Below are 288,358 nucleotides of genomic sequence, written 5' to 3'. Positions count from 1 at the left end.
ATTCAGGGTGGTTAGCGGTGAAGGCTAGATCCAGTTAAGGTCTATCTGATTACAGAGCCCAAGCTCTGATGACTGCCCTGTCCTACGGCATCATGCCAGGGACTGAGGCCTCAGGGCTCCCAAGGGAATCCCAAAGGGCAGACTGGCCACGAGTCCACAGGGATGGACTGGCATTCCTCCCCGGCCACACGACTCCCTTGTGTCACCACCACATCTCTTCTCCAATGCCCAGCGAAGGGGGGGCTAGTGACCCCCAAAGTTGCCCTTCAACTTGCTATATAATTCTCTCTTCATTCAGTTCTCTTCTCTTTCCTACCAGAAGCCTCCCTGAGCCTTCTTTCGTTTAACTATAGCTTTCTTGTGCCTATCTGTTTACATTTGTGTCTTGACCTGTTTTTATTTCTATTTCCTTTACAAAGGAGATACATCATTCTTCTTTACAAAATTTGGGAGACCAAGAAGCTGTATAACTAAATGGAATGCATAGAGAGAGAGGCAGGTGGAAAGCCCAGAGGGCCCAGATTATGATGTGTCAGCAGGGCAAGGTTGCCATTCAGATGGTGTTCACAAGTGTATAGATGGGAATTTTGCAATGATTCACCCATTCCTTAGCCCTGAGGATCTGAATCGACTTCCATAACAGAAGGACTGGAGAAAATTGGACAGAATTCAGCAGAACACCACAAAGATGACTAAAGAATTACAAAATGAGATCAACGATGGCAGGTTAACGCACACCAGGCATCTTCCTCCTGATGTAGGAGGCTGAAGGGAGAACAAGAAATCATTTTCCACTGAAGAAAGGAGTGAGGAATTTCTTGAGTGAATTTCATGTGCTGGGCACCATGTTTAGCGTTTTCTATACATTGTCTCACATAACTTACAGTAACCCTTCAAAGCAGGCTGTAGTCATCTCCATACTTTCTTATGGGTAACACAGCAGATATCTGGGGGGGTGTGGGGGAGGGGTTTGGGAACTTGTTCCAGGAGCACAGTGGACACATGAAGGGTCAGAAGGCCAACCCCAGCCTCGCGGGCTCTAAAGCCCATACCTTTTCCACTTTAAAGACGGCCTCCTGTTGAGGCGGCATGATTTCTCAACAGCACTATTGTTATTTGGGACCAGATAATTCTTTATTGGGAGGGCTGTCCTGTGAACTGTAAGATGTTTAGCAGCATCCCTGGCCTCAACCCACTAGAAGCCAGTAGTATCTCCAACCCCTGCAAGCTGTGACAACCAAAACTGTCTCTAGACCCAGCCAAATGTCTGCAGGGGACAAAATCAACTATGGTTAAGAACCACTGAGGCACAGGGAGCTCATACCTGTTCTCCATTTCCCCTAAGGATGTGTTTTTTTTTTTAATTTTTTTTTCTTAATGTTTTTATTTATTTTTGAGACAGAGAGAGACAGAGCATGGGCAGGGAAGGGGCAGAGAGAGAGGGAGACACAGATCGGAAGCAGGCTCCAGGCTCTGAGCCATCAGCCCAGAGCCCGACGCGGGGCTCGAACTCACGGACCGTGAGATCGTGACCTGGGCTGAAGTCGGACGCTTAACCGACTGAGCCACTCAGGCGCCCCAGGATGTGTTTTTTAAGCAGTATTTTGGCCAAAAATAGGTAAGAACGTACTGGCCATGTAAGCTATTAACTTTGGTACGTCTCACTTTACGTGGTGGGTTTCCTGGAAGCTACAGAAGGGACAAGACAACTGGGAAGTTCCTTCCTTCTCAAAGATAATTTAAGAAAAATTTTTTTAATGTTTTATTTATTTTTGAGAGAGAGAGAGCATGTGTGTGAGCAGGGGAGAGGCAGAGAGACAGGGGGACAGAGGATCCAAAGCAGGCTGGGCGCTGACAGCAGTGACCCCAACATGGGCCTCCAACTTACAACTGTGAGATCATGATCTGAGCTAAAGTCGGACGCTCAACCTACTGAGCCACCCAGGCGCCCCTCAAAGATACTTTAAAAAGAGCAAACACTTACCGGGGGAGGCTCCCTACTATTATTCCAAGTGCTTCACATGTTTGGACCCGTCTGATCCCCCGCACCACCTGTGGTGAGTACCGCGAGCATTCTCATTTTACAGATGGGGACACTGAGGCGAAAAGACTAAGGGTCTCACCACTAGTGAGTGGCATGGTTGAAATTTGAACCTGGACAGAAGGCAGCCAGAACCTGTGCTCTTAACTCTTACCTGATCTTGCCCCTTCCACCCATAAAGAGCCAACGATTTATAAGAGCAGCATGAATGAGACCTTGTACCTGAAAACAATCGTCACCAGAACTAACCCTGCACAGCGAGCCTCAAGACTTCCGCACAGCTCCCGGTACACACCTCCTCCAGCGCGCAGCCAAAAAGAAAGCACCTAGTTAGTATGACTCCTGGTCCCTAGGGTGGTGGTTAGCGATATCTGTAGAAGAGTCCCCTACCTGAGCAGCTTCTGTGAAATAAAAATTCTGAGGTCCCCACTCCAAAGATTCTGATTCCATAGCTCTGGGGTCGATCCCAGGAATCTGCATTTTAACAAGTTCCCAGGACCCTAATGGTTCTGATGGACTTGTTGAGAAATGAGGTCCCCCAGGACCTTGGGGTTAGGTCAGCATAAAATCCCTGCTATGACCTGAATGTTTGTGTGCCCCAAAATTCCTACTTTGAAATCCCAACCCCCAATGCAGTTGTGTTAGGAGATGAGGCCTTTGGGAGGTGCTTAGGTCATGAAGGTGGAGACCCCACGAAAGGGATTAGTGTTGTTATAAAAGAGACCCCACAGAGCCCCCCCCCACCCAGCTCCTTCCGCCATGTGAGGACTCGGTGAGAAGACACCAGCTATGAACCAGGAAGAGCGCTCTCAGCGGAATACAACCATGCCAGCACTTTGATCTTGGACTTCCCAGCTTCCCTAACTGTGGGAAATAAATTTCCGCTGTTTGTAAGCTATCCAGTCTGTGGTATAAACTAAGACAAGCCCCTAGCTCCCAGGGGAGACAATCCATCAGCTTGATCCCTGTGCTAATTTCAGCAGGTGGTGGCTTTTCTGAGAGAGATCATGAGATCAGCAGGTTGATTAGTGCTGCCTGCCACGGGTGCAGGAATGGGAGTAATAACGATACGTTTAACATGTATTTGCTGACCCTGATCAAGGGCCAAGGTGAGCTTCATAGCCGTTCCAGACTACAGGATATTAGTCTGCAGCTTCTGGCAAGAGGTCTTACCATAATAAACTATACTCTTTCCTTCCATTAGACACTATTATTAGCTTCCATCATACAACTGTTGTCACAGCAGTCATTAAGATTAAAGCAGGATTAAAAGCCAGAGTGTTATTGATGGCAACCATCCCAGACCTGCCTTTACATTCTTCATGCCTTCTTCTTACAGTTCCTCCCCGAGTGCCCACAGAGGACCTCACTCTCTTACTGAGCGCACGTTCAGAAACTCAGCACCGGGGCCTGGGTCGCACGGGCAGTGGAAGAGATTTCCTGTTCCCCTTGCCCCTTTACAGGAACCCCTCCAGCCAGGGGACCTAGACAGGAGGCAGACAGTCCTCCACAGACTGAAGTCAGATAAACACCACATGAAACAAGGAGCTGTGTATGGTCCATGCACCTGTCTGCCCGATGTCCAGCATACAGCTGAAGGGCCCAGCGCATAAAAGGACTAACAAATGTCTGCGACGTGAATGAATGAACGAATCGATATTGGGCCAATCTGGTGATGAGTGGGTTGCGAAAAGCCTGGCTCCCAGATCCTCATATAAAATGGCTGATGAATCCCAAATGAGGATTTTCACCTGTAACACAGGATCCATGGAGATGTTGAGGGTCTGCCCATATACAACCGTGGTTTCCTCTTTCACTGTTTTTTGAGATCTTACCGTTTTTATGGGTGACTATGGCACTGGGGAATTAGACCAGACAGGAACATTCAAAACTGATCTTGTGGGGCATCTGGGTGGCTAGGTCGGTTAAGTGTCTGACTTCCGCTGAGGTCACAATCTCGTGGTTCATGGGTTCGAGCCCCACATCGGGCTCTGTAGTGACAGCTTGGAGCCTGTTTCAGATTCTGTGTCTCCCTCTCTCTCTGCCCCTCCCCTGCTTGCACTCTGTCCCTCTCCCTCAAAAATAAATAAAAACATTAAAAAAAAAAAACGGTCTCGGGAGAAGTTCCGTTCACGTGATTACGTTCATAATCACCACCCTCCTGATGTCTGTAACGATCCCTTCCAGTTCCTCCACTCACCATATGAGTCTGCCCTTCCTAGGCCAGCAGGGTTTCTCTCTGTCCCCTCTTCGATGTTCCGTCTTTCCCCATACTTCTCCATTCTCTACCCCCAGCTCGCGGCACACTTCAATAACAGTAAGAGCCAACATTATAGTGAAATTTGCCACATGTACCCTCTAGGCCCATTTTCCATGGATTCCCTCATTGTGTCTTCCCAACTGCGCTGAGAAAGGAACTATCATCATCCCCATTTTATAGTCTAGAAAACCACAGTTAAGTTGGCCTCCTCCAGGAAGCCTTCCCTGACTGCCCTTGGATGACGGTTTTGTGCCTTCCTGTCACTTCCCACCCTTCTCTGGCGCCTGTCATAGCCACCCAGGCGCTGGCTGTCCCCCTTCACCTGTGTCTGGGTATGTCTGGAGTCCTGATGTGTTGTCTCAGCGACCCCGGGGCTGTCACAAAATTACCACAGCCTGGGGTGGGGGGCGGGGGTGGTGGTTAAACAACAGGAAGGTACTTCCTCACAGTTCTGGGGGCTGGAAGTCTGAGGTCAAGGGGTCGGCATGAGTGGTGTCCCCTGAGGTCTTTCTCCTCTGTTTGCAGATGGCCGTCTCCTCCCTGTGTCTTCACATGGTCTTCCCTCTGTGTGTGTCTGTCCTAATCTCCCCTTTTTACCAGGACTCCAGTCGCATTGGATTCGAACCTCATTTTACTTGAATTTCCTCAAGGAAAATTTTTTTTTTTTTAATTTTTTTTTTTAAGTTTATTTTTGAGACAGAGAGACAGAGCATGAACGGGGGAGGGGCAGAGAGAGAGGGAGACACAGCATCGGAAGCAGGCACCAGGCTCCCAGCCGTCAGCCCAGAGCCCGACGCGGGGCTCGAACTCCTGGACCGCGAGATCGTGACCTGAGCCGAAGTCGGACGCTCAACCGACGGAGCCACCCGGGCGCCCCCCTCAAGGAAAATTTTAAAGACCTCACCTCCAAATACAGTCACATTCTGAGGCGGCACGAATTAGGAGTTCAACACGTGAATTTGAGGGGGCATGGTTCAGCCCGTGACACAAGTGAATCATGGTTGACGGCCCACAGGGAAGAATCACGTTTGTTACCTCATCGGGCTGTAGGGTCAGCCAGGGCCGTGAGGAGAGCAGGTACCATGATTATGACGATGGCAATTACTATTGCTATCACCTTCCCCACCTCAACCCCCACTTCCTGATGTGAGGGCTGCAGCTTTACCCTGAGAGCAATCAGGAGCGTGAGGGCTACGGCCCAGGCCTCCCGACTCCACGTCCTCCGCTCTTGGCGCGGAAAGGCGAGAGAACATGCTGTGGCTGCCTCCGTTTAATCTACAAGTGGGTAACAGCAGGCCCCCTGAGTGTTTCCTCTGGGGAGGCTCTCTCCTGGCACCCCCCACAGTCCCAGTGTTGTTCTGGGACCCGATACAGGCCGTGTGGCCATTCCCAGCCACATCAGGAAACATCTCTCCACAGTGTCTTCGTACCTGAGGAGAGGGTTACCAGGGGCCGAGTGAGCCGACCCCACAAAGTGCCCCCAGGAGGTACTCTTGTCTTCCCCCCACGGCACCCAACACTGCCCTTAAACTGAGCAGTCAGCCAGTCCCAGGACGAAGGAAGAAGCGATTGGAAGCCGTCTAGCTCCACACCCAGACAGCTCAGAGTATCAGCAAGTCAACAGCGTTGCTTTTGACTAGAAAAGGCAGAGAAGAAAGAGACGGTCTGAGGTACTCACTGCCCCGCAGTTGCCACGACCCCATGGATCTCTTCCTTGGGTCCCTCCTGGCCAGAATGTTCTTTCCTGACAGTGTTACAGGCAGGCCTCTGCTCCCCAAACACACTGAGGCCTGTGTTTGGCCCTGTGGGAGGCCGGAGCCAGAAGCACAGTGATGGGGAGACGCGGGGGGCCCAGCCCCTCCGAAAGGTTTGCTCCTCTTTGCTCTTGGCTCAGGAGCCCTGCTTCTCAGCAGCTGGGATCCCTCTGAAGCCTCTTTCGGCACACGTGGCAAACCTCTTCTCCCCAACCCAGCCCAGCGCGGTTTCTTCCAACAAATCAGGCCTTGGTGCCTCTGTGTTTACGCCCTGACCCGTGGTTGAGGCCCATTTTCTCTCCCCGGGCCGTGACCCTACCTCCCAGGACGCCTGCCATGTGTCTGTTGATTTTTCTCCTTCCTGTCTTCTCACATTTTCTCCGTCTTCCCCATCTGCAAATGGCATTTCTCGGGGTGTGAGAGAGGCCCCAGACCACAGGTATGTGTCCTGTCTCTGCAGGGCCGCGGCCCCGTCCCGATCAAAGGCAGATGCCTGGGGTGCCCTGTCCCCGCGGGAAGGGAGGAACGCATCCCAGGAGTGAGGTCAAAGGAAAACTGTGCTCCTTCATGGCTGCGAGCTACGGCTGGTGGCTCTCTCCTCGCCTTGGACTATTTTTACTTTGGAAGGACTACTTCTCCTGTCTGGGCCTAGGGAAACAAGGTAGTATAGAACCACCGAGCGATTTTGAACCCAGAGAGCCATGGCTCCAAATCCTACACATTCTCTCTTTTCTTTTCTTTTCTTTTTTTTTTTAACTTTTTAAAGTTTGGTTATTTAATGATTTTGAGAGAGAGAGAGAGAGAGAGCCCAAGTAGGGCAGAGGGAGAGAGAGAAGGAGAATCTCAAACAGGATTTGCACTGTCAGCACAGAGCCCGACGCGGGGCTCAAGCTCATGGACCATGATCATGACCTGGGCCGAAGTGGCAAATCAATGGGGCTGGTGGCAATCAATCAGCTCCTCTCTGGGCCGATGACAAGATTAAACGAGATGCTGCTCCGGGGATGCCGGTGCAGGGCAGGAGCTCAGCAGGGAGCCTGGCTGGGGAAGGGAAGGGTGCCTGGAAAGGAGGCAGGTGGGCAGCAGGAGACTGGGAAATTAGCTACAGACATAAATTTGATGTTCCATTAAACCTCCGAACTTTAAAGGTAATTAATGCCTTCCGGGAATGTTAGGTGGCCATTAAGGAAAATCTAGAAAGGACCAAGTAAAACAAATTTTTTAAAGCTCATGATCGGCCCCACCCTGAGAGCAGCCCCTGGGGTTGAATTCTTTCTTCCCTCTTCCAAATGTGACTTTCATTCACTAGTTGATGACAGCCTGTCATACCCCTGCTTTGCATCCCGGCTTTGGAGCCTGACATCATAGGGTCATCAGCACAGAAAATGATAGTACTATTTCTCAATTTTATTGATGAAGGTATCTAGGCTCTAGATACCTTGGCCAAAGTCATAGAGGTCAAGGTCATACAGAGGAGTCACTTGCATTATTTCTACCAACTGCTGATGGTTCCTCCCGCCCCCAAACAGCCACAAATAAAAACAACACAGGTATTACCCCTGGACTTTTGAACAGGGCTTTCAGGTGCTTTGTGAAGCACCTCCAGACTTATTTCTTCCTGTCCTTCAAACTGTCCTGTGAGATAAGCAGAAAGGCTTCCGTTGTGCCCATTTTTACAAATGAGGCTCCAATAGAGTCTCGTAGAGGGAGGCGGGGTGAAGGTCGACTCAGGCTTTCCACTCTAGACTCCACCTACTACCTTCTCTGACCGCCCTGGGCCACCCCGAAGAGCTCAGGCCGGAGGAGAAATAAAGAAAGTGAAACGGATGGAACAGGTGACAGAGAAGCCCGGAGGGAAAATCCAGAGTGAGGACAGAAGAAAAACGCATCTCTGCCCACAATTCCTTCTCCGGCGAGGTTATCCACAGCGAGGGCTCCACGCCAACAATCACGACAGGTTCTGAGCCACAGGCTTCCAGAAAAATAAGCCAGCCGGGCCCCCCCCCCCCCAGGATCAAATAGGCAGCCGCACAGCCCTCCCCCAGGTGATTTATTATGGGTCCGAACCCTAACCAAGCTCCAGTTTCAACAGAACTGTGGGTGATTTCAGCACAGCGCTCCCAGCCGCCTTTGACACGCTGCAGGTAGTAACTTGAAATAACAGTTTCAGGGCGTGCCTCCCCCACCCCACTCCCGGGTGTCCCCCAAGTTCATGTTGTGCACCAGGCAACGCACTTCGTCCCCGTGTGGACGCTCCTGACTCTGACATCGCCAGGGACTCTGCCGAGGGACGTGTGTCCCGTTCACCCTGAGAGAAGGCCAGGCACGCAGAGGGGGGTCAGCAGGTGTCGGCACCAACGGGGGGGAGCAATGGCTTTGTTCCTGCCATCAGTAGTTACCCTTTGACCCCTCCTGGGTGCCAGACACTCAGCTAAGGGCTTTATGAAGTGTTCTTTCAGCAGCAACGAACAGAAACTACTGGGGATCGATTGGCTCAGGTGCTCAGGGGTGGAACTCACAGAACTAGACCCAAGAGCATTAACAGCGGATGTGCTCACTCTCTCTCTCTCTCTCTTTATCTCTTTCTCCATGTCTCTATCTCTGTGTCTCTGGATGTGCATCTCTGTCTCTCTCCCTGTGTGTGTCTTTCTCTCTTTCTCTCACTCTGCCTTTGTCTCTGTCCCTCTCAGTTGGTGTCTCTCTCTCTCTCTCTCTCTCTCTCTCTCTCTCTCATATTCTCAGAGGTATTTATGCTATGTGGGTGTTTCCACAGAGCGTGCACGATGGAGTTATCATCTGGGATCTCCATCAGACTCCATCTGCTTCCAGAACTGTGTGCAAACAGTAACATCCAAAGCTCGGAAAAAGAGGGGACATAAAACATTTTTATTTGTTCTGACCCGAAAAAAGCCATACGATCCAGAACGTGTGCGAGAGAGTCAGAAAAAGGAAGGAGAAACAGATTGTCAGGCCTGGTCACAGCCCACCAGGAGCCTCTCGGACCCAAATATTGCGGCTCAGTGGTACATAAGAGAAGCCCCTGGAAGGTGCCTCATGCCCAACAGTGCATCCTTCTGAGGCCCTGTGCCTTGCCCGTCAGAAGGACACGCAGGCCTGGGCCGAAATCCTAGCTCTACAGCTCTCTGCTGTGTGACCTTAAACGAATTACCTAACTTCTCTGAGCCTCAGTCCCCTCCACTGTAAAACAGGACTACGAATTCTCACGGTGGATGTCATGAGGCTCAAATCCACGGGAAGCCAGCAGCATGGTGTTGGGCATGTCACAAGGTCCCTAAAGGGTGGCACCTGTGTTTGACGAGCTGGTGGCGGTGGTGACAACAGTGACGGGTGCTGGTGGTGGTCGTAGCGGTAAGGACAGCAGAGTTGGATGTGGTGGGGACGCGGCTGCTGCGGGTGGAGGGAGAGGAAGTAAGAGGATGCTGGCGGAAGGAGCCTGGGAGCGGCCTGTTGGCTCCTCTGCTCTCTACATCCGCGCTTGAACATTAGAAAGTCCAGACGTGTGAGCCAGTGCCTCTGCCTTTCGCTTGCCCTTCTCCCGAAGAGAATTCCAGAATCGCCATTCAGGATTCCTGTCTCCCCAGCCTCAGTCCCTGAGTAACTACGGATGAGGCACCGCACCCTGGAAACACTGAGCCAGGCTCCCTAGGCCCAGGGAGGACCAGCCGAATAAAGACACTTGTGTTCTCTCCTTCTCCGCCGGCCTGGCTCTGTCCCTGGCCTGTCCGTGTCCTGCCTGCAAGCTCTGCGTGCCTTCCTTCCCGGCTGCCCTTGCGGTTCTCCCATCCCCCTTTCTGCTCAGAAGACCTGATTTCTTGGCTCCTGCTGGACTGGAGACCTGGCTCCAGGGAAACCAAGATGAGCAGCAAAATTACCAATCTTCTCAGTGCACACCAACAACTTCCTCCTGCCTGGCCCCAAAGTTACCCTGAGGCGATCCCTCAACATTCAGAGAACAAACTCGAAACACCAAGGCGAGCCTCCTAACTGCAAAGCCACGTCGCGTTTAGAACAGAAGCATCGAGAATTGAGTGCCAGACTTCGAAAGACGATATTGACCCAGAGTTCATTTCACCCTTAAGTAGCTGAAGGTTCTTTCAAGACAGAGAGACGCTGTCCCATCAAGTTTTACAGAAAACAAGGTGTCTCTGGAGATTTCAGTGAGTATGTATGCAAGGAGAAGATACAGCAGGTCCAGAACCAGTGGCCAAGGTTCGGGTCCTGGCTCCTTAATAGCAGACCATGACGTTCCCCCCCCCCCAAGCCCCAATTTCTACACCTGCATATTCGAGACAAATGTGAGCCTGGCCTCCAAGTGAGTGAAGGGCTCAGTTCGTAAACACTAAAGGGCTCTGCACAGATGAGACTTTTTTTTTTTTATTCTTCTGAAGCATTTGAGCATCTTTCTAGAACAGCCGAACTTTCATCCTTCAGGGCAGAGCCGTGGCTCCCAGCTGCCCTGGTGCAATGTCTGTGAACCTATCTCATTCTGTTTTCAAGCCCCTTCCTGAAAATTGAATTTGTAGTAAGTCGGTGACAAACTCCCTTGAAAGAGGGTCGGGGCAGGCCCGCACGCTGCCATAGATTCTGGTCTGTGACAGAGTGTTATTAACAAAAGGCTCTGGCACATTGAGATTAGTGGGCCGGCAGGCATTTGGGAGGGGGGCTCACATATACAGCAAAACCTTGGATCGCGAGTAACTTGTCCTGCGAGCGTCCCGCAAGACGAGCAAACATTTCTAATCAATTTTAACTTGATAAATGAGCGATGTCTTGCAATGCGAGTAGTCAGTGACACCGAATGTCACATGATCACGACTGAGCCAATGGTTCTTCTCTCTCTCTCTCTCTCTCTCTCTGCGGGAGTATTGGTGATCATTTCCCATGTTTGGATGCTCGGTCCCAGGCCATGGTGTTTGGCAGAAATCAGTGATTTTTCAGGACGTTGGAAGGTGCCCACAACTGGCTCTAGTGTATTTTTTGTCACTTCAAAGCACCTCGGGACAGTCCTTTGCTTCTCCATCCAAGAGTGAGCATAAGAATGATTCATTCTAAGTCAGGCTGCCTCCAAACATAGATCCTTTCCTCTGGTGCCTTATTGCCAGTTACATTAAATACAGTACATGGTAAGACTTTATTAATACTGTCCTGTAGTCAACATCCATTAGTGACAATGAAAGTCGTCCTACAAAACAACCCTCCACTCTCTTGTTGCCCTCACACCAGCCGTGAAGGTTTTCAAAGGCAAGTGCAGGTTCATTTGTTTCTTTTTCTTTATATTTTGTACTTTCTTTATTATTTTGTATTATCGTACAGTATTGTTATCATTTTTATATGAATATTTTTGGGTCATGGAACATATCAGCTGAGTTTCTATTTTTTCTTATGGGGAAATTCGCTTTGATACACAAGTGCTTTGGATTACAGGCATGTTTCCGGAACGAATTACGCTCACAAATCAAGGTTTTAACATAGATTGTCCTGGGCCTGGCAGTCTATTCCTGGGGAACGTTCCAGGAAAATAGGGAATGCAGAGTTTTTTTGGGTTTTTGTTTTTTGTTTTTTGTTTTTTTTTTTTTAGTCTACTATGCTCTTTTCTGACAAATTCCATTCCCACCAGCCAGGAAATTTGTACGGGGTAGGACGCAACAAGGAAGCTGAGTGACACCAAAAATTTCAACCGAGGCTCATTTAGAGAACATTGTCATAACACAGCACAGAGGGCAGTGCCTGGTGTCATAAAAATTTTAGAAATATTTCGGTTAGCTGATAGCTGAGTCAGTGAAAGCCTGGACCCACTCTCCTCTCTGCCCATCTTTCCACCTGTCCCCTGCCTTACCTGGGTTTTGGGCGGGGGGGTGTTCTGCTCTGTTTTTTTAACTCAATGCACATTTCCCTTTTCTGAATTGATGGGAGAGCTAACCCAAAACGAAAGTGGACGTTTTGTCTGGAAATTTTTTTAATTCAGTTCCAGACATCAGTGGTGACCGGGATAAGCGTCGCAAAAGGTCTTCTTCCCACGCACAGCCTTAAACACACCGAGCAGAAAAGGAAATGAATTGGGTCACCTAAGGATCGGAACATACACGAGAGATTCTCCTCTGCAGTGACTCTGGCCTCCCCAGTTCAGGGTGGTCTGGTTAGTACCGAGCCAGGCTGGCTCAGAGACACTTGGCTTCCTCCTTCAACTCCCAAACGATCGCTGACCCCGGAACGAGCCGCAGGATCCTCAACTATAAAATGGGGACGCTCACTTCTATTCCCCATGTACATCTCGCCACTTTTGAAACACACGGATTCGACTGTGTTTCTAATCAGAGGGAACGATCCTAAGCTTCTCACAGCCAGGTGGTGTTCCCCACATCTTCCCGGCCACCGGCCACCGGCCACCACTGCCCACCGCTGTCCCTGGGAGCCAAGAAATTCTCATGAATCCCAAACCAGAAGACTTTTTTGCACCGTATTTGCAATGTTCTTACTGCTCGGAGCTTGCCCCATGAGGCAAATGGAGCCTGTGCCTTCTTGCTAAGTAGCTGACGTCCATCCGCTGCCTGAAGGGGACAGCCTCTTTTTAACACACAGCGCAGATGAGCCTAACAGAGGAAAGTAACTCAGTTTGCCTTTAATCAGAGAATGTAGCTGGGTGGCTCCCCTGAAAAATATCTGGGCTAGATTTAATTCAGTTTTGCAAGTAACTTTTCGCCTACTTGTCCAGGGCATGATGAATAAAGAATTTAAAATTATCCCAGAGAAAAATAAACAAAGCACCTAAGGAAGCCAATTACGAAAGAAGAGGTGAGGGCACCCGGGTGGCTCAGTTGGTTGGTTAAGCATCCAGCTCTTGATTTATTTCGGCTCAGGTCCTGATCTCGCAGTTTGGTTCCTGAGTTTGAGCCCCTCATCCGGCTCTGCCCTGACCACATGGAGCCTGCTGGGAATTCTCCCTCTCTCTCTGCCGGCCACCCTCCCCCCCACCTCACCCGCTCTGTCTCTCTCAAAAATAAATAAATAAATAAACTTAAAAACAAAGGAAAACAAAACAAAGGAAGAGGTGAAATGGCTTTAAAACATATAAAATGATGTATTACTTCAGCAATAATTTCTAAAAAGGCAAATCAACATGACAATACGTAACCATTTTCTCACCAATCAAATCACGACTGATATGCTAGAATTAAACCAACAGTTGTGGAAAAGAGACATGTAAACAAATACCTTTATCCCCTGGAGGCAGGGAGGTGAAATGGCACCTTTCTGGCAGATTTCTTAGAAATACTGAATCAAACCCCTGTAAAATAAATGTACCGTCCTGTGACTCCGCAGCTCTGCTTCTAGGAAAATGTTCTAAGGAAATAATCAGTGCTTATCTTTGTGATATATGTACAAGCATCTGTCTGCCTGTGTTGTCGAAATAGGAAAAATCTAGAAACAATGCAGTTGAAAATTATGAGCACAAGAATGTTACGATATGTACAAATCTAGAATATTACGCTGCTCTGAGAAGCCATTCTATACAACAGCCTTCAGCAAACACTTCCTATCAAGTGTCAGAGTAAATATTTTAGGCTTCGTGGGTCAAGAGGCAAAATCATGCGGTACTTATGTAGTACTTCTGAAAACGAAAGAAAACAAACTCCCACAAACATTCATTGACAAATTCAACATGCAAGAATGACTGAGTATGATTATTTTCTGATATTGGCCTACTAGTGAGAAGAATCTAATTCTTTTTGCACTAATAACATGTTGCTTAATTGGGATTCGAAGTCAAGTTTTCTTATTGCCAAATCGATTTCAAATGTTCCTGTGTAAAAAGCATTCTTAGCTCACTGGCTAAGGGAAAAAAGATAGCAGGCCATTTTTGGCCTGTGTCTGGTGAACGTGGAAGAACCTTCCTGAACTACTGTCAAGCAGACTCTAAGGTAGCATGAGGAATATGTGGGGTGGTCACATGCTGTTCACCAAACATCTCCAGGCCCCTGCCTTTCCAGGCACCAGCTAGAATCGCTTCCTTGTGACCGCATCTGACCACATGACCACTCCTCGCCAACAGATCTCAAGTGGAAATAACATATGTCACTTCAAGACCAAACTGGGGGTCACAGTGGGGGAGGATGGTGGTGAATATTTGCAAATCCCATATCTGACTCCAATCCAGAATATATTTTTTAACACTCTCAATATTCAATAATAAGAAACAAACTACCCTATGTTTTTAATAAGTAAAAGTGTTAAAGACCCTTCACCAAAGAAGACATGTGAATTGCAAATAATTACATGAAGAGATACTCAACGTCATTAGTCATTACAGAATGGAAATTAAAACCACAGTTGGAGTGCCTGGGTGGCTCAGTCAGTTAGGCTTCTGACTCTTGATTTTGGCTCAGGTAATGATCTCACAATTCATGAGTTCGAGCCCCAAATGGGATTCTCTCTCTCCCTCTCTCTGCCCCTCCCCCTCTTGCTCTCTCTCTCTCTCATAAAATAAATAAATAAACCTTAAAAAAATAAAAAATAAAAACCACACAGGGGCGCATGGGTGTCTCGGTCGGTTAAGCATCCGACTTCGGTTCAGGTCATGATCTCACAGTTCGTGAATTTGAGCCCCATGTCGGGCTCTGTGCTGACAGCTCAGAGCCTGGAGCCTGCTTCAGATCCTGTGTCTCCCTCTCTCTGACCCTCCCCCGCTTGTATTCTGTCTCTCTCTCTCTCAAAAATAAATAAACATTTAAAAACTTAGAAAAAAACACAATAAGATACCATTCCATACCTGTCAGAATGGCTTAAATAATTTTTTTCAAGATTTTATTTTTAAGGAATCTCTACACCCAACGTGGGGCTTGAACTTACAACCCTGAGATCAAGAGTCACATGCTCTACCGACTGAGCCAGCCAGGTGCCCCTTGAATAATTTCTTTAGCTGACAATACCAAGTGCTGGGGAGGAAAAGGGGTAACCAGCATTCTCATACGTTGTTGGTGGGAGTGTGCAATGGTACAGCCACTTCGGAAAGGTTTGGCAGTTTCCATATAACCCAACAGTCCTGCTCATAGATATTTATGTATTAAAAATGTATGTCAGGGTGTCTGGGTGGCTCAGTCGGCTAAGTGTCCGACTCTTGATTTCATCTCAGGTCACGATCTCACGGTTCGTGGGTTCAAGCCTCACATCAGGCATAGACCCCAGCAGCACCAGGCAAATGTTGGCTTCTGACTTTTTGTCAGTGTGACTTTGGTTCAGAACCCCTTGATCCTAAGGTCTGCATCCTGGGGCGGGTTGAAGGTGGAAGATAAACAATAAATCCACGTTACATGACCACTTGTACAGCCAAACATCCAACCAGTCTGCAGAGTGCATCCAGTACTCCGCCCTGCCCCGCCCCTCACACACCTCAAAGAGGCCATGTGCTTCCACGAGCAAGCATGCAGTCAAAGCTCAATTCTGCACAGAGCTGGACCCTCAGCTCCCTGGGGAAGGGTGTGGGTCTCATTCACCAAGTTCCCAGTTGGCTCGGCAGCAATCAAAGGCTTGGGTCACATATGATGGTAGATGAATGAATGAATGAATGAATGAATCTTTCTGCATGCACAGTTATTTGTACATGGCAGACCAAATGATCAAAATCAGTACATAAAGCACAGAGCACAAAGTAGGTAAGTTGGTGATGAGTCCCTCCAGGGGCTGCCATGAGGATTAAAGGAGGGAATTCATGAAAATCACTTAGGACCATGCTAGGAACAAAGCAAGTATCAATGAATGGTAGCTGTCATTACCATCACATAATCATTATCACTAGTCAGCTCTATCAGAAGAAGGGAGTAGCCAAAGTCGAAGCAGTGGAACGTGGACTTTGCCTGCAGGCACGGACTCCCGACAGCCTTAACGAAAGGGGCTGAATTAGCAGATTGCCTGGTAATGTCTCTATCACTGTATTAACAGGAGAGTACAATGGATAGATATTTTTAAATTTTTTGACAGACAGGAGAGACTGAACGTGAGCAGGGGAGGGGCACAGAGAGAGAGGGAGACACAGAATCGGAAGCAGGCTCCAGGCTCCGAGGTGTCAGCACAGATCCCCACACGGGGCTTGATCTCACGAGCTGTGAGATCGTGACCTGAGCTGAAGTCGGACGCTCAACCGACTGAGCCACCCAGGCGCCCCTGAAATGGACAGATTTTTAATCTAGCTGTTTTTCTTCCTGAGCGTCCAGAAATGGAAGGCAATAGCCAAGCATCTCCCGATCGCCACGTCTTATATATCGCCCCTGGCACGCGCTGCATGTTGTTGCTATTTGTGCTGTTTGTGTATTTCTCCATGGCTCTCTCTGAGCAGATTTGATCTCATCGGCAGCTGGGAAACAACCGGCTATGATCTCAAGTCTTTGGAAGGTCAGCTAGAGAGGCTGCATCTTCCTAGCAACCGTTGTCAGGCAAGATTATGAGGACTCAAGTCCCAGTGGGGATGAAGATACAGAGGGCTGTATAATTGGTATTTGTTTGAATCGGGCAGGGGGGCAGGAGGGCAGGGGAGCAGGGGGGCAGGCGGGCTTACCCCCATGAAGGGCAGATACAACCTCTGGTTAGTGTGCTGTTCATCCCTTTTGTTATGGGTTCTGGCTGACCTTTTTGTTTTATTTGATGGTAACTCATTTTCCTAAAATATTAGGAAAGTTTCTAATTCTATTAGACCCAGCATCCTATTTGTATAGCCAATATTTTGCAATATCCCCCTTGCTATTTTTTTTTTAATTTTATTTTTTGAGAGAGAGAGTGTGTGTGAGCAGGGAAGGGGCAAAAGGAGAAAGAAAGAGAGAGAGAGAGAATCAAGCAGGCTCCACACTCAGCACAGAGTCCCATGCACAGGACTTGATCTCACGACCCTGAGATTATGACCTGAGCCGAAATCAAGAGTCAGATGCTCAACCGACTGAGCCACCCAGGGGCCCCGCCCTTGTTATTCTTAAGTGGAATTGTAGATGTACAACCTCCCTGTGCACATAATTTTAAACATCAAAATAATGGCCCATAATATAAATAATATAAGTGAGAAATAAAGTAATTTCTGATGAAATAAGATGAATTTCACTATGCCAATGCTTGTGAAAAAATGTAAGACACAATGAATAAATCAGATGCTTTTATCTAGTTTTGATGTATTATCCACATTTATTCTTTCTAGTTGACATTTTGAACTAAGAAGTAAACACGGGCATTAACAAGAGGTATAGAATCACCAACAATTCGGTGCCTACAGGTGCAGAGTTAAAGTACTATATTGGCCCCTTAAACACTGAGAATGGCATGGCCATCGGTGACTTGAGTTTTTCAACATGGTGAACAAGTCTTGGCAAAGCAACAAACAAGACAAAGTACATGCCTTCTCCATTTACATGTTACTTGCCTTTCCAGAACATTCAGTGTATATTAAAACCATGAAACAATGGTGTGAGTTTATATGCAAAACAGAGTTGCCTTGGAGACCCAGGTGATTCCATACAAGTTTTTTACCTCCTTGAGAAAAGGTGCTGGGATGTGGCTCAGGATGCCTTGTGCACTATAGGACTCCTTGGCCTCCACCCACTAAATGCCTACAGTAGAACCATTCCCATCGCTGTGACAACCAGAAATGTCCCCACAATTTCCAAAATGTTCCCTAGGAGCACCAGTGTGTAGCCCAACCCCCTTAATATAAAGGTATAAACAGAGGTTCAGAGATTAAAAAGTGGCTTGTTCGAGGAAAAGCCAAGATGAAATTCACACTCTTCTAATTCTCATGTTAGGGCTTAGAGAATTAGCTGAAATTTTGTGAATCCCCTTGGCTCTCTGGATGTTTAAACAGCAAGCTAGGAGATGAGTTGACACTATCCATGCTTCTATTTATCACCCCTTTGTCTATTTTCAAAAGTAACTTTGATTTCTGATTGCCTGAGATTTCTTGTCTGTGTCCTAAGTTGTGAATCCTTCGGAAGCTCCGCTTTTGGCAGAAAAGCATTGGTCTTTAAAGAAAAGAATCATTTCTCCACTTGCTTGTTTCACTTGGGATGGCTCAACAATAGACTCTATCAATGCTCAACCAGTGGAGGACAATAGAATAATACCCTCTAGGAGGTCACAGTGAAGAGTTTTTACATCATTGACATGCAAAAAAAAAGTGTGATATTCTGATATATTAAGAAATATATATTTTCCTTTCATCCCCAGTTCCTGGACAGAGCTCCTAAAACCCTTGGAATTTCTGAATGATAGGGTTAAGGAGAATGTCTTTTGTTATTCATAAGCCCCTTTCAACCATACCTGAATTTATGCTAATGAGTGACTTTTTTTTTCTTTTTTAATTTACATCCAAGTTAGCATATAGTGCAACAATGATTTCAGGAGTAGATTCCTTAATGTCCCTTACCCACTTAGCCCATCCCCCCTCCCACAACCCCTCTAGCAACCCTCTGTTTGTTCTCCACATTTAAGAGTCTCTTATGTTTTGTCCCCCTTCCTATCTTTATATTATTTTTTCTTCCCTTCCCTTATGTTCATCTGTTTTGTCTCTTAAAGTCCTCATATGAGTGAAGTCATATGATATTTGTCTTTCTCTGAGTGACTTAATACTTAATTATGCTTAGCATAATACCATCCAGTTCCATCCACATAGCTGCAAATGGCAAGATTTCATTCTTTTTGTTGCTGAGTAATACTCCATTGTATAGGTATACCACATCTTCTTTATCCATTCATCTGTCGATGACATTTGGGCTCTTTCCATACATTGGTTATTATTGATAGTGCTGCTATAAACATTGGGGTGCATGTGTCTCTTCAAAACAGCACACCTGTATCCCATGGATAGATACCTAGTAGTGCAATTGCTGGGTCATAGGGTAGTTCTATTTTTAATTTTTTGAGGAACCTCCATACTGTTTTCCATTTTGCATTCCCGCCAAGAGTGCAAAAGAGATCCTCTTTCCCTACATCCTCACCAACATCTGTTGTTGCCTGAGTTGTTAATGTGAGCCATTCTGACAGGTGTGAGGTGGTATCTCATTGTGGTTTTAATTTGTATTTCCCTGATGATGAGTGATGTGGAGCATTTTTTCATGTGTCGATTGGCCATCTGGATGTCTTCTTTGGAGAAGTGTCCATTCATGTCTTTTGCCCATTTCTTCACTGGATTATTTGTTTCTTGGGTGTTGAGTTTGAGAAGTTCTTTATAGATTTTGGGTACTAACCCTTTATCTGATATGTCTTTTGCAAATATCTTCTCCCATTCCGTTGGCTGCCTCTTAGTTTCACTAATTGTTTCCTTCGCTGTGCAGAAGCTTTTTATTTTGATGAGGTCCCAATAGTTCATTTTTGCTTTTGTTTCCCTTGCCTTCAGAGACATGTTGAGTAAGAAGTTGCTGCGGCCAAGATCAAAGAGGTTTTTGCCTGCTTTCTTCTCGAGGATTTTGATGGCTTCCTGTCTTACATTGAGGTCTTTCATCCATTTTGAGTTTATTTTTGTGTATGGTGTAAGAAAGTGGTCTAGGTTCATTCTTCTGCATGTCGCTGTCCAGTTTTCCCAGCACCACTTGCTGAAGAGACTGTCTTTATTCGATTGGATATTCTTTCCTGCTTTGTCAAAGATTAGTTGGCCATACGTTTGTGGGTCCATTTCTGGGTTCTCTATTCTGTTCCATTGATCTGAGTGTCTGTTCTTGTGCCAGTACCATACTGTCTTGATGAGTACGGCTTTGTAATGTATCTTGAAGTCAGAGACTGTGAAGCCTCCCGCTTTGGTTTTCTTTTTCAAGATTGCTTTGGCTATTTGGGGTCTTTTATGGTTCCATACAAATTTTAGGATTGTTCTAGCTCTGTGAAGAATGCTGGTGTTATTTTGATAGGGATTGTGCTAATGAGTGACTCTTAAAGGAAGGGGGCTGGCTGCCAGGGAAACCAACAATGTGATTAGAGAGTTAGAACTTCCAGCCTCACGCCCTGGCCTCCTAGGAGGAGGGACTGGAGGTTGAGTTAATCACTAATGAGCAATGACTTAATCAATCACGCTATGTGATGAAGCTTCCATTAAGAAAAATCCTAACTGAAAGGTTTAAAGAGCTTCCCAGTTGCCAAATGCTTAGGGCTACTGGGAGGGTGGTCCCCCCCCGACCGCCAGAGAGGGCATGGAAGCTCTACACCCCATCCCCCATACCTTGCCCTATGCATCTCTCCCATCTAGCTCTTCCTGAATGGTATACTTTTATAATAAACTAATAGTCTAGCAAGTCAACTGTTTTCCTGAGTTCCGTGAGCCATTCTAACAAATTACCAAACCCATGGAGGAGGTTATAGGGACCTCCAACTGGTAGCCAAGTTGGACAGAAGTCGTAAGTAACCCGGAGACCCACTACTTCGGATTGGCATCTGAATTGGGCAGCAGCAGGGGATGGGGGGGGGGGGAGTGTGTCTTGTGGGACTGAGCCCTTAACCTGCAGGGTCTGCACTAACCCCAGGTAGATAGTGTCAGAACAGAATTGAGAGTTGGTCAGTGTGGAAAACCCACCCATTTGGTGTCGGAAGTATTCAGTGAACAGAAGGAAACCGTTTTTCCTTCAGAAGGTATTGCTATGTTTTAAGAAAAAAGTTTTATCATCCAATTTACTTTTTAAAAAATATTAGATGTCAGGTATTATTATGATTATTATTAAGGGAAACATTAAGGGACTGATGGATTTTCCAAGGCAATGACCAGGTATTGAGGAAATAGAAACAAGACACCAAGGGAGGAGAGAAAACTGAGTTGGTGGTGTTGAAGACAGGGGGTGGGCTGGAAAGAGGAGTTCAGACTTGGAGGTGCCCATGGACGTCCATGTGGAAATGCCCAGCAGACCTTTGGCAAAGTGGTCTGAGCTTTGTGATGAAGGGGGTGGCCTGGAGGCCCAGACTTGGGGGTCATAATGAAGGATAAGAGATTTGATACAAGATTAAATTAAATCACCACCAAACTTATAAATGGGGAATGGAAGGGGGGATATAGATGAAGGATAAAAGAACCTTCAGAAAATTCCATGGCGGGGAGGGGGTGCAGAAAGAGTCAGAATGTCCAAAAAAGAACAATGAGAAGGAAGAAGCAGGAGAAAAAAATGGAGGATGTTGTCAAAAAGAAGGATGGCCACCAAGGACAAGGTCTCGTGAAGTTTTACGATGTACACCAGCTTGTCTAATCCTCACAACATTAACAGGAAGTAATATCATGGGCCCCAATTTATACCTGAGGAAACCACAGCAAAGAAAAGGCAAGTAACTTACCAAAGAAGGCACAGCTAGTAAGAGGTATAACTAGAATTTGAAACCAAGACTGCCCACCAGCTCAATTAAACTACAGACTAAGAACTGCGCCTTGGACCCAGCATTTAACACAAAAGGCTAAGTAAAACCCAAGGTTTCAGCCCACACAGGTGAGCTGAGGGCTGTGAAGCCTGTTCCAGGCAAGCCCTTCGGAGCCAAGGATGAGAGCACGCTGTGTCGTTCTCCATTCTCCGTTCAGAATTCTTACCCTCGTGCAGCCCCCAGCACAAGCATGAAGATGGAAAATTTGTCGCTGTGGATTATACTGTCTCCTCAACGAACCGAGAATTACTCCCCCAAATAGATCTTCCCAAATGAGGAAATGGATGAACAAAGAAAACATGAGTCCAATCTAATACAGAGAGCTAATGAATTTGCTACTAAAATGTGAAAAGCAAAATTGATTGCGTCACTGACACTGATGATTTCTTGTGCCTCTCCTTAGCAGTCTGGTTACCCACATGAAACAGCAATGCCTACACCCAGGACTGGCCATAAGAAAAGAACCCCAGTCACATTCCATAAAAGACAACCAAGTATGGACTAATTGGTTTAAGCCATCCCACAAGAATGGCGTCCTACCATATTGAATGAAACAAATTATCCTTACAGCAAGAAGGTGAAATCCATAGCTTGTCCTCAACTTTGAGGGACATTTGACTTTACCAGTCTCCTTCAGTAGAGGAGAAATCAGGGGATACTCAAAACCAAAATAACAGGGGTGCCTGGGGGGCTCAGTCAGTTAAGCGTCAGACTCTTGCCTTTGACTCAGGTCATGATCTCATGGTCTGGCCCCGGCAGAGAGCGGTCCCTATCCCACTCTCTCAGCCCACCTCCCCCAGGGGAGCAGGGAGGACACAACAGCAGCGTGTCAGGCGGTGTCTTACTGGCAGGAAATGGGGGCCACTTTCTGGCCCCTGTGCTGAGCCCAGCTGACTGGTAGCAGACCTGTGGGGGTTTCCCTTTCCGTTTGTACTTTAACGAAAATTTCACTGTCTTCGCTCATATGCCCACTGCCTTTCTTATCAAGAGCACTACTGATAACCAACCTTCGGAGCCACGGCTACTCAAAGTGGGATCCCGGCAGCAACAGCATTGCTGTCACCTGGGAACAAGCCAGAGATGCAGAACCTCGGGTGTCACCTGGGAACTAGCCAGAGATGCAGAACCTCCGATTTGCTGAATCAGAGCCTACATTTTAACAAGACACGTAGGTGGTTCACGGGCACTTTCAAGTCTGAAGGCATTCATTTGGAGAAGGCATCATATGCATTTATTCCTGATTCTTCAGGACATCCTATAAGTCAGGTGGATTATCCCCATTTACACTTGGGGAAGCAGGTTCAGAGAGCCTACGTGCCCAGTGCCACAGAGCAGAGGAGCCAGGATTTGAACCACTTCTCTTAATCCCTGCTGTACTTGCCTCACTCAGCTGTGAACCAAGGGAGCTGGCCGTATGCCTGTTCCCACCTGAGGGCTGGGCTCTGTGGGGAGGAGCCGGTCCGCGGGGCTCCCGCTCTAGTGAACACAGCCGCATCAACAGAGCTCTGCACTGATTTGAGGCCCGACGGCGCTTTACCAGCCATCTCTACAGGTATGTGCATCGGTGGGAGGAGGGCAGGACCCTGGAGGGGAGGGTCAAGAAAAGCGACAGAGGTGTGTGGCCCTGAGGTGAGCCTTGACAGACGCAAGTCCCCAAGCAGACCGAGAGGACGGAGGGCACTTCCAGGCAGAAGGAGGCTTGGAGCAAAGGCCTGAAGAATACAGTAAACATGGCGGATCTCTGGTCTTAGCACACAGCAAAGTCGCCTGGGAGCCTGATTACAAATTAAAGCCTGATTCTCGAGCCTGACAACAATGACAGAAGCTAGCTCTGTTGACCTGGGGAGGAACCTGGGAATATGCATTTTTAGCCATCATCCCAGATAATTTCTAGGCAGGTGGTCCCGGAAGGAGCCCTGAGAAACACCGCTTAGCTGGGTGTGCATGGCTGTCCTCCAGGACGTGAGGAAGAAGATGCAGGAAATGAGAGTAGAGAAGAAAACAGGGCCCTGTATTCCTGGAGGCTAAGAGACTGGGGAGAAAAATCCAAAGGGTCAGTGGTCAGATGGCCTCTTGGAGCATTTTGATCAACGGCTACCTCTCCTACTAAAATGGAAGCTCCCGGGTCTGTTTTCGCTGCTACTGTATTGCTTCCCAAGTGTTCATGCATAGGGGGTGCAAAGTATTTCCAGAAGGGAGGAAGCGATAGTGGCAGGGAACAGAGTGGTTTGGAAGGAGGTTAGGGGGCTGGAAGTCCCTTGCTGCGGTCTGAGCAGAGGATAGGGACCCGTCCGTGGCAGGGGAATGGGAGTGGAGAGGAGGCACAGAACTTGCCATCATTCTGGCATACTCGAGGCCCTAGAGGCCTTGCAGTGTTCTTTGGAGGCATTTCTATATTTCTGGCATCGTCGGGAACATCTATGAAACTCACAACTTTATAGGACATAATCAGGACTGAAGCGCATTGCCCAGCCTGTGCTCCACCCTACCCCAACCCGGGGAAGGATTATTCTTCAAGCACAGACAGCTGGGCACTGGGATGGGGCTTCTGCTGTATCTAAACCAGAGCATGCCCAGACCAGGCAGACGTGTTCGTGGCTACTCCAGCCAGAAATTTCATTCTGGGTTTGGCAGGCACTTTGGGGTTTCTGCATCCGAGAGACATTTCACTCTGTACTTAATTTAGGTTTAATAGGCAGCTATTATATTAAATAGAGACCAGCTGAACTGATTATTTAAGACCTCGTTATGGTGATTTAACAACTGTGGTTTGACTGCTACATCTCAATAAAGGTTTCCCAGTCCTCTGTTGTTAGTACAATTTTGTGCTTGGGCAACTGTCCTCACCTAGCCACTGCCCTCTCTTTAACCGTTGCCTGAGGGCCTAGAAGCTCCCTGCTCTGCTTCTTCCCCTGGTCCCCAAACTGCTGACCATCTGAGAACGAATGAGCAAACCCAGAGATCAGAAAAATGCAGAGACCATGCGTGTTTGCACAGGAGGACCGGACCCTGCAGACAAGGAACTGGCTCCCGGAGGCATGTCAGCTCAGTGTCTGCCCGGCTTGTCATTGGGGGTCAGGACTCACCTCTGGAAGGGGACTTTCTGTGGCTTTGCTGGGCAGTCGGGAGGCCACAGCTGAGCCCAGGAAGCGACTGACTAAGGCACTTGGGAATCTTCTAGGAGAAGAGAATCTGTATGTAAGTAAAAGAACCAGGATGAAAACCATAAGGATACGAATTCTCTAGGAGGCTCCAGTGCAGTGTTACTGGAAGTGTGATTCATGGATCAGTGCTGGCGGGAGACCTGTTCTCACTGGTCCATAAACCGAGAGTGAGCATTTAGGGACGTGGGTAGCCATGTGAAATTGCCACGGCGGCCAGCATGAGATCAACGGCCCCGGCCGGTCGAACAGGGTGCAAATCCATTTGGGCATCATTGAACTCAAGTGCAGGGGACGTGCACGTGGCCCCGGCTGCGACCAGTCACGTGTGCTAGGACCACATATCAGTCTCCCAACGTTTGGAAATGTGAACACTGGCCTCTGGGCTCAGTTTAAGAACCACTGCTTCATTAGTTTCCCTACCCTGCCTGCACACTTTGGGGCACACCACAGGGCTCTTACAATCTTCCCTATGTACCTTGAAAAATAGTTAAAATGGCATATCGTATATATTTTTTCCACAATAAAAAAAAAATCTTCCTTAACCTGAACAGTTCTGTTTCCAGAATCCAATGGAACCCATCTGTTCCTCTTTTAAAAAGTCAAGAACACTATGTATATACTAACCAGTCACCTAAGTATACACTTTTTAAAACGGAAAGTTTTATGGTAATTTCGTGTGACTTGTATCTCAATAAAGCTACTATTTTTTTTTAAATTTTTTTTAACGTTTATTTTTATTTTTGAGACAGAGAGAGACAGAGCATGAATGGGGGAGGGTCAGAGAGAGGGAGACACAGAATCCGAAACAGGCTCCAGGCTCTGAGCTGTCAGCACAGAGCCCGACGCGGGGCTCGAACTCACGGACCGAGAGATCATGACCTTGAGCCGAAGTCGGCCGCTTAACCGACTGAGCCACCCAGGTGCCCCAAAGCTACTATTTTTAAAAAAAGAGAGAGGATACATAGATATAGATGATGGATGGATGGATGGATATAGATATCAATACCTATACACATACATACATAGATGATGGCTGTATATAGATGATATATAAATAATGGATATACGGATGGATGGATGGACATAGATGACGGTAGACAGATAGATAATAGACCAATAATGTCTTTCTATGTCCAACCAAAATCACAAAGAAGAGTATGTACAGATGTGTTTTGCATAACCTATGCTGGTCAGTCTTCACCGCCCTTTCCAAATCCACTGCCCACCTGCCGTGCTGTGCCCAGGGGGCTGGTCTCTAGAGACTGCTTCACATCCTCTGAAGACTGGAGGGCAAAGAACGGAGAAGTCAGGGCATTTGCTGTCCAGCGCCCCGCAGTCCAGGCTGAGGTTGGGCAGTGGCCGTGTATTTCCTGAAGCTAGAACTGCAGTCCCAGGACCCGCGTCGGCCGGGTGCTAAGAGCTCCCTGCTGCTGCTGGCCCCAGAGTGCTTCACTGCTCCCAGTCGGCTCCCCTTAGCACCGCTCGTGTTTAAATTGTCCTTCCCCTAAAGCTTGCCAGCCACGCGTTTTGTATGTGTCACCTGTACCCTGCCAGGGCTCTGAGACACGATTCACACGGATCTCGTGAATCTTCTGCAAGCCACACGTACTTTGTCCTGTTCTATTGGAAACAAAACCTCAGATGCACCTGAGTGGCTCATCGGTTAAACATCTGACTCTTCATTTTAGCTCAGGTCGTGATCTCATGGTTTCGTGAGTTTGAGCCCCACGTCGGGCTCTGCACACTGACCACATGGAGCCTGCTTGGGATTCTCTCTCTCTCTCTCTCTCTCTCTCTCTCTCTCTCTCTCTCTGCCTCTCTCCTACTCACATGCCATCTCTCTCAAAATAAGTAAACTTAAAGAAAGAAACAGGGGCACCTGGGTGGCTCAGTCAGTTAAGCACCTGACTTTGGCTCAGGTCATGATCTCACAGTTTGTGAGTTCAAGCCCCACGTCGGGCTCTGTGCTGACAGCTCAGAGCCCGGAACCTGCTTCAGTTTCTGTGTCTCCTTCTCTCTCTGCCCCTCTCCTGCTTGCACTCTCTCTCTCTCTCTCTCAAAAATAAATAAACATGAAAAAATTAAAAACAAAGAAAGAAAGAAACAAACAAACCCTTACTCTCGGTGAGAGACAAAATACTAGTTCATAGACCTAAGGGCAGGTATGAGATAGATGAAAATGTTCGCTGTTGTAGAATTACTGGGTAGCTTTATCCTGGGTAAATAAATACGTAACTTCTAAAAGATGTTTTAAGTCTGCCGTCAAGCGACCTTACAAACAAAGAACGTACTTTTACCCAAGAGCCGTCAATACTCCAATCCAGAAATGCTGCCGGGGGATCTGAACAGGAAAAAAGAGTATCTCTTAAAAGGGAGCCCCCCAGGGACCCCCAAGTCTATCGCTGCCGTTCACTGCTGAGTTCACTACTCATAATTTCCAACTGCACACTGAACACTTTTGCCTCAGTGTCTCATAAATGCCTCCAGAACTCCACATACACAAAACTGGCCCAGAACCTGGACTCTTCCCAAAAGAAGACACTTTTATCAGATCCTCCTACACATCTTAAAAATCCATGAAATGCAAAGATCCATATTTCATGGGATTTGGGAACATTGTATATGCCTGGAAAGCAGGCCACCAATGGGAATATGGAATGCACAAGGAGGCTTAAATATCTGACAGATTTGCATCTTATCACCTGACTGCCAGAATTTTTTTTTTTAATTTCAAGTATATTTTTCATCATCTCCTTTTGAAACTGGACCTTGTATAAGAAACCATGGTAAATACCAGTCCTGTCATCGGCAACTGACTCAAGAGCCAGCACATTGACCCAACTCTGTCAGTCACGAAGACGTGAGAGGATGTGTTCTGGGGACTTTGGGGTGAAGTGGTCCCTCTTTCTCCTTCTGGATGTGCATTTGGTACCTGTTACTCCTGGCAGCTCTCTTTCAAACGCCTGAGGGTCAGCCTCAGAATGAAAACGGCTGTGTTCACTTCCTACTGCTGTGGAACAAATTCCACAAATTTAACCGCTTAACAGACAAGATGCATTGGGGCGCCTGGGTGGCTCAGTCGGTTAAGCGTCCGACTTGGGCTCAGGTCATGATCTCAAGGTTCATGGGTTTGAGCCCCACGTCGGGCTCTGTGCTGACAGTTCGGAGCCTGGAGCTGCTTCAGATTCTGTGTCTCCCTCTCTCTCTGCCCCTCCCCCACTCGTGCTGTGTGTGTGTGTGTGTCTCTCTCTCTAAAACAAATAAACATTTTTAAAAAATTAAAATTATCTGGGTAAATAGGCCCTATAGACTCTGAATTTCATTTCAGGAGAGTAGACAAGGCATGGCAACACAATTGCCGTGGAAATGGGAGGCAGGCCTGACAGGGTCACCTGTCACCTGCCTGGTTTACCGACCACCACTATCTCATATCCACCACTGCAGGGCACAAATGGCCAGTTTCCCTCTCTCCCTCTGCTTTACAGAAATATTATAAAAAGGAATTAGATACCCAACGAGTTCCTTAGGGGACTCACTGTACCAGGATTTGGTGAAACCACCTTATATTAGCTCCTTTTACGAATGAGGGAACAGAGGCTCTGAAAGGTCAAGATGAAGGGGCAGGTGTCACCCAATGCATACCTGGAAACCCCCATCTCTGTGCCCTTTGCCCCCTGCAGCCTGGCCCTGCCCCTGTCCCTGATGGCCTACTCAGAACCTCCCTGGTTTGGGATAAGTACGAAATGAAGTAAACAGCATAACAATGACCTTGGCCTCCAGGGCAGGGATGGATCATTCACTCTCCATTACAGCTCTCAGCACAACTAAGAGGATAGATAAATGGATATTTATTATAAGAATTGGCTCACGCCATTATGGGGGCTGAGAAGTTCCACGACCTACCATCTGCAGACTGGAGAACCAGGAAAGCCAGTGGTATAATTCAGTGGGAGTCCAAAGGCCCGAGAATCAGAAGAGCCATTGGTGTTAAGTTCAAGTTCAAAGGCCCAAGAATCAGAGGGGGAGGGGCACGATAGTCTAAGTCCCAGCCCGAGTCTAAAGTTTGGGGAACCCAAGGGCCGGAGAGCCTGGATGACCCAGCCCAAGTAGAGAGAGCACCTTTTTATTCAGTTCAGGTCCTCAGTGGATTGGATGATGCCCCACCTACGTTGGTGACCGTGATCTTCTTTACTCAGTCTGTTAACACTACTAATCATTTCTGGAAACGCCCTCACACACATACCCAGAAATGTTTTACCAGGTATCCGGGCAACTCTCAGCCCAGTCAGGTTGGCACATAAAATTAACCATCATACACTCACTTAGTCATTCAACAACCATCTATCGATGCCAACTATTCCTTACTCGCCAGCCCAGAGACAGAGGATTGGCCTAAAAGATACCCCCTGCCCTCTAGGGGCCGGTATCAGCCAGAAGAGGGAAAAGTATGTGCACAAATAGTTGTGACTCTCTGGGTTGAAAACTCACCCAGCTGTATGAACAAAGAGCACTGAAGCAGGAGTAATAAATGTTTGCCTTGTTCACATCAGGGACTCTGCACAATTGGAGACAAAAATTTACCACTTCTCTCCTTCCAGTAAACACAGATCCATTTTGACAGGGCTTTCTGGATACAATATTTTGACCTCCAGGCACTTTGCCTGGGTCCATGCATGAACTGAGGCCTCTCTGTAGTGCACGGGCTCCCCACCAAATGAGCCAACACACTACACCCCAATCTCCCAGACTGGAGGTCTGGGGCTCTGCTGACTTTGACTGTAACAAGCTTCCACATGCTAAAGCCTGAGACAAATCTGGGGGAGGAAGGCCTCCCTGTAGGCTCCTCACAGGCCAAGATACTGAACATCAGAAACACATTTTTCAATCTGAGACTCTATGGAATGGAAAAAAAAAAAAATACATCAGTATAAATCCCAGGAACAGATATTAAAAAAAAAAAAAAAATCCCAGAAGTCAGGATAACAATGCTACAATAGGATCTCTTCATTCATTGTCCAAACAAGAGTCAGGATCCAAACGGAACTGTCAGCTAAAACTGTGAATCACATAGTTGAAAGGAAGAACTTCACCAGCAACTTTCCAGATGAAGAAAGTCAGACTTTTGGGGACAAGTTCCCAAATGGTGTTTGTCTTGGGCCTTGACAATGAGCGGGTAGCTTTCCCAACACCTGGGAATGAATCGGCAGTCAAGTAGTCGAGTTGGAATGACAGGAGCCCTTCTCTGCAAGGACCACATTCTGAGGCCCCCAGAGCATGCCTGAAACCCTGGGTCGTACGAACCCTGTATGCACTATGTCTGTCCTCCACATACACACCTCTGATAAAGTTTGATTTATAAATTAGGCATGGTAAGAGATGGAACAACAATAACATAATAAAATAGAACATATAACAATATACTGTGATAACAGTTACGCGAGGGGCACCTGGGTGGTTCAGTTGGTTAAGCATCCGACTTTGGCTAAGGTCATGATCTCACGGTTTGTGAGTTCGAGCCCCACATCAGGCTCTGTGCTGACAGCTCAGAGCCCGGAGCCTGCTTCAGATTCTGTGTCTCCCTCTCTCTCTGCCCCTCCCTCCCTCTCTTTCTTTCTTTCTTTCTTTCTCCCCCTTCCTCCCTCCTTTCCTCCCCCTCTCTTGCTTGCTCTCTCTCTGTCTCTCTCTCAAAAATAAATAAACATTAAAAAAATGTTTTTTAGGGGCGCCTGGGTGGCGCAGTCGGTTAAGCGTCCGACTTCAGCCAGGTCACGGTCTCGCGGTCCGTGAGTTTGAGCCCCGCGTCGGGCTCTGGGCTGATGGCTCGGAGCCTGGAGCCTGTTTCCGATTCTGTGTCTCCCTCTCTCTCTGCCCCTCCCCCGTTCATGCTCTGTCTCTCTCTGTCCCAAAAATAAATAAACGTTGAAAAAAAAAAAATTTTTTAAAAAAAAAATGTTTTTTAAAGTTATGTGACTGTGGTCTTTCCCTCTCTTTTAAAATCTCTTATTGCCCTGTAATCCCCCTCCTTCTTCTTGGGCTGACGGGAGACGATAAAATGCCCCCGGGGGCAAGATGAAGGATGGTGGATGACGTAGGCACTGTGATGTAGTGTAACTGACCTTCGGACATCAGAAGGAGGGTCATCTGCCTCCAGACCATGCCTCCAGTGACTGAATGTGGAAAGCGATCGCGGGTCAGGGGAGACTACCGTATTTGCGCTAATCGAGGCGGGCCAAATGCGGATGATTTCAACCTGAATCCAGCCCAAAGCATCCATCAGTCTCCACCTCCACTAAAGCCCGCCTCCCCTCCAGCACACTTCTCACCAACCCATTTACACACCACAAAAGGAGCCAATTTCGGTTCCATCGTCTATCCAGAAAACCCTCTCTGCCCAAAACCCTTGTTTACATTGTCATCCCAAATAGCCCACTTTGTGTTTTAAAGACTAAAGTCGCTTTCGCCAAGGCAACTTGTAACTGAAACCACTATTTCTAACTTTTGCTAGAAAGTTATTGACTAATTTGGGAGTCAGAAAAGCTGGTTTCAGCCAGTTCCTGCTGACGCGGAATGTGCCTTCCCCACCTCCCTGCGTTATAGACACGGGACCATTGTCCATCACAGACCCCTGGCTCTCAAATCCAACTTTTCGCCGTAAATTCTGAGAGAGAAGCCTGGCCTGGGTGTCTACATCACCCCAGCCCGTGTTCCCAGACAACTCACAGGCATCTGGGTCTACGTATGTCTCCCCAGAGGCCCAGCGCTCCAGACCTGCCAACAGCTTAAAGTTATAAATAGAAAGGGGGGGGGGGGCGGTGGAGAAGCAAAATCTAATAAGTATTCAGATGCAATAAGCCAAGAAAGCTCTTTGGAGAGACAGAGAAGAGAGGGATCATGGGTGTGTTTCTAAAACCAAATGGAATGGTTCGTTCACACAAAACTCATGATTAAACCCGTTGGTCACACGGACCCGACTGTCAAGGAGAACCTGCGGAATTTCTCTAACCCAGTGACGTCACTCGGGGGATGTTACTTCCTTGGATAAAACCCTACACAGGCTGGTGTCTGGAGGGCACTGGTAGGGCCCCTCCAGAATGGGAGTCCCATGAGATACCTGAACCTTGGCACGATGGCACACGCCGGACACGAAGCACGGCCTCGTGGCCGGGCGTGCCTGTGCCAGGGGTATTTTCCATCTGCTGGGTGACCAACAACATCTCCCTCCCTGGGTCCTGAGCTCCATCTCTGTCCTACCTGCCACTCAATTCCCGGCACCTAGTACGGTGCCTGGAGCAGAGCAGGTGCTCAGGAGGTCACACGTTCACCGTCTGGCCTGGCCCACCACTGTCCTAAGCATGTGCTTGCCATGGCTGTACTGAGCTTCCGTTCTGCCTCCGTCCGCCTCCTCGCGGGCAGTTTGTAGGCCGGTCCTGGGCAGCCTCACGGCCCCAGCGCCTCACATGCTGCCTGGCCCACCAGCACTCTGGGACGATGAATTGCTCCCTAAGGAAGACATACCATTTAAAGAGCCCCTGCTCGTGATCCTTTCCTATCATATACAGTAACAATCTGGGACTTCTTGGCTTATCCGTGATGTCACATATCCCTTCCTTGGAAGTATCTTCGGCTTGGGAATTGTGAGTAAGCTGTTCCTTTATGAAGTAACTCAGAGGAGATGAGAAACCACAGAGAAGGAAGCAAACCTTTTCCTATCCTCCCCAAATTGCTTCCTTCGTGATGCTTCCTTTTCTGGCATATCAGGCTCTGCAAGTTTTGTGTGATTGCAAGCTTCTCCGCTCAGGGGCTGCTCACCAATTTCCTCTTGTGGGTCTTGGGATTTTAGGATCCACCCTGAACGCACAGGAAGCAGCTACTTCCTTTTGTGCCCCGACCACACTTCGGCTCCCTCCTAGAGCTTGGATGTGAGTGTTCACCGAGTTCCAGTTTGCCCACAGTCCGGTGAGTCTGCTCCTGTGTGTCGGGTGTTGCTCTGTGTGGCTGACCTCCTGTCCTTGGAGGAAGTTGAAATAAACAACAGCACCCTTGCCTCTCGCCCAAGGCCTGAAAGTCCTGGCGTGTGTGTCAGAGGAAAGGGGACAGATCTGAATGTGCCCACCCCAAAACAGAGGGCAGGAGAAGGTCATGATTGTCCCCCTGCACTTTCAAATTATATTTTACAGGAAGGAATTCATGTTTAATCACCATCCAGCATACACTCACACTTATTCTGATGGTCAGTTTTATGGGCCAATTTGTCCAGGTGACAGTCCCCAGTGATCGAAACACGAAGCTAAGGGTCGCCGTGAAGGTATTCTGGAGATGCGACTGAAGACGATAATATTTAAATAAAAACGATTATCCTCGATGATCTGCATGGGCCTGGTTTGATCAGGTGAAAGGCCCCACAAGCAGAGTTGAAGCTTTCCTGAAGTAGAAGAAATCCTGCCTATGGACAGAAGCTTCAGCCTGTGCCTGAGAGGTCTGGCCTGCTTTCGCTCCAGGCCTGTGCTATGGTTTTGCCCAGGCAGCCCCCACAATCACAGAAGTGAATTCCTCACAATAAATCAATCTTTCTCTCTCTCTCTCTCTCCTTCTCACATATACAGATCTGTATTAATATATGTATATATAGATGTATACAGATCGATGTATATATATATATATTTCATATGTATATTTCATATATATTCATATGTATACCTATATATCCATATATATATATATATATATATATATATATATTTCCTCCCTGTTCTGTTTCGCCGGTGGAACCCTGAAAGCTATACGTATGCACACACCTACAACTAAAACAAAAGATACTCAAGACAATACTCTTCCTATTTATAATGAACTCTATATTCAGTGTTGGTTCAATTCTCTAAATCTACTTTATATCCTCTTAAAGTGTCATAAAATGCAATGTGGAAACACTGAGACCGCCCTGAGAGGTCTCCGTGTTAGAAAAGACACCTTTCCAAAAGGAATTTTGAGGGAAAAGGCAACCAGACTCTACTTTTTCTTAAAGTGCATTTATTTATTTGTGAGAGGGGTGGCGAGAGGCAGAGAGAAGGACAGAGAATCCCAAGCAGGTCCTGTGCCATCAGCACGGAACCTGATGTGGGGCTTGAACTGAAGAACCATGAGATCATGACCTGACCCAAAATCAAGAGTCAGGCGCTTAACGGACTGAGCCACTCAGGCACCCTGCAACTAGACTTACTTACGGTCCTGCTCATATAGCATAGGCAAGTCTCATACTTAACGGTCCTGCTCATATAGCATAGGCAAGTCTCTGCAGGATAGCCTCTGGGGCAATGTGGATGCACGTGAACCCCCAGGGGAAGGGAAGAGAGCTACCAAAGTCAGTAACCCTGCGGTCACCTGAGAGACAAAGGTACACGCACTGATGGGCTCCCCTGGTGAGCACAGCATTAGAGGGACCAGGCTGTTCCTTCCCAGGAGCAGAGAGCAAGCCAAGAAAATCCCTGACAGAAACCCAGTTGGAGACAGCATCATGGAGGCATGGGACGAGGTTTGGGCGGGGGGGACAGTGTGGTTCTTGGTGGCAGGCTTCCCATGAAGACAGGGACTCGAAAGGACCTCACCTGCTGGTTGGCGGGCCCAGTGGAGGGGAGTTCAACAGGTCTCAACACTCCCTGAACAGAAGATGCCTATCCTCAGAGTATTCATGGGAAAAGAAACCCGAAGTCTTTAGCTCCTCATGGGCCCAATTTGAACCAACTGTGTTTAATCCATCATGATATATCCGCATCAAGTTGCAGAAAACATGAAGCATTCTACCTCGTCAACACGGAAAGGGAGTCAGGTCCTGACAAAACCGGTGGCGGGGCTGGAGGAGCAGGCCCAGAGCTGAGCTTCCAGAAACCACTCCAGACAAGCAGCCTCTGCCTCAGTCACGACTGAGAAGCCAGGTCATGAGGAGGGCCACCGTCTCGGCTGCTGGCACCGGGGCCACCTCATACTCTGCCCGGGCCCTCCACCTTTGCCGGACCCACAGGGAAATCTAGCGCCTCCAGAATCAGGAAGAAGCAGTGCAAGCATAGCCCCCCGCAACATGCTGTCACCCTCTCCTTCCATGTCTCGGGGGCGTGTCCGTGTAGGAGAAGCCCAAGCTGCAAGGAGTCCACATGGATGGGAAGCCTGTAACTCAGCAGCCTCCCAGGCGGGGTGCAGCAGTTCTGTCTGCAGGGTGGACCCCGCCCCCCGCCCCCACTTCCCACTTAGGTCTCTGGGAATACACAGAAAAGCAAGCAAGCAAAAACAAATCAAAACCAGAAACCAAAAACAAAGCAAAAAAACCAAAAAAACAATAAAACAAAAAAACAAAACACAAAGCAACAACAACAACAAAATCAAACAAACAAACAAACAAAAACCCCAGAAACTATAGCACCACTGAGAGTCTGAGACTCCTAGCAGACCTGCCTACCAAAATCTTGGAAGAAGTGAAATCAGGGCGTATCGGGGGGTGTGCTGGGGGCATAATTGGTGGCAGGCAGAGGGCTTTGTCGTGCACAAGAAGCAAGTCTGTGTGTTAAGAGAAAGTAAGGAGATCTTTCTTGGGGGATCAGAAAATAGCCTAACAATCTTGGACTCTGGGGTACTGTTTTTAAAGATAACCAAAAGACTATCTTTTTACCCCCAAAGCCTCCCTCCAGCCCACCTGCAAATCAGCAGCACAAAGTTTGATAGCACGGGCTCCAGAGGCAGACTGCCTGAGTTTAAATTCTGACCTTACCCCTTACAGCTGTGTGACCTTGGACAAATTATTAACCTTTCTGTGCTTGTTTCCTTAAGAAAGCAAGAAAGAGAGAGAAAGAGAGAGGGGGAGGAAAGGAGGGAGGGAGGGGGAGAGAGAAAGAAGAAAGAAAGAAAGAAAGAAAGAAAGAAAGAAAGAAAGAAAGAAAATGCATAGAAAAGACCATTGTACCCCTCCGCTTAAGTGAGTTAATACATATAAAGCTCTAAGAAGCAGAGAAAAGTCTTAGCTATTACTGTGAGAGATCATATACCGATTCGAGACAAACCCCCACAGCCACAGGACAGAGACCACAGCAGTATGGGTATGGGAGGGTGGCAGCCGCAACGTCAGAGTTATCACACAACACACACTAGCACCACGTGGTACAGATATCAAATAGGGTTCTTTGGGGGATATTTGGGAGCAGGGGACATGGGGAAGCAGCACAAGGGATCCCACAAACTAGGTCTCCCCAGCCTAGGTCAGGCAAGGGCGGACTGCATGCCCCAAGACCAAAGCTCCAGGAAGAGAAAAACCCCTCCCCATTATGGTCCACATATTTATAGGGCCATGGGCAGCTAGAGATAGGTACAGTAAAACCCTGGTTTGGGAGCGTAATTAGTTCTGGAAGCAGACTTGTAATCCAAAGCACTTGTACATCAACGCGAATTTCCCCATAAGAAATACTGGAAACCGGAGCGCCTGGGTGGCTCAAGGGGTTCAGCATCCAGTTTCGACTCAGGTCATGATCTCACAGTTCACGAGTTTGAGCCCCGTGTCAGGCTCTGTGCTGACAGCTCAGAGCCTGGAGCCTGCTTCAGATTCTCTCCCTCTCTCTGCCCCTCTCCTCTCTCTCTCTCTTTCTCTCTCTCAAAAATAAACATTAAAAAAAAAGAATAATGGAAACTCAGACGATTGGCTCCAAAACCCAAAAATATTCATATAAAAGTGGTTACAATACTGTAATGTAATACAAAATAATAAAGAAAATACAAAATATAAAGAAAAATAAATTGCCCTGCACTTACCTTTGAAAACCTTTGTGGCTGGTGTGAGGGACACAAGAGAGAGGAGGGTCGTTTCACTATCGCTAATGGAATCACTATCCATTGGCTCAACTGTATCTATCTATGGAATCTTTTTCTTTTCTTGTAACTTAAACAAGGCACCTACCCAATGACCTAGAATGTAGCAAACCGTTCCTAAGCTTACTCTCGAATGGAAATGCAAAGGAGTGTCCATGGGTGTTTTGAAGTGACAAAAAATACACTCCCGCCACCTTAATGTTCTGAAAAATCACTGATTTCTGCCAAACGCCTCATTCTGAGACTGAGCATGGGAGACGATCGCCCACCATCCCACAGAGAGTGAGAGAGAGAGAGAGAGCCCATTGGCTCAGTTGCGATCACGTGACATTCGGCATCCTGTAATACTTGTATTGCAAGCGATCACTCGTTTATCAAGTTAACATTGATGAGAAGTGTTTGCTCGTCTTGTGGAACACGTGCAGAAGTTCCTCGCAATCCAAGGTTTTTACTGTACTTTGGTAACTGTGTGGCAAGAGAAAGTTCCTGCTCAGAGAAAGCAGGCAGCGCCCGAAATTCCGAGGCTCGCTCCAACGATTCTGCCATTGACCTAGCTCAGGCCTGCTGCTAAGCCGGCTCGCCGAGATGCCGCCGAAAGAGAGGAGGAAGTGGGCCTCCTCAGTCCACTCCTGGGGCTCCCAGAGATTTATTCACTCCGTGTTCTTCCACAGGCTCTGGCTGACACCGGGATTAGTGGTTTCCTTAGCTTTGTCTGGGAGCAAGGCATCAAGAAGTTTCCTCTTCGTTATGTCAGATCGATGGCGGACACATCCCCCCTCAGGAGCAGATGGCATCGAGGCCCTGCCTAGGGCACGTATGGAAAGCCATTTCGGGCAGGGCATACCCAGGCCCGGAAGAATGATTATTCATATACCACCACCACCACCCCCCCCAGCACTGGCCCTTCACACACTCCCCCAGGACAGATATGCTCATCTTTCTAATCGAGGTCTCTCTCCCCGAGCTTGGGGGATGAGCCAGACAGTCTCTCCTTTCTCCCCAGTGAGAAAGTCTGTAAGGACCCAGGTGCTACCATTTGTCATCATCAGGGATCTTGGACACAGGGGAGGGGCCTGCAGAACCACCCAAGGCAAAGTCATTCCAAGTGCATGTCTATTCAGATGGCCTCAACCTGAGCAATGTGAACCCTCAGATGACATAACTCATAAATTACCATCGATCCGCTGAGGTCAAAGCAGATACAAAAAAAAAAAAAAAAAAAAAAAAAGAAGAAGAAGTATGAGGTTCCTCTTTAAACGCGTCCTGTGTGGAAGAAAGGAAAAGTATACAGTTGCCAGAGCCAGTCAGGACAGCGGCTCCGTGGAAGTTGTCACCGGAGATGCTGTCACGGTTGCCGTATAGCCACAGGCTTTCTCCTTCAGCATCCCTGTCCGGCATGAGGGCTCTGAGGGTCCGGCAGCGGATTCCAGCACGGATCCAGAGGGCTGGAGTAGAGGTGATAGTCTCCCGTGCTGACTGCTTGCTTTGTTCTGGGCACGTTGTGACATGCGTAACACGTATGACATGTACATGAGCAAGATAAGGATCGAACTGGTGATCAGGCCCTTGCATTTATTTCCATAGACAGCCACCTGGGCGGGCATGATCTTACTGGTCCAATTCTGGATGTCTGAGGGGCCGGCCGTACAGTTAGGTCATTAACCAAGTTCCACGCAAGCCAGATTTGGCCATCAATTGGAGGTGCCATTTCCATCTCACGGTGAAATGTTCTAGAATGCGTGCTACCTTCTGAGAATCTAGTTCCACCGAGCACAACTGCAGAGGCGAGGACAGCGAAAGCGTGCGCGTGCTCCTTGCAGGAGGGGCCAGCTGGAGAAGTAAAGGCAGCAGATGCAGCTCAAGTGTGCCCAAGGCCACCTACCAAGTGCAACAGTAGCCACCCCAAAGCACGCGGCATTAAAGTAAGGGGGATTCGTGAGGACGGGGCTGCTGGTAGTCTGGGAAGAGGGGGATGAGCTTTGCCGAGTCTGCTGAAGGTCTGCAAGACTGTGAGAGCTGGGGGCCAACAGAAAGGGACAAGGTTGTAGTCTGGGAATAAAGCCATATATTTCAATGTTCCCATTAATTAAAAATAATACAGAAACTCTTCAAATTGAGACTTTTTAAGCCCAAAGAGAATAGATGAGAGGGTATGATAAAGATAAAGCAGGAATCAAGGAGAAAGAAAGAAAGAAAGAAAGAAAGAAAGAAAGATGGGGGGAGGAGGGAGGGAGGAAGGAAGGAAGGAAGGAAATTAACAGCTAGTAAAAATGATCAAAAATTCCAAGACCAGCTTCTACAAACACGCATTTCAACAGAGAAACATCTGAAAAACCTAAGATTAAAAAAGAAAGAAAAGAGTGAAAGAGATCACACAAAAAAAGGAAATGGACAATGAGATGTAAGAACAGACAGGAAGAGATTTTTTTTTTGCTATAAGAAAATACAATGGTACAACTTCATACTAATATACTTGAAACTCTCAATGAAATGAATCATTTTCTGAGAAAACGCAAATTACTAACTTTGTCCCAAAAAGAGGTTTAAAAAATCTGCCCTGACCAACAAGCACAGAGGAAAGCAAACTAATTTCAAAGAACTGCCTCCCCCAGAAAGGCTTTGGGGTCAGACTATTGTCACAGTATGTTCTTTCAAATGTTCATGGAACAGATAATTATCGCATTATGTAAACTGTTCCAAAGTACAGAAAAAGATAGAAAATGATCTGATGTATTTTATAAACCTAGCACAGCATTAAGAACAAAACCTTAAAAAACAAAAAAAGGATATAGCAGAAAAGTGAATCAATTAATTCCAATAAGAAACAAAGATAAAGGGGCACCTGGCGCCTAGGTGGCCCAATTGAGCGTTTGACTCTTGGTTTCCACTCAGGTCATGATCTCACAGTTCTGGAGTTCAATCCCTGAATAGGGCTCTGTGCCACAGAGTGGAGCCTGCTTGGGATTCTCTCTCTCTCTCTCTCTCTCTCTCTCTCTCTCTCTCTCAAAATAAATAAATAAACTTTAAAATAAAAAGAAATAAAGATACAAAGACTGTAACTAAATCCTAATTCAATATTGGCACGATGAATTCAACAGCACCACAAAAGACCATGACAGCTTCTGGGGAGTCAGGAGGGAGTACACAGCCCTGCCATTTGCCACAGCAAGGATGCCTGCATGTGCTCTGGGCCACCTGGAGGGCTGGTGCCCCACCTGGAAGGCAGGGGCTCCCCGGTTTCCCCCAGATAACTCCTCTGTTTGCCCACAAGGTCACCAGGATTCTCATGCCTGCCAGAGAGGGAGCACCGATAGGTAGAAAAGGAGACACCAGGCACTGAGTGACAGAAGGAAGATGCCCCTGTCCCAAAGCATTGAGGGAGCTGCCTCAAAATGCAGTGGAACTATTAAACCGGCCCAAATATTGGAAACTCACGGCAACACAGGCCACTACAGGGCCAGACCATCCCAGAGCTTGGCGGAAAGAGGTGCCCAACAAACTGGGCATGTTTTTTTCTTTCTTTTTTTTAATTGTCTCTATTTTCCTAATTTTCTACAAGCAGCATGTATTACTTTTATAAACAGAAAATAAATCTTAATGGTTTTTTTAATGTTTATTTTTGAGAGAGAGAAAGAGAGACAGAGACAGAGAGCGAGTGGGGGAGGAACAGAGAGAGAGGGAGACACAGAATGCAAAGCAGGCTTCGGGCTCTAAGCTGTCCGCACAGAGCCCGACACGGGGCTTGAACTCATGAACCGCGAGATCATCACCTGAGCAAAAGTCGGACGCTTAACCAACTGAGCCACCCAGGTGCCCCTAGAAAATAAATTTTAACATTAAAATGGATACTGTGGTTTTGTACGGAAAGGAAAATTTGCCATTGAAGGAATGTGAGGAGGAGGCTGTGATATTTGGCCCAGGGGAAGACTTAGGAGGCACTTATCACATATTTAAAGAGCCCAAATGTCCATCAGTGGATGAATGGATAAAGAAGATGTGGTATATATATATATATATATATATATATATGTGTGTGTGTGTGTGTGTGTGTGTATATATGTGTGTGTGTGTGTGTATGTGTATATATGTATGTGTATATATATATATATATATATATACATATATACATGGAATACTACTTGCCATTTGCAACAGTGTGGATGGAACTAGAGTGTATTATGCTAAGCAAAATAAGTCGGTCAGAGAAAGACAAATATCATATGATTTCATTCATACGAGGAATTTAAGATACAAAACAGATGAACATAAGGGAAGGGAAGCAAAAAGAATATAAAAATGGGGAGGGGGACAAAACATAAGAGACTCTTAAAAATGGAGAACAGGGGCGCCTGGGTGGCGCAGTCGGTTAAGCATCTGACTTCAGCCAGGTCACGATCTCGCGGTCCGTGAGTTCGAGCCCCGCGTCGGGCTCTGGGCTGATGGCTCAGAGCCTGGAGCCTGTTTCCGATTCTGTGTCTCCCTCTCTCTCTCTGCCCCTCCCCCGTTCATACTCTGTCCCAAAAATAAATAAAACGTTGAAAAAAAAAATTAAAAAAAAAAAATGGAGAACAAACAGGGTTACTGGAGGGGGTGTTGGGTGGGGGGATGGGCTACATGGGTGATGGGCATTGAGGAGGACACTTGTTGGGATGAGCACTGGGTGTCATATGTAAGTGGTGAATCACTAAATTCTACTCCTGAGATCATTATTGGACTATATGTTAACTAACTCGGATGTACATTTTAATTAATTAATTAATTAACTACACGAACACATAAGAAAAAAAGAGGTATCCTTTGCAACCATCAACTCCATACAAAGGTAAGCTATAAATAATAGTAGTCGTAATTGAAGAAAGGAGGGGCTTCTTCTGGGATCTTGAAGATGCCAGAACGAGGGTCGGCTGATCTCCAGCCTCAGGGAGGTGGAGTTCAGTTCCACCTGAGGACGCTTTCTAACCGCATGGATCAGCTGTCGGTCCATGTTCTGCCCGAAGCCGTATTACCATCTTCTAAAGAGTAGCCTTGGTGGCCCGTCCAACGCCAGCACTCCAGGGTCCCTGCCTCCCGGGGGCTGCCCAGAACTGGCTGTTTAATGCTAGATCCAGCCGAGAAGGGCTAACTGGTACCATCCGTAAACAGTGTGGGCCAGAGATCAGCTCGAACTCACATACCTGAGGCCGTGTATTTAAATTTTTGTTTTTTACATTTATTTATTCATTTTCGAGAGACAGAGAGAGGCAGAGCACAAGTAGGGGGAGGGGCAGAGAGAGTAGGAGACACAGAATCCAAAGCAGGTTCCAGGCTCCGTGCTGTCAGCACAGAGCCCGACGCGGGGCTCAAACTCACAAACCACGAGATCATGACCCGAGCCGAAGTCAGACGCTCAACCGACTGAGCCACCCAGGTGCCCTACCTGAGGTCGTGTATTTAAAACAGCCACTGTGATATGCTTCTAGGATATGCTGTCCTAAACAGCTCACTTGGGGTGGTGGGGGTAGAGGGAGCATGGTCGGGGAGGGAGGAAGGTGGAAGAACCCAGGCTTTAGAAAAGTCTGGAAAGCAAACTTGCCCCTGTCCCCAGAGATGGGCAGCGTGGCCAGCCAGGGCATCCATGCCTGGAGATGAGCCCAAGCCCAGTGCTGCCGGGAACACTCCTCTCTGAAGTGAAACTAAGGTCATCACGCCCTGCTGAGTAGCCCCTTGGCCAGATGGGAAGCTTGGCCCGCAGAGGCCCAGGGACCCTTCCTTTCTCGGCACTGAGAAAACAAGAGCCCTAGGCGCTGCCTCAAAGCTCTCAGCCACACCCTGGCCACCTTCCAGCGCAAAGAGACACTGAACGCCTCCTCACCCCAAGCACACCAGGCTTCCCCAGGCAGGTCCTTCAGCCGAGGTCACGTTTGCCCAGAGGATGCTTGATCGCAAAGGACGAGAGGGAGAGCAACACAACTTTCCCTCCGTTCTTCACAATAGAACAGTGACATCATTCAGGAAGCCGAAGGAGCTGGGAGGAAGTTGGACTTCACGTGTGCTGTAAAAGCAGTGGCTTTGGGTAGCAGCCACAGAGCCTGACTCTGCCGGGACACTTGAGCGCACCGGCTGTCACTGAGGCTACGCGCTGTCAGCAACACAGACTTCCCTAAAGCAACGGAAGGGTCATGGCCAGGTTAGGAGGGATCAGGCCACCAGAGTCTCCATGACAACGGTGAGGGTGACGTGCAGGCTCTTTGACAGTCACGGACACCCTGCCCTAGCGCCTGGCTATCTGTCCAGTCTCAACAACCCCGGCCTCCCTTCGTCCAGCCCCCATGGTGCCAGGCTTCCAACATGTCTGTGCCTGGCCAGACACACCCCCACCTGCTCTCTGCAGCAACCCCCAGTCATCCCTCCAATTTTCCTGAACGGCTCCTTGCCCGGTCAAGACACATTTTGTTGTTCCCTGTCTTCTCCTAGTGACTTGGGCATGCCCCTCTCCCAGCCTTGATGACGCTTTGCTGTCACCCCCTGCCTGCCGCTGGGCTGTGGGTCCCTGAGGGTAGGACCTCTGTCTTCTCAAGTCTGCGTCCCTAGCACCAGGCCAGAGACAGGCGGGCAATCAGCAAGCCCGGCTGACCGGTGAGTAAAGCTTCCACACCACCCACCGTAGATGTGCCCTTTTCTGCAATCCATTCAGCGAGCAGTATTCTGGAGCCGAAGTGACTGCGTTTGGCAGTGCTTAAAATCCTGATCGCCCACCATCGCTTTCGTAACTCTCTAAAGCACACTCTATGTCCCATAAATCAATCTAGGGGGACACGATTATTGTGCACTTTGGTTAATTGCAAACCCAATCAGCTCCCATAAAAAAGCTGGCATTTTACATAGAGCTGAAAGGGGCCACTGGTTTTGAAAGTGCATGTGATGTGGTTTCCTGATGGGCAGAGGAACTTCAGGGAAATACTTAATTGTGTTCACGAATGACATTCGAGCTATTGTCCATGTTCCTTTTTATGGCATCGTAAAGATTACTTTTTACGGTCAGGCTGGCTGACACCTTCATCAAATGCCCTAATGTGTACATTTCACCAAAGGATCATTTGTGCCAATGAGTAACATTCAGCAACGTTCAACAAAGGTTCATTGAGTGCCTGCTATGAGCAGGGCCCTGAGGAATGGGATCTGTCTCCAAAGCTTTCAAATCCGCTAAAAATATTCTCAATTTCACAAGCAATCGGGACCAAAAAAAAAAAAAAAAAAAATCTGCTCTAGTCTCCCCCCTGGGGCCCACTGGGTGAAAATGCACCTAGAGTTGCCCTGGGAAATAAAACCTCCCTTCGTGGACCTTCCAGATCTCCTACAAGGTTTTGTCTCCAGCTGGCTCTGGACATTCCTCTCACAACTCTGTCTCTAAGCAGCTGATCAATGCCTCAGCCCCAGGAACTTGCTAGTCCGGTCCCAGAGACTCAGGCGAGGGGGGAGCACAGACACTGGCCAATCGTCTTCTCCCCCTCTTGCCAATGTTCAAAGGCACCTTCAAAGCAGAGGGAACCATGTGGTTAGTTAACCCTTAATCCCCAGCCTTACCTCTCAGGAAGGTTATGAAAAGTTGAAGATAATACACTTAACCCAGCTAGCATATGCGAGGCATCAAGCAGGTACCCCTCAAAAAGGTTCATCTCTTTGCACTGGTTTGGGCCATTCAATAGCTGGACTACATCCCCCCTCCCCGACCACCCACCCACCCCTCCCCCGACCACCCCCCCACCCCCCACCCCTCCCCCGACCACCCCCCCACCCCCCCACCCCCCCCCAGCTACAGTGCAGGACTGGCAGAAGGGATAGAGAAAAGGCGAATGGCCAGGGGAGCAGCATGTCAGAAGGAGACAGACCAGGCAGGGAAGGGGAGGGAAGGGGAAGGGTTGACGGCCATGCCAATGTTTCTAGCCCTGTGACCGCATGGATGGTGACACCGTGGACCCAGCCAGGACAAAGCCACCCTTGCTTTGACAGCTCTCGGCTCTGGCTTTTGCTGTAACTTCTGTGCCATGTAACCTGCCTTCTTTAATCGCCAAACTCGGCCCCCAACCCGTAGAGCCTCAGTGCTTCCTCCTCCAGGAAGCCTTCCTTCACATTAGAGAAGGAAGCAATCTGTCGCTCCTAAGGGAGGCGTTCCGTGACCAATGGCTCCCATCCCTCTGTGTTCACTGGGAGCGACGTGCCTGGGTGCCGAGGACACGCGGACAAGTGTTCCTGAAGAAAATCGTGAGCGAACGAACCGTACCATCAGTGCTCCAACAGAAAACAGAATCCGGCTCGGGAGATCAGATACAGAGACTCTACTGAGGGCGAGTTTCAGAGGTGCGGGCAGGGTCGAGAGAACAGACGTGCTGAGGTGCCCAGAGGCGAATACCGAATGCGGGGTTGTGGGGAGCGGTGACCACTCCCAGGGGAGGGGAGGGGAGGGATGTATAGGAAGGGCACAGGGGGCAGGAAGAGACGCTGCCATCGCCCATTGGAGGTGCAGGAGCAGGAGGGGTGGTGGGTGTGCCAGCCCCCCCTCCTCCCTCTGATCTCCAGCCCCTGCCAGGCTGAGCCGTGCTCGCCGACCCAAACCCATAAGTTGAGTCTTAACACCTCCCCCCAACCTCAGAATGTGACTGTATCTGGTGATGGGGCCAAAAGAGGGAATTACGGTAAATGTGGTCATTAGGGCCAACCTAGTACAACAGGACTGGAGTCCTTCTATGAAGAGATTTGGACACAGATCCCCAGGGCAGGGGCGGACGGGGCCATGGGAAGGCACAAAGAGAAGGAGACAGCAGCATCTGCAGGCCAAGGAGAGAGACCTGAGCAGACAGACGCCGACCTGCTGACACGTGGGTCTCGGATCCCCAGCCTCCAGGACCGCGAGAGAAAACAACTCCGGCCTCGGCCTCCCAGTCTGGGTTACCTGTTCACAGCCGCCCACGCGAGCGCACACGACTCCCCAGCTGGAATCCAGCAGACAAAACAACGAGGCCACACGGTACTTAGGGGTCAGCCTCCTGGATCCCAGAGCAGAGGAGGGCAGAGCACAAACGGGGGCTCGGGCGGGGGGGCGAAGGAAGAATAACTAATACACGGCAAATCATCGGTTCATCCTGGATACTGAGTGCGGAGCTCAGAGGACTCCGTGCTGCCCTCAGAACTCAGCATGGCTTTGGCGGTTGGAGCCGGGTCGCAGTGAAATGCTTCGGCCACGCAAGCCAGGTAGTAGTACCCTGGGAGAGTCCACGAGGGGCTGTGACAGAACGAAAGACTACCGTGGATCACAAGCACCGAGAAGCCACACGCAGACACGTTTGACCCCGCAAGCCCAGGGCGCACACGGCACCTGCCTGCGGGTCTCCTCCACGACCCGGTGAGCTGCTGTTTCCAGAAGCCAGCAAAAACGCACGCGCCTTAACCAGGATGGAGGTGCTCACGTCCTGTGGTGCCTTCCACGTGTCACACTGTGCCCTGCGTTTCATGGGCTCATTTCATAATCCCAAGATTTCCAAGCAAGAACTGAGTTCTAATTTGGAGGTAGAGATACTGAATGCAGCTCCAGAGAGAGCCTTGGATGTGCCAGGAGAGAGCCTTGACTTTGTTCTTAGCACTGGATCGATCCAAAATTAGCAGACCCGTGAATCACCTTAGGAATGCATTCGAAACGCAGATTCCCGGGCCCCTGCAGAGGAATTCCTTTTTTTTTTTAAGTTTATCTATTTATTTTGAGAGAGGAAGGGGGGATGGGCAGAGAGAGAGAGAGAGAGAGAGAGAGAGAATCTCAAGCAGGCTCCATGCTGTCAGCACAGAGCCCGACAAGGGGCTCGATCCCAACCGTGAAATCATGACCTGAGCTAAAATCAAGAGTCAGACGCTTAACTGACTGAGCCACCCAGGTGCCCCCACCCCGGCCACCGCAGCGGAGTAATTCTAACTCAGTGGGTGTGTAGTCATAATGGGCATTTTAAGGAAGAGCCTGGGGTGAGGCAGTCCCTTTGACTATATTCCCTTTCAAATACAGGTCGGGAAGAGGCACCGAAGGGCAAGAGCAAGGCCTGACCTGCCTGGCCTCGCGAGTGTATGCACGGCCCCAGACACCACGTGATGTCTTTGACGCACTGTAGGTGTGGGGTGGGCAACGCAAGGTGCTGTGGATACTGGAGGAGCAGAGAGATGCGAGGGGCCAACGGCAGGGGCCTGGCGGATGGCAGCGTTGATTCCTGAGCTAGGGAGCATGGACGGGGCGGTCAGCTCTGGGGTGAGTGCCGATGAGGGCCCGCGGTGACTCCACGTCTGGAGGCAGAGGCTGGGCAGAGGTCTGGCCTGGGTGCCGATCCAGAAGGCATCAGGGCAAGAGGGCAGGTGACTAGGAAACGGAGGGGACCATCCAGGGAAAGTATAAGCAGGAAGGAAATCAGCTGCCATAAGGTATTGAGCAGAACAGATGGACAGAGGAGCACAGAAATCCAAAGGAGGGAGGTAACCGCGTCCCACGCTCCCAAAAGGACAAGAGGCATGAGGACCGGAACAGAATGGACAGTCCACACAGCTCCCAGGAGACTGTGGGCCCCAGTAGGCTGATTGCAGTGAGTTAATGTGGGACTGGCCAGAGCAGTGGTGCTAGGAGAGAGGAAACTGGGAACCTAGGAGCACACTCACGAGGGATGTGTTCACAAATTACACCATGGGGGCGCCGGGGTGGCTCAGTCGGTGAAGCATCCGACTCCGGCTCAGGTCCTGATCTCATGGTTCGTGGGTTCGAGCCCCGCGTCAGGCTCTGTGCTGACGGCTCAGAGTCTGGAGCCTGCTTCAGATTCCGTGTCTCCCTCTCTCTGCCCCTCCCCTGCTCACTCTCTCTCTCTCTCTCAAAAATAAATAAATATTAAGAAAATATACTCTTAAACATCTCAAAGTCTGTAAAAAATCAATTACAATTTATTCTTTTACTATCAACAATTTAAAAACCAAATTGTAAGAGCTTGATGTTGTATCTCGTAGGTAAACAACTATTAATGTATATGTAACACACACACACTAGAGCTAGTAGGAGGACAAGTTAATGACAGTGGCTCCAAATTTGCTTCAATACCAACCCTTCTCCCCTGTCCGTGCTGGACTGCCTGCTTGTGGAGGGAAAAAGGGAAGCATGACTCTTCCCTTCTCTCCTCCTTGTCCAGAGTTTCTCTCCTTCTCCAAGTCGTACCTGGTTACTGACCCTGCTGGGCAAAGCCTGGTAGGGGAGAGGGGTCTAGACCTGTTTTCTGGGTGTTGTTGTCCAGCTGACATCACTCCTGCACCTCACGACTCCCGGGACAGGACTCAGACCTCAGTCCTTGGTGTCCCCAAATCCAGGTGGTGATGGACCCTCCAAAGGTCCCTGTAAGCCCTGCCCTTTCTAACAAGGCTTGAGACCGGGAGACCTCCATCCACCCACACCCCTTCTTGACGTGCCCCCCCACAGCCTTCTCTAAGGAGACCCCCCTCACAAACCCTCCCCTTAAGGACTCTGCACCTTTCTAGCTCCTCAGGGCAGTCACGGAGGGGCTCAGGAGTCTGAAACCATTCCCGAATGCCTACTTGGAAAGTCAGTGATACAACCGAGCACCTCCCTTTGCCTACAGAGCCTCCACGGTAGCTGAAGTCTCTGTAGAATCCACAATTGTAACACCCTGTTGATCACACGCCATCCAGGACACTTGGGTGACTTTACTAACAATGTGCCCTCCTTCTCAGCCGGGCACTCCTTCGGGAGCTACCCCAGGGCCTGAGCCTGTCATGGTGACAGCAATACGACACCCCCTCCGTGCGGTAGCAGGCACCTGAGATGCAGATTTCCCACCACCCTCGTCCAGTGGACTTTTTGAGACTTTCTGCACAATGAAATCCTTTCTTTCAATGGGAGCCTATTATGCAAAGTCACACAAGGTGTGACTTTGGTCGAAGCTCGATTGAGTTGCCAGATTTCCGCACCCCCCCCCCTCCCATATTCAGCAGCCACCCGAACCCTGAGACATCACCAGGCCACGCTGTGCCATCAAGTCTAAAATCTACTGCCATCGTCCTGGGTCTGGACTTGGGCCTTGACCTCCTTCCACCCACTGGGTATTCAGGCATCCTTCCAGCTAACCTACCCCAGACCCCTCTAAACCCAGTGTCCTGACTGAACCCCGGTAAAATTTAGCTGGGCCCCACCTGCCCCCAGCAGTCTCCCGTCTTCATTACACCAAGGCCCTATGGTGATGGAAAGGTGGCCCAGAATTACAATGTAACTCGAAACTTCTGCTGCCAAGCCCTTCCCATCTCATTGCAAGACTCCTCGTTTTGTTTTCCTGATGCGACTTGTTCCTCGGGGGAACCCCCCCCCCATTCCCTATGATTTGGGTGGGGCTGATTCCATCTCACCCCATCTCAACATGGAGACCTCCGACCCAAGCTGGATCAATCAGAGCATCCGCCCCTGTAACCACCAGCACAAATGAGACTCCGTTCTGGGACTTCAACCAGAACTTTCTTCCAACAGATACTGCTAAGGCCGCACGAAAGAAACCACAGCTGCTGGTGGCCTCTGCGTGAGAAGGGCATGTCCAGCAGTGAAGTCACACAAAAGAAAGAGGAAAGAGATGTAGAGAGAGGTATCTTGGTACCTCTGAGCATCTGTATCCCGTCATGCCTGATGCTGGCCTACCCCTGGGCTTCTCAGGAAGAGAAGCCAATAATATTACCTGCCTTTCCTGAAACCAGTTTGAGCTGGAAATGAATACAATCCTTCAAGCAGTTGAACTCTCCCTGACCTCGCTTAGAGGTCATATGCCCCTTAGAGCACAAGGGGGACGAGGGCCCATCCTCGCCCAGGCTGATGGAGTTCTGTGTCCCCAGCACCTTGCCTACCGGGCCACTGCCGATCGGGGACATCCTCTGCCTTTTCATCCTCCAGGGGCCGTTGCCCACAAGGTAGCTGAGGCCTTCCGGTCCTGTTCCGCTTACAATCAACAATGCCACCTCTCCAAGCGGTTAACTCAGTCTTTTTTGATTTTGAGGGCTGAAAGGAAAAAGAAACAATCACTCAAAAGCAAACAGCAACATTCTTTCAACATGTTTCTTTTCAGTGCCTGCGGCTCCGCTCTGTCCGGTGGGTGCACCTGTCATTCCCGGGTAGAAACACGTGAGGCAGAGCTGATGGGGGACACTTAACTGGCGAGGAAAACCATTGGTTGTTGTCATGCTGCTAGGTTCAGGAAACCAATAGCTCATCAGGGCCTCCTCCTGAGTGCTGAGCATTTTGCCCCCTGCCGTGTTGGGACAGAAGGAGGGCAGCCCCCACCCTGGGAAAGAAACAAGAACTGACTAAGTAAGTGAGACAGATTTTCTTTGTTTCAAATGATCTGCATCCCAAGGGCCCAAGATTTGGCCACCGCCCATCTCCCAGCTTAGGTATTCATTCACCCCACTAACAGCCACTCTGATACCGAATACACTGAATTCAGAGCCGCCTCCCTCTACCCAGAAACCGTGGCCCTGCTTACACAGGCGTCCTACCGCACTGGCAAGATTTCCATGCAGTTCGAGGGGCTGGCCCTTATCGTGAGGCAGTTTCTCTCCGAGGGACAAGGGATGCCTCTCTCAATGGGATCAGGGCAGAGGGTGTGAGAAATTTTAAATGCGAATACTGTTGACCAGTGAGGCTCGGTGTCCATTTATCTGTCACCTCCTTGCGCAATCCCATCCACCATGGAATCCATTCCTGCTCTGAAGCTCTGTGCCCAGGTCTGAGGTGACAATGTCTTTGAGCCCCAAACTGCAGCTGTCTACCTTCAGGACATTTTCAGATAACCTTCAGATGCCTCAAACTCAGTACGTCCAAAACGGAACTCAGTATCTTCCCCCAGAACCTAATGCGTGTCTCCTGTTTCAGTCATACTGAACCATGCAGGAGCTCAAGGCAGATTCATGAAAATCATTGTCAACTCTTCCACGACCAACTGTCAACGCCGAGCCTGTTAGTGCTAAATGCTCGTTATCTCTTTGCCACTCGCTTTTCTCCTCCCCGCAGCTAGAGCACAGCCTTCCAACTGATCCCCCGTTTCCTCTCCCCATCCACTTTTCACCCTATAGCCAGCATGATCTCCAAAATGCAAACCCACGGTGTAGAGGTTCCTCAAAAAATTAACAATAGAACTACCCTACAACCCAGCAACAGCACTACTAGGAATTTATGCGAAGGATATGGGAGTGCTGATGCATAGGGGCACTTGTACCCCAATGTGGATAGCAGCACTTTCAACAATAGCCAAATTACGGAAAGAGGCTAAGTGTCCATCAACTGATGAATGGATAAAGAAGATGTGGTTTGTTTATACAATGGAATACTACTTGGCAATGAGGAAGAATGAAATCCCGCCATTTGCAGCAACGTGGATGGAGCTGGAGGGTATTATGCCAAGTGAAGTCAGTCAGAGAAAGACAGATACCGTATGTTTTCACTCATATGTGGATCTTGAGAAACTTAACAGAAGACCATGGGGGAAGGGAAGGGGAAAAAACAGTTACAAACAGAGGGAGGCAAACCATAAGAGTCTCTTAAATACAGAGAACAAACTGAGTGTTGACGAGGGCATGAGGGAGAGGGGAAAATGGGTGATGGGCAGCGAGGAGGTCACTTGCTGGGATGAGCACTGGGTGTTGTATGGAAGCGATGAATCGGGGGAATCTACTCCCAAAGTCAAGAGCACACAGTACACACTGTATGTTAGCTAGCTTGACAATGAATTATCTTTTAAAAATTAAAAGTTAAAATTAAAAAGCTAAAAAAATTAAAGAGAAACCTCAACAAAAAATAAAAAGACAAGAAAAGAAAATGTAAACCCAACCCTGACCTGTCCAGTGCTGACCTTCTTTATGAACTCTGCTTCCAAACCCAGGGCTCCGGCCAGAGAGATCTGCCTACAGTTCCCCCAAGGTGTTTCAAGCCTGCAGACCCTCGTTCAGGCTGTATGCTCCTCCGGGAAGCCCTCCTCTGGGCCACCTTCCCTGGCACCTTTCCCCACCCTCAGTGTTGATCACTCCGTCTTCTGTGTCCCCCATAACTCAAACCTTCCTCTAGTATTACATTTGCCGGGTGCCCTGTGGTCCTTCATTGCTTGCTCATTAGGAACACGAGCTCCAGGTTTTACCCCTGGCCGGATCCCCAGCATCTAGGCAACATTCAAGAAATCCCACCCAACTGAGGATCAGAAGGAGAGTTTCTGCCTTATCAATAATGTGGCCCTTGGCCTTAAGATGGCCCCCCAACTGACCTCAGAATGCAGCCAGTCTTGGTGCACGGAGCCCTGTGGACAAGAATCCGTGGGGCAGCTCAGATTGCTGGACTAAAGGAAGGTGTTCCAAAAAGCTTACAGTAGGGGAGCCTGCCCTTTAGGGGAAAAGGATATGTGCAAGCCCCTTCCCTAGCCCTACCAAGCCCAGTATGCTCCCAGAAAACTCCTCTTGTCCCCATGCATTCTCTCTGGTTACCTAGGAGCACTGCTTGGTATTTATGAGCATAGGGAATGTTGCTTTCACGGGTCTTTTTCTTTCTATTCCATTAGCCAGAAACATTTCATGGTTTCTGCTTGCTATTCTCCTCAAATGCAGAAATGTGAGTGAGTCCTTACCCTGAAGACCTGTCTTCATTCCCAGAGGGTCACCTTCCATGAGCGTAATCTACAGGATGGACTGTTCCAGATCCCCAGCCTGACCTCTGGAAAAATCACCAGGATGTGGCCCCCAAATCCCAGAGACTCCAGCTCAGAAGACAACTTAGCTTCCAGATGAAAAAGAAGTAAGAGATGAGGGGAAAGAATCCACTCTACTCAACGAATTCCAAAACACCAAGTGATATCTTACCAGAGGCATCATGCAACACTTGGAAGTGATATTCTCAAATGAGTGATATTCTCACAAGTCACCACCCCATCCCACCATCAGCCTTTGCTCAAAGCTGGAACCCCCAAGCTCACAGCAAATTTGGAGTCAGGTGGTCAGACTGAGTAGCAGGGAGGCTGAGACAGGAGCAGAAACAGTGAATCAGTCGATCAACAGCTACTAAAGCTCCATTACATGCCAGGCCCTGCAGGCTGAGTGTGCACGGGACCGAAGAGTCCCTGCTCAAAGACGACTTACTCTACTGAGAGATGGCGGGCGTAGACAAGACTGGCAAGTGTCTTAAAGGGGAGAGGAGTCAAGGCGCCAGGGTGGCTCAGTTGGTCAAGCACCCCGACTCTTGCTTGCTGGCTCAGGTCATGATCTCACAGTTCACGAGTTCAAGCCCCGCATCAGGCTCTGCAATGTCAGGGACTCTCTCTCCCTCTCTCTCTCTGCCCCTCCCCATCTCTCACTCTCTCTCAAAATAAATAAATAAACTTTTTAAAATATGTTTGAAAAAAAATGGGGAGGTGGGGGAAAGGAGTCTGGATTTCATTCTAGGAACAGCAGCGGTCATCAGGGGCCCTCAAGCTAGAAAGTGACACTCTGGTACATGCTTTGAATGGGCCATCGGGCAGTTAGGGAAAGAATGGATTCTTGGAGGACAACAATAGAAGCAAGGAGATCAGTTAAAGTTATTGTAGATCCAGCAACTAAGGAAGTTGGTCTGGGGGTGGCTCTGGAGATGGGCAGCTCAGGAACGGATTTCAGACGTACCTTTGGGGAACACCAGTGAACGCAGCATGGGAGGGGAGAGAAGACAGAGCATCAGGAGCCATGTGAAGAATCGTCCAATCGCTCGGTTGTGCGCCTAAAACGAACGTTATATTGTATGTCCACTATACTTAAATAATAATTTTTTTAAGCAGCGTCAAGGATGCCTCCTCACTTGAGCAGCAAGGGGACGTGGTGCCATTTATAAGATGGACAGGATGAGTGCAGGGAGGAGTCATTTTGGGGGAGGGGACAATCGGCATCTTCTGTTGGACGTTTCATGTTTGAGACACCGGAGTAGCGAGGTCAAGGAAGCAGGTGGGACGCACACGTCTGCAGTTCGTGTGCTTCAAGCTGTGGTGCAGGCAAGGCCACCAGGAAGTCTACAAGGGGGAAGGGTTTAAGAAAATTACGTAGTAAGTCCTGATTCCTTAAGCTCAGAGCCTGACATAAGATCCAAACCGCTGGGTGATCACTCAGTGTAAGAGTCTGGTCCCCACTGTGGGGGACGGGGTCAGAAGAAGAGGAGATGATGTGGCTGTTGAAACTGATGATAAATAACCATTGATTATTTGAAAAATAAACTAAATATATGCACACACACGGTCTGGGGCTAAAATCCAACTTAGCAAGTGACAAGGCGACGATGACGAAGGAGCCGCAGGGTAAAACTGGCTGAGATTCAGCCATGAGAAGGAATAGTGCTGATGCCCGCTACCTCCTGAGTGAACAGAACAAGCCAGCTCTGGAAAACCAGACATCACATAAGCCCATTTACATGACATAAACAAAATGCCTCCGATGGATAAATCCATGGAGACAGAAGGCGGATTCAAAGACATGGGGGAGCGGGAGTGCAGGGGTAGAGAGGGGGGGCATGATGAAAGGGTCCAGGGTGTGTTCTGAAGGGGATGAAAAAATTCTAGATGATTAATTGGAGAATTAATGGTGCTGACGGTTGCACAACTTTGGGAGTATACTGAAACTCATTGAGGGGTGCCTGGGTAGCTCAGTCGGTTGAGCGTCCAACTTCGGCTCAGGTCATGATCTCATGGCTTGGGGATTTGAGCACCGCATCGGGCTCTGTGCTGATGGCTCAGAGCCTGGAGCCTGCTTCTGATTCTGTGTCTCTCTCTCTCTCTCTCTCTCTCTCTCTCTCTATCTCTCTCTGCCCCTCCCCAACTCGCACTGTCTCTCAAAAATAAATAAACATTTAAAAAATTTGTTGAATTCATTAAATTGAATACTTCAAGGGGGAAACAGTATGGTATGTGAATTACATCTCATTAAAGCAGTCCTGTATTTTTTTTTTTTTTAATTTTTTTTTTTTCAACGTTTATTTATTTTTGGGACAGAGAGAGACAGAGCATGAACGGGGGAGGGGCAGAGAGAGAGGGAGACACAGAATCGGAAACAGGCTCCAGGCTCTGAGCCATCAGCCCAGAGCCTGACGCGGGGCTCGAACTCACGGACCGCGAGATCGTGACCTGGCTGAAGTCGGACGCTTAACGGACTGCGCCACCCAGGCGCCCCAGTCCTGTATTTTTTAAGTACGTTGGTGCCCTTGTTCTTGTTGTGGGGGGGGGGGGGGGGAGTACAGATCGTGATTAATTCTAAGTGATGATAGATGAAACGCCAACAATTCACTCAATTACTGAGGTAAGAGCCACTCCTCTGTCACGGGAGAGCGGAGGCCAATCAAGAAACGTTGCTCTCAAAACCTACTTTCCGAACTCATGCCATTCCTAGACCCATCTGGGGGCCGGAAGGAATGTCATGGTTGGTTGGTTGGGAGATGGGATAAAATGAAATCCATGTTTTATAATAAGTGTCACTTCTGTCAGTTCTGGCAGTTGCAATATGTGCAAAGCCAGCACTCTCGCCGTGGGGTGTGAAAGGGACGGCCATGCTTGGCGGAGCTGTGGGGCAAAGCCAGAGGGAGGCAGGCTGCCCCAGTGGAGACGGTGCTGGAAGGCCATGCGGGGAGCGGGGCGTGGGGACCTGCTGGGGGTGGGAGGAGGAGACGGGCACCTTGCACCGAGAAAGCAGACTTGCAATTAAAGGGTGAATTCTACTCACGCTTTCTGTTGTCATCTTAACACTTGGTTTCCCCCTCATCCAGTGGTTCTCAAACGTGAGCGGGCATCAGAATTGTCTGGAGGGTTTGGGACAACCCAGCTTCTGGGGCCCCACCCGGGAAGTCTCTGCTTTAGTAGGTCTGAGGCCGGGCGGAGGATTGACATCTGGCCTAACGAGGGCCAGGTGATACTGATGCCAAAATGGAGTCAGCCAATCCGTGGACCACACCGAGCAGCCCAATGAAGGGAATCTGCCAAAGGCATCCCAGCGCTGGATGAGGAGACAGGCATTCGGTAAGACCACTCTCGAGATGTTCCAGGAGCAGAACGGGTTAAGAGAGAGGCGTCGTGTTCCTAGAAGACCCGCCGGGGCCCTCATCCAGTTTGGATTGGATTCTAGACTTCTGGCTTATTGATTGCCATCAGTCAAGGTACCCCTGTAACAAATTGCCTTCAATTATTGAAACAGTAATAGGCACAGCTGGGATAATAACACACAGGATGGTGCAAGTCTGTATTCATTACGAGGTTGCCCACACGGCATGGCTCCCACTGGGTCTGACTCAAACTGATTTGTTCCCACAAACCCGATAGTTCTCAGTGCTTTGCCCATCTGCGAACTTGCTGTTTGAGGACGCTGAAATCCCTCAGGGGATTTCTTACAGGTCTCTGAACACAGCCTTCAAGGTTTCGCTGCACATATCTGTCGAGTGGTCGCACAGACCCACATCCTAAGTGTTTTTAAGCTGCCTAACAGCATGTATGCTAAGGGTTGACCATCTCTCGATGATACTATAACTCGTGATTAGAAACAAGTTACTCTCCATTACAGGATGCGTTAGGGGCAAATCGGTGAATTTGAACTTAAGACGTCTTTGTTTCCAAAGTGCAAATTTTATTTTTTCCCAGCTTTATGGAGATGTAATTGACAAATACAATTATATAAAGTGTACAACGTGATGAGTTGACATATGTATGTATTGTGAAATGATTACCACAATAAAATCAATTAACACATCCATCACTTTGAATAGTTTCCATCGTGTGTATGTATGTGTGTTCAGAACATTTAAGATCCACTCTCTAAGCAAATTTCAAGTATACAATACAAAATTGTTAACTATAGTCATCATGCGATACACTGGGATTTCTGCCCCAGTGAAAGGAACATTAGGAAAATACAATGTTCTCTTAAGGAAATTTTCCCTGTAATGAGATATGGCAGAGACTAGTCTCAGTAGGGCTGATGAAGATTAAGATAGTCTCCTTAGAAGGCATCATGAGACACAACATGCAAATCGCCATGGAAACCAAGCCATGTTTTTATTGTATAATAGGTTTGCTAATTATCCTAAAAAGGTAAGAAAGCCCACTGCCTCAGGAGAGATCAGGGTGGGTATTAACGAGTAATATAGCAAGCCAAGGGAGGAATGGGGTGGCTAGGAGTGTCTATCTCTCCCTGACCTGCCACTCAGGGCTGATACGCAGGTCTGGAAGTACAGTGTCTCACTGACCCATTGGATTCAAGGGCATGAGGATCAGCCATGGACTAATGCCCAGCTTCTCCAGCCTCTGAATCTTGCCGCTGCCTCTCCAATGTCACCAGTACCCAGGGAGCCTTCCAGACTGTGGAGAAGAAGACCCGTGTGCAGCCCCAGAAGTCAGCCTGGCCCATACAGGGGAGGGGCCGCACCAGAACACAAAGATGGGGACGAAGGGGACAGACCCATCCTGGGCACCTGCCCCAGGAACTTTCACCCACACTAGCTCATTAAATGCTCTCTGAAAACCTGATCCAGTCAGGGGCACCTGGGTGACTCAGTCGGTTGAGCGTCCCACTTGGGCTCAGGTCATGATCTCACGGCTGGTGGGTTCGAGCCCCGCATCAGGCTCTGTGCTGACAGCTCCTAGCCTAGAGCCTCCTTCAGATTCTGTGTCTCCCTCTCTCTCTTTGTCCCTCCCCCTCTCTTTCTCTCTCTCTCTCAAAATAAATTTAAAAATAAAAAAAAAAAAAACAAAAAACCCTGGTCCAGCCAAAACTTAGCACTTGCTGAACACCACTGATGTGCCCAACCTTGACCCCTTTTCTTTCTAATTCTGAACATAAAGCGACATGAAGTCGGGGATATGACAATCCTCTCAGTAGACATAGGCTAGATTTAACATATATAGACTTACTGCATTCATTTCAGACCTTTTTATTTCTAACCACAACATCTCTGATATATTAAGTAACTTTGAAACACTCACCTATAGTTGGGTAAATCCTTCCAGGTCTCCATGCTTTTACTAATCCAAATATCCATCCATAAAAAAAACAAATAATATTGTGTTTTAAATTTTACACAATTGGTATCACATTTTATTTATATTCTGCCACTTAATGTTCTCATTCAACACTGAGTGTTCAAGAACTCTGGGTATTGACGGTGTAGAACAGTGAGTTCAGCAACATTGCTGAGTTTGTCCCATGAATATAAGGAATACAAGGTTGTTGCAAGGAATGGAGTCAGTACGATGTATATTTTTAAAAATTTTTTTAATGTTTATTTATTTTTGAGAGACAGAGAGACAGAGAGTGTGTGTGTGAGTGGGGGAGGGGCAGAGAGAGAGAGAGAGAGAGAGAGAGAGAGAGACACAGAATCCGAAGCAGGCTCCAGGCTCTGAGCTGTCAGCACGGAGCCCCATGTGGGGCTCAAACTCACAAACCGTGAGCTCATGACCTGAGCCAAAGACAGTTGCTCAACCGACTGAGCCACCCAGGCGCCCCCTGTGCATTAAAAAAAAAAATTGGGGGGCGCCTGGGTGGCGCAGTCGGTTAAGCGTCCGACTTCAGCCAGGTCACGATCTCGCGGTCCGGGAGTTCGAGCCCCGCGTCAGGCTCTGGGCTGATGGCTCAGAGCCTGGAGCCTGTTTCCGATTCTGTGTCTCCCTCTCTCTCTGCCCCTCCCCCGTTCATGCTGTGTCTCTCTCTGTCCCAAAAATAAATAAACATTGAAAAAAAATTTTTTTTTAAATAAAAAAAAAAAATTTAATGTTTATTTTTGAGAGAGAGAGACAGAGTGCAAGCCGGGGAGGGCAGAGAGAGAAGGAAACACAGAATCTGAAGTGGGCTCTGAGCTGACGTGGGGCTCGAACCCACGAACCGTGAGAGCATGACCTGAGCCTGAGTCAGGCACTTAACCGTCTGAGCCACCCAGGCGCCCAGTATGATGTATATTTCTGAGGCTTAAGACTTTGAGACCCAGGATGCGGTCGGCTCGTGGAAATGTTCCAGGTGGGTCTGAGAATATGCATTGTCTCTGTAGATGGAGTTCCGCCTTAGTCTATTAGATGGACATGTAAGTGGCATATGCTTAGGAACATGTGTCTATTTAATCTGGTTTCTAAAGAATTGTGTTTACAATGTGAGAATAAATTATATTTAAAAAATAAAGTCACTTTAAAAAAAATAAGTGAGAAAGAATTGTGTTTAATATTACAGTAATAGGGCTTCACCTGTATCAGTTATTTTGATTAGCACAACTCTGCCGACGTGTGTGACAGGAGTCTCACGTGTGAAGAAACGTAGAGCTCAATGCCGGGAAGCGACAGACTCACGGTTGGAAACTGTCAACTTCCTGAGGCAAACGTCCTTCCAGGAGTCATGTCTGCAAGTGAAGAAATGATCTGGCCACCTGGGCAAGGAGAGGCCGTTCGGCCTACATTGACAGGCAGGTGTGCGAGGCTCTGACCGGATAACTCTGGACCTCTAAACTGTTGTATGAAATCTAGCCAACACCAGTCTGGCCCCTCTGAATGACATTCTGATCCCCTGCCGTTGGCATCTGGTTGACATTTGTCAGTCAGCTGACATTGGACTGCTCCCCCTGGCTTTCCCCAGCGTGTACTATCTCCCGTGGACCTCCCTACAAACACCAGGGCCTCTGGGCCTCACCCCCCACCCTCCCCCACCTGTCAGGGATCCCCCAACTGCAGCAGGCCAGCAAGAGCAGGCCCATAAATTAACAACCAAAGCCCGATCCAAAATGTCTTCCTGTTGTGGCTGCCTTTTCTGTCTATTAGAACGGAAATTGAAAAGGCGGGTTCACCATGACATTAACATGGCTGGGGCGTCAAGGCCCCTCCCTGGCAAGGGCCCTTGTACTTAACTCTGCATCCATAATTTTCTTTTCTCAAAAAGGACTCCAAAAATTGTAAGAACTTCAGGCCACCCAAAACCTGGATCCACCCCTGGAGAAATAACTTCTCTTGGAGATCTCCTTGTGAAATAGCGAGGCATTCTTGGGGAGTTTATAGGTCATAATCTCAGGATTCCCGCTTAGATTGGGATTAAAGCCGAGGTCGCCCTGTGCCCGGCATCCTTCCACTTGTACGTCAGGCTAGGTGCCTTCCCCAAGCCCGTGGGACGCACTGGCCTCAGCCTTGTTCCACTGTGGCCGTCGAGCCAAGGGAAGGCCAGGGCTCCCAGCTCAACAATCCGCCTGGGCCCCGCCCTGCTCCAGCTGTGTCCGCTGGGCTCTTGGGGAAGGGCCAGCCCAAGCCAGATGATCTGACATGATGAAAAGGGAAATTCTCGGCATTCCTTCTGCAGAAGACATTTGCCAAATGCGATGCAGTGAGGAGAAGCAGGCTGGGGTTTTCTCGGGCAGCCAAATGCGTCTTCAACCCCAGCAGAGTTCGTTCTCTGTAGCAAAAACTGGGTCGCATCTATTTCAGTTGAGTTTCACAGGGAACTAGTGTCTTCTGTGGACAGAGCAGGGGGCCAGAGAAGAGGAGGCCAAGGGAGGATGCGGGACCAAGCATCGAGGTACTCTCTCAATGCACACAGACTTCAAGTTTTGGAAACATGTCTTCATGTTCCCAGAAATGACCCAATGGAACAATCAGATTATATTATTTTCTCCAGCCATCAATGCACAGTGATGGTTCCAGAAGGAAAGGGCCAAAATCCTGTTTTTAACTCTGTCTTGACTCTCACACTAACCAATTGCCTAAAATTTCTCACAAAGGTACTTTTTCCCAAACGCTAATATTCCTTTCTCACCAAGAACAAAGGAGATTTGGTGTGGAGAAGGTCAGTCTGTCAGTTTGAACCTCCCAAGCCAGCTTTAGAGGGTCAGCTTCCACCAGGACATCGGAGGGGTGTCCAGAAAGTTGACCAGAACCCTCTTTCCCCCACAGCTAGTGGGTAACCTGTGACGCTAGAATTACTTCCTAACTATCTACCCCTCTTAGAAGCCTGTGCACTGTAGTTATTAGAGGCATTAGATTATCTGGTCGTGTTGGCAAAGCCAAACATTCCTTCAAGTCTCAGCTGATCACCTCCTCCATGAAGCCCTATCTGACTGCCTCCCACCTTGAAGCTAAATCAAGCATCATCCCCCCCCCCCCCCCCCGCCACAACCATCTTTGTATAATAGCACTTATGATCTCATCCACCTATTTATATCAGTTGTCTCCCTCACCAGCCTGGAGGCATCACATTACTTAGGTTCTCGATTTCTCTCCCACCCTCTAGAGCTCACTGTCACTTCCTGCCCAGTTAGTCATTATGATTATGAGCCTGTGCTTCACAAATAAAGAAGCTGAGACTTGGGAAGATGGTGTCTGCCCAGAGTCTCAGTGCTGGTTAAGTGTCCACACCTACACGCACACCCAGATCTTTTGAGTCTGAGTCTGGTGTCCCTTTGACCTTTCAGTGGCCACAGGGAACAAGGCTTTAAGGAAATGAAGATATTGGGAGGGTGAAAGTCTAGAACATGGCTTCCTTGCCCTCAAACAGAAGATTAGATGAGAAATTGTGGGCAGAGGTGCCCAAAATATAATGCAGTCACAAGTTAAAAGGCCTACAGAGGCCAGGCGGGGCCCCGGGCATGGTTAAAGCAGGTCAGGCAGGGACTGTGAACCACCTGAGAAGGTGTGGTCACCTAAAGGGCCCCTCCTTTATTCAGAGCTGACAGATTGCTACTACATAGGAACACAGGCCCAGAATTACAAATTTTATTTTTATAGTTGGAAATCTCCACTTCAATAGAAAGTCTCCAATATTTTCAATGTTGGCAGCTAATAAACATTAAAACAACAACAACAACAACAGCTGAGGGCCAAATACATTTGCGAGCTGAACTTGGCCTACGGTTCACAGTGTGTAACCTCTGATGCACACCCACTCCAGGGACATCGGATCAACCAGGGCAAATTGATCTAACTCTGCTCCAGCGCCCCCTGCCAACTCACATGGCGTCATTTCGCCATGCGGAGAACGGGGTGAAACCTAAGGTTTCCTAGTGTTCCGCCTGCATTGCTTTGAGGGCTACCTCTCGGAGAACCAGAGTTTCTGAGGAGTCAAACACACAAACGGTGGCCTTCGGCAACCAGGCTTCCTACTTCAGCACGACTCCCTCCCCTTCCGTAATTCCCGTGTCCTCACAGCTCCCAGTAGAATAACCTCAGGATCTGGATCAACCCATGGGCCACACAGATCAGTCGGCCTCCCAGAAAGAGACTAGTTTTCAGTTTGTCTGATTTGGCATTTCTTTTTCTTCCGTCAGAATTTCTACTCCTTTCTTCGCGGATCCCTTTCTGCTTGTTCTTCAAGGGCCCCACGGGACCTCACGCGGCATTTGCACGTTAGTAAACGCTCCATACGTGTGAAACGGAAGGACGAAACGGCCTCCCCAACCTTCAACACACTCTTCCGTCCTTGCCTCTTTGCAGGCATCTCAGCCAGCCGCAAGGTCTGGTTTCCACAGAATGGAGAGATCTCTGCTAGCCCCACTGTCACCGAGTGCCCGCCACGCACCGGGTCCCCTCCTCATAGCATCTTCACAGCAACCTTCTAAGACAGGTCCCAACCTGTCCTATACTACCGATGAGAAGAACAAGGCCCCGAGAAGGGGAAAAACACTCAAATAGTCAACCTAGCAACTGAACCCAAGCTAAAGCAATTCCAGAGTCGACCCCCAATGATACCAGCTGTCCAACCTCCCTGAGTGCTACCAGGGTCCCCATGTCACAGATGGCAAAAGAGGTCAGACAGCTTACACAGCTTCCTGAGCATCACACCCAACCTGTAAAACAGCGGTGTTCACGATTACATCACAGACTCAGACCCAAGAAGCAGTTCTAGATCCATGTCTAGATTTGAACGCAGGCTTAGTTGAAATGAAAAAAAAAAAAAAAATTACTGTAATAAACAGAAGGAAACAAGTTTAAGGCTGGCTTTGTTCTAATCCCTACGAATCACGCCTTGAGTTAAAAAGCTACCAAAACGTTCGTGCACATGAGCTTAACACGTTGGATCTTTCCCTTTATTGGTGAGTCTGATTTCTTCTCTCTTTACAAGTATGATCTTGCCTCACGGCCTCTCGCTACTCAATGTGTGGTCCATGGACCAGCAGTAGATAGTAGGGTTTCCCAGGAATGTGGGGTCTCAGGCCCCACACGGACTCAATGCGTCAGAATCTGCCCATTAACAAAATTGTCAGGTGATTTGTGTGCACAGGCGATTTTGAGAGCTGGACCGCATGACCTCCAAGAGATCTCAAATATCAGCCACCGTGGGATCAATTTGCTTCGTTGTATCTGAAGACGATATTGACCAGTGAGCGCTGGTTTTTAAGTACAATATAATCAACCCAGAAACACAGCTCCCAAGCAAGAACGGCCCAGGGGACCACAATGAAATGTCTCAGAAACCTCAGTTTGCAGACGAGGGAGCCTACTTTTGGGGGCCCCCGAACACACCTGAGCCCTCAGTTCCCCTACACTCAGCCATTAGCGTCGTCTGCCACGGCGACCCTGCCTCTTCACCCAACACACCCACCGAACCTTCTGCAAGTGCTCTGGGTCTGTTTCTCACAGAGCTGTAGGGTATCGTGTCTTTCAAACTCCTTGCTGAACAACTGGAGGAAAACTGTCTTCAGCCACATGGAAAAACGCACCCAAAAATGAAGTAATAGGGGAATAGCCATGAAGCTTAGGGGCTGTCCATAAAGCAAGCCTAGAACGGGTTTGAGAATGTCCTTATAAAGCCATATGGTGATTCCTTGGTGGCCGAGCTGTGGGTGGTATGGGGCTGAGACCAGAACCATGGAATCCCGGGTTATAGGAAGGTCGGAACTACTCTGGCCACCAGCCAAATCTACAATTAGTCCTTGGGGGAGATGCGCAGGAAGGGACCCTGGGCTGGAAGAAGGACCCAAGCCCTGGAAAACCAGAAGCCTTCCCCAGAAGGCAGTGCTTGGCTTTTCCTAGGGCCTGCTGGAATTTCATTATCCCGTTCACACTGTACAGATGGGAATTTAATAATTAATTAGGGAATAGCTCACCCCAGAGCCTGGGCAGGGGATTATACAAATCAACTAAGATGTGGCAAGGAGCTGAATATTTCATAGTGTGGTTAATTTGCAAATACTGCCCACTGAGAAGGCTTAGGCAGGAAACCTATCAATATAATTATTATTATTCCTGCAAAACTGCTTGAGTTTCCATTAGACCCCCTTGCTTTCATTTGCTTTCACCAAACAATTCTTCCAAGAAATGTCATATTTACTTAAATGGGGGGAAGGGAGAGAAATAGCTGAAATGCAAAAGAATATTAGGAATGAAACGAAGCTGTTCAGATAAAATAAAAACTCACCTAGACCCTCCATTTGTTCAGCCCGCGGCTCTTTTTATCACTCAAACCAGCTCCGTCCTGATCATTTTCTCTCCTGTGCACTCTGAGAGCAAGGAAGCTGGACACCAAGAGAAACCAAGGCATTACTTCTCGTGCCCTCTACACACTTCATGAATTAAACCACCCACCGATTCTGAGTCCCCCCAATATCCTTCCTATAAATTCTCCTCCCCTCACATAAGCCCGAGTAGTTCTCTACTGTCTCTGCAACAAGAACCCTAACTGCTCTGTTGGAGTGTCTGGGTGGCTCAGTTGGTTGAACATCCGACTTCAGCTCAGGTGTGATTTCACTGTTCATGAGTTCAAGCCCCACATCGGGTTCTCTGCTGTCAATGCAGAGCCTGCTTCGGAAGCTCTGTTCCCCTTCCTCTCTGCCCTTCCCCCATTTTCGCTCTCTCTCTCTCTCTGCCTCTCAAAAGTAAATATTCAAAAAGAAAAGAACCCTAACTGCTCTGCCTTGTGTGGATGATAGGGGCTAGAGGATCACACACCCAAGGGCTTCTAGATAATTCCATCTGTTTCACTACTACCACCCCCACAGGTTGAAAACTCAATTGTCTAGAACAGGGTCAGCAAACTTTTTCTGTAAAAGGACAAATAATAAACATTTTAGGCAGGCCCCATGGTCTCTGTTGCAACTTCTCAAACCTGCTATCATAAGGGAAAGCAGCTAAAGACAATATGTAAACAAATGAGCATGGCTGTGTCTCAATAAAACTTTATTTACAAAAACAGGTGGTGGGCCAGATGTGGCTGCCATGCAAACTTTCTGATACTTGATGTTCCAGTATAGCATTTCTAAAGACTTCATGCAAGTCTATTCTTTCAAAAAAAAAAAGAAAACATGGGAATGCAAGCTGGTGCAGCCACTCTGGAAAACAGTATGGAAGTTCCTCAAAAAACTAAAAATAGAACCACCCGACAACCCACCAATTGCACTACTAGGCATTTATCCACAGGATACAGGTGTGCTGTTTCAAAGGGACATATGCACCCCCCTGTTTATAGCAGCACTATCAACAATAGCCAAAGTATGGAAAGAGCCCAGATGTCCATTGATGGATGAATGGATAAAGAAAATGTGGTATATATATACAAGGGAGTATTACTCGACAACCAAAAAGAATGAAATCTTGCCATTTGCGACTACATGGATGGAACTGGAGGGTATTTTGCTAAGTTAAATTAGTCAGGCAGAGAAAGACAAAAATCATATGACTTCACTCATATGAGGACTCTGAGAGACAAAACAGATGAACATAAGGGAAGGGAAAGAAAAATAATACAAAAACAGGGAGGAAAACAAAACATAAGAGACTCTTAAATATGGAGAACAAACAGAGGGTTGCTGGAGGGGTTGCGGGAGGGAGGATGGGCTACATGGGTCAGGGGCACTAAGGAATCTACTCCTGAAATCATTGTTGCACTCTATGCTAACTAATTTGGATGTAAACTTTAAAAAATAAAAAATTAAATTTAAAAAAAAAAGGAAACAAAGGTGGACTTTCTCTATGACTCTGAGTATGTGTATAAGTAGACCTAAATATATTAGATTAAACCAGTGGTTCTCACATTTGGCAGTGTCTGGAGACCAGGGTCAGCTTCACAGGTGTCTATTTTACGCAGTCAAATGACGCACCGTGATTAGAAGGGCCCCACCTCCGCGTTTGATTTAATGCTCTGCCTTCACTGTCTTGAAATGCTTAATAGCTTTTGTATAAGAGGCTCCACATTTTTATTTTGCACGGGGCCCCACAAATTATGTTGCCAGCCCTGCTGGAGACATAGAAACCATCAAAGATTATCACAGCTCGAGAGGTGCTGCTAACATCCTAGCGGGTAAAGGCCAGGGATGCTGCTAAACGTCCTATAACACAGAGGACGGCCCCCACGACACCATAAACAATCATCGGAATGTCCACGCCGCCAAGACTGAGGAACCCGGGCTTGAACCACGAGAAACTGCCAATATTCTACCATTTCTGACCTACAAGTCAAGTCGTCTGGTGTGGTGCAGCCTAATTTAGCTATGTTTTCCATCTTCCTAAGGCTTAGTTTGTAAAAATATTTGCAAGCCAGGAAAAAGCCCCCTCTCAATCTGTGCATTTCTGCCTTCTTTTCGTTCACCACAAACAAGCCTCTTTAAAGCTGCCCCCAGTTCTTCTACTCATGTCTTTATCTGTTTCCTGGTTTTTCTAGGAAAGTAACACACGCAAATGGCACAAATATTTAAGGTTCTGAAACATTCTAGGTAAAAGTGAATCTCCTGACCATCCGGGTCCCTGGCCCTGTTGCCCTTGTAAGAGCAATCTCGTCTACCACTTTCTCATTTGCCCCCTGTAGACATTTTGTAAATGGGGCATCCTGCACACATAGGTATGATCCTATTTTCTTTAGGATGTCCCTTACCTGCCCGCGTCAAATGTTCACCAGCGGTTCCCTGTGCCGGGTCCAATCCTGCTTTACTTCCCTCTTCTCTGGAGCCACCTGCTTCAGTAACAAGGACTCCAAATGTTCCAGAGTCTTCTCCCCCAGCAACTCTGCCTCCCAGTACCAACTTACTCCCCCTCTTTTGAAGTCCTCACTGAATAAAAAATAACGTTCCATTTTCCATTTCCTAACTTCTCTCCCTCGGTGCTCTTTGTCACAGAATGTATTATTGCTCTGTTTAAGGTCTGTGGGGACCCCGCGCCTGTCAACGCTGTTGAACGGAACAAAAGCTCTTGAACTTGATTCAGGCCAAACCTATACATAGACTTGACCCTCATTTCTGTTCCAAGAAGAGCAGGAAAGAGCCTGATGTTGGAAGCTCTCACTTCCCTCGTATTGATTTGGACATGCAGAGTAAGGGAGGGGCCTCCCCTCCCTCTGCATGTGAGCAGGAGTGTGTGTGACCACACATTTCCTCATAAACTATTAATGCCACCTTTGGATCAAAAAGGGAAAAAGACAAGCAAAATCAACCAGAAAAGCAGAAGCAGGCCGAGAACACCAGTTCAAGAGAACGGTTAATTATTTAGAGGTATGTAACCACTGTCTTGATTCAAGGGCAACATTTCCAGTTGGGGGAAGTGAGAGGCCTGCGGGAAAACGTGGCTCTGGCCTCAGCCAGCACCAGATGACTGCTGAGAGAGCTGCAGGTCCCTGGGAATCTGCCCTGTGTTTCCTTCTTGACCTTCCATCTCCCACAGCCGCCATATTTTGTCTCCCAGGAGGAAGGCTGCAGGCTCCAGTTTCCCCCAGCCCCTCAAGGAGGGGACAGTGAGGTGCCCCAGAAATGGTAGTCCCGACGGCTTAATGGCAGAGCTGGCAGCTCATTGACGGAGAGAAGGCTGGGCCCCATCCTTACGGATGGGGGAGTGTGGTCTCGGAAACACAAGGGGGTCTGGTGGTCACCTCCCCCAAGCAGTGTTGTCCTCCCTTCCAAGATGACGGGCAGAGAAGATGGGGAGGCAGGGGTGTTGTGGCTTGAAGGAAGGCGCTCCACCAGCTCTCCTCGCTGAACTTTTCTGCCTCCCAGTGCTGCTACCATTTTGTCCTCGGCACGCTGGGTTCGCCCTAATTGTGGCCACGTTCCTGTCTAAATGGATGCCTTGAGGGGTTCCTGGGTGGCTCAGTCAGTTAAGCGTCCAACTTCAGCTCATGTCACGATCTCCGGGTTTGTGGGTTCAAACCTGCATCGGGCTCTGTGCTGATGGCTCAGAGCCTGGAGCTTGCTTCAGATTCTTTGTCTCCCTTTCTTTCTGCCCCTCCCAGCTTTCACGCTCTCTCTCTCTCTCTCTCTCTCTCTCTCAAAAATAAATAAACATTGGGGCGCCTGGGTGGCTCAGTCGGTTGAGCATCTGACTTCAGCTCAGGTCACTATCTTGCGGTCCGTGAGTTCGAGCCCCATGTCAGGCTCTGGGCCGATGGCCCAGAGCCTGGAGCCTGCTTCCGATTCTGTGTCTCCCTGTCTCTCTGCCCCTCCCCCGTTCATGCTGTCTCTCTCTGTCTCAAAAATAAATAAATGTTAAAAAAAAATAAAAATAAATAAATAAATATTTAAAAATTTTTAATAAAAGAGAAATTTAAAAATGGCTGCCTTGAGAGGGTGGTGCTGGGGAGAAGGGTGCAGGGTAAGCTAGGGGGCAAAAGAAAAGAAAATAAGCTTTTGGGATAGTGAAGTAGTCTTAATTTTAAGTTCCCAGACTAGTCGTTGCATTGGAAAAGCCTATGAACTTTACTGGGGTGGGGGTGGTGGTGGGGGGGGAAGAAGAGAGTAATAAAATACATGTAACATAAAACTCACCACTTTTGGGGCGCCTGGGTGGCGCAGTCGGTTAAGCGTCCGACTTCAGCCAGGTCACGATCTCGCGGTCCGGGAGTTCGAGCCCCGCGTCAGGCTCTGGGCTGATGGCTCAGAGCCTGGAGCCTGCTTCCGATTCTGTGTCTCCCTCTCTCTCTGCCCCTCCCCCGTTCATGCTCTGTCTCTCTCTGTCCCAAAAATAAATAAACGTTGAAAAAAAAATTTTTTTTAAAAATAGATAAATAAACTTAAAAAAATAAAAATAAAAATAAAGTCAACTGACTGGGAATGTTAATCATATCTGAAAAAGAACTTCCCGACAATATCTAGGCTAGTGTTTGACCAAACTGGACAGCACAGCCTAGCCAAGGAGCCACAAAAAAGTAACTATCACAAACACACAAATCTAAACTTCCAAATCTTAAGAGATTTATAAAAAATGCAGTTTACTATAGATACCCCTCAAGGGGAGGAATATAAGGATGTTGAAGATTGACAACTGTTAATAATATTACTATGAACTTGTAATCACAGAGTCTGGAGTTGGAATGCTGTTTCTATTTACAGCCTGCTTGCTTACAGAACATATTTGAAGAATCAGAGTCAAGAGCAAAAATCCAGAAATTGTCAAGAGAACTAAAATTGAGCTTCACGGAATATTCACTCCAGCGAGTAATAAAATCACGTATTATTTTACGTCTACTAAGTCACAGGATTTTAGAACTAGGAAGATCTCAATTTGGAGACCACTGTTTCCTGTCAATGAAATCCAGGACTAGAGAGAGAAATTTCCTGAAGGTCAGACCCTATTAAGCCATGGACCTCGGCCGCTCTGCAACCAGACCACACGCTCAACTTAATCTAACCCTTATTAAGCACCTAGAATGCGCCAGGCTTTCTGCCAGACACCTTGGTAGGTACCAGGGATCACATGCCAGGGTTTTTAAAATCACTGTCTTCACAATGGTACTTTAAGATATGTAACTGTTATCCCTGGTTTCACAGAAGAAAACGTTGAGGCGTAGAGCAGAAGGGATTTGCCTGAGGTCACAAAGCTCCCAGGCCAGTTGGAATTCAAACCCAGGCTGCAGGGGCCTGAGTATGTGCTCTTGTCCATCAGATGATACTGTCTATAGTAAGGAAAATAAAAGCATATGCAAAGGCCTTTTGGGGTTTGTTTTTTAATGTATCCGGAGGGGCAATATGAGACAGGAGTCTTAGAACGTGCCTGACAGTTATGCAGCTAAGACAGGTGAGCGAAAAAGTGGGGCATGGGTAGATCCAGGTTTACAGGGCCTGAAGCTAATGTAACGTGGGGGTGTCCTTTAAAATACAAAACTATGGGGGCGCCTGGGTGGCGCAGTCTGTTGAGCGTCTGACTTCAGCCAGGTCACGATCTCGCGGTCCGTGAGTTCAAGCCCCGCGTCAGGCTCTGGGCTGACGGCTCGGAGCCTGGAGCCTGTTTCCGACTCTGTGTCTCCCTCTCTCTCTCTGCCCCTCCCCCGTTCATGCTCTGTCTCTCTCTGTCCCAAAAATAAATAAACGTTGGGAAAAAAAATTTTTTTAATAAAATACAAAATTATGAACACAAAATTAGGTGCCCAAATGAATATTTACTTTGAATAAGGAGTCATATTACTAGCACAAGAAAACACCACACCACAAATTTTTAAAAGTTGATCGATGACTGCAAACATTACACTATCTTAAAAGAGAGAGAGAGAGAAACACAATCTTTTTATTCAGGATCTGCCTAATCCACTTCTACACTACTTTTTGCCCCACCCACTCTTTGATTGCCTCCCCCTATGACAATGCAATAATTTTTACAGTGAACGTGGATAATGGAGTCCTTCCTCTGACATGGTCGGTAGAAATTTTATTTTTATTCTTAACAGTTTAGAACAAATTCTCTGCACCTCCCACTAATTTCTGGCTTGGTCATGTAAATCTCAGGATTGTTGTCAAAACTGAGAAAAAGCACCGAAGGTTTCTATATGAGCTGTGAGATTTCAGGGCGTTCCAAGTTTTCTTATGCAGTGACTCATCTTGTGGTCCTCAAATTTTATGAATTGGTGAAACTCATTAGCCAGCTTGTTGTGGATTCCCTCTTTACAGCAGGCATAAGTTCAAATTATGGGGTTGCCTGGGTGGCTCAGTAGGTTAAGCAACCGACTTTGGCTCAGGTCATGATCTCACGGATCATGAGTTCAAGCCCCACGTTGGGCTCTCTGTTGTCAAGGCAAAGCCCGCTTTGGATCTGTTCCCCTCTCTCTCTGCCCCTCCCTCACTCATGCTCTCTCTCTTTCAAAAATAAAGGAACATTTTTTAAAAATAAGTTTAATTGCTTTTCTAAAAATACGTTTAAATTGTGTTGTTGATGTATTTGGGGGCAAATCAGCAAGAAACTTAAATCTTGCCCAATGTATTCAAATGACTGACTCTTCTTAACTAGCTGGATTATCCCAAAAATCTGAGGGCTTAGTCATGACTTCCATTAGAAATAGAATGGTCTCCGGAGTAAGAACCTACCGGACCATGAGCCCCTACAAGAGGAAGAGGAGGAAATTCTAGACCCAATTCATCCCCCAACACACTGAGAACCTGCCGACCTCCATTTTCCATCCCAGACCCCCTGAAGAAGGGGAGGGACTTGGGAAGTCCTACCTTGTCATGTACCATCAATAAAGTATACTGTACCCAGTGAAAGAAAGAAAGAAAGAAAGAAAGAAAGAAAGAAGAAAGGAGAGGAGAGGAGAGGAGAGGAGAGGAGAGGAGAGGAGAGTAAAGGAAAGAAACAGAATCTCTCTTAATGTATTTCTGCCTTGACATATCTTTTAAAAAGCTTTACAATTTTTTATTTTATTTTTTTAATATTTATTTATTAGAGAGCCAATACACATGCACGAGCAGGGGAGGGGCAGAGAGAGAGGGAGAGAGAGAGAATCCCAAGCAGGCTTCGCACTGGCAGCGCAGAGCCCAACTCAGGGCTCCGTGTCACCGAACGGTGAGATCATGACCTGAGCCGAAATCAACAGGTGGAACTTTAACTGACGAGCCACCCACGCGCCCTAAGTTTTAAAATTTTTTACCGTCAGGATGATTTCTATTGCTTTCATTGTGGGTTGTTGTTTTTTTTTTTTTACCACATTTTATATATAATCCATTAAGTTTACCTGAATTTGCTCTCAGTCCTTTTTTTGTTTGGTTTTGCATTATTTTTCTTTGTTTATTTGAGCAGAGTTGACACACGACGTTAGGTTAGTTTTGGGCGCACAACATGGGGATCCCTTTTCTCTGGAAGTTATGCTGCTCTTGGTTCTTTAATAAATAAATTTAAAGATGACACAATAGGTTCACTTTCACCCAAACTAGGAAGTCTGTGATCTCTCACTTTTTACTGAAATGTTCCAAACCACCTTTCCAAATTCTAGGAAAAAAGCGTATTTAAAGTTTATCAACTTTTCGAGTAAGCTTTATGCCCCTCGTTTATGTTCAGTCTCCTCTTCCAAGTGTTCAAAAATATATTCTAGAGGCCTTAACACATTCCACACTGCAAGACTCGAACAGCTTCGCCTTGGACAGACATCCCCATCACACTCACACTCTCGAAAGAAAAATGCAAGCTCGGCCAACCTGAAAAGAAAACCTGTAACAGATACAACACCTTTAGGCAGGGGCAGCGGGTGACAAGGGAAGGAAATACCCGAGGTGACTCCTGATTGCAGCTATAATATTTGATTTTTGCAAATTTGCAAAAACGTATGGCCATGGGAACACATTTGTCCCCTCCCAGTCCTTGGAAGGACCCTGAAACAGAATCTGCAGGTTATCCCAACAAGGGGATAACATCGACAGAGGCCCCAGGGGCTTGAGAGGCCACGACAGGGTTCACAGGACCGCGGTAGATGGGCCCTGCCAGCTCAGGGACACTGACAGAGGGGGAGCTGTGGGTGATGCGATGCTCAGGAGGGCTCGGTGTTTTTTTCAAATGGATGGGGGAAGGGAGAAGGGGAGCTTAGTATTTAACGGGTACAGAGTGAGTTGGGGAAGATGCATAAGGTCTGGATGGACAGTGGGGACAGTGCACAACAACGTGAATGTACTTAACGCCCCAGAACTGTCCACTGAAAAACAGTTATAGTGGTAAATTTCACGGTATGTATATTTCGCCACGCCAAAATAAATTTTAAAACACGTACACGTTCAAACGTTATCAATTTTTTTCGAAAACGGAGTCTGAAGACAGCTGCAAAGGACCCGCCCATCCACACGCACACCAAACATTTTCCAAAGCACAGGACACACTCACACACCTACCTGTTATTTTGAAGTTATGCGTAGATGTGCTTATTATTTCCCAAACCCGTTTAAAGGTGTTGAGTTTCAGATTTTGCCATAATGACTACCTTTTAATCAGATAATAAAAGCAGCCAAACGCCTGTAAAAGCGTGCAGAATGGTTCACCATCTAGAAGTGGCCCTGACTTCTGGCTAGCTCGTCTTCCCAGGGACAAGGGTGTCTGTCGCGCTTAAGTGCCAGCTCTCGGGTCCCCCGGATATTCTTTCACTGAAGGCACTCTTCCACCTGCTGTCTTCCTGGGAGATTCCCTGCCTTCCGCCTGCCCCCGGGTCCCCCCACCCCCAACCAATTCCTCTGCAGGTAACAGGTGGCTGCAGTTCTTCCCGCTGAATTTGAGAATCTCCTTCCCACCAGCCCAAGGGCTGATCCCCTCTAACCCCCCCAAGCTGTGCCTGGACCCCCTCCACGGGGCATCCATCACCGGGCCCCGGCCCTCTGGGGCAGACAGCGCTGACCGTGCACCCCAGTGTGGTCAGCACTCCTATGAGATCTCCTTTGCTCCCTTTACGAAGATTACAAAATTACATTTTCTAAGCCCTTCTGCTCTCCACATGTACAACACCCGCACCCCAACCCTACCTCCATCCCCAGCTCTGGAATATGAAACCAAGCGAAGCCCCAAGATGGGCAGAAATGCAAACCACGGGGCCTCCCAAGGACGCCGTGCCGCTGGGAAGCACCCAGCTACGCCTTTCAACATCTAACACAGCACACGGTGGGGTATGAATGTGGATTCCAGCCTTGCCTCTGGTATCTTACAAGAGGGCTCCCTGAATATAATTCCAAGGAAATTGAGGTTATTCTTGGGAGGGAGGGAGGGAGGGAGGGAGGGAGGGAGGGAGGGAGGGAAGGAAGAGCAGGCTTGGTCTGTTCTATGACTGAATTGCAGTCACCGTTCCTTTGTGGCACAGAAACCGTAGGTCAAATCCAGGACCTTCCTGCAGACCAGGGGGAACTGTTCTCCCAGGAATATGAGCCTGGCCTCTTACCTCGTAATAATACCCCCCAAGTCTCCTGCACTGAGGATCAGCAAAGATGAGGACACAGGGACCCGGGCCCCCTGCCCGCCATCACTCTGCATCATTTCATTGACCGTGTATGTTTCCCAGCTCTGAGCTCCAAGGGCCCGATCGTGCTTTTTCCAAGCACAGGAAAAATCACGAAGCTTCGTCTTCCTTAGATTTATCCTTTTGCCTTATTTTTGGAGTTTTCTAAAATTAAAAAACCCAATGTCCAGACCCTGGCTATTTAAAAACAGGCAAGTTAACTTCCGCTGCAGAAAATGGCCCTTTAAATAATTTCCCTGGAGGCCCCGAGATTCCTAAAATGAAGCCATCTGAGGAAGCTGGGAGGTAGGAAAGGAAAGAGAGAGAAATGGTAATTGAGGAGATACTGCCCTCATTTTGCATCCTTGATTTTCCTTCCAGAATCTTCTCAGGCCTGTGATCAAAGGACCTCCCGTTGCCACCACCTCACCCTGTACCACCTCCCACAGCTGTGGGTCTAGGGAGGCCCACCTGAGTTTAGCAGCACTGCCCCCTCCTTGGGAGTGACGCCAGGGGAGCCCTACGCCCCACTGTGGGTAAGGAAGAGACCGTCCTAGCGTCTGACGTGAGTTGGTGTCATTATTTGGGGGCTCGCTGCAGAAAGGCCCCCCAGGCTTCCCATCAAAACAGAATGTCACAGCCACAATGACATGGAGATCCCATTACTGAAATCAGTAGATCCAATGATTTGGGGAGTTCACAGATTTTTTTTTTAAACATGAAGAAATATATACACATTTGCTAACTTCTGATTGTGCCAAGAAAGGATATTTTTAAAACAACCACTCTCTACTAGCACTTTTTCAGAAGGAATGCTTTACCAATTAGATCTTCAGATTTACTTGAATTTTGTCTTTTAACACTTTCCTGGCAATTAAAACTATCTGAGAGTATTTGCTTTTTTGTCTAGCATATCTCCTGGGGACCTTGTCTTATTTCCAGCTTGTGTTCTAGTGCCTGGAATCGTGTCTGCCATGTTAATGTGCACAATAAATGCTTGTTGAATAAACAAAAGAAGAAGAAGAAGAAGAAGAAGACGGCAGAGGAGGAGGGGGAGGAGGAGGAGGGGCGAGAGGAGGGGAGGAGGAGGAGGAGGAATGCTTTAACTCATGCACATACATGCATGCCCACACGTGCAGAAAGAGAAACTCTCAGAGTAAAGAAGAGCCTGTGAGTTAACAATGAACCGGGAGCTTTCTGAAAAAGCCAACCACTGTCGGAGAAGTCCTAATTTGGGGTACCAGCCCCCTCCCTTGGCAATGTGTGGGGACCTAGGCTACATCTCCGTCTAGCAAAGATGATGAGTGGGTTTGAGGGCCCGATGTTCTGCTGTGAACTTCTCCAGGAAATGTACATAAGAATGAATGAACTCCCCCGAAAGTCATCCCCTCCCTGGAGAAAGAGCAGAAACATGAAAGACTAGTGACCAAAACGTGATGCCCATTCCTTACCCACCGCTCACCGCCCACCAATGTGGGTTTCCAAGGTCGGCTTAAGTCTGAAGCTTCTGATTCCTGGAGATAGAGGCCTGTCCCGAGAGGGACGCCAGCACTGTGGTGTGATCTGCTCCGGCATCAGCATGGAAGGAAGTGCACCTGCTTTCCTCCTACCGTAAGGCCCAAGTCACTCCAAATGCCCCCCTCAAAAGACCCTGGAAGGCATCTCTAGACCCCAACCAGTCTGCAAAACTTTGGGGGCTCAGTGGAGAGCAACAGCAGACCTGCAGAATGGAGAAATGGACGCCTTCGTTCTGATAAAGACGCTGACGCCCCAGCTTTGTGCCAGGCGGGGAGCCCCATCGTCACTCCAAAGCAATTTGTAAGGGATTGGAGGCCCTTGGAAGGGGGACGCACCGGTGACCAGGGTTGTATAATCCTGGCCTCTTAGTCACAGCTGGCTTTTTTTCACAAATGCACCTTCCGAGCATAGGCACTGTCCAATTTATATTCTACCAGGAGGAAGGACAGGGCCCCTTGGGAGCTTGGTGTGAGCGGCAAGAATCAATTTCCCTTCTCCCTGCAAATATTCGCCCACCTGAATGTGTGCTTCTGAGGATGAAGGAGGAACCTGACGAACGAGAAATAATACATGAAGACAAAGCTCTTTTTAAAAGGGGAACAAGGAGATGAACAGGCCGTTAGAAAAAGACTAAAGACATAAATGCAAATGGCCAACAAACCGATCTAAAATATTTAGCACCACTGGTAACTTTTTTTTTTTTAGGGGGTTGGGTGGGGAGAGAAATCAAACAGGGGAGGGGCCGAGAAAGAGAGAGGGTCCCAAGCAGACTCTGAGCTGACAGCATGGAGCCAGACACGGGGCTCCAACTCATAACATGACCTGAGCCAAAATCAAGAGACGGTCACCCAACCAACGGAGCCACCCAGGGGCCCTACCAGTGGTAACTTTTTAAGAAATGTAAATCGATACAGTGAGTTACCATGTTTAGTACATCCTGCCTGCAAAATAATGTTACAATAGATCTTGTTTCCTGGGGTCTGAGGAAATCGACCCCACAGCAGGAATAGAAACAATTACAGTCTTTCTGGAAGTCAGTTTTTCTCTACAGAGCAAACCTCAGAAACATGCCTATGCTTTGACTCCATGGTTTCACGTGCACAAATGTATTCTAGGAAATAATAAAGAACACACAAGATGTCTTTATGTAAGGGCGTTCCCTAAATATCCAACAACAGGGAGTTGTTTAAATCAGCTATGGTATACCTAAGTAATGGAACAGGGGAAGCTTACATGATATGGTAGCTGTGTATTTGTTGAAATGGAAAACAGCTAAGTTGTTAAGTTGTAAAAGAGTTTCAAAAATAGTAAGCTTACATCTTTTTTTTTTTTTGGTTAACCCATTATTTCAATCAATAAATATTACTAAGCAAGAAGAATGCATCAAAGATCAAGATAGATAGTTCCTTGGTCTTCTAAAGATTGCGTTTACCAGGGCGAGGTGGGGGGGGGGGCTGTCTGTGGGTTGGATAACAAAAAATAACTAAGTCGGTGAGACAATTATAGTATGAGAACTGCTATACAGGAGATTAGAGTAGGTGACATAGGGGGCCTGGGTGGCTCAGTTGGTTTGAGCATCTGACTCTTGATTTCGGTTCAGGTCATGATCCCGTGGTTGTGACATTGAGCCCTGAGTCGGGCTCCTGGCTCACAGCTCAGAACCTGCTTAAGATTCTCTCTCTCTCTCTCTCTCTCTCTCTCTCCCTCTCTCCCTCTGCCCCTCTCCCTGCTCATGCACACTCTCTCCAAAATAAATAACAATAATAATAAAGTAGGTGACATAATAGAGATCTTTCTGAATTTTATACTGAGATCTGAATAACGAGAAGGAGGAAGCAATGAGCGTGTTCCAGACATAGAAAATAGCTCGTGCAAAGGTCTTAAGGCAAGATGGAGCTTTAGATGACATGTTTAGATATAGCCAGGACCTGTGGCTAAAGCAAAGTGAAAGAGAGGCAGAGTGGTAGGTGAGGCCAGAGAGGGGCTAGGGGCTGGATCATGTGGGGTTTGATAAACCAGGGTGAGGAGCTGGGATTTTATTCTATGTGCTATGGGAAGACAGTGTAGGGCTCAAGCGGGAGGTATGATCTCATTAATGTCACTAAACGTCACTCTGGCCACCGTGTGAGAGAATGGATTTAAGAGCACAAAGAATGGAGGCAGGGACACCAGTCACTGGAGCCGCTGCAACCATCCAAGCCAGGCTTAAGGCAGGAGGTGGATGTGGAGAGAAATGGACGCAGTCAGGATTTATTTTGGAGCGAGTACCAACTGTATTTGCCAGCGTATGGATGACTCCAAGGACTTCCCCCTCTTTCCTCCTGTTCCCCCTCGGATGCTCCCAGCTCTACGGCCAGTCCTGTCTTGCCAAGGATCATCGTTACCTCCTGCCTTTGGCTTCTGTGGGGTTCCTTGCCCCATAAACGAAATCTCCCTTTCCTCAACCTACCTCAGGCGGGTCTTCACTTCTCGAAACCCTGACTGAGGCCATCGAACACCTGCTGGGTTCCAATCCTCCCGACAACCCTTCAAGGACACTGCTTGTGTCCCCGGCCCTGGACACAAGCAAAGCTCAGAGAGGTGAGGCAGCCTGCCCCTCTGCCGGCAGGGATTCAAACCCAGGTCTTCAGGGTCCAGGGCCAGCACATCCTCCTCTGTGCCACACTGGATGACCAAGATGTACCCCGGTTGCTGGCTGACTACCAAATACCACTAGCTGTGCCCTGAAATCTCAGCTCCTCTGTTCCCCCAAAGGAGAACAATGGCTGCCGGCCGACATTAATTTCCCGGCCTCCCTTGCAGCTAGGTGTGGACGTGCTCCTTTCTCCAGTGAAATATTAGGAGAAATGACCATGCAAACAGAAACCTTGCTTCCTCCACCCGCTTTCCCCTCCCTGCAGGCAGCAAGCCAGGCTTGGCGGGAAGCCAGCTTCAATTATGCAGATCACAATAAGGCTTTGGGGGATTGTGGAACAATGACTTGGAAGGAAGCTGAAGCCCTTGAATGGCTACACTGAGCTGAGTCTGCCCCCAGCCTGCAAAGCCCACGTGGACCTTTCCGTGAGACAGAAAGCATATAAGCTTTAATCTTTAAGTGATCCTACTGTCAGGTCTCTTTGTACAGCAGTCCTGCCTTACCCTAACCGATGCATCACCTCAACGTGATCTACATATTTTAAATACCAGCGACCTCTCTTGTTAAACAGTCATTGAGCCCCTCAATCAATACTTCTAGAAAACGCACAGATCCTTGAGTTTCCCCATTTCTGTCCATGGCTGATTTTCTCCAGTCTGTGCACTCAAGTGAATGCCTCATGCTCTCCGAAGAGTAACTTTCAAACCCAGTTTGAGTTGGAAACCAAAATTAAAAAGACCTCCATCGCCATGCATGAGAAACAAATTTTTTACATATTATTTATAAACAAATATTTGAAGTATTGTATTCTTTCTTAATAAATGCTCAACAATAGAAAGCAAAATTTAAAAGTCTTGCATTCTAATATTAAATCTGCTAGAAAAAAGAGAGGTTTTTTTGTTTGTTTGTTTGTTTTGTTTTGTTTTAATTGGGCTCGTTTCAGAGAGTCCAGCTCTTGGGGGAACGTGGGATCTGGTCTTCACATGTTAATGAATCATTTTACTTTTCAAAATTGCGGTGGGTTAGTCAGCGCGCAAGACAAAAACCCTGGTTGATCACGATGAGAATTTATTTATGTCAGCCAGTGAGTTTCTTCCCAAAGGGTCCAAATGGGGAAAGGACAGTAAGAAAAAGGGGGGCCACACGCTTAATGGGAAATGTACCGGTTTGGGACTCGGATGGGTATGGATCCCAATCCTGACTCGACTCTGTGCTCATCAACTCATTTAACTTCTTTGAACCTCAGTTCCCTATAAAATATCAGTACTTATACCCACCTCATAGAGTGTCATGGGGACTAAGGAAGCATCCATAACACAGATAGAATGTTCTGGCAGGCTCGGCCCTCGGGAAATGACCACAAAGCAAAACCCAAGCTCATCCTGCCTCGAGATAAGGAACTCACCAAGCCTGGCCCCTTTGCCAAGTCGCCATGAAGGAACACGGCATGCCAGCTGGCCTCAAGGTCTCTAAATTGTCAAGGACGGGCTTCTGTGGGTGCTGTTGTGGGGCGGGCACATATGCTCACTGACCACATCCCAGCGTTGTCCTGCAGCTGTGGCTGCCCAAACCTTCCAAATATCCTCGTGGCTAAACCAGCGAGCAAAGCACAGTCAAGGCCTCATGGAAAAGTCTGCTTTCCAGTCACCTTATTCTGTTGTCCAAATTCATGAACAACAATGAGGGAAGGCCCTGTTTGCCTTCTACTCCTGAAGCTGATCATTCACTTTTTAACCAAAACAAGCAAAATCAAAACAAAACAAAAATCATGCATTTGCCTTCATTACGGTCCTCACCATTAGAAAACAAATGGCTGGTGTCTGGGAAAGAGGCTGAAGAGAGACAATGGATTAATTAGGTCTGTTTTGTAACGGGCACAGGTACTGGGTTTTTAGCTTAAACAGATGTACATAATATCAAATATGGAAAAGCAAGTAATTTCCTCCGTATAGTTTTGAGGCTCCCCTCCCCCCATGCTGAGACCATGATGGTTGGTCTGATGGCCATCACCCCCACTGCTTCCAAGCTTCTCCTCATGACTCCCCAGCCTCTGCACTGAGCACTCACCGTCTCCAGCACCTCGATACCCCTCCATCTCCCGATGAAGCCGCCAGGTGTTCAATCAGCCACTGCTTCCATATGTGTTCTTAGCCCCTTGACTCATGCTCTCGATAACGTCATGCCAAGATTATTAGGGTCTTCTAGCCGGTCTCCACCTCCTGTTTCTCCAAACCATCTTCCATGGGCCTACCGAAAGTGCAGCTTCATTTATGTCATTCCCCCCGCTCAATAACCTTCAACGGCTCCCTGTTGCTCATTCTGCAACCAAGATTTTCCACCATATGGCGCTAACCTGTCTTCTCAATCACATCTCTCCTCCAGCACCCACATTCCAACGAGACTTCATCACTCACTCCTTACTGAACTTGCCCACCTCTTGCCATCTCCATGCCTTTTTCGTGTGATTCCTCTGCCTGGAGTCCTCAGCCTCCTTGCCATTCATTCACACCCCGAACTCAGAGCTAACCATCAGAGACCATCTCAAAGGATACGTCTTCCATAAGGACCTTCTCCATCCTTCCAACCTAACTTCGAAATCTCATGACATTGTATTTGCACTTTTCTTCTGTCTCTTGTTCCCCTCTACCTTACAGTCAACCCCTAAACGCTTCTGAGCACCGTCTGGTTGGAAGGGAAGGCCGGGAGACTGGGCTTAAACCCCTACTTGAGAAAGCACTGGTTTTACTAGAATTACATGGGAAGGGAGAAGGTCAGACAGATCGGCTCAGGCACAAACAACCCTCCCCCGCCCCCTGCCATGCCACACAGCTACTGAAGCCTTCTTGGCCTTCTTTTCTTTCTCCCACTGGTCTGCAAGTGCCTTTTTTTTTTTTTAAGTTTATTTCTTTTGAGAGAGAGCGTGCATGCAAGCTGGGAAGGGGCAGAGAGAGAGGAAGAGAGAGAATCCCAAGGAGGCTCCGCGCTGTCAGTGTGGAGCCCGACGCAAGGCTCAAACTCATGAACCATGATATCATGACCTGAGCGGAAATCAAGAGTCCGCTGCTTAACCAACTGAGCCACCAGGCGCCCCTGGACTGCAAGCGGCTTACGGGTGGAGGCTGTGTTCCCTGAGGGGACACCTGCTGCAGGGTCGAGCACAAACACCAGCATCCTGACACCAAGCGGGTTGGGATCGTAAGAGCAGACACACCCCTGGGACGCGTCCAGCCTGTGCAGCTTCTTCGGTGCAAAACAAGCAGGTCCCCAGCACCCAGTCCCTCCTGGCGTCTCACCGAGCCCAAGCGGGGGACAGTCTTTCCCTTTTCCTCTAACAGGCTTCTGTGAAAACTTGTGTCCCGCTCCTCCTTGAAGCTGCCCTTTTCCTTTTGAACCTACCTTTACCCAGAAAAACATACCGGCGTGGCCCCCAATCCAAAGAGACAGCCCCCGATGCCAGCCCCGAGTGAAGGGTCCCGCTAATGCACTCCACGTTGTTTTGTCAGCTGGGAAGAAATCCTTCATCACTTTCCCCAGGAATCCACCTTCTGAGGGTGTGCTCTAGGCCAGCAGGCGCCACCCTGTATTTGAAACAGCCAGAGACAGCAGATCAGCCCACACCCTGGTAGCACCGGTGGGTGTGGTGCGTCGTTCCACCAGCTGGAGCCCCAAGGGCTGGACCGATCACTGTGCCCTTCTCGGCAGGCTAACGCTCTCCCCATGGAGTAAGGGCTTCCAGAAGCAGCCTGAAGATACATCCAGCCACTGCACATATCCCTAACCTAAAAAAAAAAAAAAAGAAAGAGAGACAGAGAGAGAGCGAGAGAGAGAGAGAGAGAGAGAGAGAGAGAGAGAGAGAGAGGCCAGGAAAGGGTAGAAGCCACAGCTCTCCCGTTTGCCTACAAAAATGTGAGGCCAGGGCTCATGAGTTCAAGCCCCGAGTCAGGATACCTGTGCGGACAGCTCAGAACCTGGAGCCTGCTTCGGATTCTGTAACTGTTTTTCTCTGCCTCTCCCCTGCTCTCTCTCTCTCTCAAAACATAAACATGAAAAAAATAACAAAAATAAATGTGAGGCCAGATTTTAACCTCTCCCTTGGCAACTCTGCATATGGGACAAGAGAGGAGCTGATACAGACATCACTCTTGTACTGCATTCCATACTCACTTCCCCCTACCCCTTGTTTCTTAATGGCCTTACTTTTTTTTTTTCTTTTTCTTTTTTTTTAACACTTGAGCCCAGGTTAGCCTGTTTCCTGTTCATATTTGTAAGGAATCCAGGCCCTCGGCAGTAAAGAAAGACAAGCATCCCCTGGAGCTTTATATTAGGAATGTTTCTAGAGTGTTGGTGGAAAGCATGTACATTTGTTAATTTGCACCCTAAACACACCCCATGGCCTCATTTAACTCTGAGTGCTCATGTGTGTCTTGTAACTACCTATGCATGGTTCCAACTTAATCAAGTACTTAATGAGCAGCATTAATATTCGTTGTCATCTCCATGGGAGCCTACGCTCATCAAGGTAAATATCTGTGGGCTGTATCCAGAGTCTGTGGTTGAACTAAGAATTGTCTGTCCTCATCCAGACAGGCAACTCTTTGTCCCCCAAGATGGGAAAGTCCTGCTGGGTACTTTCCGAAGGTTTCTTTGTAAAAACGAGATGCTTCCACTTACGGATCTTTTGCAGATGCCAAGCGATTTGGAAGAGCGGTAAGAAATCCACTATCTGGGTGGTAGTCATTCAGGGAATCTCGTGGCATGCCTCTTAAGTGCCGGACACTGGGGGTGCGATGATGACCTACCCTCATGGTGCCTACAGTATGGTGGGAGACACCTACATTTATGGAAAGGTCACCGTAAGGAATAGGTGAGATCAGCGTTTGGCAGGAAACGCCCGGGGTGCTGGGGGAGCCATTCCCTAAAGGAGAGATATTGGAGCTGAGCTGAAAGATGAACGTGGGGAGAAATTAGTTCTTCAACGGCTATTAGGGCCGGAGCACGCATTTGCACACAAGTGCGCACGCACACCCACATCGAGTACAACTCCTCTATTTATAGCGGGAGAAACGGGGCCCAGCCAGAGCTAATTATAGAAACCGGCGATCCCAATATCTAATCCCTTCCTGCTAAATCACATGGATTTTCTTTACATCCCAACCATAGATTATTTCAATACCTTTGGCCAATAAAACGCAGAATATTGAGTTAAAACCACATCCCTCAAGACCACAAGCATAAATAACGATCGTGTTTTAACGTGGATGGAACCTTTTCATTTTGCAAATCCAAGTTCTCATATCAAAATCCAAGGCAGTTTGTTTTCTGTACGAACGGGAAGGTCATAACCCTGTCTGAAACGCACTGGCAAAAATCTCTCTAACCGTGCAATGCTAATTTGGGCGTGAGCTGTGTGTTGAGGCTGACTTCATGGCCCAGCTGGGGTTTCAGATTCGCACATGGCGATAGGGTGGCTCTCTACCGTTGCACTGCAAGGGTCTCTCCCTGGACTCCGGAAGCCTCCGGAGATTTACCGCTGTTCTCGCCAGTGCGTGCCTGCGTTGCCGCAGGGTGAAACATCCTTTTGAAAAGCCCGTGAGAATCCACTTGCAGTCTGTGCGTTTGCCTGTAAGAGCGCAGGGCAGGGACTGGAAGGAAGCATAGAGGAGCCCACACTGACCCGAGGTTACCCCTGGGGAGCTGCTGCAGTGGGGAGGGGATATGACACGGCCTGCTTTTCATTCTAGATACGCCCGAGTGGTGTAAAACTGTACACAAGAACGTGTTTGTGTATTGCACACTGAATGCATACGTATGCATTTTTTAAACGAAAAAGCTTAGCCTAACATCTCAATAGAACAAAGGTGCGTCTCCGCAGAGAGAAGCGTTTCTTCTGGATGTGACAGTCTATTCCAGAAACCTCAGAGCAACTCCCCCGCTGACCGGCACAGAGCTGAGGGTGGAAAACGTGCATTCCGCAGCATCCCCGAGGGAAATTTGGAAAGTTGGAGGCGCCTCGAGGGTCGCCGCACTTGCCGCCCGCGCCCCCCTTACCGGTGCATTCCCGCAAGCCTTGACTTTACCGCGTGCGCACCCAGCGGGTGCGGGCGCGGGTGCCGGTGCCGGAGGGTGCGGCCGCTGCCGGGGCGGGGCCAGCCGAGCACGCGCCCCCACCTCCTCTCCCGCCCGCGCTCGCCCCCCGCCCGCGCCCGGGGCGCCCGGCCCGCCCCCTCCCCTAGCGCGCAAACGAACCTCTCGACGCCGCGCGCGGCGGCGGCGGGCGGGGGCCGGGCGAGGGAGGGGGCGGGCCCGAGCAGCCCCGACTCCGCAGTTGTCTCCCGAGCGCGGGCTGCGCCGCCCGAGCCGCTGGGCTGGGGAAGCGCGAGCGGTTGGCTCCCGGGCCGGCTCCTCCAGGCGCTCGCAGGCATGCAGCCCGGGAGCAGGCGGCGCGCCCCGGGCCGGTGCTGAGCCGGCCGGGGCGGCGGGGACCAGCGCCTGCCGAGCCCCTCCCACCTTGCCCCGGGGCCCGCGAGCTGCGCTCCCGAACCCCCTCTTCGCCCGCAGCCCCGCCAGCGCCACCCCCCCACCCCCCGCGGGCCGCAGGGGCTCATGCAGCCGCCAAGGTAAGCGCGGGCCGGGAGCGGGGCGGACCCGGCCCTGACATCCCCGAGGCGCCGCCGGCACTTGCGGGTCCTCTCCAGCCCCGCGTCTCTTCTTGCTCCAGTCTTGTCCACAGTTGGAGCTTTGCTGCGCCTCGATCGCTTTAGCTCTTGGCAGCAGTAAAGTTTTTGTGGTTTAGTATTTGCTCTTTTTTCCTAAAATGCTCTCCCCGGGCAGCCGGCAGCGCGCGTGCTTGGACAGACCCGGCGAGCGTCTCTTCCACCGTGCGCGGGCTGGGAGCTCCCTTTCTCCGGCGCGGTCACCGCCCGGCCCGCGCACCCTGGGATGTCCCGCCGTGAACCCCCATTGGCCCGACTCACCCGGGTCCCCCTCCTCCAGCTCCGCGCCTGGCTGCCTAGGCCAGCTGCAGAGCCGCGGGACAAGCGCCGGCCCCCGGGAGGGGGGGGGGGAGGGGGGGCGTCGGTGCTGCACCTTCTGGGCTCGGGTCCCAGCGGTCCTTTGAACTGGGAGCATCTGTATGCAGGAAGGTGCGGGACTTGGGTTCAGTGCTAAGGGATCGGACTCCCGAGTGGCCCCGGCGTTCCTAAGTGGAGGGGTGGGCCCGACGGGCGGGGCACAGAGACGATTCCGCGCCCGGCTCGAGCCGTGGCTCACGCCGGAGAACTCGCTGAAACAGGGGGACAGGTGTATTTAGGGGGAGGACCGACGTGTGTCGGAGCGGGGGGCGGGGAGGGGCGCTCAGTTGCAATTCTTGATTGCATCCTGTTAATGTAATTGCATTAGATTTGCTCCGGGGCAGAATCAATTCCCCCAAACTGAGATTTTTAATGGGAGCCTGCGAGTTGCTATTATGTATGTGGTTTCGGAAGGCGTTGGGTTGTATTTATTTTACAATTCGGGTGTCTCGAGGGCGGAGTAGGGGAAATCGCGCCATCTAGCGGAAATGGTAAGCCGCGCGTTCCTTTTCGCCGCGAAGTTGGGTGTTTTCAAAGTACGGGACTCCAGCGCCAGGTAGAGAGGGGGCTGAGTCCTCGTAGGAAGGGTGGTTATCCTAGTTATCCGTGTGTCTACAGTCTGCGTGAGCGGGAGCGCCCCGACACCCCCAGCTCAGTGCGCCAAGCTCAAGGGACAGAATTACAGGTTGTACCGAGTGGCAGGCTGGCACCTCGAGGAGATCTGTCACCTCCTCCATCTGGCTTTAGGGTCCTCCAGCAAAAACAGAAAATGTTACCTTCCGGTAGGTGGACACCCATTGTTCGGGCATCAGTCGCAGGGGGGAAAAAACATGCGCGCACCTTGCTCTTCTCCAGGACGTCACAGAGGAGTGATTTGTCAGGCGAATCTCAAGCCATGACCCCTAGGAAAGAGATTGACCGAGGACAGCTGAAGGAGAAGTGGGAAAGGGCCTCTTGCAGATCAGGCCAGAATAGCATTTTTTTTTTTACACATACAAAGGGCTTCTGAAAGTTCCACTGCTGCAGCAGATGACAAGCAGGCCCCCTTTACAAGGGATGTGATCTCCTGGGAACAACAGGGAATTACTTTGCTGTGTGACCAGCAGAGCGGACAAAGGCTCTGGGTGGAGCACCCACACACCCAGGCGGGCTCCACGTTCTCTGTGGCTCGTTTTTGCCGACACCTTACAGGCCAGAGGATATTAGCCACGCCAGCCGGCTTCTCCCTATTCTAAAGGATAGGTTGGTTCCTTGTAGAACAGCACGGTGGTGCCCCTGGGGTGAAGACCCTTGCCCCCTTGAGATCCTCTTCGTGGTGGTGATGGGGAGGAAGGTCCCAGATTCCTATTGTTTTTAATAAAAATAAATTTTTTCTTACATTTTATTTATTTTTGATAGAGACAGAGGACAAGTGGGGGAGGGGCAGAGAGCGAAGGAGACACAGAACCCGAAGCAGGCTCCAGGCTCCGAGTTGTCAGCACAGAGCCCAACGCGGGGCTCGAACTCACAAATGGCAAGATCATGACCTGAGCCGAAGTCGGACACTTAACCGACTGAGCCACCCAGGCACCCCAATAGAATTTTTTTTAACATTTATTTATTTTTGAGAGACAGAGACAGAGCATGAGCAGGGGAGGGGCAGAGAGAGAGGGAGACCCAGAATCTGAAGCAGGCTCCAGGCTCCGAGCTGTCAGCACAGAGCTGGATGCAGGGCTCGAACCCACGAACCATGAGATCGTGACCTGAGCCGAAGTCGAAAGCTTAGTGGAGGGAGCCACCCAAGCGCCTCCTAGATTCCTTTTAACAAGAGCCCTGCCCCTCCCTTTTCCCTTCCAGGTGAAAGGTGCTTATATTCTAAATAGACATGTAGAGTGGTAGGTGGCGTTTCTGCCTCCCCCCATGCTGTCTCTGCGTTTATTTAATAACCAGATTTGTGACAGAAAGGGTCTTGCAGTGACCTGGCATCTTATTCAAGGCAGGCTTCTCTGACCTTTGCTAAGAAACGCCTTACAAGGTGTGACTGCTGCCTCCCCAGTGTGTGTGATCATACAGAGTGGAGCCATCAGAGTCTCCTATTTATTACGACCCGTGGCCCGGCCCTTCGGCCAGCCACCCCATGTGGGGCCAAATACAGGAACTCTTAGATGAAGATGCAGAATAAAATGATAGGCACTGAGCATCCCTGACATTGGGACAGGAAGTTTTTTCCAGCCATTGTTGTAGTGATGCTCACCAGACTAGTGATGGCATCTAGATCTCGCTAGAGAAATGGATGTCCAGAGAAGTATAGCCCAGGTTCTGCGGGTTTAAAGTGCTTTTTTCCCCTCAACCTTGCTACCGAATGAATTAAATTCAAGCATTTGCTTTTCTCACGTGTGGTCCCCAAATTCAGTCATGCCTTAGGAGGTATGATCACCGATCTCTTGAGAAATCTGCCAGCCAGGGAAGATTGGATACCCCCAAGTGAAACAGAGCATAAACAAACTAGGATTACCAGAAACCAGTGCAGGCTCATGTGAATCTGTTAGTTCTGTGAAATGAAAAGGCACTACTCCGTAAAGATCGTTGTTCTAGAACCTGACTTATAATAACCCAAAGGTAAGTTCAAATAACTTTTCAGCATCAGTGGTGTTTCTGTGGCTCTTTCGGAGGATGGTTTCGCTTTTCAAACAACATGCATCATTTATTCATTCAACAGACTTAACATAAATTTAACCCGAAGAAGGAAGGCTCCAGACTCTCCCACCTGCCTGGTATCCAGCCCTATTCAAAGGACAGACTCCTGTTTTCCTAATTTTGACCCAACGGCAGTGCATTTTCAGCCTCTTTTCCTTTCACAGCAACAGAGTTAGGACAGAGCAATGAACAGGGCAGTGGAAAAACTAAGGCCTGTCTCACCCGAGTGTGCATACAAGGTCAGGCAGAAGTCGGTCTCCTTGGTGACAAATAAACATCTTTTAAAAGGATCCCCGGTTTCTTAGCCAGGTGTGACCCTATGAGTAGAAAACGCAGCATCAGGATGCCTGGGTGGCTCAGTCAGTTAACTGTCCGACTTCCGCTCAGGTCATGATCTCATGTCATGGGTTCGACCCCCGCGTTGGGCTCTGTGCTGATATCTCAGAGCCTGGAACCTGCTTCGTATCCTCTGTCCCCCTCTCTCTCTGACCCTCCCCACTCACGTCCTCTCTCTCTCTCTCATTCTCTCTCTCAAAATAAATAAACCTTACAGGGAAAAAAATGCAGTATCATATTAGAGCCTAGGGGTCGAGGCAAGAATGCCTACTGAGTGAGATGTGAAATCTTTTATAATTCTAAAGGCAGTAAGATGAGGAAATTTTGAAACTTGGGCAGAAATTAACAAAGCAAATGCAAATATCTTTTATAGCCTCATTTAAAAAATTTCAAGGTGCTTCTACTTGATGGATGTAAAAATGCCCTACGTACTTACTTGACCTATAAAATTATATCCAGATTACTACAGTAAAGAACTAAAGTGTAGCAAACAGTGTTTATGCAGAAAAAAATTACAGAACTGTTTGAATTTACTTCGTGTTCTCCAGTTGTTTGTTTAAAGCAACACCACGAGGGGCGCCTGGGTGGCTCGGTCGGTTGAGCGTCCGACTTCGGCTCAGGTCATGATCTCACGGTCCGTGAGTTCGAGCCCCGCGTCGGGCTCTGTGCTGACAACTCAGAGCCTGGAGCCTGTTTCAGATTCTGTGTCTCCCTCTCTCTCTGACCCTCCCCTGTTCATGCTCTGTCTCTCTCTGTCTCAAAAATAAATAAACATTAAAAAAAAATTTTTTTTTTTTTAAATAAAGCAACACCACGAGGTGAAGAACTCTCTAGAATCAAGACACTAGATTTGCCAGAGTCTGGAAATTTGGCAAAAACTTGAAAACAAATGCTTCTGTCATCTGTCTGGTAGACCAAGGCCAATTCCTGTAGATTCTGTGTCCTCCACGGGGCATAGCAGAGATCAGCAGATAGGAGTGAAAAATGCCCTAAAACTTACTGATTTGCATCTGTGAGGCATTGCTTAGTAATTACCAGCCCTTGTGGCTGCCACTTTGTATGTTTCATTTTTCCATCTTCGGGAACTCTCCCACTCCGGGTCTTTGCCTGGTTGACAGCAACATTTTGGCTCGTTTCCTGGTAATGCTCAGCTCTTGTGCCCTCATGAGCAGAGATACTCTGGCCAAGTCCTCGATAAGAGTCTCAGTACGGTTATTTTATTCTTAGTATGCTGTTCCTCTGAAGATGGACACAGACCATTTTTTCATCCTCTTTTGGAGTTGTGAGGACTTCTCTCCCTGATGACTTTTTGAAACGAGATTAGGTGGAAATGCACAAACGTACAACAACTTGCCCCAGTGGCCTCCTGAACGTTCGTGCGTAAGCCTTGTCGGCCACAACGCAGATGCTCTACCTCAGAGTTCAGTCTCCTGCTAGTTTTTGATACGTTTCACTGATCCGTACCACGTGGATCTCTTCCCTCCAGTTAGCTATTTAAAAACCATGATACCTTGGGGCGCATGGGTGGCTCAGTCAGTTAAGCATCCACTTCCGCCGAGGTCATCATCTCATGGCTTGTGAGTTTGAGTCCCCCCGTCGGGCTCTGTGCTGACAGCTCGGGGCCTGGAGCCTGCTTCGGATTCTACGTCCCCCTCTCTCTCTGCCCCTCCCCCACTCATTCTTGTTGTCTCTCTCTCAAATATAAGTAAACATTGAAAAACAATTTTTTAAACCATAATACCGCATTGTTCCACACACTTCCACAAAGCTTTATCCTCTGTCAGAGTCTGATCCTCTTGTGAGATCCCAAGATGTTGCTAGTTACCCCCCTGCCGGGACGCTGTTTCACTGGCTCTCAAAGAGGCTTGCTCAGAAGACATCTGCTGGGCAAAAGTGACTTCGAAATTTGCTGCCAGTGCCCATTTTCAGCTCCTGACACTGACACTGGCATCCTGGAGAACAGATTGCTCTCATAAGAATATGTCCCCTGGGTATAGAGACTTTAGGCTACTCCGTGGTGTTAGGGTCTCTGCAGCCGTTTGCTTTGGCCACGTGACCTGTGGGGATCTTAAATTGACCAGAGCCCCCTTGTGCGAGGGCATGCCCTAGATAGCAGCCACAGAGTCCCAAGCAAATGGAACTCCTGATGACTTCCCCCACGGCCCCCGTGATAAACCATCTCCCCCACCTCCCAGGCCTTCTCTTTGTGCACCCCTTAGAAAAGACCCCCATGGGGCTCCACAGAAGCCCACTCTTTTGGTCTGAATTGACCGATCTAGCCTCAGCACAGAAACCCTCAAACGCTCTACCGTGGACCCTAATAAAGGCATGAGCCCCAGTACTGCCTCTCTCCCTGCACCCTCCCTTGACCACCCCACGTGGCCCCTCAAGGTATGCGGCATGCTTTGTCTAGATCTGTGAATAATAAACGTCTCCATTTTAGTTTCTCCTGCGGTCTGTCGTTGAACTGTGGCTCACCTCCCGTGCCCCACTTGACAAGGGTTCATTTGACAGATTCATACCAGAAAAGCACATGGAAATGCGTATCCCCCCCACAGAGCCATAAACGCTGTAGGGTTTCCTCAACCCAGTTGGTAGCTTGGAAACAATACGATGTAACATGGGTTTGGAAATTTGGGTGTGTACTTTCATTTACATTTAATTTAATATCCGTTATGGAAAGCGGTAGAGTATAAATAATAAATAGACTTTTTAAATGCAATTGCATTTTCCCAGATGGGCTTCCATTTATGCAAGAGAGGCAAAACAGCAAGAAATATAGGGCGTAGAGGCGAGCCTTACCTGTAGACATTATGAGGTTCACGATGGCATCCCTTCACAGGTCCGGACCCACCAGTAACCCCCCCACTGCTAACTTTGCTAGGTCATTTTGCCTCAGAACAAGGGAATCACGGGACATTAATGTATGGCGCTTCATGTCCTTTTGTGCTGCTAAAATAGTCTGATAACTCAGAATACTGACTTCAAAATCGCTTACCTTCCTATCCTGAAGCACACATTCGGCTTTGTATCTTCACGTATCTCAAGAGCATATGGTAGGGAAAAGCCAATGCCACCCTTTTCTCTGCTGTGAGGGTTTTAGCTTGCTTTTATTTTCCTCTGCTAAGAGCATGTTAAGAAAGGAGATCCCTGGGGCGCCTGGGTGGCGCAGTCGGTTAAGCGTCCGACTTCAGCCAGGTCACGATCTCGCGGTCCGTGAGTTCGAGCCCCACGTTGGGCTCTGGGCTGATGGCTCAGAGCCTGGAGCCTGTTTCCGATTCTTGTCTCCCTCTCTCTCTGCCCCTCCCCTGTTCATGCTCTGTCTCTCTCTGTCCCAAAAATAAATAAACGTTGAAAAAAAAAAAAAAAAAAAAAAAAAAAAAAGAAAGGAGATCCCTGGGGCACTCAGTCGGTTGAGCGTCCGACTTCGGCTCAGGTCATGATCTCACGGTCTGTGGGTTCGAGCCCCGCGTCGGGCTCTGTGCTGACCGCTCAGAGCCTGGAGCCTGTTTCGGATTCTGTGTCTCCCTCTTCCTCTGACCCTCCCCTGTTCATGCTCTCTCTCTCTCTCTCTCTCTCTCTCTCTCTCTCTGTCTCAAAAATAAATAAATGTTAAAAAAAAAAAAAGAAAAAAGAAAGAAGATCCCTAAAGTCCACGTGTCTGATTTCTTTATGTGTAAATGGATGCTATTGGCAGAATCTACAGACTTCAGGCCTAGTTAGAAATATATTTACCTCCCCTGAGCCTGAGCCAGGAGTCAATGAGGACAAAGCAAACCCAAGCCAAGATGGCGCCCAAGCCCTGCCTTTCTGGGTCAGTGACCGATCTCTAGGGGCAGGAGCCCGCCCGGCTTTGAATTGGAGACACGGTCTGAATGGCTTGTTATCTGAAGGGACTGCAATTAATTGAGACTATAGATAGTTTTATCGAAATATCCTGTTGTGTAATATTTACCTGTCATTCAGAGGCTACATCCAAGTAAGCACTCTATGAAAACTTGCCCCCCAAATACCATTTAGTATCCTAAAGAAAGGAAGGGAATTCTATAACTCTTTCAACTTCCTAAATCTTTAAAGGGGAGGGGGAGATTGTTCAGGCAAATTGTTCTTTTCTGAAAACATTTTGAAAATTTTGTTTCTGGAAGACAGCGTATCTCCAGACATACTCTCATTTAACACATGACCCACTATTCTATAAATGGAGCATATTATTTGACCAACAGAAAAAAGTAAATGCCAGGTGAGGATGAGAAGAGATGTGAAGCAGCCGTAGTTAGGTGGGGAAACACTGAACTTGGCATCACAAGGCCAGGTTCTGAGGCTCTCCCTGCCCTCGCTATTCTTAGTGACCTTGGACAGATCACTTAATCTCCCAGAGTTTCGGTGCCCTCGTTTGTGAAATGGAGACAACTGTGCCCGCCACACAGTTGAGATGACTGAACGGTTATGTGGGAGACTTTGTGTTTTAGTGGTTGCTCAACAGAACTTGCGTATAGCTAGTAATGCACTTAGAACCCACCCAGGAGTCAAGGTTATCCAAGAGTGCTTGGGGGATTCTGCAGATTTCACCCCAGTTCCCACATGTACGAAGACTCTAGCAGAATCGGGTGCACAGTAGACACTCTGTTATAATCCAAACAATGGTTCCTGTCCGTGATGTTGTCAGCTACTTAGCAGCACTTACTCTGTGCCAGGCATCTGTCCTAAGTGGTCTGTCTATATTGTGTCAACTCATTTACGTCCTCACAAGAACCCTCTGCGGGAGCTAAAGCTTATCCCCACTTAACAGATGTAAACGGTCGGTGTTCAGACGGCACGTTCTTAGCCAGAAGGCTGTATTGACTCTCTCACGTCCAAGTGAAGCCTCCAACAAATGTAAAAAAAAGAAAACAACGGTGGAGGAGGAGGCTGTCACATAAAGCAACACATTTGTTCTTGCTTCTGCATTGGCGCTCGTCCCCACCTCCCATCATCCAGGGATCTTCGGTATTTCAGCTTTGCATTAGCCATTCTAAACAGTTTTGAATTTGATGAATAACTTGGTTATCTGTTCCTATTGCTAAATGTCTATGGTATTTGTGCTTGGCACCAAATTGTTCATTAATCCAAATACTCCAGCCTTCTGCTGGTGGAGAGAGAGAGAGAGACAGACTCCCTGTCAGTTCAGACAGTTGCCATTTGGTGAATAAATGGTTCCAAGCTGGTTATTCTCCCCAGTACTTTCTGGAATGGGGAGAAGTAAACACTGGGTGGTCTGTTCTCCATTACAGGAACCTGGTGTTTCTTGGTATGAGTACCCAAAAGTTTCCTTAAAACAAGAGGTTATTACATGTTGGGAAGGCATGGTTTCAGGTGCAGGGTGGAATTGCTGGGGATTATAGCTGAAGAATTTGCTCAGCCACGTTTTTACTTGGGGAACCCAGAAATGTGACAGAGGAGGCCCCAGAATGGCTCCTTGGAGTCAGGTGTAGGCAAAGCCAGTTAGTTACAGAGCTAACACCAGTTGACCGGATCCTTAGAGACCCCTCCTGGGCGGCCAGGCCACGGTTCTGCAGATTGCAATTGCGTCTGAGGGTCCAGAAACAGGACAGAACATTCAGGGGCCACAAAGTTAGAGGTGGAGCCACCCCAAATGCCCCGTCTCTCTCTTTCCCCAGATCTACTGCAATGTCTAGAAAGCCTCAATCTCGACGCTCACAATTAAGCACTTCACAAATGCTATCATTTTCATACTGGCTTTGTGGGCAGAAGAATTTGTAAGCTGTAGACCAGACAGTGGGTGTGCCCCAGAGTCACAGTCCCGAGACCCAGTAGGAAGCGAGACTTTTGTAGGTGACACTCCAGTTATACACTGGTTTGTAATCCCTGCAGGGAGAAGTGGGAGACGGATCAAAAGAAAAAGTGTTGGCTTCTCCAAGCGTTTCCTGAGAAACTCAGAAGTCAAGAAAGAGAGGCGAGGAAAGGCAGAGAGGCTGCTCAAATCCAAAGACCATGGAAATGCACCGCCAGAAACTGTTAGCAGGTGATCAGGAGGGCTCCAGCCCAGCCTGGGTTAGGCAGAGACGACACAGAGGGAGTCTGAGCGAGAAGAGGCAGAGGGAAGACGTGACATCGCTGAGCCTGGGAAGGAGCTGGTGAGCTCAGCAGAGGTAGCGTGACAGCCGTGAGTCGCCCAAACCCCACTCTGCCACCCAGCCAGCTGGGTGACCTCAGACAGGTTACCGACCTTCTGCAGTGTAAGTGGGGGTAGATGTGAGTTGTCTGACTTCCAAATGACAGGGGACGGAATAAACATCTTTAAACGGAAATTGAAGTCCAGGAAGAGGAAAGAATACAATCTGTCTGTACGTACATACGTCAATCCCCCTTGGCTGGTGATCTCAGTTCTTCTCTGATTGCTTAGCTCCTACCACGATGGGGAAGTTCACAGCACTATTTAACAGGAAATACCTACTGGGAGAGAGCAGTCAGAAGGTTGCTAATCGTTCTTGGCGAAATGATAGTGAATGAGCTAGGCTGATTGATTTTATATGTGCTTACATGCACATGGAAATATCTGGAAGGATGCACACGAAACTGTTAATAGTTATTGCCTCCAGGGAGAGTCACCTAATTTCATTTGACAGGAAGTTGATTTGTTTGGATCATGTGCCTATATTGCTGTTTGAACTTTTTTACGAAATTTGATGCTAGACAGAAGGAAATGGAAAGCCCAGAAAATTTGTTCCTTCTAGCATTTTCTTTAAAAAAAAAAAAAATCCCTGGTATATCTTCCCAGCACAGTGACTGTGCCCATGCCTACCATCAGGGGTGAGTTTCTGGGAGGTTCTAAGGGGGGCACTCCATACCGATGTCCCAAGCCCAGCCAGTTCTCCAAGCTCTGTTCCCGAAATTGGAATCATGAGTGGAAATGCTAGCCCATGGGACAGTCTGTGTAGATTCCTAACAGGCGGAAGTTTGACAGAAGGTGTTTCAGACAGGGTGAAGCTGATGGCAATGTGGATGTCACCAATCTTTGCCATCGGTGGTCCTGTTTGTTAAGGAAGTTACTGACAGAGACTCCTCCCGCCCCCGCACACCAACTCTGAGACACTCACCCGTTCTGTAAAGGCCCTAGTTGATGTGCAGTAAGGATGATGGGGAATCGATGCAGGGCTCTCAGCTCCTGAGACACGGAGAAACCGCACCAACACCCATCTCAGAGTTCTGAGCACATTGTAGTGGAAATCATTTGTATCTACACCTGACTGCTCCCCTGGGCTGCCAGGAGGGGGCCAGGACTGTCTGTTGCTCATCTGAGAATCCCCAACCACCGCCCCCCCCCAATCCCAAAGCTGAGTGTTCCAGTACTTGGTGAGTGCTCCTTGAGTGAGTAAAACAGAAACACAATAAATAAATAAAAAGAATCTCCCTTGTGTGGGGGAAGACAGTGTTACTGATCGTGCATTTAAAGCCATGTCCAAGAGCAAATAAAATCTGCTCATGTATGAAAGTCGTAAGAAAGAATCCAAAGAAAAAGTGAGATACTTCTTCAGTTCCTAAAGAGAGCTGTTGGAATGTCAGGAAATTCTATTTCAAAACACCACTAAAATATTGGAATACAATCTCTCCATTTTATTTACCAAGAATAAGCATCCCTCGTGGTGAGGGAGGCAGCGCAGAAGCACACGGAGAGGAAAGGAAGCCTGCAGCAGAAGCGAAGAAAACAAGATGGGCCAAAGAAGGAGGACACTAAGACATTCCGAGATCTACAGGGAAGGGGTCCCTCCCTGCCAGAGTGAGACTCACAAATGCTTGGGAAGAAGAGAAGCAAAGAGAGGCCGGCTCCTAAATCGTCATGGAAACAGGTCAAGGCAACTCTATGGCCACCAACCCCCAACCATCTGGACAGAGCGGAGCAGGGGTAATTAAAGATGGCAGCCACGTCCTGGTGGCCAGATTGCGCACTGAGCTTCCACACCGGGCCTGCGCCCAAGGGCATACAACCCTGGTCTCCCTGCCCACAAAGGGAGCCCACCCATCTAGGAAGGGGCCCTTTTCATAGCCACTTTGTGGAACATATACTAAAAAAGTGATATCACCAGGCACGTTTTAAAGTCCCAATGAACTGGACAGAGCACAACACACTTCCTGAAAAGAGAACATGAAACCGGAGAAATCTATTAGCATTCTTTGAGGAGGTAGAAACAGGCCCGGAGACGAGGGAGAAACCCAGGGATGAATTATGTTTAGACTTTCAAAATTCCTTCCGACTAAGTTCCACCCCGGGGGTCATTCGCAATGGTTAAGTCGCTCCAGAATGTGCCGGGTGGGGAAGGTGGGGGGAATCACCACAGATTGGAACTGTCCTCAGAGACAGGAAACAAAAGATGGGATAATCAGGTACTTTTCTGGATGAAGAATTATAAACCGTGGGGATCCCCAAGGATCGCTGGTGCTCCCAGACTTAGCTTAAATGTTCATAGATCATCTGAAGGAGCGAATGCTCAGATGCTTCCAGGCCTGTGGATGAATTGAAGGGTTCAGAGACAGATGGAAAAACAAATAGTGGATAAGCTGGAGGACAAGCTTAAGAGTTAGCAAGCAAATGCATATTTAAGCTTGGTGGGGGGGGGGGGGCAGGCCTCAGTTGGATATGGGAGAACATATCCAAATCATAGCAAAATGGACTCTGTCCAGTCTGTTGATAGCCCCAAAATGAGATCTTGGGGGTCTTTGCAAAATGTTTGTGGGATAACGATCGTGCAGGACCCAGTGTGAGGTGCTAAAATGCTTTCAGAAATGGCATTGGGAGCTAAGCCAAAGATAGGATTCTCCCTGGGCTGTACCCAAACCTGGCGGTTTTACGACTTTGCCCTAGAGAAAAATACCGCAGAACTGTAGAAAGGTTAAGTAATCACCCAGGTAGAAGACTTCCCTGAGAAGCTGGGCTGCTTTGTTCTTTAAGAGCTTTAGGGTGGAAAGATGAAACCTCAAAGATGATATGGTCAAAGTCTATAAAACTTTGGAAGTTACTGTGATGAGAAAACCAACTTTAGTTTTTCTGAGTTGCTGCGTTTTACATTATGAGAATCCTGCTGTGGACATTCAGGTAAGGACTCAGGTTTAGGGTTCCTGCCTTAAGCTCCTGCTTTGCCAGGGTACCTTTTGAAATAACCCTTAGAGTTGAGCCTAAAGAAGAGTTAGTGACCTTCACCTCCACCCCCTTATATATAAGTGCCTGCCACCCCACCGTCTGTCTCCTGTTCACGATCTGGGATGAGGGAATGCCCCTGGCCTGGCCCACTGTGCACCCCACCATCCCACTCTTTCTGGGGCCTGTATGCAATACATCTCACGACTCTAATTCTTTTTGTACATTATTGAAACTACACCTTCCATCAAAATGACTTTATGGGTTTCACTTGCCCAAAGCAGGGAGCTTGGGTGCTGAGGGAACTCCCTGCCTGCCGACCCCATGGGGGTGCTTTTGCCTCCCCACTCAGCCAATCATAAACTGCATATTCTTTTTTTTTTTTTTTTTTAGTGTTTATTTACTTTGAGAGAGAAAGAGAGCGTGAGTGGGGGGAGAGGCAGAGAGAGAGGGAGACAACAGAATCCAAAGCAGACTCCAGGCTCTGAGCTATCAGCACAGAGCCTGAAGCAGGGCTCGAACCCATGAACCGTGAGGTCATGACCTGAGCCAAAGTCAGACACTTGACTGTTTAACCGACTGGGCCACCCAGGCGCCCCTTTAATATGCATATTCTTAATGCAACACACCAGCTCCGGCTGCTCAGCACTGTTACAGAGAGAGTGAACAAGGTCTAGCTCATCAAACCCCAGACCCACGGGAGCCCTTTAAGTTTGAAATAAGAACTTGAGATTAAGTTTTATTTCAATTAAAGAGGAGTGGGTCCCCCCCCCCCCCCCCCCCCGTTGTAGGCAAAACCAACCGAGCTCCTCGAGACTTGGTATAAGCAAAATCTGTTCAAAGGTAGGGGGTGGAGGCAATGGGAGTAGACCCAAGAAGTTCTTCCAGTAAATGAATGAGTTGGGAGCCATTGACGACATATCCCTGGACTTGTGAGGTTGGCGAAAATACTCTTGGGACCAGTGTTGGGCCATCAGCTTCCTCCTTGTTACGAGTCTGTGCACACAAATGAGAGAAACCTAAATCAAACCAGTTTTGGCAAAATGAGGAACTCTCTTGTCTCCCGTAGCTGGACCAGGGAGGAGGAGCTACAGGGAGAGTGGCATGGGGAGCCCCGAAAATCTCCAACCGTCCCAGAAAAGCTCACCAGATAAAATGTGATTTTAGTAAAAACAGCACGCTAACTCTGCAGACACATCCTCCACCTGCAACACTCATCAACACTGGCCTTCACATCAGATTGCTACCCGCAGACTCATCATGTAGGGATCAGAGACCAGGATGTGGCTCCCCCATAGCAACAGTCTCAGGACAGATTCTGATTGGTCAGCTTGGGTTATGTGCCAGTCACCACTTTATTGAAAGTACTTGTTAGGTTCTCTGCCTTGCCTTGACTTTAAATCCAAGAGGATAAACTGATCGACTCAGCCTGAGTATTAATGTGCACCCAGGGTTGATGAAGCGTGATGCAACTTACAAGCCTAGCGAATCCCTACACGTGAGTCACCTGGGAGAGCTCATTAAAAATGCTGATGCCCAGGCTGTACTCAGGGATGCAGATTCAGCTGCTCTGGAAGGGGTCCTGGGCAGTGGTACTGGTTAGCCCCCACAGTGGTCTCCCAAAAGAATACGTCTCTCCTCTTCTTGAGACCTCAGGTGGGGCTTCCAGCTGCGATAAACATGGACACCTTCTCAGAGCCTGTGCTGGCCATTCTCGAGCTTTCTCAGGCTCCTGTTCTTTCTGCAGCCTAGTCTCCTCCTACAGCCATCCTCAAGCTTTCCAGCCCCTCAGGCAGGCCACACCTTGGTACATGTTATACTGAAAGTTCCTGCCGCCTGGAATCCTTGCCCTGCTCCCCCTCCCTCGCCCACCATCTCCCCCGGCACTCTCCCACACTGGGAGAAACTTCCCTCCCCACCCTGCACCTGGGTCTGGGCTGGAGGCCCCTGGCGCCTGTGTTCTGTGTCTCTGCTGTCAGAGTCTGTGTTATGCTTTATTGAAAGTGATTGTTAAGTTATCTGTCTAGCCTTGACTTTAAGCCCAGTGCGGACTTGCATCACTGGAATTAATGGCACATAGAGCACATCAGGCATGGGCTTGGTGTGTTCCACTCTACGGTTTATTAGCCAACAATTGGGTGAGTACTTAACTGCACTCAGCCTCAGTTTCCCCATCTGCAAAATGAGGACGACACTAGCATGTACCTTCGCTTTAAGTGTCTAGAAATGTAAAGTACTTAGCCAGCCCTGGACATAATGTGACAGCACAGGGACACCCTGGCCATAACTGCTGTCATTCTTATAAAAATGAATCCTTCAAGACAACTCACAGGACACACCATCTTTTTGGTAAAGCCTTCCCCGGGCGGTTGGCCAATCACCCCTCACCTTCCTCTATCATCTTTTTCTACCAGCGATTCAAAGATAGGAGCTGTCTTATTTCTTTAGCCCCCAGGGACTGGCATGCAGTAGTCCTGAGTATATATTTATTGACTGATGACTCAGACCCTGGATTTGGGAACACCCTGTTCGTACCCAGAGGCAGGGAAAGCTGAGTCCCTGACACCCCTCACTCCTGGGAGGCATTAGCCTTATTCAGAACCTTGCCTTTCAGAAGCCCCGTGCCCCTCCCCCCACAGCCCCACTGTCCAGACAGACCATGGGGCTGGGGCGAAGGGTTCAGTGCTGGGGCCTCCACAGCTAGGGCTGGGGAACAGGGAGCAAGAGCCATGCAAGGGAACATCTCTAACCCGAAGCCCAGAGAACAACCTAGGGGAGAACCCATAAGTGGTCAGACTCTATAATGGGAACTGTCTGTATGAAGTCAGCTACACTTTGAGTTAAGTCAGTTTCTGTGGTGAATGAAGTGCTGAGTTCCATAACCCAGTGGTTCAGGGATTTCTTGTTGCAAAGATCTGGGGAGTTGTCAATAAGCTGGTTGGTTTGGCCAGTACAGACAGATTGTTCCAGGTCAGCAAAACCCCATACTGCTCTACTGGGGGCTGGATTTCTCTTGATAGTCTAAACTATGTAAAAGCCAAATCTCCACTTCGGTGATGTCCAAAATCAGCCTCACACATCTCTCCTCGTGAGGGGGAAAAGAAGTCCTTTGCGTCCCTTTCCCAGATTATTTGCTTACGTCATAAGAATTGGATCTCCTCACAAAATGGCGGCCAGTCTTGGAGCAGGAACTGTGGGGAGTTCCCAGTGCCTCTCCCAGACTGTATTCAGTTGCAGCCGCTGGGTGACAATATTATCAGCCTGCCCCTTACAGACAAAGAAATTGAGGTGTAGAGGCTCCAAGTCCTGCTTCCAAAGGTCTACCCTCAGGCCAGGACCGTGTCGGAAAGGCCTGCGTTGAGGTCTTCTGAAGGCTGCACAGCCTATCTGCCACTGTAGATGTTGCCTCAGCAGCTGCGATGAATTCACTGCTGGGGATGGCTGACGGATCCCTTCTCTCTCATTAGTGAGAAGCTTTAGAACTAACCGTGAAAGGCACAGTCCAGCAAACGGTGTTCATTGATGGACCTCAAAGGTGCCTCTGTGCCGTCTGGCTCCGTGCCTGCCCCCGTGTGCCAATGTTATCCTACCATTCTGTGGACTGAATCCTTAGGTCTGGCCCAAGGACAGGCCCCACTGGAGAGGAAATGCCACCAGAGCCCTGGATCGTGAGGTGCTGGGCTCTCACTGGGCAAAACTGCCATAGTTTTGCAAATCAGGGCTTAAAGGGGACCCCAGTTTGGGGGAGCGATGGATAATTGGAGCCTGTTGGGCTGAGAGCTAACTATTTGGGGGAAAAGCCACGGCACTATCACGTTAAAGGTGAGCAGTACCTTCGTGGCATTTGGAAATGCCAAGGAAAGACAGCTTCCTTTTGCCCCATGACATACCTGGCTGAGAGACATCAGTCCCCTTTCTTACCTGGTCTGCAGATGCCAGATTCAGAAGCACTTCTGCTTGGCGTGGGACCTCAGGGACTTAGGGCTTTCTTCCCCTTGCCCAAAGCTTGCTCCTCCAGAACTGCCCTCCTGGCAGGCAGCGCCCCAAGCAGCCCTGCAGCCTGTGTGGCCTTCTGCGAGTGAGGACTGCGATAGTGCTTAAGGGAAACATCAGAATTGGAGAAAAATTCAGATTTTTTTTTTTTCCCCTCAAAGAACCAGATGAGTAGGCTTGGAGGAGAGGTGAGGGGGGGCCACGGGAGGAACTGGTTCGACTCAAAACACTTGCTCTGGCCTATTTGTGTTCCGTCCAAAAGATGTTTCCCAGGGAAGGTTGCCAGTCGCTTAAATATCCCAACCAGAGGCAGAAGAGCCTCAGGTCCTAGGGAACCTTGGGGAGGAGACCTATTTCTCCTGGAAAAATAAGCGACCAAGTTAAGGGAAGTCACCACCCTGATGCCCTCCCAGGAGCGGCCTTGGTGGCCTTGCCCTGGCAACCCCAGGCGGCTGGGCCCTGTGCACCGCGGGGACCGCAGCATCCACACCTCCTCCGGGGTGGCAGCCGTCCTGCCGCCTCCGTCAGGCTTGAAAGCCCCCAACTCTGGAGTGCAGCCAGGGCAAGTACTGGCGAGGCAGCGAGGTGCTAGAAGGGGATGCCGGAGGCCCTGAGCCCAGGCCGGGTGGGTGGCCCGGCGGGATCTGGGAGGGAGCCGCGAGGTGCGTTAGTGGCTGAGACCCAGCGGGCCAACCCGGACACCCTCGGATTTTTCGGCCCCCTGCATGGGGGACCCATCTGAGTAGAACAATGAACCAGGGGGTGTCAGTGGCGGCTTCTGGACGCAGTCTGGTTGGAAACGGGGTCCTGGGGTTTGGCTGCAAGCGCAGTGTCTACCCGAGTTGGAGATTTACAGGTTGGATGGGGGAGGGGGGCTCTCGGCAGGCGGTCCGGAGGCTGGGCCTCTTAGGCCTGGGCTGCCGCTGGGGTCGGGGAGCCGGGGCGCGCCCTGCGCCCCCGGGCCCGGGTTCCCGAGCTCCCCGCGACCAGCGTCGGAGCCCCGCCGCCTCGGCCCCCGCCCAGCCTGCCCCCCACCCCACCCCTCACGCGCCGCGCTGAAACCCGAGCTCGAGGGGGCGGGCCGCGCGGCGGCTGGGGCGGCGGGGCCGCGCCGACATTGGAGGGGACCCGGGGGAAGGGAGGGCGAGGGAGGGGCGCGCGGGGAGGGGGGGGCGCGCCGGGCGCCCGCGGCCGAGGGGGACCGAGCCTCCCGGCTCGCTGCTCCCGCCGGCGGAGCGAAGCTGCCCTTTCTCCGCAGCGTGATTGATTTTCCTCTTCTTTTCTTCTAAACTCTTCTTCCAGGGAGAGGCTAGTGGTAACAGGCCGAGCTGGATGGATGGGTATGGGGAGAGGGGCAGGACGTTCAGCCCTGGGATTCTGGCCGACCCTCGCCTTCCTTCTCTGCAGCTTCCCGGCAGGTAAGGTACTGCCCCCGGCGCGAGGATGGCCGGCCGGGCCCGCTTCCCGGGCCTCGTCGCTGCGCTCGGCCCCGCGTCCGGGAGCCAGCCGGAGCTGAAATCCGCCGGCGCCCCCGGGACCCCCGCCTCGCGTCTCCACTGGTCTTTGTTTCCCCCGCGCCCCGCCGAGGGCGCGATGCACCCCCGAGGGGACCGGGGAGGTGGCAGGCCCCCGCCCCGGCTGCAGTGAGAGGGAGCCGGGAGGTCGCAGAGGCCGGGGGCGCCTCCCTCCTTGCGGGAGAGGGGGTGCCGGGGACGCGCCCCTTTGGGGCCCCGAAGGAGGGGTGGGGTGGGCTGGGGAGCACCGACTCGCAGCAGGGGGCACTTTCTCCCGCTGCTCGCCCACCAGTGTGCAGACCTGCCGTGTGCCCAGGGGTGGAGCCGGGGCAGCCCCGGAGGTCCCAGGCGAGTCCCCGGCCGCCCCCTCCTCCGGGACGCCGTCCCGCCCCCACGCGCCGGCCCACGCGGGGATGCCCACGGCCTGGGCTCCCGCGAGCCCGGGTTCCTGTTTGATAACATTCCGCGTTGCCCCCTGTTTGTTTTTATTGTGTCAGAAAGGGAGAGAATTTCAGAATTAAAGCTGAAAAAGCCATCTGTTTCCAATGAATCCCCCATAGTTTTTCACAATGTTTTTGGCAGATCGCTGCTTTCAAATTCCTCCGAGCCCGGACCTCTTGTTTTTGTTGGGGGAAGGGAGACCAACTCCACAGAGAAGCATTTGTTCCTTCCCAAACGCTCCAGTTTCTTTACTTTTTTTCCCTCCCCCTCCCCCCTTTCGGGGGGAGGGGGAAGGCACGAAACTTAAATCCCCGGTCTGTTTTCTTTATAATGTTTCATAAAACTTTATTTCATTTTGGCCATATGCTACTCACAGCCTGGAAACGCCAGTTAAACCCTTTATACCCACTTTTCTCTTGCTAAAAATACAAATAAACCCAGTGTCACGGGCCAAATGGCCCCCTTTTGCAAGGCGGGATCTGCCGGCCGCGTCCATAGTGTTGCAGGGCGCGGAGGTGTCTTTTCGGCCTCGACGCGGACCCGCAGCCCCCGCGCACCACCGAGCTCTTTGCAAGAAAGGATTTCAGTTAGCCTGGGATTGGGTTGTTTTGTTTTGCTTCCCAGCCAACTGGGTTTCAGGAACTGGCGGAACTGGGCAGTCCGGGCTCGGCCTGGCTGCAAGTTGGGGCTGCGGGCGCGCGGGCGGGCAGGCGGGCGGACAGTGCTGGCAGCGGTAAGGACCAAAGGATCAGTTTACCTTCTCGCCCCAGCCCCGCTTCGGGGCCTCCCGCGGCCAACCCAGTCCAGCGCGCCCAACTCACTCAGCAGCTGCCGGCGCCCCAAGGGCGTCCCGGACAGCCTCAACCTGCTCCCAGCTGTGGATTCCACCGGGGAGGCCCCGGCTGAGGACAAGATGGGGGGGGGGGGGGTGTCAGTTGTCCCAAGGGGCCCCCCCGCCCCGGTATGTTAACACCTCTGTAGTGAGTCCAGCAGCCGGGTGGCCTACTCCTTCACACACACACACCTTTTAAAAGGCAGTTTCCCCATGCACAGAAAGGCTTGGCTGAAAGGCTTGATTTGGTTCCCTTACCAAAACTGAATAAATAAATAAATAAATAAATAAATAAATAAATAAATAGGACCGTCATCTGTAAAAAGAAATCCACCTTCTGGAGAAGCAGGACTTTGCAATGCGTGTGCATCTCGGTTTGGTCCAGATAAAGATCCAGCCCGTTGGAAGTTTTATCAGATGGGTTGATAAATAGCTTTTGTCCCTTGGCTGCCTTGGGGGATGTGATCTCAGCTCCGAGCTGAAATTGAGAAGGGGGGCTTAGAGGCCCTTAAAACAACACCTTCCCGCTCTTAAAGGGGCAGCACTTGTTAACTTCTTGAATTGGGGAGAGGAAAGGGAGGGCTGGTGGGAGGTACTCAGGAGTCCGGCGGCTGCCAGCACCCGGTGGTGTGGTGTTTTTGTTGCTGCTTTCACATCTCCAGCTCAAAACCTTTATTTTAAAGTATCCCCCCCCCCCCCCGCCGCCCCCAGTCAGAGCAAAGCTGGTGGGTTATAGAATTCAGAATGCGAATTCCATCACTTTTGTTTCCTAGAAGCCCATTTCTTTTTTGGCTTCAAGGCTGGTAACTAAAACCTGGCAGATAGAACAGATAGCTGTTGCCCTGTCATGCCAGCTGGCTCCCGTTTCTTCTAATTTGAGGACTTGACAGCTGCCTTTAGTCAAAATTGCCCACCTTACTGAAAACAGCTTCCAGGCCTCCCCAAACCAAATGCACCGGGGGCTCCAAAAACTTGTATGCTCAAGAAACCTGGGTCAGAAGACGTTTCCTAAGTAAGAGATCAAATGGGTCATTTTCGCAATGAAGAGATGGACTGTCCTAGTCTTTGACCCAAGGACAGAGGGACTGCTTTGGAAGAAAGTCAGAGACACTGCAGGTGTGGCAGAGGTCAGGGCAGGGAGGGCCTGGTGGCTGCTGGGGAAAACACAAAGCCTTGGCCAGTGCAGGCACAGAGACCCCCAGGGGCCCTGCGTGCTGCCCACTGAAGGCAGGTGGAATCCAGCTCGAGCAGCCACGTGAAAGCATAGGCTTGTTCAGGGCTGGTGAACTTGAATGACTGCCAGGAGTAAACCCATAGGAGTGCAACTCAAATTGGACGTAGTTATGTGGAGAAAGATGCCTTCACCTCCGTGGACTGAGAGGGTTTGTGTCTTTTGAGAGTGTTCACGTGGACTTACCCAGTGGGTATGACGTACCTGCTGTGTCCCAGACTCAGTGACGGCATTCGGGGCCCTCCTCCATGCAGGGCCGGCAGAACCCCCAACTCCTAAAGGGTGAGGGGTCTGCAGTGTCCCTTGGGCGCTCAGGGCGTGCGCTTGGACGATGCCGTGCCCACAGTGGATGGACCGGTGGCCTCGTCTAGCTGGGGCAAGGAGTGGGGCGGGAAGGAGGAGGCCCAAAAAAAGGCTTCTCGGGAGGAATCTTCCACAAATAACAGCTTGTTCAAGACCCAATTAATAGATCCTTCTTATTCTTAGACTTTGAAAGCTTTGTGACTTAATACAACAGATTTTTTTTTAATTTTTGAATGTTAATTTTTGAGAGAGAGAGCACGCACAAGCAGGGGAGGGGCAGAAAGAGAGGGAGACACAGAATCCAAAGCAGGCTCCAGAGCGGTCAGCACAGAGCCTAACGCAGGGCTCGAACCCAGGAACACTAGATCATGACCTGAGCCGCAGTCGGACGCTTAACCCTCTGAGCCACCCAGGCGCCCGTCAGATTTCCAAGAGAAACCCATCAAAGACCTATGTTGTAGATACGCTGGCATACTTCCCGTTAATTTCACGTGGATGCTGTACTCCGAGCACAGTGGTTCCTAAAGTGTGGTCCCTCCTCCAGCAGCATCAGCCTCCCCTGGGAGGCTCCTCCTCCCCAGACTCACTGAAGCCATGCTCCGGGGGTGGGACCCTGGTTCTGTACTTCACCAGGCCCGCTAGGGGGTTCTGATGCACACTCAGGTGTGAGGGCTGCTGTTGTAAGAATTATTGCCCCGCGGCCTTTCTCTTTCCCTCGTTGCTTTCCCTTTACTTTTCAATTGCACCTGTCCCAGAAATGTTAATCCTCAGGGGAGAAACTCCAGCTTGGGGAGACCAAGTCTCTCTGCTATGTCCAAGTGCATCTCTGTCATTATAGAGATGAGAATACTTCCGCCAGAGCTGCTGTTCAGAAATGTGCAAGCAAGTCAATTTGCGTACCACATTTTTGTCTTCCCAGTGGGACTTCGTGTCCCAGAGGCAGAGAATGAAGTGATGTCTGGTTGCAAGAGCCAGATGACAGCTGAGCCAGCTAGCAGCTAAGAGGTCTGCAGGGAAGAGCGTTGGCTTCCATGCAGAGTGAGACGGAGAGTCCTATGGACCATTTGCCCCCTAACCCCTGAGGTGAGGAGGTGGTCTTGTGGTTGAAGAAGGGAAGCCTGCCTGCAGGGTTCCAGTCATTGCTAGCGATCGCCCCCATCTCAGAGGACAGGTGGGGACAGGCTCAGATAAGGATGCTCCGGGAGGTGGGGAAGACGGGGCCCCAGGACCCTGTGGAGGTAAGAGGATGGGGTGGGGCCAGTTTATGTGTTGGGGGCGACGTGTGGTTCCTGTGCCAAACCCTCTCTTGAGTGAAATGTGCAAGGCCCTGGACAGAACTGGGCTGAGAACCCCAGCTTTGTGCTCTGGTCGAGTGGTTAGCTACCGTGCTGTTTTCCTGCTTGGCTGAATTCAACCTGCCTAAAACTGCAGGCGCTGTTTCTTCTAGGGCGACCAGCTCATCTAGTATCTCCCCCTGGACTCTTACAGGTTTAAAGCTGAAAGTCCCGAGTCCTTAACAACCCTCTCAGTCCTAGGCACACCAAGATGCTTGGTCACCCTCCACTCCTCCCCCACCTGCCCCCCGGGACTAGTGCCTGGTTTGAGTCCGTTAAGGAGCCCGCTGCCCAGAACGGTGAAGCCCTGAATGTCCGATGGGCCTCTCCATTCAATGCAGTTGCTTGGGGCTGGGCCTCCTTCCTCCACCTTTTCCTGCCTGTTACCACTGTCACCTTGCTACAAACAGCTGACCAGCCCTAGGACCTTCCTCTGGGCACCCCCTCCCAAGCCCCCGTTTTAGAACAAAAGTCCTGCTCAGGAACTCATCCCTCCTCGTAGCCCTCTGAAGCATCCAAAAGGCAGGACCCTCTGATTTCTGGCCCCACACTTTTCCCGGGCCTCATTTGCATGGCTTCTGGAACATCCCGAGGCTCCAGGTCACCCCTGCCTGCCCCCCTACTCCACCACCACCCACCCACCTACCTTCCCAGGCCTTCCTTGCCCAATGCTGCTGTCCACTTAATCAAGGCCCAAGTTCAGTGCTGTCTGTTGGGGTCCAGGGCCATCCCTCCAATGACCTAGACACCTGTCCCCTTGGCTGCAGACACCTGTGCTTCCTCCCAGTTTCGCTGCTTCGCAGGTCTTGGGGTTTTGCTCTCTTCTAAATCACCAGTTCTGTCTATAAGGGCAAAACCGCATTTTCTGTTCCTTTGTCCCCTTCTCCTTTCTGGACACACTGAACACACCCAGCAGCATCCTGGGAATTGGAGGGCCCTTGGGTCTTTTTGCATTTCTGTTACGTGTTTTCTCAAGAGACAGAGACCACAGGCTTTTTTTCCCCCAGATTCCCCAACCTTTTTTCTAAAATAATTTTTTCGGGGTCATAAAAGCAATACTCATTTTCAAAGCTAAAAACCATAAAGGGCAAATAAGTACGTGAGAATAACCCAAACGCCGACCTCCCACAGACAACCTATCACATCACTACTTAAGATTATGAACATCCTTTGAGACGTAATACCTTCTACTGTGCTCTCCAAAGTATGATCGTTTGAAGGAGGACAATCATTTTTAAAGCTCTCCTCGTTTATTGAGCGGCCACAGTATCCTGGGCACTCGGCCAAACGCTTTGAGTACAACACCTCGCGAGATCACCACACCTTCCTCACGGAAGAGAAAGTACCGAAGAGGAAACAGAGGGTCACAGAGGTTGCCTGACATTACACAGCTAGCCGGTGAGCAAGCCGGGAGTAGAACACAGACCCCCGACCCTTTTCTATGTCCCATATTGTGAATAAACATACTCCTTAGATTTGCTTCGGAGCATATTTGAGTTTGTGCTGTGCAGCATATAAGGCTTCAAGGTGGCGGGGGGAAATAAGACCCCAAATTTGGAGGTATTAGCAGAGTGAAAAGCTGACCACGGATTCTGTGGACCTAGTGGTTTTTTGGGGCTTTTTTTTTTTTTGCCTCCTCCCAAAGGCCCTCTCTGCTCTCTGTCTGTCCCTGGCTTAACATTTCAGAGAAGATGCCACCCAGCCATAGGTCAGGCAAAGAAGTTGGCAAGGGCTGTCATTGTGCAAATTTTCCCAAGTCAGATTTATGTCTTTTGGGTTTTGCTTATTTATTCATTTCATGCACCATTTCACCCGAGCAGTCGAAATACCGAGACGCCTATTAAAGTGATCCGTCTGCACCCAGGTCCCCGCAGAAAGGAGCCCATTATTGGTTCGCATGCTAAGGAATGTCCCATGAACACAGGCTCACACACGTGTGCGCCAGCCGGGCGTGTGCCCAGCTGGCATGCATTTGCCCTCCCACTGCATGAGGAAGGTGGAGGAGGGAGGCCCGCCTGCGGATGGCGGTGAGGGAGAAAAAGCCACTTCAAATGAATCTAGACGTGGAGCGGCCAAGCAGATGAGCCGAGGGTTGCTGGAGGCAGAGCCAGGATGGAAAATTATCATTTCTAGAGCCAGCCCTGGACTCGGGAAAAGGGGTTATGCCTCCAAGCGGGAAGAACACATTGCTCACCTGAAAGCTTCATTGATCTCTGGAAAGTGATGTCTTTGCCCGTAACCGCTCTGCTTGTGGCACCTGGAGTAGCTTCGTTCTGTGCCCTAAGACAAGATGGTATTGGCCTGGAATCTTGCGCCCGGCTCAGCCCTTGGTCATCATGGGTCCCTCTTCTAAGTTTTTGTTGTCATTGTTGTTTATTTTGAGAGAGAAAGAAGGAGACAGACGATCCCAAGCAGGCTCCACGATGCCAGTGCCAAGCCCCAGGTGGGGCTCGAACCCACGAACCATGAGATACCCACGAACCTGAGCCGTAATCAAGAGTCAGACGCTTAACCAACTGAGCCACCCAGGCGCCCCCATCAGGGCTCCCTTTTACCCAGAAGCCCTCAGCCACCTGATTTGACAGGCCTGCTTGTGGCCTTAGTGAACACAGGTGCTTCTGAATGTCCTGTCTGCCATTGATCTGGTTCCCTGTGGCCCCAGTGGGAGTCAGGGGAGGGTGCCCAGTTTGGAAAGGTGCAGTGTGCCCTTTTCCTTGGCACTCGGTGTGGTTTCTTGTAGCAACTTGGCGTGTGTGATGGCTGGGGCAGAGCAGCCCTGGCAGAGTGTGACAAGTGTGATGAGGGGCAGTGCCTCCTGCCTCAGCTCAGTAGGTGGCATTCGGCCACCTCTTCCCACACTGGACAGTGAGTTAACCCCCAGCTCCCTGGCCTCCCCACCTCCCCTTCCTAGAGCAGTCGAGACTCTCTGAGAACCTCCCTCTTACCTGGTTCTTTATCCTGTAGGCCAGTTCCCGGACAACGGGGTTTCCGGAAAAGTCCCAGCACCTTTGAGGGACTCACAGGCTAGGCCGGTTCCCCCCAGACCACCTTGGGCTGCATAGGGAGGAATGCTTTTTTAGGAAGGATGATCACTTCTGACTTTGTGCAGGTTAAGTGAGGTGAATTCTGCTGTAGCTGACAAAATCTTCAGTCTGTCACCTGGCTGTGTTCCTGTAGGAATCTGATGTCAAACACCTGGCACCAAGAGCGCTTCCTGCAGGAGTGACATGAACAGGCAGCGTTAGACATCTCTCTTTTTAAAAAAAACAAAGTAAAACATTTATTTATGTTTGGGAGAGCGCCTGTGGGGGAGGGGCAGAGAGAGGGAGACAGAGGAACCAAAGCTGATGTAGGATTCAGACTCACAAACTGCAAGATCATGCCCTGAGCGGAAGTCGGACACTCGATTGACCCACCGAGCCACCCAGCTGCCCAGCTTTAGGCATCTCTTAACTCAGGAAGACTCCAGAATACCGCGCAGGCCAGAGTTTGCCACATGTTGGCACTAGATCTGATCGCGTCCCCCTCCTTGATTCCCCCAAGTGGGTGGGGAGTGGCCAACTGTCCCCATGCTGAGTGCAGGCAGGCTGGCGCTCCTGGTTTGGTGCTGCCCTCCCCTCCTCCTTCAGGACCCCCTGTCACAGCTTGATGACGAGAGAGGGGAGCCCCAGGGCCTCTGCTGTCCAGGATGGATGTGAGACAGGCCACGGGGACAGGAACAGGAGGTCTCGGGCTTCAGTGCTGACCTTGGCACAGAGGTTGATCCGTGACTGCTCATTCTGCTTCTGCTTCTGCTCATTCTGTGCTCTGCCCGCTTCTACCCAGACTAAAGCCACCACCTCCTAAAATAGTATTGTGATCATGCCATGCACTTCCCTGGAAATTATCCCGGGGCTCCCTACCATCAACTGCATCTAGTCTGAAATCCTTAGGCTGGTAGGTCAGGGTCCAGTCAGGACAACAAAACCTCATGGGGTATTTCCACGGAGGGACCTTCATGTAGGGGATTGTTGGGCGTTTGTGGGAGCACCGGAAAGGCCACTGGGGACCACAGAGAAACACACACATCGTAGGAAGTGGCTTCCCTTGGGAGGCAAAAGGAAGAGAGAAGCTGGGGGCCAGGTCTCTAGAGGAGGGTACTTTGAAAGCACAGTGATGGAAACAGCCTGGGGACAGCGCCCCCTTGTGGTGGAGTCTAACAGAGCTGGGGGACTAGAGGAAAGGGGTTTGAAGTCCCTCCGGTCCTCCCCCCACCTCCCCACAGCGGAGGAAAGCACTTTGGAGCTGAGCGACATTGGCTACCAGCACGCAAGCAGCGTGTCCCCTCCAGCCAACCTCAGCCGTTTCGGAGGCCCCTGTGCTTCCGCATCGCTGTCTCGCCTCAGCTGGCAAATCCCACCGGCCCTCCGAGACCTGGCTGAACTGCCCCTGGTCCCCTCTCGTGCCTCCACCCTTACATCTTCCTTGTGACTCAGTATTCAGATGCAACGTGTTGGCTCCGCATTCCAGAAGTTTGCTAGCCGTCTCCACCTGAGCAGAGAAACCACCTGAGGCTTGTTGCAGGAACAGCGTGAAGCCCAGGGTAGGGTCTAGAACTTCCAGCAAGTAAATGACTCCAGGCAGGCAGGTGCCATGCCAGCCACCGAGTGGGACAGAACCAACTTGACCGTGGGGCGTGTGTTCAAAACGAGCCTTACCCCTTTAAGAAGAGGCAGGTTTCCCCCTTTCCCGGCTCACCCCGCCCCTCCTCCTGCACTGCAACTGAAACCTGATCTAATCCCTTTGCACGCGGGTAATTTATTGGTCTATTGGGCTTTTCTTGGTGGCAAATTGCATTGTCTTTATTCCTGGGTTCGGGCCGCGGAGCGGCTCGCCGCATTCCTGAGACTCGCTTCTCAGGGCGATCCTTCACACCCCCTCGGTGCACAGTGAAATAAGTTTTATTGGGCTTCTTTGTTATGCAAACAGGGCGGTAATAATCAGGCTATTCTTCTGAAAGATTGGGCTTGATTAACAGTTCAAAGGAGGTCTCTGAAAGCAGCTAATGCCGCACTGGTGCATAAATATTTCCCTCCCGCCCGGGTAAGTGCAGCTGATACTCCGAGCTCCCAGCCCCCGTCTGTTTCCGAGAGGCACTGGGCCGCTAGTTAAAGGAAAGGAATTCAGTCGCGCAGGCTGTGAGGCTGTGATTTCTCTCGCTGGCACGTCTCCGTGCACAAAGGAGGAGGTCCGGAGCCGACCTCCCCGACAAGTGAGATGTTACATATGTGGGGTGTCGGGGCACGTGGAAGCCGCCAGCCTCCCCCGCAGACCTAGCAGAGCACTGGGTTGGGGGCTTTAAAAAGGCAGCCAGTCGAGCGCCTGGGTGGCTCAGTCAGTTAAGCATCTGACTTCGACACACGTCATGATCTCAGGGTTTGTAGGCTCGAGCCCCGCATGGAGCGCTCCGTGCTGACAGCTTGGGGCCTGGAGCCTGCTTCGGATTCTGTGTCTCCTGTGTCTGCCCGTCCCCTGCTCGCTCAGTCACTGTCTATCTCTTTCAAAAGGGAGTAAACTTAAAAAATAAATAAAAAGGCATAAAATCTCCCAAGATGCTTTGAGAGTAGGGTGTGGAAAATGAGGGACCCCTACTCGCGGGGTGTGCGGGCTGGAGGGGGACACCGCAGCTGGGCCCTCCATGGATGACACAGACTGTTCAGTGAGGCCCACAGCAGCCAGGGGACACCCAGGGGGAGCTGAGGGGCCATCTGCAAAATTTGCAGGGTGGTTAACATTTGAGGCTTTTCTGTGTGGCTCTAGAGGAGAGCTGAGGCCCCTCGGCCATCCCTGGAGGCATATGCGGGTCCACAGCTGGAGCTGTCTAGCACAGGAGGGGCCAGCCCTGCCCTGGCAGATCTCTGGTGGTGGTGGAGGCCGGATGCCCACCGGGGAGGGATGTTCCAGGGAGGGAGATTCCATGCTTCTGCCGTGGAGGCTGCCTGGAGGTGGAAACCAGTGACCAGGGACACTTGGTAGCCTCAGGCCCCGGGCTCTAAAACTCCGTGGGGCACCTTGAGAAGCCAACATAGTTTGGTCACCAAGTGTTGAGTAGATAAAGTGATCTTGATTAAGTAGGTTGCACAAAGAGGCAAGGGATTCCAGCCCCAACTGCAGTTGGAACAGATGGGTCTGATGCTTGCCGGGGTGGCCGTCTGAGACCCAAGGGGCCACCCACCCTTTAGGCTTTGCCTACACCCCACTCTTAAAGCCAACACGCCCACCTCAGGGGCACTGGAGGGAGCTCAGGGGCTTCCTGTCATGAGTCCCAGCCAGCCACTGTCTTCGCCTCTGCATTCCCCTCGGTTTGTCCCCCGCTAGCTCATCCTGAAGTTCTCAGTCTCCCGAGGTCTGGGTCAGACCCAGACAACGCAGATTGTGCTTCTAAGGAGCATAAAGTTCTTCTGTGCGGCACTTTTGCATTTCCCTGGGGGTCTGAGGTGGAGCCCCAGGTCCCAGAGGAGCCTTGCCCGAGGACTAGTGTGGCTAAGATAGAAATGAAATTCAGGAGAAATTCTTACTTCCCATCAGGTTCTTCCTCCCCTGGCTCTGTGCATATTGGCTGTCTTGGGTCCACCCAGGGGTAGCCAAAAGGGCCAGAAGGGTCCGCTCTGCTGCCTGCAGGAACCAGGCAGGGAGGGGGCAGCCGGGGCCTTCTCGTCACCCCAAAAGCGGCAAGGGGTGGCTCTCCCTGCAGAGCTGGCCTCCCCTTCTGCCTGTGTGAGTTGCAAACACACTTTCCTCTCCTTGCTTCCTTCCTTGGATGTTCAGAGCAGAAACAAGTCCAAGGTTTCCTGCCTGGAACGAAGTCTCCTGCTTTTTTCTTTTCTTTTTTTTTCTTTTTTTTTTTTAAGATACGGTACATAAAAATCAGTCCCTCTGTGGTTTCTTTGGCAGGTGACACTGTGGCTACAAGCTTTTCCTTTTGATGCTGGGCCAGATTACATCCAGGTCCCTGACCTGGGGTGGCCTTCAGCCCGTGATTTAGTGGAGTGGACACGGGGCGGCAGGATGACTCCAGCGAGGGGTCAAGGGCCCCTCAGCTCGCCACCCGTGGGGACCGTCCAGCTCTGGCATGCCGAAAGCCCTTCTGTGACCCCCAGGAAATGACAGCTCATGCATGACCACTTGAGGCAGACAGGCCCAGGAGAGCTGGGTTACCGCCTGGAGAGAAGGCAGAGGGGCACGGGAGCCCCCGACTCTGGTCCCGGGCAGTCACTGACCCCCCAACCCTGAGCTATAGCTCCTCCATCTATGGTGGGAGGTACTTGGACTTGCCCTTAAACTATCAGGAAGGTGTGAAAGGCTGGCTCAGAGTCCCCCAAGGGTTTGGGGCAGCCAAGGAAACCCAGCAATTGGCAGGGGGATCATTTTGCATGAGGACTTGCTCCTGGTATCTCCATGCAGGCCTTTCTGCAGGGAAGGCTTGCCATCCACTTGGAGGGTGGTCACTGCCCTGGGAACAGACAGGTAGCGATGACTGTGTGTCAGGAACTGGGCGTGGTCAAAGAAAACACATCTTGCTTTTGGGGATTTCAGGACCTGGATCATTCTTGGCTGGTGTACCAAGAAAGGTATGGCAAGCATACTTTGAAAAGCATAGAAGGAGGGGCGCCTGGGTGGTTCAGTCCTTTAAGCATCCAACTTTGGCTCAGGTCATGATCTCACAGTTTGTAGGTTCAAGCCCCGCATCCAGCTTTGTGCTGACAGCTCAGAGCCTGGAGCCTGCTTCAGATTCTGTGTCTCCCTCTCTCTCTGCCCCTTGCCTATTCACATACTCTCTCTCTCTCTCTCTCTCTCTCTCTCTCTCCCTCTCTCTCTCTCTCTCTCAAGTAAATAAACATTAAAAAATTTTTTAAGAAAGAAAGAAAGGCATAGAAAGAGCCCCAAAGCCTGTGGCGGTGTGAGCCACATGTATGTGCATCTATCAAATGAGGATAAAATTCCTGCCCGTTGATTCAGAATAGCAGTGAGGGCCTGGCCTTCAAGCAATTTGTAGTCTGCACAGGTTCAGGAAGTCCGGGTGTTACTACCATTATTTCTTTCTTGGAGGTGAGGCTCCGCCTGTGTGTCCACCCCTAGCTGTACCCACGGGTGCACCGCCCCTGCGCCCTCAACCCCCCGAAGGGCAGAACCTCCTCTTTATTGTCTTTGTGGCCTCACAGCAAATGGGCTCAGCCTGGTGTGTGTGTGTGTGTGTGTGTGTGTGTGTGTGTGTGCGCGCGCGCGCGCGCACAGGTACAGAAGGTGAAAGAGGAGGGGGAAGCGGCTGGGGGGCTCTGTCAGAGCACCTGGGAGGAGGGGGCTATTTAATGCCTCTAGGACTCAGTTTGCCTGTCTGTGGAATGGGGATAACAGATCGTCCTAGGGCTGTCATAGGTGAATGGAGGTACGTGTGCAATGCGTTGTACCTAGTAAGTGCTCAGTACACATTAGCTGTTAGGGAGACCTTAGCCTCCCCCACAAATTCTCATGTAACCAAAGTTAACACAAAGCTGCCTTCCACCGAGCTTCCTTCCAGTGTTCTCAGGGTTTGCTGCCGTCAGCTCCGCTGGTCCCTGAAGTGTATACTGATCGAGGCACTGATGCATGTCGGCAGCACAGAGAGCAGCACCGTGTGGCCCGTGGCCACACAGCCACGGAGCTGCACAACTGCACGACTCGACCACGATCATCTGCCCCCAGGGCACATCCCCTGAAGCCCTCCCCACCACTACTGCCTCCCAAAGCGAGGGCCCCCGTTTCCAACTCGGCAGTGCCCAGTGACACAAAATCTGTCACAGGCAGCTTGTTGACACTGACTTGACCCCGGTCTGGTCTCTGGATAGCGAAATTGCCAGGGCCTTCGTTCTTCTGTGTCTCACAGAACCCGAGGTCTGTGCGTTTGTTCATTAACAAGAGTAAAGGTGAACTTGTAGAAATTGTGCTTCGGGACCCAAAGTTTCTGATTGTGCCATCTCCCAGGAAATGGGTGGAAGAGGGGATTGTGGGCGCCTTGGCAACAAGGGGGGAAGGGACTGTGGCAGGAGGAAGGGCCACACGTGGAGACTGGGTCACAGAGGCTGGCAGGACAGACGGACGCCAGCAGGAGATGAGGGCTCGGTTCGTCTCTTCCTCCTGGATGCCCTCTCCGCCTTCAAGAGCCAGGAGAGTCGTCCCAGCCTGGGTCACCCCTGCAACCACAGGTCCTTGTGAGGAGAAGGGACCATGGAATAGGTGAAGTGGAACCCACCTGATTTTTTGGCCCCTGGCCACGCGAACGTCTCCAGTGATCCTGGCTTCTGCAGGAGGGATGCGGGAGGGCCCAGGAAGGGGAGGAGAGACGGGGGGCAAGGCTTGCAGTTCTGGAGGCTGCAAGTCAGGTGCCAGCGTGGTCGGGTTCTGGTGAGAGCTCTCTTCCTGGCTTGCAGATGGCCGCCTTCTCGCCGTGTCCTCACGTGACAGTGTGTGCCTGTGCCCCTGTGTCTCTTCCTAGAAGGAACCTAATCCCATCATGGGGGCTGCACCTCACGACCTCATCTGACCCTAATCATCCCCCAGAGGCCCATCACCCCCCATCCAAGTGCCGTCACACTGGGGTTGCGGCTTCAGCGAAGGAATTTGGGGCAAACACATTCAGTCCACAGCACCCTCGCTGGTGAAAGGTGGTGAGCAAGGTGGCAGTGAAGTTATCCTGGGTGCCCCCCTTGGGAAGTGTGGCGGCCAGGGAGGGGTAGAGGGAGGGATGCTCCAGCGCCCTTCCTGTCCCTTTCCTGTCCCCACCTGTGACTTCTAACCTCTTACCTCACGGTGGGGCGGGGGCGGTGTTTATCTCCCTCTGGGACCTTTGTCAGGGCCACTGGGTCCCAGGCAGATTCCGTGCATCCTGTTTAACCCTCACCAGCTCTCTAAGGCGGTTGCTACCCCCGATTCACAGATAAGGACACAGAGGTAGAGCCAATTTCCCACAACTACTGGCAGGGGACAGAGCGGGACTTTGAACCAGACACTCTCCCTCCAGTGCCCACTGCCCACCACCCCATCTGGCCATTGTCACCCTCACACCTTTGCATTTCTGTCCTAGTCCCGGGTGATAGCATCGGGAACATTCTGCAGATGGCTGAGAATTGGGATGGGCAGCACTTACGGGGAGGGAGGGGTTGGAAGAGTCCCAGGTCACCTCTGTGTGGACCCTGCCTCAGATGGAAGGCCTAGCTCCTGGGTGCAAGGGCAGCCCAAGAGTGACCTCAGGGTCGCCCCCTGCGGGTGGTGGGCGGAGCTGGCTCTTCAGAGGCGGAGGTGGGGTGGCCCTGTTCCCCTGCGGCTCTGGGAGGGGGAGGGGAGCAGGTGAAGGAGCCCCGCGGAGTTTGAACTGAGAGGTGAAAGGCCTGGTCTCCGAGGGCTGGGGGCCTGGGGTCGTCCCAGGCTGCTTAGGGTTTGCTCCTTGGGAGAGCTGTCTCTTCTCTTTGCCCCCCTCTGCAGCCCCCTCCCACCCGAAGGAAATGCCCCATTCACACACTCCAGACTGGCTGGTCTCCAGCGGGGTTCCAGCTTGGCCCTTCTGTGACCGTTTGAAAAGAAAATGGCCCAACTCTAAAGAAGAGTGGCCTGCGGACCAGCAGCACGGGCCTCCCTTGGGCCCCTGCAGACACGTCGGGCCCGCGGAGGCCCTGCTGCCCCAGCCCAGGCTGTTGGGGTGCAAGGCGTCATCCCAGGAACGCTGCTCTGAACAGAGTAGTAAGGGCCACATCTGTGGTGACCCCAGAGCATGCAAGGGACCCCCTTTTGGGGCACCTCGGTAGGACTTCAGGCATGAACTCCAGACACACTGGAGAGCTCTGCAGCCGGGACCCTGCTCAGGGCCATTTTCAAGGCTGTGAAGATACCAGACTCTCATCACCCCTGGCGGCAGGGAGGCGGGGGGGGGGGGGGGTCCCCCCCCATTTGTGGGGTTAGAGCCACCAGTGGCAGTCAGGAGTGAGACACCTTGCCTATCCCACATTGTCTGTGTGCGGGCTGGTCCTGCCCTAGGCCCCATTCCTGACCCCTGCCTTCCAGCCCCTGCCCAGCCTGTGGGCCGGACCCTGAGCTGTGGCCTCTGGGAACTGGGGGCAAGGCCACGGAGAGCCTGCGGACCACGGGCCTGCCAGCTGGTGGGGTCCTCGGGGAGAGGCTGAGGGTCGCTTTGCAGCAAAGCGTGCCCCTGACCCACTCGGCGGCTGGCAGGGGAAGTCGTGAACATGCTAACTATGTGATGACTTTTGGAACTGTCCACTGCATAGGCTCTTAGGCCCAACAGGCCAGATTCAAGTCCTGCTTCAGCTTCTTCAGGGAGGCCTCGGGCCAGAGAAGCAGCCGTGCTGAGCCTGGCTTTGGCCTCGGGGCTGCCGGGAGGGCTGGCTGGGGTGAGGCCCTGGCCCGAGACTGAGTAGCTGTGACTTCACCCTCTGCCGTCCCGGGTCAGCTTCGGCGGGAGCTGAGGCCGGTGCAAGTCGTGCTCGGGCTGCAGTGGTCTGGTTATAAAGGGGCTAGGGGTCTCCTCTCTCCGCTTTGGGCACGGTGAGGGCCGGAGGGGCACCCACACCCGGCTGCCGGCCGGGCTCCCGAGGCTGGTGGGCAAGCGGTGGGCGTAGCCCAGGCAACTGCCACTCAGCAGCGGCCTGTGCCCCATTCAGACAGTTGTCTTTGATGCCGTGTCTCCAGGATTCTGAGAAAGCAGCGTCTCGGGTCAGCACACCCGGAATGGGTGAGGCTGCCTGAGCGGGCGCTGCGGAGCCCCCCCTCCTCCCCCCCTCCCCTCCACCACGAGGGGCTCCTCTACCTTCCCCCACGTAGGCCACGTTAGCATTTGGGGTAGGTTGGGTCTTGGGTGTCTTCTGTAGGTTGGCGAAACACGAAGACGACAAGAGCGCCTGGGTGGCTCAGTCAGTTAAGCCTCCGACTTCGGCTCAGGTCATGATCTCCTTGTTCCTGAGTTCAAGCCCCACGTTGGGCTCTGTGCTGACAGCTCGGAGCCTGGAGCCCGCTTTGGATTCTGTGTCTCCCTCTCTCTCTGCCCCTCCCCCACTGGTCCTCTGTCTCTCTCTCTCTCTCTCTCTCTCAAAAGTACATAAACATTAAGAAAAAACTTGGGAAAAAAAAGAAATAGGAAGACGGCATGGCTGGAGACTCTTCCAGCTGCCTTTCAAAGGACACCTACCCCCAGGAGCAGGTTTCTGTGCGAGGGAGACCATGCAGGGTGGGGGCTGGGGTGGCTGTCTCACCCACAGCGTTTCCCCCAGGTGCCCTGTTGTTAGCCAAGTCTGCTGAAGTCAGCACACTTCTTCAACTTGAAAGCTATTAAAATGGAAAATCCGCGGCTCTTCTATTCTGTTGGTTTTATCTGTCCTCATACACGTTGAAGTAAATATGTGACTTCTCAAAAGAAAAAAAACGCCCACCCAGATTCCACCTGAAACAACCGAATTGGCCGGCAGTGTGACAAACACAGGAGAAGTTAGGGGAGGGGCCTGAATTTCGGGACAAGCGCTGGCTGCTCGTACCCAGGTGTGTGACCTGGCCAGGTCAGCCTCAGCTCCAGGCAGGTGCCTATGGAGGTGGCAGATCTCCCAGAGATGGGCCATCCAGGTGCCCACGCACACAGGGCAGCTGTTCAGGTGCCTCCCCTGCGTATTTCTGTCCCAGGTTTTATTTGCAACTTGATTTTGTAGGTCAGAAGCCAGCACCAGAGAAGCAAACTGAGTTTTCCAAGGGTTCATGAGCCAGGCTAGTGGCCTGGGCAGGACTGGCTGAAGCAACACCCCCGTTCTCCTGCTGATCATTCCAGCCCTGGGCTGCAGCTGCCCCCTCCCCCCACCCCCCCACCTCCGCTGGTCCGCCAGCCCCTTTCACTGCTAGAGGCTGCGTAGAATGTTCTCTCCTGCTGCTGGGCTGCATGCCTGGCCACTGAAGTCACTACAGACTGTGCAAAAGAATCTGGGAGGCCGGGAAAGGGCAGGTTCTACGTGTCCAGGTACAAGACGAAGGTGTGTCAAAGCCCCAGTTTTTCAGGCGCGGTCTTTTGTAGCTGATTATCACTAAGGTCTCAAAGCTTGTCAGTGACTTTTAAAAACACAACTTAAGGCAGATCCAAGGTTATTACTGTCGGTTGCTTCCCAGCGTCCCCTCCCAAGCAGGATAAAGGAGGGATGGAACTGTGGCGACCAACAGGGAAGCTACTCTTGCTTTGCAGACAGGGTGACGGTAACCGGGTCTTCTGTGACCAAAGCTCACCATCAACTAGCCAACATTCATGGGGCTTCTGATCTACGTCAGTGCCCTCCTTAGTGCCGTAACACTCTGAGCGGCCTCATAGGGTACATGCTACCATCATCCCGTTTTCTACGGAAGTATAATGAGGCACAGAGACGTCCAGTGATTTGTCCGAGGTCACACAGTAGCAGAGGCCAGGCCACATACTGAATAGTGGGGCTTAATTCCCAGCCAAATTTCTGTTGCTTTTGCCAAAATGCTTGCGGATCGCTGTGAAAGCATCAGCAGATGTCCAAGGCGGCAGGGTGGCTTTGTGAGCTCGCAAAGTCTTGCGGCCCAGAAACACTGACCACTCCTCTTTACAGGCTGGGGGCAGTGGGAGGGGCTTCCACCGGCCCTGGTGGCAGGCTGGTCTGCACGCCTGGCCACTTGGGGTCATTCTAGGCGGAAGGCTGGGAAGGGCAGGTTGCGCACTGCACTGCCACCTGCGGGGACTCTTTGCCTTCTGCGTGCAAACGTGCGGCGCAGGTGGCGCCCCCTGGGAAGGGATGTCCTTGTGCGTGTGCCTGAGGCGCTGGCCCCCAGGGGTGAGGGGGCGGAGCTCGCCCAGTGATCTTTACGGCGTGTCCCTTCCTTTCCCCACAGCCACGTCCCCGTGCAAGATCCTCAAGTGCAACTCTGAGTTCTGGAGCGCCACGGCGGGCAGCCACTCCCCCACCTCGGACGACGCCCCCGAGTTCTGCGCGGCGCTGCGCACCTACGCCCTGTGCACGCGGCGCACGGCCCGCACCTGCCGGGGCGACCTGGCCTACCACTCGGCCGTCCATGGGATAGAGGACCTCATGAGCCAGTACAACTGCTCCAAGGATGGCCCCACGTCGCAGCCGCGCCTGCGCACCCTCCCGCCGCCGGGCGACAGCCAGGAGCGCTCCGACAGCCCCGAGATCTGCCACTACGAGAAGAGCTTCCACAAGCATGCGGCGGCCCCCAACTACACGCACTGCGGCCTCTTCGGGGACCCGCACCTCAGGACTTTCACCGACCGCTTCCAGACCTGCAAGGTGCAGGGTGCCTGGCCGCTCATCGACAACAATTACCTGAACGTACAGGTCACCAACACGCCCGTGCTGCCCGGCTCGGCCGCCACCGCCACCAGCAAGGTAAGCTGAGGCTGAGGCGTGGGCGTCCCTGCTGTGACCAGGGCCCAGACCAGACACCTCCTGCACCCTCCCAGTGTTCTTATTTTCAGTAAATGGGGTGCTGACTTAGGAATGTCCAGAGAATCTTTGTCCTGAGATAAACCAACCAGGAACCCCCTCTTCATGCTGCCTGGAGTCTGGTATTTCTCAGACTGCCGGATACTGCCCACCAGGGGCTTGTGACATCAGTTTTCTGGGGTCAGGAACCAGCATACAAATGTCACCTTTTTTTTTTTTTTTTTTTTAATTGGGCAGGGTAGAACATGATGGCATAACCCAACACCGATAGAAAAGGCAGGCTGTGAATGCATTGTACGTGGTAAGGGGACACGTTTCAGGAAGCTCAGTGTGTGTGCACGCATGTATGCATATCAGTGCAAATGCTGGGTCCGGCTGTTAACGTGGATTTCTTACTGGGGTTATTGTCCGCAACTTTTATTGATTTGTTTATTTATTTTTGAGAGAGAGAGACAGAGCGTGAACAGGGGAGGGGCAGAGAGAGAGGGAGACACAGAATCCGAAGCAGGCCCCGGGCTCCGAGCTGTCAGCACAGAGCCCGACGCGGGGCTCGAACCCACGAGCATGAGATCATGACCTGAGCCGAAGCAGGTGGCGCCCCCATCCACTCTGCCACTTGTCCACAAATTGTAGAAACACTCGCCAGGGTACTCGGTTTCGGACTTTTGGGATATTCCTTTCTTGCCCCCAGACTGTATGGTGGTAGAATTCCAGTATTAAAACCCAATGAAAGAGGAGCCTCTCTACAGGTATGTTTCCGTCATCACTCTCAAGGAGGGTGAACTCCTGTCCGCCCTGGACAAGTGTCCCCAACCAGCCCCTGGAGGTGACGGTCCCGCCCGGGGCGTCTCACGTGGTTGCACTGTTGCGGCGTGAACAGATTTTAGAAGACGGTGATTCTGGCCCCACCCCCACCCCCTCCAGGCCTGTGTGACACCAGATCTCTGGGTTGGGTCGGGCACGTGTTCTTTTCTTAAAGCCCCCAGTGTTGGCTCGTGGAGCAGGTGAGGGACGCCGGGTTGGGGGCCAGGGCTATAGGGTGCTGATGGGGTCAGCAGGGCTGTGGGGTACCGTCCTGCCCTCTCTTTGCCCCACGCCTATATGGAGAGGCCGCAGCCCCAGAGCAGAGAGGGCGGTGGGGTCTGGGAACAGGGGGAGGTGGAACAGGTGAGGACAGAGAAGCAGCTCACAGAGCACCCCAGGGGCCACCCACACAGCTTTCCTCTCCTCCCTCGGGCCAGCCCCCAAACGGGATGCGCCTCTCCACCCAGAGTGCAGTCGGCTGGGAACAGCGAGCTAGCGTTGACCTGGGCTGGGTGGCTCTAGAAGTCGGCCACATTCTCGTTGGCATGAGAGGCGTTTCCGAACCATCTGGAGCCCCAGAGGCCGCTGAGAGCCAGTCGTCTTCTGACCCAAGGAGGCCTCAGTATCTGGGTGGCAAGATTCAAGTCCTGCTCACAGGGCCACAGCCAGAAGAAGCCACAAATGTGGCCTGTGGCCCAGGCCTTTGGACATCCCCATCCTCCACAGACCCTCCCTCCCCTCCCCACTTCCAAGAGAGTCTCCCGTGGCCTCCTCCTGAGACTGGGCCAGAGGGCGCAGCCTCAAGGCCAGGAGGCTGGTGGGCTCTGGGAGCCCAGGGGACAGGGATACGTGTGCCTCCTCAGGGCCTAGCCCACTGCAGCCCCCAGGGCTTTCCGGGTTGGCAGTGAGTCTGTTTTCCTAGGAAGAGCACGTTGCAAGGCGGCACGTTGGGCAATGCCAGGCTGGTCTACAAGGGCGTTTCTGTTCCTTCCTGTCCCTCCACGCCCAAGAGGAGGACAGTGAGGTGACCTGGCAGCCAAGAAAATTCCTGCCATCTCCCCCTGCTCCGGTGGCCCTTGCTGCCTCCAGAGGGTCTCTTCCCGGGCCCATCTGCAGGGGCGGCAACAAGTGGGTCTTTGCCCCGTGGCTGCCCTAGCAGGGTCCTGGCACCAGGCCGTGAAGCCTAGTGGGCGGCAGGGTTGTGGCCAGCGCCCTCTCCACCCCGTCCGCCCTCTCAGCCCTCCACGGACAGCAGGGCCCACGTCGAGGACCCAGCCGCCTTCCCTGCGGCCCCTGCACATACCCACCTCCCTCCTTCCCTAGAGCCAAGATAAATGAACGCCAGGAGCCTGAGGCTGCAGCTTCTAAATCCAGCAGCAAACATCCCGCGGGAGGGGACCTCGCCTCCCTGTCCCGTCCTGGCAGGGCCACACAGGGGAGTCTGAGGGTGTGAGAGCGACGCGGGCCTTGGAAGCCCTGCCCCTCCTAACCCAGGGTGGCGTGAGCACCAAACGTGATAACAGAGCCAAGCACAGACCTGGGAAGCATTGTGGGAGGAATCGTGGGCCTCTGCTCCCCACTGCCCCGTGGGGGTGGGGGAGGGGGGCGTGACAGGCTGGAGCGAGAGCCTTCAGGCCACTTCCCGTTGGGTCGTACAGGCTGGGGTGACGTGCCTGGGCTTAGAACCCCTGGATGCCACCCCCCGTTCTTCACTGGCACACGCTGGGACCCCGAGCCCAGCGATGCTGTTCCCAGACCAAGTGGATCAGTCGCCCATTCGTTCTTGTGTGCTATCTATTCAGACGCCCGCCGTGCTCCAGATGCCCGCTGGGCCCTGTGGCCGGGAGAGGTGCCCGGACAGGGATGGGAGCACCTCTCGCCCTGTCCGGGCATGGAAGTTCTAGAAAGTAGGGAGCTCTGCAGCAGAGCTCGACTGACCCAGCCCCCTTCTGCTGTGACCTAGGGTCACCTCGGTCATCCGGCAGGCTGAGAGCCCAGCCACCTTCTGTTACGCCCTCATCAGCCAGGAGGCAGCAGGAGGCCTGGCCGGACACCCGGCTGTGACGGGCTCAGTCTGTCTCAGGCCTCGGGGCAGACAGGGTACCCGGCTGAGAAACATCGGTGGCCGGTTTCCAGCGCCCTGGGCCTGCCCGCGCCTGTTTTTTTAGGTCTCCACCACGCAGGTGTGTTGGTTTTGTTCATTCATTGATTCGGCAAACGTTGACGAAACACCCCTTTTGCAGCAGCCTCGGTGCTAGGTGCCTCCTCCCCTCCTGGCACCTCCCAGGCCGAGGATGGAGAACAAAGCTGGCCGAGGGGTGCCTGAGGTGGGTGCAGGATGCCGAGGCCCTTGGGTGCCCCCGGCTCTGCCCAGAGCACTGGGCGGGGCCTCCTCCACGTCCTTCTGCGGAGCCTGGCATGGAGGGACGGGAGCAGAAGCCTGGGGGAGAGATGGGAGGGCAGCCTGGAGCCTCGGGGGAGGCAGCGGAAGCCAAGAGGCTGTTATCTCTGAGGGGCCTTCGTGCCTCCCCACGAGAGCCTTCTGCCTGTCTCTTCTGCCCACTTGAACCCGCTGTTCTCGGCCCGCCCCTCACCCAGAGGGCCTTGGCTCGTTTCCTGTGATACAAGCATCATCCAGCCCGGCCCCGTGTTCTCATAGGTGATCAAGATGTAGGGTTTTCCAGCCCAAGCCGACATTTTAGCCAGCTTCCCACCCCCACTTCCCCCAGCTTCCTTCTGTGCCCAGCCCCCAGCTTCACTGTGCTGGTAGCACCCCATTGCACAGATGTGAAAACTGAGGCTCAGGGAGGAGAGGAACTAGGGTCTCTGCTCTGCTCTCCCCCTCCCCTCTAGAACTTACCATGTGTCCCACTGCCTCACTCATCTATTTGATGTGTCACCCCTAGAGTGTGAGCTCCTTGAGGACAAGGGTCTTGGACTATTCAGCCCCCTCACGTGGATACAGCTCCCAGTGCCAGGCCTGGGGGGGGGGGGCGGGGAGTGCTCAGACCCCTCTGGGCAGGGGGGCAGCAAAGACAGGAGTGGCAGCCGCACCCGTGGCCATGCTGGCAGCGAGCCACCCGGCTTTCGACAGGCCCCTTCATGCTGTTACTTGTGGTTGAGTCCCTGGCACTGGTACCAAGAAGAGTCTAGCAGCCTGTCAGCCTTCCAGGAGTCTGTCTCCACGAGAGATGACGGTTAGAGGGAAACCAGCCTTTCCTGTTCCAGGAGGCTGATGGCACTTGGAAAGCAGCAGCACCCCCCTCCCCAGCCCCCCCAGCACACCAGGCAGGGACACCAGAGCCCCTCGTCCCTCACCCCCTTCCCAATGGCAGGACCACCCACTGTCCAGACCACCCTGGCTGCACCTCCCGGCCCCCCACAGGCAGCCTCCACATCAGGGCGGGAGCCGCAGGATGGAGAGAAGGAAACAGCAGGAGGTAGAGGCAGGAGGTGGAACTGTGAGGTCGCCATTTTGGTAGGCCAGCGAGGGCAGATGGCAGTGGCCGAGGCCCCCCCCCCCCCCCCCCGGGGCTCATAGAGTCGGGCTCAAAGCAGGATGGAGAAGCCATGGCCACCTTTGACATCCCACAGCAAACCAGAAGTGCGCTGCTTCCCGGGACCAGGCGGTGACCTCAGAGGGAGGGTTGGGGAACTGGGGGCCAGTGCCCGATGGGCCGTGCACAGGCAGGCCTCTGGTGTGGCACTCCACGGACTCTGGCCGGGTCCCCAGCCTCCAGCCTGGGAGCACCAGCCCCTCCTCGTGTCCCGTGTGGACAGCAGAATGTGCCCCCCTCCGTCCTGACCGTTCCCCGGGCCCCACAGGCACAGCACCGAGGGCCCCAAGACTGCCGGGGACTCGCGAGAAAGCTTTCATTTGTTTTAAAGTTGGAAGGAAAAAATCAGCATAAGCCAACCGAGACTGTCTTGGCCTGGATCCCAATGCAGTCACAAAATGTAGTTTTAGTATTTTGGAGGGAGGAAGGGGCCCACAAAGGCCCAAGAGCTTGGAGCCCCCAAAAGTCCAACTGTCCATCTCTCCTCCTCACCTTTCTGAGTACTGGCGTGACAAGGGGGAGTTTCTCTCTGAAGGCCCAGGCCCTCCTGCTCTCCCAGCCTGGTCACCCCTACGCTTTACAGTGTGGGGGAGCCCACAGAGCAGTGATGAGACCGCCCTGGACACCTCCAGCTGGGCCCTGGCTGCCGTGTTGGTTTGCCCGCCCTAGAACTTTCTGTGGCCCCTGGGGCACCCCGTCCAGTCCTTAGTCTGTTCCCCTAGCTCTGCTCCTGAGGCCCCAGGCTGATGGCTCTCTGCCGCGTCCCCCTCAGCCTCCTGTCTGTGCCCCAGGGCCACGCCCGCACCCCCGGAATTGCAGCCGCACCGTCTGGCCTGGGGCCTGCTCCAGACCCCACCCTCAGCCCTGGCCTTTCCCGCCCCTCAGCCTGAGCTGAGGTCCTTCACAGCTGTCCTGCCTCCCCCTGCCGGTAGGACCTGCTTGCGGTTTCTAACGTGCCTGGGCTTCGCCCTTCTCATACACCGACTGTTTGACCAGAAACTCCCGTAGCGCTTCACAGCGTCACCCACCCTCTACCCCGAGGGCCCCCCTAGGCAGTCATCCGCTGCCACATCGACCAGGGTGCCAGGCACAGAATTCAGCCACAGCCGGGGCGTCTGTGTTGTCAGCAGCGGCCTGCCTCTTACCAGGGCCCCCTGGACCTGCGGCCCCTCTGAGGTGTGTTACCCCCTCAGCTGGCGAGGAGGGCAGCTCCTGAGGGGCAGGAGGTTGGGGCTTGGTGGCTGGGGAGGGGAGAAGGGAGGGACAAGTTCTAGGAATAGTGGCCAGGGGTAGGGCAGGGATTAGGGGTGGGGGTAAGCAGGGAGCCCCAAAAGGCCTTGGGTGCCATCTTGCCCCGTGACCCCACCTGCCTCCCTGGGTTTGGTCTGGACTGGGTTCCAGCTGCTCTTGGCTCAGGGGGCAGTGGCCTTAGAGGCACCCGGAGCCACCAGTGGTTAAAAGCTGGCACCTGGGAACAGGAATGAAGGAGGGGTGGTGGTTGCTCTCCCAGATTTGACTCATGTCTCCAGCCCATGCCGTCTTCCCGGTTGGGATCATGCAGGAAGGAGCAGGGAAGGGAGCACCTCACCCAGGACAACGCGGGGAAAGCACTCACTCCCTCGTCCGTTTGTCTCTCCTCCTTCTTCCAGGCCTCCCACCCCGCGGGCTTGTGGCTGAAAAGAGCCCAGGGGCTGGAAACCAAGAGACTAAACCCAGCTCTGCCTTTTGCTGCCTGTGTGAGCCATTGTACCTCTCTGAGCCTGAATTTCCCGCACCGTAAATGGGAGGTCCTGTCCTTGTCCCTGGCAGTGACACACAGGGCTAGAAGCAATACACACAGGGCCCGGCACGGCAGATGCAGCCAGCGGCAGTGCCCATGTCTGTGGTTCCCAGGAGGACAGTTACTGGTGGAGCCACACAGCCACCCAGACGCTTGCTTCTCCCCCACCAGCTGCCCCTCACCCCCCAGCTGCAGGCACCAGCAGAAATGGGCCTTCCTCCTCCGGCCCTGGCCAGGGCTGCATGCTCAGCATGGAACCCCAGCCCCGTCTTCCTTCCTCCACTTCCTCTTCCTCCTGCTCACCTCCAAGGCCCAGCTAGGTGGCCCTCGGGGCAGCCCTGCCACAGTAGCCTCTGCTGGCCTCTGCCTGCTCATTCTTTCTCGGTTATGTTCAGCCAGTGGCTCACAGTCCTCTCGAAGGAATTTGGCTACAGGTCCGCCGGCGGCTTGAAAGATTGTGCTAGATGATTGTGGACCGTATTCGTTTCCTACGGCTGCTGTAACGAATACCACAAACTCAGTATTTCAAACAAGCAGAGATTTATCTCTCGTAGCTCTGGAGGCGAGAAACCTGAAATGAGTCTTTCAGGGCTAACGTGAGGGTGTTAGGAGGGCCAGTCCCTCTAGAGGCTCCCAGGAGAATCTGTTCAGTGCCTCTTCCAGCCTCTGGTGGCTGCCGGCACTCCTGGGCTGTGGTCCCATCCCTCCCGTCTCCGCCTCCGTGGAGAGAGCCCTCGCCTTTTCTGTGGTCAGATCTCCCCCTGCCTCCCTCTTAGGAGGATACGTGTGATTATACTTAGGGCCCACCCAGATAATCCAGGATGACCTCTCCATCTCAGTATTCTTAACATAATCACATCTGCAAAGTCCCTTTTGCATATAAGGTAACATTCACAGTTGCGGGGATTAGGGCCTGATATCCTGGGGGTCATTACTCAGCCTACTATAGTAGATAATGAACTTTTAGGGGCGCCTGGGTGGCTCAGTCGGTTAAGCGTCCGACTTCGGCTCAGGTCACGATCTCGCGGTATGTGAGTTCGAGCCCCGCGTCGGGCTCTGTGCTGACTGCTCAGAGCCTGGAGCCTGTTTCGGATTCTGTGTCTCCCTCTCTCTCTGACCCTCCCCCGTTCATGCTCTGTCTCTCTCTGTCTCAAAAATAAATAAATGTTAAAAAAAAATTAATGAACTTTTATTTTTAATTAGCTATGCTTTTCTTTTTATGGTTCACCTCTCTATGTAGTAAATGATCTGGTGTCCTATTTAGGGTAGTGATCTAAAGTTCCCCTTCTAAGTCAGTTGTTTTGTTTTGTTTTGTTTTGTTTTTTTAAAGTAAAACAAGTGTGGGGTTTTTTTCTTTACTCCGTTTTTAACTTTAATTTTTTTAATGTTTATTTATTTTTGAAAGAGAGGGACAGAGTATGAGTCGGGGGTCGGGGGGCAGAGAGAGAGGGAGACACAGAATCCAAAGCAGGCTCCAGGCTCCGAGCTGTCAGCACAGAGCCCGATGCGGGGCTCAAACTCACAAACTGTAAGATCATGACCTGAGCCGAAGTCGGATGCTTAACCGACTGAGCCACCCAGGCGCCCCAACTTTTTTCATTTTTATTCCAGTGTAGTTAACATACAGTGTTACATTAGTTTCAGCTGTACAATGTAGTGATTCAAGAATTCTATAATCAGTGCTCATCATGATAAGCGTATTCTTTTTAAGTTTCTTTTTAAATGTTTTAAGTTTATTTATTTTGAGAGAGAGAGAGAGAGAGAGAGAGAGAGAATCCCAAGCAGGCACCACACCATCAGCACAGAGCCCAACGTGGGGCTTGAACCCACCAACCATGAGACTGTGACCTGAGCCAAAACCAAGAGTTGCGCGTTTAACCGACTAAGCCACCCAGATGCCCTATTAAGTGTCCTCTTAATCCCCGTCACCTATTTCCCTCATCCCCCCACCCACCTCCCCTCTAGTAACCATCAGTTTGTTCTCTAGTAAGACTCTGTTTCTTGGTTTCCCTCTCTCCTTTTGTCGCCCCCTTTGTCTCACAGTAAAACTAGTTGTTTTAAGGAAAAGTGCTAAGTGCATAATAATGCAGGTGGCACTGAAAGGTGACCAAAATGGGCAATCGGGGCATCTTGGGGGCTCCTCCTGTCCCCAGCATCGCCAGCATGGGGCTGGGCCTTCCCCTCTGACCCCCCCGCCGCCACCATCTCAGCACCGCCTAACGCCCTCTCTCCACCCCTTTCCTGCCCCCCCTCCCCCCCAGCTCACCATCATCTTCAAGAACTTCCAGGAGTGCGTGGACCAGAAGGTGTACCAGGCTGAGATGGACGAGCTCCCGGCCGCCTTCGCCGACGGCTCCAAGAACGGTGGGGACAAGCACGGAGCCAACAGCCTGAAGATCACAGAGAAGGTGTCGGGCCAGCACGTGGAGATCCAGGCCAAGTACATCGGCACCACCATCGTGGTCCGCCAGGTGGGCCGATACCTGACTTTCGCCGTCCGCATGCCGGAGGAGGTGGTCAACGCCGTGGAGGACCGGGACAGCCAGGGCCTCTACCTCTGCCTGCGCGGCTGCCCCCTAAACCAGCAGATCGACTTCCAGGCCTTCCGCGCCAACGCCGAGGGCCCCGGCACCCGCAGGCCAGCCGCCGCCAGCCCCGCGCCCGCAGCCCCCGACACCTTCCCGTACGAGACGGCCGTGGCCAAGTGCAAGGAGAAGCTGCCCGTGGAGGACCTCTACTACCAGGCCTGCGTCTTCGACCTGCTCACCACGGGCGACGTGAACTTCACGCTGGCCGCCTACTACGCCCTGGAGGACGTCAAGATGCTGCACTCCAACAAAGACAGGCTTCACCTGTACGAGAGGACTCGGGAGCCGCCGGGCCGGGCCGCCGCGGTGGGGATGCCCCCCGCCCCCCGGCCGCTCCTGGGCAGCCTCCTGCTCCTCACGCTGCTCCCCGCCGTCCTGGAGGCTGTCGCCGCGTAGGGCAGAGAGGCGGGCGCTGCCTGTCCCTGAGCCGGGGGGGTGGGGGGGGGGGGAGCGGCTGCAGGGAGACCGGGGCCGTCGGGGGGAGGGAGGGCATCCTCCGGGGGGGGAGGGGTCAGGAGCCCAGGCGGCCGCTGGCCAGTGGACTGTGGACGGTTACCTCACAGCTGCCCTGGGCCGTCTGCCGGCAAGGGCTGGGGCAGGGGGGCGGCCTCCCCCCCCCCACTCTGCCCCCAACGCGTCATTGTCGTTGGCGGGGAGGCCCCGAGAGGTTGTGGTGACCGGTGCTGTGATGTTTGTGACAATAGAGCTGTGTGAGAGGGGGAGCCGCTCCCCTCCACCGCCCCGCAGTGTGAATGTGCAAAACAGAGCCCCTCGGGCCGAAGCCCCCCACCCCGCCCCGCCAGAGACACTGGGATTGATCAGAGTCGAGCTCCTCCGCCCCCTCCACCCCGCAATGCACTGAAACAGGCCCAGCTGACTGCTGCCCACGCCCGCCACACACGCACACACACGAGCACACTCGCGCACTCTAAGCTGAGGGGCTGAGGCATCTGAGAGGCTGGACCCCCTCCCCAGGCAGGGCCTCCTTTCCCCCTGGGCCTTAGGACGATCCCCAGGAATCGTGACCCTTTGAGAGGTTGTGCCCACCTGGTGCCTTCCTGCCCGCCCGTGGCCTCCGTGTAAGCCGAGGAGACCGTGTGCAGTGTGGCCGCTGTGCCCCTGCTTTGGTTCCCAGGCCCCCTGCCTGACAGCCTGCAGCTGACGCCACTCGTGGGCTCAGGTGCCCTCCTCTGGTTCCTTCCCTCCCCGTCCCCCATTCTCCACCGTGCTTAGGAGGTCTCGTCCTCATTTCTAAATGTCTAAACAGAACTCTCCCCGCCCCCACCTCGATTTCTGTTCCCTTCTCTCCAGCAGGTGGCAAGAGCCTCCTGGGTGGGGGAGCGTGGGCTGCAGGGCGTGGGCAGGAGGCGCAGTGGACGGGGCCAGCTGGCCTGCCCTGATTCTCTTCGTCCTCCTCACCTGCTCCCCCGGAGCCCTGCTCCCTGCCCGTCCACCCAGGTCTGCGTGCTGGGGAGAGGAGCGGGGTCTGCCGGTCAGGGTCAGATGCTCCCTGCCCCGAGCGTCCCTGGACGGTCTCGTCCCTCTAGTCCCCTCCCTTAAGCCCATGGCCGCACAAACCAGGAGAGGCTTGCCTCCGAGAGCCCCGGCGCCCGCCTCCTGTCAGCCCAGGCCGCCGATCCGAGGAGCCCCGAACCGGTCCCGCCTCTGCTGCTGTTCCGGAGAACCCAGGGACCGACACCGGGCTGGGCTCCACGCCCGAGGGTGCGGTGCCCGCGGTGGGCGGTTCCCGCAGCCCCGCACTGTCCGGCCCCTCTGCTGTTCCCCAGGGACCTCTCATACACTGGCCCGGGAGGCTCCCCGCCTCCTCCCCAAGAGGTCCCCTCTCTCTGCCCAACCCCGGGCAGGGCAGGCGGGTGGGAGGCACGGCCCCGGCCCGCCCTGCTGGTCTTTAGATGGTCCCTATGTCGGAAGTAAAAAGTGAAGCACTTTATTTTGGTTGTGTTTGATCGCGTTCTGCTTGGAAGTGGGGACCCCTCACTGCGTCCTTGTGTCTGCGACCTGTGTAGAGTGTCACCGCATGTACATATTGTAAATTATTTATTAACGGCTAAATGCAAGTAAAGTTTGGGTTTTTTTTTGTTTTGTTATTTCCTTTTGGACTGCGTATTGGAGTTTGCTTTCTGAATAGACTGGATCCTTTGCAGGGGTGGAGAGCGGGGCACACTGCTGGGCGTCCCCTCACCGTGCGGACATTTGGGTGGGGCTTAGCGCGTATGTGCGCATGCGCTTACGCGGCAGTCGTGCATGCTTGTGGAGGGGAGAACAGTTTAACACAGGATCCCTACTTCTCTAAAATTACTTTTTCTTCTTACGGGACATGAGGCGTCCCAAGTTTTCTTGCCCTGGTAAGGCTGGAACAGTGTTGGAGACAGATGGCCACGTGGCAGAGGAACATGAAGGGGGTGGGGGGCGCGAGGTTGGGTGGGCTGGCCTCAGATCCAGGGTGACGCCCTCTCGGCTGCCACCCTCCCTGCAGGTCCCCTACTCACATAGCCCAGGTACGCAGTGATGGCTCCACAGAGGGGACCGAGGCTTGCTTGGGGGACCAGGTTCACCGCTGGCTGTCATCACATTTCATCTCTTAAAACTACCCAATGAATGAATCAGGAACAAATTCATGCCCATTTTACAGACAAAGAAACAGAGACTCCAGAGAAATGGATCGACTTGCCTAGGGTCCTTAGCGAGGGCAGGGCCACGACGTATACACCTAGGTCCGTTTTGCCCTGTGTCTGCTCTTAACGCCAAATATGAGGCACAATAGCAGCACTGTTAAGCTAGGCCACATCCTGGGCTCTCCATTTTCCTGGCCCTGTGACCTTGAGGAAGTCACTTCACCTCTCTGAGCCTTTGTTTCCACCTCTGTGAAGTGGGGAGTATCTATCACACAGGGTTAATTCCTATCAGAGTACGTGGGAGCGTCCAGTGGGGGCGTCCAGTGCTGGTATCGCTGTTTCCCCAGGGCCGGAGGGGCCGCGTGAGGCACTGAATGGGAGGAGAGTGGGGAGGGCCACACAGGCCCTTGGAACCTTGGGAGAGAAGCAAACCGAAAAGCTAGCGAGGGAAGGAATCCACTGAATGAGCATGTAACCCGTCCAAACGGGAGAGGAAGGTCAAAGGCAGGAAGGGAAAACTTTCTAGAACCCAGCTCTCACACAGGCTCCCAGAAGGAACACGGGACTCCTGGGCTTTGGGAGGAAGAACCAGACTAACAAGACCAAACGTACCTATGCATCTGACCCCGTTGCCCGAACTGTCAGCACCCACAGGCCTCTCAGTCTGTCAGGAGCAGCCGGGAGGGAACGACACGGGGCCAACAGAGCCCCTGGCACTGGGCCGGCGCAGAAGAACCGATTACTGAGAAGCCAGGGCGCACAAGATTGAAAATAAAAAATCCCGTTCGCCATCAGATGAAAATGCGACGGCCCTTGCCAGAAAGTATTCTTGGTTTGGAATCTGTACAGGCCCCTAAATTTAACCAGCTGGAATTCTTCCCCAGTGCCATGATGGTAGTTGCCCATGAACATGGAAATTTGCATTTCATCATGAATATGGAACACAGTCTTCAGCTAAAAGACGCCCAAGAAGAGGCTTCGTCTTGCACCGCGGGCCGGGTTCGGAGCGCGGCGTCCTCTGTGGCCGTGGGTCGGAGGCCAGCCGGCCTGGAGGGAAATGCGCTGGCGGACAGAGGTGCGATACCTCGCTGCGTCCCGGCGTTCCGACGTGTGGCAGAAACTCGGAGACGTTGGGCGGCGGACTAGAATTTATAAGGAGAGAAGCAGGGGAGAAAGGAAGGGCGGAAGCAAATGAAAGGAGGGTCCTGTATAACGAAGGGGGCGGGTTCTGGGATGAAGAGAGTTCCCGGGACCCTTGGGCAGGGCAGCAGTGGAGCCAGGCACGAGTGGGGCTCGTCAGAGCGATGCCGGCCAGCGGCGTGGAGCAGGAGGAGGCCCTCGGGCTTGGGCTGCGGGCCCACTTGGCGTCCAAACTGGCTCTGCCTGTCGCTGTGTGGTCTCCCTCGGATTTTTGGAGCCTCAGATTCCTTATTTGTAAAACAGAATTAGGAGTACCTGCCTCCCAAGGTCATTATCGAAATCCAACGAGCTAATGCTCATAAATTGCCTCGCACCTGGGCCCTAGCGCAGCCCAGAGAGGCCGCCAGAAATGGAGGTCCTCTCCCACTGCAGGGGCAGGTGCTCCTTTATCCATTTGACAGTTCTTAAAACTTTGTAAGTTTATTTATTTTGAGAGAGGGAGAGTACGAGTGAGGGAGGGGCAGAGAGAGAGGATCCCAAGCAGGCTCCACGCTATCAGCACAGAGCCCGACGCGGGCCTCAAACTCACGGGACTGGGAGATCATGACCTGAGCAGAAACCAAGAGTCGGACACTTAACCGACTGAGCGACCCAGGCGCCCCTTCACTGGATAATTCTTTCATGATCGCCGGCACTGAGGGCATTCGGCAGAGGCCACACGTTGTCGCTGGGGAGACCAGTCACTACACAGCACAGGGACACGGTCGAATGTCCCGCGCTGACCATCACCACAAAGGAAAGGGAAGCAGGTTCATCTGCAAGAGGCCCACCCAGATTGCAGGCAGGCGGGGAGGAGCCTCCATCTGGGGTGGCAGGGGGGGGGGGAGGGGGGGGAGCACCTTTTTCCAGATCACCTGGGTGGATTTGGGGAATGACCCTGGCCAAGATCCGGGGAGAGCCTTCTGTGCAGAGAGGTCAGGGAGCGCAAGGAGCCTGGCCCGGCAGCGGCAGAGTTTCAGGGGCAGCAGAATATAATGGGGCTGGACGCAGTGAGCGGGCGGACCGGGGTCCTGGTGAGGCTGCAGGGCCCAGGGAGGGAACACTGCAGACTGGCAGACCGGAGGTGGGGGGGGGGGGGTGATGTTTAGTGCCAGGGGTCCGAGGAAGCCATCTGCAGCTCCGAGCAGGGGCGGCATGTGTCCGACTTGGGTTTTAAAGGGATCATCTCGGCCATGGTGAGGTGGGGGAGAGAGAGGAGGCTGGGGACGCCAGCGCAAAGCTAGCGGGAAGTGGGATGGCCGGGATGGTGCCGGAGGCGCCAGGAATGATCTGCTTTGGGGTAGAATATGGAGGTGCTGCCGGCCGGTTGGCCGAGTGGGAAAACCAGGTGTGGGCGCTGAGCGCCTGGGTAAACTGTGGCACCGCTTACTGAGCCACAGGAGCAGCGGGTTTGGGACATGTTATTTGGGGACGAAAATCATACTTTGGGACACATCAGAAACCACACGCAGCTGGACTGTCTTTAATTGTTCAATTAAATGACGTACACTTCCCAGGAGCAAACGTTTAAGGGGTGCAGCCCTCGTAGAAGAAACTTGCGAAGCTAAGGGAAGATGCCGTCGCTGAGCAAGCCGGTGGCAGGGCTGTGGTTGGTAAGACTGGCAGGGAGGGTCTACCGGTTGTCACTTGGTGGCTAGGCCCAAGGCCACACTCCCCGCAGCTCCGGGTGACCCTGGGCCACGTGCGTGGGAAAGGACAACTGGCCGAGATGGGGCTTTACCCCAAATACCAAATTGTGCACGGACTGAAGTTCTGATCCGGGTGGGGAGCACGGTGTTGAAACTGTAGAACAGAAACTTCGAGAATAGCAAGGACCCCTGGGGAGGGGCGATATCAACTCCCCGCGGCTCCTGGCTGGTAGCCTCCGTGGGCTAGAAGGAGGCCACTTGCTCCTGGCCTTGCCACTTGCTGGCTGTGTGACCTGGAACCTCAGTCCCCTCGTCTGTATTATGAAGGTGGTGGCCGTCCCGCAGGGATACCTGGGAAGACCGGTACAAGGAATAACAGAATATAGGGAGCTCTCCCCAAGCAAGCCATAGACCCCGACAAGCATTTACTCCCTCCCCTTCCCATCCCACGGGTCACACCACCTTCATGGGTTCACGGCCTGAGCTGGCATCCAGAGGGAAGCCCCTGGTCCTGCCTGCCCCCAGGCTGACTGAGACCTGGAGAGAGGGCACTTGAAGCAAAGGCCCAGCCTGTAGCCTCACACGTTCTGTGTCTCCCACCAGACACTAAAGGTGGGTGGGGACCCTACTCTGCTCCGTGTGTTCGTCTCTTAGGTGTGGTCTTAAAATCACATCTCTTTGGTCTGATTAGCCTTAGCTGTCCAACTCCTGAAATAATTGAAGAGCAGGGCGCCTGGGTGGCTCAGTCGGTTGAGCGTCCAACTCTGGGTTTTGGCTTAAGTCATGATCTCACAGTTCATGAGCTCAAGCCCTGCATCAGGCTCTGTGCTGACAGCATGGACCCTGCTTGGGATTCTTTCTCTCTCTCTCTCTCTCTCTCTCTCTGCCCCTCCCTGGCTTGCTCACTCTCTCTGAAAGAAAGGAAGAAAGAAAGAAAGAAAGAAAGAAAGAAAGAGAGAGAAAGGAAGAAAGAAAGAATTGAAGAGCTCTTTATCCAGCTCCTACTTGGGCCAGAGAAGCTTGGTGTTCTGGCCAGGGGTCAGTGGGAACCCCGCTCGCCCTAATCAGGAGTCCAAGGACCTCTAATTCCATGGAGGTGCTTGTTGCCCTGGGAAACCGCCACCTCCTGAATGTGTAGGCTGAGGACCCCACCACCTGTTTCAACAGCTTCCTCTTAGCTAACTTTGGGCTTTCTGCACCTTTGACCATTTAATCATTTCCTGCCTAGGACGTGGGGAAGTGCCTAGTACCCTGAAGGAGAGGAACAGAAAGGAGTATTCTCAGAAAGTTCCAGCAGAATGGACATAATTAAGAGATGGCAGTGGTGGATATACAAGGCATGGTGTGGTGGAAGTGTGGGGGTTTCTAGGATCAGGGGACACAGTCCCAGGCAGCCTAGATCCTGAGGCCAACGAGGGCACATGACCTGGCCTCATTTCATCCTTGCCCAGAGGAGTGCTGTGATGGCCCATGGATTCTTCCACTTTGAAGCCATCCCGACTCACCTGATGCCTCCCTCTGGCAGGAGCCAGAACCTTCCCCAGGCCAGATGAGTTTGCTTTGTCCAAAGCAGTGGTCAAACCTACTGACCGTGTGACAAGGGTGAGATGTCATTGTTCTCAGCCTCAGCTCCCTCTCAACCATGAGGTCCTCCTAAAGATGAAATACCTACATACGAACCTGACCTTGAGTCTTGCAATTGCCTTGACAGTTTTCACGACACCCTGGAAGGTGGTTGCCATTGCCTAGTTTCCAGATGAACACCCACACCCCTGCCACCTACCTGCTCTTCTCTTGAGGGCAGAGAAGGGGTTCGAGAGCCCCCACACATCGGTGGAGTCAACCCAGGGTTCTGGTCCTGGGTGAGCAGGGAGTGGGGCCAGACCCCTGCCTGGAGGCTGGGTGGGTAGAGGGACTTCAAACCTGGACCCTGAAGAGAAGGAGGATGGGAGAGAGGGTCCCTCAGATCTGAAGACTGAGAGGCTTAGAGTCCAAGAAGGAGATGGCCCCAGGGTTCCAGAGAGTTCTTGGCTGAGTTACCACAGTCCAGGGGTGGTCATCAGCTTCCCCAGGTGGGGGACAAGCCTTCTCGGCAATCCCAGACATGATCCAGCTGCTGGTACGGACCCGCCCCCATTTGCATGGAGACTGGAGTCACCCCAGCGTGACAGCTACATTTTTTGGCCACCTGCCACCTGCCAGGCACCCTGCCAAGTGTTTGATTCCAGTAGTGATTTATCATGGGGGAGCCCCCTTCTAGCCACCTCTCTCCTGGAGTTCAGGTGGCTTGAAGCCCAGGCTCCATCCTAGAGCCTTGGTGAGCAGGGCTCCCGAGTGGCCTTCAGGCCCCCAGCCTTGACCACCAGAAACCAAATGCCAAGGTACAGGGCCAGGGCCCCTCTCCCCTGGGCACTGCAGGACAACTGCATGTTGACCTAACACAACTTTTCCTTTGCTAACGATGGGGGATGAACCCCTAAGGCAAGTGGCCCCAGCCTCGTCCCTCTGGGGTGTCCACTCTGTAGGTCTAACACGGCCACAAAGGCATTCCTGCCTTCCTTTCTCTCCCTCCCTCCCTTCCTTGCACAAACATTTTAGGAGCATCACTTATGTGTCCCATCATGGTCTGGGCTTGGGGGATCCATTTGTTTATTCCACATAATAATCACTGAGGCCCTATGGGGTGTCGGCACGAGGCTCCGTGTTGGGGATCGAGCAGTGCAGTTGACCCCAGCAGATGAATGTGCCTGCCTGAGTGGGACCGACTTCTTGAGAGAGAGGCAGACAGTGCACGAGTTAGTTTGCTGTGAGCAGAGCAGGGAAGGGAGTGCAGAATGGCCACGGGGATGATACACCGGTTCTCCCCACTTGTTAGTCCTCTGTCCCCGAGCCAGTCACACATGGCTTCTGAGCCTGCTCATCGATACCAGGGGGAAGGTTAGGGCTGAGTCCCAGGGCCTGCAGGGATAAGATGACACCAGTGGGACGGTACTTGGGTGACAGTAGGGGAAGCCATTGAAGGAGGCAGTGACAAGGTGGCCCTGAGAGGTGGGGGGAGCTGGCGTGGAGTCTGAGCTCCACCCCTCACTAGACGTGTGATCTTGGGCACATTTTCTAAAGTCTCGGAGCCTCGTGATGCTCAACTGGAAAATGGGGATAAATCCTGCCTCCTAGCATTTTCATGAGGACGTGATTCTAAAAATACAATAAAGCAGGGGCGGCCGGGCGGCTCAGTGAAGCATCTGACTCTCGGCTCAGGTTGTGATCGCACGGTTTGTGAGTTTGAGCCCCGCGTGGGGCTCGCGGCTGTCAGCACAGAGCCGGCTTTGGATCCTCTGTCCCCCTCTCTCTCTGCCCCTCCCCGTTCATGTTCTCTCTCTCTCTCTCTCAAAAATAAATAAACATTAAAAAAATACAATCAAGCAAAGGGCCTGGAGCCTGACAGCCAGTAGCCATCTGCAGATGGTGGCTTTTGCTCTCACAGGCACATCCCATGGGGCTGCTTCATTTACTCTCAAGTTCAGGTCACAAACAGCTCAAGGTTCCCAAACATACATGACATGCAGACCCCTTCCGGGAACTAGTGTTTCTCCAGTCCCCCCATGGCTGGAGTTTTTATAATTCATGTGGCTAGGTATGAATTCTTAATTGTAATAAATTGTAATTATAGCTCCTTTCAACTATAAATCCAGACACACTTACCAATCAAGCCCAAACCAAACGCAAACAAATCGCATTAAATTGCAGTGATGAATGACGCTGTTTTGCGGACGCCGAGTGGGCCCTCTTCGTGTGACGAAGGTGGGGTTGTCTGGCCCCTGTCATTGTTGCCAGGCAGTGACTCCGGACCCCGCCTTCTTTTCACTCTTCAGACCCCGTCGAACTTGTTGCCTTGTGTCCCCCTGTCCACCTGGGTAAGTAGCACTGACCGCTTTGTGCCAATGTAACACCAGAGTCCTGGGTTCCTTTCTTCTCCCCATTCTTCCAGATCATCCAGGATTCGCTTAGATTAATTCTTTAAAGTGTTCACCAAGGGGCACCTGGGTGGCTCAGTTGGTTAAGCGTTGACTCTTGATTTCAGCAGGTCATGATCTCATGGTCATGGGATCGAGCCCCACATCCGGCTCTGCACTGAGCCCTCTCTCTCTCGGCCCGTCCCCCTGTTCAAGCTCTCTCTCTCTCTCAAAGTATTTTTTGTAAATGTTCATCAAAAGGAAAACAGAAAAATTTTTAATTCTTCCAGGTATCTCTAAGAACAATCCGCCCCATCATACGTCTGTAGGCCCCAAGTTTGGGAAACACCAAGCCAGTGTGCAGTCCAGAGGGAATTAGCTAATCTGATTACTATTTGTACCCGCTGGCAGAGCAGGCCTCAGAGAGGATTTCAGGGAAGGAAAGAACGCTCTGGGGCAGTGGGGACACAGTGACGTGTGGGATGGGACTCAGAGGAGGCCCACAGGCTCTGTGGTGGGGCCCCCTGAAATGGGGGAAGAGGAGCCAGGGAGGCCCACAGAGGCTTCATCTCTAGGCTCTCGGGGGCAGGGAGGGGCAGGGTGTGGGCTTGACCCCAGGACAGGTTACCAGGCTTAGGCGGGGCCACGCCGAGGACCCCGAGCCTCAAGGAGTTGGCCACAGTAATGATGGTCCACCTTGCACTGTCCTCAGCACGTGCCAGGCACTGCTCCCCCATCAGGTTTGGGTGGAACTATTCCCTCTGAAGGTTAACACCTGGCCCAGCTCGCGACAGTCGGGGGTGAACCCTGACTTGAAGGTGGACGGTGTCTCCGGAGCCCATGCTCTCAGCTCCGCCGGGGCCCTGGGTCTCCTCGCTGGGACTGAGGTCCCTCTTGTGTGAGCCCACTCGGCTTTGCGCCTGCTGCCGCCGCCTTCACACCTTCCTGCCTCCTCACCCTTCTGCCTGCTGCACAGAGTCCCCGGCCAGGGCCTGGGCTAAGGCAGCTGGGGCCATGGAGCCAGCCCCCTGCCCCAGCGGAGCCATCCCAGACCCTGCCCCACTGAAACAGTACCACGGTGGCTGGTGAACTTCTTCTCCTTACTACCCGCTCTATCACCCTTTTAGATTCAGCTCCCTGAAGGTTTGGCTGGTGGCGGGCAGGGGGCTCCAAGAGACGGGGACGTTGCGAGTGGCCAGCAAGGGCAGGTCGTAGAGGGCTTCGGACCCAAACCAGGGAGCTTGCGGCTAAGGTGAAGGTTACACACAGGGAGCAGCAGAGTGATGCCTGGGCCTTGCAGCTCAGGACGTCCCTCTGGCGGCCGCACGGAGGGGTGGGGGAAGAGAGGCTGGACCCGGAAGGGGCAGGAAGGAGGCTGTGTATCCCGGAACAATCGCTGGACGTGTCAGTACATTCGGGGCTGGCTGGTGGGGAGAGAGCCCCCCGTGCTGGCTGAGAGGCCTAGGCCGCCACTGGCCAGCACTGCCCCCTGCTTGTGGAGCAGGTGAGGCTGGCTTCTTCCTGCAGCCTCTCCTCTTCCCCATCCCCTGTCACGCTTCCTGCGGGGATGAGGTGGCTCCACGTCTCTGGCTCCAGCGTGGGTTCCGCAGCCAAGGGAGGCGGCCCGCCAGGGCGGAGAAACGACGGTAAGCCTCCCCAGGGGGGGTTCTGTAAATGTAGGTGTTGGCAGTGAGGCAGGCTGTTTGTGGAAATCTTCTGCCCCCTGCAGGAAGATTCTAGAACCACATTCACTCAGGACCCTCGGTCAGGGAATGAACGGGGAACTACCGCTCACTTTCCAAATACAACTCGGGCCCCAGGTCTGGTGGCATGAGGGGTCTCTGAGGAGCCTCAGGATGTTCCAAGGCCGCCCTCCGACACTGATGATGGCCACCAAGCCGTCTCCCTCACCCCCCCCCCCCCACGGGCTGGTATTCTCCAACAGGGAGGCTCAGAGAGCTAGAGAGTAAGCCCAAGAATGCCAGTTGGTTCAGACCCAGCTCTGCCCACTTCCTACACGCACGCCTTCCCCGCCTCCTCTGGGCTCCGCTACCACCACCTGTTCCCGCTCCCATGTCCCGGCACTGAAGTGACATTTTGTCCTCTTATTGTTGGTCTAGGTGTGCCTCACCACCTCTCCGTTGAAGAGGGCGGGGCCCTCATCCTGCTTCACTCTGCATGCATCCCCACCTTTTGGAACAGGGCCTGGCCCACAGGAGACGCTCAAGATCTTGGTCGAGGGACAAACTTTCTCTCTAGTGACTGTCCCATCCCCATCGGACTGTGAGCTCCCTGCAGGGCCTTGCTATTGGGGTCCAGTCTCCCCCTAGAGCAAGGCCTCTTCCTGGGCCCCTCTGATGAGCTGGTCCTGGGCTGACGGCTGCTGGGGCAGAACACTAAGCTGGGTCTGCCCAGCAAGTGCCCTCCACGGTGTCCCCATCTTCCCCCACCTCCCAGCAGGGACTGATGAGCACTGTGTCCCTCTGGGCAGCTTTAAGGGTTTACAAACCTTCACCTTTTCCACTGTGTGAGCTTCTCACGTCTAGAAGCTGCCTTCCTGGTGTGCAAATGAGGATGTGGATGCGGAGGCCATCTGCCCAGCTGCACACAGGGCGGGGCCCCCATGGAGACAACACACTGACCTTCCTGCCAGCCCCTTTAGACCGTCGAGGTCCCCTCTCCCCCCGCCAAAGCCACCATGGTGCACGTGATCGGCAAGGACTGAGTTTCAGCAAGGACAGCCCCCTTTGGGGTCACACACGCACACAAAATTTAGGAAGATACCGTGTGCGAACACTCCATGAGGCAGCTGGCCCCAAGAAGTAGATAACCCTGTTTCTGAGGTGAGAAGGCTGCCTGTAGGGCAGATGTGTCATGTTCCCACACAAGGCCAGATCACATGGCCACAGAACTGACCGGGAAACTCCCAGACGTCAAGCCTGGGACGGGGTGCCCCATGTACCACGAGGGCCCAGGTTTCTACGGGATGAAGAGCTTTTATTCACTCGGGCTCTGTCCCTTTCCCAAATCACCTAGCAGAACAGACAGCGGAGGCAGGTTGGGAGGCGACGGGCTGAGTGGCATTCCAGCCTCAGAATGTGACGGGCAGGGGGTTGGGGGGACGCCGACACAGCAAAGGCACAGCCTCTGGTGGCAAACCCGGTCCTGCTTCTTTAAAGAGCCACAGGTCGGCATCCGGAGTCCAGACTGGTCTGGCAAACCACGGGGCCTTGTGTTTCAGTAAGTGACCTTTCAGTCGGTGCTAATTGAGGAGGGCTTGCCTTCATGCCAGACACTTGAGGCCCCGCCAGGGAGGAGGGAGGGAGCCTTGCGCCTGCTTCTTCCAGTAAAAGGCAGGCTTCTTGGCAGTGGTCGGTGTAGAAGCCGCGTTGCTATTGTAAATCCTGAGCTGATTATTGCAGTGCTTGTTCTTAAAAGTTTCCCAAAGATGTTCCAGACGAGCTGTGAGTTGCAACACGATTGTTTAGTTGTTTATCGGCAGGAGGAGCCCTCAACTCTTCTTTTGAGTCTTGGACTCAAGAACTCTTGTGCACCGAATATCCCAGCCTCTCCCTCCCGCACAGGACAGGCTGAGGGAGGGCCCCCGCGGCCGGGTCTCCCGGGTTGAGAGTCCCAACTGGGGAGTTAACTGAGCGAACGTTATGGGTTTATTGGGTATCAAGAATAAGGAGGTTCGAGAAGACTAGGAGTTTGGTTTTGAAATCCCCCTAAGCATTAGCAAAACCCCTTGGGTCTGGCAACCTTCTCCAGCTCCTACTCAGACGGGATCTCCACCCGAGGGCTGGGCCACCCCTCCTGTCTGGGCCTCGTAGGAGCCGGGCCTGCCCCTGTGCCAAATTGCTAGAGTTAACATTCGTGTCAGTGTTTCCATTATAAAATGCCTTTTTCCCTCTTCATGAATATATAACCCAACTGTTAAATCACCCTCACTGCTGTGGACTGGCAGACACTGTGTTTTCACTTCCTCTGGATGGAAGGGGAGCTACAGGACCCTGTCTGGATGACACAGGTCTTCAAAATGCACCTTCCAGGTCTCCAGGGCTCCTTCTCCGGCACAACCAACGTGGGAAAGGGTGGGCAGCTCTGCTCCACCAGGGACTGTCACTGGTCCGGGTAATCCCGTCAGATGCGGGGAGCTGCCCAGCCAGGGACCACTACCCTTGGCAGTGGCCACGCAGGGAAAACCTCTGGAACCTGTGTGTGAGGGTCCTAGACCCAGCAACACGCTGGTGCTGGTAGGAAGAACACTGCGACTTCAAAAGGCTCCATTTCACAAGCTGTCGAACAGGTCAAATGACCCGGCAGCCAGGGGAAGGGAGCTGGACCCGGATCTGGTCACGTTTCACGCCGATGCAACGCGATGCAACGCAATGCAACGTGTCTGCCCAATTCTAAAAATCCTTAGTAACACTGTTTAATATACAAGAATCAAAAGTACAGCAGTTGTACAATGTAGGAAAATTTAATACATACTATATAAACAACATTATTTACATCAGAAATCACTAGGACAGTGGCATTTTTCACAAATATAAATTAATTACTGTTTAGTCAACAGGTTTGAAAAGTCCACAATTTTACAATAAAGAAAAACCATCTGTCCCCAAACGAGTGGGGTCAGATGGACTAAAGCAGCCTGGACCCTTGGCCTGGCTCTCTCCGCCTGACACTGCGGCCCTCAGATGAGCCCGGAAGACCACCAGTGCTGGGCCCCGGGCCACCATTCCTGCTGACGAGTGGATTTTGGTCTGTAGGATTCCAGTGTCCCCATGTGAATTCGTAACCGAATCGCGTGTGCACCACACATCCTGATATAGCTCACAGCCATCAGGCTAGAGTGCCTGCAGCACGATGCGAGAAGTGTTCTGGCTTCCCGTGAAAGGGCCAACGCAAGGACTAGGAGAGAGGGGGACCAGAGGCCGTAAGATGGGGCTCTGCAGAGGGCCTGGCGGCTTCTCTCCAGCATCTCCGAAAGACCGCAGTGATGCCTGGAGCTCTCACCGCACCCCTTCCCAGGGCTGTGGGATACCATGCTAACCCTTGTTCCACACTCAGACTCCAGGTGATGCCAACTCCCCTCTTCCTCAACCCCTGCAGTCTCCACCCAATTACTGAATCTTTCAAAGCTAGGCTCTGTGATATCACCCTCACAGGTTCCTGGGGTACTTTATCCTATCCACAAGGGAGAGAATTCCTATCTGTGCAAATCTGTTTTTGATAAAAGCATACAATATTCATACTGATTTAGGTCAGTGAGGAAATGCCTCCTTTTTCCTGACTCTTTAAACATACCTCAACACCTAAAATAGATGCTTTTATGGGGATACTGTAATTTTATAATCAATTTAACACTGATCTGGCTAATATTGCCTTTTGCTACATCATATGGCACAGTAAGTCCTGAATGTAAACAAAAGGAAGTTCCTTTTTCTTCATGATGAGACATCTTTGGGAATAACTCACATCTCCTATCAACTTCAGAGGAAAAAAAACCCTGATGAGTATTGAAACACAGGGCCTCCAGTGACTTTCCTGGCTTCCCAGGGGACACAGCCTGACTTCCCTCCCACAGGGGGAAGACATCCTGGGGCTCATCCCTCCCTCCCTTCCTCCCACCACAGGAAGGGACAAGCCAACCTAGCCCTCCTCTTTGGCCTGGGCAAGAAAGACACAGGGTAGTGTCAGCAAGAAGTTAACCTGGTGGAGGCCACAGCAGACACCCTCTTCTCTCCCAAGCAGTCACAGCATGTGCCCAGTGGAGTGGCTGTGGCCAGAGGCTCCCAGGCATTCTTTGGGCCGTGGTCCAGGGCATGTTCACCGGATACGAGCCCACGGTGAGCAATCCCAGTCCCGAGAGGAGATAAATAAGGAAGGGGCAGACCTACTAAGCTCCCAACATAAGCTGTGAGGACCCAGACTCTCATGTGGAACTCACGCCCGGCCAGCCCCACGAGGCTGCGTGCGATGACCCACCAAAGCCACATCTGCTTCCCTAGGGCGAGCTGACTTGGGAATTTCTCAGTAAAGGCAATAATGGTGCTGCCCAGGTTACCAGCAAGTAAGCGATAACAGTTTTATGAAGTCCTCACAGGTCAGTTCAGGGAGTTTAACCCTGTGCACACCCAATGGAAAGGTGGTCACCAGCTCTGAGCCTGGACGCATATAGGCACAGTGTAGGTTCAAGTCAGTTATTCCACCTAGAAAGGCCTTTGGACAGTCAAACAATACTGGCAAGCTACATTTAAAGGGAATAAAATGGAAGGCCCAGTATCCGTAAAATGTAAAATGAAAGGAGGCTGATTAATTGGTACAACTGACTCGCCTTCCCACTTCTGACTCTGTTCAACCCGAGTAGGACTCTTACTGTCTGCAGCTCAGTCCCCTGTCCTTGGAGGCTTCCTATTTTGGAAAAACTTTACCTTAGGTGTACGCCTTATTTGATCTCATTCTAAAAACAATGGAGTTCAATTCTAACGATCTCCGACTGGGAGTGGGAGCCTGTTCCCAATAGGGACTCAGACTTCATCTGTCCACCCGCCCTGTGGCGTCAGGAGTTGCGTGTTCTGTGCAGTCTACTTCTTCAAGCTGTGCGAAGGGAACTGAAGTAACGAGCGTGGCTGCAAACGCTGACCTGGCGCGACACTGAAGCCCCGCCCCCCCCCACCTCCCCCGGGGAAGCATGCCTGCCACCCACACACCTGCCTGGGCGCGCGCTTGCAGCAAGCTTCCCCTCCTCTCCAGGCCCTGCCCTCAGACTGCTCATCCCAGGAATCAGAACCCCACCGGGGATTCCGGGTCCCTGGCCACACCGCCCCTCTAGCCCCTCTCTCACCCCTCTCACCCCACTCCCAGCCAAGAAAGACCCACGCCAGCTCCAACGCTGCCGAAAACTCACAGTACGCACAAGTCAGCCAGATGGGCCCGACTCTCCCCTGGACCAGGGCAAAAGAGACCCGCTCAGGAGACCGAACCTCTGAAATGTCCAGATAGTGTGGGAAAGGTTAGTGTTGTAGGGAAGGGGCCACTGTGGAAGCTGCTCCCCACCAGCCCCTGCACCAAAGGCATCACAAGGAGGCCCAAGTGTATGGTTCTCCCAAGAACACATGTGAGGAGTGTACCTGCTCCCCTTCAAGTCTTACGAGGCGACACCCACGCCCCGCCCCGTCAGCAGCATCCGTCACATCACAGTGAAGCAGATCACGCGCGGCCCAGCAGGTCCCGTCAACCTTCACACACATGCTCCTTCCCAGCCCACTGCACGTGGGCCCAGAGCACACGGACCCAGCAACAAAATCCTCGTGACTCTGAGATCCCTTCTTCCTTCACTGGGGAAACACAGCCCACGAAGCTGGGACGCAAAAGTCACGTCTTCCTCCTAGCGCTCCTCGCAGTGGGAGGCCAGGACCAGGCTGGAATGGGAGGGGGTGTCAAAGTGCAGGAGTGGCGACCCAAACCCAAGCTGGACCAAGTGAAAGGCCCCCCGCTCCTTGAGGTGCTCCTTCCACCGGCGAGCTGACAGCAGCAGCATGTCCAGAAACTCCACTCACTGGTCTAGATAACTGGCTCCTACTGGATCAGACCAAAAATATCCAGGTGCTTAATGACTCTTGCTCTCCCCTTCATTCCCAGCTGTCCTTTATGTTTTCCGAACATTCCAGTTATAATCTGGGTTGTTTTTCTGTTCTAGTGATCTCTCCAAAGGAGACCTGTGATCCAGGGGTGACTTGGAATCGTGGGGGGATTTCTGAGAAGGGGGCGAGCGAGGGTCTGAGACGGCGGGGTGCAGGGGGGGCAGGGGTTGTTTATACTCCCCCAGTTTGTCTGTGTGGAAAGAGCGGTAATGGTCCGAGGGTCCCTGGCCATGGTAGCCCACAGGGGGGCGGTGATCAGACATTCGTCGGAAATCCTGCTGGTGGTAATTTTGAGGCCGAAATTCATCGGCTCTCCTCCGCTTGGAGTCATGATGGTGCCTGAAACAGAGACACAAGGCTTAGCTGACAGCTCAAGCCCGCCCCCTCCTCCTCGCCCACCTGGCTCACCCTCACGCGCTCATACCCAAGGACCCTTCCAAAGGACTCAGAGTTCACAAATGTTCACATTACTAGGAATCAAAAACAAACAAAGAAAAAACAACAAAAGTAATAACAAAGGGCTATTTTACACTTATTGGCCAATCCTACCCTACAAAATGACATACACCTCAAGTCTGCAATGAAACAAGGACACCCTTGAATCACTGGAGGCTCTGGAAAGATGCACTCCCTTCAGGAAAACTGGCCAGACCTACAAACATTTTCATATTCTTTGACCTGGCCTGAGGGGAAAAAGAGCCACAGAAATTATTCGAGAAGTTATTAGTAACAGAAAAGCCACAATCAACCCAAACATTCAACAATAAATGAAGAGTTAAATAAAGTATTTAATAAATTGACTCCATGTAAACAACAGTAAAATTTTTACTTAGCACCACAGTAAACTGCTTGTTATCTTATTAAAAGAAAATTGGTACAAGTCAACAACAAAAAGACAAACAACCCAATTCAAAAACGGGGAAAGGACTGAAACAAACATTTCTCCAAAGATCTACAAATGGCCACTAAGCACATGAAAAGACGCTCAACATCTTTAAAGAATATTAATCATCAGGGAAATGCAAATCAAACCACAAGGAGCTACTTACCTGATTCACACCCACTAGGATGGTCATGTTGAACACACACACACACACACACACACACACACACACACACACACAGAAAGGAAGTGTTGGCAAAGATGTGGGAAAATTGCAACTCTCATACGATGCTAGTAGGAACGTAAAATGTTTCAGCCACTGTGGAAAACAGGTGGTTTCTAAGAAGCCAAATGTAGAATTCCCATACAACTAACAATTACCTCTTAGGTATAGACCCAAAAGAGCTGAAAACAGGTATGCCAACAAATAATTTTGCGCTCATGTTCATAGCAGCACTCTGTACAATGGCCAACGGTGGAAACAATTCAAATGTCCATCAATGAGTGGATGAACAAACTGTGGTATATATATACAATGGAATATTACTCAGCCACAAAAAGAAATGAAGTACTACAATGCAAACTACAGTGTGGATGAGACTCAAGCATTATGCTAAGTGTCCAAAGAAGCCAGTCACAAAAGGCCACATCTTGCTTGATTTCATTTATACAAAATATCCAAGACAAGTAAATCCATAAAAACAAAATACAGATTGGTGATTATCTGGAGCTGCAGAGATAGAATGGAGTGACTGCTTAAGGGTCATGGGGTTTTCTTCAGGACAATGAAAGCATCTGGAACTTAACACCAGCGGTGGTTGCACAACATTGTGGATGTATTAAAGGTCACTGAATTGTTTGCTTTAAAACAGTTCATTCAGTTTATGTGAATTTTCCCCTCATTAAACAAAAGAGAGAGAGCTGGTGACTTCAACTTCCAGTCAAGGTGGAATACGGGGAACTAGACTCACCCTCCTACCTGAAACAAGCAGAAAGGGACAAAAAATGGTTTTAAAGATACCAGATGTCCATTAACAAAGAACAGCGATTCCCTGAGGGATGGAAAACTAGTGAGATGAGGCTTGTAACAACCCCACTCATTGCCCTGAGACAGTTTCCAGGCCTCAGCACAGGGAAGGGGAGACGTCCTCAGTTGAGAGGCAGGGGGCAGAACCAAGGCAGCTGGGGCTCACAGGATGGAATGCAAAAGAGAATTCTGCACACAGAAAGAAGTTCAAAGAGCTGCAAAGGGTTCCCCTTGGGTATTCAATTGAGCACTATAAAGTGTGTACATGTGAAGAAACTATCCAAGGCCAGGAAAAGAACCACCCAGAAGATTAGAGGTACAAGGGCCCTGTTCTCACCAGCCACACCAAAAAGCCTCAAGCTTCAAGGGACATCAGTGGAGTACAACAAAGTGTTCTTACCCTAGTGAGGGGGAACAATTAGACTGCCAGAGCATTGTTCTCTTTCTGACAAATCTTAACAGCAAGAGCTGAAAGAATCAAACTGCCTCTAGATAACCTATTTCTCAGAACAGAGTTCCAGAATATTTATAGGAATACAAAATATCCAGCACTCAGTGAGGCATCTAATCAAAAATTACTAGGCATGGAAAAAAGAGGAAGGACCATAATGAGGAGATAAGTTAATCAGCTGCAACTAATCCAAATGGTAGAATCAGACAACAATGATATAAAAACTATTTTTTTTATATTTAAAAGGAGAACTATCATCTTTGAGAGCTGCTGCTTTTACTTTTATTTCATTTTATTTATTTGTTTTAGAGAGAGTGGTGGGGGAGGAGCAGAAAGAGAAAGAAGTTTGTTTTTTTAATTTTTTTAACGTTTATTTATTTTTGAGAGACAGAGAGTGAGCGGCAGATGGGCAGAGAGAGAGGGAAACACAGAATCCGAAGCAGGCTCCAGGCTCCGAGCTATCAGCACAGAGCCCCTGACACAGCGCTGGAACGCACGAACTGCAAGATCATGACCTGAGCCAAAGTCAGATGCTCAACCAACTGAGCCACCCAGGCACCCCTAGAGAGAATCTTAATCTTAAGCAGGCTCTACACAGAGCATGGAACCTGACAAGGGGATTGATCCCACGACCCTGGGATCATGACCTGAGCTGAATCAAGAGTCGGACACGCAACCAAGTCGCCCAGGTGCCCTAAAAACTATTTTTAAACTGTATTCCAGATTTCAAAAGGTTAGAAAGATTTAAGTTAAAAAAAAAAAAAAAAAAAGCTCAAATACAACTTCTAGAAATACAACTATAATGTATGAAATGCAAAATATATTGTATGGGGCTCAAGGCAGGTTAGACATTGAAAAAGAAAATCTTGGTGAACTTGTAGACACAGCCAACAGAAACTATCCGACTGAGACAGAAAGAAAACAAAATTAAAAAAAAATAAGCAGAGCATTAGTGAGCTGTGACAGCAATCAATGCAAACACCTTAATACAGGTTTAAGTGGGATCTCCACAGGAGATGAGGGAGGTAGGACAGGAAAAACACTGATGAAATAATGGTTAAAAAAAAAAAAATCTTCCTAATTTGATAGGAAAGACAAACCCACAAATCCAAGTTCAACACTTCCCAAGCAAAACAAACATGAGGAAAAATACAGCAGGATGCAGCACTACAACCAAATGGCTAAAAACCAGTAATGAAGGAAAAAAGACATGTTTTATAAAGATGACAGATTTTCCATCAGAAACAGAGCAAGCAGACAGAAGAGGAACATCTTTAAAGTACGGAAAGTGTTAACCTGGGAATTTATACCCAGCAAAGTATCTTTCACAAATGAAGGCAAACTAAAGACTCTCTCAGACATACACATGCTGAAAGAATTTATCCCCAGCAGACCCATACTAAAATAAAAGTCCTTTGGGCAGAAAAAGAGTGATGCTGAATAGAAATACAGATCTACACAAAGAAATGTAGGGCAAATGCCCACTGGAGCCACACAAGATGATACAGAAGGGTGGGGGCAAAGGGGTTCAGTTGAAACCTCCTCTAAAGGAGACAGCTGCTACTTGGCTATATAATGTGTTACCAGATCCTCCAAAAAGGGAGATGCTGAATATGAAATTTTCCAAATTTAAATTCAAGTCCAAGCAAAGCATGTCGTTAGCCTAAGAAAAGCCAAAGTTGCTGTGAGGTTAAAATATAGTCAAGTCCTATTCTAGGAAGAATACAGAAAACTTTTGCCCTTCCTATATACTTGGTAACTCTCCCAAGTTACAATCTTGGCTCGTTAATGGTGGTGTATAGTTGTAGACAGGGTAAAACTTCACAAGTCTTTCACCCCTAAACTGTGGACTGGTGGCAGGCAAGGTCCACAGGCTGGGACCCATCTCAGGATCCCTGCTACCCAGTGTATCTGAGAGCCTCACATCAAGCTCAATAATTTTGGTCGTGGACTCTAATGTTTCAAGGCTACCACTTTCCTACATTTCCACAGAAGAAGACACAAAACTCTTTTCCTGTACAAGTAGAAGGATAAAACTGCAAATGGCTCCCTATGACCCAGAGAACACAACTTAAGACCTATAATCTGGCATTCAAGGCCTTCTTACTAGCCAATGTGTCCATCTTCTGGACTTCCCTCTCCGGATGCTCACCCTTGGCCTCGGCCTGTGATACCCATTCCCTTTCTGTTTAGCAGACTGTTCAAGGCCCAAATCAACAATCAGCAACTTCTTCTCTGCCTCAGTCCTCAGGAAAAACTCAAAACCTCTACTTTCAATCATCCACTTAGCACACCATATCAGCTGTCTACACCGTGATTCCTCCCCAACACCCTGAGGATGTCCTGATGGCAAAAACATTGGTTCAGACTAGGGACCATGACTGGCACAGGATGAGATGTTCGGTGAACATTTAATAAGTACATTAATGTGTATGTCACTTTATCTCTTCCCCTTAACCAGTGAGACTCCTGGCAGAGGTCGGCCTGGTGTCTTGGGACCTTCTGCCTACCTGTCATAATAATCTCTGTGTCCCCTGTGGTCTCGGTCGCTACTGTACTGGTCATAAGGTCTTTTTCTGGACAGATTGTTGGGTCTGTAGCTCCCAGAGCGGTGGGCGTCCATGTGTCGCCGGTCCCCATAATGGTGGTCCTTGTACCAGTGCTGCTCATACTGGTGGTGCCGGTCACTACCCCACGGAGGATTGCTGTTGCCACCACCATAGTTGAACTTTCTTTCCCTCTGCCAGTCTCCTCGATCTGCAGGAAAAGAAAGGTTTCATGACTTCAAAAAATGGCTGAATTTCACATCCACTGAAGTTTAAACTCAAAGGCTGACACGTTATATAAATAGACATTAAATTTCCTCCTTCCTAGCCTTTTTGCTGCTGGTAAACATACCAGTAATGAGTCCCAACCTTCTCTCTCTCAACTTTTAAGGCAAAAGAAAACTCACTGCTTTTCTCCTTATGAAATCATAAAAATTACTGCTTTTTCTTTTCCATGCCTCTTTACCCTCCAATCTGGGGCAGACCCTTAAAATCAGATTTCACTCAAAAAAAAACCCAGAAACAAAAAACAAAAAAACCCCTAAACATTAATTCAGAAAACAGAACTGCTGAGTTTCATAGCCATAAAGTGGTATCTTCTGTTTACACATCTCAACTTTATTTACCCACTGCTACAGATAACATGGTCAGCCAGTGCCTGGTCTCTGAAAATATTTCCAGGCTATTCATACTGATTCTACTACTACTCTTTCCCAGCCCACATCAAGGAGATAAACCTCCTCCTATAAAAAGTGAATCTTCTAACGTTGGATTTGGATCAATACACTAACTCTCAAAGGTAGGGCCAAACTGATATCTGTTTCAGCTTCTATAGCCTCCCTTTTCCTTCAGAAGAATCACACTTATTTTAATCAGAAAGCCAGTAAACACATAGAAGTCCAGGAATGGAGGCTATAGTGGGTTTAAGTGTGGCCCCCAAAATGTATGTCCACTCAGAATCTGTAAGTGACTTTACTGGGAAACTGGGTCTTTGCGTATGCAATTAAGGATTTTGAGATGAGATCATCTCAGATTTAGGTTGGGCCCTAAATCCAACGACAGATATTCTTCTAAGAGAAAGGCAGAGGGAGGTCTGAGACAAGGAGACACTAGCGATGGAGGCAGAGACGGGAAGAACGCAACCAGAAGTCAAGGAGCAACGAGGGTTGCTGGTGGCCACTACAAGCCAGGAGAGAGGCAGGGACCAGATCCTCCCCCACATCTCCCAGAGAGAGACAACCCGACCGACACTCAGTGCAGACTTCTGGCCTCCAAAAATGTATAAAAATACATTTCCCAGTTTGTGGCGCCTTAGGAAACTGGGACACAGGCTTACCCAGAAGAACTACGTGGCCTCATGGGAAATTCGTCTTCTATCTACAACTATATTAACACCAAAAATAAGCCACCAAGGAGATACCCCTCTACTCATGCTGCCGGTCTTCTAAATACTTTTCTACAGAGCCAAAGAATAATGAAGGAACCTGACAGCTTGGGAACTGATAACACACTCAGCCAGTGGCTTAAATTCCCTGCTGCTCTGGTTGTGGATCAGGCCAGAGGACCAAGAAGTAAAAAAAACTTTAACTATTCAGCCTAATAACTTAACAGACAACAACAAAAAGAGACACCTTCACAACACGAAAACCAATCACTTGGCGATGGCTTCAAATGGAAAGTAGTATTTCAAATGGGGTGTCAGTGTCTGTGGTATCATGGAGAGGCTTACAAATCAAGCCAACTCATTTATTTCCAGAGGAACTGAACAGTGCTTTTCTTTCTTCTTGAACCCATCATGAGGTAGGTCGCTGTTAGGAAGTACTGAGCTATTTAGCAGATGGGTGAAGAATCCAAGACTTAAATAAAAGACTACAGTGATATAAGAAGAGTTCTTTCAAAGGATCAGAACACAAAATCAGTGACATCACACGAATAACACAAAACCAGTCTGATCCCAGGAAGAAGTCAATACAGATAATACAATCAGATCTACGAACATGGATATATCTCGCTTGCTCTCCCTCTCACTCTCATTCTCCCTCTCTCTCTCTTCCTCTCAAGAGGAATTACTCTTGTAGAGTAATTACCTTTTGTCCCCCTGCATCAAATGGGGATCAATTAACTCAGAACTACTTAGATTTGTAACATTAGAAGACCTGGCACTTGGGCTTCCAGGCAATTCAGGGTAGCTTACAGCAGAATTACGCTCCGCCAAGGACAGTAAGAAAGGCCAGATAAACAAAAATTACCTGTTTGAGGACATCAAAGAGTAGACAGGGCATTCAGGACTAGACTAGAAGGCGTTAAGACTGAAGAGCAGAAAACCTTAGAGAAGTAAGGTGACCGCTATAGTCATTGGGGAGGCCTGTGATTCTGAGCAGAGGCAAGGAGCTGAACATCTGAGCTTTTACCAGCACAAGCTGAGCCTTCGGTAGTCTTTCTAGGCTAGAGGTACATGGCAGACTTGAAGGGCTCAAACACACATCCAGTCTTCCCTTACGATAAGTGCTGAATCTGCAGGGAGCAGAAGGCTGAAGACCTAAGCCTCAGAAGAGCAGAGCAGTCCAGGTAGTCTCATGGTGCTGAGAAAGCCAAGATTCGAGTCTAGGGCCTGCAGAAGATGAGGGGCAGAAAATGCTCCAGGCCCTCTGCTGAGCACTCTGAAGAGCTAAGCCCCAGGAACAGGGGAGCCCAGAGGCAGACTAGACGACTAGACCAGAATGATCGCCTTACACTCCATGTGCCCTTGGGGAGGAAAGAATGAATCCTCTCTAGGAAAACAACACCACCTGAAGCTTCCATAATTTTTTTTTCAAGTAGGCTCCACACCCTGCATGGAGCCTGGCATGGTGCTTGAACTTACGACGCTGAGATCAGACCTGAACCGAGATCAAGAATTGGATGCTTGACTGACTGAGCCACCCAGGTGCTCCTGGAGCTTCCACAATTTTTAAAACATAGGTTCCCCCACTTAATCAAAAATAACTAGGCATGCCAAAGACAGACCTATATGGATGAAAACCAAGAAAAATAAAACACACAACAGAAAATGATTCACAAGAATTGAGATACTGGACTTAGCAAAGATTTTTAAATAACTGTTAATTCATATGCTCAAAAACAGAGGAAAAGATGAAGAAAATCAAGTTTTCTAAAAGCTTGAGAATTTTACCAGAAGAATGAAATGTATTTTTCAAAAGAAATCAAATGGAAATCCTAAAACTTAAGTTTAGAAAGAAATGTACACTTCATTAAGATTATTATGGAATATTTGATTCTTTGCAAAATCCTATACTAGGACTTCTATGTATGCTATATATAGTGTGTGTTTTCACAACTTTCTCGATACTAATTCAAACACAGTATTGTTCTGAATAAGCATGCAAAACAGTATTCAAACATACACTACAGAAAACATTTGATGGTTCCTCAAAAAATTAAATTAGAATTACCACATAACCCAGCAATTCCCCTACTAGGTATATACCCAAAAGAACTGAAAATAGGTACTCAAAAGTAACTTACACACAGATTTTCACAGCAGTACTATTCACAATAGCCAAAAAGTAGAAACAACCCCAACAGATGAATGGATAACAGACTGTGGTGTGTAACCCACAATGCGAGGTTATTCAGCCACAGGAAGGAGTGAGGTACTGATACCCATTACAACACAGACAGACGTACAAAACCACATTGAGATACCACCTCACACCTGTCACAATGGCTAAAATTAGCAACTCAAGAAACAACACATGTTGGCGAGGATGTGGAGTAAGGGGAATCCTCTTGCACTGTTGGTGAGAATGCAAACTGGCGCAGCCACCCTGGAAAAGTGTGGAGGTTCCTCAAAAGCTTAAAAATAGAACTACTCTATGACCCAGCAATTGCACTACTAGGAATTTATCCAAAGGATACGGGTGTCATTTGAAGGGGCACATGCACCCCAATGTTTATAGCAGTGCTTTCAACAATAGTCAAATTATGGAAAGAGCGCCAATGTCCATTGACTGATGAGTGGATAAAGAAGATGTGGTACATACATTCACAATGGAATACTACTCGATGATGAAAAAGAATGAAATCTTGCCATCTGCAACAACATGGATGGAACTGGAGGGTTTTATGCTAAGCAAAATAAGTCAGAGAAAGATACATATCATATGATATCAGTCATATATGGAATTTGAGAAACTTAACAGATGACCATAGGGAAAGGGAAAGAGAAATAAGAACAGAGAGGGAAGCAAACCATATAAATACAGAGAACAAACTGAGGGTTGATGGGGTAGGGGGTTGGGGGGCATGGGGAAAATGGGTGATGGGCATTGAGGAGGGCACTTGTTGGAACGAGCACTAGGTGTCATATGTAAGAGATGAATCATAGAAATCTATTCCTGAAGACAAGACTACACTGTGTGTTAACTAACTTGAGAATAAACTAAAAAAAAAAAAAAAAACAAACAAACAAAAAAAAAAAACAAAGAATAATGAACTATTAAAAAACAACAACATACAAAACAGCCAAAAAACAAATAATCCAGTGAAGAAATGGGCAAAGACATGAATAGACACTTCTCCAAAGAAGACATCCAGATGGCCAACCAACACATGAAAAAATGCTCCACATCACTCATCATCAGGAAAATACAAATCAAAACCACAATGAGATACCACCTTACACCTGTCAGAATGGCCCACATTAACAACTCAGGCAACAACAGATGTTGGTGAGGATGTGGAGAAAGAGGATCTCTTTTGCACTGTTGGTGGGAATGCAAGCTGGTGCAGCCACTCTGGAAAATAGTATGGAGGTTTCTCAAAAAACTAAAAACAGAACTACCCTACGACCCAGCAATTGCACTGCTAGGCATTTATCCAAGGGATACAGGTATGCTGTTTCAAAGGGACACATGTACCCCCATGTTTATAGCAGTACTATCCATAATAACCAAAGTATGGAAAGAGCTCAAATGTCCATCGATGGATGAATGTGGTATATATATACAATGGAGTATTACTCGGCAATCAAAAAGAATGAAATCTTGCCATTTGCAACTACGTGGATGGAACTGGAGGGTATTATGTTAAGTGAAATTAGTCAGAGAAAGACAAAAATCATATGACTTCACTCAAATGAGGACTTTAAGAGACAAAACAGATGAACATAAGGGAAGGGAAACAAAAATAATATAAAAACAGGGAGGGGGACAAAAGAGACTCATAAATATGGAGAACAAACTGAGGGTTGCTGGAGGGGTTGTGGGAGGGGGGGATGGGCTAAATGGGTAAGGGGCATTAAGGAATCTACTCCTGAAATCATTGCTTCACTATATACTAATTTGGATGTAAATTTTTAAAAATAAAAAATAAAGTTAAATTATAAAAACAAAAAAACATAAACCTTGAAAACAGAAGTCAGACACACATAGTATGATTCCATTAATATGCAATGTCCAAAATACATGAATCCAGATAGACAGGATACAGACTGGGGACTGCAGAGGCTGAGAAGAAGGAATGGGGACAAACTGTCTCCTGGATGTGGGATTTCCATTTGAGGTGATGGAAATGTTTTGCAACTAAGATAGAAGTGGTGGTTGCACAACACTCTGAGTGTACTAAATGCCATTGAATTAGGTATTTAAAATGGTAAAGTTTAACTTAAGATACAAAACAGGTGAATGTAAGGGAAGGGAAGCAAAAATAATATAAAAACAGGGAGGGGGACAAAACATAAGAGACTCTTAAATATAGAGAACAAATTGAGGGTTGCTGGAGGGGTTACAGGTAGGGGGATGGGATAAACGGGTAAGGGGCATTAAGGAAGACACTTGTAGGGATGAGCACTGGGTGTTATAAATAAGGGATGAATCACTGGAATCTACTCCTGAAATCATTATTGCACTATATGCTAACTTGGATGTAAATTAAAAAATAAACAAATAAGTAGATAAATTTTAAAACTAAATGTCAAAAACAGAAAAAAAAATGAACAAATACATTTAAAAAGAAATAAAAAATAAAATGGTAAAGTTTATGTTATATGATTGTCACCTCAATAAATTTAAACACAGACACAGATTTTGTTGTTGATCTATAAAGTCAACTCATTCTTTTTAATAATTGATGATAATATTTAGAGTACAAATGTCCTACTATTTATCCAATGATTCTCCTATTAATGGATATTCAAGTTATTTCCAACTTTTTGCCATTCTAAGACTGAATGGCATCCTAGGGGCGCCTGGGTGGCGCAGTCGGTTAAGCGTCCGACTTCAGCCAGGTCACGATCTCGCGGTTGGCGAGTTCGAGCCCCGCGTCGGGCTCTGGGCTGATGGCTCAGAGCCTGGAGCCTGTTTCCGATTCTGTGTCTCCCTCTCTCTCTGCCCCTCCCCCATTCATGCTCTGTCTCTCTCTGTCCCAAAAATAAATAAACGTTGAAAAAAAAATTAAAAAAAAAAAAAAAAAAAGACTGAATGGCATCCTCATACATACAGAAAAGGGGCTTATGTATTTAAGATATTTGAGATTAATTCTTGGAAAGACTGTAGCAATTCACACTCTTAGCAATTTGTATGTATTTCACCCTTTTAACTTTTGTTGATCTGAATGGGCAAAAAAAAAAAAAAAATTGGTTAGCTTACCATTGCTTTAATTTACATTTCCCTAACAGCAATGTTGGCCATCTTGTCATATTGGCCATTTGAATTTCCTTTTCTGTGTGAATTCCCAACTCCTAACCTTTGCCCATTTTTCTATTTGGTTACTCTTTTGTTACCAATTTACAAGGCTCTTTCAGTATTAGCAGTTTTAACCACGTGACTGTCCTATATAATGTAAATTGTTTCTCTCAGTCTGTCATTTGTTTATGATGGTGGCCATGTTCTTCTTAGAGCTGGAGCCTTTTGGATCTTTACTTTATGTGCTGTGTCACTAAGACAAAAGAAGACAGTAAAGTGTTGAAGGAGAAGAAAGTACAAAGGTCTAGCTATTTTCGGAAAATACAATGATTCTTTTGGCATCTCTTTTTAAAACTCCACTTAATGACCTACCTGCATTACTAAAGTGTCTCTTGTTGGGGTGATTATAGTTATCTCTTGGGTGTCCGTGCATCTGTGGGCCATGGGAGGCAGGCAAGTGAGGCTTCTGAGGGTGAAGGTTGTGTGGGGTGTGGGACTGAGATATCAGGGAGTCCCGGCTGGAGCCTGAGGCCTCTGGTCGAAATGGCTTCTTACCACCAATCACATCATCTTTCTTCTTTTGCTCCTGAGAATAAAAGGAAACCAAAGAATCTTAAGACCCCAGGCTGAATTCCCAAGAATAGTACAGAGGTCACCACCTCTAAGTATTCCCCTCTTGCCCCTCTTCTGGCTTCCAACCTGCCATCTACTATATTCTTATAAACCATGTTCATAAGTTTCCCTGAGCTCCCCCTGCTGCTCTGACAAGAAAGTCACGCTCCCCTGGCAAGTCACTGTAAGACCGTGTGCATGGGCTGCTGGGTGCCACTGCACAGGGCCCGCCCAGGACAGATGCCCAGGCTGTCAGCCTTCTCAGAGACTCATCTTGGACCATGTAAAAGTAGGAACACAACTTTCCTAGACTAACTAGAGCAAACAACCTCTGACTAGCCCAGTGGGAACTAGTTCCTACGCCAAAGTCATCAAGCTAAACATCTCAATGTTTATTTACTTCTTTACCACACAAGAAAATGTAATAGAAAAATAGTAGAAAATATAATAAGAACAGCAACAGCAAAAAATAACGTAAAGTGCCCTAAAATCTCACTACCAAAGAAATTAATGTCTGCAATTTGGTCCATATCTTTCTAAGCTTGTGTTTATATGTGTGTGTGTTATTTTTTTTTTTTTTAACAACAAAAATATTATTTGGTATTCTTCTTTCACTTAACACATTATGAAAATTTTCTCATGTAAACACTTACTTACACTATTGTATTATGGCCGAATAATATTCCCCAGCATGAATATATCATAATCTATTTAATCTATTTTTTATTGTTGGGCATTCAAGTCATTTCCACAATAAACATGTTTAAATCCTTAATTACCTCATTAAATTCTCAGAAGAACTGTTTTTGTCTTTTGACAAATCTGACTGAACTGTCCCTCCAGAAGGCTGTGATAGTGCACACCCCCAGCAGCAGGACCACTATTTTTGTTCAATATGCTAACTGCTGATACTTAGACTAACATGGCCCCTTTACCATCGTGTGTTCAGCTATAAACCCTCATCGTAACTTTCACTCCCCACTACAGGGTCTTTCCCACTATTTCATTCCCTCCTCAGGCTTTTCCTGACTATCCTCGCAAACTTTTATAATGCTTAAAATTTACATTAACGTTCAATGATACTAGTATATTATCTCTATATATTACTACCATATCATATTCTTCTAAATTATAAACTACTTGAGCATACTATTCTACAGTACAACACAATGCTAAGCATGTTAAGTTCATGCAACAAATACTTCTAAGCACCTTCGCTGTGCCCAGTACCTTTCCAGGCACTGAGGATATAGCAGAGGATGAGAAGCATAATATCTCTGCCTTTGAGGAGCTGACAGGTTAGTGGAGGAGGTATTAAATGTCCAGAGACTGGCTCTAAATGGCTGATTTGGGGGCCCTAAAGGGCTGATGTGGCAGGTCAGCAGATCTGTGAATGGGCATGTCTTCAAAATCAGCTAAGGCATTTATGTGCCCATCCCCCTATGCCAAAGAAGGGAAGGAACTTCTGGGCACCTTCTCATGTTGGCTCCTTTACATGAGTAGCTGGGACGTTACATACAAACGCGAGAAGGAACACCAAGTATACGTGACCCAGAAAAGAACAAAACAAGTATTTTCTGCCCACATGACTTATCAAGAGCCACGTTCATAAGCTACCACAAGACGAGAGAATAAATGATTATGGGCATAAGAACGCAGGGTAGGGGCGCTTGGGTGGCTCAGTTGGTTAAGCGTCTGACTTCGGCTCAGGTCATAATCTCACAGTCCATGAGTTCGAGCCCTGCGTCAGTCTCCATGCTGACAGCTTAGAGCCTAGAGCCTGCTTCAGACTCTGTGTCTACTTCTCTTTCTGCCCCTCACCCTCCCTCCCTCCCTCTCTCGCTCTCTTGCTCTCTCTCAAAAATAAAATTAAAAAAAAGAATGCAGGTAACAACACGTTGTCAGAATTTTAACACTCTGGTTCTAACAGATTGGCTATTTCAGCCACCGAGTCTGTCACTTTCACTACCAGTGCAGTGTGCTGAGAAAGCTCAGAGCTAAAACGGCATAGGAGCACACAGTACAGGGAGGCAGGGCTGTGGTGGACCTGAACATCCGTCTGTGAGGGGAGGGCAGAGAACCAGGGACCCTTCTAGCACCAAAAGTATCATTCCATGACCATCTCCCCAGGGAAAAACAGTAACTAAGGAATTGCTCTGTGCAACTGGCTTTTATCTGTTAGTACGAATTAGGATTAAATTTGTATTTTACCTCCTCTTCTTGAGATCTTTTCTTATGAGCCATCTTGTACAATTTATGCAATTTTCGAGCATCAAATTCTGTAAACTTGGAAACAAAAATCCATAGGTTCCTAAAAAAAAATAAAATAATAGTTCTAGTAAATTACAGAATTTTTAAAATAACTTTTTATTCTCTTTATGGATGGCAAGCTACTGAATTCTGCAATGGATACTCTCCAAGTGTAGAAATTAAATAATAGGAACATTCTTTCAGGTCTGTGTTTCATTAACACTCCTTCAGATGCCGTGTCCACAGGGTTTGACTGAGGGGTCTGGAGACGAAGGCTCTGTTTCCGAGCTAAAATCCCTTATTTCACTGGCACTCAGGAAAGCCCTGGAGTCTTCCTCCACGTTCTGCACATCCTGGATTCTGCCACCCAACCCGTCATTACCATCTTCCAGGTGGAGACCTCCATACACTCGGGCATCTCCGTGCTCCTGCCCCTTCTCCTCCCAGTTGTCACCACAAAGTCTATCCTTTCTTCCTGAAAACTCCCAAGAGGCGCCTCCACTGTAATTCCACCACATCCACCCCAGCAAAGCATTACAGTGAACAGGAGAGTGCTGGGCAAAACAGGTGTCTAGAACAAGGAGGCAGGGGTACTGGCAGTGAGCTGGAAAAGGAGTCTCACCTCTCTCCACACAATGAAGAGAAGAGTTTCACCATGTCACGCCACCCACAGGAACCACGGGTTCCCTAAGTAGTAAACCTGCTGCATCAGGTGCAAAGCCATCGGTGGTCTTAACAAACTGTCTTTAAACCCTAAAAACCTCCCAGCCCCCCTTCTCACTGTCTCACTTTGAAGCCTTTGCCAAAGCCTGAAAACTCTCCTCATCTAAGCAAGTCCACCCTGCCCATGCCCACTCGCCTGCCTCTCAGAAGAGTTTCCTCCCACTGCTCTTCTGCAGGCCCTTCCTCCTTCTCGAACACCTACCACACACATGGTCTCACAATCACCACTTCATAAAGGGCCGTCTCTTCTGAGTGGACAAAGACCTTCTTATGAACTACTGTTAGCCAGGACCACAGTACCTGGTACAATTAAACACAGACAGGCCCCAGGTCACGGGAGGAATCCTAGCTTCACAGACTATGTACTAGGATGACCTTTTGTTATCTTCCAACAGAGATTAAGTTGGGTAGAAATACATCCCAGACGCTAGCTAGTTACAGGAAGAAGCTGGTTAACAGTATAAAGGGGAATAAAAGTAACATTTGAAGCTTAATATCTTTTTAATGGGTGTGAAGCATGCTACAGATAGCATCATGGCGAAGTTTTCTTAAATCTATTTTTCACTCAAAACCAATCCACTGAGATTGGGCATATTATACCTAAATAATTATATTAACCATGAAGTATAGGAGTTCAAAGACTGTGGATTTTAGAGACTCAGTGTTACAATGAGTTTTGAGGAAGACACTCCAGTTGTTTCTGTAAAATATCGTATGTGAATATATAAATGAATATATACGAGCCATGATATGCCTTAAAAACTGAAGTTCTGTATTAAACTGTATTAATACAAATGACTACTAGTGTTCTTTTTAATTATCAGAGAATACAGAAATCACAGTTCTGGTGATTTTAACCTTTGCTTCACCTCGTGTGTTAGTAAAGAACTGATCAAATAGTTTTTATATCTGACTAGCAACCTGAGGTGGGTGAAGTAGTGAGACCAGATGATTTTTATCCCTTCCAGGCTTATAGACCAAGTCCTTGTTCTGAGAATAGGCCAGCAAATTCGGTACTCCTGCTGTTCTCTTGTAAAATAATGACATCATCCTACCTATTTCAAAGACTGGTCTCAGTGGAATGACCTATTGCAGGAAAATGAAATTGAAGCCTGCAGGTATGTTGCCAATAGATGATTTTTATTGGGGGAAAGATTTTCATTAGGTGGTTATGTCACCCTTTATAAAACAAGAACAGATCCCCCCCCCACCCACACACACACACATACACTGTCAAATCAAACAAGGCATTCTGAGACCAAGGCCACTCACCTCCTCCACAGTTTGATGTGCTCCTGGTCTGAGTAGGCTTTAAGGCACTCGGCTATCCGGTCTCCGATTTTCAGCAGACAATTTCGGGTATGCTCCAGCTGTTCCTGCACATTGAGCCCCTTGTCGGGTTTGTCCAGCTGTTTCAGTGCCTTTTTCACGGGCCTCATCCTCTCTTTGCACTGGAACAGGCCAACAGAGTAGAGATATAAAACACTTGCAGCAAAGACACGTTGTCTTTGGTTCCTGTGCCCTTAATTCCCAGGGAAAACCCGGCCCACTCTCATGCCATGTTACCCTAGAGGAGGAATGGGTTAGAGTCAGGGGAACAAGTGTAAGTATTAAGTCAGGAAAACCTGAGGTGCAGGTCCCAACAGCATCTCTTAGAGTGAAGACCTCTACACCTTTCCTTTATTATAGCTCAAAATGCTTCTGTTTCCTCACCTGCAACAGGGGCATGATAATGCCTCTTAAGTCCATTATGAAGATCCGATGAGAAGCGAAATTACAGACCTAACCTAGAAACTTCTCACCACCATCTAAACTATCTAAAACTGCAGGATAAAATATTTACAAGTCCTTCAGGCTTATTAGAAACTACGTGGGTAGCTTCCAGATAAAGATGGTGGGCTAAACACCAGAATCATTTTCTCCTCCTGCCCAACTCCACTAACACAACAGTAAAGGGAGGGTCTTAAAAAGAGATAAGCCCATAAAGACAAGGGAAAATGAGAGAGAAAACAAGAGCCACAAAATATTGGCAGCAAGGGAAATCACTCAACAGACCTAACAGGCGAACCAACCTGGTTTATACTACAAAATTCCCCCCAGAGTCTCTCTAGACACCTCTGCAAGTAGGAGAGGGTGAAAACTAAGGATTGGGTTTTTTCAACAATGCTTAGAAGTAACTGATACCCAGAGTCACAAGAGACGCCCAAATCTCCAACTCTGCTCAGCAAAAGATGTGGAAGTTATTCTCTGGTGAGTATGAAGGAAAGGTCTCTGAACTGGGCTACATGGGCACAGCCAAGAGGCAAGGCTGCCGCACTGAAACAGGAGCATATGGACATATGCACACTAGATGAGCCATCACCTGGCCTTCTGCCTCCCGGACTCCAGAATGAAGACAGCCAGGCCTTCGCCCTCCACTTAGGAGATGGGAGGATTCTTCTCCACAAAATCTGACCATCTAAGAGGAGGAACTACACACTGGAAGCCTCCCAAGGCAGCAGCCCTACCACATCACCCATGGTGAGCACTCAAAGTTGATCAGGCTCCACCCACGTCAGATGGCTAGGCCCCTACTCCTAAATATGTGTGCAGACAATGATAACCAAGCCATTTGAAAAAATATCTAACATGAATGATGGAAAACAAATTCAACAGAAATATAAAAACATTCAAGAGAACCATGAAGGGGTGGGGGTGGGGGGAGATCTGGGAAATAAAACATGACAAGAGAAGTAAAAAGCCTGAAAGAAATAATGTGAGGCATGCCCGGGTAGCTCAGTCAGTTAAGTATCCAACTCTTGATTTCGGCTCAGGTCAAGATCTTATGATCATGGGATTGAGCCCCGCATTAAGCCGTGCTGGGTGTGGAGCCTGCTTAAGATTCTTTTTCTCCCTTCCTCTGCCTCTCTCCCCCACTTGTGCTCTCTCTCAAAAAAAAAAAGAAAAAAGAAGAAAAGACATAATGTGAGATAAAGTGAAGGGCATCTCCTAGAAAGTAGAATCTAAAAAGCAGAAATGGAAAATAAAAAAGGTAGTAATACTGGGAACCATCCCAAGAGTTCAATATCCAAAACAGAAAGTTCCATAAAGTTAAAACCAAGAATTAGGAGGAAATTACCACAAAATAATTCAAGAAAACTTCTTCGGACCCATAGAGAATGGTTGTCAATGGCTTACATACTTGGCACAACAAACTACTAAGGCACAAGATCATGACATTTCAGAATGATGAAAACCCCACAAACTTCTATCACTCTGTGATAATTCCTTCTGTTTACTTTTCAGAGTTATACCTCAATTTTAAGAAAAAGGACACAAAATAGAAAAGTGTACCACAACCTGGAAGATACCTAGAACAACTGTTACGAGTAACAAATTAGTATCATGAATGTATAAAGGGCACTATAGAAAAGGTAAGAACAAACAAATTACCCTAAAATAGGCAAAGGATATGCACAGGCAATTCATTAGAAACATGAATGCCTAACAGATATGAAAACAAGTGTTCACCTACGCCACTGATCAATAGTTCATACTTCTCAGATAAGCAAAAATTAGGAAGTCAGAAATTACCAAGTGTTTCTAAGACTGGGAAGCAACTGGAACTCAAGTTCACTGTGAAAAGGAGTGTATAAATCTCCATAATTGCTTTCAAGGTTAATTCAACAGTACCTAGGAAAGTGATGGGTGTGCATGCAAGCCCTAGGAAGACCCAGAACTAGAGAAACGTTTACATGTGTAAATGAAAATATTTACATTTTTCGGGGCGCCCGGGTGGCTCAGTTGGTTGAGCATCCAACTTCGGCTCAGGTCATGATCTCGCAGCTCGTGAGTTCAAGCCCCGCATCAGGCTCTGTGCTGGCAGCTCAGAGCCTGGAGTCTACTTCGGATTCTGTGTCTCCCTCCCTCTCTGCCCCTAACCCACTTACATTCTGTCTCTGTGTCTCTCAAAAATAAATAAACATTAAAAAAAATTTTCTTAATAAAATATTTAAAACAATTTTGCTATTTTTAGTAGTAAACATTTGGAAAACCTCAAGGTTCATCTACAGGAGAAACCATGAATTATAGAAGTCTTAATACAGAATAATACAAAAAAAAATTATTTTAATTTTTAATTTTTTTGTTAAGTAAGCTCTACATCCAACGTGGGACCTGAACTCTAGACCACGAGATCGAGAGTTGCATGCTACACCACCTAAGCCAGCCAGGCGCCCCGAAAGTTTAAACTACTAACATGGATAAACCTCAAAAAATAGAGATGCTGCGAGAGGAAAATCAAGTTATATGACATACACAGTGTGGCATTTATATCAAGTCTTTGAATACGGAGAGCAAGATAATGTGCTGCGTATGGAACTTAGGAGGCTGTGCAGTAGAACAGTTAAGAACCCAGGCATTCATGCCCAATTGTCTGGGTCAAACCTCTGTGCCACATCTTAACTGTGGTGACACTGGACAACTTATGTGACTCTCTTTACCTTATTTTTTAATAAGTAGAGTGGAGATAACTACCTACCTCATAAGATTGTTGTGGAGAAAAAGCCCTAAATGCACACAAACAGTGCCTGGCTGTTTATGTGACCCATTATGGACTTTACAGACAAACAAAAGTCCTAAAACTCTCAAACCAAGCACAAGAATGACATCTGGACAAAAACCACCCTTATTCCTGCGGAAGGTAAGAAAGGAGAGGTGTGGGTTTAGAGTCAGAAACACCAGGGACTTCAACTTTACCCTCAGTCTTAAAAACTCACATTTGACAAGGCTTCATGGCACCTGTATCAATGTCTCTCATATTCTTTACATTTTTCTACATTTTTTAAGGATTTCATAATCCTGAGCACAATTAAAAGAGCCAATATGTAAGATCATTCTGAAAACGAAAATGGTACACAGAAGCACTAGCTGGGGTTTCCTCTCAGAAATACTGGGCTAAGGACAAACCAGGATACAGATCAGACGGCTGGCTGTACAGTGAACTTACCCCTTTCAGATAGCTTAAATACTCAAATACTGATGTATCTTTTACTTTAGAGATACTTCTTCAGATACACTTCTTACACCTAAGTGTACTTGACATAAGAAAGTAGTCCCCATCAGAGAGCTCAGGGCAGAACAGTAACAGAGGAGTAAGATAAATGAGAGAAGGAAGAATAAAAAATAGATATGTGTGTATAGATTTGGGGGAACACAGAGACAGGAGTAACGAGAAGACTACCTTACAGGATGAGGTCAGTATCCTACCCTCTGCTGCCACACAGCAGGAGTATTTTGAAATTTGGAAGACCAGGTTCTCTTTGAGACTGAATTAACTACTCTAGCGAGCTGTGATTGATGCAAGGTTGGGCAGAGGAGGTGAGGGGACTCATGGAGCACACAGTCCAGTGAAGAACCTGCAGCTCCGGTGAGGGGCTAAGGTCGCCCTTAAGGACACACTGGACCGTTTCCAATCCCACATGAGACCTGGGCCGTGCCCCTAGCACCGCAGTACAGAGCATGGAAGGTAACACCAGGCTCACCACTGCTCCAGTGCACTCAGCCAGTACCCCGGCCGCGTCTCGTGTCATGCTGTCCCCTTGTTCTCCCCACACAAGCCACAGTGGCCTTATGTAACCCCCTTACTGCACCATAGGCAGTTCTGCCACACAGCCTTTGTGCATGCTGCTGCCTTGCCCTGGCACGTTCTTCTCTGCCCTCGTCTCCTGTGACTTCTTCCTCTTCCTTCAGAACCCAATTTGAACATCACCTCCTTAAACATGCCTTCCCAATAGCCCCTGCCTGGGTCTGCTCCCCTTGTCACAGGATCTTCAGAGCATCTGCTGTCCCCCCCACACGTCCCCATCACAGTAGCACAAGCACAATCTGTGTGCCTATCTGACTATCTCCCCCACTCAAATGTAAAGTCTGCAGTGACAGAAACAGTCCTCTTTGCAACACAGTAGGTAACTCCAGGGGCTGGCACACAAAGTATTTAGGAAATGTTACCTCAGTTAACACTAGGGTTTCCCAAATGCCTCTAAGGGCCGCTTGCAGCCTTTCTGAGTGGGAGCACAAGATATGAAATCGATCCCCCAAACTCTCTCCCCAGAGAGTGAGTACGAAAATCTCTTCCTGCCAGCCTGTTCCAGAGCAAAAGGTCTTTAGACAGTAGAAGCAGTGTGTTCCAAAGTAATATACTAACACTCAGGCCAACTGCGGTTGTGTGGCTGACCTGAGAAAGACGGAGCCACGGCAAGCACTGTGGCCACACACACCAGCACCCCTCAATTTTAAGACTTACTATGCTGAATGTCTCCTGGTCCAGATCATCGTCCTCATCCTCTCCAATGGGGACAGGCTCACTTCCTGCTGTAATATGGACAGGACCCTGAGATCGCTTTGATTTACTTGAAGATTTGGCATCACCACCTTTAGGCTTTTAAAAAAGAGTTACAAGGAATCATTGTCATTTGTGCAATCCTGCCTTGCAAGCTGGACTTCTTACCTATGTCACATCACTCCAGTGGGGAAATGTGATGGACTCAATTTATAAAAAGGGTAAACACCATGTAATCAAATCTACACAATTAACAAATGGCTTAATCACACATCATTTCCATTTCTTTCTCCAAAAAACTAATTATAACTTCAGCTTCAGAACAATGCTATTTTGGCTTCTATCCCCTCACCATAAAATGCACAAAAACGCCATCAACAGGCTAAGATTATAAATTGCCAAAGCTCTTGTAAAGTATCACGTAGCAACTTTTATTAAGAGCTTATGAACATACACTTTGATCAAGAAATCTGTATTAACTTTAGTACTGTAAATGACTGAAATGCACACAAATCCACATGGATAAATCTCATTTATCCATGAAAGGATGCAGAAGGATGAAGATACATACTTATACACTGACTTCACGTATGAACATTTGAAAACCTAATAGTATGCTTTGTTTACGATTCTTTAATACATGGTAAAAGTATAAAAACACAGATAGGAAGGTTTCAAACCATGAGAGGAAAAAACAGGGAGGCAGAGTCAGGAAATCAGGTAGAAGGAATGGAGGGGGCTTCAACAGTGCCGGTAAGGTGTGCACAAAACACAAAATACACCAGCCAAACAAAAGGCACTTGGAATAAACATGACAAAATGTTGGTAACAGTTATACATGGGTGGTGGATGAGTGGATGTTTGGTACACTGTTCCTCGTGCTTTTATTTTGGAAATGTTTCACTTAAAAAAAAAACCTGGTTATCTTTCTGTGGGAGCACAGATGCAAAGGTATCTGGCACAGGTTTTCCCAACATAAAAAATTTCAAAGTGATTTCAATATGGGAAGCTTAAATTGCTTCCAAGATCTATAACCAAACAGAACCTTCTTTATCCAAAGTGATTTTAACACTTATTCACTTGGAATGTTGTTTCTGATGTACTGCTGAATTTGGGAGAAAGGGCTACCCAAAGAGTCTGAGTTGATCTTCATTTTATACTCATCTGTATAAAACAAAAGTTCCAAAGGGACTCATCAAGAAATCTACTATAGAGTTCCCTGGATGATGAGATTATAGTAGATATTTGTTTGTATGTTTTAATGATTAAGAGTGAATTACAAAATAATTTCATCAGAAGTCAGCAAGCATACAAGCAACACTCTACCAGAAGTCTGTGGTTTAGAATTAACTTCTTAAAACTCCCAAAGCAAAGGTCCTAGAATAGCAGCATTTTTCATCCATTTCTACTCTAAACACTTCTCTGGATATATTTGGTTCAACTCCTAAACCCATCAAATATTCAAATTCATCTATGGATTATATTCTTCTACCATGAACGTAAGAACATATTTCAAGTCATTACCTGTGAATGCAGATTTCTCTCACCTGTCCTATGTCATTCAAAACTTCCCCTCTGAAATGTTATGAGAGATCAAAGGCCTTCTATATTAAAAAAAAAAAAAAAAACAAAAAAAAACCCAAACTGCACATTCCCCTCTCTGTAAGAGGAGGTGCGAGCATCCCCCTGACAACCCCATCCTTCCTTCTTAGATGTGCCCATAAAGAGACGATGATTTCCGGACCCTCAAACCCCATTCTAAATCCTGGAAGAAATTTCAGAGGCTGTGGGTATCTCAGTAAGTAGAAGGACACTGATACCTTCTCTTTCTTATCTTTTGACTTCTTCCTCTCCTTGTCCCCTTCTTTGTCTTTCCTAGAACTCATTTGTTTCTCCTTGTTCTCCTTGTTCTCTTTCTTCTTCTGTTTCTTTTTCATTGGACTTTTTTCTAAGCCATCATCCTAGAAAACAAACAGGGCTATGAGCTTTAGCCACAAACTTTGTATCTACTCGCCTACTTTCTAGAGAGGAGCAACCGTCTACATTGGTTCATCACTACATCTACACTTGGAAGCTTGTTTTCACGCTTACAGCCTTAATGCATGCACTCACACAACTCTAAACTCCCCAATGATAAATAACCAGTTAGGCCTGGAGCCGCAGATGCTCTTGACTCACATCTCTCTAATTCTCACAGCAACCCTTCAACCAGAGGCATTATCATTCCCATTTCACAGACAGAAAAAACTGAGGCCCAGAGATGTTATATACCCACCACCTAGTAACTGTCAAGGTTGCTAGTTTTTGAATTCGCGTATGCATGACAAACCCATGCCACTTTCTGCACCCGCTGCTGATCCTCTTGGAGCTAATCTCAAAGTACCATCACACCCAAAGGGAAACGACATAAAATCCCATAAAGTTGTTACTCCCTGAAACAACACACCAAATGCTACCAATTTTTCAGTTTGCTCAGGCCAGAGGTCTCACAAGCTGCCAGGCCCCAGGCCAAACCTGACCCACAGAAGCGTTCTGTTAGCCCACGAAGCACTGAACAGCAGAGCCGCTGCCCCTCAGCATCAGGCACGAGGCCCCTGGTGAGCCACAGTCCCCACCACTCCCTAACCTTTCTCACCGCAAGGCTTGGTGTCGTGTGCCATTTATCACTTCACCTTGCACGGGTCCCTTCATTTACTTCCACTATCTAGGACTCTGCAATGGCTGACTTAAATGAACCGATTCCCCTCTCACGGGTTAAGCAAAGACATATAGATTCTATTTTCACTTTACTGACTCTGCATATAAACCAAACACATCTTGAATGGTTTTATATATACCACTTGGCAAAATAAATGTAGCCTACAAGCAAACTGTCAACTGAAATCCAGCCACATACCTTTACTTCTCCCTCTTCCGATGGATTGTCTGAGTGTCTAGGTGATGAAAACTCAATCCCATGCTCATCTTTCAGCCTGGGCTCTTTGTTTTCCTTCTTTACTCGAGGCTTCCGCTTCTTTAATTTGGCCTGGAAGAGACAGAAAATGATGTTAAAACCACAAATCAAGTCCCTTAAAAAGCATGACCAGGTAACATTAGGACTCTTCGGAGCAGGAGCAGTCATACAATTCAAACGAGAAGATTCAAAGGCAATTCAAAGCATGCAACTTATTCTAACTGGGGGAAAAAAAAGGAGAACAGTCATGTAGGCCCTATACAGGTCCCTATGCCACATAAAAGCCTCCACATCCTTGAACCTATGGATTCCAGTATTTGGAATTCACACTAAAGATAGAATACAGAAGAATTGGAAAAGCACCTTTATGCACAAAAATACCAATAAATTTAATGTGAGACATAACAGTGACATTTGAAAATCGAGAAGTACACTCTATCTAAAAATTAGGAAAAAGGTTAAAATATGGATCCACTCCAACATGGTTCAGAAATCTACAAGTATAAACATGACCTAATCTGTCCCTCCAGAACCTAATGTGCACTTCATACTCAACACGCTGTCTGGAGAATGGCACTACTTACGACACTATAATATTAAAAATGATCAGAAATGAAATGTGACTTTATATAAAATTTGTTTTGTTTATAATACAGGGAAACAAATGCAAACGGCAGAGCTCTCAGAGGACTAGGAACCAGCACCCACAAAGGCTGCTAGTACCAAATGTAACCTCTCTCCTCCTCACTGTGATTCTCATTTGAAATGAAAAATTGGGAAAATAAAAGCAGATTATGGTTTAGATGAGTTCACTGGCAACTCTGCTGGTATTCTTCACCGAGCAGGTAAGGCAGTCCTAGCTGAAGGCCAGTTTCTGAATCCACCGAATCCACTAACCATCCATTAGACGTACGGGACCCATCATTCAAGCGGCCCAGAGTTAGCTACACCAGGTAAACCTGGTGGTACTCATACAACAACCAGTACCATGTTCCAAAATTGAGGAAGCAGCATAAAGAAACAGTAAAAGCATATGTCTGGAGGTGGGGCTGGGAGAGGTGAGGACTATTTTGAGGCAATACTGGAGGACAGTGGGCTTGTAAGAAAGGTGCCAAGATGTTTAGGTCAATTACCGAATGAACTTTTCTATTATTACCAACCAAAACATCATTATTGCACCCTCAAAAGCAACACCTGACTATGGAATGTACCTCCTGGAGAGGGCAAGCATCCCTTCTCCTACCTAATTCTGCAGGGTTGGAGCCTCGGCCTGCTGAAGGATGCCCGGTCGGCTGCCCCACTCACCTCTTCCCCGCCCGTCACAGCCCCCTTCTTCTCCAGACTCTTCCTGAGCAGCTTCAGCAAGTAGTCCGCCCGGGTCTGCAGCTGCTTCCCCTGCGGCTTTTTATCCGTCTCCACGGGCAGAATCTTCAACAGGAAAGGAAGAGAAGCACCCGCCACCACCCATGTCCCGGTTAGTGGATCCGGATACACAGAAACAACAAAGAACTGAGCAGTCCTTTCCCTCCCCAACCACCCGAAATACAGATAAAGCCTCAGATCCTATCTCACGTCCATGGCTCCCGGTCACTGAAAATCCCTCATGAGCCGTTCTCGTTTTACAAAATGGGATGGAGAAATCCAGCTCTCCCACTGGCTCCTACCTGTGCTGTTAACAGGGTAGAACAACTCAGGTAGGAGGGGCTTGTTGGCTTCATCTGCTAGAGCATCCCAGCCGTCGTGGATTTCCTCCTTCCAGGAGCAGGGAATCCCTGGAGCTAGGTTAAAGCTTCGTTTTAGATTGAAAATGCTTCTTAGAGCATTGCCGGAGAGCACTGAGCTATGCCAGGACGTGGTCCGTCCCTGCTACCACGGTGGGACCTCTCGGGCCAGACTGGATTTGGTCTCAGTGCTTATGGCAGGGTGCTGTCACCCTCTCAGAACACCACACGTGGGATGAGCATTGTTTGACGTGCCAGGAAAAGCCCTGCCAGGAGCACAACGTGGAGCGCGTCCTACTAAAGTTTGAGCCAGTCAGCTTTCCCTGCTTACAGCTCTGAGCACGGCCTCACTGTCTGGTAGCCTGACTGCAACGGGTAGGGTGGGAGGCTCGATTTTGTGGGAGACGTACAGCAAGGTTTAATCCCATTACAAAAAACACCAAGGTGTGGCTCACTCTGTGTGCAGAATGGAAATACGACTGCTTCAAATACAGTTTTAAAGAAGCGGCCAACCATTAAGGCCGAAGAATCCTTGTATTATTAATAATCTTACCCTGGTATTTGTTGCAATGACATTAGATGTACCTTCAAGAAGAATCAGAATTTTAAGATTTCTCCTGTGATTTCCCCAAAATTTCACCTGGCTATTATCTTCATCTATGTAACAGTGCCCCAGTCCACCAAAGATGGTAATATTCCCCAAAACAAAGAAATCCCAGGAATTTACTACTGTACTAATTTCAAATTTGATCCCCCACCCCCCAGAAAATAGTTAAAAATAAGTTATCAAAAAATATGTATTATTCAACAAATCTGGAAATCTCCAGCATCACAGATTTACTTACTTTGTCAGTTAACTTAAGCTCTGGATCCGTTTTAATTAACTCCCAGTTTCCATAGCCATGCTCATAAATTCCCAGGAGTAAACGCGAATCATCCTCTACCCCCCACTCGACATCGAAATGTGCAGCTTTCACTCGACAGGTTAAGCAGTATCTAGAGGGATTTCAAAAACAGGAGGACATGAGAGGGGGGCCCTTTCAAATTTGGAAATGAACGCAAATGACACAAAGTATCCTGATGCATTTTACAAAAGACAGTGAAAACATGACCTGACAATCCATGACTTAACCCCAAATCCACTTTCTTACAACACAACCACTCATGAGTATGCACGGGACAGACTCACTTTTTTTTTTCTTCAGGGTCCACAGGGATAGATTTATGCAGCATCTCAAACTCTTCCTCATGTTGTATAATGGATTTCACATTAACCTGAACCCCAGATATTTTGATTGTTGGGCCTCTCTTTTTCCCTGGTCCTTTCCCTGAAGAACACCAATTTCACATTAGTTAAGTGAGAATTTGCTGGAGTTCCAACTCCTATTCACTAGAAATCGATCTGTGGCTTATTGTTATAGTTCAAAGATATAATCTAAAATCAAAAGTTTCTCAATGTTTATAAAGTAGCCTCCAAATAATTCTCCAGATTTTTAAGATTTAGGATTTTTTTTTTAATCCACTGGTATTTATAATTCTATTTTAACTTTCCTGTTTGTTTTATACTTTGGTTATAAAATTAAAAGTAAAAAAGAAGATTTGGAAGGATGAATAGTAATACTGATTTCTTTCATTTTCTAACTATCCTCTTAACAATTCAAGAAAACTTGAAATTTTTTTTTATGTTTATTTATTTATTTTGAGAGAGAGAGAGAGAGAGAGAGACAGAGAGACAGACAGACAGACAAAGAGAGTGCAAGCAGGGGAGGGGCAGAAAGAGAAGGAGAGGAAGAACCCCAAGCTCACAAACTGAGAGACCATGACCTGAGCCCAAATCAAGAGTAGGACACTTAACCGACTGAGCCACCTAGGAGCCTCAAGAAAACTCCAGTGTTACAAAGATGATCTTCTCCATGAAAAAAGTAGATCAAGTTAATACCAACTGAAATGATGAACATAAGGTGTCATGGAAAGACTTCTTTAGCCCTAGTGCCAGATTAAAATAATCCTAGAATTAAAGATGAAACCCAGTCAAATCTAGTCATAGTCCAGCACAAGATGATGACACTTGTCTATGAAAGAAAAAAATGGCTCAGAGCCTGAAAAAAAGATTTCTTTTTTGTTAACATTCAAGTTGATGAAATGATGCTATGATTATAAAACATCATTTAGATACTCTTCTGTAACCCACTAGAATTCACTTGCAAATGCTATTCCCAATACAGAAGAGAGTTGGAACAGAATGTGAGAAAGTGGGAAAGGCACTTCTCTAAAACTCAGAAATCTGGATTTATTCCCAAATCTGCACATAGTACCCCTTCCTCCCTTCCCTTTTCTCATTCTCACTTCTAGTTATTAACCTGAGTATCAGTTTCCCCACCTTAAAATAAAAGGATTACAACAGAAATACGGGCAAAGGACAGAGACAACTCACAGAGAAGCAAATACAAATGATTCCTAAACATTTGAAAAATACTCAACCTCACTCACAAGAAGAAAAATGCAAATTAAATATATATGCATACCATTTCTGACCTATCATGTTGAAAAATTCAAAAATTTGAGAAAATTATGTTGGTGAGACCAAGAGACCAACACCCTCATTCAATGCTTGGTGGGAGAGAATGGTGCAAAATGGAAAGCATACACAATTATCTACCAAACACTGTAAAGCGAAAGATTATACAGCTGAATGTCCCTTAACATATGGTATATCAGTAACAGACTATGCAAGTCTTAAAAAGAATAAAAATCAGGCAGTGGGAAAAAGATGAATCGTTTTTAATGGTATTGAGATATACAGTAACCATACAAAAAATAAATAAAATTGGGTAAGTCCAAGTGGGTCAGAGATATAAAAGTAAATGAAATCATACAAGAGGAGAAAAAGTCACAGTGAATTCCTTTTTATCCTGGGAGTAGAGGAAATGTTTTTAACGGACTCAAAACCTAAACACAATAAGGTAAAAAGACTGATACATTTGATTATATAAAAAATTTAAGTTTTTTTAAAATGCCATAAGCAAAGTAAAAAGACAAATTACAAACTATAGGGGAAAACCAGGAACTTCCATCAGAAAAAGAGATCCTAAAAATTAAGACCAACAGCTCAAAAGAAAACAAAGCAGAAAATGGGTGGTTCACAGATGGCTCTTAGAAAAACCTTACTCATTAAAAGAAAAACAAGACACCATTTCTCACCTATCATCTTGGCAAAAACCCAACCATTTGACAATATCCTGTTTGTGAGGCCTGTAAACACCACCAATATCCATTGCTGGTGGCAGTATAAATGGTACCAGACGGTTGGAGAAGAATTTAGCAAATTCCAACCAAGTCATACTTCCCCAGGACCCAGCAAACCCCTTCCAGAAACCAATCCAAAAGATACGCTGGCAGAGATACGAAACAGCATATCCATTAGACTACAAATTCACTGTGGCTTTCTTTAAAATGGCTGAAGACTAAAAACAACCCAAATATTTGTTGCTCGGGAACAATGAAGTCCGAACTAACATTTACTACGTGGTGGAGCACTGCAATTGCAAAAGGAAGGAGTGATCTCCGCACGTGAAAATACGAGGAACACAACAGGGGAAACACACACACACACACACACACTGAAATTCTTACAGAGAAACAGTAAAAAGATAAACCCTAAAGTATTATTAGAAACACCGACCTATGGGGGAAGAAGAAAGCAGGACGGGGCTGGGATGAAAGTAAGATTCTCTAAATGAAACTTGTTTCAGAGTTTTGGAGCTTTGGACCATGTAAATGAGAGTTAAGTCAACATGAGAAAAGCAACCCCTGAAAGTTGAAAATAAATGAAAGTTAAAAGGGGTTGCGCTATTAAGTGGGTAAGCTAACAGCAGAGAGAAAAGAAGAACTTCAAATAATTTTAAAACACAGTATTTTGACCGCCCAGAGCCAGTGGGATGAAAAAAAGCAAAGAAATCAAACTTTGAGGAGTAAGACTGGTATTGATATTTAGAAATGTGTCCAATGTAGGATAAGACAAATACATAATTATGTTAGCTTTTTTAGGAAAAATTTCCCGCTTGAAGGAAAGAGTTATCGACAATCTTACATCTGAATGAGAAATGTCATCCTGAACCCAGAGTTCATGGCAAATACAGATAGGGGGAACAAGTTACCCAATGGCAGGAGGAAGCAATTAACCGGATCCAGAATGAAAACACGAATCAAAAAAGAGGGATGTGGGAGGCAGGGAACTGTTACAAGGAAATTTCACCAAACTATACTGGGAGATAGGAATAGCAAGGCGCAGAACATGTGCTGCATTTTTGTGGGAATAAGGGGAAAAATATCATCTATTCATTTTTTGTAATATGTATTTTCTTATTTCTAGAAAGATACAAGAAACAGGGTACCCGTTTTTAAATTTTGAACCCTGTGAACGTAAAATTTATTCACAACAATTACAATGAAAAAAGAAAACACTGTAAACTTAAAGTTTATTCTTGGGTGTATTCTGAGTGCTATAAAAACATGAACTGGGATCACTGTCCAAACCACTTAAGTTTCTTTCACAAAAAAGGAAAAGACATCTAAAGAAACTTTTGACTCTACTGAAGATATTTTAATTTTTTTAATATTTATTTTTGAGAGAGAGAGAAAGAGCGTGCGTGAACACATGCACACATGTGGAGGTGGGGCACAGAGAGAGGGAGACACAGAATCTGAAGCAGCCTCCAGGCTCTGAGCTGTCAGCACAGAGGCTGACAGGGGGCTCAAACTCACGAACCATCAGATCATGACTTGAGCCGAAACTGGACACTTAACTGACTGAGCCACCCAGGCACCCCATCTAACTGAAGATATTTTAAAATTCTACTACTTTCGATAATGCCCTTAAAAAAATCTAAAGCACAAATACCTCTTCACTGATCTTAGCTAACACTGCAAGCCAGACAACATGCTAATAGGCACTTTTCAGGTATGGGATTACACAGTAATCGTTCTGACCTCTGAGGCTGGCACCGTTACTCTCAGCAAATGAGACCATTGAGAGGGTATAACTTGTCACTCATAACAAATTCTAGTGCCACGAAAATCTCGCTGTAACAGAAATGTTTACAATATTCATCTCCTATTTTATTTATTCCAATTCTCTAATCCTTTTAAGTCTGCCACAACACAACTCATGTTTGTATATCCCAGATAATTAGAGATGATCGTTGTCAACAAGGTCCTCATTTGTAGCTGAAATACAGATGTATACAGTCAGCTCTGCCCACTCAGGGCTTTAGAGCGTTAACACGAATCTAAGGTTTCTGGAGCAACATCAGAAGAAAGCACTCATGCTGTTCATTACCTCCACCTTCTGCAAATCAACTTTGTTTGTGAGTCGAGCTCTGGGATCTCACAACACTGAGCTCACAGAAAGGAAGGTCAGAATACACACCTCAAAGGATTAGGGATGCATGGGATAGAAGTCTGTTCCTCAAAAACCAGCCCCTTAGCACAATTCCCATTCCCAAGTGCCAGGTCCAGGAGAACCATGGGCAGGGACTTGCTGACTTACCCTCGCTGGCATTTTCTTTCAGCTGTTCTTCATACTCCTGCATTGCTGATACACAGCTGTTGTGAATCAGCTCACCCAGGCGTTTCAGATCCGCTACGGACTTATCTACCAGCTCTGCATCGCGGGCTATGCACTCCAGCCTGAGGAAGGACAGATATGGGGACACATCAAGGCCCTGTGGCCACTGTTCTAATGTCACATGAGCTACCACCTGGTCCCCTACATGCTTGCTCCTGCAAAGACATCTTTCTCTCCTTTCCTCACTGGTTGTGTCAAGGCTCCACCAAGAGCCCTCCAACAGTGACGCAGGGCTAATGTACGCATCCCATCATTAAGAACTGTGCCTTGGAGTAGTTCACAAAACAAAGTAATTTCAAAAAACACAGGGGAAAGGAGTCGGCTTTCTTTACTAACTAGATGGGCTGTCTGACAATGGTAGCAGGTCAAGTGCCAAAAACTGCACTACTCTGCTGCTTTGGACAAGCTCACAATCCTTTCTCCAGCCCTACTCTCATTCGTTACAATATTCCTAGAAGCAAAGTACAGTTACTGCTACAGTATGTTTCACTGATCTCATATGAAGCATGCAAATATGTTAACGTCTAAAAATCAGTCTGCCCAAAGGAGCTAGACACACTTTCCCAGACCCTGGTGATTTTTATGGTACCGGGCTCAAAGACCAGCATTCTGACCTGGAGGATCAGCAACAATCCTGGCAAGGTGCACCTGACTTTCTTGGTTTCACTGTTGCTACTGCTACACATCACTGCTTCCTCTCCAAACAGCCAGGACAAAAACACACAGGCTTGTAATGTTCTACTACTCCAGAAGTTTATCAAGAATAAGAGAAAGGAATCTGGTATTCCCTTCAAATCAGTACTATTATTTATAGGATATATTGCTAATTCTGGACAAAGTACTAAACTAGGTTGAAAGAGTCTTGCTGAAATCCAACTTCTCAGTTCATTTTCAGAATGCACGTAAAATAGTGAAATAGTAATGACAGTCAACCTTTAGTAAGTTACAACTGGAAAGGTCTCAAGCTATTTGCATTTAATCCTCATGACACCCTATTAAGAAGAAGATGACTACAAAATCGCAAATTTACATTACTGAATAAGAACTAGGATGCAAACAGTTACTACATGTATTCTTTCAAATGGAATTTTGTGAGCATCGCTTCTGGAAATTATTTCTTTGCATTACAGTTTTGAATGTACTTGCTACATCTTCCACTCCAGCAAAATCTCTCTTCAGATGGTCATCTTTGTCATCCCTCCCCAAAAGGCCGTGTACAATCACACAACACGCTAATATTTGTTAAAAAATGTTTCCAGGAAAATAAATGTTCTTAGCGTTAGTACTAAATGGAAAGTAGTACCTCCCCCCCCCCAAAAAAAACCCTGCTACATAATAAAAATGAAAAACAGGTGGATAAGGAGCTTACCGTTCAAGAGGGAGACCAAACTTCTTATATGCCTTGATGAACCTGAGAACAGGATCAATAAAACATATTAAAAAAGCGGCTCTTAGCTCTGCTGATGCAAATACAACACATCCTGTGATGAAACACGTCATACACACTGTCAAAACAGACTGAGCCCAATCCTTGCAACTGCCACTAACTAAAAGAGTGCTGAATGACTCTGAAACTTGTCAACTGAAAATAACGAGTGCTAAAGATGTAGTCAAAGTAAAGATCAATTTTACTCAGTGACTGAGCAAGAAACTGAAAGGGTCATTATAGAGAATAGAGACCTAACTCTAAAAATACCCTTCAGAAGGTACAAGTTTGTGGAGTTCAATATGGAGTAAATGATTCAACCACCACAACTCTTGGGATAAGACTCCAATATGGTTAACCTCTCTATTCAGTCCAATACTGTTACTATCGATTCCACGTGGTAATTATTTTTTATTCTTTTCTGGTCAATAACACAACTGTAAGATTTTTTTTTTTTTTTTAATTTTTTTTTTTCAACGTTTATTTATTTTTGGGACAGAGAGAGACAGAGCATGAACGGGGGAGGGGCAGAGAGAGAGGGAGACACAGAATCAGAAACAGGCTCCAGGCTCTGAGCCATCAGCCCAGAGCCTGACGCGGGGCTCAAACTCCCGGACCGAGAGATCGTGACCTGGCTGAAGTCGGACGCTCAACCGACTGCGCCACCCAGGCGCCCCCACAACTGTAAGATTTTTAAGAATGCCTCAAATACTTCTGGGAACAAGGCAAAGTAAATATATGATTTAAAAGTTCTTAGGCAAAACTATTTTGGAAACTCTACTGACTCCTCCTGTGCAACCTTATCTGCAAACAAAAATCCAATCGATCCACAAGTCTCTACCCTTAACTGTGTTCTATGCTGGCTCGTGTGTCATCTGCTTCCCTCCCAACAGCTAAAAAGCAGGATGTCATGATACATCATAGTCCTCACCGTCATCTGCCACATCACTAAAATCAGACGTTTAACCGACTGAGCCATCCAGAGGCCCTCATTCATTCATTCTTAAGTTTTATTTATTTTAAGAGAGACAGCAAGCATGAGTGGGAGACATGCAGAAGCTGACACGAGGCCCAATCTCATGAACCATGAGATCATGACCTGAGCCAAAATCAAGAGTTGGACGCTTATCCAACTGAGCCACCCAGGTGCACAGCCTCCCGCTCTGCCAGCTGATTTTTTAAAACAACTGCATAAAGCAGTAATTATAAAACTGTGTTGATGGGTTTATAACATGTAAAAATATAACTTGCTTGACAATAATAGCACAGAAGAGGATTGAGGATTAAAGCTATATTGGAGTAAAACTTTAAGACAGCACTGGAATTAAGTTGATGACACTCCAAACAAAACTGTTTCAAGTTAAGGTACTAATTATAATCTCCAAGAAAACCACTAGGAAAACAACTGAAAATACAGTAAACGAAACTATATGGGAAAATTATGAGAAACACAAAGAAACAAGGGAATTACAATGATATACTAAAAAGCACCTACATAACACAAAAGTTTGTAGCCCTAGGAATAAAAAAAAAACAAACAAAACATAAGACATAAAGAAAACAAATGGCAAAATGCAGACATAAATTCTAACTTCTCAGTAATTACATGAAATGCAAATATGATTAAAGACTCCAAAATGAAAAACTTGAAAGAACAGATTTTTAAAATATGATACAACTACATACTGTCTGTAAGAGACACAACCTAGGTTCAAAGACAGCATACTGAAGTAAAAAAGAGAAAAAGATAGTGTGCATACAATATCCAAAAGGAGCTGAAGTGGCAACACTGGTACAGATTTTTTTTTTTATTTATTTATTCGACAGAGACAGAGACAGTGCAAGTTGGGGAGGGGCAAAGAGTGCGGGAGAGGGAGAGAATCCTAAGCAAGCTCCACGCGGCCAGCACAGAGCCTGACTCGGTGCTCAAACCCACAAAACTGCAAGATCATGACCTGAGCCGAAACCAGAGTCAGATGCTTAACCAACTGAGCCACCCAGTCGCCCCCAGTATCAGATATGTTAAAATGAACTTCAGGACAAAAATCATTACGAGAGACCAAAAAAAAAAAAAAAAAAGAGAACATCTTATGATAAAAGGGCCTATTCATGCAGATCAGTAAGGAAATGGAAGACTCAGACAACATGGAAACAAACAGGCATAACAAACATCTGTAGAACGTTGTGTCCAACTATCACAGAATATGTTCTTTTTTAAAAAATTTTATTTATTATTTTTGAAAGAGAGAGCGAGCGCACGAGCAGGGGAGGGACAGAAAGAGGGGGAGACAGAGGATCTGAAGCAAGCTCTGTGCTGACAGCAGACAGCCCCATGTGGGGCTCAAACTCACGAACCACAAGATCATGACCTGAGCCGAAGTTGGACGCTTAACCGACTGAGCCACCCAGGCGCCCCCACATTCTTTTCAAAATAATACTGAGGGTAGGAGGCAAGAGGACGTAAGGTATACATATAAGACTACCTACAAATTCAAAATGGTTACGATGATAACATCGTAAGTATGAGAGGACATATACTCTATTCTGTCAATGTTTGTATATATTTACACTGTTCCATAATAAAAAAAGAAGGAAAGGATAGTTATAACAATTCAGGAGAAAATAAAGACCTCACAGTTTATATTAACTTGGAAGGACTAATTGATAGGAAGTATCTTCATACTATTTTCTTCAGCCTAAAATAAAAAACATCATGCAAAGTGGGAAAAAAAATGCTTACAAGCATTTTTGGAGGGCAGATGTGTACGAATTACATACCAACAAATGTGCAATAAGTATGGACACAGACATCTAAAATCAGTTACAAGTGAGAAAAGGATGCAGAACCAGTATGTTGGGTATACTACTAATAAACCAAACCACATCCAAATGGGTATCAGCTTGATGGGAAGTGAGCTGGGAAGACCAAGGGTATGAAAGTAGCATTATCCATACTGTTTTAATTTTTTACATTCATACTATTTCTTTTATATACACAGACACTTGGGCATGTGTGCATTCTAATTTTTTTTTTTTTTTTCTTTCTGAGAGAGAGAATTCAAACTGAGGAGAGGCAGAGAGTGAGAGACAGAGAATCCCAAACAGGCTCCGTGTTGTCAGCACAGAGCCTGACACAGGGGCTCAATCCTACAACCCATGAGATCATGATCTGAACTGAAACCAAGAGTCGGGGGCTTAACCAACTGAGCCACCCAGGCGTCCCTATATTCCTATTCTTAAATAAAGAAAAAAAAGAAAGGCTCAGCCCAAGTTTACCTCCAATTATGTCTTTTCTCTTGGCTGGACTTCCTTTGTGAAAATGCTCAGAGTAACCAGAGAACAGAACAAAAAGAGCTGAGCAACCAACAAGAGAGTGCTCAAGCGAAGGAAACCCTGGAGAGGGAAGAACCATTTTGGAGACTCAGGGAAGGATTCCGTCTCCTGCCTTCCTTGCAGGTTGTCAGCCTCTGCCCTCCCTGTCTTAAATGCCAGGAATCCCAGCAGCCCACGGCTCACAGCACACCCTCCAAACACACTCGAGTGAGAGACAGCAGAGCCTCCACAAACCTTCGGATCTCTGCATCAGTAAATCCCTCGACAAGGTCCTTCCGCACACTTCGGGGGCGCCCCCTGCGCTTTGGCTTCTTGTCATCATCGGAGTCATCAGTCTCACTCTCAGAGGCAGAGGATCTCTGGGCTTGCCTCTTGGACTCAGTGTCAGAGTCACTGTCATTTGTCTGAGCCTGAAAGGGCAAAGTCACATTGTAGCTAGTGCCAAGCACAAGAGGCCAAAGGACCAAAGCCAGCCCATCTTAATTCTTTAGTACCCGGAACTTTTCATCCTATCGGACACGTCCATTTTCCTTTAAGAAAATAAGAAGGCAGATTTCACATCATGAAGGTAGACCTGCTTGGGATATTCACATTTCCAGAGATATACTGAAACGTAATGCCAAGTGAAGTGGAATAAAACTATCTGAATTGTAGGTTCATGTTTACTTCCTTGGGTAAGTTACTTTACCCCCTTCGTGCTTACGTTTTCCATTTGTAAAATGGGAAGAACAGTACCTCTTACTTGGGTTTTCATGAAGATTTAAATGAGTCAATAGGCACAACAACATGACTATGCCTGGCACACAATTAGTGCTCAATCAACGGTAGCTACTATTACTAATATTCATTTGCTATGACCTTGGCCAAATCTGTTATGTCCAACAAACTGGGTAAAAAAACTTGTTCTACCTATATCAATGTTGTTGTAACAATTAAATTAGATGGAGCTTGTAATGGTGCTTTATAAGCTGTGAAGTACGTGTTTGTTCTCTGTTTGCGGTCATATAATCTCTTACGAAGTATTTATACCAAGTGCCATGAACAAACACTTAAAGGCAAAAGGAGATTGGCTCTAAAAGTCAAAGGCACAGTCAAATAGAACCAAGCTGCTAGGATTACTGGTTCTAATATCAACAGGAAAATGCACATTTCTGCCAAACTCCAATCCCATCCATCCGTCTCACAAAGAACCAATTTATAAAGATCAAATGTCAAACCGGTGCACTCATGAGCAATGCAGAGTGCTCTTTCTCTGAGAATTTTACTCTAAAATATTCCTCCCATGTCAAGGCAACAATGTAAAGCCTCTTTCTTGAATAATCAGTACTTCCATAGTAATTTAATAATTAGTACTTTGCAGAGTAAGAAGTACTTTCCTATCTTGATCTCACTTGATCACCTTTTTAGTGGAACTCCGAATTCGAGGCAACATATAAATTTCTTCTAGCTCCTTCTGACGCTCTTCCTCCTCTACTTTTTTTCTTTGCTCCTCTGGAATGATCTCATCCCAGTCCTTGTGAGGCCGCTCTTCTAGCTCTTCTTCATCTTCCATTGTTGCAAAGTTGGCAACCTTCAAACAAATGGACAACTCATTGCCTGACTGACATTTCCCTATTTCCCAAACACCATCTGCTAAACCTCCAACTCAGCCAGCATTTTTAATCCAAATAAGACACTGTAATATCAGAACTCCTGTGATATTACATAACCAGATAATCAATTATCTGCTAATCTCTCCCTTATTCTCCCTAAATCATCCTGCCAAACCCTCATCAGAAATATTACTGAGAAATAGGGAAACAGATATAAAGATATAAATTGTCTTAGAAGTTTTATGCAAAGATTTGTTGTTAAATCATACACAAATATGATACTAACTGGAAAATTTAGAGAGTTACTTAAATACCAATCCATTATGAAATTATCATTCTAAATTATAAATTGCTACTAAGTAGTGCTCATTGCAAATAATGCATAACTCAAAGCAGAAGCAATCAATACCCAACCAGCTGCCTTACTCATTTTTATCCGAAGTATAGAAACTAAAGGTATGCAATGATTTCATACACTCAAAAGTGCACGTTACTCTCAGAAATGAAAACAAGAATACAAAACACAAAAAATTCAAACAAACCTGGAAGAATATTCCATTTGTGACATATCAAATATTTATTATCTGGCATCGATTTGTACATATGTACACATACGTATACGCGTATGTATACGTATTATGTATATGTATATATGTACACCAGAACAAAAATCATCTAAGTGTACGCATTTCAAAGACTCAGACTGTGGCTATACACAGACACACCCTACAGCTCTGGTCAGCCTCTGAGCAGTGGTGGGCAAGCCCCAGACACAGGCTTCACATCCTTTTCACATCCTCCCATCTAGTCTTTAAGGCTATAATTAAGTACAAAAGAGCTTTTGGAGGTTCCATTCCTCAAAGTCACTTAGAACTGACAGTGAAGCCAGAAGTTTATGACTTTTGGCCACAATTAATTCTAACTTCCACCACAAGATACTGTGGTCTTCAGGATAAGATTTTTATAATTCCAAGGCAAAAACAAGAGGTATAATTTCTTAGACTGAAAATTTAACATTTTCGTTTTATAAAATCATTTGCCCAATCTCTTAAATTAAATACTGTCTGTAATTACTTTAGATCTGACTTTTAAAACAGCTAGATAAAAATAACATAAATGATATAAATATATATGTCAGTGGTTCATGCAGACGGGAAGTGAAGTGGTTAAAGCGCGAAGTGGTTAAAGGCCACACGCTACAGGCCAGACCCCCTGCCTAGTATGTAATCATAACTCTAATATGTGTCACCTTAGCAAATCTACTTAGCCCCTCTGTGCCTAAGATGCCTTATCTATAAAACGAAGAAAATAATATCTATTTCATCCTAGGTTTGTAAAAGGGCTTGAAGTATCCAAATATCAATTACTTAAGAAAATAGTAATCTTAAGTAATTACTATTACTTAAGAAAATAGTAATCTTAAGTTATCTCAAAAAGCTTACTATCTTTTCCAACATATTAAATTAGGATAAAAAAGGATTTGTGGGAAAAACAAAGTCAATTCAGTTGAAACACTCCAGAAATAAAAAAGCCCCTCTAGGGTAGACAGACTCTTACTGTTAATCAAATCACTTGATCAGGTACTGAAATGTAACAGCCAAAAAGGCTTTAGAAAGGCAAGGGTCACCAGTAATATGCTGACCACTTCTGATTAACCTGTTAATATGCAGAAATTGTTATACCTAAATAATCACATAATATTTTGACCAAATCATCGTGAAGATTACTTTTTAAAAGACAGTAGTATTCATAGAAGTGGGAGTCCAGTACAAACAGTAATAATTCACCTTGAGCCTCAAACACACTTACTCTGATCCTTTGGTTTATTCAATTCCTTCTGTGTTCTTCCTCTGAGACAACTTCTACCTGTGGCCAAACTTGGATCTCGTCACATACTAGTGCTCCCTTCCCAACACTTCACCCATCTCTCTCACAATCCTAAAGGTTGTACTGCATTTAACCATCACTGGAACCTTCAGATGTCCCCTGCTTCTCTAACCTGTATGGAAGCAGCCTGTAGCCAATCCTTTCAACCATGTTCTCACTTGAATTCGGGAAACTTTTGCCACGTGGACAATCCTCAGTATCACAAGCCAATCTCCCACCTTGGGACCACCAAATGAACCAATCCCTCTGGCCTCAAGTACCACTGAAGGAAGTCATATGACCCTGCTGACTGGCTCCAACTTGAAGTCCTATCTTCTAAATTCAGCTTACTCCTCCCTTCAGTTCCTCCCTTAACTCTTGGCCCCACCTATGGCTGTCTCAAATCATTTCTACTTTATTTACTTACTGGTAATTAGAGTCACCAAGGAAGGAATCCCACATCTTCTCTCCCCTCCTAGACCCTGAAGCGTACCTTCCTTTTTCTTTTGAAGGCCAACTCCACCACCATGTTTTTGATTATATCCCTTCTACTCTCTTCTAAGGCAATGTGTTATCAAATTTTCCTTCTTTCCTTAGAACCTCCAATATCTCCCTATTCTCAAGCTCTTTCCTCAACCTAAAGACAACATCTTTCAAAACCCTTGCCTTCCTTGACTCTTCTCATAAATCACCTTCACTACACTCTTTATAAGCTTTTAAAGTAAGTCTATATTCAATGCTGCCACCTCCTTCCTATTCATCTGGTGCCCAGCTTCTGCACTTAGATCTGACCTCATTTAATTTTGTTGTATCAGACACCACTCTATATTGCTCTTAAGAAAAAAAAAAACAAAACCACCAAGTCATCAAGAGCTTTCTGTCACCTTCTGTTTCATACCTTTGACCTCTTTTGTCATCTGATTCTATTAATGTCTCTCCACAACCCCTTCCACACTTTCCAGAGCTCCATACTATCTGCTTCTCCACATATCTCATTGACACATATTCTAAGCCCCTTCACCAACTTTTCTCTATCCACTGACTCTGACTGGGAAGGACACACCACGTAAGCGACTACCTCCACACAGAAGGCTATCTATAGTCTACACTCACGATAACTATCTATACACACACCTGGAACTCGGGAGAAGAAAGGTAAGAGTCAACTGAGGTAAATTAAACATAGAGCACCTTGCACACAGGAAGTACTCACAGATAATTAGTAGTAGTTAATAAATCAATGCTGAGAATTTCCTCCCACAATAATTTTCATACCTTAAACTGTGACAGAAGCTCATCTGTCGCACTTGTTGACACTTCATTCTCTCTAGTTTCAGCCAAGCGTAAAATTTCATCTATGTCCATTTCCTAAAGGGACACCAACAATACAATATGGTAAATGGTCAACAGTTATCAGCATGAACTGCAGATGTTTGGTGCAAATAAACCAAATCTCCTTTCTGATACTTCATTTACCTTTACAGTACTCAAGCTTATTCCTTTACCTCTAATGTCTCAAACTATTATTTATATAAATGACAAGGTGAACTTAGGAAATAAAACTGGAATGAAAAGGAGCAAAGACAGAATCCTCAAATGCTTTTCTCATTCTTTCCTATTCTATTTAGTAAGAGCTTTGAGCTCTATTAAAAATAAAAAAAAAACTATACCCTTCAAGTAATTACTATTCTTTATAAACACCTCTAACAGACTCAAAATCTGCTTCCAGAAAAATTTAGACTCCCACGGATGCTTGTCAAAAACGTTTTTTCCTCATTGTTAATTACCTGAGGCTCTGACTCCTCCCCTTCAAGTTCTTTGAAGAGATCCTCTGCTCCAAATTTCAAAATAGCTGTCAGCTCTTCTTTATTAAAAGGATTTGAGCTGTAGAAGTAAAATGTAGTTGTAATCTCTCAGGAATGTCAAATAACCTCTATGGAATTCTACTATAAAATAGCTACCCTTCAAAAAGGAGTCAAATTACTGGTAAATTCTGCCCCAAGAAAAATGATCTCTCAAAGATTTCATTTTTTTTAATCCCCAGGATAAGTCTGTGTTGGTAAAGCTAACCTAGCAGCAGACTAAGAAATGAATTATTTTCCCGACAGCTCATCCATTACAGGGTTAAGAAACATAATTAGCAACATGAAAGAAGAGAATTCTTTTTTCTCTTTGTCCTTTGACTCAGAAAGTTATCGTTTACCAAGAATTTTCAACCTCTCATCTTTGGTCCAAAATAAAAGAACCAAGCTTTTTCCATTTAGGTTCCTCTTGAATGGAAAATGATCTGAAAATATTCTTTTTAGGGAAGGGCTCATTTGACTTCTACTTGTGACAGAGGCTGCAGGGAGGCCTCAGAAGACACTCAGCAATTTGGTCAAAACGTAAACTCAATCAGAGAAATAATTGTGCTCCTAAATAAAACCAACTGAAACTTGACTATCTTCCTTCTAGGCCTTTCTGTTTTTAGTAGGAAAAGTAACAATCTCCACACAGACATTTTTCACCAATAGTAAACAGCGGCCAACCCCATTTGGCAGATTCTCACTACTGAAATGTTTAAGGCGACTTCGCACTGAGATGAAAGTATGATGGAGGGGCATGTGGCTGCCACTGCTGCAGCGTCAAATGTCATATGTGGAGACAAAACCAAAAGGCAAGCAGAGGGGCAAGAAAGGGAGAGCACATGAGCAGAGGGCTGAGAGGCAAAAAAAGAAATTAAAAAAATGAAAATGACATCTTGTGGTCTTGGATTGGCCTTTTCTAGGTAATTAATGAATAACACCAGTTGTAGAGAATCCTATTAGAAGGATGAATTCTATGAACTGTTGATGTAAAATCAGTTTGGCTCTGACCACCTCCTCTGTCTTTCTGGCACTTACTTGGACCTTCCTGAGTTGTTTTCTAGAACTGTCCGGCCAGTGGTATCCATGCGCTGAATCACCAGATGGTCCAATACCATCTTCTTTTTGGCCCGTTCAATGATCTCCTCCTCCACAGTCCCCTTTGTAACCAACCGGTAAATATTTACCTACACAAAGAGAAAAGGTTATGTTTATACCAGATCACACACACACACACACACACACACACACACACACACACACACACAAAAGTTACCTCTGTCTAAAACCAAGAAGAGAAATAAAAAAAGACTTACTCTCCTACCAGAAATGACTATAAGCCATCCATCCAAACAGGTGGCTTGAGTAGATGCAATATTTTTACCGTAACCAGTTACAATCTTAAATAAGACTGCCTCTAAAGAACTATTATTATAGCCTATTCTAATGATAAAAATCTTGCTAAGAATAATCAGTTTCACTGATGAAAAGTTTCACCAAAACTGAACCTCTGGCCGAATATGAAACTTAGGTGTTACCCGATACTAGAGCAGATTTTGAGATTCACATGGAATCTCAAAGCAAAAAACAAAAAACAAAAAAAAGCAAGCATGTATTTTTACAACACAGCTCAGAGCGAACACTGTCATGTACAATAAAAATAGGCCATTTTAAACAATGTGAGATTATTTAACAACTTACCCACATTAAAATAGAGAAAAATTTCAGTTCTAAATCTATTCATCAAATCTCTTTCCTGGGGTAAACCTGAAAGTCATTGGTGATGTACTTTTCAAACACCAAAAGAGAACAGTTCCCTAAGAAGTTCATCTTAGCCCCAAAATACCTTAGACGCCTTCTCTGTACTAATTAACAAGCAGGCATCTACACTTAAGGAAATGAAAGCAAACCAGGACAAAAGCATTTTACAAACATCCTGGAAGGGCTAAATAACACCCCCCACCCCCACTTTTCCGCCTCCCCCAAACCACATCCAGATGTCTCTCTCCACTGACCTGCTTCTTCTGACCAATTCTGTGGGCTCGGGCTTGTGCCTGCAAGTCGTTCTGGGGGTTCCAGTCAGAGTCAAAGATGACGACCGTGTCTGCCGAAGCCAGATTGATTCCCAGGCCACCAGCCCTTGTCGAGAGCAGGAAACAGAAGTCCTGTACACAATGCAATATACTACTTTATGCAGTGGCCTTCTCAGAAACAGTTTCACAGTCCAATAAGCCCTTACACCTGGAAACCCCTGCAGGTGTGAAGAAAAGTGAGATATGATGGACAAACTTTATGGAGGCTACAAGAATGTCAGGGACTTGATGGTAGAGTGAATTTTTGTTTCATTAAGCTGAAAGAGTCAGTGCAGTACACTAAGGAGTAAAGTCGATTCTAATAAGGCAACCAGAACCAAAGAATTAGTGTTTTCTCCCGGCTAAAACTAGTGTTACAAGCAGTTAACAAAATCCAGAGAAACTTCATTATCAAGGGGATCATTCCAGCAAGTTGCCTAGACACTCATTTTCTGGGTAAAGGTGAACTATGCCTCATAAGGTAGTCGGTTAAGTGGGTGAGGAACACAGCGACACTGCACCAACAGATCACATGCACTGGGACCAGCAAGAAGCACAGGATCCCTGATCAGCACGGCACACGCACAAAAAAAACGGAGCTGAAAAAAAATGTGCGGAGCACAAAAAAATGTGTGGCTGAAGAGTCACGTGCAGGAAAAGACCCAGGCTCTGACATACTCGTTTTCACACCAATAATAGAGAATAAGCAGCCATGTATACCTGCCTGCACCTGAGCGCTCAGAAAATATGGGGCAGGAGGCAGAGAATAAATTATGTGAGTCAGAAGAAAAGAAAGCCAAACAGATTTCTATTTTTAGGGCATTTGATCATGTATGTCAAAGGCTGACACCTTTTTGGCACACAAGTGACACTCAAAAATTGGTAGTTCTGAGTTGCATTTTGATAAATGAGTGTATTTAATATACAAAGACACAACGAAAAGCTCTCCACAGTCTAATTAAGTCACCCTCACCAGCATTTGGCCATAAAAATTTTAAAAATAGAGATAGCGGTCTCAGAAGAACTTTAAACAATTCCAGTAAAGACTGATCAACAGCTGTGCTGAGGCACACACTTCATGATGCTTGATACAAATACCAAGCGACACGCCACACTCTAATTTACAGAAGCCTACAGGTAAACAGTGGACACTTCAGAATGAGATACCTACACCAAATAAAACACGGGGTCTGAATTAATCATAGAAACAATTTTCTCTATCAAAGATAATATGAATTATAAGATGTTATTTGTGTCTACTATCAAACTGAAGAGAGAAACTCAATGAAATTCAATGCTGCTAAGGGTGACATAAAAATGGAAATATGCACAAGGAGTATGAATATAAACAGTTTTGGGAAATGTAGCAAAGTATACCAAAAACCTTTTTTAAATGCTCATATGCTCTTGACTACACATCCAAAGACAACAAAGTATGTGATCAGGTTTAATCATTAGGTTAAATAAAGGCATGAGCATGAGAAAATACTAGAAATTAATGTTTTTAATCTTTAATGACATGGGAAAATGCTCACAGAATTTTAAATGAAAAGTGACAACTATATGCAAAAGGATCCAATTAGGTAAACATACAAATAAACAGTTACATTCATTATGAATGGAAACACACCCCAATGATGTGAGCAGCCAGTTGTCTCAGGAATGGGGGTTTTGTACAATTTTTCTTCTTCGTACTCTTCACCATCTCCTAAATTTCTAAATGTGCATCTCATATTTCCCCCCAATGTTAAAGTATTTAATTTTTCTTAATAAAAAAGGCTCAGATGTGCAAAAACAAAAAAACAAAAAATGGTAGAAAACCTGTATCTTATATACAGCCATGGGGTGAAGAATTGAGATTAAAAAAAAAAAAAAAAAAAAAGCGGCAACTTTAGCTTTTCTCTGAGAGAGGGTAATATGAAACATTCAAAACATGTTTAATGTTTATTTATTTATTTTGAGAATGTGCAAGCAGGGGAGGGGCAGAGATAGAGGGAGAGAGAATCCCAAGCAGGCACCGTGCTGTAAGCACACAGCCCGTGTCCATCTCATGAACAATGAGATCATGACCTGAGCTGAAATCAAGAGTCAGATGCCTAACCAACTGAGCCACACAGGCACCCCTCATATTATTTTTTAAACCAAGAGTAGGGAACACAAAACCAATTTCAATAAATACTAAATAATAAAAATAGCTAGCATTTACTGAGTACTAGTTATGTGTCAGGCAAGGAGCCTAGTGATTGCTGTGTGTGGATTACTGCATTTAATCCACTAACATTTTAGGCTAAAGAAGCCAAAATACTTTTTGTCTAACTAGGACTATGATGTGCAGTTCTAGAGGCAGAAGACATACCATTTTGGAGAAACAGACATAAACACTAAGAATTTAGCATTTAGCCCTTTAGAAAGCAGAACATTGTTAACTAAAATTTAAATGGAAAAAAAAAAAAGACATAAGAGAACTCTTTATAACTTTAAACGTTATGTTTCATTTTTTGTTCTTGGTGATAGTTATATGGGTGTTTTCACTTTGTAAACGTTCATCAAACCCTATACTTAAAATGTGCGTACTTTTATTTTTGAGAGAGCGAGACTGCACTGATAGCACGGAGCCCAATGCAGGTTCGAACTCAAGAACCATGAGATCGTGACCCGAGCTCAAGTCAGACGCTTAACAATCGAGGCACCCCAAAATGTGTGTACTTTTTTATATGCATGACACGTCAATTTAAGAAACCTGACTTGAAAAAAATCAAAAGAAAGCAGAATGTTCAGTCCATTCTACCTACACAAAGTAGTGGCCCAGGCTTCAGAAGCGCTCATGTTCTCTCTGAAACTCTAGTTCTACTTCTGGCTGTCTCTGCTGATGCCTTTACCCACACACGGGGCTACAGTGTTTTCTCCACTAAACCTCTTCTCCCCAGCTTCTCTCAAATCCCACAGCATCTAACAGTCTGATATGCACAAACCACAATATTACTATGGTTTCTAACTTTTCCTAAGCACCCCTTCTATATGTGCCTTAAAACCAAAATACTTAAGAATGCAAATCTAAGGTGGACAACACAATTTAAGCCATCTCGTACCAGCAATCCAACAAATATGAGACCTGGCAAATGTATTTTTCAAGCCTCAGTCACCAAAAAAGTACATATCAGAACCTTCTGATGTAACACACATGTAAAATTAATCCCACAGGCCAGCCGTCCCCAACCCTTGCCTTGCTGCTCTCCCAGGCCCAAAATTTTGCTATCTGGAAGTGACTAGAGAACACTCAGTTGATATTAGAACTACTCTGTCAGTAATCCGGACCAGGGGAGATAAACAAGCATGCATATGCTTTTCTGGAATAATAAACAAAATTAAGAGGCATCCTTTATATTAGTGATTTCTCATTCCATTCTCAAAGCAGGAGAAATTTACAGCGAACTGTTTCTGAAATAAAATCTATTAAGCCAGAAAGGCTTTCCCCTGGACACAGAGCCCAAGCTGCCCAGATAACAAAGCCATGCATGGTATACCTCAGACCCATCTGCATTGAAGTGGTCCAGGGCCTGTTTTCGGATTTCTCCCTTGATGGAACCATCCAGACGCTGTAAAAATAAACCACAAGAAAATCATAAGGTAGGAAGATCAGCTACACTCTGAACAAAACACCAGACTTGCAACCTTTATCATTCCAACAACACCCACTTAGTAAAAATAACCGGAATGCACTGGCAACATGCTGTCAGGGGACTGTGCTTAAGCAGCACATCCTACTTGCCCAAGCTCTCCAGTTACAGACTCAAGGTCAGAAACTTCTGGATTCAAAGGGCTATCTAGGTTGATCCAAGGATCAGAATGGCTGCTGGGGCCTATAAGGAGAAAGATGGCAATACTCAAGCTGTGCTCAGAAGCTGTGTTTGCTCCTACATCTATAGGTACTAAAGAGATCAGGACACTGTACCACTGGTCACCTAATAACTAGCTCATACAGAAAATGGTCCTTCTTAGCTAATGCGACTACAAGGTGCACAGTTATTAAGGGCTACACAAACCAAAAAATTTTGTCTGGAAACATTTTGCCATAACATTAAAAGTGTTAAAATTAAGTTGATCATATATCCCAGCTTTTCCAAAAATTACAGTCTGAAATCAGAGCAAAATGTTTAAGCAGCCAAAACGCATATTCAAGAGAGCCTCTGGCATTAACTAGTTCTTTTATTAGAGTATGTGTCAGTTCTAGATCCTAATGTCACCATAGAAAACCGTATGTCAAAAAAATACTTGAGAACTGTCACCTGTCATCTGTACACATAAAGCATTTCTTACTCTTTAAAATCATATTCACATGTCTTCCCCTTACAATCACCACTTGAGATGAACAAAATATCTCATTTCACAGAAGGCAAAACTGACCCAAGAGATGATGTCAGCTGGCCAGTGATGGGCGAGTGGCCAGGGACATAGTCCATGGAAGGACCTACACCTCCCCAGCTCAGAGCTCTGCTGACCAGACCCAGAGCCACAGAAACACACGTCAGATCACACCTGGCAACCCTCTTTCTCCTTTCTTACTTACCGACTCTGTTCAAAGCCTTAGCCCAAATATATGTTTAAATGGCAGGTTCAGAGCCTATATTTGAAATCAGAGAACCTAAATGCTCTCCTTTATAATTCCCATTAATAGAAAACAGCAGCCATGCCAGACCCAAGTGGACTGCAGTCTAACATTCCCTTCGGAGAATAGAAATGAATTTTTGTTCTATTTGATATCAAATGATGAGCTTGACCTGAAAGCTCGTCAGACACACTGAGAGATAACGGTCTTTATGCAGCGTGCTGATTTCTTAAATAATAACCACAGTATTAAACCACATTCTAAGACAGCTGCTGAAAGACCACACAAGATATTATGGATATGACAACACCTTTCAGGGCATTTTGAAAGACAATCTGTTAGTGAGTTTAAAGCTTGGCCTTCTTAAGAAACAATCACTAACTCCAAGTTTCTTCAATACCAGTCTAATTACATAGGTTGGTTGGAGAGTCCATCCACTCAAAGTCAAAGAAAGAATATTTCCCAGACAATCTTAAACATCAAAGCACTTAAAGGTTATGCCAAAAGTCAAGATAAACAGCACACACGTCCATAAATGTATCGGAGAGAAGTTTCACACAGTCTAATACCCAAAAAAATACTGTGCTGACGAAACTCCTCTCCCTCTTATCTGGTTTTTCTCCTTACATTGTAGGAGATAACTGAGTGAAAACAAAACTCCACGGTAACAATCCCACAGAGAAGAGAGGGGCCACCTGCTTCAGGGCCTAGCAAACTTTTCACATGCGCTGATCCTCTGAGTCCCAGCCTCACAGCCAGGGTCAGCTTCCTCTGGGATGAACACACAGAACTATCACCTCTCTCTTTCTTCCTAGGAACTGGACTTCTGTAATTAGGTCCACACTCCTTCCTCTCTACTATTACCCCGGACATGGGGCCATAAGAAACCATCTAACACATTTCTCTTGCCTGCTTTTCCTCTATTACTCACCTCTTTACTGCCCCCCCACCGGCCCGCCCCCAAAACAGAATGACCTCACATGACCATTTTCATTACAGGGTAGCTTAAAGGTATGGAAATAAACATAAAGACCCTCCTGGAACCTTAATTTCAATTTGTTTCCAGCTAGGAAACTTGTTTCCTAACTTTAGGATAATTTAACAAGCAAAGCACATAAGCCGGAGAGAGGCAGGCAGGGACTCCAATTCTTGAGCGTCCTTACCTGGAAAGGATAGTGCTTGATAGTCAGGTACTCAGCCAGGATGTCCAACATTCGGACCATCTGGGAGAAGATAAGGACTCTATTCCCCCTTTCTCGAAGTCTTGTCAACAGTTTATCTAATAGAATCAGCTTCCCACTGCTCCTGATCAGGGACTGGAGATTAACAAGACATTCCAATCATCACACACCAACCCATACTTCAATTTGCCCTTAATCACAAAGAGTTCCTTTATTTCTAATTTTTGTTAACGTTTATTTATTTTTGAGAGACAGAGACAGAGAACAAGCAAGGGAAGGGCACACAGAATCTGAAGCAGGCTCCAGGCTCTGAGCTGTCAGCACAGAGCCCGATGTGGGACACGAACCCGTGAACCGTTAGTTCATTACCTGAGCCGAAGTCAGATACTTAACCAACTGAGCCACCCAGGCGCCCTGAAGAGTTCCTATTTTTAAAATCATCTTTAGGGGCACCTGGGTGGCTCAATCAGTTTAGTGTCCAACTCTTGATTTCGGCTCAGGACATGGTCTCACTGTTCGTGGGATTGAGCTCCGAGCTGGGCTCCGCACTGACAGTGTGGAGCCCGCTTTCCATCCTCTCTACCCTGCCCCTCTCGCACAAGTTTCGCTCTCTGTCTCTCTCAAAATAAATTTTAAACCCATCTTTAGGCTGAAACCCCATATAGTCTGGCTGACAAGTAATTCCTGAAATGCTCTTCACCTGGTTTATCTGCGACATTATGCTTTCCATACTTCTCCTATTTAACTTTCCTCATCTGTTTTTAAAGCTTCTTTTGATGCTCCATGAAGAGTCATCAAAGGAGGAAAGAAAAGACTTTAATAAAAAGCATCTATAGACACTGAAGTGCTTGAGGACTTCATTACAAACAAGGTGGCCACACACCAGGAGAACCTCCTGCCCGTTCTCTCGCTCGCTGTCTTCTGGGGGTTTGATTAGGTAGCAATGGTTGCAGCATTTTTTCAATTCCATCACAATGTTCAGGAAACCAGACGTGCTGCCTCGTGTTCCCTTGGCAAGAGCCTTGTAATTCCTGGTCAGAATCCATCTGCAAATTAAAATAATGACCTTCAATTCAAAGAGAGAATCGGAGGCATCAGATTATAAAAGAGAGCAAAGTTACTGGAAAGATAAAGACCAAAAAGGCCTAGGACCGTTAAAAACCATGGAGGGATATTTCACTTTGCATCTCCTGCCGCCCAACCAGAACCGCTCACAGCTTGAGTCTGGTTCAGAGTGTTAACCACTGGGTAAACATGTTCTACTGGGCATTTCAACCTGACTGAACACAGGAATATTAAAAAGAAATAACAGTGAAATATATGTACATATACACACACATGTGAAACAAGGACTGTCACCGAAGCACTCTTTATCACAACATAAAAATGGAAATAAGTTGCCAATTAGTAGGAGACTAGTTAAATAAAGATTACCAAGAGACAGAAGCTATGTATCCATTTACAAACTGTTTTAGAAGGACATTTTATATGACAAAATGCTCATGGTAACTATCTTTTATATCTTAATTTTAAAAGAGAAAAGGAGAAATACATAGGTATTTATGTATATCCATATATAAGCTTTAACTATACACTATAAAACGTTAAAAGTGCTTTTTTTCTGAGTAATGAAACCTCTTTACACTTTTAACAAGCCTACTTTTAGAAATCTATCTCAAAGTAGAGTGTTCAAGGATTTTCACTGTAGTACTGTTTGTAAGAGTAAAGTATTTGAGGGTTGTCTGGGTGGCTCAGTTAGTTGGGCATCAGACTGCTAATTTCAGCTCAAGTCATGACCTCACGGTTGTGAGATCGAGCCCCATATGGGGCTTCGCACTGAGCGTGGAGCCTGCTTAATATTCTCTGCCTCCCTCTCCCTTTGCCCCTTCGCCCACTTGCCCTCCCTCTCAAAAATAATAGATTAAAAAAGAAAAAAAGAGTCAAGTATTTGAAACAATCCAAATGTCCTCCACGAGGGCTGGTTGAATAAACTATGCTACAAATCGACAATGGAATATTATGCAGTTGCAAAAAGAAGAGAGTATCTTTATAAACTACTATGGAGTGTTCTTCAGCACACATCATTGAGTGAAAAAAGGTACAGAAAAATGTATACAGTATGCTGTTTATATAGGAGGAGGGAGACAGCAAAATGGTTAAAATGTATTTGGTTGTATTTTAAAAATTAGAAAATAAAGGAAAGAAAAACATTAAGAATTTTACTTGGTATCACCTAAGGGAAGAAAGGCCTAGAATGAAGGGGACAAGGATAGAAGCTAGATATATTTGAACATGCCAGCTTTTGTAGTTGTGCCCTTGGAACTCTACAAATATTATAAATAGTTATGAAGAAAAATTAAGCAAAGTCATCTTTAAAAAGTAAAACTAAAATGAAATCAAATATTGTATCTAGTTAGGAGCATATCCACAAGACAAAGGATCTCAAGTGCTTTTAAGACTCTTATCCATTTCTAATAGAATATACCTTTAAATTTTATTTATTTTTGAGAGAGAGAGAGAGAGAGAGAGAGCGCGAGCGAGCGTGCACGGGTGGGGAAGGGGCAGAGACAGAGAGGGAGACACAGAATCTGAAGCAGGCTCCATGCTCTGAGCTGTCAGCACAGAGCCCGATGTGGGACCTGAACTCACGAACCATTAGATCATGACCTGAGCCAAAGTGGGACACTCAACCAACTGAGCCACCCAAGTGCCCCTCCAGTGGAACACAAACAAAATACAAACAAAAAAAACCCTTAACCTGTTTTTGTTATTCACAATACTGACAATAATCCTTGCATTATAATTATTGTAAAGCTGTGTGTGTAGTATGAATTAGGTTGGCGCAGTTGAGAAGTCAAATTTTTGGTAGGGGTATTAAGACTATTAAGGTCAAATAAAATCTCTATGTTGTCCTGTTTAAGTGAAAAAAAAAATCATGATATATTTTTCTTCTGTTTAAAAACAAATTTTCTAATTCTGTCCACAGAAAAAGCCCATGAGTGATGTCCAATGTAGCTGCAAATAACAGCTCTAGTAGCCAATTTGTGGTCTCCAAATTCCATTTTCCAACAAAATAGTATGCAGAGCATGCTGGATATATGGCTGACTCTAGTTCTGGGGCAGGAAATGTACAAGATGAACATGAACATTTTATTATTTCAGAAAGCAAAAAGCTATCAACTACTGCGAGGATTATGTCAAAAGGCCTCAGAACCAACTTGAATAAGCTCCTCCCAGCTAAAAATGGAGCCATTCTAACCTGTCACAGAATGAAGCACAAATTTGCTTATTGAGGAGTTCATAATCATACCAAAACAAATCTCATTGGTCAAAACCTCTGAAGACATGGAGATAACCCATTGGCTCTTTTAAAAATGTCAAATATCCAACATGAATGGACCTCGAGCACACTGTGCTAAGTCAGACAGAGAAAGACAAGTACTATATAGTATCACTTATATGTGGAATCTAAAAAACCCAAACTCATAAAAACACAAAGTAAAATAGTGGTTACCTGGAAATGTGGGGATGGGACAGATGTTGTTTAAAAGTACAAACTGTAATGAGTAGTAAATGATCCCTAGAGATCTAATGCATGGCATAGTGAATACAGACAACAATATCATATACTCATCCACTCTACTACGAGACTAGAACTTAATGACTCCGACCACTAAAAAGTAAGGATCATTAGGTAATGTGATACCGGTGCTAACTACACTACAATGACAACATATTACAGTATATAACTATATCAAAGTAACATGTTATACACCTTATATTTGTACTTTATATGTCAAACATGTTTCAATTTACTTATTTTTCAATGTTTATTTGTGAGAGAGAGAGAGAGAGAGCGAGCAGAGGGGGGACGGGGGGGGGGGGGGACACAGACTCTGAAGCAGGTTCTAGGCTCTGAGCTGTCAGCACAGAGCCTGACATGGGGCTTGAACTCACAAACCACAAGATCATGACCTGAGCAGAGGTAGGACATTTAACCAAATGAGCCACCCAGGCACCCCAAACATATTTCAACTTAAAAAATTATATTTTGTTGGGGTGCCTGGGTGGCTCAGTCGGTTGAGCATCCAACTCTTGATTTCAGCTTGAAATCCCCAGGATCATGGGATCAAGCCTGGTTTCCAGCTCTGCACTAAGCGTGGTGCCTACTTGGGTGTCTCTCTCTCTCTCTCTCTCTCTCTCTCTCTCTCTCTCTCTCATTCTCTCTCTCCCCCCCCCCCCGCCCTTGACCCTTCCCCACTTGTGCTCTAAAATAAAATAAAAAACACTTTTTTAAAAATTAGTGTTTTTTAAATGTCAAAAATCCAAAAGAATTATGCATTTACTTATTCTGTTTTTCCTATATGAACTGTTCCTCAGTTGAATCAGGGAAGTTTCTTTTTGTAGAAGTGTTCCAGCTAATAAACAAAGGAGTACTAAAATTTGAATAGCACCACTTTGTAATCCCTAATGAAGTAATGGATCTAGGCAATGCTTACCAAATACTTGCTAATATCACAAGAAGACAATCTCCTATGAAAGAATTTTTTTTTTTTTTTGCATTCCATGAAATACTCATATTGAATCTGAGTCTAATCAAATATCTACACTTATCTAGAAATGAGAAGGGATCAAATAAAAATATTAAATGATGCCACGGAGCTAGAATCAGAAAAATCCAGGCTGTGAAAAATATCTAGAGAACACAGACTCAGTTTCTTCTCAAAAAATTTACAAGGACGGGGTAAACGGGTTCAAATAAACTAAAGAGACATGCCAACCAGTCATAATGTATGGAGCTTACTTAGATCCCAATGCAAACAAGCCATCTGTGTGCGTGTGTGTATGTGCCTGTGTACATTATGTATATGACAACCAGGGAAATGTAAACACTCACTAAGTATTATAAAAATAAGGAATTATTGATATTTTAAGTATAATAGTATTGAAGTTATGTTCTTATTGAGGTATGATTGACATGTAACACTGCATTAGCTTCAGGTGTACAACATGATTTGATACTTGTATATACTGCAAAATGATCACCACGGTAAGTCTAACATCTATCACCCTACACAGTCACAAAAACCTTTTTCCTCGGTGGTGGGGACTTTTAGGATCTATTCTCTTAACAAGTTTCAAATATACAACATGGTATTATTAATCATAACTGCCATGCTGCATGTTCCATCCTCATGACTTACTTATTTTATAACCAGAAGTTTATATGTTTTGACCCCCCACTTCACCCATTCCTCTCACCCCCCATCTCACCCCCTCCCCTGGCAACCACTGTTCTGTTCTCTGTATCTGTAAGTTTGGTTTTGTTGTTGCTGTTGTTTTGTCTCACTTTAGTCCTTATCTTTTAGGTACCTATAGAAACATTTGATAAGTACCTGAACCATGTTTCAAACAATCTAGGGGTGGAAATGGGGGTGCAAATGAAGATACAGGTGAACTGAGGCTGGCTATGAGTGGGTAACTGAAACTGGGTTGACTCTGGGTACATGACTACCTCCTATTCTATTTCTGTACATAGCAGAGATTTCCCAGAATAAAAAGATTTTTAAAAGTCAAGGTAGTATTAGGCAAAAGGGTCAGATAGTAATTTTTGACCACTAAAATCCTGTGGGTTTTTTGGTTTCATTAAAAACAAGCAGGGACTGGGTGCCTCGGTCAGTTAAGTGTCCAACTTTGGCTCAGGACATGATTTCATGGTCTATGAGTTTGAGCTCCACGTCAGGCTCTGTGCTGATAGCTCAGAGCCTGAAGCCTGCTTCAGGTTCTGTTACCCGCCCCCACCACACACACACACACCTCTCTCTGTCAAAAATAAAAATATTTTTGGAGCACCTGGGCGGCTCAGTCGGTTAAGCGTCCGACTTTGGCTCAGGTTATGATCTCACGTTTCATGGGTTCAAGCCCCACGTTGGGCTCTGTGCTGACAGCTCAGAGCCTGGAGACTGCTTCAGATTCTGTGTCTCCCCTCTCTGCCCCTCCCCTGCTCATGCGCACGCTGTCTCAAAAATAAATAAACATTAAAAATTTTTTAAAATAAATTTAAAAAAATAAAAAAATTTTTTTAAGTTTTTAATTAAAAAAAAAAAAGCAAGGCATATTATTAGAGAGATTACCAAACTTTTAACCTTAGACTATAATTTTCATGGTATGTAGTTATAATTACTCCAGATTTAACTTGAAATAATCAAAACTAAAGCCCATGACGAGCATATTATATACCACCCCCTGTCCCAAATCCAGCATTTTGCCTTAAACTCATCATAACCTAAACCAAGTCCATAACCTGGCCAGGCCACTTGGGGTGCCAGAAAGGAGAGCATCTTCCCCCATCAGCACAGAGGGGAGCACTTTTCCTTCTAAACCTGCACATCCCCCTGCATCTCCCTCAGTTAGTAAACAAACCTGTTTTAGCCACTTGTCTCTACTCTGTCTTCCCTACTGAGCAACACTTCTGGCAGGAACATGTTCCACCCATCTTCGTACTCCCAGTATTTAGCACAATGCCTGCCACTTTGTAGAATCTTAGTAACTGATTGAATTGAGTAGCAGAGAAGAAATACATGACTGAGTGAAATATACCTGTTTATTGGAAGGGGATTAGCATTAAAATTTAACATATACTTCGGACTACCCTCATAATGAAAAGGGCTGTGCAAATTCTCACCCACAAAAAAAAAAACAAGAATAAAACTTCCTCTTTCTAACCATGAGTATACTGCTTCTTAAATCTGTGTTGAGGCATCACTGAAAAAAGCAGTCTGTCAACTGTCTATCTTATGGCTTCTCTGTACTGATGTTAATCCCACTGAGGCTTGACCCGGCCCATAGCTTACTTGTAATACTGCTTCTGCAGAGCAGACATCTCCACCCTGAGGATCTGTTCCACTTTGGCAGGAAGGGATTTTTCTACATCCTTTTTGACCCTACGGAGAAGGAAGGGTTCCAACACCTTATGGAGACTCTGATAGCCGTTTTCCCTTCCTTTCCCATGGTCCTCTTCAAAATCTTCCCAGAATTCAAACCTGGAAATAAAACAGGACAGTGGTCATTACAGAAGCAACCGAGAAGAAAAAGAAGCATTTTTTCAAGCTAAAATTTCAATTAACTAAATGGAAAAAATAATCTGCAAACAAACAACAAACAAAATAAAACTCTTCCCTATAAGGAAAGATAAATTTTATCAGTCACTAGCTCAGGAATACAAGAGAGGGGAAAACAGTAAGGAAAGAGAAAACCACTGAATCAATCCAATGAGTCTACACTGGATAACACTGGGTTTCCAATTTTAGACTGGATCTAGAGTTCACAGGACACTTCTGTATAACATGCAATGAGTAAGTATACATAAGTTATTGTTATGAAATGTTCTTCAGAAAAACTAATAAGCTATCTTTTAATAAGCTGCAATTTCTTAGGAAACAAATTCAAAGGTAAGAGAATTAGTGGCAATATTACAGCTGTCACCACTCAAAGGTAAAGTCAGTTACATAATTTCCATCAATAATCTTCACTGTTCATAGATTAAAAAATTAGTGGATTTATGATGACAGTAACCAAACTATAGCCCCCAAATAAGAACAGTAACACAAGTGACACCAATTTAATAGTATTAGAACTTGAAGACACAAATTTTATTAACAATAAATTCTAAAGCTTAGGGGTGTCTGGGTGGCTCAGTCAGTTACATGCCCAACTTTGGCTCTGGTCATGATCTTGCAGTTTGTGAGTTTGAGTCCCACATCGGGCTGTCTGTTCTCAGCTCAGAGCCTGCTTTGGGTCCTCTGTCCCCCTCTCTCTCTGCCCCTCTCCCACTCTATCTCTCAAAAATAAATGTTAAAAAAATTTTTTAATGAATTAAAAAACTTGTCACCATAATAATTCTGCCTCAACTCTATAGAGGAAAGTTCCTTGCATTTCAACATCTTTTAACTTTTTTTCAATGTCCATTTATTTTTAAGAGACAGAGCATGAACAGGGGAGGGGCAGAGAGAGAGAGAGGGAGACACAGAAGCTGAAGCAGGCTCCAGGCTCTGAGCTGTCAACACAGAGCGTGATGCAGGGCTCGAACCCATGAACCGTGAGATCGTGACCTGAGCCAAAGTCGGACGCTCAACTGACTGAGCCACCCAGGTGCCCCCTTGCATTTCAATCTTAATTCAATCATCTTTGATTACTAACGGGCCTGTGGCAGAAGTCCAGAATAGGACACGGTGAACAGATTTCTTTCAAAAACAAACCCCAAAAATGAAGGAAATTTATTTCATGAGGATTGAAAGAAGTACACAATTTTGCCACTAGAAAGCCAATGATGCCCTTGGAGGAGCTAGCAGGGTTCTGTGTGCAAACTAAAGCTCAGTAGGGGAGAGCATGCCATCGACCAAGCCTAGCACTGGAATCTCAAGTTAATCGCTGCTGCATGGTCTGCCGTCTGATACCAGGCAGCCCTCCTCTGTTGAGGCCAGTCACGTCCCGGAATAAACAGCTCAACATTTCCTAGAGCTCTGTAAGACTCCAAAGCAACTACTCTCTGGTAAAATGGAAAGTCAGAGAGAAAATGCCAGCACCGCTAGTGTGCACTGGCGTCAAGAGAGCCTGCTGCCATTTCTGAACTGATAAACGGCCACGCATTTCACCAGGCACTGCGAGGTGGGTCAACACCTGCCTCGGTAACACCTAGGAATGAACAAAACAGACATCTTCAGGAAGTTCAGGCAAAAAGATCTTTTGGGGTAGAAATCTAAACACATCACTAGAGCTTACAGCCTGATAAACCTAAGTTTTATTTTGTCACACTTCTATGAAAATACTCCAGGAACAAAAATAAATGAGAAATTAAAACCAGGAAGAAGACTAAAATGAACAAGGCCAACTGAACTATCTCAATGCTAGGGATGGCACGTCACACACAAAATGTATGAAGCAACTGGACATCAGGAACTATCACTATATCAAGCTATTTTCTGAAGAGCTGGGAGACAAATTTAAGAGAACATTTCAATTTACTTAACATTCATTATCGTTAATTAAAACTATATTAGTCTAAAAACTTAAATATAAATCTTATTCATAAGTTACTTCCCCTACTGTGCTAGACAACAAATATTTTCACCTACTTAGTGTTTTCTTACTAAAAAGCATAAGAATCCCTTTATGTATACACTGAATGGCTTATGAATGGCCTATGGCTGCTTTCCCTCTAAACAGCAGAGATGAGTAATGCCTACAAGCTGGAAATGTTTCTTATCAGGTCCCTTTAAGAAAAAGTTTGCTGTTCTCTAAAGCAGAATACTGTCAACTTAAAATACCACATACATAAAAGGTATAGGGTTATAGCAGTAAGTAACTTAACAATAACACCATGCTACAGCCTAGAGGTTATTTTAGATATATCCCTATTATCAACTTGTGTACATAACATATGTCTCTCACGAAAGTAGGAACAATTTGGATTGCTTAAATATTCCAGACTTTGGGATTTTAGAAAAATAGAAGTTCACTCTACTGAGGAATAACAAAGAAGAAAATTAAAAGAATGAAAACAGTATGCTAGAATTCATGTGATAAATATGCAAACAAATTCAGACTGGCCTAGACAGCAGAGGCAGAAGCAGAAGCAAAAACAAAACAAAAAACAAATCTTATAACCAAGAGGTTACATCTCTGAAATCTGCTCTACTGAGATATTTTGTGGAGTGGGTATGCAGTACATTTTGCAAGTGATTATACACTCAATTCTTGAGGCTTGCTTTATCTTTTTGTATTTTTAATACCAAGCACCATGCTTTGCAGAACAGTACTTACAAAGTAAATGACTGGTACATATTTTAATAAGGGTAGTGATCAAATTGCTAAAAAGGGTAGTAGTCTGGTCAGAGCCACCATGCAGGAAAACTGACTGGACAGACCATGTGCTAAGAAAACAGATTACAGTTGGTTAAAAAAAGAACTAACTTCTGGATTTAAAAAACAGTAATAGACCAGCGAAGGAAACAATCAGCAAAACTAAAAGGCAACCGACGGAATGGGAGAAGACATTTGCAAATAATATATCAGATAAAGGGTTAGTACCCAAAATCTATAAAGAACTTACCAAACTCAACACCCAAAAATCAAATACTCCAGTGAAGAAATGGGCAAAAGACATGAATGGACACTTCTCTAAAGAAGACACCCAGGGGCACCTGGATGGCTCAGTCGATTAAGTATCTGACTTCGGCTCAGGTCATAATCTTCCAGTTCATGGGTTCGAGCCTCGCGTCGGGCTCTTCCCTCTCTCTTTGCCCCTCCTCCACTCATGCTCTGTCTCTCTCCATGTCTCAAAAATGAATAAACGTTAAAAAAAAAAAAAAAAAAAGACATCCAGATGGCTAACAGACACATGAAAAGATGCTCAACACCACTCATCATCAGGGAAATACAAATTAAAACCACAATCAGATACCACCTCACACCTATCACAATAGCTAAAATTAACAACTCAAGAACAGCAGATGTGGGCGAGGATGCGGAGAAAGAAGAAACCTTTTGCACTGCTGGTGGGAATGCAAACTGGTGCAGCCACTGGAAAACAGTATGGAGGTTCCTCAAAAAACTAAAAATTGAACTACCCTACGATCCAGCAATTGCACTACTAGGTATTTATCCAAGAGATATAGGTGTGTTGTTTCAAAGGGGTACCTGCACCCCAATGTTTATAGCAGCACAATCAACAATAGACAAAGTATGGAAAGAGCCCAAATAACCATCAACGGATGAATGAATAAAGAAGATGTGACATACACACACACAATGGAATATTACCCAGCAATCAAAAAGAATGAAATCTTGCCATTTGCAACTACATGGATCGAACTAGAGGGTATTATGCTAAGCAAAATTAGTCAAAGAAAGACAAGTATCATATGACTTCACTCATATGAGGAATTTAGGATACAAAACAGATGAACATAAGGGAAGGGAAGCAAAAATAATATAAAAACAAGGAGGGGGACAATATAAGAGATTCTCAAATATAGAGAACAAATGGTTGCTGGAGGGGTAGTGGGAGGAGGGATAGGCTAAATGGGAAAGGGGCATTAAGGAAGACACTTGTTCGGATGAGCAGTGGGTGTTATACACAGGGGATTAATCACTAGAATCTACTCCTGAAACCGTTGCACTATATGCTAACTTGGATGTAAATTTAAAAATTAATTAATTTAAAAAATTTAACACAGTAATAGCCTGTAACAGTTGAGGAGATGAAGGTACAAAAGTTATCTGACCAGGGGCACCTGGGTGGCTCAGGGGCACCTGGGTGGCTCAGTCAGTTAAGTGTCTGACTTCGGCTCAGGTCATGATCTCATAGGTCTGTGAGTTCAAACCCCGTGTTGGGCTCTGTGCTGACAGCTGAGAGCCTAGAGCCTGCTTCAGATTCTGTGTCTCCCTCTCTCTCTGCCCCTTCCCTGTTCGTGCTCTGTCTCTCTGAAAAAATAAACATTAAAAAAAAAAAAAGTTATCTGACCAAATTTAATTCCGCTCTGTACAATGATTTTTCTTCAGTGGATCATTTCTTTGACAGGACCAAGTGGTTCTGTAGCACCATCTAGAATCTAAGGAACTACAGCTAAGGATGAGGAAAATACTGGATTTTAGTCCTCTGCATACCAAGCTCAGGCAGAAACAAAGGTAAATCTTAATTCCTTAACTAATGGAGTTGCATGAATCTTTGTGGAAAAACAATCTTTTAAAAAATGTTTGAGGAGCACCTGGGTGGCTCAGTCAGTTGACCGTCCTGACTTCAGTTCAGGTCATGATCTCATGGTTTATGAGTTCGAGTCCCGCATCAGGCTTGCTGCTGTCTGCAGAGAGCTTGCTTCAGATCCTCTGTCCACCCCCTCTGCCTGTCCCTCCCCCATCCCACGCTTGCACTCTCTCTCTCCCTCTCAAAAATAAACACGTAAAAAAAGAAAATAAATAAAAATGTTTGAAAACAATGTTTTACAAAATTTTTTTAATGTTTATTCATTATTTTTGAGAGAAAGAGAGAGAGAGAGAGAGAGAGACAGAGCACGAGCAGGGAAGGGGCAGAGAGAGAGGAAGAGACAGAATTTGAAGCAGGCCACAGGCTCTGTCAACACAGAACCTGACACGGGGCTCAAACTCAGAGACCGTGAGATTATGACCTGAGCCGAAGTCAGATGCTTACCCAACGGAGCCACCCAGGCGCCCCAAAAACAATGCTTTAAAAACAAAGCTTTCGAAGAGAAAAAGTTCTCTTACACACACACAAAACTACATCTCTAACTCCAATCCATCATTCCAAAAGTAATTCAACTGGCCACAAAGAACACTTTGGATGAACTATCAGAATAATCATGTCTACTAGGAACGCCACAGTTGCTAAATAGCAAAAAAGTAATTATGACCAATTAGGAGCCAAAATCCCTACCATCCACTCTAGTAGTCAAGTACAAAAGGGCAAATCTAGCTAACCATTCATTGGTGGAAACTATGCAGCACATTCTTTTTTCGGGGGACAAGCACAGATGCTGCATGGTGCCTCAAGACTCCTACTACGTAGAATGGTCTCATCTCATCTCAGTGGTGCTATGAAGGATGTACTTCTTCTCTTAGAATTTGAAGACCAAAGGATATTGACCTTAGTCATAGAAGACCTGAAACTGACCTCAGTCCATCCAACTTATTGAATGATAAGGGACACATTTTCATCATCTAAGTCAGCATTCTGAAGCAAACAGTTCCAGTGTATCAAAAAGACCCAATATGAAAACGATAAAGTAATACACAGGAAAACACTCTATTTCAGAAAACAAAGATTAATAATAAATAATTGACAATTTGACTATTTCTAAACTTTTCTGTTATGTTTTACGGCACTTGTACCTTTGAAAAGCATGCTTTATAAAAACTCGGCCTTATGCTAATACGTGATGAACAGGGTACTCATTACAGAAGGTACAACAGACTGTTCAAGACGAGAAGAGGGCAACTGCCTCCATCCTCAGGCCACTATCGACTCACAGAGCTCTGTGGAAGGGACAGAGGACCCAGGTGAGAAGAAACAGGACAGGCAAGAGGACAACAAGGAGATGGGATAGGCAGGGTGCAGTGTGACAGGAAAAGAACCTCTAACATAGTGTTTCTCAACTGGTGGTGATGCCCAATGTCCCCCAATCCCTGGGGGACACTGGGAATGTCTGGAGACATTTTTGGTTGTTACCACTGAGAAAGAGGGCAGCTACTGACATGTGGTGGGGTAGTGGCAAGGGATGCTGCTCAACAACCAATAATGCAAAGGACAGCCCCCAGCAAAAAGGAATTATCCAGCCCAGAATGTTAATAGTGCTGAGACTCAGAAACTCTGTTCTGAGAGAAGGCAGAGAAAGGAGGGGTGCCGAGGGGGCTCCACTCCCAGAAGCACACCGTAGTGAGGGTGCCTGAAAAAAAGGGAAATAGTTTCAGCCTAATCTGCTAACACAGTAGTCAGGGCAGCATGGTTAGAGTGGTCAAGCTTCTCTACTCATCTTCTGAAGAGTCTTAAACTATCCTTGAAAAATAAAAGTCAAAAAAGGACAGCCACCAACAAATGAAAATAGAGAATTTGTTGCTAGGCCTGCCTCACAAGAAATACGAAAGAAGTCCTGTAAGCTAAAAAGAAGTGATTTTAACCCAGTGACAATCTCCACGGGGAGAAATAAATATAACTGGAAATGATAATATAAATGTGTAAATATGAAAGACTATATGTTTTTCTCTTATTACTTTAAAAGACAAGCCTGGATAAAGCAATAATTTTATCACTGTCTTCTTGGGTTTACAACACAAGTAAGGAAGTAAAAAAGAAGCCATCCTGGAGAACAGTTGTTATATTTTACCAGAATTAAATTAGTATTAATCTAAAGAAGACTGGGATGAGATGCATACTAAAAACCCTAACAACCAGTAAGAAAATAACTTTTAAAAAAAATCAGTTAACAGAAGAGTTAAAGTGGCACACTATAAAATACTTGTTGAGACAAAAAAGGCAGTAAAGGAGAAATAGAAAAGAGTAAGACATATTGGGGAGAAAAGTAAAATCGTAGATATAAATCCAACCATATCAATAATTGCATTAAATGTGAATGAATTAAACTCTTCAAAAGGCAGAGACTCAATTAAAAAGGGAAGCTCCAACTACATGTTGTCTACAAGAGACACATTTTTAAACTCATAAACAGCAACTGAAGTTAAAGGACAGAAACAGCATAACATGCAAACAGTTACCAAAAGACAGCTAAAGAGCTGTCACATCACACAAAATAGACTTAAGGAACAGGAAATATTACTAAAGATAAAGAGGGGCATTTCATGATAAAAAGATCAACACATCAGGAACAAAGAACAATTACAAGCATGCACATACCTAACACCTGAACCCCTCAACATACACAAAGGAAAAAGTAACAGAACTGAAAGTAGCAGATCACTCAACAACTACAGTTAAATATTAAAATATTTCACTGTCAATAACAAAACTAGCCATGATGTCAGGAAAGGTATGTAAGACTTGAATAAGACTATTTATTAACTAAGTTGACTTAATGGACATTTACAGAACTCCACCTTATGAAAGCAGAGTATTATTCAAGTACACAAAGAACATTCTCCAAAACAGAAAACATACTAAACCATATAAAAAAAAATTTTTTTTTAAGATTTATTCATTTTTTACAGAGACAGAGCATGAGTGGGGGAGGGGTAGAGAGAGAGGGAGACACAGTATCCGAAGCAGGCTCCAGGCTCCAAGCTGCCAACACAGAGCTCAAACCCACGCACTGTGAGATCATGACCTGAGCCGAAGTCAGACGCTCAACCAACTGAGCCACCCAGGCACCCCAACGTGCTAAACCATAAATAAATAACAATTCATTTAAAACATGTTCTCTAAGACAAAATTGAATTACGAGTTATCTAGGAAAACCTAAATATTTCAAATTAACCAACACACTTTAAAAAACAAACAAAAACCATGCAACAAAGAAAAAAAAAACACAAAAGAAATTAGAAAATAGGTGAAACTGAATAAAAACTTGGGCAAGAGATTTAAGCAGACATTTCACCAAAGATCCACAAAGGGCTAATGAACACATGAAAAGATGTTCAACATTTTTAGTCATTAAAGAAATGCAAGTAAAATCCACACTGAGATACCACTACACTCCCACCAGAATGACTAGACTGATGACATACCACGTATTGGTGTTGGTATAGAGAACCGGTAGGAATGGCAGATGGAAAGTAAATACCTACTTTCCAAACAACCCAGCAATTTCACTAAGTATCCAACCAAGATAAATAAAAACAAATAAATAAAATAATAAATAAATAAAAACAAATGTCCACAGACAGACACAACAGCCCAAAACTGAAGCAACTCAAATGTCCATCAACTGGTGATAGATGTAATGGAGGATTACTCTACTTTAAGAGAATAAATAAATCTCTATGACACAGGTGCATCTCAAAAATATTATGCTAAATGAAACAAGCCAAAAACAAAAGATTACTTATTAGGATTCCATTTATATGACATTTCTAAAAAAGTTAAATCTAGAGATGAAAGCTGATTAGTGACTGCCTCAGAATAGAAACAAAAGCAGATTTAACTACAGACAAGAGGGAACTTTCTGGGTGAAGAAACTATTCTAGAACTAGATTATGGTGATGGTTGCACCAATCCACAAAGTTACTAAAAAAAACAAATTGTATACTTACAATCATGTATTTTATGATATGTAAATTACATCTCAACAGTGTTTACAAAAAAGTTAACAACACATGGGGGAAGAGACCACTCATGTTTTTCATTATGCTATCCAAAATGCCTTGCTTAGTTTATGGCACATAGCAGGCACTCAAATATTTTGAGTTATTAAAAAAAAAAAAAAAAAATTGTGGAGCATTTCCCTGTCAATTTGACAACTCCTGACTAGTTACTGCATGCCAGATACTACTCCAGCCAATGTGGACCATTGAGGAATAAAGTAAACATGATCCTTGGTACTTCTGAATGCATAAATTTAATGACATGAGATGAATAAGAAAGGAAAGCAGTGAGGTACCACATAGAAAAAAAAACAGGGTAGGGTGATAAGCATGTCTGACAGGCTTTTGTAGGTTAGGTGGTCTGAGAAGAATCTGAAAGGAGGTGGTCATAAAAGCTCAGGCAAAAATGTTCCTGGACATGTGAAGATGAGGAGAAAGACCATCCCAGATAAAGAGTGTCAGTGGCTTGGCAGGTTAAAGGTACGGAAAGCTGGCAGAACAGCTGGCCATTCTGGGATGGGATGGGAGGAATCAAGAGTACCATCAAGGTGCCACACTGGGCGGGGTCTCCCAAGGTAGGGCAACAAATTTAGGTTTCATTTCAAGCATCACTGAATACTGCTGGATAACTAAGTTTTATGAAATGTGTATACCATCTCCCCTATAAAAATATTTTCAATAAAGACCTCTATGATTCTTTAGTAAATTACAGATCTGAGTAATAGCTAATGCTGATTGCTTCTCTGTTATCACAGGTTTGGGTTTAAGATAGTAACACCTGTCAGACTGAGTACCTTGTATACTTCATTTCAATTCTCGATTACCTTACAACAACAGTGAGAAGGTCTAACATTTCCTGTTTACCAATTATTTCCCCAAAGCATTAACAGATTCAAATGTCTTGTAGATAATAGGCTTTCCTCCTTGACATGCTGAATTCTGTGCCTCCTAACATTTATTATGGAACGTTTTACTAATTTTATTCCTGCAGCAGTTTAATGTTTTGCTGTTCCCAAATCATGCCATCTGTTTTCCCTAAGGTCTATTTTTAAAAAGTTAAAAAGCATTGGCATTTCAGACATTCTAGCATCTTTCGAAACACACAGGAAGGAGCTTACTTCTCCGGCATAATAAAGTGCAGCAAGGACCAGAGCTCTTTGAGGGAATTCTGCAGAGGGGTCCCCGTAATCAGGAGCCTATGGTGGGACTTGAAATCAATCAGAGTTTTATACAATAAAGAGTCATCATTCTTCAACCGATGGGCTTCATCCACTCCCAGAAAGGCCCAGTTAATACTGCCCAGCACAGTCTAAAGTAAAAACAAAACAGAACGAGCCACCAGGTCAGAAGGAAACCCAAAGTACTTTCAAGTGTTAATTATCTCTGTACAAATGCCATCACAAAGGTATACACAGAAACATTTAATCTTCACGGACTTAAAATTGTATTAGGACTCTTCTGTTTAGTCTGTGTTTTGCCAGACTAGTGTCTACTCGAAAGAGCACACCACCATCCAAAAGGTTTTGGGGGAGAGGGGGAATCTCTTATGCCACGTACTGCTGCATGCCCCACGGCAAGAACACAGAAATTGGTATGCTGGGCAAAAATGATACAGAAACAAAAACTGTGATTTTGCAGTCTCTCCTTAATTAAGATTCTCCTCTGCCTATTCTCCACCCCAACCCTGAAGCACAGAAACAACAAAAGCCACCAAATTGAACTTATTTACACTTATCTCCAGTGGGACCACCTGCCACATACATTTCTTAGTAATTGTAGAAAAGAGAGGATATGAAGAACTTCATTTTTACGTCCTCCTCACAGAGACCATTCACATCATCTGTTGTGGAGAAATTCCTTTACGATGATACGATGGGAAATGCCTGGGATGGCAATCAAGCCCAGGTTCCAATGGCTGACTAGAATCTCAGGTAAGTTACTGGCTGCAATACCCTTTCATCCTACTATTTAATTCAATTGGACTAAGCGATCTGAAGTCCCATTCAACTGTAAGGTTCTGATTTTTATTTATAAGCTCAGTATTCTTTGTGGATTTTTGTTTGTTCACTTGTCTGTTTTTCACTAAATAAAGAAAAGCAACATGGCAAGCGGGAAGCACAGAGCCCACCATTTGGACAAGTCACACTACAAAATTACACACCTTATCTTTTAAGAGAATCTCATATGTTGTTATAAGTGCATTGAACTTCAGCCTTTTAGTCTGAGAATGAATCCATTCATATTCCCGTATCTAGAAGAGAAATCAGTAATTAAGATACAATTTCAACTTTTACCTTTCTTATCACCAGCAGTCTTGTGACAGATGCATAGAAACATGCCAAATAAAAAAACTGATTAGAATTTAATGAATATTTTATACATTCTAAATTGACTGAAGCAACCAAACTATAGAGCAGTAAAAGAATTAAAAGATCACTGAGCAGCAGAAACTTTACTGCCAGAACTCAAATAACCTATCACTTCCCCCTGCCCCCATCCCAATACATCTGACAAAACTGACAAAAAAATGCATTCCACCTGCAATTAAACCCTGGTGACTTGAACTGATCTAGCAACCTCCCAGAATGTGAATTTTCTTAAGGAATATTTTATTATTCTTTGCTCTTTGGTAGTGCAATACTTTTATTAACAAAATTGGGGCGCCTGGGTGGCGCAGTCGGTTGGGCGTCCGACTTCAGCCAGGTCACGATCTCGCGGTCCGTGAGTTCAAGCCCCGCGTCAGGCTCTGGGCTGATGGCTCGGAGCCTGGAGCCTGTTTCCAATTCTGTGTCTCTCTCTCTCTCTCTGCCCCTCCCCCGTTCATGCTCTGTCTCTCTCTGTCCCAAAAATAAATAAAAATGTTGAAAAAAAAAAAAAAAAAAAAAAGAACAATTCCCAACCTCTGGCTTGGTCAGAAATTTCATTAATCTAGAGCAGAAAGATGTGGCCTCCAAGAAAAAGGAAAAGGAAGGTTACAGGATGAAAATGTAAAATGCATGAAAATAATGTTAATGTAAAGGAACACAAAAACTAACACATTCATACTTCAGTGTGACCGGACACGCAGCAGGCACAATGGCCCATCATACTGCAGTGTGACCGGGAGCCTGGCAGGCACATGGGCCATCATACTGCAATGTGATCGGCCGCCCAGCAGGCACGATGGCCCATAACAAGGCTCCTGTAGTTTGGGTGTCAAGTTGGGGACCGGGAAACAGGACAAGGAGTGCGTGCAGGTAATCACCACCAAGTGGGAAGAGCAAAGAAAAGGAGTATGAGAGTCCACATAGAAAATTTCCCTGACTCGGGGGCCTGAGTGGCTCAGTCAGTTGAGCATCTGATTCTGGCTCAGGTCACGATCTCACAGTTCGTGAGTTCGAGCCCTGCATTGGGCTCTGTGCTGACAGCTTGAAGCCCGGAGCCTGCTTCAGATCCTGTGTCTCCCTCTCTCTCTGACCCTCCCCCACTCGCACTCGGGTCTCTCTCTCTCTCTCTCTCAAAAATAAATAAACGTTAAAAAAATTTAAGAAAAGAAAAGAAAATTTCCCTGACTCCACAATTTTCAGAGTTCACTTTGTCTTCACCTTTGAATGCAACGCTTGAAACCATTTTGCATCATCTAGGAAGTGTTTTTCTTTTGTAATGGTTAACAAATAGATTAGCAAAGCTAAGAACTGCTTAGAAACTCAAAATTAGAGCAGGGAAATCTGCAAATCTACCAGGTTCAGGTTAGACGACTTGAATGAAAACATTTAATAAAAATAAGTTTCAATCGGTATAATATATAACATATCTCTCAAAAGTTTGAGAATTCCTGATGGCTTTCTCTTGGGATAAGCAATCTCCCAGAAACAGTTTTCTCTAACACACAGTAATGAAAGAGCAAAGGTCTGGGACCAGACACATCTCTGTCCCAACCCCAGCTCTGCCACTTTGTAGCTGGCCTGTGGACAAGTGTTAAACTCTGAGTCCACTATCATGAGGACTATCATGAGGATTACAGGTAATATACCTGTAAAAGGCACCCAGCACAGACAAGCCCTCACACACAACAGGTGCTTTTAAAAAAATTACTCATAATCAAGAAAAGAACTGCTAAACAGAGATCAACTCAAGCCTCTCTGTTCTAAGTTCCCTATGCTCAAGTTAAGGTTGAAAACAGACAAATAATTCTCATTTCTATAGCCCCAGCAAAGTCCATTGTCCTTTCTCATTATTCCTACCTTACTAAGTTATGCAACCTCACCATTTTAAAAGGCTGGGAAACAAACTCTAAGAACTTGATCATTTTTAGTAGTATCTCTCTGTTCAAACAGCAAAAATAATATTAACATTCCACAGGGTATTAACTCCATCTTATAATCCATTATAAATAAAATAGTCTTAGAAATATGAGACAAAGCGAAGAAAAACTTAATACTGCAATCCAACTAAAACAAATCCCCATTCACATACTGCTATTGCTTTCCTTTAATATAGTAAGCATATTTTAAAGAATATGTGAGTTGCATTTTTGTGATACATAAATCTCCCAACAGTGGGGGCACGTTACAGTGTCGGAATCATAATGTTACTAAAGACTATAATGGTTTTAGGTCAATTTCCAAAATACATTTATAACACAGATTCTATCCCAATTCTTTTTGTTTACACACCGTATTTCTGCTCATCAGGTCACCTATGTAAACCACTACGTTAATCTCTGGTGCCCAGATTTCAAACTCCCTCTGCCATGAGGTGAGGGTGGATAAAGGGACGACTATAAGAAAGGGGCCATACAGCTGGTGTTGGTGGAACAGGTAGGAGAGGAATGATATGGTCTGGATGGTCTTTCCTAGGCCCATTTCATCAGCAAGGATTACACTGTTACTTCTGCAGGAAGAGAAAAATAAAAACAAAACAAAACAAAACCATTAGTACGTGTACACACACACACACACACACACACACAAACCAGCATGTGCACAAACAGCAAGGACACCAATGACTCCCAATTCACCAAGCAAGGCACTGGTTACCAGCCTCAACTGTATTTCCTTTGTAGTAGAAACTACAAAATAGCAGAAGAACAAGTGAACTAAGTACAATCAAGCTTTGGAAGAGCTTATTCAGACTATGTTCTTTACCTTGCATTTTGTTCTTTTACATCTACCCCTTGTAACACAGAAGGCAGGTTTTGTTTTATTGGGGTATCCAAGAACATGACCTTTGGCTCCACCATTACAGAAAGCAGGGGGGCAAACTGGCTACCTCAACTGCTGGTGAACCCTACAGCCTGATGGCCACGTGCCTTTGCTCAAATCACCCACCCACTCCACTGCATGCTGCTGGGTTGTTTAATGCTACATACACTCCTCCCCAGGCCTATCTGCTGCAGATCTGGAGCTTGTTGTTGTTGTTTTTTTTAATTGTTTTTTTTTTTAACGTTTATTTATTTTTGAGACAGAGAAAGACAGAGCATGAACGGGGGAGGCGCAGAGAGAGAGGGAGACACAGAATCGGAAGCAGGCTCCAGGCTCTGAGCCATCAGCCCAGAGCCTGACGCAGGGCTTGAACTCACGGACCGTGAGATCGTGACCTGAGCTGAAGTAGGACGCTTAACCGACTGAGCCACCCAGGCGCCCCAGAAGCTTGTTTTATTTATTTATTTATTTATTTATTTATTTATTTTTTCAACGTTTATTTATTTTTGGGACAGAGAGAGACAGAGCATGAACGGGGGAGGGGCAGAGAGAGAGGGAGACACAGAATTGGAAACAGGCTCCAGGCTCTGAGCCATCAGCCCAGAGCCTGACGCGGGGCTCGAACTCACGGACCGCGAGATCCTGACCTGGCTGAAGTAGGACGCTTAACCAACTGCGCCACCCAGGCGCCCCCAGAAGCTTGTTTTAAATACAGCACAGTCTACAGCAGAGACAGGCTGCAAATCAGATTTCTGAATCCACCCTACACCTACCAAATCAGAACATCTGGGAAAGGGCTCAAAGAGCTATACTTTTAACAGACACTTCTGGATATTCTGATGCAGGTGTATTCCTTGGACCACACTTTGAGAAACACTGCTCTAGGAGACAGTCTGGATATTTTAACAGGATACTAACAGGAGAGGATTGTTCAGCTAGAAGAAAAACACTTGAAGAAATGGCCAGAGTAGGAAAGTATGTTCAGGAAATAGAAAACAGCCCTTTTGGCAGGGAATTAGAAATATATACATGGCAAAAGGCTGCAAACATTAAGAGTTTCTAGAAAAATCAGGCCATTAAAGGTTTATACATGTATAACAAATGTTTAATCAATAACCCAGAAAGAACTAAAAATAATAGACAAATTACAAAGAACTGAATGGATTAGAAATACAAGACATTTAATTTACCAAGAAGAGACTGAATTTTTAAAAATACATTCCGTGTTCCACAGAATGGCTAGTTTTATGGGAAAAGAAAAGGACAAAGGCAAATATACTGGGGCAGGGGAGAAGGAAGAGGCCATACCTCTCTATAAATCTAAATCTAAATCTAAATCTCTATAATCTAAATCTCTATAATTTATGCACTACTCAGATATGTTATGTTCCTTTGTGTAATTTCCCCCCTATTTCTCTCACCTTTCCACGCTAGTAGGGAGGAAACAGGATTTTCTCCAACATTTCCTCTCCCTAACAAACTGCCATTGTTCATACACTGAAAGAGATTTGAATGGATTTCCCTGTTTTTCTAAAACTAGGCCAAAACAGCCTATTACTTAATGTAAGGTTCCTGTGACTAGGGCCTAACAACTGTTTGGGTTCTCTTCAGCACACGGTGTGACAGTGATGTTCGTGACATGACTGCACATGACATCTTTGTGGCCAAGACCCTTCAAGTACAAAATGAGAGGGCTGGATCACACAACCTCTTGAGGTTCCACCCAGCTTTAGAACTGTCTTCTAGGAACCTGAGATCTCCCTGTTCTCTGAAACAAAACCAGTTTTTACGCAATTTAGAATAGTTCTATCAGACTTACATCCTTAGTCACACAAACTGAAGCTCCCCAAGGGCTCTAATGTTCATAACTGAATGCTAGATGCTGTATTAGATTTTATAGGACAAAGAATATAGGTAGTTTCATTGGGAAGCAGGCATTCTAAATGTACCTCTAACCAGAAACCACTTTTTGGCATTGAGAAAACCAGCTCACATGGTTTTATTTCCAGGCTGCAGTTCAATTCGGAAACAAGAATTTTTGCCTTACTGTAAAACACTGAAGCACTTAAGAACTGCATGTGGGGGAAGGAGTTTGTAGGTAAGCATGAAAGATCCTTCCCACACTGTATGCCCTGGGAGGACAGGGAAACTAGGTCTGTCTTGGTTCACTGTTCAAACTGTCCAGGCCTAGATGGGGCCTGACACATAGTAATCAGAGACTACTTAGATTTGCAATTGATCTGATGAACAACATCCATGAGTACTGCCTCCAAGCACCTTTAAACCTCATATGCTTTCATCGTCACACCTTTCCTTTTCAAAATTAAGGTGGTTTTGTTACAAAAAGTAAGGACAATTTTATAGGTTCAACCATCAGAGACCTTCCTCTACATGGGATAGCACGTACAGCAACCTTAGGAGGTAGGGGGGTGTTTCACACTATTCTTCAGCACCACCACAAGAAATGAAGGGAAAGGTTTCCCTGGCCTAGAAGGAAAATGAATGGAAAACAGACATCTTCTTTCTTCCCGAGAAAAACGACTTCCACATCACAGATGTGGGCAAATTAACTTGCTACTTATAGTCACACTCATAAACAACATGTTATGACATAGGTTTCTGGCTAGGACAAATTATCCCCAAATAACTAATTAACAAAGTATTCTTTACTTCAGATTAAAATGGTATTACACATACATATGAACTCCTACAAAAGCCTTCTCTCAATCATATATTTTTGTTTCTGTAATACGCAACAGAAATAATTATTTGCACTTAAAAATAAAGAAGCCAAAAACGTACAGAGAATTTCAAACCTATTTTCTACCTACTTGCACCAGGAATGAGCAAGCCAGTTGAGACCTTCTAGCTGATAATCACGAAGCTCCAGATTCTCCCCTCCTAAATATGCTGGCTGTTTCTTTAAAGCCACAAATCGTGGTCTCTGCTTCAAGGCCTGAAAGACAAAAAAAAATTCACAAAGCCCACGTCTGAAAAAGACTTTCTTCCTGTTCCCATGTTAAAATGCTACCTATGACTTATGTGCTCTGAACTAAAGCACCGAAGTTTAAATTTCACATCGGAGGGGCGCCTGGGTGGCGCAGTCGGTTAAGCGTCCGACTTCAGCCAGGTCACGATCTCACGGTCTGTGGGTTCGAGCCCCGCGTCAGGCTCTGGGCTGATGGCTCAGAGCCTGGAGCCTGTTTCTGATTCTGTGTCTCCCTCTCTCTCTGCCCCTCCCCCGTTCATGCTCTGTCTCTCTCTGTCCCAAAAATAAATAAAAACATTGAAAAAAAAAATTTAAAAAAAAAATAAATTTCACATCGGAATCACCAACCTCACCTACCCCACCGCACCCACACCTCCTTTCATTGAGGTCTGTCCTCCCAAAGCCAGATGTATCCTGAAATAGTCTTTGGTTAACGTGCTCCTGTCCTGAAGTCAGTCTGTGAACATCCTTACACAGCACTAACTTTACATCATCTCTATCATATGGCAGGGAGTGCTCCATTTTCATCTTTATAATCTCATTCTAAACAGTACAAAACAAGACCACTGGGAAAGTCTGTATATGCCAAACACAGCAGAAGGTCACCATGAGAACATCTGCAAATTCCAAAATGCCAACCCCCTGACCTTGAACCCCCCCAAGTGTGTGAGTTTGGTTTTCTAAAGGAAAGGATGTGAAGAACATCAGTCTAGTAAGGTCATGTCTCTATGCTTTGCATACAAAATGTGGATTCTGTGACTAAATCCATTTGGGAAACAATGTAACACAAGTTACATAAATTTCATTACTGTGACTTTTCAAAGTCTAAAACGCTTGTCCATATTGTGAATTTACAGAAAAACTTCATTTAGGAATGCTTCCCAAAGTTCTTTGGCCACACACAAAGTCTTTTCATAGCGAGCATTTCTCTGAAGATTAGGGCTCTATGGAATCAGCACCCTATTACATGATGTATCGCCCTAACAGTGTATTTGGTTAAGGTGATTACTGACCATCTCACCTCTCCTCTGTGAGCACCCAGCAGTGAACAGAATCTGACTCATCACACTCAGCCACCGAGCCCCACGTCCACTTCTGCCACGGCTCCCCCAGAGCTTCCTCCCCTCCAATCCTTGCATCCCACAGTGACTTCCCTTGTCCGCACACTGTGGTTCCCTCACGGACTTCCAGGGCATGTTTGTGGCTGGACCTCCTGGCTTTCGTAACTACACACTGCCATTACATGAAGTTTTCTGAATACAACACTGTTTCCATCATGCTGCTCTCTCTCAGGGAGGTAGGCATGTCCATACCCACCAGATAAAGCCAGCATTACCCTCCAAGGTATTCAAGACACGCACACTCGGACGTAAGTGCACTTGCCAATAACACCTTCCTCTCTTCCAGCCCCAAGACCATCTTCCTCCTGATGCCTTTCAGGGGAGGGCAATAACCTGGGCCCCCTTCCATCTGTCTATCCAGCACCAATCCATTCTTCAAGAACCAGGGCAATTCAAGTAGCGCAATCTCTTTAACCCTTTAAACCTCCTCATGGACTACTGGAGCTCAGTGACTCCTGCCTCTGTACTTCTCTGACCACAGTTCGTTTTTACACTCACTGCCCCCTCAAATACACACTGCATTCCACAGATGGAGGTCTGGTGCCATGAACTGGAGGTCAACTCCTCAGAGACAGAGCCCATGTCTTACACAGACTTCTTCTGCCAAGGACCCAAGCACACCATTTTACATGTGGAATGAATTCCAAAAAAGGGAAAGGATTTATGCAAACAATCAAGCAAATAAAAAGCCTATATGTTTAGTTTCTAACTTAGAATTCAGAGCTTCTCCCCTTTCCCATCACATTTCTTTATTTTATTTAAGTTTATTTATTTTGAGAGAGAGAGAGAATGTATGAGCTGGGGTGATTGAGGGGCAGAGACAGGGAGAGAGAGAAAATCCCAAATAGGCTCCATGCTATCAGCGCAGAGCCTGACACAGGGCTTGGACTCACAAACCATGAGATCATGACCTGAGCTGAAATCAGATGCTCAACCAACTGAACCACCAGTCGCTCAACCATCAGTCACTCAACCAACTGAACCACCCAAGCACCCCACCATACGATGTCATGTCTCTTTAAAGTGCTTCAATTCTTTCAAATATTCTGCACAATATCTCTAATTAGACATATCCAGTTCCGTGAATTTTAAGATTAAAGAGGTCAGCGAAGCCATTATACAATTCATCTTCTTCTGTTTTAATATTTTCCTTTGATGTCAAGGTTAATTCATCTTTCACATCAAAATGGGAATTATCATTTACTTTTGTACATTTTCTCTTCCCAATATCTATGTGATCAACACTTCCCACCAATACATCTTTCCCCCGAAAAACCAAAAGCCAGCCATCACCACACCTTGCATTCTCTCGTCGGGATGGTTTTTGAGTTGTTCCGACTATGGAAGCTGTCAATACAGCTCTGGAACTTCTTTCCAATCAAGGCTTCATCTTCCCAGCTGCACTCTGAATAGGGCAGTCCCATCCATTTGCATAGATATTCAGGTTCATTTGAAGGTGCCGGCTTCCGACTGTGAGCTGTTTGGTATACAAAAATTAGTAGATTAGCAACTGTCAATCAAAGAGGGGGAGTGTCACTGTTTTACACATAATCATTGAAACACCAAGTGGCAAAACTAAATACACTGCAAAACCCGAACTGCTCTTAGATGTTCACTAACATTTGTTAACCAAATCTTTTGCTTACCTGGAAAATCTGATTGACCCAATGTAGATTTGCTTGTCTTCACGGCTACACAAATGGAAAATGCGACAAAAAGTTATCACTATAATCAAGGATAGAATGACATTTTAGGCCCTATGAATAAGAATACAAATATACTCTATAATCTGACATCATTAAAAAAAAAAAAAAGGAACACCTGTCTTGCTCTCACAGCCCTGAGTAGCTACAACCCCATTTCTGTTCCCCTTTACAACAAAACTCCCCAGGAGAGTTGTTTTTACTCACGGTGTCCCCCTCATTCTCTCTTGAAGCCACCCCAATCAGGCCTCATCCCCACCACTCCACAGATCCTGAACCAGCCCAAGCTCAAGGATCAAGTCTCAGTCCTCCTTCCCCCCAGAGCATCATGCTCTCAGCCCCCCTCCTCTCTCACCACACTTTCTTTCTCTTCTCCTGTGGCTTCTCCCTAACTTCCAAAACCTGGAATGCTCTCAAACTTCCTAGTCTCACGAGGTATACTATTTCTGATAATCTCAGTAAGTCTTAGGCTTTAAATACTATCTACATACTGATAAATTCCCAAATATAAATCTCCAGCGCAGACTGAGAGTTCTAAACTCCAAGCTCACATATGCTACATACAACCTTCACGATACTCCCCAATTAGTCAACCAAGAAGAATAGCAAACTTACAAATATCAAACCCAGCTCTTGACTTCCACTCCAGGCCAGTTCTTCCCTTAGCCTTTCCATTTCAGTAAATGGTACCTCTGTTCTCCTATTTGCCTGGGTCATAAGTCTTGGCATCGTACTTGACACCGCCTTCTCTCATCTCCCATGTCCAAATTTACCAGCAAATCTTGTTAACTCTTCCTTCAAAATCAATCTAGATAGCCGTGTATTCTCTTGCCTTTTTCCCCCTACATCTATTCTCCACAAGTAAATCTACAAAATGCATTTTTAAATTTACAATACCCCAAAACCAAAAGCCATTATTTGCGGAGCTCAAACACTGCTAAAATAAGTTTCCATGTGCTCACCGATTATTCTTTCGACTATCTGATACTGTTTGTTCAACTCTGAGGCCAGCTCTTGTTGGCAGTTGAAATATTCCACATCTTCAGGAGAGACTTTTCCTAACCTAGACAGAAGAAAAGAAAAATACATTCCAATTAGATTTGGGAGATCCATACAAATCTATCAAAGCAAAGTCTAAGAACAGCAAAGGAAACTGAGCCTTTATTTCCATCTGTCCCTTTAGCAATCCTTTACTAGTAATTAAGCCAGAGATTTTATAAAAAACATACACTTTTAGGAAACCTTAGACTCAAAACATACCAGTTGTTCCTTCTTTATAAAGAAACCTAAAAATAGTCACTTTGTGTAATAAATTCCAATATCTAAACAGAATAGGACCACAAAACTGTCTTCCAGATTTAAAAGGAAGCATGCCTTTTTCATATAGGTATGTGCTTTGGGAGAGATTAAATGTAGCTTTTACACAAAGCTAGTTATTCTTTGGACTAAAATTCTATAGAAGGACAATACTGGCAAGCTGAAATGAACTATTGCTGTACTTCCGAGGATTTTAAATTTGTAATTGCTTTACAACCGACCCCATTCTTAGGGATACCTAAAGGAAAAATAAGTGATTTACTGAAGGAGCACATCGTGCACAGTAGTAAAATGGGAATTAGAACCCATCTGGCCCTATTTCTAATACAAAATAACCTGATCACATTACACTGGCAGGTGTGTCTTCAGGGTTGAACCTGATCCCTCTGATTAGTCAGTTTAGGTCCGTGGGTGCTATAGGCCCCACATATTTCTCATATGCAACTTAACCACCTTCAAAGTTGTAAGTAAATTAAACTAAAAACAATGGTCTATCAGAGCTTCAGGAGTTCATCTGTTGCAGTCACAGCATTTCTGCAAATTGTGAAAACCGAGATTAGTGGTAAGTGTACTGTAACCCAGACAGTTCTGGAATATTAACTCCTGACATCTAAGCCACCCCAGCGTAATCATCGGAAAATGACAGGGTGCCTAGGACTTAGTTCTGGATTTGGGCTGCCAGAACTCCAATCCTGGGACCTCCCGGAAAAGTTGCCTTGTGCCTCACTCTCCCTATCCACAAAATGTGTACAATGGTACAAATCTCATGGGCTTATCATGAGGATAAAAAACACTGGGTGTGCAAAATGCTCCATAAGCTATTTATTATTATTATCAAACTCTGCAAAATTGGTGGCCGTATACAAAAACATATATATATATAGTGTCTTCAGGTCACAATTTTATAAAATGGAATTGTGACCAGCTCTGTGTTCAGATAATTAAGGCAAAATCTGAGTTCCTAGACAGCTATGTGCTCCACACTTTCTTTAAAAACCTTCCTTCCCTCAAGGCTGCAAATATACCATTGCTTGAAAAATGTACCATTGCTTGATTTCATCCTCTTTCTTCTTGAAGTTCTCTAATTTTTTTAGACCTTTCACTTTCTGCTGTTGTAAGGATTCTTCACTCTCCCATGTGCTGTGGATGTAAGACCAACCCTTCCACTTGATGAGGTACTGGACTTCACCCTCATCCTTTTCAGTGTCAAAGTCGCCACTTGGGTCTCCATTAGCTTCAATCGCATATACAGTAGTAGAAGCTCCCGTAGCTGCAAAAAGATTCAGGTAAACATTTAAAAGTATATTAAATCAGACCCTGAAAAGGCTTCCTGAGTACACATTCAGCTAAAGAATCTTTTTTTGGATGAAGCATCAAAATCCTGTTGACTGAAAAATAAGCAGAAATTCACAAACAATACAGGATGAACAAGATTCGTAATTTCAAATATTGTCAAAATGCAAACCCAATTTCTACACTTTAAAATGTTTTCCAAAATATGTTGGTGAAATCAAACAAATCCTTGTGTCTAAACACAAGAGAAATGGAAGAGCAACATCCTTCTGGTTTGGTCCCTACTAACTCAGAAAACAAATCTGTCTCTCCAAGAATACTAAGAAATAGGGGCGCCTGGGTGGCTCAGTCAGTTGAGTGTCCAACTTCGACTCAGGCCATGATCTCATGGCTCATGAGTTCAAACCCCATGTCGGGCTCTGTGCTGACAGCTCAGAGCCTAGAGCCTACATCGGATTCTGTGTCTCCCTCTCTCTGTTCCTCCCCTGCTCGCATTCTGCCTCTGTCTCTCAAAAATGAATAAACAGTAAAAAAAAAAAAGAAGAAAGAAAGAAAGAAAGACCCCCCCCCCCCACCATCCCACACCAATTACCCATCCACCCAAAGTTCTGTGTTAACTCTTAACCAAAAGTGAGGCTGGATGGAAACAAAAAAGAAAAAAGAATTAAGCAGTATTTTGATATTTTCTATATGGAAAGGTTAAAGAAACTAAGTTATAAGACACCTCAAGTTAGATATAAAAAAATCTTCATTCCCTATCACCCAGGAGATTCAGAAATACCTAATTAAAGGTAAATTTGTTTCAGGTTTATAAACCAGAATATCTGCGACATCACTGCCTTTTAAGCTATAAACACATCTTAAGTTTCAAGTCTCAAAGACATATCGGACACATCCCTACATCCTCTGCTAATGAAACATGACATTATGCCAGAACAACTTCCACATTTCACGACCACTCTGAGTATGGACTGAAATTCTTCATTTGAGAGCTGAAATACAGAAGATTTGGGCCTGAGTAGGTAAGACATAATTTGCTCCCCACAGAGACATACCTCCTTTCTTTCCCAGCCTTGAGTCTAAGACCTTCTCAATAGTTTCACTGTTGTCCTGCTGTTCATCGGCTCCTTCTCCAGTCATTTCGATGAGGTCGTCAGAGTCAGTCTCAAAGTCATCATCTTCCTTATAGCTGCGTGAGAAATGGTGCTGGATAAATGAGAGACTACCTTTCCAGAATTAAAGACCAAATACAGCGACGTTCAAGAACCATATCCTTTTGGCTCCAGCATGTTGTTTTAAGATCAGCCACAGATAAAGTGGGCTCAAAGTACCTGTTTTCTCCTACTTAAGTATTAATGCATGTTCATGGAGAACTGTAGGAAGGCTTACAGTTCAAAATAAAAACAGACTACTGTTTGTAGTGATTTGTGTAAGCAACATAGGGAAAACTACAAAGACATGCCTATGCTTTTGTTTTTCAACAGGAGGTTACTATGTAAACAAGGAAACTACAAAGAAAACATATACTGAATGAAAAAACAGCTACTGTTTCATTAAGCAAAAAGGAAACACTATTTCTAAGATGAAATGTTTCAACCCCGTATTTTGTCTGATAACAATATGAAATTTAAGTATCCTCAAACTGTTGAAAACTTCAACAAACATACTTCCTGGTAATGAAATATCAAAATGTAACCTTTCACAATGTAACCTTTCACTGGGGAGTCACACAAGAGAAAAACACAATCCTGGATGTACAAGAGCTGCAGAAGGAAAATGTACACTTTGGCATATTCAGCACATTGTCCAAGCTTTGGAATCATTAACTAGACACACTGGACAGGTTAATATCTCCAGGACTTAGTTTCACTATCTCTCAGTAGACCAAAAGAAACCTGTGTATCCTCTGAAAGAAAATGAAATATCCTTGGACTCATATAAAGTAAAATACTGATGTCTGCATGTATCTATTCCTTTATTTCATTTTCTATTAATGCTCCATATCCTGTTAGTAAGCTTAATAAAATTACACCCAAATACCAGTACATAAAGTGATCCTCAGAAGAATCTGTTTGATTGAAAGAGCAATTTAGAAGTGAGACTATAATCCAAACATCTTTCCTTAAAAAGGGTGACAGTTATCACTGACTAACCCACCTCAATAGAACTCAACTTGAAGTGCTTTTCTTTACAGGAATGAAGGCCAGAAATGAACCACTGCTATTCCTTCCATATTCCCACTGGCCAACATCATTCTTTTTTGCAAGAACAATAATCAGATTTCTAAACACAACCTTAGGACACGGGTCACTATTTTTGCCTATCAAAATCCAAAATTTTGCAAAATCCTCGTGGCACCTGGGTGGCTCAGTCAGTTGAGCATTGGACTCTTGGTTTTGGCTCAGGCCATGATCTCAGTTTGTGGGTATGAGCTCCACAATGGGCTCCACACTTACGGCACAGGGCCTGCCTGTGCTTCTGTCTCTCTGCCCCCTCCCCTGCCACCACCAACTCATGCTCTCAAGTGTGTGCACACGAGCACTCTCTCTCTCTCTGTGTCAAAATAAACTTAAAAAAAAAAAATGGAAAATTGTGGACTCACCTGAACCAAGTTCTACCCAACTATCACCCTCACACTAATAAAACACTTGTGGGGCACAACCTACCTAACATTTTTAGCTGCTCTGCGACGAGTCTGCCTTTTAGGAGCTTCATCATCTTCATCATCGTCATCGGAAGAATCTTGCCTTTTTCTCTTTCCACGCTGAGTCTTAGGTTGCTTTTTAACACGAGGTTTGGGCACTGTTCTAAAATGAGAAGAGAAAAATTGGCAAAGTTTTTATTCTATCACTTGGTGTCTATTTCAAATCTATAATTTCCCAGAGCCACAATACATATATAGGATTAACCTGGGGAATGTCAGAAATGTATATTCCTGGGTCCCATTTGCTAAGATTCTAATCAACTAGAAACCTGCATTTTCAACACAAAAGTAATTGTAATACTGATAATCCTCAAGCACATATAGGAGATTCAGTGAATTCTGAGGCAATGGTTCTCAACTACTCTTCAGGGTTACCTGACATAAAAATATACATGCAACATGTTACTGATGGTACTTCTTTGGCAGACAACTTGGAAATATCTATCAAACTTAGAAATGTCAACATTTTTCATTTCTGGGAGTTGATCTTACAGATATACACTGATACAGGCACAATAAGGTATTCACTGTAGTATTATTTGCAATTAACAAAAGACTAGGAAAACTCTAAATCTTCATCAACTTGGAATCAGTTCACTCAACAGAATAACTAGGTAGGCATTAAAAAAACAAAAAAATTTTCCATGTACTGATATGAAAAGATTTCCAAGATAACTAAAGAAAAATGCAGGGGTGCCTGAGTGGCTCAGTCAGTTAAGCATCCAACTTTGGCTCAGGTCATGATCTCACGGTTTGTGAGTTCAAGCCCCGCATCGGGCTCTGTGCTAACAGCTCAGACCCTGGAGCTTGCTTCAGATTCTGTGTCTCCCCCTCTCTCTACCCCTCCCCTGCTCACATTCTGTGTCTCTCTGTCTCTCAATAATAAATAAATGTTAAAAAATATATACATATTTTTTAAATGCAGAACAAGATGCATGAAATGCTATCTGCATAAAAGGAGCAAAAGACAAAAAATAACTACACGCATATTTGTGTGTGTGACACGTACAAAATATATCTGGAAGACTACCTGAGAAACCACACCCTGCCACACAGACTAAGGAGATGGCCACCCAAGGGAACTCACACACAGCCAGGACTGAGAACCACAGCCTAGGCACTCCCGTAAGGAAATCCCGAAATACTCTACCAGTGGTAAAAAGGTGAAAACAGGAGAAAGAGACAGATGGAAACTCACAATCTTATCTGTTTCTCTCACACCTTCCATAAGCAACACTACAGAGAGATGATCAGGGATTCAATAAATGACAGGTAAACTCTAGAAGAAAAAGCTGAAGTGGCTTTCCAGTCCTGTGACCAAACTAAGTTGACAAATTTCCCTGCCAGCATGGTGGGCCAGTGTAGTGTCCTAACTCAGAGGTAGGCAAATGTTGGCTGCAAAAGTCCAGAGCACAAATACTGTTGGCTTTCCCAGACAAGACGCAAAATTGAGGCCACTATGCAGGCACTTACTTAACAAGAAAAAATAAATTTTCACATAATTTTTACTGACAAAACTCAAAATGAAATAATAATCACAGGATTTATGGGATACACACCTAATGATAAGAACTGAATTCTTTTTGAAGGGATAACATTTCACTGAACTGAGGTTCAAATTTAGTGTTGCCTATCATCAAACTATAAATGTTTCTCTCTAAATGCTATACTTAGCTCACAGGCCATCCAGAAATAGGTGATTGAGTGGGATGTGGCCCAAAGGCAAGAGCCTGTCAACCCCCATCCTAAGCAATACTGCAAGGAGGAAAATTCCCCTGAGATCTCTGCCTCCTGCCCTCCTTTCCCCAACATGAGTACCTTACATTGCCAGCCAGCTAATGAAATTACCAAAGTTTCAGGGCACCTGGGTGGCTCAGATCACTTAAGCATCCAACTCTTGATTTTGTCTCAGGTCATGGTCTCATGGTTTGTGAGATCAAGCCCCACATCAGGCTCTGTGCTGACAGCACAGAGCCTGCTTGGAATTCTCTCTCTCCCTCTTTCTCTGCCCATCGACCCACCTCTCAAAACAAATAAACATTTTTTTTTTTTTAATTACCAAAGTTCCCTGCGACCTCGGCCTACTTCTTTCCCTGCACAATCAGTTCTCTGCTTAATGTCAGATTCCAAGAACAAGGTAAGAAACAGTGAAGCATGCTTTCAACCAAACAGTGTTTTAAACTTAGGAATTAGTTCTTCCCCCAAAAAGCCTGCATACTACTCCAATACACAGGGAGCTTTTTTTAAAAGCAGAAGATACGTTCACCCCTCATAACTAGTAAGTCGGGGAGTAAGAAACAGAAGCTTCGCTCTACATGACACACCATGCAAACACCCACAGTCAAATGCAAGCATCCTCATCACCTAATCACTTGCTAACGAGGAAGCCTAGCAAGAAGTGAGCCCGAGACTTCCAAAGCCCCGAGTCACAGCACACCGTAGGCCATCATTCTACCACTGTACCATCCTTCTCAAACTAACACAAACTAAGCTCCACCAGAAGCAGAGATGTTCAAGCAAACACTGCACCTTCTGGGGACAGGTCTTCTGGCTTTCACTTTTTTCTGCTCTGGTTCGCTCTCTGCACTGGTGCCTTGTTCCTGTTCATCTTCTGAGGGCTCCCGTTTCCATTTTTCTCTGTGATCAAAAGCAAAGCAAAATGATTTTTTTCTAAATGAACTCCTCAGGATTGTTTAGTTTGAAGAATCTGACAAGACCAATTTCAATAGGATTCTCCAAAAGGCAGAACATGTATATTTTAGGTATTAGGCTAAAAAAGGTTTATTCTAGCTCTATTTAAACTCTGGCTATGTTCCTTCCTAGACTGTGTAATATCTATGCCTATTTTTTCTCTGGTGACAAAAATAAATGAAAATGGAAATGAAGAAAGTATTTTTTAAACTATTCTGGAAAAAAAAAAGCTGTTAAATCTCTTCTACTCTATTTTTATTTACCACTACCATTGAACAGATTGAAGTCGTAATATATACTAGACCAGTGGTTCTCAAATGTAAGATGATCAGAACCACCTGAAGAACTTGTTAAAACAAATTTCTGGATGAGTGCCACAGTTTATGATTTAGCAGGTCTAATATGAAGCCTAAAAATGTTTATCTTAACAAATTCACAGATGTGTGAATCTTTATAAATTCTAATACTGGTTAGAAACTTCTTTTAAAACTACTATAATACTAGACATGCTAACATCTTCAAAATATATTCGATAAAAGTCCCTAAAATTATTTTTCAGTGATAAACCTACCACTTACTAAATAATCTATTCAGCCAAAGATGTAGTTCTTAATAATTATTAGATACAGTAGGTGTTCCTTTGTTCCTTGAGATCTTAGAAGGCTTTAAAGAGCCGTACCTTATAGCTCTCTCCTACCACCCCAAAGAGTTTTTGAGATTTAAAGACCAAACGTGGGACTTAGCTCATTTCTAGGGAAGAAGGAGAGAACACATAATAGTCACTGAGCATGAAATATCTAGGGAAAAAAAAAAACTCACAGGCAAGTATCTGAGGTTTTATAAAACAACTACCACTGTGCCTCTGGGTCTATACATAGGAAATAAGATTATGCTGAAGACAACTGTCACAGAATCAAAGTCAAGTCAATATTCTTCATGGGAGAACAGGTCAAAGGAATAGCAGGAGCTTACTGCAAGAAGGTGGCTTATCCACAGATTCCTAAGAATCCTCCTAAAAAGTCCAGGAACCACCCTACTTTAGGAAGCATGAAAAGGCAGTACAGCACTTTTATGTACATTACTCAAGTTCTACTAGCACCGTTGGTTTCATATCGGTTTCCCTTCGAGTAAGTGACTGCTTCTACGAGGCAGGGCCACTTGTCTTCATCTTTGTACCAGAGTTCAGCACAAAGGCAAGCAAATGGAGCTACTTCTTTGTTGAGGCAAGAAATAATTAAAGAATGAACCGTATCAGCCTAACAAACAGGTAGGGTACTTTTCTTTTGGACACAGACTGCTGAGACACTAAGGCCTATTAATATTGCATAATATCCTTGCAGGTCCCTTTTTAAACAAAGAATTCCTTATATCTAACTAAACTCTAGGCATGTTAGTCCCCCTCCCCAGAACCTAGCACAACAAGTGTTTGCTAAGGAACCAAACGAATAGACGGGGACGGCCAGGAAGGAAGAAGATGTCTCCAGGCACTAGAAGACTGGTACATGAGACTGCAGTCTCCTTTGGGAGAACAGTTTGGCTCTCAGAAGGGACACACATAGTCAAACTGGAGAGAAGTGGTTTCACCGTTAACAAGCTTGAAAGAACATGAACAATTAAGATGTGAGGGAGAGCAGATCAGATGAGAAAGATGCACAAATATTAGTTGTAATTTACGGAACTCCACAGGAATTAAGAATCTAAATCAGAGCACTTAATAAGGTCCACTTCTATGACTTTATGGAACTAAGGTGGCAGTAAACTGACAGAATCAGTGTTGAGGCTAGAGTCCTCCAGTTAAATTGGAGGTATACAGACTTATGGACAGCCAGGAAGATTCAGAAACTTCTAGTATGAGAATGCACAAAAACTGAGCAAATCAACTGGTCCAAAGTCCTCCTCCTAAAGAAGGAAACGAAAACCCAGTGAGAACAAGGTGTTTGCCATTACATGTCAAACCTACAGCCCTCCTCCTCTCAGTGACAATCCACTGAAGACCACAAAATCAGGAAAAGTCAGACTTACACATTCTGGGAGGATCTGAACAACAGAAGGCTTAGAAGGCCTAAATGAGTTAGTATGCATGTGTATCTGAAACTGGCTGGATTATTTTAAATTTTGTTTTAACTTTCAAGAACAGAGGGAAAAGTTAGATCAGCAATACTAAGTCACTTTGTATAAAGGGAAGGCGAAAAGAGTGATCATTATAAAACGATTACTTCCCAACTCTGTAGATGTACAGGGCTCTCCCAGATCACTGGCTTCTTCTATATAATGCAAACTTTATGAGCACGACTCCCTGACTAAGCCATATGTATAAGTCAGGCTACAAAGAGGAGTTGTCTAAAATATAAGGTTGTGATTAAAAATTTGTTCATATGTTATAGGAGATGTGAATTGCCAGATCCAGCTCTAAGAGGGCATCGGCAGGATTCCCTAGGAGAGAATCAATGGAATTTTTACCAAAATTTTGGGGACTAGGGATAAAAATACCAAGGTCTGGCCACTGAGGCCCCACGGCAATGTAAACAGATAAGAAAAAGTCAGAATGCAAGCTAACGAAGTATGGTTTTCTTCCTTTATTGGAAAAAGGTGGCTGGCAGAACACAAACCCTAAGACAGAAATCAAATCTAAATAACTGTAAAATTCCTTTGTAAATAAAATGGGCCTAAATTCTGGCCAAGAGTCACTGAGGCTTCCTACTAACTATCTCTAAGAGCCCTGAGAAGAGGATTCCTTTCTCCTCCACTTTAGAAGGCAGATCATGAAAAGAGGGAAAGAACTGCTTAAACTTCACTGATTTTCAGTACATTTTCCCAGAGAGAATGCCTTTCAGGAGCAAGTTTCAATGAAAAAGAAAACTCTGGGGCAAATTCTCCACTGTGTCACAAGTTTCTGACAGTTACAATTCAAAGAACTGGAAAGAAAAAAATAACTATGGTCCCAGAAGAAAAACTTCCAAGTGATTTACAGCTAACACATTTTTTTTTTCATTCCAGTTGGGAGAAGATGTTCTGGAACCATTCTAGAGTGGCTTGAAAAACTGATGGTACCATAATGAGCCAGCATAGGTCCTCTACACTTCACAAATTTGGACAATATTAAGAAGTACTGCATGGGAAAGGGTTGAATAATCAAAACAGCATGAGTGGGTCAAATAAAATTTGAAAAATTATTGGTTAGCATGACTAGGTCAGGAGTTACAATCTCCAGTACCCACTCGGGCCACGTAAGGACTGTAAATGGAATCAAAACAGAGAACTCCCAGTCTATCTGAAGATTACAAAGACCACTTGTTATGAGGACCAGTACTGACAGATTTTCTCAAAAAAAAAAATCTAAAACTCTGAATTCTTAAGCATCATCCCTGAAATTTTCAACACTGCCAACTTGAAAAATGTTCTCAATATCGTGCAGAAACATTATGCTCTATAGCTTCTAAATTTTTTAAATGCTAACTTACATTATGACTCTGGGGAGTTATTCCCTTGTAAGACTGTATTCTTCAAAGATGCCAACGTCATAAGAGCACAGAAGGGCTGTGAAAGACCACTAACACAGGATCTAATCCTAGATGGGACCCTGCAGTGGAGGTGGGAAATGTTATAAAAGACATTCCTGGGTCAAGTAACAAAATGGGGATATGGATTAGACAAAACTATGTTAGCAATGTTAAATCTATTTGTAGTAAAACTATCCTGTGCTTAAGAAACAGAGTATCCTTATTCTTAGGAAATCCACACTTCAGTATTTAGGGGCAAAAGGCCATGATGTGTGTCAATCTTAGTCTTAAGTGGTTCAGAAAAAATATTATATGCATGCATACATAAATATTTACAAAGAAAGCACGCACAACAATAAAAACAAATGAGGCAAAAGTGATAACCAATGGCAAATCTGGGCAAAATACACAGGCAGTCTTTGTACTACTGCTTTATTCTTACAACATTTTTAAACTTTGAATTTTTAAAAAGTTTAAAAAAATAGCTTTTTAAAAACTTGAAAATCTGTGGTACAGTGCGCAGCGTTTCAGAAAAACCTTTCCTTGTGCTAATACTTCAAAATCTCTGCCCCCTTTGAGTCTCTCAATTCTGAAATCCACATGCCCACACACTAGGTCCTGTTATGCTTGCTCACATCACACAGGCCTCTGTTAGTGCTGAGGCTTTGCAGCAGGAGTGCCAGCACCTACTGCACCTCCTCCTACTAATTATAATTAAACGGACTCAGGAAAAGAGCTCCCTATAAGCCCCAGTACTCACCTGCTGCCCAGAGGATAGCAGGAAGCAAGGCCAGCCCAGGGCCCAAATAAACAGGAAGAGAACTCCCCCAGCTCTGGCTAAGTTCCTAGGGAAGAGGCCGGGGAAAGGAAGGGCACCTACAGAAGATACAACCCCCTGCAAGGAACGAAGAGGTTCTACTCAGGGAAAGAAGGCCTCTAAGAACGGTCAACTTTAGAGACGTCTAGGATTGACAGAAGGAAAGTGAGCACAGGGGCCAGTGCGCTTCTGCACACCCAGACACCATTGAAGTAGAAACTGGAGGTTTTCAAGCACAGCACCATTTAGATCCCAGTCAGGAGACCAGAAGAACATAGCCAGATGGTAAAGGAAAGAACACATGCACAGACTTCCCGAAAGCCCCCAAAAGGCCATCAGATCAGAATAATTTCCCACGCAGGCCAAGGAATGGGGTAGAAAAAAGCCTTCTAAGATGCCAAGAAGTGCAGGCTTGCCTACAGTTTTTCCTCCAACTCTAACAAATATTTCAAACACAAATGAAAAGTGTATGTGCTCTGGAGAGGACATACTAAATACTCAACTTTTCCTAACACCGTTCCCAATAACCCTGTTAGGTTGGCAGAATGAGTATTACTCTATTTTGAAGATGAGTACATGGGTTTAAAAAATTCAAGCTCCTTTGCCTTAGGCCAAATACTTACTAAAGATTACTAATTAGTAATTCTATTACTAATTACTAACTCTAATTACTAATTCTAAAATTACTATTTGAGAACAGAAAATACATATAACTGGGGCTCTATTTTAATAGGTACCATGGACAATCGTTTACCATGAGAAACCCCTGAATTTGTCTGCCAAGTTTTCAATAGCTACATTTTCAAATGAAGCTGCTCAAGAGGTGGGCTATAGAATTTAGACTGTCAAAAAGATCCAGACACTCTCCAAAAGTAATTTTTTTAATTCCAAAAAAACCCAAAACAGAAACAAATTTTTTTCACCTTAACTAAGTAGAATTTGTGAATTTTTAAAATAACGAATATATAATCTACGTTCTAAAGGAATGTCATGTTAAGCCCAAGAATTAAAATTTTCTGGTTTGTAAACTGCAGTATTAAAATTATACAGTAATAACACTTTGAAATTTAATACTAAATTGGGTGTCAGTCCAACAAATATAATGTTGCCACACCCACACAAAGAACAAATTACAAGAAAAAAGAGCAAATCTAAATTTGTTCCTTGCTCAACCAGAATAGAACTGGTGCACATTTTTAAGAAAAACACAATTGTGCTAATCAGGCTAACCAAATGGAACAAGCTGGGGTTTGCCCTAAGAAGTAGTCCAAGCACATGGGAACGCATGTAACCCTGAGCTTTGAGGGCTGCGGCATCAGTGGGTCGTGACGGACTGCAACCCAAGACAGCAAGAGAAGAAGCAGACTCCGGGACCCGGGACGGACGACCACACAGAGAAGGGAGCCCCAGAGAAGCTGACATGTTCAAAACCCCTGGGGGAAGTAACTGCCCCATGAAAGACTTACTGTTTCTTCAGCTGCCTCTGGCCTCTTCTTTTTGGGCTCCCACTCTCAGACCCGCTACTTGCCTTCAGTGTGTGAGAGGGGAAAAATGATTACAGACTTTAATTCACAGTTCATAGGGACAACACGATCCCCTGCTTCCACAATCTACTCAATAATAACATTATCCAATGTGAGCTTTCAGACAAAAGAAACCTGTGTTTGATCGTGCTCACTCTTCTTTTCCTTTGAAAATTAATTTGCCTGTAATGACAGAGTTACCTCTAACACCGGGAAACCCTCCCTCAGCTTGACTTCTACAAGGGCTCAGTCCAATAAAATTCTCTGTGATGATGGAAATGTTCTGTATCTGCAGGGAACAATCTAGTGGCCAGCAGCCACATGTGACTACTTGAGCCTCTGAAACATGGCTAGTGCGGCTAAGGAACAGAATCTTTCATTTTATTTTACTTTAATTAAAAACTTTAAAAGCTACATGTTAGTGGCAACCAAACGTGATACTGCAGATCTAGAATATCATGTGAAATGCCACAACATTTAGTGTGTCATTAAAGATGGTGACTGCTGATTTGTCCCATTTTAGACTCATTACAGAGCATGTTCAATCATGAGCCAACAGTGCCCTGCTGACAGCACTAGACCAAGGAAGGTTTATAGTCAGAAACATTTAAATGTCTCTTTTCCCCCAAAATTAGGGAAACTATTTCTATTGCTGTCTTGTGCCCTATAGAGAATGTGTTAATGGACGTATAAAAGAGGAAAGAACGGACACAACTACGTGACCGGTTGTAACAAATATGGCTCAGCAACCTTGTCCTAGACACTGTGGAAAAAGAAAACTCGGGCAAACCAGCTCAGAGGTCATTCAAAATAAAACACCATAAAGGCAATGTGGATGTTACAGTCAATTAGATTTTTAAAATATGCTTACCAAAACCCACCTCCAACTCACTAACCTCTATTAACTTTCATCAGAAGAATGCTACATACTTAAGAATAGCAAAGTCCTTCTCTCTCTCTCTCAAAAATAAGCATTAAAAAAAAAATTTTTTTAAAGGGGGGAGGGGGAGTGCCTGGGTGGCTCAGCTGGTTAAGCAAAGTCCTCTTAAGAATACAGAAAGGGGGGGCGCCTGGGTGGCTCAGTCGGTTAAGCATCCGACTTCGGCTCAGGTCACGATCTCGCGGTCTGTGAGTTCGAGCCCCGCGTCGGGCTCTGTGCTGACAGCTCGGAGCCTGGACCCTGTTTCGGATTCTGTGTCTCCCTCTCTCTGACCCTTCCCCGTTCATGCTCTGTTGCTCTCTCTCAAAAATAAATAAACGTTAAAAAATTTAAAAAAAAAAAACAAAAAAGAATACAGAAAGGGGACATCTCACTGAGGCACAAAAGAGCACCTCTTCAGAATGTGGTCTATACACCTACTACAGAGGTAAGAATTGACAAAAATACCACATGAACTGAGAAAGGTGAGAAAAGTCTATTCTATAGAAACAATAGAACCCAGTAATTACCAATTTTAAAAAACAAGCTACTCAATCTCTCACAATTAGATCAGACTAAATGTGTGTGAATTATTTTATACTGCACACTAAAAACAGAAAGCAAATTTGAATTAGTTAAAATGCAGTATTTAAGCAAATTTTCCTTCCTTTCTCAGAAGTAAATCTGAAACAACTTCCACTATTACATTTGTTTACCAAGCAATGACTCATGTTACAAAATGTAGATTTAGAAACTAGGTATTTTGAAAGGTAAACTTATGATAATCAATTTCACTTGAAACTTGGAAACCTTAAAAAAAAATAAATAAAAACAAAAATTTGAAGCCAATCTGTACAATACTCTACTAAGACATTCATTATGACACAATCTTCCTGGTAAGTTTCTTCCTTTAAAAGCCACCTGTGGTTTTCCGTGCCATATTAAGGTGAGAAAGCTCACATTAGAGTCACTTAACTCCAAGGCAACAAGTTCAGTCATGTCAATGGTAGCATATACCAGAGTCAAAAAGGATGAGGTAAGATAAGGAGTTTAAATGTATCCCCTTAAAACATGTCTTTTTCTTACCTCCTCCTTAATATTAAATCGTGATGGTTCTTGTCTGCTTCGGTTTGACCGCCTAACCCCATAAACATCAGGATATTCTTCCCACATCTGTAAAATTAATAGACCATGAGTGAATCCTTTTTGATTTACTATTTTCATTACTGGAACATGTATTTCAATTTAAGAAAATTCAAGTAACTAAATGTCTAAAGGGTGTTTTGTGTCAGTTTTGTTTATGAGACAATAAAGTACCATCTTTATTATTCTGAAACACACTGAAGCTTAACAATGCCTCTTCTTTACTGAATGGCTCTTAAACTACATGGGCACACTACATACTCGTCATGAAAATATAAACTTACAATTGAATAATATGGCAAGGCTCCTGCTAAAGACAAAATCTTTACTGATGATTTTAAGTCCCTAATGCTTTCCAGTATGAGCGATGTCCACACACTGACCCATCTGGGAAATCAGAAACCAAGCAGGGCTCCAACCATCTATTTGTACATTTCCTCTACTGCCTTGGAATGTGTAACGTGCCAGATGTACGCAAATTAGGCATTTCCAACACTTAGCTAGATGCTCTCAGATGAGAACCACTGTCTCATCTGTACACTGATCCCTGTCTCTGTACCCTGTATTCTCCAGCAGTAATTACCCTTAACCTTTAGGACTTGATTTTTAGTTACAATCCTCGCTGGTAATAGAAATATATAAATGAAGTTGAAAGGAGAGATTAGTTGAAGAGAAATTTTTTTCTCAATATATCAACATCATCTTATTGAAAAGATGCAAATCAACAAATCTATAAAAAAAATGTAAAAGACCCTTCCAACCTCTAACGATAACTAACGGTCTAATCCCCCAATCTCACTCTCCTTCCCAAAATTAACTCACACCAAGCATACCATGTGTTTTTCTAATGAAATCAGTCATACAGTGGCAAAATGAATTTGGATGGATTGTGGAACACTGAGATGAAGATGTTTAATAGGAGTTAAACATGTAGAAAAGATGCCTGACAGCCAAGATTAGAAATGTGGGCTTGTTGTCAAAACACAGGTGACAGCAAATGTCATGAAAATATTTAGAAAGTGAGGCCACAGGAGAAGCCACTGGCTGAGACTCGTGAAGTGTGTAGAAAGTGGACCCCAAAAAAGACAAAACTGATGAAAGACAATTCAAAAAGACAGAATGTCACTAAGGCAAGGGAGGATATTATCAACAGTGCCTTAAAAAACAAAGTGCCAAGTAGGCTGAATAAAACCAAAGCCTCCAAAGAAAACAAGCAAGATGTTCCAGGAAAAGGCACTTTAGAACAAGAATCCAACATAATCATGAAACCCAGTGTTCCCAGTTTATAAAGGTGACAAATCCGTAATGGCCTTAGAATAATCTCAGAGTCGGGAAGACAAAAGGTCCAACCACGAGGAGTTAGGAATAACCAACTGGCAGGAAATCTGGGTGACAGAGGCAGCAGGACACTGAACAAATCTGGCAGAGAAAGGAAGGAGACAAAAAAGTTTACTCTAGCCCTGCTGACCCTGACCAACCCCAACTCTTACCCCTTTTTGGACTTCTGCTAAAGGTACAAAATTACTCAACACAGGTATTTAAGGAGCTTTTATTAACTGGGGTAGCTAAATCATTTAAGTGTCACTGTACGAGTTAGTTTTATCATTTTAAAATATTAGGCATTCAGGCTCAACTGCTGAGACTACATTACAGGATATACTGTAATGCACACATACTAAAATCACCCTGAGCTCATCTTTGTCCTTTTGAAGGCTATGATATATAATTCAAGTCTTCAATTAAAAAAAAAAAACAAAAAACTGTGCCATATACAGAAAACAAAGAACCTTCCTCAGAAGTTCTCATTTTAGAATAGCATCATTAAAGTCACAATCTGATCAGGATGCCTGGGTGGCCTGGTCAGCTTAGGTCATGAGCTCATGGTTTGGAGGTGAGTCCTGCATCAGGGTCTGCACTGAGAGTACAGAGCCTGCTTGGGATTCTCTCTCTCTCTCCCTCTCCTGCTTGTTCTCTCTCTCAAAACCAAATAAGTAAACTGAAAAAAAAAAGTCACGATCCAATCATTCTACCTAGTTAGTACATCCATCCACCTGTTAACCTTATTAACTTTTTGGAATTTATTGCCTTAACTTTGAAAGTGTATTTTAGGAGCACCTGGGTGACTCAGGTAAGTGTCCAACTCTTGATTTTGACTCAGCTCATGATCTCAAGATCCTGAAATGCAACCCAGCGTCAGGCTCTGCGCAGAACACAGAACCTGCTCAAGACCTCCCCCCCTCCCTCTACCCACTACCCAACTTGCACGTGCACACACACTCTCCCTCAAAAAGTTTTAAATTAAAATGTATTTTAATATTTCTGTCTGAAACTTTACTTGTATTTTGAAATTCAGTCTTAGTAATAATTTCTCCTTTCTTAATTTCCTTTTATCTACTTCTATAAGGTTAAAAAAAATTATATATATATATATATATATATACATACATACACACGGTCTTATAGTTAACAGCTGAGAATCCCGGTCAACTAGATTTCAGTGAAGTTTTAAACACTATGTAAGTCACAGTTTCCATGGTTTCCTTTTATCTTTTCAAGTAAAGAATTCCTCACTGCACAGAAGAAAGTTATATTCAGACGTTTTCTGTCCATTATACTTTCTTCAAAAGTGTGTTGTGGTGTTCTGAAAAGAATACCCAGTCTAGATGTAGAGAAAACCAGGCTCAGACATTATCCTCTGAAGATTGCCAGGCAAAGCCTTCTGTTACAAGCCTGGAGAGAAAGTTTCTGAGTTTAGTGATACTCAGAGCAAAATCTCTCAGTGGTAATCTACATGCAGGGTGTTTTTGCATTTCCACTTGTCAAAGGTTCACTGACACACTGAGCAGGTAGACAAGGTACAATACTTGAGTGTCTAAGTCACTGGTGATGACTGAATTAGCAAGGACAGCTTTCATTTTCTTATCCCTAACGGCTTCAGATGCTTCATCTGTTGAAGCATCTATCAAAGCTATTCTGTAGAACCTGCAGGTAATTTAAAAAGTTATTCGTACTACTACAAAAATCTGAGTGCTCGACGAAGATTTCTGTCTTAAGAGTAATAAAAACTGATTTAGCATAAAACTTTCATTAGGACATCTTTTAAGTTTCTAAAAGAATATTCTTTTGCATTTTCAGTGATTCACACCTAACTGTCTCAAAATGGAATTTTAAAAGATAAGCTGTGCTCTTGTGACTAATTAGGCCAAGTCATTAATTTTTCCCCAAAAGGAACGCATCCCAGTTTGTGCATCAGTGAGAAGACACTATGCACTTCAATTTTTGCCTTTTTGCATTCTTTGCTACAAGACTCCTCCGTTAAGCAAACAAAATCTATATTGCCTAGATGCAAGTAACTTTTTTTCCTATGAGAAGTATTTTCCTTCCATCCTTCAGAGAAGAAAAATTGCCCTTATTCTTGAACTGTTATTACCCATAACTAAGCTCCACAACTACATTCCATAATCTGTCAGTAATTCACTCTGTAGTGTTCGGTACTATTACCTTTTTTAAATGTTAAAAACCAAAACTATAAAAATTTGTCTTTTTGCCCTGTAATTTGATGGTTCGTGTAATTCTTTCCCTTATGGCCCTGTGTCTACTATATTCAAAGAGTAGAACAGAAAGCAATCTTTATATCCACAGACAGTATATTATTACAAAAGGTGGTGGTAGTTTTCATTATCCGAATACACTAGTGAGTTTTCCATGTGAAATAAAGTTCTGCTTGCTGGTCCTAGCCAGCAGCACATTTTCACTGTATAGCAAAGTAGATACCTTCTTCACATCAGCTATCCGTTCCTTCTTAGAGGCTGGCTTCTCTTTGGCTTCTGGAAGGACTGGCTGGGATTTGGAACCCGCCGACTCACTTTCAGATTCCGACTGGCTCTCTGAAGATTCAGAACTGCTATTTGACTCACTGCCATGTCCACTTCCTGGATCGCTGCCCTGCTCACTCTCCGACTGGCTGCCTGAGTCTGAACCCGAAGCCTCTTCAGATGCTGAGTGACTTAATTTAAAAAAAAAAAAAAAAAAAAAAAAAGTACAAGATATAAGAACTGCCACATAAATCTGTTTTTTAAAAATTCCACATAAATCTTTTTTAAAAAGTGGTAAAATGACAGCAGAGTAATTCTAGTAATACAAAATCAAAATCTTCAAATTCACTTTTACATTCTTATATTGCCAATAATGTCATTATCGTTCCAAACATTCCTAGCAGCGACCATTTCCTGAGTGCTTAGATGATGCCATATACCACTTAATTTATATAGATTAGCTCTTTTACTAAACTCAAAAAGGGCATGTTATTTTCTCCTTCACTCAGATGAGGAAAAACTAAAAAATGAAACCTTAATGACAGGTAAGGAAAAACTAAAACCCAGAAATAATTAAGCAAGTATCCCAAGATGACACAAGCAGAATTTGAAACCAGGTCAATCTGTCAGGATCCACTAAGTCTTATTTGTTCAGTGTCAGTGTTTCCGTCCTCAAGACAAATATTCCCCACACTCAAAGAAAAAATCAACACAGAACAAAACAAAACCAAAGCGAAGTTCCCCAAAGAGTAAGAATGCAATCTGGATGCAATTATCTAATCACTGGTTATCAACAACAGGTGCAAATTTGGGGAGTTGTATTGAAAACACACCCACTAACCCCAACCAGAGGTCCTGCCTGGGAATCTCCAGCAGTGAGTTCCAGAGCTGATAGCAGAAAAAAAATAAACAAAAAGAGCACTCTGAGTCTGATGTGAAAGTATAAACCAATGAAGACTGCTATGGGCTACCACACATGCCACCCCTTCCTCATTCCAAACACCCCTCAGGAGGGAGGGACCTAAGTAGGCAGATGACAGCAGAAGCTACAAAACACAAACACCAGAGGCTGTGGGAAGACTGAGTATCAATCCTGGAAGCCAAGTAGGCTACATACCCTGCCCATTTTCAAACAGTAAAAAAGCAATTCAGGGGCACGCTGGTAGCAGTGAAACCACTTTAAAGGGAAAGCCCTACAATGAGAAAGAATGAAATCTGGCCATTTGCAGCAACGTGGATGGAACTGGAGGGTATTACGCTAAGTGAAATAAGTCAGGTAGAGAAAGTCAGATATCATATGTTTTCACTCATATGTAGATCTTGAGAAACTTAACAGAAGACCATGGGGGAAGGGAAGGGGGAAAAAATAGTTACAGAGAGGGAGGGAGGCAAACCATAAGAGACTCTTAAATGCAGAGAAAAAACTGAGGGTTGATGGGGGGTGGGGAAGAGGGAAAAATGGGTGATGGGCATTGAGGAGGGCACCTGATGGGATGAGCACTGGGTGTTGTATACAAGCGATGAACCATGGGAATCTACCCCCAAAACCAAGAGCACACTGTAAACACTGCACGTTATCCAATTTGACAATAAATTATATTTTAAAAAATAAAAATAAATAAATAAAGGAAAAGCTCTCAACTGGATGGACTCCAGAAAAAGGTGGCCAGTTCAACTCTTCTGCTTAGAGCTAAAGCATAGGAGGGGAGGCTAGCAGCAACCCAGAAGCGAGAGTAACCGTAACTTAACCCAAAGGGCCTTGAGTTCAGCAACCAGGAGATAAAGGGCACGTGGCATGAAACCCAAAAGGTTAAAGAAGGGAGGCTTCGTATTTACACCCACTATATCTTCCCAACTAGAAATTAGGGCCTATCAATTGACAAACGTGTCCACACAATGACCAGGGCAGTACACTGGGAACTGGGATTGACCCTCCAAAATCCCACATGATCCACAGTAAGTGCATTACAGCAAAGGCGCCTTTGAGTTAAGATGAGGATGCAGTCGGGGGGGGGGGAGGTGTCCTAGCCTGGCGGGGGGGGGGGGGGGGGGGAAAGAAGGGAAAAACCATGTATTAATTACCTAATCATCTAATAGGTGCCTGGCCTTACTCTAAGTACTTTATATGTATTATTTTGCTTATTTCCCAGAACACCCTATTGGGAATTTTTATCCCCACGTGAGGGATGAGAAAACTGAGATGGGCAAGGATCCCAACCCCCAAGTCTGGCTCTAATGTCCATATTCTATTTGACCACAAGGGTTCAAAACCTTAAGAGACTCAAAAAGTAAACCTTTTCCATGTTATACAATGTCCAAAACTAGTTAGGCATCCCTGTTAACAGGTGATTCACACTTCCAAGGCCTCATTATACTAACTCCTTGGCCCTTTGAACAGTAAAGGCGGACTGATCCAGCTGACTAAAGCATCTGAAGTCACTTATCCTCCACCTGTGACCAAGCATAAGGCAGTCCACCAGGCAAAGAACACAAAGAGGAAGGCTGGACAGTACAGTTAAAAAGTGCAGGCTGCAGCATCCACAGCTCGGGTTTCAGTCCTCGAGCCTATCTCAGCCTATGCCACTTTTTAACCTGTGCCATCCTCTGTAAGGTCATGAGGCAGCTATGACAAATGGCACCTATGACAGCAGCACTCTATAAATGTCGGGGCCTTATCCAAACATTAGACTTTTCAGAATTTCACAATTTCACATTTCCCTTCTAACACAAAGTTCTTCCCAGCTAGTGCTCAGTATTAGTGAGTCAGAACCATACAATCCATGGCAGTAGCTGGAAATGTTATTACTTTTGCCTCCACCATCTGCTCACAGTTTTAAAGGTCCAGAGGCAGCTCCAGAATTTCCTTACAAGGAGTCTATAAAGAAATCACTTTTCACTTAGAAGGGGAATTAGGAACATACCTGGAGGTTGCACTTACACAGCCAAAGCCCTGAGTGCTTAGAGAGGCCTGGAGGGTGAGGAGTCAGCTGGCCACCTCCCCTCACCCACCCTGGGCCTGATGCTGGTACCATCACGTCTCAGCATGCCGGATGAAACCTGGCCTCCACCTGTCAAGTTCTCAGGACTCAATGCCTAACCATTCCTCCCCCTCCCCCTCCCCCCCACTGCCCCAGCCTTACTGAACCACTGAGTACAGAATGAGCCCTAGGATCGCTCACCTCCAATCTCTGCTTGTGACAAACACCACTCCAATTCTTAAAGCCTCAGCTATTACCTTCTCTAGGAAAACATCCTTTGTGCCCTCGCCATTCCTAAACTCAGCACCTTTTAAGTCTTCCATGATACTCTGCTACAGCAACTGTGCCAGAGCAGTTACTCCCATGGGCCACTCAAAGAGGCAGCCTCATTTCAGTCTGCGCGTCAACCACTGGCTCTCGTTACTTTTATTTATTTTTTTTAATGTTTATTTATTTCTGAGACAGAGAGAGACAGAGCATGAGAGGGGGAGGGGCAGAGACAGAGGGAGACCCAGAATCAGAAGCAGGCTCCAGGCTCCGAGCTGCCAGCACAGAGCCCGACATGGGGCTCGAACTCACAAACCGTGAGATCATGACCTGAGCCGAAGTCAGTCATTCAACCGACTGAGCCACCCAGGCACCCCGGCTCTCGTTACTTTTAGCAATGACACATCCCAGCCTAGGGGATAGACTCCAAAGCCCCAGTTGTTAACATCCGTGCCTCTTTGCCTCCCCATTTGTCCCATCCTATGCATGTAATTTGGTCACTTGTTGACCTCCCTAACAGATGTGAGAGCTAAACTGTCTTCTTTGACGTTTGCTGTACCTAGTATGCATGCTAGAGAACAGAATGGAAAGGCGGACTTACTGACTTTGCTAGAATATGCAACCGTTTTGAAACACTTTTGAAATTAATGGTTTTTTTAATTACTGTAATGCATATTATCTCCAGATAAGGGATTAAGGCTGAAATCTTATTTTGGCAATCACCACCAACTAAAATTGTCACAAGACCTTAGTATGATCCATATAGTGCCATGAAACACAAAACATTCCAACAACCAGACAGAAAATATTCAACTCCCAATTTAAAGACACAGGAAGTCACAAATAGCAGCATTCATCTGCTGAAGATAACTAGAATAGTCCAGTGCTAATAGTCCAGTTAGCATTTTGTGCTAAAAAGCAAGAATCACTGCAGATGTGATGGAAATGTCCCAAACCAACACCCACAACGAGGTATGTGTATACGTACGCTACATCACTCCCTTTAAATTGCCCCAGTTACTATGAAAACTCTACTTTTATTTAATCTGTCCCCAATTAGTGGGACATTTAGACTATTTTTAAATTGTTCTCTTAACCAACAAGCCACAGATATCCTTGATATACTTCCATATTTCTATATTTCTGAGTAGAATATTTAGATTTCCAAAATGTTCACTGTAACTAATAAAATATACCTATCCTCGTATATGCCTTTTGCAGCTGTAGATTTGTTTGTGGAGGAAAGCAACCTCTAGAAATGTAACAGTGCACACAATACCTTTTAAGGAAAAAAAAAAAAAAAACACACCACCTATGTTGTTAAGAGTGGTTTACTCATGGAGGCGCCTGGGTGGCTCAGCCGGTTAAGCATCCAACTTCGGCTCAGGTCATGATCTCACATGAGTTCGAGCCCCAAGTCGGGCTCTGTGCTGACAGTGCAGAGCCTGGGGCCTGTTTCAGATTCTGTGTCTCCCTCTCTCTCTCTGACCCTCCCCCACTCATGCTCTGTCTCTGTCTCAAAAATAAATAAACGTTAAAAAAAAAAAATTAAAGAGCAGTTTACTCTGTTGGATGAGTTATTTCAAGTATATTAATGGAAACCATCAACTACTTGTGTAATTTGAACAACAACAAAAAAAATCAAGTAAGCATGAAAACCAAACCTCCAAAGAAACAAACACCAAATTCACAATTGCACTTACCTCTGGGGGCTGAGGGAGACAGATGTGATCACAGAATAATATTGGTGATGTTACATGACTGAAGCTGAGTGGTGAGTTCATAGTTCAGTCTTTTTAACACTTAAATGGCTCATAATATATCCAGACAAAAGAATCAAATGCAAGGCAAGAGATACTAGTACCCCAATCCTACACAAAATGAGCTACAGATTTGAAAGAAAGACTAAGTGTTTTTTAAATTATTTTTGAAACCAGAAAGTCATATTTAGCAGACTTAAAATAATATTTAGGGAAAAAGGGTGTTTAAAAAAAAAAAGGCTAACATCATATTCAATGGTGAAAAGGCAGAAAGCTTTTCCTAGAAGATCAGGCATAAGTCAAGTGTGCCTACTCTCACTGCTCCTCCTCAACACAGTACTTTAAGTCCTACCTAGAGCAATCAGGCAACAAAAGGAAATATAAGGCAACTGAAAAAGAAGTGCAATTGCTTCTATTTGCAGATGGCATGATTTTACATGGAGAATATCCTAAAGACTCAACCAAAAGGTTGTTGGGTCTAATCAATGAATTCATTAAAGTTGCAGGATACAAAATTAACCTACAAAAATAAGTCCTATTTTTATACACTAAAAATGAATTTTCTGAAAAAAGAAAATCGATCCCACTTACAATAGCATCACCAACAATAAAATACTTAGGAACACGTTTAACTGTAGAGATTAAAGATCTCTATTCTGAAAACTGCAAGACATTAATGAAAAGAATAAAAGACTACACAAATGGTGGGCACCTGGCTGGCTTAGTCAGTGGAGCATGTGACTCTTGACCTTGAGGTTATATATTCGAGCCCCACATTGGATGTAGAAATTACTTAAAAATAAAATCTTTAAAAAAAAAAAAGGAAAAGTATTTGGTATTCATAACTTGGAAGAATACTGTTAAAATGTCAGTATTATCAAAAACCATCTATAGAGTCAATACAATCCCTAACAAGATTCCCATGGCATTTTTTACAGAAAGAGAAAAAGCAATCCTAAAATTTATATGAAACCACAAAAGACCCCAAAGAGCCAAAAATAAATACAAATTCTTTTAAAAATCTTGAGAAAGAAGAATAAAGTTGGAGGCATCACACTTCCTGATTTCAAATTATAAAGCTACAGGCATCAAAACAGTAGGATACTGGCATTAAACAAACAGACCAACGGAACAGAATGTGAGAGCCCAGAAATAAACCCAAGCATACACGATCAACTAATACTTGACAAGAAAGCAAAAAAAAAAAAAAATGGAGAATAGACCCTCTCTTCAACAAATGGTACTGGGATAACTGGATATTCATATGTAAAAGAATCAAATTGGACCCATATGCTACACCACTCAACAAAAATTAATACAAAACATAAATTAAAACCATAAATTTAAGACCTAAAACCATGAAACTCCCAGAAGAAAACAGAAATAAAGCTCCTTGACAGTAGTGTTGGTAATCATTTTTTGGATATGACACCTAAAGCACAAGCAACAAAATCAAAAATATACAAGTGACCGGGGGGCGCCTGGGTGATTCACAGTCTATTAAGCATCCAATTCTTGCTTTTGGCTCAGGTCATGATCCCAGGGTCATGAGATGGAGCCCCGCAATGCCTGAGATTCTCTCTCTCCCTCTCTCTCTGCCCCTCCCCTTTGTGTATGCGCTCACACGCACTCTCAAAATAAACATTTAAAACTAAATAAATTATCTTCTGCACAGCAAAAGAAACCATCAACAAAGTGAAAAGACAACCTACAGAATGGGAAAAAAATATTTGCAAATATTATATCTCTTAAGGAGTTAATATCCAAAATATACAAAGAACTCCTATAACTCAATAGCAAAAAAAGAAATTATTTAATAAATTAAAAATGAGTAAAGGACCTCAACAGACATCTCTCCAAAGATATAAAACAACCCAACAGGTACATGAAAAGGTGCTCAACATCACTACTCAGTAGGGAAATGCATGTAAGACCCACAAGGAGATGTCACCTCACACCAGTTCAGAATGGCCATCAACAAAAAGAGGTAACAAGTGTTGACGAGGACACAAGAGAAAAGGGAATCCTTGTCCACTGCTGGTGAAATTGTAAATTGGTACAGTCCCTATGGAAAACAGCACAGAGGATACTCAAAAAAATTAAAAATAGAACTACCATATGACCCAGTAATCCCACTTCTGGGAATATATCCAAAGGAAACCAAAACACTAACTCAAAAAGATATACCTGCACCTCCATGTTCATGACAGCATTTACAATAACCAAAACATGGAAACAATCTAAGAAAAAGAAATACCGTGTAGTCTCACACGTGGAATCTAAAGTAACTAAAAAGTAAATAAAATAATTTTAAAAACTCATAGGGGATGCCTGACTGGGTGGCTCAGTCGATTAAACACGTGACTTCAGCTCAGGTCATGATCTCATGGCTCATGGGTACCAGCCCCACTTCAGACTCTCTGCTGTCAGCGCAGAGCCCGCTTTGGGTCCTCCGTCCCCTTCTCTCACTGCACTTCCCCACTCACGCTCTCTCTCAAAAATAAACAAACGTTAAAAAAAAAAATCTCATAGAAAAAAAGAGATTAGATTCATAGTTGCCTGGATGCACTGAGAGGAGGGAGAACTGGAGGAAGGTATTTCCAAAAAGGTGCAAATTTCTAGTTATGAGATAGGTAAGTAATAGGGACATATAATATACCAGATGACTACAGCTAACACTGCTGTAGAATCTATCTGAAAGTTGTTGAGAGTAAATCCTACAGGTTCTCACTACAAGAAAAAAAAATTTTTTTTTTTTACTGTACCAGTATAAGAAGATGGGATGTTAGCCAAACCTACTGTGATAATCATTTTACAGTATACGTGAATTAAAACACCATGCTGTTTGCCTTAAACTTACACAGTGATGTATACCAACTGTTTCTCAAAACTGGAAAGAAAAAAAACATGATATTACCTTTACAAGAAAAAGAGTCTTAATAAAGGTATAACTCAATTAATTTGCATACTTCTTTCCTCTAGGAGGATAAGCTCCTAAATGTTGAAAGAGAAAAGGAGTATTTTTTTAAAAAAAGAAAAGGAATATTTAAGAAACAAAAATTATAAACACTGACAGTCTAGTTATTCCCTCCAAAGGCAAGATTAAATATTACACAGATTTGCTATTAATGCCGAACTATAATACAAAATAATTGTCAATACTAAATTGTAGCTTATGATGCTGATGTACTGGGGTCAAACTGAGTTAGTAGGAGAGAAGACCTTTAATCAGGCTTTCACCTAAACAAATAAAGTAATAAAATGACCAGATTTTCAAAGGCATTAATAGGAATAAAGCAATTAAAAATGGAATATTCTGGGGGTGCCTGGGTGGCTCAATTGAGCATCCGACTGTTGACCTCGGCTCAGGTCATGATCCCAGGGTCACAGGGTCCAAACCCACATCAGTCTCCAGGCTGGGCATGAAGCCTGCTTGAGATTTTCTACCTCTCCCCCTCTGCCCCTTTCCCACTCGTGCTCTAAAATAAAAAAAAGGAGTACTCAAGAATCTACCACATATACAAAATCCTCATGAAAAGTAAGTGTATCTTAAAATTACTCCAAACCTAATTTGCAAACAAGTCTTGTAACTTTTCACAGAACAATCACGACACGGGAAAATCAGTGCAAAAATAATGAAAGGGACTCTCGTTAAAACTGTGATTTTAGATTCTAATAGGAAATAAATGTTTATGAAAAAAAGCTTAACACTTCTCACTCGTAGATAGAAGTTGATTTGGTAGCTCTTCAAAATCCTTTTTGAAGGTGGCAGAAATGTAGTATGAAGTATATTTCACAACTGGACTTTGAGAGCAAGCAGCACTGGAATAGCTCTTGTTCGTTTTAATTTATTACCGTTTCTCAGATGGCCACAAGAGGGCAGCACAGCAACATGTCAGTTAGAAAGCGTGTGGGTTCTCTGCCCGAGAGCTGCCATTTCAGGCTTTGGGTAGTCTTTACTTTCCTAAACACTTAACAAAATGGCTGAACTGCTTGGCAGAGGATGGTTTTTTTGAGTTGGTGATAGAAATATCTGGTAAAAACACAAAGCAATCTACACTGGAACTCCTTAAAACTTATTTCCAGACTACATTCTTTCAATGATATAATAGCTGGTATTTATGGAGCACTTTCGCATCAGGCATGGGCAAAAATTGCCCTCTAAATCCCTACAGAAACCCTCTAAGACAAATTATCCTCATTTATAGAAAGTCTTAGCCCAAGTGTGTATACATATGTTATCCATCAGCCCCACAGTATGAATTATGGAATCTACACTCTTCAACTATAACTGGAATTGCTATCCCTGCCATGCATACATATGTTCTTCAGTTAAACAGATCCTTAAACCACCCAAGGTTGATGCAGAATGATTCCCAGAATGATTCCTTCTCAATCACTTCTATGTGTTTGAAGAGTACAAAAAGGCAAAGATCATTAAACCATGAGTTTCTTATTGATAAAAAAAAATACTGGGTGTAGTTCCTTAAATAAACGGAACTGCATTTAAGACCTTTAAGACCTCCTCCACCTCTCGTTCAAGTCCTACTATTCTGAAGAATAAGCTACATTATAAACAAGGTTAAAAGACAAGTAACAGACTGAGAAATTTCAATGTATGCACAACAAAGGATTTCTACAGAGAACATAAAAATAACCACAGATCAAAGAAAAATCCAGTAGAAAACTAGGGAAAGGAAAGGGACATGCAACTACAGAAGAAAAACTGAGATGGCCAAGAAACTTATAAAAAGGAAATTAAACATCAGGGGTAATTTGAAAATGTATTATTACAACAGAGTAGTTCACATTCACCTGCTTTGTAGAAATTAAAATGTATGATAGTATTAAGTGATGGGGAGAAAACAGGGGAGACAGTATTCATACACCATTACTGAAAAAGCAATCAGCAGATGCTTTGCAAAGCAATGTGGCATTTTCCAGTAAACCTCAAAATATGCATATGAATCATGCAATTAAATCTGTGAGTATATAACCTGGAAAATTATTGAACTTGTGCGGGAGGTGGGAAGTATAAAAACGTTCACGGCTCTGCTCATAAAAAACAAGGGGGGGGGATAATCTAAATTTAGATTCATACTGTGCAATTAAATACAAGTTAGACCTAGTAGGGATTAGATTTATAAATGCCACCATGACAATTTCAAAAACTATTCAATTTTTAAAACAAAAGCACATTACATGAACCATGTACATTTTTAAAATACCAAGGTTTTTAGATGCCACATTCATGAAAGTGACTAAGGAGAAGGGGCAAATAGGATTTTAGCCATATCTAACTTGTTTAAAGCTTTAATTGTAGTCTTTCAATTTTTCTGAGTTTTTCTGAATTTCTCAAAAAAGAGCTATGTTTCTAAGATTGCAGAATTGATCAGTATTCAGAAGCAGACCTTCCTGCAGTACCTCCCAAATTAAGAAACTCAGTGCTAATGTGGGAAAAACATCTACCTTTGATAAGCACATTCCTAACATTTTCAACTGGTGCCAGAGGAAACCTTGTCTTGACCACGCTACTTCTGCTCCTCCACTAACCAAGTAACACTGAGTAGTCCTAAATAGCTTAGGAAGCAAACAAATGGCACTCAGGCACACAAACCATGAGGCAAGAAGCCTAGATGAGGTACAAACCTAGATAATCGTTTCACAAAGAGCTACCCAATTCAGATCTGGCAAGGCACGAAGACTAGGTAAGGATAGGACAAGTTCTCTGCAGGAAAGAACATGAAGACTTTCTAACCCACCAAGTAATGAAAACAGGTACCAGGGGGAAAGCTGTTCCTATAAACCTATCATCTCAGGTGGGTACCATTTAGAACCCTGAGGACAGATGGGACTAGTTTGAATTCCTTTCAGAATATTTAAAGTCTTATCTTTCCTTACTAACCTTTAGGCTATGATATTTAGACTTTTGAAAGATAACTCCAACAGTTCAAAGGAGATTTAAAAGTCCTGAATGCTAACCTCAATAGTAAGTGCAACTTCTGCCCCACAGAGTCAGAGGAGGGAAGTAGGGTCCTTGGATCAAGCCACAGAAATCAGTCAGAATGGTGAGAACTCACAACTTTCTCAGTACTCACGGTGGCAATACTCACTGTGGCAGGCACTTTCCTAAATGTTATAGACCAGTTTCTTAAGTGTGCCATTACTGACACTTTGGGCCAGATTAATTCATTCTTTGTTATGGGAGGCTGTCCTTACACATTGCGAGAGGTTTAGCAGCATCCCTAGCCTCTACCTAGCACACACCAGATGTACCGTAGCTCCAAGATCTCCAGACACTGCCAAGTCAGGGAGGGGCTGTCCCTAGTGGAAAACCACTGCTTTCAGACGTATTATTTAAGTCTAACTTCCCTGAGACACATACTCTTCCTTTATTAAAAGATAAAGAAACAAGCTCAGAGGTTCTTGCCCAAGATCATACACAGCTAAAAAGCAGAAGAGAGATGAAAATTCTTGTCCCAATTAGCTCTTATTTCCCAAACCTGCATCAGCACTAGAAACCACCATAGTTTTTTTTCAAGATAGATTCCTGGGACACGTCCTCCCAGACCTGACTGAACTCAAATACCCAGGCAAGAAGGCTGGGAGTACGTTGAGCAAGCACCCAAAGTGGCTCTTAGCAAGTAAATCTGGGGGCTTAAATGCCTCTGTAAAGCTAAGTTCAGTAGGAACTTTTTTTATTTTTTTATTTTGTATGTTTTGGTAAATCAAGCAAGGGAAATGGAGAATCTGACCCATCATCCTCTGCCCTCAAAGTCACAACTTCCCAGCCATATGCTGCTCTATTTGAATGTCAAATAACCTTATAAAGGAACTGCAGACACTCAAGATTTTCCACACCCACCACATTCAAGAACTATTTCCCTTCAGGGCACGTCTATAGAACACTGTTTCCAACCCTGGCTATTTATGCCAACAGACCCACCTGGAATGCTATCTCCCCTGCCCTACTACTGCTTAACCCCTAAAATCCAATCAGGTAAGGGGCCTTTTAAAAGTTCTCAAGTGATTCTGATGCAAATGCTACCTGGGAAGTAAGTAAGGGAACTAAATTTAGAACAAAACAACAAATTAGAAACCTGGTCTTCATAAATAAATCACTGCCAAACCCAACGTGTGTGGGGGAGCAATGGGAGTCAGACTGCAAAGGATGGGGTTCCTCTGCAATTCCCAGTACCTCCCCCTCCCAGACACCTGTCTTTCCTCGTTTCCCCAACTACCCCCGTGGGAATTAACTTCACCAGCAACATCTTCACTAGAAATTCTTTATGCAAAATGACTTCTTGAACTCTGTTTCCAGTATCAATCAAGCCTAAAATGTATTTTGAGTTTTCGGTTTCTTTAAAAGTGTTTTAAGAGAAACAGAGTACAGGATTATTCTAGATTTTTACTATTTCCCCCTACTATAGTTTCCTCTAACCATTTAATCAAATGACAATTTTCTTTTTTTTTTTTTGATGGCAACTTTTTTTTTTTTTTTAACATTTGAGAGACAGAGTGTGGGACAAGCGAGGGAGGGGCAGAGAGAGAAAAAGACAGAGAAAATCCCAAGTAGGCTCCGAGCTGTGAGCGCAGAGCTCAACTCGGGCTCCATCTCACAAAATGTGAGATAATGACCTGAGCCAAGATCAACAGTAGGACGCTTCACCGACTGAGTCACCCAGGTGCCCCTTGATGGCAATTTTTGACAAGATGCTTAAGTGACCCTGAAACCAAACTGCCAGTGTTTAAATCCAATGCCACCATCTGCTTCCCCTAATGCCTGTTTTCTATTGGCAAAATAGGGTAATGATAATCACACCTGTCTCAGACGTGTGAAGACTACCCAAATTAACACATACAGAGGACTGGTTCTAACAAGTTCCAAGCTCACAGTAGGTACTATAAATGACAGGTATTGTGTCTTTCCAAAGCATACAACATAGTTTCCATTGAAATACCTGTCACAATCATCTCATTTGTTGGTTTGGTATGTCACTGAAATGCAAAATTACAAGGGAAACCAGCATAAATAAATCTGAGAAGTATCTGCAAATCCTTGTTATGTATACAGCGCAAAGTGAAGGAACACAATGGGATGGGTATAAAAGAGCTCAGCAGGGTGTAGGACCCCCCACAGGCCTTCAAAGGAAGAGAGTTCTGTGACAGTTAACCTGGGGAGCTGGCTAACCAGAAGGTCACTAGCATTGCTGCTACACTAACCACCACATTAAATACACAATGAAAAAGAAAAAAAACAAAACCCACCTTCAGTGCCTGACAGAGTAACCACTCCAAAAAGCATAAATCTATTCCAGTATTTTCCCACAAAATGCTTACCACATGCTGCTTTCCTTTATGATACAATCCAAAATGAAAGATTACCAGCATTACAGGCACTGCTTGACTTAGAAATAAACCATACAAATGCCATTCCTGAGGTTTATTATCCTATTGTATTCTCTTTTATTTTTTTTTTTAATGCTGGGGACAATTCACAACCCACCACTGTAAATAATTGCTTCACAGCAGAGCCCACGTCCACTGCTTTCAACAGTTACCTGAATTAGCTGTTAAGGAAAGGGGATTCTGAATGGAATGCATTCCTGCATTCAAAAGTCAACTCTGGAATCCAAACTTTTAGAGGGATCTAAAAAGGGCTTAAGTAGAGAATCCTAGTAAAGAAGAGATGCACTAGAATTTAAAGCAATTAGGACAAGAATTCAAAAATCTTGGAGTCAAAACTCCATCAGCATTCACTGTTAAAGGTACACTACTGCTGGATCCAGCATGACGTTTAATGCGGAAACTGTCCATCTTCCATCAAGCATACAACAACCCTTGAGAGCCCCACCCACTTTTGCTTCCAGATCTCTCAACCTAAGTTTTTGGTAAAATTGCCCAAAAGGGGCACAGAGAAAATGAGGCAACGGGAACACCAACAGTTAGAAGAGAATACAAGAGGGGCGCCTGGGTGGCTCAGTCGGTTAAGCGTCTGACTTCGGCTCAGGTCGTGATCTCACGGTCCGTGAGTTCGAGCCCCGCGTCGGGCTCTATGCTGACAGCTCAGAGCCTGGAGCCTGTTTCGGATTCTGTGTCTCCCTCTCTTTGCCCCTCCCCTGTTCATGCTCTGTCTCTCTCTGTCTCAAAAATAAATAAACGTTAAAAAAAAAAAAAAAAGAAGAAGAAGAGAATACAAGAGGTGCTCTGTCAAAAGAGGCGAAACACATGCAAACATACAGAAACACGCAACTGTAAACCACATGGAGGGCTTTGTAAAATTAACTCAATCCTGGGGAGCAGGGCTGAAGAATTTTTAGATGCTCTCCAGAGCCTGATATAGGAACAAAAAAACAGAACTCAACTCCCTCACAAACCAAAAGAAAAGGAAATAAAGTTGGAGAACCAACAACACAGAAATCTTAAGCCTAGACTACAGTCCTAGCAGAATAACACTGAACCCTGGACGTTATGCTGAGTCCAATATATGATGATATGCTGAGAATGGATTACTAAGAGCAAGCCACAGCCAAGTAGACATTGGTTGGAAATATTGCAATTACATCTATATCCAAAGAGCACTGCTCCTTGGTATTCATTATTCACTCTTGCGCAGCTTGAGAGGGGAAATGAGGCAGAGGGTAAACCAGGGCAATAACCACTAGCTCCAGAAGAGGGGTAAAAGGGATCTGGTCAGAGTTAAGTGCCACGGGTAGGGCTGTGACTCACACAAGAAGTTGTTCTGGTCCAGGAAGAATCATACTCTCCCTTCAAAAGGCTGGCTTTCTCAGAAAGAAATTCTAAAAGAAGATTAACTGCAAAACATACCCAAGGTTTCAACTAACAAAAACGGACTTGCCTTTTTTTTTTTTTTTTTTTCATGTTTATGTTTGAGAGAGAGACAGAGCATGAGCAGGGGAGGGACAGAGAGCAAGAGGGAGACACAGAACCTGAAGAAGCAGGGTCTGAGCTGTCAGCACAGAGCCTGAAGCGGGGGCTCGAACTCACCCCAGACTTGCCTTCTAAAATCATTTTAACAACCCTCTCTCCTAAGTGGCCTAAAAGACCTCTTGTGGGAGGCCAGGACGCCAACTTCAACTCTCAGGAACCATTTGGCTCTTAATGAAGCACAGGAGGGGGAAGAAAGTAAAGCATTAGAAGTAAAATATTACTCACAACTTACATTTAATAAGCACTTTCAATGTAACCGCCTCCTTGCGAATCACTATATAGGCATTATATTACTTAACTTCATTACCCAATGAAGAGTATCATTATCCACATTTTTAAAGTCAGGAACCTAAAAATCCAACAAGTACTTCACTGGCCTAAATTGGAGACAGTTTTCAGTACTCAAGGAAACATTGCACTGGTGGGTATTAGGTATTGTGAGTGACTGCTCTGTCACCTAGTAAGTTTTTTCTGCTTATGAGTTGTTTTTGTTTTTGCTTTTTTTAAAAAGGTGTTTTAGGTCCTTTGTAAAAAACCTTAGATTTCAATTGGCTTTCTTGAGGAACGGAGGGCACATGAGCCAAGAAACTTTTTTTAATCGTCTAAGAATTAGTATACAAATAAACTATGCTCTCGTCAGGCATTAAGGTTAACAGTTAAACACATCACAAATAACAAAATAACTTCCTAGACTGAATTCAAAGTATAAAATCAGAACCATCCTTAAAATGATGCTTTCGCCAAAGCTCCAGCATTTCCCCGAAACTATGGAGACTTTCCTGTAAAGGGAATTTAAAGTACTTTTCAGTAGGAAACACAATCCAGACGATGTCACTGAAATAACCGAGAAAGGTGACCCTAACCAAATATCGTAACAATAAAATACTAAACTGCAAGTGTTTCAAAATGTAGCATGAAAGGCTTCCTTCCATATACCTAGGTTCTCCGGGATTTATTTCACAAAGGCTCATTATTTCCCACCTCAGAAATTGCATTCAAGCTTTTTTAAAAAAGATCCCTCTCCCCAGACTTGTCCTGTTAATTAAAGCTTAAACTATTTAGGAGACAAGGTCATAACAGACATTAAAAAAAAAAAAAAAAATGTGTTCCAACACTGTGCTTACTGATTACAACGTAAACATACAACAGACTTTAAGCATAGATATTTGATGGTATTTGGTATTTGATGGGCATTTGATGATGGAGTCAAATTTTGTTGTTCTGGCTTTACACTAATAACACTGAAGTTCCAAAGCAACAGCAATTTAACCAATTTTACCAAGGTATGAATTTCAATTCAGTGCCCAGGCAGGCTGGAAAGCAGGAGGGAATTGCTCAGCTATGACAAGCACCCAGCAGAGTTTATTTGTATACTAATTCTTAGGCGATTAAAAAAAGTTTCTTGGCTCATGTGCCCCCCATTCCTCAAGAAAGCCAACTGAAATCTAAGGTTTTTTACAAAGGACCTAAAACACCTTTTTAAAAAAAGCAAAAACAAAAACAACTCAAAATCAGAAAAAATTTACTAGGTGACAGAGCAGTCACTCACAATTTGTGTTAGGAGCAAGTTTACAGTAGTGCCCCATCTTACAGGAGAAAGGACAGGAGTCTGGAAAGCTCAGTGACCTCAGGAAGCATCTTTCACAACTGTTAGGGATTTGCTATACGAGGGAGGGGAGAGGAATCAACTGATTATAAAATCTGTGAGTTTCAGATACTGTCAGGTAAAATTCAACTGACCTTCCAGATTCACCTCTCAAGCAATAACTTGGTAAAGTTTGCACAGCACTCCTTATCAAATATTGTCTGATGCCGTTCCCGCGATGACTTAATGTTTACAGAAGATGCTAATTCCTAAGGTGCCAAATATCAATTGGAAATTGTAGGTTTTAAAACCAAGAAGTCAAAGAGATTAAAGGCAGAAGGAAAATGCACAAAAGTCTTAACGTACAAACCTAATCACTCTGGCTCCTTAAAAAGCTCACTGGTTCCACGTGGCATGCCAACAGCTCATAGATAAGTTGCTATTATTCAAATATGCATTTTAACACACACAGTATCTATTTTGGACTAAACACCTTCAACAGAGTAGTTTGTATCCTGGAACATGACTGCAATGCTACTGAATTCTATCACGGTTCTTAGAAACTTAAGGACACTTAGCGAATAACAAAAGTTTAATCCAACTAACAAGAAGTCAATCTCAATAATACACAGAAAGAACCTCCATTCTTGTTGCTTTGGATGCACTTCAGAAGTTCTAAACACCAGTTCCATGAGAATTTACCTCTATCTAAAGCTAATTCGTTTATATAGAACTTATAATTGAGCATACAATTTAAAAATCCATCATCAAATCTTTGATGAGCAAGTCTATAAAACAAACTGAAAATCCTGTTTCACCTAATGTTTCCATAAAGTATCCAAAGAATTCTTCCTGAAGAATCGACACTGTGGGAACCTACAAAACCCACTATTACAGTGAATTTTACCTTTTATAAACTTCTTCAGAAACTTAAGGTATGCCTAGGTAAACCTCTCTCTCTCTGGTCCACATCTCTCTGCAAGCGACAGATCTTACTCGGTAAGAAACTTCTGACATATGGCCAACTAGGTGACAACTCACTCCTGTCGGTGCTAAAAGGACTCCAAAAGCACAGAAAAAAAGGTTTTGGTTTTTGTTTTTTTTTTTTTTTTTTTGTTAAGGTGCAGAAGGAAAACAATACAGCCTTTCCTTCTGGCTGACATTCATTACGTGTAACTGAATAATGAAGTCATCATCGCTAACCTCTAATTTCTTTTTTTTTTTTCTTTTTTCCAAACATAAATCCCTGCAAAGGGTTTCCAAACCAGACAGACCATGAGCATAACCACAGCACTGTAATCAGTTTACCAGGACCAAAGCAAAATCTCCAGAATGGGAGATTTGAGAGGTTTCCCAAGGTTCTTCCGGGTGATCCATTCCACTATCAACCAAGTTTTGGGAGTCACCGTTCTCTAGCAAAGTGCTACTAACGCTTAAAAGTTGTTTTATAACACTTGTTTGCAGAGTAATGGATGCCTCATGGTGTCTTATTTTTTAAAGCTAACTTAATATTTATAGTTACTTTGTGAAAACTCCTAAGCTGCTTTCTTATTCCAGAGTTAATGTTAATCATAAACCACTTTGCACATACTGACCTGGGTTTTCCTCCATCAAATGCCAACTGAGAATATGTACGGTACCAAGTAAAAATGCACGGGGACGGGGACAAGTTCAAATAATCCTCCCTTTTTTTATGAGCCATGATCACCCAACAGCTATAACACCCGTTAAGACCTTTCACTGTAAACAAAAATATCTCCTCTTGACAGTGAAAAGGTTTTGGTCAATGGTAACACGAGATTAAGTTTACTAATCTCTTCACGCTGAACAAAAAAGGTAAAAAAAAAAAAAAAGGGAGAAAAAAAAAGACCCGCTAGAATATGAGAAAGGAAAGCGAAAAATGTAAAAACTGGTAGGTTTTCGATTTGAAGGCTTCCGAATAGTGCCTTCTACTTTCTCCAAAAGTAGAAGCCGCTTTCTGAGACGCCAACCCTTCCGAGGGAAGGGCCAAGAAAATACACGCTGCAGGGTGTGGACTAGGAGGAAGGGCGCAGAGGACTGCCAGAGGCGAGGTCGGTCGGGTGACCACCCACCGGAAAGCCCCAGTCCGGGCTGCTTCCCCTTCCCTTTCCTACCCCGCGCCCCCAAAGCTGCCGGCTCCCCAGACGAAGAGGCAGCACCCCGGCTGCGCACGCAGCCCTACGTCACTGCGTTCGCTCCTCCTAGGAGCGAGGGGACGCGCCTGACGTCACGGGGCGGGGCCTGCCGAAGGCCGCCGCTGTTGACCCGCTGTTACCAGGCGTGCGCACAGCCAATCAGCAGCATGCGCCGGCGCCGGCGCCGGCCGGCCTTTGAACTCGGCACGGCAACTTCCTGCTGTTTGGCGAGTACACAGTGCAATGCAGTATGTCTGTCAGCGCTGCGGCACAAAGGAACAGCCATTTTGTGACTGAGCTGGACCTGCACCAAGATGCCAGGGGCTCACGGAGCTGCTGCCCGCGCTACCTACCAAGCTGCCCCTTATTTTCGCACCAGAGAACCAAGAAAGGGGAGGCTGGGGGTGGGAAGGAGTTTTGATATTTCAAGTTTCAATTCGATTTTGTCTTCTCAAAAATCCCGATTCTTAAGAATTATCAGCATCATAAAATGGCTGCCACTTAAAAAACTGCCTGTTCAGTCCACAAGCAACTGCATTATGCCATTTGTAATTAGCCCCAGGCATTTAGAATAACTGCTAAAAGGCTGATTAAAATTTGCCCACATCGGAGGTTGACAAAATAAATCTGGTTCAAAGGCAGACGATTTAGAGATAAATTTAATAAACTGTGTTTTTAGATAAAATTGCAAACGCAGCGTCCTAGAACAAACAGAACTCTTTGTGTGCACACACAGTTCCAATCACATTCCCTTCTCTCCTGTCTCCATTCTTTAATATTATTGGAGTTATCCCAAACTGCCAATTATTTGGGTAAGAAGTGTGTGGTATACATTTCTATGTATGTCCATCACTAAAACTTTGTTCTAAATATTTAGAAACTTTACCAATCTATCAAGGTATTTTTAAATTCGTATTTTTTGAAAATGAACTTTTTAATCTTCAGAAATCACGATATGCAACGTGTAACATACTTAAAAGCATTAACCAAAGAATACAGGAGTAACATACAACTTTATGTAAGAACTATTAAGTGACTGCATTATTTCCAAAACAGGGAAGTATCAGGTTTACCTAAACTTGCACTCAATCCTTTCATATTCCTAAAGTAATTCTAAGTTTACTTGACCTGCAAACTCCTCCCTTCCCCTCTTGTGGCTCAGGATACAAAATTTTTGTAGTATTCCCTGCACACTAGACTTTGTGCCATAGAAACTAGGTCCTAGCGAGGAAATTCTAATGGATTAAGGGACCAAGTACTAGTACCTAAACAGTCTCCTTAATTGTAGCTTCCTAAAAGTAACATTAATCTACTACAATAAAACACCACTAGCATCCTGTTAAGCTTTATAATTTTAAAAGGAAGTGATGTCATAATTATGTACATGTATTCAGATATGCAATTTCGGATAACTAATTTAAAACTCCATCTTCAGGGAGTCTATCAGATATTTCTGGACATTCATCAGGTTTGTGAATCAAAACACTTGACAAAATGCATTTGAAAGTACAGTGCGCGCTTCCAGTTAAGCTGTAACCCCACTGCCAACAGGCAAAGTCATGATAACTTCCAAGTCGGTTTCTAGGTAAGTAAATTATTAAAAGAAAGAATAGCAACACTGCTTAATTTTTTAAATTAGAAGGCAGTCTCATCAATGATGTTAACCACAAACCTTGCATGAGAGAGCCAAAACCTATGTGAGACTATGCAAATCATAAATACTCAAGGGAGTAACAATTTTAGATACTGGATCTTTAGTAATTTGTCAAATCCACCTGGGGATTCCTGTTTCTTCAAGTTGGTGTTAACTTCTCAGAAAAAGCAGTTTAGGATCAGTTAGATAAGTTTCCTGTCCTAAATCAAACCTGGGTAATTACATGGGCAGTTCAGTTCAAAAGACAGTCCAAACTGTGTGACAACTCAATTTGCAAAAGAATTTAGAAAGTATTTTTAAAGGGTCAAAATATTGTTAAGTATAATAAAACATAAATAAAACTCAACCTGGCAATAAACCATCTCAAAACTTTTGAATTCACTAACCTAATAATAAAGTATATTATTTCTATAAAATTATAGAAGTAAAAACAAAATTGGATAAAAAAATCATATAACCAATCACATCCTTAACTGCATGATTTAAAATTCATGACAATTTATAAGTACACACATCAAGAAATGTATTCATAAGCACTTTTAAAAATTAATATACAGTTCATACAACAAAATGTCTCAGAGGCTTTATTACTTAGTCACTAATAATGTACTCCAACAAATATGAAACAAATCGTGATTTGAACAAACTGTATTTGTAAGCTTCAGAAGATAAAGCATTCCAGGTGACTCTGTCAAAATAAATCAATAAATTTAAAAGCAGCTACAACTAAAATGCAAAAGATACAGGTCTACCAACCAGAAAGTACTGTCTTAATATGAGCATATAAATGCAAACCTTAAAATATTTTAAATGTAAAATATACAAATAGAATCACAGTAACAAACACAAAAGAGAAGTATATTAAGAGTATTCCAGGATTTCTGTGATCACAGGTTTGATTTCATAAATGCAGGAACTGTACCCATCGAGTAAAGGTTTTGATAAATCTTATCAAAATTTCCTAAAATGTCAAGAGTATCAAAAGAAATACAGAGTCAAATAAAAATACAAACTGAGAGGCATCAGTCAAAGGGTCCTTTTTGCAATTTCATTTTAAAATGTACATTTTTTCATTCATATAACTTTCTCAAACGTCTATTTACTATAATTTACTACCACAAGGCTCCTCTATGGCCTTCAGTTACAAGTTTGGGTATCCTAGATTCTTCAAAGAAAAAATTTGCCTTGTATGTAAAATGGTGCAATGCAGCAATGGCTAAACCGACAAGGTCATTTTTCTACAGCACAAAAACCTAAAAACTGAAATTTATTGACAGAAAAACTGGAGTTTACAGGAAAGGCCCCCTTGAATAAAGGTACCTTACCTTTTGACTGCTGTAAGAGGCCTTAAGTCACAACTCAACTTTCATAAATTGCTACCAAAAAATTAGGGTGTGGCATATTAGCAATCTCAAGGTCACGCTTTAAAAAACGAATCCAAATTAGTAAAATACCTAAAATAAAACAGACAGCTATCCCTGTCTGTCAAGGTAAACAATGTAAGCTGAGGTTTCCCCCAAAAAAGAGAGAGAAAAAAGGAAGAAAGTTGATAGCTCATACCTCGATGCATTGCTGTGTAGCGAACTGTCCTCCTCTTGGCTTTTGTCCTTATTTCTCATCATCTTTTAATTCTTAAATATTAAGGGGGAGGGGGAATCTGTGTTTGCTTTGAAGTCCTGTGCCCAGGTATTTACTGTCAAAAGTTGAAAGAAAGGTAAGGTCCCAGCTTCTATCGATGTTTTTATTATCAGGAACAAAGTCCTGACGATGTAGCGATATTGTTATAATACAACAGCGGTAAGCACCAAAAAACAAAATATTTCTATTTTTTCTTTAAAAAAAAAAAAACAAAAACGGATAAACCGAACAGAAGGAATCATCACTATCAATAAGGAAAGTTTCTCAAAGTAACACACTGGATACAAATAACAATCTCTGTATCTTATTGCGTCATCCAGGAATTTCTCATATTTACAGAAAATAAAGCAAACTTAAACATATAAATCTTTAAAATTATCACTAATGATCATGGGCTTACCTGATCCATGTAGTAGGTCCAAAGCAAGAGTCCTATCTAGTAGTAGAAAAATATCAGATCCCAAATAATTAAAAATAAAAACAAAATTCTCCGTTACAAAAACGAAAAATAAATACAATAATCCTCAAATATGTTAACTGGTCAAAAAAATAGAGCAACAATTAATACTAAAACGGGTCCGGAAGAAAAAAAACCTCATTAGGAGAGCGCACAAAAATGGAGGTGCGCCATGGCTTCTAAGCTGGAAAAAACAACGACCTGGGCTCTCAGTACGGCTGCTTCTTTCCAACAAGGCACGAAAAGAAAGCTCCCAAAAGCTGCTTTTCTCCCTTAAAAAGGTTCAAATCGACCCCAGCAAGTCACTAGGAGAGGCAGGGGGCTGCGGGGGCCCCCTGAGGCTGCCCGAAAGTTAGGGAAAGTTGCGTAAAGTGAGGCGAAGGCAGGGAGCAGAGCGCGCTCTCTCTAAGGCACAGCCGCCATCTAGAGCCTCCTTCCCAGCTCTGAGAGCTCTGCCTTTGATTGACACTCTCTACATTTACCCCACAACTCAGGTGATGTACCATAGACCCACCCCTTCATCTCCACCAAAAAAAAAAAAAAAAAAAAAAAAAAAAAAAAAAAGAAAGAAAAAAAAAAAGATCCTCCATCCCAGGGAGCCTGAAGACCCCTACCCCCACACCTCCCTGCCCCACCAGACCACCCCATCAAGGGGAGGAGGGAGGGTTTCTTAACCCCCTCTGGCTCAAGCACCCTTTTTAAGCCAGAGAGAAATGTAATTTGTTCCTTTTGTCTAAAGATCTGCTAAATATTTCAGTCCTTGAGCTAAAATAACTTCCTCTCTGGACAGGAAGTGGTGTTTTATCAAGCCATTTTGAAAGAGGGATAATTCTTAGAGAATATAAAGCTCAGCTTAAGTACTAATCTTTTAAAAAATTAACCCCCCCATGGGTAAAATGGCTGTCTAAATAAAAGCAAAACCTCAATCTCATAAATTAAATTCAACTCTTGCCTTCTTTATGAAGTCTAAAAATTATCTAAAGACAAATTGTAAGGGGGGATTTTCCATCCCAACTGGAAAAAGGGGGTACAACTCAACAGCGCCTCCCTAGTGTTCAGTTGCATTAGGGCAAAAATTAACGCAACTAGTTTATATCCAAGAATCTCCATTTTTCTTTCAACGTTCACAAAATTCTTTAACCCATTATGTATAACCTTGAAAACTTCACCAAAAAATTCTCAAGACCACAATATATTTACTTCACACAGAGCCAGGCAAAACAAAGTTCTTAAATTTAAGAGCATGAAATTACCATGGGCACCCTTAAGTAACAAACCCAAGAAACTCCACCTCCAAACCAATACAACAGATACATCGCAACCATTCCCTTGTATTTCAAATCAAATTCTAAGTATACATACACATTTCAACAAGGCAAGTTATTAACAATCGGTCCTATCTGATGGCAAAGTTATCAGAGCAATGTCACAGGGCAAATTCTCCTAAATATCAAAACCATGAGATATACGGAAACAAAATGAGAAAATGAGTACTAATGCCAAAAACAAATTATTCAACACTTTTTCTTTCAACAAGCACCCCAAGAAAACATTCACACATCCAAAAAATCAACTTTCCTCACTTGACATTACAGTATGCCAAGACGATGTCCTCCCCTCACTGAAGAAATCCATTTTAGGTTTATACCTAACAAAAGCAACAATGTTGCATCTAAGGTAGTAAAATCCATAAGCAAAACCTAGTTTCAATTCTGTACTTTCTACAAAAGATTTTCTACCAAAATCAAAATCCAACATTCCACTTTTGATTTATAGAGACCAACCACCTCCAGTCAGTCAGTGAGAATATTGCACATGTACTGATCAGAGATATCTGCCCTATGATATTTGACAATCACAAATCGCAGAATGATTTCTCACAAACAAAAAACTGAAGCTGAACTACTCTTTATTGTCTGTATAATGGGAAAAATATAATCAACAAGTCATTTGGTCTATCAAAATAAAGCCTACTCCACTTTTATAAGTTACTAAAACTGGTATTAGTCATTTATCAATAAATGGAACAGCAGTATTCACCTAGAATCCAAAAACAGTAATTACACGGTACGATTCATTTATTCTAAATTCCTAAATGTACAGAATAAAAATACAAGATAAAAGCCCTATTTCACATTAATATAAAATGTATTATAGACATCACCACCACCAAAATTTTAAGTTCTTTTGTGAATACCCTAAGGACACTTCCATATAAATCCAACCCTTCTTCCCCTAATATTAACTATTAAAACAACAGGAAGCATCAGTTTAATATAAATCTTTAGATGAATATTCAACTGCAAGACATTTATAATATTAAAAAGCATAGGTAAAAAAGACCTTGTCCATCAACACAAAAGAACTTATAAAAATACTTTATCGCTCATCCTGAATTTTGAGGCAAAAGGCGTTTTATTTTATAAGCTCATTACACTCTCATGGCAAATTAAAGACCTATTATTACCCCTTGTTAAGTTTTTTCCCCAAGATATTTCAAAAAAGCACAAAATAGCATTTCAACCAAATGACCATCTCTTAATGCACAAATAAATTTCCACAACTTTGTGAAAAAAGACCAATCTTAATCAACCAAGTAAAACATTTTCCAGCACACCATTTCCATTTTACCAGCTTTATTCAGTACACTTTCCTGCTGGGCAACTGTAAAGGTCAAAGTGTTATTTCAGGCAGTAACTGAACATTTAATGAAACGTCAGCTTTAAAAAAAAAAAAGCCCAAACTGAGAAATTTTAAAGTGTTAGAAATTTTATTAAAGTTAACATTTCACAAGGTCATACTCATACAAATCAAACTGCAAAAAGTTCCAGGCATACAAACTATCATTTGTGTTAATGTGCCATCTTTCTTCTCCAAATGTCAAAAATGTGCTTGTTTTAATGATACAAAAAGTCTTTAGAAAGTCCATTTGTGCTGGGTAAGAAACCTATGTCTTCATTCATTTCATGAAATCCATGTTAAAAGAACCCTGTCTTGGTTGTATATTATCACAGCACTCTTGTATTAATCCATTTTCCTCAATTCCCCATAGTGGACTGCCATCTTGTTTTCTCAGTGGTAGGGTCCATTTGAGACTCTTCAAGCTGACTGGGTGCTTGATGAAAACATTAAAAGAAAAAAATGCTGTTGGAATACCAATCATCTTATTCCTTCAAACAGAGAACATCCACCCACCTTGAAGATACTCTTACATACACAAAGCTTTAATTTTGTAACAGCTTTCAACTATGAAACTGTACTATATTAAAGTTGTATGCACTGCACACACTTCTCAATGAAGAGAATCATGGAAAGACTACAAACGAGTAACAAAGTTCTACTGTCACAGATACATATGTAACTATAAAAAAGTGGTAGTGAATAGTCAAATTTTTACATGTGTAATGTTATTATATGGCCAATATGAAATAAAAATTCAAATTCAAAATCCTGGAAAACTGAATTACAACAACACTATGGATTCTAAATCTCAAGACAGAAAAGTTTCCAAGCTTCTTCAAATAAAACTAGTTATGGAAAAGAATCCTAAGGAAGACAAGAAAAAAAAAAAAAAAAAGGAAAGAAAAGAAAAGAAACCAAGGCAGTGGGTAAAGCATAGTTTTCCAGCCCAACAGATGTTAATTAATTTTGTTTAGATAACACAAATGGCCAACAGAGATGTCAACATCATCAGCTACTTATTTGAGAATACAGAAAATATGTAGCAACTAGGAAGCAAAAAGATCAAAAATGCAAACTGACTTTTTGGTATTTGCCATAAAATGCTATCAGCTTTCAAATTAAGCACAAGTAAAATACTCCTATTGACAAAATACCAAATGTTCCTCAACAAAAAACAAATCCATTACTTAAATAATTTGAACTAAAGTTATTAGGTGGGCAATCAGGATACTGTATTATTAAATAAATAATCCTGATCCATCAAGATCAAACATAACTATAAAAGTAAGTTTTAACCCCAGTGTTCTCAATCAGTTTTGCAGCTCAAACTAAATCTATAGAAATAAAGTCAGGGTGACTAGAAGATTATTAAATGAAAAATATTTTTGATCTTCTGGCAGTCAATCCTTACCTCTTACACTATCATTAGGATTTGTTATCTATGTATATAATACAAAAATCTATTCAGTAAACTACTGGGTAACCAAGAGACACTGGCACTCATGTTAGAAATGGGGTAAGTGTCACAGCATCAGTAACAACATCAGATATAAGATCTTTCTCCTTCACATACTTTCCTTATTTCTCTCCACTCTACAATAAGTACATAACTCATTCATTACTATTGTCAATAAAATACCTTCCATTTGAATTATTCACTTCAAAATTAAGGAACATATCCTTCCTATGTTTAAGTATAAAAATAAAAATACCATCAGTTCTCTTGCACCATTAACTAATTTGTCCCCCATCTCTACTGGTACAATGGCAGGTCAAGCTCTAAATGACATTGGGGATGTAAACACAATTATGATGAAAAAGACACTAATGTACAGAGAACAAGTTATGATCATTTCAATGGCTATAGGTGCAATAATATTCAATTTTGTACATTAAATGATAAACTCAATGCTTTATATTCTTCTGCCACAGGACAAGAGGTAAAATTCATCCAGGACATTATATGAAATTTCATTTTAAAAATCATTATTTAAAAAAAATTCAAAAGAAACCTAATGATACTAAAATCATTCTAAAATTACTTAATAAAATACACTAGTTTGTGTGACAATAGAGATTACAACATACTAGCAAACTGATCATTCTATCACATATACTGTTATGTTTTAAGACAGCTAAACAAAGAGGAATGAGGAAAGCCAATGCTAAAGAGAAAGCAGACTCTGGTAACATTGTAAGGCCATGATCAGTCTGCACTCCTACAAAGCCTATCAAAAGCCAACAGTGAGAATTTTGTTAATAAGCAAAAGTGCACAGTCAAGCATCAAAATACCTAAAAGAGCAATGAGGGATTTATGAGTAAGCCATTTATCTTCATGGAATTCCAAATTCTTGCAAAAACTGAATTTATAAATAAGCCAAATTATGTTAAAAAATAAAGAAAGTGGGTATGAGTTCTTTCTGTGAGCCTGGAAATTTTCTTGGTAACAAAATCCAGTTCTTCATGTGTAAAATGGAAACTGTACCTACCTCGTGTGGCAATAGTGAGAATTAAATGAGTCAGTACATTTAGAGCTTTCACATTACCTGGCATATAGAAAAACCTCAATAAATGTTATTTAGCTATTATTCCCATATACCACAATAACCAAAGTACATGGAGATCTACAAACTAACCTTACAGAAGCAAAATAATTTATATTCCAATAACAACAATGTGAAAAATCCATACGATATGGATTGACCCCATATGGGATCAACTGTTTAAAGACAAACACTTTCTGCTTTAAAAAGATAATTTAGGGGCACTTTGGTGGCTCAGTTAAGCATCCAACTTTGGCTCAGGTCATGATCTTGTGGTGTGTAAGTTTGAGCCTGGCACGAAGCTCTACGCCAGTGGTTCAGAGCCTGCTTGGGATTCTCCCTCTCCCTCTCCCCCACTTATGTGCTCTCTCTCTCAAACAAACTTTTTAAAAAATAAATAAATAGATAATTTAATCTTGCATTAAAATAAGATCAGTATAGAAATCTGAGTAGTGTTCAGATATCAAAACCCTACTAACTCTACATCTCTCCAGTAACTTGTGAATTCCTATGGACATACTGAAAGGATGATGGTTTGATATAGAATTCCATCCTCAAAGAGACCTTCATGTTTTGTTTACTTCACATACAGGCTCCAAGCTCATTCCATGAACAGGTAGAATTTTTCCATAATGACGTTCATAGTCTATATCTCCTTTTTAAGGAAATTGTTCTAAAAAAAATTCCCAAAACCCAAAGCAAAGACTTCTACAGTAAGAAGGCACTAAATAAAGCTACCCCTTAAAATCCCTAAATATTGTACATCCAAAAATTTAAGAATATGAAATTAAGGAGATCTTCTCTTTAAATTCTAATTTAGTTAATGTGTTCCAAAATCACTGGTATTGTAAAATCAAGTAAGTTAGCTGAAATACAAGTGAAGTTGTCTGTTGAAATCCAACTCCTGACTGAACTAGGCTTACGAGGGCCTCCCCTAAATTAAGGATAAGTAATCACCTTACTTCTACTTCCCAGCAAACTCCCATTTTTATTAGCAACAAAAAATGTGAGGGACAGGGAAGAGTACAAGGAAAAAGAAAAGATTAACGACTCTTAATTTTTAAAGTAGGTGGTTCTAATAATGCCACAATAAATTAATGTTAATTTTTATTACTTTAAAACTTAAACACTTATTGCAAAACCAAAGGGACATAAGGGTATAAACGAGGAGCAAAAATCGAATCTTCCCATCATGTAATTTAAATTCTTGGTGCTTATGACGACTTCAATCTTCTTTGCTCTGATCTTTAAATTTGAAAGCATTTGGGGCACCTGGATGGCTCAGTCGGTTAAAGGTCTGACTCTTGATTTCAGCTCAGGTCATGATCTCTGGGTTCATGAGTTCGAGACCCCTGTCGGGCTCCAGGCTGACAGCACTGGAGCCTACTTAGGATTCTCAGTCTCTTTCTCTCTCTGCCCCTCCTCCACTCCCTCTCAAAAATAAATGAACATTAAAAAAAATAAACTTGAAAACATTTAATAGTGAATTGACATATACAGTTTTATTACCAAAAGTAACTTGAATCCTCAATGGGATCACAATATATGCCTGCGTCCTAAATACAATGGGGATAAAACTTAACTACAAAATTATTTGAAAACACCAGCCAGCTACTGATCTCTTAAGAGAATAAGATCAATTATGGTAACTAAGAAAAAGAATCATGGTACTTCAAAGTTTTACAATCAGATCAAATCTTCTTTATTTTCCATATATTAGTTTAAAATCTGACTATATATGCATGTTAAAAGGCTCAAAGTTGTAGTTTGTATCACTTTCAATTTTTACTGAGTCAAAAATTTTAGTTTTTAGACAGTAAAAATAAATACCGCATTAAAATGTATATTTTCATAATGAATTTGACCTTCTTTTTCAATTAAACCTAAAGTACTAGTTGATAAATAATGTTTGGCAGAAATTATATACCATAAATCAACAAGCATTCATTGAGGATCCACTATGTGCCAGGTAATTAATGTCTTTAAAACATAAGACAGCAGATCAATGGTTGTACATTAGAAAAGTTTTCATCTCTGCCCTCACCATCACCATCGAAACATAACCAAGAAATAGCAGACATTTATACAGAAATTGAAGTACTAGAGCAAAATTATCATCTATAATGTAGATTCCCAAATGGGATTCAAATTTATGAAAACAGCTAGTATGTAAATATACCCAAAAGTTCTCTCAATAATAAAACCTTTAGAGAATTCATCCAAATTCACTTCTACAGTCTTTTCCCATTCTTTCTCATGCTGGGAGTTAGAATAAACTCTTCCATAGTAGTAGTAACCAAGTCTTCTAACATCAAAGCATAATCCCAGTGTGAAAAGAATTTTGTATTGGGCTTTCAAGTTTAAGGAAAGTTCAGAATTATTTAATTTACTAAAATTATTACACTGAAATCCATTAAAAAGTATGTTCTATTACCAAAAGAAAACCCAAGGGCTTCTGAGTTCTAGGAAGAATTAAGTTGACACAAGGGATGGATCTAGGACAAGGACAGGTAAGCTTTCTTTACAGAAAAAAATAATAAATATTTCAGGGTTTGTGACCATTAGCTACCAACTATTCTCAACTCTGCAGCTATAGTGGGAAAGTTGACACAGACAATGTGTAAATAAAAGAGCAGAGCTGTGTTCCAATAAAACTTTATTTTTAGGGGCAGGTTACCTACACCCAGCTCTAAGGTGAAATGTCATAAGTATGTTCAAATGTGAGTTACTTTGAATTCTGTAAGGGAGTTTAAGTGAAGAAAGAAAATAACAACTTGGAGTAAATAAACAAGCAAAATTTTAATAAACTTCACACACATCTAATCATGTTTTTTATTTTTGTACTGCTTTGAGCTTCACCAAATCTCTCTATATTTTTACAAGTAATTCAATTATTCAAATTTCCAAAGTCATATGAAAATTTAAAAACCGATCAAACATGAAAATTAAATAAAACTTACTAAATGGTTCCACCAACATCTATTACGTTGTACAGGCCCTTTAGAGAATTCAGTCTCAGGATTCACATTTCTGCAAGAAACAAAAAGAATATAATTTTATGCACAGAAAAAGATAAAACTAGACTACTAAAATGCCTTTATTTGAAAACTTCAACATGACGATCCACCAGAAGACCAAGACATACACTTATTTATGAACAACACAGTCCAAGCAGAAGTTCTTACCCCAAGGATTTTTTATTTTTATTTCTTAATTTTAGTATTTATTTTTCAAAGTGAGAGAGACAGAGTGCAAGCAGGGGAGGGACAGAGAGAGGGGGAGACACAGAACCTGAAGCAGACTCCAGGCTCTGAGCTGTCAGCACGGAGCCCAACATGGGGCTTGAACCCACAAACGACAAGATCATGGCCTGAGCTGAAGTTGGACACTCAACCAAATGAGCCACCCAGGTGCTCCTCTAGCCCCAAGGATTTTCAATCTGGCTATTTGGAGACTTACCTATAGAGTAAGTTACTACAAAAACCATTCATAAGTCTCAGCCCCTAAGAACTCCCAACAGAGCAGATAAAATCTGGCCTCCCTATATAGATCTAATGGGCAATTAAGGTAGAGAACTAGTTGTTTCAGAGTCCAACATCACCTCTTAACAGTAGAGAATTATTTTCTGATCTTTCATCTAATCTACTTTCAAGACTCGTAAAGGAAAACTTCCATTACCTACCTACAAGTCCATGTTTCTCTATTATTATTATTATTAGTTCAATATTTAATCAAATTATTTTAAGATAAAGTGATAGAAACCTTTAGACAAAATTTCAAACGACTTTTGTCACCAACTGTATTGACCTACTCAAGTTAACTCTAACCCTTTTTAAAATACAGTAACAAAAATACCATATCCATACTTTCCACTAATTAGACTGAAATGCCCCATAAACAAAACATGGAAAATGATGTTTTTCACATTTCAAATGCCCTCTGACTACAGGTATTTTTTCAGTCACTCCTGCTCTGAAGTATAATAACCATACTATGTAGAGCTATCATAGAAGCTCTAAGTTCAATATTAAAGTGTAGTAATTTAAGGATTTTTAGAAAGCACAATAGTTTAGGATTTAAGTTAAAACTAACCTATTCAAATGTTGTTCCATAACTAAGATTTCAATTTTTCAAATTATAAATCAAGTTCTTGATTATATTACCAAATCTTAATCCGTTTAGTCATTTTGACTAATCATAATCAAAAAATGCAGGAAAGACCTGCTTCAAAATTATCTCTAAGAGTTAAGATGCTAAAATATCCTCCTAGCAAGTTAACAAATGAAGCAATTTATAAGAAAAAGGATTATTTACTTTTAAGCTTCCAAATTTAATTTGACCTTAATAAGAATAGAGATTGTGAACAAAGACAAGTCTTAAATCAAGTAAGTGAACTAAACTGATTTAACTCTTAAGAGAATGGTGGAATTGACTTTTATTTGTGGAAAAAAAAGGTCTGAGGGAATCCTTCACACTGGGCTGGTAATGTGATTAAAAAGCTACCTACCAGTACAAGTCTGTCGCCTGTGGGTTTCACTTGGGAGTTCACTTTGCACCACTTCAAAAATTACTGACACCAATGTAATCTGCCATATCATCTCCTTTCCCAAAATTGAGAAAGCAGTATTCCACCTTCCTTTAAAAATGGTGGGGAGAAGCCAAGTTTGGCTTCAGCAGACTACAAAAGTAGGTACTTTTGCTCATATTCCTACCTATCTTTAATATTTTGCCGTATCATAGATTCTCAATATAAAGCTCTAAGTGTAACATACATTTTGACTTACATATTAAAAGGCAAAGACTGTTCTCTTTATTAGCCCATCTGGGCTTTTCTTAAAATATTGACTTTGTTACCTTTTTAAGTCCTTAACGCAATTCTTACATATAAGAATAAAACCTGACAGCACTTTTGAAATGAATATATGAAATCTTCCACAAAAATAAGGTAGCAATAAAGTCATTACCACTTGTAAGAAAATTCAGAAACCATTCAAGTTAAGCAAACTACCTTGATAATCTAAATTAAAATGATTATGATCACGATATAGTACACATCAAGGGCATATTGCTTATTTGGGAAATATTCCTTATCAAATAAATAGCTTAATTTCAAAAGGCAAAGGATTGTTTTCCAAAACACAAAACTATCTAACTTTGTATATTGTACAAATCAAAACTTTACCTAATTGTTGTAAGAAATATGCCACTTGAATGTTATGAAAAAAATCAAGTACTACAGTTTTTATTTATAAGCTTCAGAACATCATCAAATTTGAACTGTACTGGTTAACTACATTCAGAAATTAACAGCCAAATGTGAAAATTAAGTGTGTACTGAGCCACTCAATCTAGTAGGGGAAGATAGCTTGTGTCTTTGAAATATAAAAATTTTTGAAAGGAAATTAAATAGATTATGTCAAGCATGTAAACTACAAATCCTTATTTATAGTTGTGATAGCCAGTTATAAGTGTTACATTGAATACCCTAAATTTTAAGTATATTTATTTAACCCAGCAAATGTTTATTGCAGCATTCTAAATCTCACTTGTTTAAATACAATTTCACACCTTAACTGGTTTTCAAGATCAATTTTCCAACATCTGCATTTAGATTATTATTTTGGAATGCCTACAATCAAAAAAGTCGGGTACACTATCACCCAAGGGTCATGTTATTCAAATCATTTCTTCACAGAAACAGCACATATATTTATTATGCAAAATTACAAAAACTATTCTCCAGTTTGTGTAAGACACTCCTTACTATTATTTTTATCACACAATTAAAGGCTAAAAGATATTTTAAGAGATTAGAAACTCCAAACACTTTCTATAGATTAGAAGACAAGGTCTGCAGTGAAATATCAAGATTACAGGGCTAATCTACATTTAGAAGCTCGGTTTCCTGATTGCCGATTTCCTGATTTCCACTCTTATCACACACACCTCTCATGAATGAAGAAGATGGAGATGTCCTCATAGTCTGTTTCCCCTTAAGCCTCTCAACAAAGAAAAAACCCGGAGCAAATAAGTAAATTAATTGGTTGTCCACAGTCCAAATTTTTAAATAATCAAAAAACTAAGAATAACAGTAAATTCAACTTGAAAGAAAATTTATATTCAACATACATACCTCTATCGCATAATCTAGCCTCTAAGTGTCATACCATAGTTCGTGAAAATCTCGTGATTAACTATGGGCAGAACATGGCTGCTTTCCTTTCTGTGGAATTTCAGGTAATTTTTTAAATAGTACCATAATAACAAATGCAATAAAACCTATCACCAGTTCAACCTAGTAATGATTTTTAGGATCCAAAAATTAGTTCAAAATGCCAAAATAAAAACAAGTATTTAAGTATCACTTTGGTTCTTAAGCAGAATATAGCAGTAAACCAGAAAGTTACTTTTTATATGAAATCTGGTAACTACTGCCTATTTTACAAGCAATATTTTACAGCAAATATCAAAACACTAAATATAAGCAGCATCAGCATTAAAGTTCAAGTACATGTAAGACCTTTTTAAAATGTGACTTGCTATAATCGTTTATCTTGTTGGTGATAAAAGAGAAGCTGCAATCCATTATATTGAGGATTAATTTAGAAATTACTGTATCATTTAAATATTTTTTTAATTCTTGATACTGGAGTAAAAAAACATAAAAACCAAATCATTTAACATTTCTAACCTTCAACCATTCACTTTTTATTTTAATGGGTCAAACTGCACCTTTGATAGGCCATTACAAATTTATTGATTTGTACTTAAAATTACATTACACTTTACATACATTTGTGTCCAAAAGGCCCAATTCTCAATTTTTATGACAGTGACCAACCACATGTGAATGCTAATCTAATATCGTTATCATTTACATACAGGAAACCGTAACCTTGGCATTTGTGTCAAAGGTTAAGATGAAATAGATTTTGATTTTTTATATATATATTAGATCTTTAAAAACACTATAGTTACAGGTCTAACATTTAGTTTTCTTTTGCACACTAAAACACAAATTTGATCAAACTGCAAAATGACTGAAAAGGAAAAATTAAGCTAAAACAAAGGCAATAAAAATATTACCTTTATCACCTATCTCAATGATATAATTAGCCAACATCAACAGATAAAAGAATTTCCACATTTCAAGGACAAAGATAAACTTGCCTTTATATTACTTATTTGGCTAATTTGGCTATTCTTAAAATTTCCGAAGGTACTATATATACATATTTCCTCTGCTAAATCCCCAACATCAGCTTGACAGTAATTTCCATGTTCAGTGTTAACTTATAAAACACCTTTCTGGAAAATTACCGCAGACGTATTTTTTCATTCACATATGTAGTTTTAAGATGCGAAAGTATTATATACATGTTGAAAATTATTTGTTCCTTTTATGCTTTAAAAACAATTACAAAGTTATAGATTAGGTCTCTTTAGATGCGTTATTCTAATTTCCTGTAAGATAACTCACTTTAGTACGAGTTTGAAAACAAACTCATAACAGTTAAAATGAACGTATTAATTCCATTATTAAGAACTAAAATACGAAAGTGTCTTCAGTTTTTAAAATATAGTTCTTTTAAGAAATGTTAAATCAACAAATACAAAATTCTAAACCATTTCCAAAATGTGACCTTCATCATCCAAAAAATGGCTGAAGAATTTCAGATTATAAAGACATACAACTCTGATAACTACTGATTTAACCATAATCCTGAAGCAGCAGATTATCGGAAAGTAATGACCATTTTACTGCTCTGATATAAATTACGTGTATCAACTGTTTTATTATAATACAAAAGTGCTTTGATGTGAGATAAAGGAATTTGATGGGCTTTTTTCTCATCTCTTTTTCGAGATGAACAGTCTACATTTTGTTTCATTGACCAACTTAGTGATATTTTCCTACTCAAATGTTGGTAGCTATTAAATTTCAGATGTTGAATAAAACATTTACTTACTTGCTATATAAAATAGACTTTTGCAAATATTTCCTTTATCCTCAAGGATAAAACTCCACGGTCTCAGTCTTCAAAATGGCATACCTTTTGGGGGGGAGGGGGAAATACACCAATATTCTAAACAATTTATTGATGGAACAACAAATAGCAAGTAGAAATGTTTTGAAACTTTTATTGTATAAAGAAAACAAAAACAAAATCCATGCTCACAAAACTTGATTTTTAAAATGTTCTTCCCTAAAATCTACTTACTACGAATACTAACTAGCTCAAATTTTCCAATAAATTCATTTCTTTAAATACTTAAAAAATTAATTTGCACAACATATTAGAGAATTACAAAGAAAAAAATGTATCTTTGGTTCACAGTTTTTCTCAAAATATAATCAGTCTTTTCTTGTTCCCCAAATTAAACAAAGGCTTAAGGGACCTTCAGTATTTTAAACTATTCAAAAGGCACATTAAGTTACAATGGCTAAGCACATACACTTTTCATTTAACGGAAAGGTTTAAAGGCTTTGTCAAATTATTTCAGATATTCAGTTATTCATACTCATAATCACTACTCATTGGAAATACAAATTTATCAAAGAGCAAAATAAAAACCAAATAGGCTTTTTATGTTAAAGTAATTAAAATTTACCCAGACTTACCTCATAAAAGCTGTATTTGTTCAGAACCATCATCAACCATATTTAATCTGGTAAGTTACCTTAAAAAAAAAAAAAAAAGATGTATCAATATTTTGATTTTTAAACATTTCTTGGCCAAAGTTTCAGTGTGATGAAACAATAAGAAAATATTCCAAATACATGATCTATGGGCAAATTTAGGGACGGCTCATGGACACACCACCTTTACAGTTAAGGATGCAGTTATTTCTTATCTTAATAATCTATCAGTCTTTGTTTTCCTCATCTTTTGGTGGCATGAATAAACACTAGAGATTAAGGCACGGAGATTAAATAAACTACAGAAAATTCATATCTCCAGACAGATTTAAGATTATAACCTCATTTTTATTTTTCTTTTGATGCCAGGCAATACACAAAAACAAAGGAAAAGTTTACCCTGCTTAAACACTGAAATCATCTTAAAAATTACATTAACCATCTAGAAATACCTTTTACAATTACAAACAATTAAAAATTAACTCCTCCAGGAGAAATTAGTGAAGTTAAAATGGCTACTGGTTACTTTAAATTTTTAAACCACAAGTTATTTGATCTCACTAAGTGAGATATTAGCTTTGTCTTTTAAGCAAGTCTAAAACATGTAGTGTCTATGACCTTTATTCAATTTCAAACCAGGGTCTTGGAAATTTTGTCTCTCCCTTCCCCCATTTCTCCCATAAAAAGATCCTACGAGGTTAAATTGCTAGCAATTATTTTGCATTTCACTATTCAAAAAAGGAGCCTGAAAAAACAGATTCAGAATATACGTTTAAAACTTCTTTCAGTGTTCAAATATAAAAAATGCAGTTTTGAAAAACCAAAATTGATCCTTAAGATTCTGTAAATCAAGATATGCGCAACTGATGTAACATGTAGCACTATATGAATGCCTTTCAGAAATAAAGCAATTTCACTGACAAAAAAAAATACCATCAGAAATACGGTCGATTACACCAGTAACTCTGATTTTCTAAGTACTACGTAAATCTGCCCAACACTGTTTTTACGTAGATCTGCACCTTTACAACACGAGAGCTACCGCAGAATGAAGACAAATATATTACAAAATACACAAAGGTCTGTGCATTTGTGGTTTGCTCCTCAAACCATTAAACTTAAATTCCCTCTCAGTTTTTCAAACTCAAAACTATAGAGGACTCCGCAAATTCTTGAGAAAGCAGTATTTATTATTAAAATACTCTTCCGTTTTCAGCAGATCTAGATTTTTATGCATGCAACAAATGCAACAAATATGGCTCCTCTTCATCGCCCATTACCGAGAACAGTCCTACTTTAATATTTACACTAAGAGAAAGTAACTTCACAAAGAGATTTGGCGTCAGAATATTCCTTTGTAAAAGTTTCGTCGACCACGGCTTGTGCTCACATACATTATTTTTAAAAACAATAAAATGATGAACTTCAACTTTTACAAGTCCAGGAACTGATCCAAGTACGTTCTAACATTCAGGTGTGGTAAGTTACAGATAACGGCTCCTTATGACCTTTTAAAAAGTACCCAACAGTATATTTAATCATTATTCAAACACCAGAATGTCAACTAATCTTGGCGTAACTAGTCCGCAAAATAAACTATCTTGATCAAACGTCATCGTCTACTCTCGTAATTAAAACCTATTTATTTCCATTAAACAGCCGAGACGACAGCATAGTAAACTTATCTTCGTAATTTTTGAAATACCAGCGGCACTTCTCCAACTTGCATTTTTAAAAGACAACCTTAACGTCATCAAGGTTTTAATAAGCAGCAAGTACCTTCTTGTCTGTAACACTGCAGCCGTTTTCAAAATCGGCTTTGAAAGAGTTAAAAGCCAACACCCAAAAGAAAAAAAAAAAAAACACAAGTTTTATTTTTGTTTAAACGTAGTCAGGGTTCCATTGTTCTTTTTAAATTCCACCATGAAGGAGAGCTCCCACCTCGCCGGAAAGAGATTAAAAAGCTCCCCCGTTGGAGAACCTGAAAAGGATTTTTCCCCCCTCACCCTAAATATCAAAATAACTCACCCGGGCAGAAAGGGGCTCTCCTCGCGCGGTCCCCTTCGGGCTCCCGCCTGCGGTCCCCCGCCGCCGCCCCTTTCCCGGCCGGGCCGCTGCGGGCAGCGAGGCCGCCCCCCGTGGGGTCTGCCGCGGGGCCCCGCGCGCCCCCCGGCCCCGCGGCGCCCGGCGCTTCCCGCCCGGAGAGCCAGCGGGCGCCGCCGGCGGGGCCGCCTGGGGAGAGCCGGCCAGCGAGGCCCGGCCCGCCGCCCCCTCCTGCTCGCGCGCTCAAGGACATTTTGCTTTTCCTCCCAAGGACAAAGGACAATAAAAGGAGCCGGGGAGCCACTCACCGGGTCCGAGCGCGGCTGTCGGCACCTCCAGGTCGCCCGCACCCGCGTTCCGCGCCGTGCCGCCCGCCCGAGCCTCCCGCCCGCGCCGGGTCGAGTCGCCGGGGCCCCGGGGAGCCTCCGCGGCCGCTGCCGCAGCGGCGCTTTCGGCGTCGTGGGCCCGGCCGCCCCGGGCGCCTCTGCCGCGGGCTCCGACACCGGCGCGCGGCCCGCCTCGCTTCAGCCGCGGCCGCTTCGCTCCCGCGGGCCTGAGGGTCGCCCAGGCGCAGCTTCCCGCCGGCCGGCGGGCCCCGCGGCCGCGGCGGAGCGCCTGACAGCTCGGGGTGCTGCTGCCTCTCCGGCCATCTTGTGCCGTGTGTGTGTGGTGTCTCTCTCCCGTCTCCTCTCTCGGCTTTACTCCCTCCTCCTCCTCCCCCCGCCCCACACACCACACAACATGGCCTCTTCGCTGCGGCGGCGGCTGCGGCGGCAGCAGCAGCTCCACCGCGCTCCTGTCCGCTCCCCTCCCCCACTCTCCCCGCCTCCCGCCCGCAGCCCCTGGTCCCAGCGCGCACGCGCGCTGCCGCCCGCCCGCCTCGCCCATTGGCTCCGCGAGCTTCCTGCCACCCCTTCCCGGGAGCGGCCTCACGCACGCTCGCAGGCGTCTTCCTCCCTCCTAACAACAACTACTTCGGTGCTATTGGCTAATTTTGATCCCACCCCTTCGGCTGCCTCCGCGCGGATAGGCTGACCTTAGTGCCATTCACCTCCCTTAGGTGTTTCTGGTTTTCTTGAGGGGCACCAGCCCGCGATTGGCTGGTGATGGAACCTTTGGGTTTGGAGCTGAGCTGTTGCTTTTCGCCCCGCAGTGCGGACCCCTCCAGGCTGGCTGGGGAGGGGAGGGGTGCGGGTGGTGGTTCCTGGCGCACGCTAGGCCAGGTAGAATTTAGTACAGAGACCTTCACTTCTGGTTAATAGCTTCACTTCTGGAAAAAGCTCGGAATGCAGTGCTTCTGAGCTCAGATTTTTGTCTTCTTTTTTTAGAAAAAGGAAAATGACTGACAGGTTGATAAGCAAACAAGATGCAGGTTCATAGCCCTTGGGCAAGCAGCCATGTCTCCTCAGCTGTAGAACTCAAGATCTAACCAACCAGTCTTTCCCTAAGGGTCACAAAGTCAGGACCAGTGGTTTTTACAACCAAGCACATATCCCCAAGCCCAATAACCAAATTGAGTTGCCATCTACTTGAGGGTTGGTAAGCTTCCGGTTGCCCATTTATGCGAGGCAGCCTATTCATAATGTACAGTGTCCTTAGAACTTACTGAATCAGTATTTCATAATCTTGGTTGGACTTGATTCCACCCTTTAGGGCAGTATTTGTTTAAAGGGGTAATTTTAACTTGAACAGTCACAGTCTACCTGTCCAACCTTCTCCCTGAGAAACCAGGCAAAATAAACTTAATTTACTTTAAGAATATCTCTCTATTTTTCACTATGTCTTCCTACTTTGATCTGGAAGCTATTCTAGGCATTCAACAGGAATAACTGAAAATCTAAACTTCCCTGAAATTGATGAGAAAGGAAAAAGTGGCTCTCTCCCACTGCTACCACTATAGAAATCTTGCTTCTTTTGGCAAGGAATCTAGGGAAATGGAAGAGAACACCAGAGGCTCTTAGTTTAACAGATTTATTTGCAAGAATGATTCTTGGGGCAACTATTAAATTCTCTAGAGACCCTGCCCCTGGGTTAGAATGTTAAATACTCATCAGGCCCAGGAACTAGCTCTGGTCCTTCTTTTAAAAAGAGCACAGTTGAGGGGTGCCTGGGTGGCGCAGTCGGTTAAGCGTCCGACTTCAGCCAGGTCACGATCTCGCGGTCTGGGAAGTTCGAGCCCCGCGTCAGGCTCTGGGCTGATGGCTCAGAGCCTGGAGCCTGTTTCCGATTCTGTGTCTCCCTCTCTGCCCCTTCCCCGTTCATGCTCTGTCTCTCTCTGTCCCAAAAATAAATAAACGTTGAGAAAAAAAAAAAAAGAGCACAGTTGAAGGGTACCTGGGTGGTTCAGTCAGTTGAGTGCCTGACTTCGGCTCAGGTCATGATCTCACCGTTTATGGGTTTGAGCTCCATGTCTGACAACCCCCTGCTTCTGATTCTATGTCTCCCTCTCTCTTTCTGTCCCTCCCTCACTCACTCTCTCAAAAATAAACATTTAAAAACAATTTTTAATAAAAAAAATACCACAGTTGTTAATTGCCTTGGCTCAAATTGGCATCAATTGCTTAGGGCAGAGCTAAGACTAGAACCTAAGTCTCCCGACTTATAGATTGTGGATTCCTTCTATGCAACCTGGCCATCCACCCTAGCAATATAAGTTTAGTTCTAAGTGGGCACACAAACAGAGTGCTTCTTTAATTAAATTTTGTCCATTTAATTTCCAACAGACGTCCCCATATACAGTCTAGCTTTGAACACCGTAGACCTGCAACAAGACTTCTTTCTCTGAATTAGCGCCACCCTGAACCCTTCATTCTTCCCTGTGTGTTCTTGCTATGCTATTGTTCACTCCCCTTTTCCCTTCCTTCCACTACCTTAAATCCATCTGTGATTCTACTTTTCCATATGCTTCACCAAGTATTCTGTGCCAGCAAAACAGACCTGAACAGGCCTTTATTAAAAATAGTAATGTCTGGGGGTGCCTTGGGTGGCTCAGATGGTTAAGTGTCCGACTTCACCTCAGATCATGATATCACCATCCATGAGTTTGAGCCCCACATCAGGCTCTGGGCTGAAAGCTCAGAGCCTTGGAGCCTGCTTCAGATTCTGTGTCTCCCTCCCTGTCTGCCCCTCCCCTGCTCTCTCTCTCTCTCTCTCAAAAATAAATAAACATTAGGGGGAAAAATAGTAATAGCTGAAAAGCCTTGAGTTAGCTATGTGCCAGGCATTGTTCTCACCCCTCATTGTAGATTAATTGAGCACCCCTATGAGAGACTATTATTATCCCTCTGTATTATCTTTATTAGGAAACTGAGGTGCAAGGAGTTTAGTTTGTCTAGGCTCACACCAACAAGACTTACCAGAACCAGGATCGAGCCCAGGTGGTCTGGCCCTGGACCCATTCCCTTCAGCCTCTCCCAGTTTCTTTTTGAAGACTGCACCTTGCCAGAGAAGTTCAGTTGGATCCCTGTCATGTGGGGCTGTCTAATTTGCCAGCTGCCCCATCCTCGACTTCATTGAAATGTTCCACCTTCAGAATTGGGCCTCCCTCCAGTTGGGAAATATCTGGTCCATCCTAGGTGAATTCCCAGATGCAGGCCCCACCCTGTTACTGTCAAACTCCTTGCACGCCATGTGGGAAACATCTAGGTCTTGTTTTGTTTTATCTTTGAGCGTGGACCCACACAGCTCAACCGTGGGGTGACTCCCTTAGGCAGCTTACATAAAGTAGCTTTCTTCTCCCAAGCTTCTATCCCACACAACATCCTCTTCAGAGAAAGCCCTTATCGGCCACGTTGAAACTTTATTCCCCGCCACACGTGACAGCCATAATTTCCTTTGCCATATCTTTATTTCAACGTTTATTTATTTTTGGGACAGAGAGAGACAGAGCATGAACGGGGGAGGGGCAGAGAGAGAGGGAGACACAGAATCGGAAACTGGCTCCAGGCTCTGAGCCATCAGCCCAGAGCCTGACGCGGGGCTCGAACTCACAGACTGCGAGATCGTGACCTGGCTGAAGCCGGACGCCCAACCGACTGCGCCACCCAGGCGCCCCTCCTTTGCCATATCTTTAGCGTGTCTTTAGCCATCCTTCATTAAAGTTAGACTAGCTCTGCCCTAAATTAAAGGCACCGGACACCTGGAGGACCCCATCCTATCCCCTCCACTGTTCTTTTTCGGGCTAAGTGATCTGCCAATGAATGGAGAAGAGATCCCTCCCTCCCCCACAATGGCTTCTATTACTGCTGTTTCTTTGCAGGGGAAGATGAAGAGCCCTTAGCCTTGGCTCACGTGAAGGAAAGACCTCTGTGTGTGCTCTGAGTAATTGTGGTCCTATTTAATTGTGACCGAATGAAAATACGGATGGGCCGAGAATATTCTGTAAGGATACAAGGATTTGTTTACACTGGTTGCCTCCATGGAGATCTCGAAGGTAGAGAATGAAGTAGGAACTGGGAATGTCACTTTCCACTTTATACCCACTGGTGATTTTTGAAATTTGAACCATGTGAATGTAATACCTTTTTAAATAAAGAAAGAAAAGAAAAACCTGAAATCCAAATAATCTGCTGAGCTAAAAGCTGACACTGTTAGACAGGAAGGTAACTTTTTCTTTTAACTATTTAATTGTGACATCTGCATTTGTTATAATAAACACTTTAAAAAAAAATGAAATAAAGGTCACGCAATGGTTGGTACCTCCAGGGATGTGAATAGTATTTAAAATGTCCCTGGTTGGGGTGCCTGGGTGGCTCAGTCAGTTAAGTGGCAAACTCAGGCTCAGATCATGATCTTACCGGTTTATGACTTCGAGTCCCACGATGAGCTCTTTGCTGCATGCTCAGAGCCTGGAGCCTGCTTCAGATTCTGTGTTTCCCTCGCTCTCTGCCCCTCCCCCGCTCAGTCTGTCTCAAAAATAAATAAAGATTAAAAAAAGTTTTAAAAATAAAAAAATAAATTAAAAAAATAAGGAGTCCCTGCTTGATGATAAGGATTCCTGGAACATGAAATGGAGTCAGCAGCTTTCATTCCCAAGGTAACACGGTCTCATACGCTGCAGAACCGGGCTTCCCACTGTGCCCCTGCTTCCCGGGAGCTCTCCAGATCTGTTTCCCTGTTTCTGCCCTCCTGGCTCCCTGTGGCAATTAAAAAAGAGGCAGAGACACCAGCAGGGTCTGCTTTTCTTCGTTTTCTGTCCTTTGTGTCTACCTTGGTCTGGGGTGTGTCCCTTATGTGATCAGCCCCGCTCATGATGGAGGCTCAACAGAACCCAGGATGTCTTTGCCTCAAGTCAGAGACACAGTTTTCAAGTATAGGCCTTTCCAGATTCCTATAGTTCTGCTCCTGCTCTCTGCTGTTTGTTTTGCCGCTTCTATTCTGCATGATTATATGCAGACTCTTACTTCTGTACCCACCCCTCTCCTTCCCTTGTGACAGTCTTCCTTCTTCCCAGGGTACATTGCTCCCGGGATTGACATTCATCTGAAACTCCAAATATCATTTCCAAACACAGTTATAACAATGTGCTCAATAATGAGCTTCTTCCATGTTTGAAGTACTGTTTTACAAGCTGGGGGGGGGGGGGGCGGGGGGGGGGCGAGATACCTGTTCTCATGGAGCTTACATTCTAATGGGGCAGGAGTCCATAAGTAAGAAAATACCAGGTAAGCGCCATAATGACGGGGGCCTGATTTCAGCTGGGTGGTCAAGGAAGGCCTCTCTGAAGAGGTGATGTTTAAATTGAAGCAGGAAGCGCACAAAGGAGACAGCTATCTGTATAATGGCGTGTGAGTTTCAGGCTAAGATGGCAGATGGTATTCATGCAACTAATTTTGCTCCAACCCAAAACTGCTCTAAACAGATTTTCTTTTCTTTTCTTTTTTTTTTCAAATCTTTTCTTTCTTTCTCTCTTTCTTCTTCTTTTTATTTTATTTTTATTTTATTTTTTATTTTTAAGTCATAAACTCAGAAGGAAAGGAGAACAGGAGAAAAGAGCAACACAATTTCAGAAACTGGAAAATAGATGGCTAACCGGTGGTAACTGGTTTAGCAGATCAGAGAAAGCTGAGCTGCATCCCAGCTTCTACTGTAAATACCTCAAAAGGCTCAGAAACTGCCAGAACCAGGGATCATTGGGACTGAGGGTAGAAGAGAAGGCTAAGTGAGTGAGAGCAATTTGAAAAGCAGTTGGATCCCCCATCCCATCCCTGATCCCAGCAGAAGATTGGAGGTTCATCCTGCAGTGAGAATCTCTGATCTAGAGGACGCCAGGCACACAGAGGACATAAGAACCATGACAGAAGGGGTGCCTGGGTGGCGCAGTCGGTTAAGCGTCCGACTTCAGCCAGGTCACGATCTCGCGGTCCGTGAGTTCGAGCCCCACGTCGGGCTCTGGGCTGATGGCTCGGAGCCTGGAGCCTGTCTCCGATTCTGTGTCTCCCTCTCTCTCTCTGCCCCTCCCCTGTTCATGCTCTGTCTCTCTCTGTCCCAAAAATAAATAAACGTTGAAAAAAAAAATTTTAAAAAAAAAGAACCATGACAGAAATGGGGGGGTTGGGAGATCCAGAGGCCAGATATACAGCAAATGCAGCAACTCCAACCATCTTGTGCCATTTTGGCTCTCAGAATGCTGGCAATACAATCTTCACCTTCCAGATAAGAGACTGGAAACCTCTTCCAGAGGAATCTAATCAGCCTCTGAGGAAAGATCCACAGAGTCTAACACTGGGGCATCTCCCAACTGATCCGATCAGGTCACCGTTCAGCGAAGCTCAGGGTCAGTGTGCCAGACACCTCTTGTGCACCACTTCTCATCCTCTTGGTCTCACCTCTTACTCTGCCCACAGTTGCAGGCACTGCCCCATCAAGTTC

The 288,358-nt window shown here is 45.7% G+C and overlaps 2 protein-coding genes and 2 long non-coding RNA genes across 9 annotated transcripts; 2 read left to right on the top strand and 2 right to left on the bottom strand.

Moving 5' to 3' along the window:
- Positions 1-84,143: 84,143 nt before the first annotated feature.
- Positions 84,144-130,243, top strand: RGMA (repulsive guidance molecule BMP co-receptor a). The gene is made up of 4 exons (XM_047863173.1): positions 84,144-84,345; positions 102,239-102,354; positions 120,503-121,017; positions 129,477-130,243. The coding sequence occupies exons 1-4, from the start codon at positions 84,332-84,334 to the stop codon at positions 130,197-130,199; spliced, it is 1,368 nt and encodes a 455-aa protein (XP_047719129.1). The 5' UTR covers positions 84,144-84,331; the 3' UTR covers positions 130,200-130,243.
- A 13,444-nt stretch (positions 130,244-143,687) lies between these two features.
- On the bottom strand, positions 143,688-266,050 carry CHD2 (chromodomain helicase DNA binding protein 2). Of its 6 annotated transcripts, XM_047861089.1 has the most exons (39): positions 265,522-266,050; positions 265,044-265,176; positions 243,092-243,323; positions 239,261-239,347; positions 237,199-237,260; positions 231,254-231,361; positions 228,687-228,827; positions 227,076-227,209; positions 225,772-225,997; positions 224,373-224,473; positions 223,354-223,398; positions 223,006-223,184; positions 220,429-220,553; positions 217,070-217,286; positions 214,576-214,665; positions 213,533-213,723; positions 203,441-203,629; positions 197,470-197,632; positions 196,569-196,721; positions 194,324-194,395; positions 190,743-190,892; positions 189,766-189,914; positions 188,671-188,767; positions 188,159-188,251; positions 184,825-184,995; positions 183,660-183,835; positions 180,036-180,077; positions 178,589-178,728; positions 174,230-174,368; positions 173,886-174,036; positions 172,625-172,747; positions 171,263-171,391; positions 170,187-170,327; positions 168,331-168,465; positions 163,320-163,498; positions 161,286-161,385; positions 158,835-159,048; positions 151,744-151,990; positions 143,688-147,211 (listed from the first exon to the last, which is right to left on the bottom strand). In XM_047861089.1, the coding sequence occupies exons 2-39, from the start codon at positions 265,103-265,105 to the stop codon at positions 146,878-146,880; spliced, it is 5,487 nt and encodes a 1,828-aa protein (XP_047717045.1). In that variant the 5' UTR covers positions 265,106-265,176; positions 265,522-266,050; the 3' UTR covers positions 143,688-146,877. The 6 variants fall into 6 exon arrangements, with proteins under 6 accessions (XP_047717045.1, XP_047717043.1, XP_047717048.1 ...); XM_047861087.1 differs by lacking the exons at positions 265,044-265,176; positions 265,522-266,050 and adding an exon at positions 261,269-261,390; XM_047861092.1 differs by lacking the exons at positions 170,187-170,327; positions 265,044-265,176; positions 265,522-266,050 and adding an exon at positions 261,269-261,390.
- LOC125167235 (uncharacterized) lies at positions 166,649-172,059 on the top strand. Its single transcript, XR_007152712.1, has 3 exons — positions 166,649-166,728; positions 170,079-170,164; positions 171,976-172,059. It is a non-coding gene; the product is annotated as an uncharacterized LOC125167235 (long non-coding RNA).
- A 2,279-nt stretch (positions 266,051-268,329) lies between the features above and the next one.
- LOC125168318 (uncharacterized) lies at positions 268,330-278,767 on the bottom strand. Its single transcript, XR_007153081.1, has 2 exons — positions 273,765-278,767; positions 268,330-268,693 (listed from the first exon to the last, which is right to left on the bottom strand). It is a non-coding gene; the product is annotated as an uncharacterized LOC125168318 (long non-coding RNA).
- Positions 278,768-288,358: the final 9,591 nt, after the last annotated feature.

Source organism: Prionailurus viverrinus, chromosome B3 (assembly GCF_022837055.1).
Source record: "Prionailurus viverrinus isolate Anna chromosome B3, UM_Priviv_1.0, whole genome shotgun sequence".
NCBI lineage: Eukaryota > Metazoa > Chordata > Mammalia > Carnivora > Felidae > Prionailurus > Prionailurus viverrinus.
Note: the sequence above shows the minus strand (reverse complement) of the source record. Positions and strands in the feature narration are given on the sequence as shown.

Bases quoted from the DNA above. Each gene is read 5' to 3' on its own strand.
- RGMA (XM_047863173.1), top strand. The intron at 102,355-120,502 runs GTAAGGTACTGC...CTTTCCCCACAG, and splicing joins TCTCTGCAGCTTCCCGGCAG to CCACGTCCCCGTGCAAGATC. The intron at 121,018-129,476 runs GTAAGCTGAGGC...CCTCCCCCCCAG, and splicing joins CCGCCACCGCCACCAGCAAG to CTCACCATCATCTTCAAGAA.
- CHD2 (XM_047861087.1), bottom strand. From the start codon at position 261,375: ATGGCTCATAAAAAAAGGGAGGATTATTTGAACTTGTCCCCGTCCCCG. The intron at 178,729-180,035 runs GTAAGCTCCTTA...GTCCTTCCTCAG, and splicing joins TTTGGTCTCCCTCTTGAACG to GCTGGAGTGCATAGCCCGCG. The intron at 171,392-172,624 runs GTGAGTGGGGCA...TGTCTCTTCCAG, and splicing joins CTGTGACGGGCGGGGAAGAG to GCCAAATTAAAGAAGCGGAA.